Source organism: Scyliorhinus torazame, chromosome 20 (genome assembly GCF_047496885.1).
Source record: "Scyliorhinus torazame isolate Kashiwa2021f chromosome 20, sScyTor2.1, whole genome shotgun sequence".
Lineage (NCBI taxonomy): Eukaryota > Metazoa > Chordata > Chondrichthyes > Carcharhiniformes > Scyliorhinidae > Scyliorhinus > Scyliorhinus torazame.
The window spans coordinates 48,523,661-48,812,018 of record NC_092726.1 but is presented as its reverse complement, the minus strand read 5'-3'; positions in this window follow the sequence as shown (position 1 = coordinate 48,812,018).

The following is a 288,358-nucleotide window of genomic DNA, read 5'->3' as shown; positions in this document are numbered from 1 at the left end:
TCCACTGTCCAACGTGGTGGAATTACAAGGCAGACGGTCCACTGTCAGACATGCTGGAATTGCGAGGCAGATGGTCCATAGTCAGACATGATGGAATTACAAGTCAGGCGGTCCAGTGTCAGACATTGTGGAATTGCCAGGCAGACGGTCCAGTGTCAGACATGGTGGAATTACAAGGCAGGCGGTCCAGTGTCAGACATGGTGGAATTACAAGGCAGGCGGACCAGTGACAGACATGGTGGAAGTACAAGGCTGAGGGTCCAGTGTCAGACATGGTGGAATTGCCAGGCTGACGGCCCAGCGTTAAACATGGTGGAATTAGCAGGCAGACTGTGCAGTGTCAGACATGGTGGAATTGACAGGCAGACGGTCCAGTGACAGGCATGGTGGAATTGCCAGCAGACAGTCCATCGTAAGAAATGGTTGAGTTGCCAGGTTCCGTCCAGTGTCAGACATAGTGGAATTGAAAGACAGACGGCCCAGTGTCAGACATGGTGCAATTAAAAGGCAGACTGTCCAGTGTCAGACATGGTGGAATTGTCAGGCAGACGGTCCACTGTCAGACATGGTGGAATTACAAGGCAGGCGGTCCAGTGTCAGACATGTTGGAATTACAAAGCAGACGGTCCAGTGTCAGATATGGTGGAATTGCCAGGCAGGTGCCCAGTGACAGATAAGGTGGAATTGACAGGCAGGCGGTCCAGTTTCAGACATGGTGGAATTACAACGCAGACGGTCCAGTGTCAGACACGGTGGAATTGCCAGGCAGGTGCCCAGTGAAAGACGTGGAATTGTCAGGCAGACATTCCAGTTACAAACATGGTGGAATTGCCACGCAGACGGTCCAGTGTCAGACATTGTGGAATTACAAGGCAGGCGGTCCAGTGTCAGACATGGTGGATTTACAAGGCAGGCGGTCCAGTGTCAGACATGGTGGAATTACAATGCAGGCGGTCCAGTGTCAGACATGGTTGAATTGCCAGTGTCCAGTATCAGACATGGTGGAATTACAATGCAGACGGTCCAGTGTCAGAAATGGTGGAATTACCAGGCAGATGGTCCAGTTTCAGACATGGTGGAATTGACTGGCAGAATGTCCAGTGTCAGGCATGGTGGAATTGCCACAGACAGTCCATCGTAAGAAATGGTTGAGTTGCCAGGTGTCGTCCTGTGTCAGACATGGTGGAATTGAAAGACAGACGGCCCAGTGTCAGACATTTTGCAATTAAAAGGCAGACTGTCCAGTGTCAGACATGGTGGAATTGTCAGGCAGACGGCCCAGTGTCAGACATGGTGGAATGACAAGGCAGGCGGTCCAGTGTCAGACATGGTGGAATGACAAGGCAGGCGGTCCAGTGTCAGACATAGTGGAATTACAAGGCAGACGGTCCAGTGTCAGACATGGTGGAATTGCCAGGCAGGTGCCCAGTGACAGACGTGGTGGAATTGACAGGCAGACGTTCCAGTGGCAGACAAGGTGGAATTACAAGCAGACAGTCCAGTGTCAGACATGGTGGAATTGCCGCTCAGACGGTTCACTGTCAGACATGGTGGAAAATGCGTGGCAGACGGCCCAGTGTCAGACATGGTGGAATTACAAGGCAGACGGTCCAGTGTCAGACATGGTGGAATTGCCGGGCAGACGGTCCTGTGTCAGACATGGTGGAATTACAAGGCAGTTGGCCCAGTGTCAATATTGGTGGAATTGCCAGGCAGACTATCCAGTATTTGACACGGTGGAATTAGAAGGCAGACGGTCCAGTGTCAGATATGGTGGAATTGCCGGGCAGACGCTCCAGTGTCAGACATGGTGGAATTGCCAGGCAGACGGTCCATTGTCAGACATGGTGGAATTGCCAGGCAGACGGTCCAGTGTCAGACATGGTGGAATTACAAGGCAGGCGGTCCAGTGTCAGGAATGGTGGAATTGCCAGTGTCCAGTATCAGACATGGTGGAATTACATTGCAGACGGTTCAGTGTCAGACATGGTGGATAGCCAGGCAGACGGTCCATAGTCAGTCATGATGGAATTACAAGGCAGACGGTCTAGTTTCAGTCATTGTGCACTTGCCAGGCAGACGGTCCAGTCACAGACATGGTGGAATTGCTAGGCAGACGGTCCAGTGTCTGACATGCTGCAATTACAAGGCAGGCGGTCCAGTGTCAGACATGGGGGAATTGCCAGTGTCCAGTGTCAGACATGGTGCAATTACAATGCAGACGGTCCAGTTTCAGACATGGTGGAATTGCCAGGCAGACAGTCCCGTGTCAGACATCGTGGAATTGCCAGGCGGACTGTCCAGTTTCAGACATGGTGGAATTGCTAGGCAGTCGGTCCCGTGTTAGACATCGTGGAATTGGCAGGCGGACGGTCCAGTATCAGACATGGTGGAATTGCTAGGCAGTCGGTCCCGTGTTAGACATCGTGGAATTGGCAGGCAGATGGTCCAGTCTCAGACATGCTGGACTTACAAGGCTGACGGTCCAGTGTCAGACCTGGTGGAATTACAAGGCAGACGGTCCAGTGTCAGACATGGTGGCATTGCCAGGCAGACGGTCCAGTGTCAGACATGGTGGAATTGCCACGCAGACGGTCCAGTGTCAGAAATGGTGGAATTATAAGTCAGACGGTCCAGTGTCAGACATGGTAGAATTGCCAGGCAGACGGTCCTGTGTCAGACATGGTGGAAATAGAAGGCAGACGGTCCAGTGTCAGACATGGTGGAATTGCCAGGCAGACGGTCCAGTGTCAGACATGGTGGAACTACAAGGCAAATGGTCCAGTGTCAGACATGGTGGAATTGCCAGACAGACGATCCAGTGTCAGACAGGGTGGAATTTCACGGCAGACGAGTGAGGAAGTACCTTGACCATTTAAGAAGCTGGGAGGTCACACAGCCAATGTCTGAACAGTTGTAGCCAGCTGGCATCAACACTGCCACACGGCAGAACCGGAACCGAGGGACCCAGAGAGTTCCGCAGAGAATACCAAGATGTCTTACAACACCAGGGTAAAGTCCACCAAGTATCTTTTCGAGTCACTATCTTTCAGAGCGCAGTTCCTTCCTCAGCTCAATCCGGTGGAACTCAGCGTTGACTCCAATGGATCTGGAGACGGAGAGTCCCCGAAATGGTGTAGAATCCTCGAGGCAACATCTTGCTGCTGACAACAGCACCATCCCATTGGTTAAGGGGCCGCATAGTGTCCAGGGTGATCCACCATGCCTCAGATTACCCCTGTGAAGGACTGTTCTAATCTGTCCCTTTTCAATGTCTCCAGCCTTTCTTGTACACAGTTCACTGTAAATGACTCAAGTTGTTTATATGTTACTGAGGGACGTAAGGGGAGGAATCTGATGGCGCTGCATATTTCAGGGGTGATCCCATGTGGTCCACGTTACGCGCTCGGGGCCCATCGTGTGTGAGTGTGTCAACCCCGACTAATGGGGAATAATGCCTGGGAGCAGGAATCAGGCAGTGTGGCCTCGGGAGCTCCCATTTAAAAAGCTGTTTCAGAGACCTCTGTGCTGTATATAGTTAACCATTTACTGCTCAATAATCCCTGGAAGCAGGGGACAGGCAGTGAGGCTCCGTAAGCCCCCAATTAAAAAGATGTTTCAGAGACCTCTATGCCTGTATATAGTTAACCATTTACTGCTCAATAATCCCTGGGAGGAGGGGACAGGCAGTGTGGCTCCGGGAGCCCCCAGTTAAATAGCTGTTTCAGAGACCTCTGTGCTGTATATAGTTAACCATTTACTTCTCAATAATCCCTGGGAGCAGGGGGCAGGCAGTGTGGCTCCGGGAGCCCCCAGTTAAAAAGCTGTTTCAGAGACCTCTGTGTCTGTATATAGTTAACCATTTACTGCTCAATAATCCCTGGCAGCAGGGGGCAGGCAGTGTGGCCTCGGGAGCCCCCAATTAAAAAGCTGTTTCAGTGACCTCTGTGCTTTTATATAGTTAACCATTTACTGCTCAATAATCCCTGGCAGCAGGGGACAAGCAGTGTGGCCTCGGGAGCCCCCAATTAAAAAGCTGTTTCAGTGACCTCTGTGCTTTTATATAGTTAACCATTTACTTCTCTTTTTTTTACCAGAGAGGATACAGCCAGAGTGAGACACCAAAGAGTGAGTTTGGGAATTTGAATCTAGATGGGAATTCGAAGCTGGGTGGGGAGGAGGTGCATTTTTCCCCTGGTAAGTGACTGGTACGTAGTTTTCTTTTTCATTGTCCAATTAATTTATTTGTTCTTTGTTTTTTTGGAATTGTAGTTGTATACATTTACTTAAGGTTTAAGACATGGCACGAGATCTCAGACCCGTGGCATGCTCCTCGTGTGCGCTGTGGGAGCTCAGGGACACGTCCACTGTCCCTGGCTCCTTCACGTGCAAGACGTGTGTCCAGTTGCAGCTCCTGTTAGACCGCTTGACGGGTCTGGAGCTGCGGATGGACTCACGTTGGAGCATCCGCGATGCTGAGGACGTTGTGGATAGCACGTTTAGCGAGTTGAACACACCGCAGGTGAAAGGTACTGAGGGAGACAGAGAATGGTTGACCAAGAGACAGAGCAAGAGTAGGAATGCAGTGCAGGTGTCCTCTGCGGTCATCTCCCTGTAAAACAGATATACCGCATTGGATACTGTTGGGGGAGATGGCTCACCAGGGGAAGGCAGCAGCTGCTAGGTTCATGGCACCGTGGCTGGCTCTGCTGCGCAGCTGGGCAGGAAGAAGAATGGCAGGGCTATAGTGATAGGGGACTCAATCGTAAGGAGAATATACAGGCGGTTCTGCGGACGCAATCGAGACTCCAGGATGGTATGTTGCCTCCCTGGTGCAAGGTTCAAAGATGTCTCGGAGCGGCTGCAGGACATTCTGGGGGGGGGGGGGGGGTGAACAGCCACCTGTCGTGGTGCACATAGGCATAAAAGATAGAGGTAAAATGCGGGACGAGGCCCTACAAGCTGAATTCAGGGAGTTAGGAGTTAAACTAAAACGTAGGACCTCAAAGTTAGTAATTTCAGGACTAGCTACCACGAGCTAGTCAGAATTGGACTGTCAAGATAGATAGGATGAATGCGTGTTGCTGGAGCTGGTGGGGAGAGTTTAATCTAATGTGGCAGGGGGATGGGAACCGATGCCGGAAGTTGGACAGTAGTAAAACGGGGACAGAAACAAAAGGCAGTAAGGGGGAAAATGTGAGGCAGAGAAGCCATCGTCAAAAATCAAAAAGGGCGACAGTACAAGGTACAGTGACTGAGGGGAGTTCAGTGAATAGGACCAGTAATACTAAAAGGAATAAAACGGTACGTAAAAACATTAATGGTAAGCGACGCGGCAGGTTGTTACGTGAAGATATGGGTTCAACGACAAGGAAAATTAGGAGAAAAGTTAAGAGGAAATATAACTTAGGAGAGGTTACTGATCGAGGTGTGAAGATTCAGAAGAGAGGTAAACAAGCCAACATAAGTGTACTTTACCTGAATGCTCGTAGTATTCGGAATAAGGTAAATGTGTTGATGGCGCAAATCATCGTGAATAACTATGATTTAGTGGCCATTGCTGAAACATGGTTAAAGGATGGTCACGACTGGGAGTTAAATATCCAAGGGAATCAAACTATTCGGAAGGACAGAGTGGATGGAAGGGAGGTGGTGTAGCTCTGTTATTTAAGGATGACATCCGGGCAACAGTAAGGGCTGACATCGGTGCAATGCAAGATAAGGTTGAATCCATTTGGGTGGAAATCAGGAATAGTAAGGCGAAAAAGTCACATATAGGAGTAGTCTGTAGGCCACCAAGTAATAACATTTTGGCGGGGCAGGCTATAAACAAAGAAATAACGGATGCATGTAGAAATGGTACAGCAGTTATCATGGGGGATTTTAATCTACATGACGATTGGTTTAACCAGGTCGGTCAAGGCAGCCTTGAGGAGGAGTTTATCGAAGATATCCGAGATTGTTTCCAAAACAGTATGTAATGGAACCTACGAGGGAACAAGCGGTCCTAGATCTAGTCCTGTGTAATGAGACAGGATTGATTGATGATCTCATAGTTAGGGATCCTCTCGGAAGAAGCGATGACAATATGGTTGAATTGAAAATATAGATGGAGGATGAGAAGGTAAAATCAAACACTAGTGTTTTGTGCGTAAAAACAGGAGATTACAATGGGATGAGAGAAGAACTAGCTAAGGTAGACTGGGAGCAAATACGTTCTGGTGAAACAGTTGAGGAACAGTGGATAAAATTCCAAGCGGTTTTTCACACTGCTGAGAAAGATAGATTATGAGAGTAAACTTGCTCAGAATATGAAAACAGATAGTAAAAGATTCTACAAATAAATAAAACAAAAAAGAGTGACTAAGGTAAATACTGGTCCTTTCGAGGATGAGAAGGGAGATTAAATAATGGGAGATGAGGAAATGGCTGAGGAACTGAACAGGTTCTTTGGGTTGGTCTTCACAGTGGAAGACACAAATAACATGCCAGTGACTGATGGAAATGAGGCTATGACAGGTGAGGACATTGAGAGGATTACCATCACTAAGGAGGTCGTGATGGGCAAGCTAATGGGCTAACGGTAGACAAGTCTCCTGGCCCTGTTAGAATGCGTCCCAGAGTGCTAAAAGAGATGGCTAGGGAAATTGAAAATGCACTAGTGATAATTTACCAAAATTCACTAGACTCAGGGGTGGTCCCGGCGAATTGGAAATTAGCAAACATGACACCACCGTTTAAAAAAGGAGGTCGGCAGAAAGCGGGTAATTATAGGCCAGTGAGCTTAACTTCGGTAGTCTGGAAGATGCTGGAATCTATCATCAAGGAAGAAAATTGTCCCACTGCGCAGACGCGGCATGGGTTCATAAATGGCAGGTCGTGCCTAACTAATTTAGTGGAATTTTTTGAGGACATTACCAGTGCGGTAGATAAAGGGGAGCCAATGGATGTGGTATATCTCGATTTCCAGAAAGCCTTTCTCAAGGTGCCACATAAAAGGTTGCTGCATAAGATAAAGATGCATGGCATTACGGGGAAAGTAGGAGCATGAATAGAGGATTGGTTAATTAATTGAAAGCAAAGAGTGGGGATTAATGGGTGTTTCTCTGGTTGGCAATCAGTAGCTAGTCGTCTCCCTCAGGGATCAGTGTTGGGCCCACAGTTGTTCACAATTTACATAGATGATTTGGAGTTGGGGACCAAGGGCAATGTGTCCAAGTGTGCAGACGCCACTAAGATGAGTGGTAAAGCAAAACGTGCAGAGGCTACTGCAAATCTGCCGAGGGATTTGGATAGGTTCAGTGAATGGGCTGCAGTCTGGAAGATGGAATCCAATGTTGACATATGTGAGGTTATCCATTTTGGTAGGAATAACAGCAAAAGGGATTATTATTTAAATGATAAAATATTAAAACATGCTGCTGTGCAGAGCGACCTGGGTGTGCTAGTGCATAGGGGCAGCACGGTAGCCTTGTGGATAGCACAATTGCTTCACAGCTCCAGGGTCCCAGGTTCGATTCCGGCTTGGGTCACTGTCTGTGCGGAGTCAGTCACCCTGTAAACCACGCACCCCTCACATGCGCAATGTACTGCAGCACAGTCAGTCACCCAGTAAATCACACACCCCTCACAAATGCAATGTACCATCGCTCAGTTAGCCACACAATACACCACACACCGTCCACACATGCGATCTCCATAGCCAGGTCAGTCACCCAGTAAATCACACACCCCTCACATATGCAATGTACCATCGCTCAGTTAGCCACACAATCCCACACACCCGTCACATGTGCAATGTACCATATCCCAATCCGTCAGGCATTAAACTACACTCTTCACAGACGCAATGTGCCATACCCCAGCCAGTCACCCAGTACACCACACACCCCTCACATACGCAATGTTATATCAGATTTGACAGGACCATCCACACCCTGGTGTCAGGCTCCAGGCCGTGCTGAAGGTGGCGACACCGTTCTGTAACCAGCTCCTTCTTATATCAGATTTGACAGGACCATCCACATCCTGGTGTCAGGCTCCAGGCCGTGCTGAAGGAGGCGACACCGTTCTGTAACCAGCACCTTGTTATATCAGATTTGATAGGATCATCCACATCCTGGTGTGAGGCTCCAGGCCGTGCTGAAGGAGGCGACACCGTTCTGTAACCAGCACCTTGTTATATCAGATTTGACAGGACCATCCACAGCCTGGTGTCAGGCTCCAGGCCGAGCTGAAGGAGGCGACACCGTTCTGTAACCAGCACCTTGTTATATCAGATTTGACAGGACCATCCACAGCCTGGTGTCAGGCTCCAGGCCGTGCTGAAGGAGGCGACACCGTTCTGTAACCAGCTCCTTGTTATATCAGATTTGACAGGACCATCCACAGCCTGGTGTCAGGCTCCAGGCCGAGCTGAAGGAGGCGACACCGTTCTGTAACCAGCACCTTGTTATATCAGATTTGACAGGACCATCCACAGCCTGGTGTCAGGCTCCAGGCCGAGCTGAAGGAGGCGACACCGTTCTGTAACCAGCACCTTGTTATATCAGATTTGACAGGACCATCCACAGCCTGGTGTCAGGCTCCAGGCCGTGCTGAAGGAGGCGACACCGTTCTGTAACCAGCTCCTTGTTATATCAGATTTGACAGGACCATCCACAGCCTGGTGTCAGGCTCCAGGCCGAGCTGAAGGAGGCGACACCGTTCTGTAACCAGCACCTTGTTATATCAGATTTGACAGGACCATCCACAGCCTGGTGTCAGGCTCCAGGCCGAGCTGAAGGAGGCGACACCGTTCTGTAACCAGCACCTTGTTATATCAGATTTGACAGGACCATCCACAGCCTGGTGTCAGGCTCCAGGCCGAGCTGAAGGAGGCGACACCGTTCTGTAACCAGCACCTTGTTATATCAGATTTGACAGGACCATCCACAGCCTGGTGTCAGGCTCCAGGCCGTGCTGAAGGAGGTGACACCGTTCTGTAACCAGCTCCTTGTTATATCAGATTTGACAGGACCATCCACAGCCTGGTGTCAGGCTCCAGGCCGTGCTGAAGGAGGCGACACCGTTCTGTAACCAGCTCCTTGTTATATCAGATTGCCTCACACTTTGCTCCTGGGTTCGGAGTAGGTTGGTAAAGTGTTCTTGTAATTCCCCAAGATGCTGGTACGAAGACCATTCTCCTCTATCTGTTCGGCTCTTCCCTCTCTGCAGCCTTTGTTCCATTTGTTGGTCATGTTCCAGACCCAGATTCACGGTAACTACAGTCCCCAGACCTCGTTCAGAGCTGGGTCACCAAATTATCTGTTCTCCCTTAATGTCTGCAACAGCTCACAACACAACCTGCAGAAAACCATCCTCGGCATCTTCACTCACCTTCCAATAACACAACCTGCAGAAACCCATCCTCCGCATCTTCACTCACCTCCCAAAAACACAACCTGCAGAAACCCATCCTCAGCATCTTCACTCTCCTCCCAATAACACAACCTGCAGAAACCAATCCTCAGCATCTCCACTAACCTCCCAATAACACAACCTGCAGAAACCCATCCTCAGCATCTTCACTCACCTCCCAATAACACAACCTGCAGAAACCAATCCTCAGCATCTCCACTAACCTTCCAATAACACAACATGCAGAAACCCATCCTCAGCATCTCCACTCTCCTTCCCATAACACAACCTGCAGAAACCCATCCTCAGCATCTCCACTCACCTCCCAATAACACAACCTGCTGAAACCCATCCTCAGCATCTCCACTCACCTCCCAATAACACAACCTGCAGAAACCCATCCTCAGCATCTTCACTCACCTCCCAATAACACAACCTGCAGAAACCCATCCTCAGCATCTCCACTCACCTCCCAATAACACAACCTGCAGAAACCCATCCTGAGCATCTCCACTCACATTCCAACAACAGAATTGTAAAAGTAATAGATATAACTCATTTCCACGTTCATTGAAAATGGACATGGGCTTGGTCTAATTTGATTGAGTGAGACTGTGGAGAATTCCAATCACTGAATGAGAATTCAGATAGTGAGATGCTGCCAGACTGGGAACCAATCTACGTCAGTGAGCACAGGGATGACAGGTGACTGGGATTGGGTGAGGGTTAGGACCCAGACTGGGAACCAATCTACAGCAGTGAGCACAGGGATAATAGGTGACTGGGATTGGGTGAGGGTTAGAATATGGCAGCAGAGTTGGAGATCAGCTGCACTTCATTTAGATTTGTATCAGAAATTGTGTGACAGAATACCATTGGATTAGTCGAGTGTGGATTTAACAAAGACACAGATGATGATTTATTCTGCAGCTGAGATGAAGCAGAGTTGGCGATGGCAAGTGAACGGGATTGGGAATGGAGAGAGCGTCTGGCAATAATAATTTTACTGTCAAAGGGAGAGCAGGGATTGTGAACAGCCTCCGATATTAACCAGAGAACGAGTGGAGCCACTGGATAAGGAATGACCTCAGTGACTGGAATCGATGTTGATATTTATAGCTAAAGGCACAGAGCTTCAAGGTAAGGAAGTGTTATTACAACTATTCCAGATGTTGGTCAGACCGCACCTGGAGCATTGCACAGTTCTGGCCCCTGATTTGAGGAAAGATGGAGTGGCTTTAGAGGCAGTTCACAGGAGGTTGAGTAGATTGATCGCAGAGATGAGGGCTTTGTCTTATCAAGAGAGTTGTAAAGAAGGATTAGAGATCAAATTGTGGTTTATAAGATGTTTAAAGGTGTGGGTAAAGTGGAAATGGAGCGAATGCTTTCTCTTGTGGGGCATTCTAGAACGAGAGGTCATCATCTCAGGATAACAGGAAGCAAATGTGAATCAGAGCTGAGGAGAATCTACTTCTCCTAATGGGATGTGAACCTGTGGAATTCGCTACCCCAGAGTGCGGTGCATGCTGGGACAGTGAGTAAATTTAAGGAGCAGTTAGGTAGATGTTGAATTGGCAATGGGTTGAGAATATTGGATAATAGGCAGGACGGCGGCGTTAAACCGAGGATGAGATCAGCTAAGACCGAATGACGGAGCAGACGCGAGGGGCCAAATAGCCTCATTCTGCTCCTGGACCTGATGAACTTACAAACTTCTGAACTGAAGAACGTGGATTCAATCTTTCCAAGATGTAAATGAAGTGAGCAATAATACACTTAAAGTGGTTTATACAATAAATAACTGGACATGGAGACTTACCAGGGACACCGACAACAGCCAGGAGGGGATAGTAACCCGCCTGAATTATCATCAGTGCGCCGTGGATCCGCTCTGGTAAAGACTGGAGAGACATATAGTAAATACCCCCGGATAAACTCCTGTCCATTGCTGTAACGTTCCTGTGGATAGTTCCCAGATTCTGATCCATTGCTGTAACGTTCCTGTGGGTAGTTCCCAGATTCTGATCCATTGCTGTAACGTTCCTGTGGGTAGTTCCCAGATTCTGATCGTTTGCTGCAATGTTCCTGTGGTTTGTTCCCAGATTCTGATCCATTGCTTTAACGTTCGTGTGGGTAGTTCCCAGATTCTGCTCCCTCCTCTCGGTCTCTCTGGGACGCTGATCTCTGGCAGTGTTGGAGTTGACGGTCCCGCTGACAGTTTGGGATAACACAATGAAAGGAATCGCTTATTAATAGCAGAGACAAACCCTCCAGTGATACGGTTCGGATCCATAGAGACAGACATTAATCACAGTTACTAAACAAACAGGCTTAGTTAACCCCTTTCAATCCAATACTCTTTCTATCACAATGAAATAGAAGATTAGCCGGGTCTGGATTGGCTGTGTGACAGTGACTGAGGGATGGAGTGTGGAAATAGTGCAAACACTGACCCTGATATTCAATCCTCATTGATATCTGAGTGGTTCCAGGGGACTGGGGCATTTTCAATGTCCATTCTGTTTATAAAAGGAGAGAGAGGGATAAACCCTGGAGTGACAGAGCAGTCACTATAATGTTAGTCGCCAGGACATTTCTAGAGGTCAGAATGGACAACAGGAATATTGCTCCTTCGCGAGGAAATGGTGTTATCTGACCAGAAACACGGCGACATTCGTGGGAAATCACATCGCATGTTGTTATTGCAGTTATATTTCAAAATAACTGGGGGATTAATGGGGGAACTGATATGAATTTATGTACTGGAAGAAATTGTGATCAAATGTCATTGATTAGAGTTGTTGTCGAGTCCCAAAGCCGTGGATTAAAGGGTCTATGACAGTGAGAATGTGATATTGGCTAAGAAACAGGAAGCACAGAGAAGCGGTGAATGATAGTTATTCAGGCAGGAGGGGGGAGACATTGATGTTCACTCGGGGTCCACATGAGGAAAATTGCTCTTCAAGATACAATTCACTGATATAGGCTTCAATGGAAAGAATTTCAACATTCACAAATGACAGACACTCAGCAATGACACAGTGAGCAGGGTAAGCAGCAATCTTCAGCAGGATGTTCCCAGATCTGTGAAAGGGAGAGTCACGGGGAAAGTAAATTTAAATCACTGTCGGGTATGTGATGCATGAGGGAGGAGGGCTGAGGACAGGAAATATAAACTAAACGGGACAATTTAAAAAGTGAACAGTCAGGGAGCGGGGACATGTCCACACTTTGCACTGGAAGATCATGGTGATAAGATTGGAAAAACCTCAGAAGATATTTAACTTGATCAATAGAGGCGGAGACTCCTAAAAGAAGGGTTAGGATCATAGAGTCATCGACGTCCAGAGCACAGAAAGTCCATTCGGCCAATCTGGACTGGGCTGGTCAAAAACATCCACCTGAGTATTTGAACCCCACTTTCTAATACTTTGCCAATAGCCTATAGAGTTAGAACTAGGTTTATAGATAGGGCCATAGCTGAGGAATTGCTTCTTGTTCTGCCGCTAAATATACAAAAGGAGGTGAGGATCTTGGCGAGAAAACAAAGGATTTCATAGAATTTACAGGCCATCCGTCCCATCGGGTCTACACAGACTCTTGGAACGAGCACCCCACCCAAGGTCAACACCTCCACCCTATCTCCATAACCTAGTAACCCCATCCAACCTGAGGGCAATTTAGCATGTCCAATCCACCTAACCTGCACATCTTTGGGCTGTGGGAGGACACCGGAGTACCCGGAGGAAACCCACGCACACACGGGGAGAACGTGCAGACTCCGTACAGTCAGTGACCCGAGCCGGGAATCGAACCTCGAACCCTGGAATCCTGGGGCTGTGAAGCAACAGTGCTAACCAACATGCTACCGTGCTGGATACTTAATGGAGTGTTGTCGGGGATGGAGGATTTCAGTTCAATATGGGGATTAGTGAACTGGAATTGTAATCTGTAGATCAGTTGAAGATAAAGAGCAATTTCACAGAGGACTCCAAATTAGGAAGGAGTTCAGAGAGAGTGAGCAGAAAGGGTTCCACTGGACCCAGCACCAGTAACAAGATTTACAATAATTCATCAAAGACGGCGTGAGCATATTGACAGGACATTTAATACAGAGTTGTTAGAATCTGGAATACACTGTCTGAAGATAGGCTGGGAGCAGTTTCATAGAACATAGAACATTACAGCGCAGTACTGTTACAACAGTAAATTTCACAATGGAACTTGATAATCATCATACCGGGCTACAAAGCGAAGCTGAACAGAATGTCCAGCAGCAGCGGCCTTGTCCCTGATGAGCTCAATGCATTCTATGCTCGGTTCGTGCAGGACACCATCAAAGCGCTGCCGACTGTCCCAGCAGCCCCGGTCACACCAAACACAACGTCACACCTTCCTAAATCAGATCGGTGAACTTCGAAGTGAACCCTCGGAAGGCGACGGGCCCGGACGGGGTCCGTGGTCGTGCACTCAGATCCTGCGCGGAGCAGCTGGCAGATTCGTTCAAGGACATCTTCAACCTCTGCATACTCTGCTCCGAGATCCCCACCTGCTTCAAGAAGACCACCATCATTCCGGTGCCAAAGAAGAGCCAGGTAACGTGCCTCAAGGACAATTGTCCACTGGCCCTGACTTCGAAAGTAATAAAGCGCTTCGAGAGGTTTGTCATGAAACACATGAACACCATACTCCCAAAATGCCTACATCCACTGCATTTCGCCCATCACCGCAGCCGATCCACAGCAGACACCATCTCCATGGCCCGACACTCATCCCTGGAGCATCTTGACAACAGGGACTCCTACATCAGACTCCTGTTCATTGACTACAGCTCCGCATTCAACAGCATGATCACAGCCAAGCTCATATCAAAGCTCCAAAACCTAGGACTTGGCTCCTCTCTCTGCAACTGGATCCTCGACTTTCTGACCCACAGACCGCACTCAGGAAGAATAAAGAACAACACTTCCTCCACAATGTTTCTCAATACCGGGGCCCACAAGGCTGTGTACTTAGCCCACTACTATACTCCCTGCTCATACACGACTGCGAGGCAGAATTTGGCTCCAAGTACATCTGAGAGTTTGCTGACGACACGACCAGAGTGGGCCGGATCTCGAACAACGATGAGTCAGAAAACAGGAGGGCTATAGAGAATCTAGTGGAGTGGTGTAGCGACAACAATCTCTCCCTCAATGCCAGCAAAACTAAAGAGCTGATCATTGACTTCAGGAAGCAAAGTACTGTACACACCCCTGTCAGCATCAACGGGGCCGAGGTGGAGATGGTTGACAGTTTCAAATTCCTAGCTGTGAAATCAGCAACAATCTGTCCTGGTTCACCCACGTCGACGCAATGTCCAAGAAAGAACAACAGCGCCTATGCTTACTCAGGGAAATAAGGAAATTCGGAATGTCCACATTAACCCTGACCAACTTTTACAGATGCACCATAGAACGCATCCTATCGGGCTGCATCACAGCCTGGTATGGCAACTGCTCGGCCCAGGACCGCAAAAACTTGGGAGAGTCGTGAACACCGCCCAGTCCATCACACGAATCTGCCTCCCATCCATTGACTCCATCTGCACCTCCCGTTGCCTGGGGAAAGCGGGCAGCATAATCAAAGATCCCTCCCACCCTGCTTACTCATTCTTACAGATTTTTCCATTGGGCACCGCACGAACAGGTCCAACACCAGCTTCTTCCCCGTTGTTACCTGTCTCCGAAACGGCCCTCTTATGGACTGATGGGCTTATCGACTGATCTAATTTCTTCAGACATCTTCTCTCCTGAGCTGTACTGCACTCTGTATGCTTCAGCCGAGGCCTGTGTCTCTGTATTTGCATTGTGTACCTTGTGTTTGCCCTATTGTGTATTTTATTTTTATGTGCGGAATGATCTGCCTGAGTTACACGTCGAACAATCTTTTTCAGTGCTTCTCGGTACACGTGACAATAGCGCAAACCAACAGGCCGCTGCTGAACTGCTGACCTTGCAGACAACAGAGATTGAGTTCCCCCTGTCACATTAACTAGGGAGCTCGCACTCTGCAAGGGTCTTGGGAAAGACAATCATTCCCACCGCTAAGTCCAGTGGGTGTTGGGACATTATTGACAGGGGATTGTTATATAGAAACATGGAGCATGGGAGCAGGAGCAGGCCATTCGGCCCTTTCGGTCTGCTTCACATGCATTGTGTACATCGCTGATCATCCGACTCACTAACATGTTCCTGCTTTCCTCCCTATCCTTGGATCCCGTTAGCCCCAAGTCCCATAACCAACTGTTCCTTGAAAATATGCAATGTTTCAGCTTCAACTACTTTCTGTGGCGGAGAATTCCATAGGCTCGCAGCTCTCTGTGTGAGGAAATGTCTCCTTCTATCAGTTTCAAATGGCCTGTCCGTATCCTCAGACTGTGCCCCTAGTTCCGGTCCTCTGTGCCATCCGGAACATCATTCCTACATTCACCTGTTTCATAGGTTTCTATGGTCCAGCCCCTCTCATTATTCTGAACTGGAGCGAATATTGTTGCGACATCCTGGGCGAGCGTGCGGCCAGTTCCTGTCCCACAGACCCCGGAGTCCCAACAGGAGTGAATCAACCAATCATTTGCGTGTTTTCCAAAGGGTTTTAACCATTGGCCGCTCCACTGAGTTCCTGACACCAGATTTGTAGGCAAAATATTAATAAACTATTTATCAGCGTCTGAAGGAAATTACCTCCCTATTTGGGAAGAAACCCGTCCCACCCTCCACCCAGACACACACCAGGCAGCCACACGGTGAAGAGGTTGGGGAGGAATCAGAATAATTGGAATTAAAGGGGAGGGTTCGAGATGAATCTGCGCTGTTGCGGTTGTGGCATTTTTAGGCGCTGGTTTTCTCTGAATGGCTCTGGGGAATGGATTGACACAGTCAGTACAATTCTCACCTTCCAATATCAGATGGAGCTTTACACAAGAGATGCAGGTCGGCGCAATGTAAAAACAAAATGTTTTGATTGATGTTTCAAGGAACAGAATAGAAAATAAAAAGAGTTTCTCACATTGAATATTAAACACCGAACAAAAAGAAAGCTACATATCTCACAACCTCCTGCCCTGAGCCCTCCGCTGTCACCATGGCCGTGACTGGCCTCTGATGCCGGATATTACTGACAGTTTTACATTGCTGTTTATTTGTTGACCCTGGTTTATTGGGTTCCACTGGGGCCCCTGCCGCTTGGCGATAGTGGTTGTCCCCAGTTTCCCCATCCTGTGTCTTGGCGCTCAGCGTTCCTCCCCTTGTTTGTCTGCAGACTTCTTTCTTTAAAAATAAAATAAATGTAGAGAACCGAATTCATTTCTCCAATCCACCTAATCTGCACATCCTCGGGTTGTGGGAGCGAAACCCACGCTAACACGGGCAGAGTGTGCAAACTCCACACGGGCAGTGACCCAGAGCCGGGATTGAACCTGGAACCTCGGCGCCCTGAGGCAGCAGTGCTAACCACTGCCCCACCCTGCTGCCTTTGTCCATTTCTTTCTGATAATGGGGGAGGGGGGTGAGGAGGCCCCATTCCTCTCTTGGTTCACAGGTTTTCCAGGGAGGGTGGGACTGCTTGTTACGCCGGTTTGTCCCCGTGTAGGGACCAGGGAGGGTGGGTCTGCTTGTTACCCCGGTTTCTCCCCGGGCAGGGTCCAGGGAGGGTGCGTCTGCTTGTTACCCCGGTTTGTCCCCGTGCAGGGTCCAGGGAGGGTGGGTCTGCTTGTTTCCCCGGTTTGTCCCCGTGTAGGGTCCAGGGAGGGTGGGTCTGCTTGTTTCCCCGGTTTCTCCCCGTGTAGGGTCCAGGGAGGGTGGGTCTGCTTGTTACCCCGGTTTCTCTCTGTGTAGGGTTCAGGGAGGGTGGGTCTGCTTGTTACCCCGATTTCTCCCCATGTAGGGTCCAGGGAGGGTGGGTCTGCTTGTTACCCCGGTTTGTTCCTGTGTAGGGTCCAGGGAGGGTGGGTCTGCTTGTTACCCCGGTTTGTCCCCGTGTAGGGTCCAGGGAGGGTGGGACTGCTTGTTACCCCGGTTTCTCCCCGTTAAGGGTCCAGGGAGGGTGCGTCTGCTTGTTACCCCGGTTTGTCCCTGTGTAGGGTCCAGGGAGGGCGGGTCTGCTTGTTACCCCGCTTTGTCCCTGTGTAGGGTCCAGGGAGGGTGGGGCTGCTTGTTACCCCGGTTTGTCCCCGTGTAGGGTCCAGGGAGGGTGGGTCTGCTTGTTTCCCCGGTTTCTCCCCGTGTAGGGGAGGCCTGCGCTCCCTCCAATAAATGGCCTTCCTCCAGCCCCCACCCCGGTTGGCTGCTGGCTGCAAACAGGTCTGGAGATAGGCTTGTGAATTTGCCGCTTGTGCTGTGGAATCCCGGCTCAGACCCTCTTATTTCTAATGTTATTTTCTCCAGCCTCAGGAATCCAGCGAGATCAGAGAGTCATTCTGAGCCTCCGGGGGGGCGGGGGGCGGGGGGGGGGGCGCTGCCGTCTCCCCCCCCCCCCACTCCTCCGGCAGGAGTCTCCGCCTGACGAACAGTGAGGCGAAGGCCAGGGCGTCCCCCTCTCTCCCTGACCAGAGCTCCGGCTGCTCTGACACCCCGAAGGCCAGGGCGTCCCCCTCTCTCCCTGACCAGAGCTCCGGCTGCTCTGACACCCCGAAGCCCAGGGCGTCTCCCTCTCTCCCTGACCAGAGCTCTCTCTGCTCTGACACCCCGAAGGCCAGGGCGTCCCCCTCTCTCCCTGACCAGAGCCCCGGCTGCTCTGACACCCCCAAGTCCACCAGAGACGGGTATAGCTCCACCCCGACTCCCACCACCTTGGACACAGCCTCGAAGGTGGCCGTGCAGAATTCCCTGAGTCTGGGGCAGGACCAGAACATGCGGGTGTGGTTGGCCGCCCTCCTGCCCCGGGAACCTCTCGCATTGTCCACCAGCTTCGGGAAGAACCCGCTCAGGCGCGGCTTTGTGAGGTCGCTCTGTGCACCACCTTGAGCTGCATCAGGCTGAGCCCGGCGCAGGAGGAGGTGGAGTTGACTCTGTGCTGCGCCTCGATCCAGAGTCCTCTCCCTCTCTCTGTCCAGTTCCTCCTCCCACTTTTGTCTGGTCCCCTCCAGTGATGCCCTGACGTTTTCTATCGCTCTCCTGTATATGGGGCCGTATTTGCCGTCCCGTAACCAATCCAGTCCTCCCACCGTGTCCAGGAATGTGTGTGTTTGTGGGGGGAGGTTTTAATCTCCTTGTGGGGGAAGTTACACAGCTGCAGCAATCTGAGGTTGTTTCCTCGAGAGTTGGAGCTTCCCTGTGAGATTCCCAGAATCGACAGCCTGTCGTGTGCGGACATGTCCTCAACCGTCAGCATCCCTCTGTCTCCCCCCCCCCCCCCCACCTCCCCGCCCCGCACATCCCAAATGTACCGTCCATCCCTGCCGGCCCGAACCTGTACTGTGCAGGGAGGAGGGCCCGCGGGCCTCTCGCTCAGTTCAATAATAATAATCACTTATTGTCACAAGTCGGCTTTAATGGAGTGACTGTGAAAAGCCCCAAGTCGCCACATTCCGGCGCCCGTCAAATGAATTGTTTCACGTCATTAAGGTGGCTCCTACCACTGGGCTCCTGAGTGTGTGGGCTGTCCGGGAGTGGCCTGGAGTTTGTGTGTGGGCTGGCCTGGAGGGGCCTGGAGTGTGTGTGTGGGCTGGCCTGGAGGGGCCTGGAGTGTGTGTGTGGGCTGGCCGGGAGTAGCATGGACTGTGAGTGTGGGCTGGCCGGGAGTAGCATGGACTGTGTGTGTGGGCTGGCCGGGACTGGCCTGGAGTGTGTGTGTGGGCTGGCCGGGACTGGCCTGGTGTGTGTGTGTGGGCTGGCCGGGAGTGGCCTGGAGTGTGTGTATGGGCTGGCCGTGAGTGGCCTGGAGTGTGTGTGTGGTCTGGCGGGGAGTGGCCTGGAGTGTGTGTGTGGGCTGGCCGGGAGTGGCCTGGAGATTGTGTGTGGGCTGGCCGGGAGTGGCCGGGGGTGTCTGTGCGGGCTGGCGGGGAGTGGCCTGGAGTGTGTGTGGGGGCTGGCCGTGAGTGGCCTGGAGTGTGTGTGGGGGCTGGCCGGGAGTGGCCTGGCGTCTGTGTGTGGGCTGGCCGGGAGTGGCCTGGCCTGGAGTGTGTGTGCGGGCTGGCCGTGAGTGGCTGGAATGTGTGTGTGGGCTGGCCGGGAGTGGCCTGGAATGTGTGTGTGGGCTGGCCGGGAGTGGCCTGGAGTGTTGTGGGCTAGCCGGGAGTGGCCTGGAGTGTGTGTGAGGGCTGGCCGGGAGTGGCCTGGAGTGTGTGTGTGGGCTGGCCGGGAGTGGCCTGGAGTGTGTGTGTGGGCTGGCCGGGAGTGGCCTGGCCTGGAGTGTGTGTGTGGGCTGGCCGAGAGTGGCCTGGAATGTGTGTGTGGGCTGGCCGGGAGTGGCCTGGAATGTGTGCGTGGGCTGGCCGGGAGTGGCCTGGAGTGTGTGTGGGCTAGCCGCGAGTGGCCTGGAGTGTGTGTGTGGGAGGCGGGGAGCGGCCTGGGGTGTGTGTGTGGGCTGGCCGGGATTGGCCTGGCGAGTGTGTGTGGGCTGGCTGGGAGTGTCCTGGAGTGTGTGTGTGGGCTGGCCGGGAGTGGCCTGGCCTGGAGTGTGTGTGGGCTGGCAGGGAGTGGCCTGGAGTGTGTGTGTGGGCTGGCCGGGAGTGGCCTGGAGTGTGTGTGTGGGCTCGCTGGGAGTGGCCTGGCCTGGAGTGTGTGTGGGCTGGCCGGGAGTGGCCTGGAGTGTGTGTGTGGGCTGGCCGGGAGTGGCCTGGAGAGTGTGTGTGCGCTGGCCGGGAGCGGCCTGGAGTGTGTGTGTGGGCTGGCCGGGAGTGGCCTGGCCTGGAGTGTGTGTGGGCTGGCAGGGAGTGGCCTGGAGTGTGTGTGTGGGCTGGCCTGGAGTGGACCTGGAGTGTGTGTGTGGGCTGGCTGGGAGTGGCCTGGCCTGGAGTGTGTGTGGGCTGGCCGGGAGTGGCCTGGAGTGTGTGTGTGGGCTGGCCGGGAGTGGCCTGGAGAGTGTGTGTGCGCTGGCCGGGAGTGGCCTGCAGTGTGTGCGGGTTGGTCGGGAGTGGCCTGGCCTGGAGTGAGTGGCTGGCCGGGAGTGGCCTGGCCTCGAGTGTGTGTGTGGGCTGGCCGGGAGTGGACTTGCATCCAGCGCTCAGAGTGAGTTACCCGTGCAGGAGGCCTCCTCCGTTCAGACCCAGTCCACCTCCAGCTCCCTGAAACATCCCTTCACCCTCTCTGTGCTGGCTGCCCAGTGATACAACACAATACAACAGGAACCACTGTAGAAAATGATATACTACCCAGGGACCACTATATACACCATAGAAAAATACAGCAGATAAGAGGCCCTTCGGCCCACAATGTTGTGCCGAACGTTTGTCCCAGATTAATCATAGATTATCATTGAATTTACAGAGCAGAAGGAGCCCATTCGGCCCATTGAGTCTGCATCAGCTCTTGGAAAGAGCACCCTACCCAAGGTCAACACCTCCACCCAACACTAAGGTAATTTTAGACACTAAGGGCAATTTATCATGGCCAATCCACCTAACCTACACATCACTGGACTGTGGGAGGAAACCGGAGCACCCAGCGGAAACCCACGCACACACGGGGAGGATGTGCAGACTCCGCACAGGCAGTGGCCCAAGCCGGAGTCGAACCTGGGACCCTGGAGCTGTGAAGCAATTGTGCTATCCACAATGCTACCGTGCTGACCTTAAGAACAAAGTAATCTACACTATATCATTCTACCGTAATCCATGTACCTATCCAATAGCTGCTTGAAGGTCCCTAATGTTTCCGACTCAACTACTTCCACAGGCAGTGCATTCCATGCCCCCACTACTCTCTGGGTAAATAACCTACCTCTGACATCCCCCTTATATCTTCCACCATTCACTTTAAATTTATGTCCCCTTGTAATGCTTTGTTACACCTGGGGAAAAAGTCTCTGACTGTCTACTCTATCTATTCCCCTGATCTTCATATAAACCTCTATCAAGTCGCCCCTCATCCTTCTCCGTTCTAATGAGAAAAGGCCTAGCACCCTCAACCTTTCCTCGAAAGACCTACTCTCCATCACAGGCAACATCCTGGTAAATCTCCTTTGCACCTTTTCCAAAGCTTCCACATCCTTCCTAAAATGAGGCTACCAGAACTGTACACAGTACTCCAAATGTGGCCTTACCAAAGTTTTGTACAGCTGCATCATCACCTCGCGGCTCTTAAATTCAATCCCTCTGTTAATGAACGCGAGCACACCATAGGCCTTCTTCACAGCTCTATCCACTTGAGTGGCAACTTTCAAAGATGTATGAACATAGACCCCAAGATCTCTCTGCTCCTCCACATTGCCAAGATATGCTACCCTGGGACAACTGTAAAAAATGATATAATATTAAGGGACCACTGTAAAAAATGAAATACTATAAAAGAACCACTGTATACCAGGGACAGGCCTCCACTGTGACCCCTTCGTTGTAGAATGGATTTGCGTTTTCTAGACACTCTCCATATTTATTACAGTAGTCCCAGGGAAGAATTTCATAATTTACAGTGGTCCCTGGGTAGAAGATCATTATTATAGTGGCTTCGGGTAGTATATCATTATTTACAGTAGTCCATGGGAAGTATATCATTATTTATAGTGACCTTGGCTAGGTAACATCATTTACAGTGGTCCCTGGGCAGTATATCACCATGTAAAGTGGTCCCTGTGCAGTATATCATTACTTACACTGGTCCCTGTGCAGTATATCATTACTGACAGTGGTCCCTGTGTAGTATATCATTCCTCACAGTGGTCCCTGTGTAGTATTCCGTTATTTACCCTGGTTCCTGTGTTGCATTTCATTATTTACAATAGTCCCTGGGTAGTATATCATTATTTATAATGGTCCCTGGGCAGGATTTCATTATTTACAGTGGTTCCTGTGTAGTATTTCATTATTTACAGTGGTCCCTGGATAATATCGCATTATTTACAGTGGTTGCTGGGTAGTATATCATTATTTCCAGAGTCCCCTAGGTAGTGTATAATCATTTACAGTGGGCCCTGGATAGTCCCTCATTATTAGTGCGTCACGATTTACAACGGTCCCAGGGTGGAATTTCATTATTTACAATGATCCCTGGATAGTATATCATAATGTACAGTGGCCCTTGGGTAGTATATCATTATTTACAGTAGAGTATCATTATTTGCAGTGGTCCCTGTGTCGTATTTCATTATTTACCGTGGGCCCTGGGTAGTAGATCATTATTTACAGTGGTTCCTGATTAGTATTTCATTATTTACAGTGGTCCCTGGGAAATATATCATTAATCACAGTGGTCTCTGGGTAGCATATCATTATTTACAGTTGTCCCTGGGGAATATGTCATTATGTACAGTGTTACTTGTATAGTACATCATTGTTTACAATGGACCCAGTGTGGGATTTCATTACTTACAGTGGTCCCTGGATAGTAGATCATTATTTACAGTGGTCCCTAGATATTATATCATCACTTACGGTGGCTCCTTGATAGTATATCATTATTTACAGTGGTCTCTGGATAGTACATCATAACTTACAACGGTCCCAGGCTGGAATTTCTTTTTTACAGTGGTCCCTGTGTAATACATCATTATTTACAACTGTCGCATGTTGGAATGTTGTTATTGACAGTGGTCCCTGGATTGTTTATCGTTATTTACAGTTGTCCCTGGATAGAACATCTTATTTGCAGTGGTCCCTGGACAGTATGTGATTATTTGCAGTGGTCACTGTGTAGTAAATCATTGTTTACAACGGTCCCATGGAGGAATGTCATTACTTACAGTGATCCCTGGATAGTATATCATGAATTACAGTGTTCCCTGGGTATAATATCATTAGTGACAATGGTCCATGGGTAGTTCATCATTATTCACAGTCGTCCCTGGGCAGTATGTCATTATTTACATTATTTCCCTGTGTAGTACATCATCATTTACAATGGTCCCGGAGTGGAATTTCATCAATTACAGTGGTCCCTGGATAGTATCTCATTATTTACAGTGCTCCCTGAGTAGTACATACATATTTACAGTGGTCCCTGGGTAGTATATCCTTATTTACAGTGGTCCCTGTGTAGTATGTCATTATTTACAGTACGAAGTCTTACAACACCAGGTTAAAGTCCAACAGGTTTGTTCCGATGTCACTAGCTTTCGGAGCGCTCCTCCTTCCTCAGGTGAATGAAGAGGTATGTTCCAGAAACAAATATATAGGCAAATTCAAAGATGCCAGACAATGCTTGGAATGCCAGCGTTAGCAGGTGGTTCAATTTTTACAGATCCAAAGATGGGGTAACCTCAGGTTAAAGAGGTGTGAATTGTATCAAGCCAGGACAGTTGGTAGGATTTCGCAGGCCAGATGGGGGGGGATGAATGTAATGCGACATGAATCCCAGGTCCCGGAACTTGGCTATAAGTTTCTGCTCGGAGATTCTGCGTTGTCGCGCGTCCTGAAGGCCGCCTTGGAAACCGCTTACCCGGAGGTCAGAGGCTCAACCGGGTACTGTGAATATGATGTTATTGGTATTACTGAGACCTGCGGGGGGGGGGGGGGGGGGTGGGGGGGGGGGGATATGTGCTGATGCTCTTCGGGAGGGTTTAAACTAGTTCAGCAGGGGCTTGGGAACCTGAATTGTAGCTCCAGTATACAGGAGGTTGAGAGTAGTGAGGTCATGAGTCAGGTTTCAAATTTGCAGGAGTGTACCGGCAGGCAGGAAGGTGGTTTAAAGTGTGTCTTCTTCAATGCCAGGAGCATCCGGAATAAGGTGGGTGAACGTGCGGCATGGGTTGGTACCTGGGACTTCGATGTTGTGGCCATTTCGGAGACATGGATAGAGCAGGGATAGGAATGGTTGTTGCAGGTGCCGGTGTTTAGATATTTCAGTAAGCGCAGGGAAGGTGGTAAAAGAGGGGGAGGGGTGGCATTGTTAGTCAAGAGCAGTTTTACGGTGGCAGGAAGCACGTTTGATGAGGACACGTCTACTGAGATACTATGGGCTGAGGTTAGAAACAGGAAAGGAGAGGTCACCCTGTTCGGGGTTTTCTATAGGTCTCCGAAAAGTTCCAGAGATGTAGAGGAAAGGATTGCAAAGATGATTGTGGATAGGAGCGCAATCAACAGGGTAGTTGGGTTTTAACTTCCCAAATATTGACTGGAAACGCTGTAGTTCGAGTACTTTAGATGGGTCCGTTTTTGTGAAATGTGTGCAAGAGGGTTTCCAGATAGGCCAACGAGAGGTGAGACCATATTGGATTTGGAACCAGGACAGGTGTTAGATTTGGAGGTAGGTGAGCACTTTGGTGATAGTGACCACAATTAGATTATGTTTACTTTAGTGATGGAAAGGGATAGGTATATACCGCAGGACAAGAGTTGTATTTGGGGGAAAGGCAATTATGATGCGATGAGGCAAGACGTAGGATGCATCAGATGGAGAGGAAAACTGCAGGGGATGGGCATAATGGAAATGTGGAGCTTGTTCAAGGAACAGCTACTGCGTGTCCTTGATAAGTATGTACCTGTCAGGCAGCGAGGAAGTGGTCGAGCAAGGGAACCGTGGTTTACTACGGCAGTCGAAACACTTGTCAAGAGGAATCAGGAGGCTTATGTAAAGATGAGACATGAAGGTTCAGTCAGGACGCTCGAGAGTTACAAGTTAGCTAGGAAGGACCTAAAGAGAGGGTTAAGAAGAGCCAGGAGGGGACATGGGAAGTCTTTGGCAGGTAGGATCAAGGATAACCATAAAGCTTTCTATATATATGTCAGGAATAAACGAATGACTAGGGTAAGAGTAGGGCCAGTCAAGGACAGTAGTGGGGAGTTCTACTTGGACTCCGAGGAGATAGGAGAGGTGTTAAAGGAATATTTTTCGTCAGTATTCACACAGGAAAAAGACAATGTTGTCGAGCACAATGCTGAGATTCAGGCTACTAGACTAGAAGTGCTTGAGGTTCATAAGGAGGAGGTGTTAGCAATTCTGGAAAGTGTGAAAACAGATAAGTCCCCTGGGCCGGATGGGATTTATCCGAGGATTCTTTGTGAAGCTAGGGAGGAGATTGCTGAGCCTTTGGCTTTGATCTTTATGTCATCTTTTTCGACAGGAATAGTGCCAGAAGACTGGATGATAGCAAATATTGTCCCCTTGTTCAAGATTGGGGGTAGAGACAATCCCAGTAACTATGGACCAGTGAGCCTTACTTCTGTTGTGGGCAAAATCTTGGAAAGGTTTATCAGAGATAGGATGTATAATCATCTGTAAAGGAATAATTTGATTAGAGATAGTCAACACGGTTTTGTGAAGGGTAGGTCGTGCCTCACAAACCTTATTGAGTTCTTTCAGAAGGTGACATAACAGGTGGATGAGGGTAAAGCAGTTTATGTGGTGTATATGGATTTCAGTAAAGCGTTTGATAAGATTCCCCACGGTAGGCTACTGTAGAAAATACAGAGGCATGGGATTCAGTGTGCTTTCACAGTTTGGATCAGAAATTGGCTAGCTGGAAGAAGACAAAGGGTGGTGGTTGATGGGAAATGTTCAGACTGGAGTCCAGTTACGAGTGGTGTACCACAAGGATCTGTTTTGGGGCTCTGCTGTTTGTCATTTTTATAAATGACCTGGAGGTGGGTGTAGAATGATGGGTGAGTAAATTTGCAGATGACACTAAAGTCGGTGGAGTTGTGGAAAGTGAGGAAGTATGTTACAAGTTACAGAGGGACATAGATAAGCTGCAGCGCTGGGCTGAGAGGTGGCAAATTGAGTTTAATGCAGAAAAGTGTGAGGTGATTCATTTTGGAAGGAATAACAGGAAGACAGAGTACTGGCCTAATGGTAAGATTCTTGGCAGTGTGGATGAGCAGAGAGATCTCGGTGTCCATGTACATAGATCCCTGAAAGCTGCCACCCAGGTTGAGAGGGTTGTTAAGAAGGCGTACGGTGTGTTCGCTTTTATTGGTCGAGGGATTGAGTTTCGGAGCCATGAGGTCATGTTGCAGCTTTACAAAACTCTGGTGCGGCCGCATTTGGAGTATTGCATGCAATTCTGGTCACCGCATTATAGGAAGGATGTGGAAGCATTGGAAAGAATGCAGAGGAGATTTACCAGAATGTTGCCTGGTATGGAGGGAAGATCTTATGAGGAAAGGCTGAGGGACTTGAGGCTGTTTTCGTTAGAGAGAAGAAGGTTAAGAGGTGACTTAATTGAGGCACACAAGATGATCAGAGGATTGGATAGGGTGGACAGTGAGAGCCTTTTTCCTTGGATGGTGATGTCTAGCATGAGGGGACATAGCTTTAAGTTGAGGGGAGATAGATATAAGACAGATTTCAGAGGTAGGTTCTTTACTCAGAGAGTAGTAAGAGCATGTAATGCCCTGTCTGCAACAGTAGTTGACTCGCCAACACTAAGGGCGTTCAAATGGCCATGCGATAGACATATGGACGATAAGGGAATAGTGTAAATGGGCTTTAGAATGGTTTCACAGGTCGGTGCAACATTGAGAGCCGAAGGGGCTGTACTGCGCTGTAATGTTCTATGTTTATGTTCGATATTTAATTGGTTGAGGGAAGGGCAAAACTGGCAACTAAATATCCCAGGGTACAGATGCTTCAGGAGAGATAGAGAGGGATGCAATGCATAATTGTAATACCACACCTGGAGACAAAGCTGTGTGCTTCAAAAATAACAAAACATTAAAAGAAGAGGTTGGTTTAGCTCCATGATACATTTTGAGGTTCTGAAAACGCCGCTCCCATCACACAGGCGGGAGCGAGAGGGAGGTAAAAGGGGTTGAGGAGTTGCACGACTGGTCAGAGATGATATTACCGCTGTGATTAAGGAGGGCGCTATAGCGGATTCGAGCACTGAGGCAATATGGGTAGAGCTAAGAAATAGGGACGGGGCAGTAACATTGTTGGGATTTTACGACAGGCCTCCCAAAAGCGAGGTGAAATAGAGGTACAAATATGTAGACAGATTATAGAAAAATGTAGGAGAAATAGGATGATCGTGAAGGGAGAGTTTAACTTCCCCAACATTGAATAGGACTCATGTAGTGTTGGAGGCGTAGATGGAGCAGAATTTGTAAGGAGCATCCAGGAGTGTTTTTTTTGGAGCAGAATGTAAATTGTCCAAATCTGGAAGGTGCCATACTGGACCTGGTATTGGGGAATGATCCCGGACTGGTGGTTGAAGTTGCAGTCGGTGATTACTTTGGGAAAAGCGATCACAATTCCATAAGTTTTAGAATATTCAGAGACAAAGACGAGAGTGTGAGGGGAGGGGGGGGGGAGAGAAAGAGAAAGAGAGAGAGAGCGAGAGGGACAGAGAGCTTTCTGCCTCTTTCTCTTTCTGTCTCTCTCTGCCTCATTCTTTCTCTCTCTTTCTGTGGCTATGTCGATGTGTGTCTGTGTGTGTGTGAGAGAGAAGGGGAGGGTGGTAGAGAGAGCGAGAGAGAGGCAGTCTGTGTCTCTATCTGTGTGCCTGAAACAGTGCAAGAGTGAAGCAGGAACAGTCTATAACTGAGAGGCTGAGAGAGACATACCTGTCCAGAAAGAGTATGTGGCTGTGTCTGAGAGAGAGAGAACGGGAAAGAGAGAGAGAGAGAGAGAGAACGAGAGAGAGGCGGGAGAGGCAGAGAGAAATAGTGGAAGAGAGAGAAAGAGAGAGTGTCTGTGTTTGTATGTGCGCGTCTGAAGAGTGAGTGAGGCAGAAAGAGTCTGTATGTGTGTCTGATAGAGGGTTAGAAAATGAGACAGAGATGGTATGTTTCTGCATGCGTGTGTCTCATCGAGAGCGTGTAAACAGAGAAAATCTTTGTCAGATGTCTGTGTCTGATAGAAATAGTGAATGTGAGACAGAAAGAGACTGTGTCAGTCTGTGTGACTGATAGAGCCAGAGTGAGACACTGTGACTGTGTGTGTGTCTGATAGAGAGTGTGGGTGAATCCTAGTTAGTCTTGTGTGTCATAATATTTGGATGTGCGTGGCTGTTAGAGAGGAGCGAGTGAGAGAGAGAAAGAGAGAGAGATTAAGGCAGAGAGAGAACCAGGCCAGAAAGAGTCTGTGTGTGTGCCTGTGTCAGAGAGACAGGCAGCGTCTGTGTTCGTGTCTGTGTCAGAGAGACAGGCAGAGTCTGTGTGTGCCTGTGTCAGAAAGACAGGCAGAGTCTGTGTGTGTGTCTGTGTCAGAGAGACAAGCAGAGTATGTGTGTGTGCCAGTGTCAGAGAGACAGGCAGAGTCTGTGTGTGTGTCTCTGTCAGAGAGACAAGTAGAGACTGTGTGTGTGTCTGTGTCAGAGAGACAGGCAGAGTCTGTGTGTGTGTCTGTGTCAGAGACGCAGGCAGAGTCAACTGACTTACGGGAGTGCTATGGGGGGAGCAACGCAGCGAGGGGGGTCGTATAGGCCAATCTCTCTCCTCAACATGGAGGCGAAGCTGCTAGCGAAAGTGTTGGCTACCTGAATTGAGGATTGTGTCCCGAGGGTGATTCACGAGGACCAGACGGGTTTTGTTAAGGGAAGGCAGCTGAATACCAATGTGCGGAGGCTCCTTAACGTAATCATGATGCCTACAGTGGAGGGGGAGACGGAGATTGTGTCGGCGATGGACACGGAGAAGGCCTTCGATAGGGTGAAGTGGGGGGTACCTCTGCAAGTGTTGAGGAGGTTTGGCTTCGGGGAGTGGTTCATTAGTTGGGTTAGGCTACTTTACAAAGCCCCAGTGGCGAATGTGGCCACGAATCGGAGGAGGTCGGAATACTTTCGGCTGTACCGGGGGACGAGGCAGGGGTGCCCCCTATCCCCCTTGCTATTTGCATTGGGAATTGAGCCTTTGGCTATGGCTCGAAGGGAGTGCAGGAACAGAAGGGGCTGGTCCGGGGGGGGGGGGGTGTGGGGAGGAACACCGGATATCGTTGTATGCCGATGACCTGTTACTGTATGTGGCGGACCCAGTGGGGGGGATACCGGAGGTGATGCGGTTCCTCAGGGAGTTTGGGGACCTTTCCGGGTATAAGCTCAACGTGGGGAAGAGTGAGCTCTTCGTGGTACACCCAGGGGACCAGGGAAGGGGGATAGACGAGCTTCCACTGAAGAGGGCAGAAAGGAGTTTTCGCTACCTGGGGATCCAGGTGGCCAGGTGCTGGGGGGCCCTACACAAGCTCAACTTGATGAGGCTGGTGGAGCAGATGGAGGAGGAATTTAAAAGGCGGAATATGGTGCCACTCTCCCTGGCGGGTAGGGTGCAGTCGGTGAAGGTGACGGTGCTCCCGAGGTTCCTTTTTATATTCCAGTGCCTCCCCACCCTGATCCCTCAGGCCTTTTTTAAGCGGGTCAGTAGGAGCATCATAGGATTCGTGTGGGCTAAAAAGACCCCGAGGGTGAAAAGGGTGTTTCTGGAGCGGAGTAGGGACAGAGGAGGGATAGCGTTACCTAATCTGTGTGGGTATTACTAGGCTGCCAATGTGGCGATGATATGCAAGTGGGTAATCGAGGGGGAGGGGACGGCGTGGAAGAGGCTGGAGATGGCGTCCAATGTGGGCACGAGTCTGGAAGCGCTGGTGACAGCACCGCTGCCGCTCCCGCCGACTAGGTACACCACGAGTCCGGTGGTGGCGGCGACTTTGAAAATTTGGGGGCAGTGGAGGCGTCACAGGCGTGAGGTTGAGGCTTCGGTTTGGTCCCCGATCCGGGAGAACCATCGGTTTATCCCGGGGAGAATGGATGGAGGGTTCCTGAACTGGCACAGGGCAGGAATTAGAAGGATGGGGGACCTGTTTTTAGATGGGACGTTTGCGAGCCTTGGGGCGCTGGAGGAAACATTCGGGCTTGCCCCCGGAAATGCCTTCAGGTGCTTGCAGGTAAGGGCGTTTGTAAGACGGCAGGTGAGGGAGTTCCCGCTGCTTCCAGCACGCTGGATCCAGGATGGGGTGCTCTCGAGGTTGTGGGTTGGAGAAGCCAAGGTCTCGGCGATCTACCAGGAGATGCAGGAGGAGGAGGAGACCTTGGTGGAGGAGCTAAAGGGTAAATGGGAGGAGGAGCTTGGGGAGGAGATAGATGAGGTGTAGCGCACAATGACTTACGAGAGAGACGAGAGGTGATGAAGTCGATGAGGCTTTATTAAGCGAGACTTGTCCCCAGCAGTTCAGCAACAGAATGAAGCGGCGGGGAGAAGCTTGGGTTCTTATACTCCGCCTTCAGGGCGGAGCCAGGAGTCAACAGCCAACCAGGACCCGGGATCTGTCAGCCAATTGCATCACGGCTTCACAGCCCCACATGACCCCTAATACATACCACCACATTCACCCCTTGCTAAAAATGAACCCGGCGGGGTGGTGGTTCGTATGATGGTAGAGGTTTACAAGACTGGTCCTGTGAGGAAAATTTCGGGCATGTTTTTACAGTTTTAGCACTACACTGGGCGATGTACAAGGTTTGTGGAACTACTTACAATATTAGTAAGAGATTTTTTTTTTGTTACAGTCCAACAAAATTCTTGGTTTCACGCCGATGCCGCGAGTCGAGCGGGCGGTCTGGTCTTCCTCGTCGATCGCCTCAGCCCCAGTGGTGGTGCAGGTGCTTGTCCCGGCGTTGTCGTCTCCGGGAGCGTTTCGGTGTTTGTTCCTGTTTTACTCCTGGGCGGGCACGGGAGGAGGACCGATCCTCCCGGGAAGGGGGCGGTCGCGGGGTGCGCCGGTGGCAGGGAGGGGACGATCGGTGTCGGGGACGTGTGTGTGTTGCCGGCGGGCGCCAGGTCCCGCAGGGAGACCGTGTCCTGTCAGCCGTCGGGGTACGCCACATAGGCGTACTGCGGGTTCGCGTGGAGAAGGTGAACCCTCTCGACCAACGGGTCCAACTTGTGCGCCCGCACATGTTTCCACAGCAAGATGGGTCCTGGGGCCGCCAGCCAGGTCGGCAGCGACGTTCCGGAGGAGGACTTCCTGGGGAAGACAAGGAGGCGATCGTGAGGCGTTTGGTTAGTGGTGGTACACAGCAGCGACCGGATGGAGTGGAGAGCGTCCGGGAGGACCTCCTGCCACCGGGAAACTGGGAGATCCCTGGACCGTAGGGCCAGTAGGACGGTCTTCCAGACCGTGCCGTTCTCCCTCTCTACTTGCCCGCTCCCCCGGGGGTTGTAGCTGGTCGTCCTGCTCGAGGCTATGCCCTTGCTGAGCAGGAACTGGCGCAGCTCGTCACTCATGAAGGAGGACCCCCTGTCGCTATGGATATATGCGGGGCAACCGAACAGTGTGAATATGGTGCCAAGGGCTTTAATGACTGTGGCCGCTGTCATGTCGGGGCAGGCGATGGCGAAGGGGAAATGGGAGTACTCGTCCACCACGTTCAGGAAGTATGTGTTGCGGTCGATGGAGGGGAGGGGCCCTTTGAAATCCAGACTTTGGCATTCAAAGGGAACGTGCGGGAAGCCTTGATCAGGTGCGCTCTATCCGGCCTGAAAAAGTGCGGTTTGCACTCCGCGCAGATGTGGCAGTTCCTGGTGACTGTACGGGCCTCCTCCACAGAGTAGGGGAGGTTGCGGGACTTTATAAAATGGTAGAACCGAGTGACCCCCTGGTGGCAGAGGTCCTCTTGGAGGGCTTTGAGACGGTCTATTTGTGCCTTTGATCACATGTGCCGCGGGATAGGGCATTGGACGGCTCGTTCAGCTTTCCGGGACGGTACAAGATCTCGTAGTTGAAGGTGGAGAGCTCAATCCTCCACCTTAAGATCTTGTCATTTTTAATTTTGCCCCGCTGTGCATTATCGAACATGAAGGCTACCGACCGTTGGTCGGTGAGGAGAGTGAATCTCCTGCCGGCCAAGTAATGCCTCCAATGTCGCACAGCTTCCACTATGGCTTGGGCTTCCTTTTCCACTGAGGAGTGGCGGATTTCGGAGGCGTGGAGGGTTCGGGAGAAAAAGGCCACGGGTCTGCCCGCTTGGTTAAGGGTGGCCGCCAGAGCTACGTCGGAGGCGTCGCTCTCGACCTGGAAGGGGAGGGACTCATCGATGGCGCGCATCGTGGCCTTTACGATATCCGCTTTGATGTGGCTGAAGGCCTGGCGAGCCTCTGTCGACACGGGGAAGGTAGTGGTCTGTATTAGCGGGCGGGCCTTGTCTGCATACTGGGGGACCCACTGGGCGTAATATGAAAAGTACCCCAGGCAACGTTTCAGGGCTTTGGAGCAGTGAGGGAGGGGAAATTCCATGAGGGGGCGCATGCGTTCGGGGTCGGGGCCTATTATCCCATTGCGCACTACGTATCCCAGGATGGCCAACCGTTTTGTGCTAAAAACGCACTTTTCCTCGTTGTATGTGAGGTTCAAGGCGTTAGCGGTCTGGAGGAATTTTTGGAGGTTGGCGTCATGGTCCTGCTGATCGTGGCCGCAGATGGTTACGTTGTCGAGATACGGGAACGTGGCCTGCAACCCGTGCTGGTCAACCATTCAGTCCATCTCCCGTTGGAAGACCGAGACCCCGTTCGTGACACCAAATGGGACCCTTAGGAAGTGGTATACATGCCCGTCTGCCTCGAAGGCTGTGTACTTGCGGTCACCTGGGCGGATGGGGAGCTGGTGGTAGGCGGACATGAGGTCCACGGTGGAGAAAACCTTATACTGGGCAATCCAATTTACCATGTCGGTTATGCGGGGGAGAGGGTACGCATCTAGCTGTGTGTACCTGTTGATGGTCTGGCTATAGTCTATGACCATCCTTTGCTTCTCCCCGGTCTTTACTACTACCACCTGTGCTCTCCAGGGACTATTACTGACCTGGATTATGCCTTCCTTCAGCAACCGCTGGACTTCAGACCGAATAAATATCCGATCCTGGGCGCTGTACCGTCTGCTCCTAGTGGCAACGAGTTTGCAGTCCGGGGTGAGGTTTGCAAACAAGGACAGCGGTTCAACCTTGAGTGTTGCTAGTCCGCAGATAGTGAGTGGGGGTATTGCGCCGCCGAATTGAAATGTTAGGCTCTGCAGGTTACACTGGAAATCTAATCCCAGTAATGTGGGCGCGCAGAGTTGGGGAAGGACGTAGAGCCTGTAGTTTTCAAACTCCCTCCCTTGCACCGTTAGGTTCGCGACGCAGAACCCTTTGATCTCTACGGAGTGGGATCCTGCAGCTAGGGAAGTCTTTTGCGTACTTGGATGGATGGTCAGAAAACAGCGTCTTACCGTGTCTGGGTGAATGAAACTTTCGGTGCTCCCGGAGTCGATCAGGCATGATGTCTCGTGTCCGTTGATCAGCACCGTTGTTGTCGTCGTCTGGAGCGTCCGGGGCCGTGAATGATCCAGCGTCACCGAAGCCAGTCGTGGTCGTAGTGTCTCGGCGTCTTCTTCGGACCCCGTGGAGCCGTCGATGCTGGGGACATTTGTTGTCATCCAAGATGGCGGCGTCCATGAATCGCACGCGGCCGGGGTTGGACAAAATGGCCGCCCCATGGATAGCACGTGGTCGGGGGTGGACAAAATGGCCGCCCCCATGAATCGCACGTGGCTGGGGGGTCACAAGATGGCGGCACCCATCCTCCCCTCGTGGTGCCCGGGACCCAAAATGGCGGCGCTCGCGGGTCACACATGGGGCGCTGGGGGGTGGGGGTGTTGGGGAGCGTTTTGGATGGGCTGGGCTCATTCTTCTCCGGGGATTGCGGCGACCCCCCCCCCCCGGGACCGGCACACAGCCACGTAATGGCCCTTCTTGCCGCAGCTTTTGCATATAGCTGCGCGATCCGGGCAGCGCTGCCGGGGGTGTTTCACTTGCCCACAGAACTAGCAGCGGGCCTCCCTGGGATAGTCTGGCGATTTAACCGCGCAAGCCTGTGAAGGAGGGGAGGGGGTTGTCGCGACGGGGGTCCATGGAGCCCAAGGGGCTGCCGCGCAGTCGGGGCCGTAGGTGCGGGCGTTTTGCGACTCTCTTTCTAAAAGTCTTTGGCGGAGCTGGGGAGAGTTCCTACCTGCCACAAACGCATCGCGAATTAGCATGTCCATGTGTTCGATCGCGTTCACCGGCGGGCAGCTGCAGCCTCGTCCCAAAATTAGCAGCGCAGCGTAGAATTCTTCTAACGATTCTCCGGGACGTTGCTGTCTCGTTGCGAGTTGGTAGCGTGCGTAGACCTGGTTCACGTGGCGAACGTAGATGCTCTTCAGTGCTGCGAGCGCCGTCGGGAAATCCTCTGCGTCTTCTATGAGAGGGTAAATTTCCGGGCTTACCCTCGAATGCAGGACCTGCATTTTCTGGTCTTCTGTGATCCGTCCGGGGGCCGTTCGGAGGTAGCCTTCAAAACAAGCTTGCCAGTGTTTAAAAACTGCTGCCGAGTTCGCTGCATGGGGGCTGATCCGCAGGCATTCCGGGGCGATCCGGAGCTACATAGTCCTTTAAGCTCGCTTAATAAATTGTAGCGCACAATGACTTACGAGAGAGACGAGTAGTGATGAAGTCGATGAGGCTTTATTAAGCGAGACTTCTCCCCAGCAGTTCAGCAACAGAATGAAGCGGCGGGGAGAAGCTCGGGATCTTATAATCCGCCTTCAGGGCGGAGCCAGGAGTCAACAGCCAACCAGGACCCGGGATCAGTCAGCCAATAGCATCCCGGCTTCACAGTCCCACATGACCCCTAATACATACCACCACAGAGGGTACGTGGGCGGACGCCCTGGGTAGGGTTAATTCTTCCTCCTCTTATGCCAGCCTTAGACTGATACTATTTATGGTTCTTCACAGAGCGCATATCACAGGGGCGAGGCTGAGCAGGTTCTTTGGGGTGGAGGACAGGTGTGGGAGGTGCTCGGGGAGCACAGCATATCACACCCACATGTTCTGGGCGTGCCCGGCGCTGGATGGGTTCTGGAGGGGTATTGCGAGGACGATGTCTAAGGTGGTGAACACCCAGTTTAAGCCGAGCTGGGGATTAGAACTATTTGGGGTATCGGACGAGCCGGGAGTGCAGGAGGCGAAAGAGGCCGGCATTCTGGCCTTTGCATCCCTGGTAGCTCGGCGGAGGATTCTGCTACAGGGGAAAGATGCGAGGCCCCCGAGCGTGTAAGCCTGGATCAGCGACATAGCAGGGTTCATTAAATTGGAGAGGGTAAGATTTGCCTTGACAGGGTCTGTGCAAGGGTTCTTCAGGCTGTGACAACGGTTCCTAGACTTGCTAGCGGAGTGTTAGGAGGTGGTCAGCAGCAGCAAACCGGGGGGGGGAGGGTGAGGGGGAGGGGGGTAGGGTGGGGTACGAGGGGTGTAGGAGGGGGTAGGAGGGGGAGGGGAGGGGGTAGGAGGGGGAAGTAGGAGGGGGTAGGAGGGGTTGTACTTTGAGTTTACTACTGTGTTTATTATTACTTAATGGGGGATTTGTATATTGGGGGAATTCGTGATGTAGTCGTAAGATGTTTATTTATGTGATCTTTGTTTTTCTTTTGTCTGTAAGGGGGGGGTTGTTGAAAATATGTAATCATTTGAATCAAAATATTTTAATAAATTTTACGGATGGAAATAATTTCCAATCATTTTTATTCCTCCTTCCTCAACAACACATTATTACTTCTCCTTCTATCTGCATATGCAATATACTTTGAATATTGACTCACTTTGATCCTCAATCATTAACACGCGAAGTGAACACCGGTATGGAACAATCTTCTTTTCGAAGAGGTTTCTTCCCATCTTGCTTCAATGTTATGTATTGAATATGATGCCGAACGAGCTTCGTTATGGAATCCTCATCCTGTTAATTCAATCGTCGGGGCTGGTTTAGCACACTGGGCTAAATCGTTGGCTTTGAAAGCAGACCAAGGCAGGCCAGCAGCACGGTTCAATTCCCGTACCAGCCTCCCCGAACAGGCGCCGGAATGTGGCGACTAGGGGCTTTTCGCAGTAACTTCATTTGAAACCTACTTGTGACAATAAGCCATTTTCATTTCGATCCAAAGTGTCTCACCGCCACAACGAATTAATAACATGTGCCAAGTGCCATGTGGTCTTCGTGGGCTTGGCAACTTCATTTCAGATAAAGAATTTCTCAAGTATACTGCAAAGGTTTTGACCGACTGGGAGCTAATGAATGTTGTACATGAGTCTTCGGAGAAATGTTCAATGTCAAACACTAATATATCAGCTGTTAAATTTGCAATTCTCCAGAACAATTTTGAAAACAAAATGATGCAAGCCATGAAATTATTCTATATTCTTTCAACGAACTCAGTGTGAATACACATTAAAATCCAACTGAAAGGTTCGTTTTGCATTAATAATCAATTTCGATGTTAGCAGTTTGTGTTCCATTCCCATGTCCGACACCAAGCCGGTGATGAGCATTTTAATTATTGTTCAACTAACTATGTGCGATCGTTTAGTTCGTTCATGTTTTTATGCTGTGTTGCAGTTTTATAGGCGGCATTATGCGCACACAATGTAATCTAAATGTATTTGTAGGAAAAGAATTCTGAAAGTCGAACATCCATCAGATCGTTCATCAAACTCATCACCTCAACACACGTTTCGATGCCAAATGCTATTGTGGAGATTGGGGAGGCAGTGATTTATTTAGACCTTTTGTCGTTTATATTGATCCTGGTTCTGGTTGAATATCATAATGTTCTGTGACAATCACAACTCTATCCCATCGTGGTGCATCAGCATTGTCGCATGTTACTGAACGTCATAATATATTTTCAACATCTGCAAAAGCTGCACCAGTTGTCCTCATTCGAAGTAATGTTATTTCACGCAAATGGAGGATTAATATTATATGGTTTTGCAATATTCTACAGTTGTATCCCATTGTTCATTCTGAGCCTATTTTTGATATCGTTTATTCGGTGAGAAATTCCGTGGCATTTCTCAAAATAAGATCGCACAGGACTAAAGATTATCATGCCCAGTGTTGACATACAATCGTGGGCCAATTTTGATTTGGGTTTTCCGAATTTGGATTAGGCCTACTTTGGGAATAGAGCATTCAGATTTTGAATCATCAGAATTGAGAAGACATTTGGCCTTTGGAAACGACATTAATCAGATTACACATAAATATCTAAAGTCTAATGGAGGAATCTTAGCTTTTGTTCCCCTGATTATAGACGGTTGAAGCATGATTTATCAGAATTACTTTAATTGTTCTGATCATGCAACGTTTGGGGATTGGAAAACTCACCTTTCAGTGGGATGCAGAAGAAGAAGGGCATGTCTTCAAAAGTAGAACAGGCCACGTGGGAACACATCGAAATACGGTAGCTTCTGCCCAGCCGCAGAAGATAATGACCTAACACAGACATCAATATCTTTTTTTGGAAAGGGCTTATCGGGATTTGGCAGAGGAGTGAGGAAATGGATTCGAACTGAAAATCAGCCACAAGCAAATTCAATGAAAAACATGGTTTCAAAGATGTAATGTCCAAACCATCTTCATGTGCAGCAAACATCATCGACACTTCTGAACTGAGTGTTATATTAATCTCGTGCAAATTTATAATGTGGCATTATCGCACTAATAGTTGTTATCTAAAATCAGGAAAGTTCTTTGCAATTAAGTGAAAATTAGTGAAAATACAAAACCAGACTCTGGATATTCCTGCTATCCCCCTCCTTGTGCTACCCATGGCCGTGCTCTGTATTACTTCCCTTGAAGTCCTCCCCAGGTCTCGTATAATAATCTTTATTATTGTCACAAGTAGGCATACCTTAACACTGTAATGAAGTTACTGTGAAAATCCTCTTGTCGCACACGACTCAAACTAACAATATCCGATCGCCAGACTAAAGTAAAATGCATGGCACAATGCAGAGACTATTTCAAGTTAATTGTGTTGGTTAACGATCCCTGCAATTTGCAGCGTCCATGGCAGCACTGTGGCACGGGGTTAGCACCGTTGGCTCACAGGAAAAGCGAACAGATTTTAGTTCCCGCCTTGGATGACTTTCCATGTGGAGTTTGCACGTTTTCTGTGTAGGTTAGGTGGATTGTCTGTGGCAAATTTCCATTTGGTGTACAGGTATGTGCAGGTTAGGTGGGATTACGATGATGGAGCTGCGGATTGGAATAGGTAGGGTGCTCTTTCAAAAGATCGTTGCAGACTTGATTCGCCGAAGGGCCTCAGTCTGCAATGTTGGGATTCAGTGGGCATCTCAACATGCAGTAAGACCTGGATAACATTCAGACTTGGGCTGAGAAGTGGCAACTGATGTTGACGTGTGTTCACACAAGTGCAAACTGTGACCAACTCCAAGAAGAGTGGATGATAGACCGACACACACATACACACACACACGACCCCTACCCCCTGGGAATTGTAGTACAGCGTTGAGTTTGCCGAGTGTGTCCATGTTAAATCAGGTATGTTTCTGGGAGACAACAAGGCAGATAATGCATTTAATTAAGAAACTACGTCTGCAACGAATATGAATGGTAGCTGACAACAGTCAGTAGCTTCATTCGCCTGGAGGTCTCTCGGACATTACAGATTATCTTCCCCAACCACCTCTTCCCACCATCACCACCCTCAACCACAGCCCTGGGGGAAAGTATTAAAACTGTGAATATGTTTTGCATCCAAAGTGTTGGTTTGTTTCTGTGGCGAGGAATCTGGTTGGGTTCAAGACTGTCACCCCAATGGGCTGATGGAAAGCGGAACTCGTTTACTTGGCAGGACCATATTCGAAGGAAAGACAGGTCGACGGATAAGTGGTATTGGCGTGATGCCAGTTGATGAAGGTGGCTCCTGGCACAATCCTTTGTGTGTGTCAGAGGTAAAGGACAAGGGGAGAGACCAATGCGATGGGATTGCGACACGCTGACTCAGTGGTTAGTACTGCTGCCTCACAGCGTTAGGGAGCTGGATTCCATTCCAGCCTTGGGTGACTGTGGAGCTTGCAAGTTCTCCCCGTGACTGGGTGGGTTCCCTGTTGGGTGACACGGCTTCCTCTAACATTCGAACGATATGTAGGTTAGGTGGATTTGTCAAGGAAAATTTACACTTTGAGTCTAAATATGTGGATGTTACGTGGATTTACCATGGCCAACGCATGGGGATACGGAGATAGGGTTTGGCTATGGGCCTGGGTAGACTGCAGGCATGATAGGTCGAAGATTCCCCTTCTGCACTGTATAAATTCCATGTTCAGTTATTGTAGGGGAGTATCGCCTTTTCAAGCAGAGGGTGCATGGAACTGGCCAAGATTGGGACTGGTATCAGGGGACGGAAAGGGATTGGTGTTTATTCTGTACGAGGTAGGGGGATGAGGGACAATCTGCACGGACTAGAGGGAGGGGAGCGCCCATGGGAGGCAGAGGTGGAAAGCTAATTCGAGGCAGTTCGCCTTTATTTTGAACCGATAAGTGAGACATGTTTCGGAGGCCGCAACACGCTCAAGGACTTTGAAGGTAAAGATAGGTTGAAATTCCAGGATATGGTGACTCCAAAACGAACACAGAAAACAATAAAAACAATCTGTAATAAGAAGGAATCCACATTAAAATATTGTCATCACGGCGAGCACGTTCTTTTCAGAAGAAGTTCGTCCATAGATCTCAGAAAATGAGGATCAAACAGCTGGGGAAATAGTGTGGCAGCTGTTTGAACACCTGTCCTCGTTCTTTCTCTCCTTCCCATTTATGGGGGATGCATCGGCTTTTTCCCTCAATAGTGCCCTGCTCTTGTTGTTTGCTATTTGGTAGTCTGGCATCCATTTTCCATTATGGGACTGGAAACACTGCTCTCGCATGTTTGGTTTATTCACAAGTTGAATAACTTACGGAACGAGGAAGCTCAAAGCGGCCTTGATTTTTCCTCTGAACTTGGACTGAGTCGCCGCATAAATAAACGTGTTCGTGCAGCAACTTAAGTTCCGCAGCATAATTCCAACTTGCTGGAATATATATTCAGCCTCGGTGTAATCATTGGGATCTATTCCTGCAAGGTTGTAATATAAGAATTCTATAACATTTACCAGCCACAGAATTATGAAGCTGCCGGATATGGAGAAGAGTAAAATCACAGACTTCCTTCTGCTCTCCATCTCTGGGTCACGGTGCTTGTCTCCCTTCCTCTGACCCTTCAGTCCCTTTCGGACCCGACTGGCCACTAAAATGTGTCTGACCGTCAGGGCGTTGATCAACACAATTAAAGCAAATGGGAGCAAAGGGGTTAGAAATCTATCAAACCAATTGTATCTCACCCATCCGGTCTCAGAATAGAAGTCTGGCTTTGTATGACAGAACCACGGCACATTGTCAGTAATGCTTTCGGGTTCATAGGTGAAGTAGATGGGGATGTTGGCGAAACACAGCAAAATGCAGAATGTTGCTAGAACCACTGCCGCTGTTTTAGCTGTGCAATATTTGGCGTTAAGCTTCTGGCAACAAATAGCCACAAATCGATCAAAGGAGAAAGTGATAGTGAACCACACCGAACAGTCTATGGCTGCCCCTCGCAGGACAGCATTAATGCTGCATATAGGGGTGATGTCTAGGAAACAGATTGGAAAATAGTAATGATTGATCTGCATAAGTATAACCTCAGTGATAATGACGAATAGATCTGACAGTGCCATGGCCAGCAGGTAACGAGTTGTACAGCTGGAGAGACCGCACTTTCCCCGGGACAGGATTAAGATGGCCAGCAAGTCAACTGTAAGAGAAAGAAGGGAAAATGCTGATAAAACATTCTCTGTGAGTGACACTGGAACGAAAGACTGGATCTTAACATGAAACAAGGTAGGACAGCGGCGATGAGAGGCAATAATTTAAAACAAATACCAGGACACTAACCTACCCCCAATCCAGACGAGCTCCAAGTTTAGTGGGCTAAGGATTGAGAAGAAACAACAACAAAGAATAAGACAGCACAGGAACAGGTTCTTCGCTCCTCCAAGCAAGCTCCAATCACGTGCCTTATCTAGACCAACCGCCTGTATATTTCTGTACCCCGTCTCTTCATGTGCCTATCCAGATAATTCTTATAGGTCGCTAACGTATCTGCCACAACCACCTCAATTGGCAGTGCATTCCAGGCCACCACCATACTCTGTGTAAAAGAATTCCCCCGTACATCTCCACTGAACCTTTCCCCCCTCACCTTGAACTTGTGCGCCCTTATAAATTTTAATTCCGCCCTGAGAAAAAGCCTCCAATTGTTCACCCTATCTATACCGTTAATAATTTCCAAGTCGTTCTGGTAGTGCGGTGACCAGAATTCGACACAGCATGCCAGAAATGGCCTTACCAACGTTCTATATAACTGCAACATAATTTTCGACCTTTTATAGTTGATACCCCGTCCTATGAAGGCAAGCATGCCATATGCTTTCTTTACTACCATTTCCACCTGTGTTGTCAATTTTAAGGCTGTGTGGTACTGCGCGCTCAGATCTACCTGTGTCTCTATGCTTCTGATGGTTCTGCTAATTATTTAATAGCTCCCACCTGAATTGGATCTACCAAAATGCATCACTTCGCATTCGTCCGGGATAAATTCCATCTACCATTTCTCCTCCCAATGTTGCAGTCTATCCCTCTCCTGTTGTATTCTCTGACAAGCTTCATCACTATCCGAAACGCCTGCAACCTATGTATCATCCGCACGCTTGCTAATCATACCCGCTAAGTTTTCTTCCAATCTATTTATATATATTGCAAAGAGCAGAGGTCGAAGTACTGACCCCTGTGGAACACCAGTAGTTGCAGACTTCAACTCGCAAAAATACCGACAATTACTCTGACGAGATGTCTTGGCATTGTATACCTGTCCTCAGACTGAAGCTCTCTGAGTTAAGCCGTTCCACACGTTTATTACTGGTAACCCCTAATTTCCATGAGACCACACACCCATATAGAGACAGGATGGGCAAGCGAATCCGGCTGTCATAAAACACGTCATTTTCTTCTTCTTCACGATGTGATGCTTCTCAAGATCGGAACGTGCTCTGTCTCGATGCTTCTGATGGTTCTGCTAAATTCTGCAACCCACTTGTTCACCCTCCCGGACGTCAGTCCCAGCTCCTTGCACTTTTTTCAAACTCAAGCTCCATGAAAATGAAAAAACGTTCTTGTGTTCGCGCCGCCTGCTACCAGCAGCTTTAGCCAAGCTGTGCGCATGGAGGAAATGCAGCTATTTATGATTTAAGTATTCCCAGTTACTCTGTGGCTGCACAATGAAATCAACAAAGAGGGAGGTCTCCCGCTCTTTACATCGGTCCCGGTTGTATCGAATCTATTGACAGAATTTCAGTCCATGTGCTCGAACCCGTAATGCCATACCTGCCATTGCCATGGGGGTACGCAAAGGATTTGATCACGAATGCGATGTCACAGAGAATGACGCGACCTCTCTGACATCTGACCTCCTTCCCAAAAACACTTTACAGCAGGAACACACCCCAGAGGTCGGAAGTATTATAAAATCAAAATAAAATATTGGTGCAGCGTAGACGCACAGGATAGAGTTACGAATAGAGGAAAGAAAATCATACTTGAATATATGTTTTGAAGTATTTTAATAATTATGATGAATTGTAGAACAGTTTTGTAGGACAGGTACACAATCATTTTACTACACAAAAGCCTTGCATAAGGTGCCGCTTAGCAAACTCGGCACTAAGTTTGGAGCAAGTAGAAGTTATGGGGAAAAGTTGCAGAATGGAATGCAACAGAAAATCACCCAGAGAGTGGTCGACCTGATCAACTCGCAGCCCCAGAAATTAGTTGAAACCAAACACTATGTTTTCAAGGAGCAGTTAGATTTAGCACTTGGGGCGAAGAGGATGAAAGGCAACATCAGGCTATTGAGTTGCATGATCAGCCGTGATCATAAGATCATAATACCGGCGTTGGACTGGGGTGAGCACAGTAAGACGTCCTACAACACCAGGTTAAAGTCCAACAGGTAAGTTTCGAATCACTAGCTTTCGGAGCACTGCACCTTCCTCAGGTGAATGAAGAGGTGGGTTCCAGAAACATACATATCGACAAAGTCAATGATGGAAGACGATACGGGTATCGTCCTGCTCATACTCTCTATGTTTCTATAACACAAGGTGTAGACGTTGAAGCCATTTCTTCAGTTTATTGGGGCGTGGGAAGTGACATTCCACAAGAATGAGCGCCGGCATTTCTGCCCTTCATCAACAATGTGGAGTTGGGAAGCAGAATCACAAAGTCCAATTTTAATGGCAAATCCAACTTGAGAACATATTAATCACACAGGAAACAGGAACAGAACACGTGAGTATATTAATAATAATCACAGAACGTGCACAAGTGACATTCCAATGACAATTAATTCATTTCAACGTAGCTAAACGCCAGCTGATGTATTTTCGTTGAAGCAATACCTTTCCAAAACATTCCTCGTTTCACAAAATATTTGCAGCAGCATCAATCCTGAAGAAGAGTATATATATCAAAGGTGAATGGATTTTTAAAAAAATGGAACTGGCACTAAACAGCTCACAGTTTGGTTTTGACTACACTAAATTAGCTCTTTCTGTGCGTTCCCCCTCTTACATGAAATGATGCTCTGTATAGGGTGAAAATGATTATGATCAGAATGCTGATAGAACTGAGAGTTCTGAAATAAGGTTTTCATCATCCAAAGCTCAACACATCCCTCCGACTAATCCCTGTGTTCGGAAAAAATGTGGCGTATCTTCAGTTTCAGGTCCCCCTTCTCACTGGGACACACGTCACAGATCTTGTACAGGTGATATATTTAAACTCTTTGAAACATTGATCAGAATTGATGATAAAAGTAATAATCATTGCCGAATTGAACGGTGAAATGCTCCCATTTGAATGGTGATCCCGAGTAATAGTCAGAAATTGGAATTGAGTACTCAAGGCCCACAGGTTCTCAGGAACCTTTGCCTGGGGAGGAGGGTATTTGAAATGAAAACAAATGGAATGTTTACAGAAACAATAGTCAGAGTTAGAATACGTTATTATCAAATGAATGTGGTTATGGTAACAGTGCCGCCGAACTGTTTAACTGCCGATAACTAGAATATCCTTTATTATGGCTCGGAAAACAGAAAATAATGAAAGATCAGTGCAGAACGAGGCGATAATGTCATCGAGTGGCACGGTCCCTTCCAAGAAGTATGCGATCTAGACCAACTCCTCCACCCTATCCCCGTACCCGCACCGAACCTGCACAGTTTCTGACACCAAGGGGCAATTTAGCCAATGTACTCCACCTAAACTGCACATCTTTGGACTGTGGGAGCAAGCTGAAGCACCCGGAGGAAACCCACGCTGACCAAGCGAGGGTGTGCTAACTCTAAACAGTAACCCAAGGCGAGGATTGAACTCGAGTCCCTAGCACTGTGGGGCAACATTGCCAACCACTGTGCCACCGAATCGAAATAGACCATTGTACAGACCCATTCCAAAACGCCTTCAACCAACAGCGACATATATTCTATTGCCAATCTATTGGACGTATGCCACACAAGGGCACATTCAAACAACGGATCTCATTTCAATTAAATTCGTGATTCAGATTATACAGGCACAGATATGTGGCCACAGGAATAACATGCAATAAGCTGATTGGTAAGCGCCGTCCATGAATTTTACACTGAAACATATTCCCAGTAATGGTTAGTCAGATAGTTTACTCTGGTCACTCACACACGTTCAATATAATTCACGTTGGGTAATTTTTCCAGGAGCATATTCTCACTCGAGTCATCTCACGCACGGCGTTTAGCGATTCCCACTTGATTTAATTTAAGTATGTCTCCCACTCATACCTTACTGAAAGAGTTGTCCTTCACTGTGCTGTCATACAACAGAGCGTGATATTCCACGGAATGCAAGGACATATTAACTTCGAGAAGCTGCGAGTTACAAACAATGATCTCCATGAGTGAGGTAATAAAACATTACCACAGCAATAAATCAAAACATTTGCATGTATCAATGGACATCACTATTCTGGTGCCTGTGGAGTGGTGACAAATATCCTGCTGGTGAAATTATAATTAGCAGAGTAAAATAAGTCTGATCACAATGACTATTGCCAGGAACATAATTGCTATAATCACGTACCTGGAATACCAATGGCAGCCAGGAATGTGTAGAAGATTTTATCTACACTGCTAAATGCGACAAGCATTTTCGGTGCTCAGCTCTCTGCCCCTTCGTGTGGCGGTTCGTCACTTTGGTGATACACTTTCAATCATTCAATATATATCTTGTGTGATCTCCATGGGGATATTGAACTTGCGACATCTTTCAAGATCTTTTCTTTTCAAACAACTGAACAACGGATTCCGACATCGAGTTGCGAAATAAATGTGGTCTTCGCCAATTGACTTGGAAAGTCCAATGATCTGCAGGATGTCTGGATTGGCCATGTCAAATTACCCTTCGTGTGCAAAGAAAAGGATAGGTGGGGTTAATTGTTGCAGGGATGGGGTGAATGTGTGGGCTTGGGTAGGGTGCTCTTTCCAAGGGCCTGGGCAGTAACGAGGGGCCGAATGGCCTCCTTCTGCACTGTAAATTCTATGATCTACGATAGATGAAAGCAGTGGACATTTCTGATCACAATTATTAACCCCGAAAATCCCTCGTCGTCTTTTTTTCTCCTTTTCATTTTTCCTGAATGTCGGCTTCGCTGGCGAGTCTGGCATATGTTTCCCATCCCTAATTTCCCTTGAGATGCTGGTGGTGAGCTGCCTGCTTGAACCACTTCAGTCCCTGTGGTGTCAGAACATCCGCTATGCTTTTAGAAAGCGAGGTTCAAATTTACCACAGACACAGAGAAGAAACGACAATATATTTAGAAGGCAGGATGGTCGGCGAAACCTCCAGATGGTGGCGATTCCAGTTATCTACTGTCATAAGAACATAAGAACATAAGAACTAGGAGCAGGAGTAGGCCATCTGGCCTCTCGAGCCTGCTCCACCATTCAATGAGATTATGGCTGATCTTTTATGGACTCAGCTCCACTTTCCGGCCCGAACACAATAACCCTTAATCCCTTTATTCGTCAAAAAACTATCTATCTTTATCTTAAAAACATTTAATGAAGGAGCCTCTACTGCTTCACTGGGTAAGGAATTCCATAGATTCACAACCCTTTGGGTGAAGAAGTTCCTCCTAAACTCAGTCCTAAATCTACTTCCCCTTATTTTGAGGTTATGCCCCCTAGTTCTGCTTTCATCCGCCAGTGGAAACAACCTGCCCGCATCTATCCTATCTATTCCCTTCATAATCTTATACGTTTCCATAAGATCCCCCCTCATCCTTCTAAATTCCAACGAGTACAGTCCCAGTCTACTCAACCTCTCCTCGTAATCCAACCCCTTCAGCTCTGGGATTAGCCTAATGAATCTCCTCTGCACACCCTCCAGTGCCAGTACGTCCTTTCTCAAGTAAGGAGACCAAAACTGAACACAATACTCCAGGTGTGGCCTCACTAAGACCTTATACAATTGCAGCAGAACCTCCCTAGTCTTAAACTCCATCCCTCTAGCAATGAATGACAAAATTCCATTTACCTTCTTTATCACCTGTTGCTCCTGAAAACCAACTTTTTGCGACTCATGCACTAGCACACCCAGGTCTCTCTGCACAGCAGCAAGTTTTAATATTTTATCATTTAAATAATAATCCCTTTTGCTGTTATTCCTACCAAAATGGATCACCTCACATTTGTCAACATTGTATTCCATCTGCCAGACCCTAGCCCATTCACTTAGCCTATCCAAATCCCTCTGCAGACTTCCAGTATCCTCTGCACTTTTTGCTTTACCACTTATCTTAGTGTCGTCTGCAAACTTGGACACATTGCCCTTGGTCCCCAACTCCAAATCATCTATGAAAATTGTGAACAGTTGTGGGCCCAACACTGATCCCTGAGGGACACCACTAGCTACTGATTGCCAACCAGAGAAACACCCATTAAACCAATGAAACACCCTGTCCTTCTAGATTCTACTGGTCGTGGGTTTGGGCGGTGCTGTTGAAGGGGTTTTGGTGCGTTTCTGCAGTGCATCTTGTAGATGGTACAGACGCCGCCCCTGTGTGTCGGTGGTGGTGGTGCTGCTTGTTTGTGGAAGGAGTGACAATCAGACAACCTGCTTTGTCGTGGATGGTGTCGAGATTCTTGAGTGTTGTTGGAGCTGTTCCAATTTAGGCCAGTCAGGGCTATGTCATCACACTGCTTAACTGTGCCTTATGGACATGCTTGCGGCCGGGTTGTGTATGTGGGTTGGGGGTGGGGCAGCAGTTGAGTTACTCTCCGCAGGATTCCCAGCCTCTGACCATCTCTTGTAGCTACATAATTTACATGGCTAGTCCACTTAAGTTTTTGGTCAAATCCGGAGTGCTAACTTGAAACATAAAAGATATCTCAACCAAATTCAGGGCTGCAAGTGAGTCGTCATTCCAATCCAAACGGTACCTCCAATTAATATACAACGTTTGGCTGCCGGTGGGTGAGTATTTAAGTTTAAATTCACTTACCTTGCAGGAGCAGCACTTGGAGTTTCGGCGAGAGCAGCGTGCGGGGGCTGCCAGTGGGTGAGTATTTAAGTTTGAAACAGTTACCTGGTCCCGTTTCTGTTCTTCTTTGCTGTTATATTTTTTATTTTTATTTTTTTATTTTTTTAAGACGGGAACCGGAAGTTCGACCCGAGGACTTCTGGGAAAGTCCCCCCACCCCCACCAATAAATTCTGGTGGAGAGGAAACCCTGGACACTACACGTGTAGTGTCTCCCACCCGTCCTCCTCCTCTAACCTAATAATAAAACCCATTGGTGTGAGGTAAGTGCCATATTATATTATTATTTTTTCTTTTTAAAAAAAATTATTTATTAGACAGATCTTGGTTGAAAGTTAGAGGGATGGCAGGGAAGGGAGTGCAATGTTCCTCCTTAATGACCCTGTTAGTGTCCCTGCTGATTTTACCTGCAGAATGTGCAGCCATCTCCAGCTCCTCCAAGACCGATTTAGGGAACTGGAGCTGGAGTTGGATGAACTTCGGATCATTCGGGAGGCAGAGGGGGGTCATAGATAGCAGCTTCAGGGAATTAGTTACACCAAAGATTAGAGATAGAATGATAAGTGTAAGAGGGACTGGGAAGAAACAGTCAGTGCAGGGATCCCCTGCGGTCGTTCCCCTGGGTAACAAGTATACTGCTTTGGATACTTGTGTGGGGGGGGGGACTTACCAGGGGTAAGCCATGGGGTACGAGCCTCTGGCACGGAGTCTGTCCCTGTTGCTCAGAAGGGAAGGGGGGAGAGGAGCAGATCATTAGTAATTGGGGACACGATAGTCAGGGTCACAGATAGGAGATTTTGTGGGAGCGAGAGAGACTCACGGTTGGTATGTTGCCTCCCAGGTGCAAGGGTACGTGATGTCTCGGATCGTGTTTTTCGGGTCCTTAAGGGGGAGGGGGAGCAGCCCCAAGTCGTGGTCCACATTGGCACTGACGACATAGGTAGGAAAGGGGACAAGGATATCAGGCAGGCTTTCAGGGAGCTAGGATGGAAACTCAGAAAGAGAACAAACAGAGTTATTATCTCTGGGTTGTTGCCCGTGCCACGTGATAATGAGATGAGGAATAGGGAGAGAGAGCAATTAAACACGTGGCTACAGGGATGGTGCAGGCGGGGAAGGATTCAGATTTCTGGATAACTGGGGCTCTTTCTGGGGAAGGTGGGACCTCTACAGACAGGATGGTGTACATCTGAACCTGAGGGGCACAAATATCCTGGGGGGGGGGGGGAGGGAGATTTCTTAGTGCACTTTGGGGGGAGGGGTTAAACTAATGCAGCAGGGGAACGGGAACCGGGATTGTGGCTTTAGGGTACGGGAGAATGAGAGTATAGAGGTGAGGAGCACAGATTTGACGTCGCAGGAGGGGCCAGTGTTCAGGTAGGTGGTTTGAAGTGTGTCTACTTCAATGCCAGGAGTATACGAAATAAGGTAGGGGAATTGGCAGCATGGGTTGGTGTCTGGGACTTCGATGTTGTGGCCATTTCGGAGACATGGATAGAGCAGGGACAGGAATGGATGTTGCAGGTTCCGGGGTTTAGGTGTTTTAGTAAGCTCAGAGAAGGAGGCAAAAGAGGGGGAGGTGTGGCGCTCCTAATCAAGAGCAGTATTACGGTGGCGGAGAGGATGCTAGATGGGTAATCTTCTTCCGAGGTAGTATTGGCTGAGGTTAGAAACAGGAAAGTAGAGGTCACCCTGTTGGGAGTTTTCTATAGGCCTCCAAATTGTTCTAGGGATGTAGAGGAAAGGATGGCGAAGATGATTCTGGATAAGAGCGAAAGTAGCAGGGTAGCTATTATGGGAGACTTTAACTTTCCAAGTATTGACTGGAAAATATATGGTTCGAGTACATTAGACGGGTCGTTTTTTGTACAATGTGTGCAGGAGGGTTTCCTGACACAATATGTTGACAGGCCAACAAGAGGCGAGGCCACTTTGGATTTGGTTTTGGGTAATGAAACAGGCCAGGTGTTGGATTTGGAAGTAGCAGAGCACTTTGGGGACAGTAACCACAATTCGGTGACGTTTACGTTAGTGATGGAAAGGAATAAGTATACACCGGAGTGCAAGAGTTATAGCTGGGGGAAGGGCAATTATGATGCCATTAGACGTGACTTGGGGGGGAATAAGGTGGAGAAGTAGGCTGCAAGTGTTGGGCACACTGGATAAGTGGAGCTTTTTCAAGGAACAGCTACTGCGTGTTCTTGATAAGTATGTACCGGTCAGGCAGGGAGGCGTCGAGCGAGGGAACCGTGGATTACCAAAGAAGTGGAATCTCTTGTTAAGAGGAAGAAGGAGGCCTATGTGAAGATGAGGTGTGAATGTTCAGTTGGGGCGATGGATAGTTACAAGGTAGCGAGGAAGGATCTAAAGAGAGAGCTAAGACGAGCAAGGAGGGGACATGAGAAGTATTTGGCAGGAAGGATCAAGGAAAACCCAAAAGCTTTCTATAGGTATGTCAGGAATAAAAGTATGACGAGGGTAAGAGTAGGGCCAGTCAAGGACAGGGATGGGAAGTTGTATGTGGAGTCTGAAGAGATAGGCGAGATACTAAAAGAATATTTTTCGTCAGTATTCACTCAGGAAAAAGATAATGTTGTGGAGGAGATTGCTGAGACCCAGGCTATTAGAATAGATGGCATTGAGGTACTTAGGGAAGAGGTGTTGGCAATTCTGGAGAGGCGGAAAACAGATAAGGCCCCGGGGCCTGATGGGATTTATCCTAGGATTCTCTGGGAAGCCAGGGAAGAGATTGCTGGGCCATTGGCTTTGATTTTTATGTCATCATTGGCGACAGGAATAGTGCCAGAGGACTGGAGGATAGCAAATGTGGTCCCTTTGTTCAAAAAGGGGAGTAGAGACAACCCCGGCAACTATAGACGAGTGAGCCTCACGTCTGTTGTGGGTAAAGTCTTGGAGGGGATTGTAAGAGACAAGATTTATAATCATCTAGATAGGAATAATATGATCAGGGATAGTCAGCATGGCTTTGTGAAGGGTAGGTCATGCCTCACAAACCTTATCGAGTTCTTTGAGAAGGTGACTGAACAGGTAGACGAGGGTAGAGCAGTTGATGTGGTGTATATGCATTTCAGAAAAGCGTTTGATAAGGTTCCCCACGGTAGGCTATTGCAGAAAATACGGAGGCTGAGGATTGAGGGTGATTTAGAGATGTGGATCAGAAATTGGCTAGCTGAAAGAAAACAGAGGGTGGTGGTTGATGGGAAATGTTCAGAATGGTGTTCAGTTGCAAGTGGCGTACCACAAGGATCTGTTCTGGGGCCGTTGCTGTTTGTCATTTTTATCAATGACCTAGGGGAGGGCGCAGAAGGGTGGGTGAGTAAATTTGCAGACAACACTAAAGTCGGTGGTGTTGTCGACAGTGCGGAAGGATGTAGCAGATTACAGAGGGACATAGATAAGCTGCAGAGCTGGGCTGAGAGGTGGCAAATGGAGTTTAATGTAGAGAAGTGTGAGGTGATTCACTTTGGAAGGAATAACAGGAATGCGGAATATTTGGCTAATGGTAAAGTTCTTGGAAGTGTGGATGAGCAGAGGGATCTAGGTGTCCATGTACATAGATCCCTGAAAGTTGCCAACCAGGTTGATAGGGTTGTAAAGAAGGCCTATGGAGTGTTGGCTATATTGGTAGAGGGATTGAGCTCCGGAGTCATGAGGTCATGTTGCAGCTTTACAAAACTCTGGTACGGCTGCATTTGGAGTATTGCGTACAGTTCTGGTCACCGCATTATAGGAAGGACGTGGAAGCTTTGGAGCGGGTGCAGAGGAGATTTACCAGGATGTTGCCTGGTATGGAGGGAAAATCTTATGAGGAAAGGCTGATGTACTTGTGGTTGTTTTCGTGAGAGAGAATAAGGTTAAGAGGAGACTTAATAGAGGCATACAAAATGATCAGGGGGTTGGATAGGGTGGACAGTGAGAGCCTTCTCCCGCGGATGGAAATGGCTAGCACGAGGGGACATAGCTTTAAACTGAGGGGTAATAGATATAGGACAGAGATCAGAGGTAGGTTCATTACACAAAGAGTAGTGAGGCCGTGGAATGCCCTACCTGCTACAGTAGTGAACTCGCCAACATTGAGGGCATTTAAAAGTTTATTGGCTAAGCATATGGATGATAATGGCATAGTGTAGGTTAGATGGCTTTTGTTTCGGTGCAACATCGTGGGCCGAAGGGCCTGTACTGCGCTGTATTCTTCTATGTTCTATGTTCCATGTTTAAGTATTTTGAACCTCCGATCGATAAGGACCCTTTAACTGATACAGAACACTCAATGGATACAATCGGCGGGATTATCCGTCGGCTGACGCCAGAATCACGAAAAGATGCGTCAGGCTCCGAGTTCACGCCAAATCGCAATTTTCCGTCACCTCGACAGCGGCACCAATGCGGTCTGGAACGCACGGACAGTATGCACCGTTTGCATGTTATCAGTTGGCCTGACCGGACATCATCCATGGCCTTCGCTATTTGTTGCCTATGAGCCGAGGTTACAAAGATGATTGATGCAGGTAGGGCAGTGGATGTTGTCTATATGGACTTCAGTAAGACCTTTAACAAGGGCCCTTATGGCAGACTGGTACAAAAGGTGAAGTCACACGGGATCAGGTGGGAGCTTGCAAGGTGGATACAGAACTGGTTAGATCATAGAAGGCAGAGAGTAGCAATGGAAGGGTGCTTTTCTGATTGGAGGGCTGTGACTTGTGGTGTTCCGCAGGGATCAGTGCTGGGACCTTTGCTGTTCGTAGTATATATACATGATTTGGAGGAAAATGTAACTGGTCTGATTAGTAAGTTTGTGGACGAAACAAAGGTTGGTGGAATTGTGGATAGCGATGAGAACTGTCAGACGATACAGCATGATTTAGATCGTTTCGAGAGTTGGTCGAAGATATGGCAGATGGAGTTCAATCCGGAAAAATGTAAAGGAACTGCATTTTGGAAGGTCTTATACAGGTAGAACCCTGAAGATTATTGAAAGTCAGAGAGATCTAGATGTGACAAATATAAATTTCTTTACCCGTCACTCTGGCCTCAATAAAAGTCGAGATGGATTTGCAGGTACAGCATTAGTTGTTTTATTTGACTTGCAAGCCTGATTCATTTCACAGAGGCACAGGACACAGGACTTGTCTCCTACACCCCGGGAAACGAATGAACAAGGAGACAAAGGGATTTCTGCAAATACATTCAAAAGGTATCAAGTTTCACATACACGATTCCCATAGGTCAGCCTATACCCCTCGTGACCTGGCCATGCATCCTTATTGGCTCACTTCTCATCCCTTCCTCTGGCCCCCTTATTACCCAGCATCCTTTTCTCCTCCTTTGCTGGACACACCTCCTTCTTGCTTTGCCATGCGGTCTGAAATCCTTTGTCTGTGAACTCACCAGAATGAGACTGGCCTATCTCTACATTACAGTAACTAATATCTCTAAAGTAACTATTTTATATCACATTCGTCATTCCCTCCTTTTATCATTCCATGATAACCGAACTATCCAATCCATAGCTACGGTCCCTCATCTAAAAAGATCCGTCGCTGCATTTCCAATTCCTGTAGTAGCCCCCCCCCCCCGCCCCCCCCACCTCATCCGCTGCACCCTCATGGATTTTGACAGCAAATATTTTAGGGGCGTTGATCTGTTCCAGTGCACCCCGCATTCTACCCATCACATATTTAAGGATAGCTGGGCCCACAAAGATGCAGCCAATAGCCACTGCTAAATACATGGCCATATTTATCAACCAGTCCTTCCAACCTCCAAATTCCCAGTTACCCCAAGAGCCAAGATCCTGCATTCCGTCCAGGTGATCCCGTATGCGATCCATAAATTTAGTGATGTTTGCGGTTAAGTCTTGAACTCCCATGATACACTTGCCCTGTACTATGGCGCATGCCCCACCCTCACGGGCCAGAAGATAGTCAAGAGCATACCGGTTCTGAAGTGCAAACAACCACAGCTACAAGACGCTAAGGATTCCCCACCCAGCTGAGTGGCCCCGGTTGGGTGCGAGAACCTGAGGTTTTTTCCAGTTCTCGCAAAATTCAGCTGAGACTGCCCGGCGTGCTAACTGATTATGCAGCATCCACGCCGAGGGGCAGGGGACTGTGGTAGGGACTAGAGTCCCAATAGCAATTTGGCGGGGAAATGGGGGTGACAAAACATTAGTTGCTGTACCAATTTTTTAAAAAAGTAGTATCCTTGTTCCGTGTTCCGTGTGCAGGCTAGCATCACAATCAGTATATCGGTTGCGTAAGGATCCCCCAGTAGCCCAGTTTATCCAGCTTTGGAACGCCCATTCGGGCCGCCCAGCAATGCGGAAAGCCCTAGTCCCAACAGTGATATGAGAGACATTCGCCCAGCAACAAAGGAACTGGAGGCCGGCGTTCAATGGAACGCAAGTGGTGTTGTAACAAACGCATTGGCCAGACGCCTGGGTGATATGACACCTCCTGTCCGTACAGGTGGGGAACAGACATGTTATATTCGTTTCCACCTCTACCAGCAAACAGCCGTATCCTTCACTGCTGAAATAATTCTCATACGACCGGGAATCCCTATTGGGAGCCAAGTGGCTAGGTATGTACGCCCTCCACCGTTGCAGCCTATCATACTGTGAGTGGGAATTATCCCGAGGAAGGGGAAGGCAAATAGCCGGTGGTGCTGAATCCGGATCGTAAGGAAGAGTGACTTGCTCGGGCAATGGCTCGGAACGCTGACAATGAACCACCGTTTGGGGAGTGCCCCAAAGCGGTGAAACAGAAAATAACCGAGACACCGCTGCGGGGTTCGGGTAGTAGACAACCCGTCCCTGGCCATACAAGCGGTGGTAAATCTGGTAGAAGTGATTCAGACTGCCCGGATTTTCCTCAGTTTTGCCTTTAACTAAATTAAGTGTATCTCCTGATAACCCACGTTCGAGTTGTACTTCCCTTCTCACACGCCCCGTCCTCTCTCTAGTCCCCCTCTCTCTCTCACAACCTCTTCCTACCCTCTCCTGATGGTCTGATGTTACCTTTATCGCACCAATCTTAACACATCCAACATCAAATTTCCATGTACTCCAAAAACAAGGCATTGTTCATGTAATGTTCGCTTCTCATCGTCGGGACCGGTGCAATTGCTTCATGACTCCTGCATTTTCCGTTATCCTTATGACCTTCCATGAGTCGAGACCATGTCCTCGTATATGGGGGCAGCAAAGAACATCACCTCTGCATAAACGAAATGTAGTTTGATTGGGGTTACAAATGTAGATAATATGTCCCTTTTCCATGTCCGTCCCCGATGTCACTCCAAGCGAGGTGAGGCCGTAGATCACACAGGCGGTGCGTAGCCACCCCATCATATTCCACACCTGTAAAATAGAACTGGGGAAGGGAGGCAGGTTAATAGAACATAGAACATACAGCACAGAACAGGCCCTTCGGCCCACGATGTTGTGCCGAACCTTTGTCCCAGATTAATCATAGATTATCATTGAATTTACAGTGCAGAAGGAGGCCATTCGCCCCCCTGAGTCTGCACCGGCTCTTGGAAAGAGCACCCCACCCAAACTCAACACCTCAACCCAACACCAAGGGCAATTTTGGACACTAAGGGCAATTTATCATGGCCAATCCACCTACCCTGCACATCTTTGGACTGTGGGAGGAAACCGGAGCACCCGGAGGAAACCCACGTAGACACGGGGAGAACGTGCAGACTCCGCACAGACAGTGACCCAAGCCGGAATCGAACCTGGGACCCTGGAGCTGTGAAGCAATTGTTCTATCCACAATGCTACCGTGCTGCCCTTAAGAACAAATAAATCTACACTATATAATTTTACCGTAATCCATGTACCTATCCAATAGCTGCTTGAAGGTCCCTAATGTTTCCGACTCAACTGCTTCTACAGGCAGTGCATTCCATGCCCCCACTACTCTCTGGGTAAAGAACCTACCTCTGATATCCCTCCTATATCTTCCACCTTTCACCTTAAATTTATGTCCCCTTGTAATGGTTTGTTCCACCCGGGGGAAAAGTCTCTGACTGTCTACTCTATCTATTCCCCTGATCATCTTATAAACCTCTATCAAGTCGCCCCTCATCCTTCTCCGTTCTAATGAGAAAAGGCCTAGCACCCTCAACCTTTCCTCGTAAGACCTACTCTCCATTCCAGGCAACATCCTGGTAAATCTTCTTTGCACCTTTTCCAAAGCTTCCACATCCTTCCTAAAATGAGGTGACCAGAACTGTACACAGTACTCCAAATGTGGCCTTACCAAAGTTTTGGTAACACCATATGTCACTCGATGTCACTCCAAGACATCGGGGACTTCTTCACAGCTCTATCCACTTGAGTGGCAACTTTCAAAGATGTATGAACGCAGACCCCAAGATCTCTCTGCTCCTCCACATTGCCAAGAACTCTACTGTTAACCGTGTATTCCGCATTCATATTTGTCCTTCCAAAATGGACAACCTCACACTTTTCAGGGTTAAACTCCATCTGCCACTTCTCAGCCCGGCTCTGCATCCTATCTATGTCTCTTTGCAGCCGACAACAGCCCTCCTTACTATCCACAAATCCACCAATCTTCGTATCGTCTGCAAATTTACTGACCCAACCTTGAACTCCCTCATCCAAGTCATTAATGAAAATCACAAACAGCGGAGGACCCAGAAATGATCCCTGCGGTACGCCACTGGTAACTGGGATCCAGGCTGAATATTTGCCATCCACCACCACTCTCTGACTTCTATCGGTTAGCCAGTTCGTTATCCAACTGGCCAAATTTCCCACTATACCATGCCTCCTTACTTTCTGCAGAAGCCTACCATGCGGAACCTTATCAAATGCATTACTAAAATCCATGTACACTACATCCACTGCTTTACCATCATCCACATGCTTGGTCACCTCCTCAAAGAATTCAATAAGATTTGTAAGGCAAGACCGACCCCTCACAAATCCGTGCTGACTATCCCTAATCAAGCAGTGTCTTTCCGAATGCTCAGAAATCCTATCCTTCAGTACCCTTTCCATTACTTTGCCGACCACTGAAGTAAGACAAACTGGCCTGTAATTCCCAGGGTTATCCCGAGTCCCTTTTTTGAACAGGGGCACGACATTCGCCACTCTCCAATCCCCTGGTACCACCCCTGTTGACAGTGAGGACGAAAAGATCATTGCCAACGGCTCTGCAATTTCATCTCTTGCTTCCCATAGAATCCTTGGATATATTCCGTCAGGCCCGGGGGACTTGTCTATCCTCAAGTTTTTCTAAATGCCCAACACATCTTCCTTCCTAACAAGTATTTCCTCGAGCTTACTAATCTGTTTCACACTGTCCTCTCCAACAATATCGCCCCTCTCATTTGTAAATACAGAAGAAAAGTGCTCGTTCAAGACCTCTCCTATCTCTTCAGACTCAATACACAATCTCCCGCTACTGTCCTTGATCGGACCTACCCTCGCTCTCGTCATTCTTATAATGCTCACATATGTGTAAAAGGCCTTGGGGTTTTCCTTGATCCTACCTGCCAAAGATTGTTCATGCCCTCTCTTAGCTCTCCTAATCCCTTTCTTCAGTTCCCTCCTGGCTATCTTGTATCCCTTCAATGCCCTGTCTGAACCCTGTTTCCTCAGCCTTATATAAGTCTCCTTTTTCATCTTAACAAGACATTCAACCTCTCTTGTCAACCATGGTTCCCTCACTCGACCATCTCTTCCCTGCCTGACAGGGACATACATATCAAGGACACGTAGCACCTGTTCCTTGAACAAGTTCCACATTTCACTTGTGTCCTTCCCTGCTAGCCTATGTTCCCAACTTATGTACTTCAATTCTTGTCTGACAACATCGTGTTTACCCTTCCCCCCAATTGTAAACCTTGCCCTGTTGCACGTACCTATCCCTCTCCATTACTAAAGTGAAAGTCACAGAATTGTGGTCACTATCTCCAAAATGCTCCCCCACTAACAAAGCTATCACTTGCCCTGGTTCATTAACAAGTACTAAATCCAATATTGCCCCTCCTCTGGTCGGACAATCTACATACTGTGTTAAAAAAGCTTCCTGGCCACACGGCACAAACACCACCCCAGCCAAACTATTTGATCTCAAGAGTTTCCACTCAATATTTGGGAAGTTAAAGTCGCCCATGACTACTACCCTATGACTTCTGCACCTTTCCAAAATCTGTTTCCCAATCTGTTCCTCCACATCTCTGCTACTATTGGGGGGCCTATAGAAAACTCCTAACAAGGTGACTGCTCCTTTCCTATTTCTGACTTCCACCCATACTACCTCAATAGGGTGATATTCTTCGAACTGCCTTTCTGCAGCTGTTATACTATCTCTAATTAATAATGCCACCCCCCCCACCTCTTTTACCACCCTCCCTAATCTTATTGAAACATCTATACCCAGGGACCTCCAACAACCATTTCTGCCCCTCTTCTATCCAAGTTTCCGTGATGGCCACCACATCGTAGTCCCAAGTACCGATCCATGCCTTAAGTTCACCCACCTTATTCCTGATGCTTCTTGATGTACACACTTCAACCCATCTCCGTGCCTGCAAGTACTCTCCTTTGTCAGTGTTCCCTTCCCCACTGCCTCACTACACGCTTTGGCGTCCTGAATATCGGCTACCTTAGTTGCTGGACTACAAATCCGGTTCCCATTCCCCTGCCAAATTAGTTTAAACCCTCCCGAAGAGTACTAGAAAACCTCCCTCCAAGGATACTGGTGCCCCTCTGGTTCAGATGCAACCCGTCCTGTTTGTACAGGTCCCACCTTCCACAGAATGCGCTCCAATTATCCAAATACCTGAAGCCCTCCCTCCTACACCATTCCTGCAGCCACGTGTTCAACTGCACTCTCTCCCTATTCCTAGCCTCGCTATCACGTGGCACCGGCAACAAACCAGAGATGACAACTCTGTCTGTCCTGGCTTTTATCTTCCAACCTAACTCCCTAAACTTGTTTATTACCTCCACACCCCTTTTCCTACTTATGTCGTTGGTACCAATGTGCACCACGACTTCTGGCTGCTCCACCTCCCCCTTAAGGATCCTGAAGACACGATCCGAGACATCCCTGGCCCTGGCACCCGGGAGGCAACATACCTTCCGGGAGTCTCGCTCGCGACCACAGAATCTCCTATCTATTCCCCTAGCCATTGAATCTGCTACAACTATTGCTTTTCTATTCTCCCCCTTCCCTTCTGAGCCCCAGAGCCAGACTCAGTGCCAGAGACCTGGCCGCTAGGGCCTTCCCCCGGTAGTTCATCCCCCCCAACAGCATCCAAAACGGTACACTTTTTTTGAAGGGGTACGGCCACGAGGGATCCCTGCACTGTCTGCCTGTTTGTTTTTTTCCCCCTGACTGTTATCCAGCTATTCTTGTCCTGTACCTTGGGTGTGGTTACCTCCCTGTAACTCTTCTCAATCACCCCCTCTGCCTCCCGGATGATCCGAAGTTCATCCAGCTTCAGCTCCAGTTCCCTAACACGGTCTTTGAGGAGCTGAAGTTGGGTGCACTTCCCGCAGGTATAGTCAGCGGGGACACCAGTGGTATCCATCACCACCCACATCCTACAGGAGGAGCATGCAACTGGCTTAGCCTCCATCCCCTTTTACCTTACAGAATATACCTGCCCTGTGGACTAACTAGATCTCCGCCCTCCGACTCTGCTCCCAGTCAGCTACACTTTCTGTAAATTCCTGGCTCTCTTCGCACTCTTTGCGGAAATGTCGGAAACAAAACGAAAGGAGCACCTTACTCCCTCCTCACCTAACTCCCTCGGTCACCAAACTCTTACTATCGCACTCAAAAAGCACCAAATTCAGCACTCAGTGCAAACAAAGTCTGCACTGTAGGGGATCACTTTTATACTGTGAATCTAGCCTCTGAAAACTGGCCTAAACCAATTAACTAATTAACAAGCTCCAGCTGCAAGTGCCTACAAGTAGAAGCCTGTTTAAAGCTGATTGAAAATTCACCTTCTTCTAAACCAAACAGCAACTTTTAAGTTAATTAACTAAATAAAAGAAAGACTAAACTTTAGATAAAAATGAAGCCTTATACTCCCTCGGTCACCAAACTCTTACCAAAGCACTCAAAAAGCACCAAATTCAGCACTCAGTGCTGAATACAGAGAGATACAGAGGTAGATACAGAGTGAGATACAGAGAGAGATAGAGAGAGAGAGATACAGAGAGCGATACAGAGAGAGATACAGAGGGAGATACAGAGAGAGATACAGAGGGAGATACAGAGAGAGATATAGAGGGAGATACAGAGGGTGATACAGGGAGAGTTACAGAGTGACAGATCGAGATACAGAGATAGTTACAGGGAGAGGTGTGGAGAGAGATACAGTGAGAGATAGAGAGAGAGATAGAAAGAGAGATACAGAGACAGAGGCAGAGAGATACAGAGAGAGAGACAGATAGAGATACAGTGAGAGAAATGCAGAGAGAGATACAGAGAGAGAGATGCAGAGAGAGAGATACAGAGAGCGATGCAGCGAGAGATACAGAGTGAGATACAGAGAGAGAGAGATACAGAGAGATATATACAGGGAGATACAGAGGGAGACACAGAGAGATACAGAATGAGATACAGAGAGAGATTCAGAGTGATAAACTGAGAGTCCTACAGAGGGAGATACAGAGAGAGAGAGATACAAAGGGAGATATAGAGGGAGATACAGAGAGAGATGCAGAGAGAGAAAGCGAGAGGGAGATACAGAGGGAGATACAGAGAGAGATACAGAGAGAGAGACAGAGAGCGAGATACAGAGAGAGATACAGAGAGAGATACAGAGGGAGACAGAGGGAGACAGAGAGAGATACAGAGACAGATACAGAGATAGATACAGAGACATACAGAGAGATACAGAGAACGAAACAGAATAAGATACAGAGACGTATAGACACAGCGACAGTGGGAAATATAGAGAGAGAGACAGAGAGAGCTACAGAGAGCGATACAGAGAGAGATATAGAGAGAGAGATCGAGAGAGATACAGAGAGAGAGACAGAGGGAGATACAGGGAGAGATACAGAGAGAGAGATACAGAGAGTGTACAGGCAGAGAGAAACAGAGAGAGATACAGGGAGAGAACAGAGAGAGTGATACAGAGGGAGAATAAGAGAGAGATACAGAGAGAGATAGAGAGCGAGAGAGACAGATGGAGATACAGAGCGAGATACAGAGTGAGATACAGAGAGAGATACAGAGGGAGATACATAGAGAGATGCAGAGAGTGATACAGTGATAGAGATACAGAGGGAGATACAGAGGGAGATACAGAGGGCGACACAGAGAGCAATACAAAGTGAGATGCAGAGAGAGATACAGAGTGGGATACAGAGAGATAGAGAGAACAATACAGAGTAAGATACAGAGACAGAGAGACACAGCGACAGTGAGAAATACAGAGAGAGCTACAGAGAGAGCTACAGAGAGCGATACAGAGAGAGATACAGAGAGAGACAGCGAGAGAGACAGAGAGAGGTACAGAGAGAGATACAGAGAGAGAGAGACAGAGGGAGATACAGGGAGAGATACAGAGAGAGAGACAGAGAGAGATACAGAGAGAGAGACAGAGAGAGTGCAGACAGAGAGAAACAGAGAGACATACAGAGAGAGTTACAGAGAGAGATACAGAGAGAGATACAGAGACAGAGGCAGAGAGATACAGAGAGGGAGAGAGAGAGAGAGAGAGAGATACAGAGAGAGATACACAGAGAGATGCACAGAGAGATACAGAGAGAGTTACAGAGAAAGATACAGAGAGAGATCCAGAGAGATATACCAGAGAGAGATACAGAGAGAGATAGAGAACGAGAGAGATTCAACAGGAGAGGTATACAGGGTGGAATACAGAAATGAATACACAGAGGAACACAATGAGATCCAACGCGAGAGAGATACAGAGTGAGATACAGAGAGAGAACGAGAGAGAGATTCAGTGAGAGATACAGAGTGAAATACAGAGAGAGATACAGACTCAGATACAGAGAGGGATACAGAGAGAGATTCAGATAGAGATACACAGAGAGATACACAGCGAGATACACAGGGAGATAAACAGAGAGATACAGACTTAGATACAGAGAGAGATACAGACTCAGATACAGGGAGTGATACAGAGAGAGATTCAGATAGAGATACACAGAGAGATACACAGAGAGATCGACAGAGAGAGAGATACAGAGAGAGAGATACAGAGGGAGATACAGAGAGAGATACACAGAGAGATACAGGGAGAGATACAGAGAGAGATACAGAGAGAGAGATACAAAGGGAGATACAGAGAGAGAGAAACAGAGAGAGATAGAGAGAGACAGATATAGAGAGAGATACCGAGAGATAGATACAGAGGAACGTACAGGGAGCGTTACAGAGTGACAGAGCGAGATACAGAGATAGTTACAGGGAGAGGTGTGGAGAGAGATGCAGTGAGAGATAGAGAGAGAGATACCGAGAGAGATACAGAGACAAAGGCAGAGAGATAAAGAGAGAGAGACAGATAGTGATACAGAGAGAGAAATACAGATAGCGATGCAGCGAGAGATACAGAGTGAGATAAAGAGAGAGAGAGATACAGAGAGAGATATACAGAGGGAGATACAGAGGGAGACACAGAGAGAGATACAGAGAGAGAGAGAACGATACAGAGTAAGATACAGAGAGACACAGCGACATTGGGAAATACAGAGGGAGATACAGAGGGAGATACAGAGAGAGATACACAGAGACAGAGAGAGAGATACAGAGAGAGATACAGAGACAGATACTGAGAGAGATACAGAGAGAGAGAGAGATACAAAGAGCGATACAGCGAGAGATACAGATCGAGAGAAACAGAGGGAGATACAAAGCGATACAGTGCGAGATACAGAGAGAGATACAGAGTGAGATTCAGAGAGAGAGACACAGAGGAAGACACAGAGAGAGATACAGAGGGAGACACAGAGAGAGATACAGAGAGAGAGAGAACGATACAGAGTAAGATACAGAGAGACACAGCGACATTGGGAAATACAGAGGGAGATACAGAGGGAGATACAGAGAGAGATACACAGAGACAGAGAGAGAGATACAGAGAGAGATACAGAGACAGATACTGAGAGAGATACAGAGAGAGAGAGAGAGATACAAAGAGCGATACAGCGAGAGATACAGATCGAGAGAAACAGAGGGAGATACAAAGCGATACAGTGCGAGATACAGAGAGAGATACAGAGTGAGATTCAGAGAGAGAGACACAGAGGAAGACACAGAGAGAGATACAGAGTGAGATACAGAGAGCGATACAGAGAGAGAGACAGAGGGAAATACAGGGAGAGGTACAGAGAGAGAGACAGAGAGAGGTACAGAGAGAGAGACAGAGAGAGTGCAGAGAGAGAGATACAAAGAGAGAGACAGAGTGAGTTACAGTGAGAGGGATGGAGAGAGATACAGAGAGAGATTCAGAGAGATACAGAGAGAGAGAGATACAGAGGGAGATACAGAGAGAGATACAGAGTGAGATACAGAGAAAGAGATACAGAGGAAGACACAGAGGGAGATACAGAGTGAGATACAGAGAGCGATACAGAGAGAGAGACAGAGGGCAATACAGGGAGAGGTACAGAGAGAGAGACAGAGAGAGGTACAGAGAGAGAGACAGAGAGAGTGCAGAGAGAGAGATACAAAGAGAGAGACAGAGTGAGTTACAGTGATAGGGATGGAGAGAGATACAGAGAGAGAGATACAGAGGGAGATACAGAGAGAGATGCAGAGGGAGATACAGAGGGAGATAGAAAGTGAGATAAAGAGAGAAATACGGAGGGAGATACAGAGAGAGAGAGATACAGAGAGAGATACATAGAGAGAGATACAGAGTGAGATACAGAGAGAGATACAGAGAGATATACAGAGAGAGAGATACAGAGAGAGATACAGAGGGAGACTGAGAGAGATACAGAGAGAGATACCGAGAGACAGATACAGAGAGATATAGAGAGATATACAGAGAGATAGAGAGAACGATTCAGAGTAAGATGCAGAGACAGAGAAACACAGCGACTGTGAGAAATACAGAGAGAGATAGAGAGAGTGCTACAGAGAGCGATACAGAGAGAGATACAGATGGAGATACAGAGAGATACAGAGAGAGAGATACAGAGAGAGTTACAGAGAGAGAGATACAGAGAGAGATACAAAGAGAGATAAAGAGAGCGAGACAGAGAGAGATACAAAGACAGGGGCAGAGAGATACCGAGAGAGAAACAGAGAGAGATACAGAGAGAGATACAGAGAGAGATAAAGAGAGCGAGACAGAGAGGGATACAGAGAGAGAGATTCAGAGAGATACAGAGAGAGAATCACAGAGCGAGATACAGGGAGAGATACAGAGAGAGATACAGAGAGAGAGATACAGAGAGATATACAGAGAGAGATACAGCGAGAGATACAGAGCGAGAGAGATAGAGGGAGATATAGAGAGAGATACAGAGTGAGTTTCATAGAGAGATAAAGAGGGTGATACAGAGAGAGAGATTCGGAGAGATATACGGAGAGAGAGATACAGAGAGAGATACCGTGAGAGAGATACAGAAGGAGATACAGAGAGAGATACAGAGAGAGAGATACAGAGAGATATACAGAGAGAGATACAGCGAGAGATACAGAGCGAGAGAGACAGAGGGAGATACAGAGAGAGATACAGAGTGAGATACATAGAGAGATCAAGAGGGAGATACAGAGAGAGAGATTCGGAGAGAGATACGGAGAGAGAGATACAGAGAGAGATACCGTGAGAGAAATACAGAAGGAGATACAGAGAGAGATACAGAGAGAGAGAGATACAGAGAGATATACAGAGAGAGATACAGCGAGAGATACAAAGCGAGAGAGACAGAGGGAGGTATAGAGAGAGATACAGAGTGAGTTTTAAAGAGAGATAAAGAGGGAGATACAGAGAGAGAGATTCGGAGAGAGATACGGAGAGAGAGATACAGAGAGAGATACCGTATGACAAATACAGAAGGAGATACAGAGAGAGATACAGATATAGATACATAGAGAGATACAGAGAGAGATGCACTGAGAGATACAGAGACAGAGGCAGAGAGATACAGAGAGAGATACAGAGAGAGATGCAAAGACAGGGGCAGAGAGATACAGAGAGAGATGCAGAGAGAGATACGGAGAGAGATACAGAGAGAGAGATAAAAAGATCGAGACAGAGAGAGATACAGAGAGAGAGATACGCACAGAGAGAAAAACAGAGAGAGATACAGGGAGTGATACAGAGAGAGATATAGAGAGAGAGATACAGAGAGATACAGAGAGATCTACAGAGATAGTGATACAGAGAGAGATACAGGGAGAGATAAAGAGGGAGATACAGAGAGAGAGATACGGAGAGAGATACGGAGAGAGAGATACAGAGGGGTATACAGATGGAGATACAGAGAGAGAAAGAGAGAGAGATACAGAGAGAGATACAGATGGAGATACAGAGAGAGACACAGTGAGATACAGAGAGAGATAAAGAGAGACACACAGATGGAGATACAGGGGGATATTCAGAGAGAGAGACAGAGGGAGTTACAGATGGAGATACAGAGAGAGTTACAGAGAGAGAGATACAGAGAGAGTTACAGAGAGAGAGATACAGAGAGAGATACAAAGAGAGATAAAGAGAGCGAGACAGAGAGAGATACAAAGACAGGGGCAGAGAGATACAGAGAGAGAAACAGAGAGAGATACAGAGAGAGATACAGAGAGAGATAAAGAGAGCGAGACAGAGAGGGATACTGAGAGAGAGATTCAGAGAGATACAGAGAGAGAATCACAGAGCGAGATACAGGGAGAGATACAGAGAGAGATACAGAGAGAGAGATACAGAGAGATATACAGAGAGAGATACAGCGAGAGATACAGAGCGAGAGAGACAGAGGGAGATATAGAGATAGATACAGAGTGAGTTTCATAGAGAGATAAAGAGGGAGATACAGAGAGAGATTCGGAGAGATATACGGAGAGAGAGATACAGAGAGAGATACCGTGAGAGAGATACAGAAGGAGATACAGAGAGAGATACAGAGAGAGAGATACAGAGTGATATACAGAGAGAGATACAGCGAGAGATACAGAGCGAGAGAGACAGAGGGAGATACAGAGAGAGATACAGAGTGAGATACATAGAGAGATCAAGAGGGAGATACAGAGAGAGAGATTCGGAGAGAGATACGGAGAGAGAGATACAGAGAGAGATACCGTGAGAGAAATACAGAAGGAGATACAGAGAGAGATACAGAGAGAGAGGCAGAGAGATACAGAGAGAGATACAGAGAGAGATACAAAGACAGGGGCAGAGAGATACAGAGAGAGATGCAGAGAGAGATACGGAGAGAGATACAGAGAGAGATAAAAAGATCGAGACAGAGAGAGATTCAGAGAGAGAGATACGCACAGAGAGAAAAACAAAGAGAGATACAGGGAGTGATACAGAGAGAGATAGAGAGAGAGAGATACAGAGAGATCTACAGAGATAGTGATACAGAGAGAGATACAGGGAGAGATACAGTGCGAGAGAGACAGAGCGAGATACAGAGAGAGATACAGAGTGAGATATAGAGAGAGATAAAGAGGGAGATACAGAGAGAGAGATACGGAGAGAGATACGGAGAGAGAGATACAGAGGGATATACAGATGGAGATACAGAGAGAGAAAGAGAGAGAGATACAGAGAGAGATACAGCTGGAGATACAGAGAGAGACACAGAGTGAGATACAGAGGGAGATTCATATGGAGATACAGAGAGAGATAAAGAGAGACATACAGATGGAGATACAGATGGAGATACAGAGAGAGATACAGAGTGAGATACAGAGAGAGATAAAGAGTGAGATACAGTGAGAGATACAGAGGGAGATACAGAGAGAGAAATACTCAGGGAGATACAGAGTGAGAGACAGAGAGAGAAAGAGAGAGAGATACCGAGAGAGAGATACAGAAGGAGACACAGAGAGAGATACAGAGAGAAATTCAGAGAGCGGTACCGAGACAGAGAGATACAGAGCGAGATACAGAGATAGATAGAGAGACAGAGGCAGAGAGACACAGAGGGAGATACAGAGAGAGATACACAGAGAGATACAGAGATAGATACAGATATAGATACAGAGAGAGATACAGAGAGAGATACAGAGATAGATACAGATATAGATACAGAGAGAGAGACAGAGAGAGATAGAGAGACAGAGAGACACAGAGAGAGATACAGATAGAGATACACAGAGAGATACTGAGATAAATACAGATATAGATACAGAGAGAGATACAGAGACAGAGGCAGAGAGATACAGAGAGAGATACAGAGAGAGATGCACAGAGAGATACAGATATAGATACAGAGAGAGATACAGAGACAGAGGCAGAGAGATACAGAGAGAGATACAAAGACAGGGGCAGAGAGATACAGAGAGAGATACAGAGAGAGATGCACAGAGAGATACAGAGAGAGAGATACAGAGAGAGGTACAGAGAGAGAGATAGAGAGGGAGATACAAAGAGAGATACAGAGAGAGATACAGAGAGAGATGCATAGAGAGATACAGAGAGAGAGATACAGAGAGAGGTACAGAGAGAGAGAAAGAGAGGGAGATACAAAGAGAGATACAGAGAGAGATACAGAGAGAGATACAGAGATAGATACAGAGGGAGATACAGGGAGATACAGAGAGAGATACAGTGTGAGATACAGAGAGAGATACAGAGTGAGATACCGAGAGCGACACAGACTGAGATACAGACAGTGATACAGAGTGAGATACAGATGGAGATACAAAGAGAGATACAGAGAGAGAAACAGATGGAGATACAGAGCGATATACAGAGAGAGCGAGACAGAGGGAGATACAGATGGAGATACAGAGAGAGATACATAGTGAGGTACAGAGAGAGAGATACAGAAGGAGACACAGAGAGAGATGGTGAGAGAAATTCAGAGAGCGGTACCGAGACAGAGAGATACAGAGCGAGATACAGAGATAGATACAGAGGCAGAGGCAGAGAGACACAGAGGGAGATACAGAGAGTGATACACAGAGAGATACAGAGATAGATACAGAGAGAGATACAGAGATACATACAGAGGCAGAGGCAGAGAGACACAGAGGGAGATACAGAGAGTGATACACAGAGATACACAGATAGATACTGATATAGATACAGAGAGAGATACAGAGACAGAGGCAGAGAGATACAGAGAGAGATACAGAGTGAGATACAAAGACAGGGGCAGAGAGATACAGAGAGCGATACAGAGAGAGAGATGCATAGAGAGGTGCAGGTAGAGATACAGAGAGGTAGAGAGACAGGCGGAGATACCGAGAAAGAGAGATACAGAGAGAGAGACAGAGAAAGGTACAGAGAGAGAGATAGAGAGGGAGATACAGAGATAGATACAGGGAGAGATAGAGAGAGAGATACAGTGAGAGATACAGGGAGAGATACAGAGATGGATACAGCGAGAGATACATTGCGAGACAGACAGAGGGAGATACAGAGAGAGATACAGTGTGAGATACAGAGAGAGATACAGAGTGAGATAGAGAGAGAGAGATACAGAGAGAGATACAGAGAGAGAGATACAGAGGGAGATACAGAGGGAGACACAGAGAGAGATACGGAATGATATACAGAGAGAGATACCCAGAGAGAGATCGAGAGAGATACAGAGAGAGATACAGAGAGAGAGACAGAGGGAGATACAGGGAGAGATAGAGAGAGAGAGATACAGAGAGTGTACAGGCAGAGAGAAACAGAGAGAGATACAGGGAGAGGACAGAGAGAGTGATACAGAGGGAGAATAAGAGAGATATACAGAGAGAGATAGAGAGCGAGAGAGACAGATGGAGATACAGAGCGAGATACAGAGTGATATACAGAGAGAGTTACAGAGGGAGATACATAGAGAGATACAGAGAGTGATACAGTGAGAGAGATACAGAGGGAGATACAGAGGGAGACACAGAGAGCGATACAGAGTGAGATACAGAGAGAGATACAGAGTGAGATACAGAGAGAAAGAGAGAACAATACAGAGTAAGATACAGAGACAGAGAGACACAGCGACAGTGAGAAATACAGAGAGAGATACAGAGAGAGCTACAGAGAATCATACAGAGAGAGATACAGAGAGAGACAGCGAGAGAGACAGAGAGAGGTACAGCGAGAGATACAGAGAGAGAGACAGAGGGAGATACAGGGAGAGATACAGAGAGAGAGACAGAGAGAGATACAGAGAGAGAGACAGATAGAATGCAGACAGAGAGCAACAGAGAGACATACAGAGAGAGTTACAGAGAGAGATACAGTGACAGAGGCAGAGAGATACAGAGATGGAGAGAGAGAGATACAGAGAGAGATACACAGAGAGATGCACAGAGAGATACAGAGAGAGTTACAGAGAGAGATGCAGAGAGAGATACACAGAGAGATGCACAGAGAGATACAGAGAGAGTTACAGAGAGAGATACAGAGAGAGATAGAGAGCGAGAGAGATTCAACAGGAGAGGTCTACAGGGTGGAATACAGAAATGAATACTCAGAGGAACACAATGAGATACAACGCGAGAGAGATACAGAGTGAGATACAGAGAGAGAACGAGAGAGAGATTCAGTGAGAGATACAGAGTGAAATACAGATAGAGATACAGACTCAGATACAGCGGGAGATACAGAGAGAGATTCAGATAGAGATACACAGAGAGATACACAGCGAGATACACAGCGAGATACACAGAGAGATACAGACTCAGATACAGGGAGTGATACAGAGAGAGATTCAGATAGAGATACACAGAGAGATACACAGAGAGATCGACAGAGAGAGAGATACACAGAGAGAGATACAGAGAGAGATACACAGAGAGATACACAGAGAGATACAGGGAGAGATACAGAGAGAGATACAGAGAGAGAGATACAAAGGGAGATACAGAGAGAGAGACAGAGAGAGATAGAGAGAGATAGATACAGAGAGAGATACCGAGAGATAGATACAGAGGGAGGTACAGGGAGAGTTACAGAGTGACAGAGCGAGATACAGAGATAGTTACAGGGAGAGGTGTGGAGAGAGATACAGTGAGAGATAGAGAGACAAAGGCAGAGAGATACAGAGAGAGAGACAGATAGAGATGCAGAGAGAGAAATACAGATAGCGATGCAGCGAGAGATACAGAGTGAGATACAGAGAGAGAGAGATACAGAGTGAGATATACAGAGGGAGATACAGAGGGAGACACAGAGAGAGATACAGAGTGAGATCCAGGGAGAGATACAGAGTGAGAAACTGAGAGTCCTACAGAGGGAGATACAGAGAGAGAGAGATACAAAGGGAGATACAGAGGGCGATACAGAGAGAGATGCAGAGAGAGATACCGAGAGGGAGATACAGAGGGAGATACAGAGAGAGATACAGAGAGAGAGACTGAGAGAGAGAAAGAGAGAGAGATACAGAGAGAGATACAGAGGGAGACAGAGGGAGACAGAGAGAGATACAGAGACAAATACAGAGAGAGATACAGAGAGAGATACAGAGAACGATACAGAATAAGATACAGAGACATATAGTCACAGCGACAGTGGGAAATATAGAGAGAGAGATACAGAGAGAGCTACAGAGAGCGATACAAAGATAGATACAGAGAGAGATACAGAGAGAGTGACCGAGAGCGATACAGAGAGAGATACAGAGAGAGAGACAGAGGGAGATACAGGGAGAGATACAGAGAGAGAGAGAGACAGAGAGAGATACAGTAGAGAGATACAGAGAGAGTACAGGCAGAGAGAAACAGAGAGAGATACAGGGAGAGGACAGAGAGAGTGATTCAGAGGGAGAATAAGAGAGAGATACAGAGAGAGATAGAGAGCGAGAGAGACAGATGGAGATACAGAGCGAGATACAGAGTGAGATACAGAGAGAGATAGAGAGGGGGATACACAGAGAGATACAGAGTGAGATACCGAGAGCGATACAGACTGAGATACAGACAGTGATACAGAGGGAGATACAGAGGGAGATACAAAGAGATAGACAGAGAGAGATACAGATGGAGATACAGAGCGAGGTACAGAGAGAGAGACAGAGGGAGATACAGATGGAGATACAGAGAGAGATACAGAGTGAGGTACAGAGAGAGATACAGAGTGAGATACAGTGAGAGATACAGAGGGAGATACATAGGGAGAAATACAGAGGGAGATACCGAGGGAGAGACAGAGAGAGATACAAAAAGAGATACCGAGAGAGAGATACAGAAGGGGACACAGAGAGAGATGGTGAGAGAAATTCAGAGAGCGTTACCGAGACAGAGAGATACAGAGAGAGATACAGACATACATACAGAGGCAGAGGCAGAGAGACACAGAGGGAGATACAGAGAGTGATACACAGAGAGATACAGAGAGAGATACAGAGAGAGATACACAGAGAGATACAGAGAGAGATACAGATATAGATACAGAGAGAGATACAGAGACAGAGGCAGAGAGATACAGAGAGAGATACAAAGACAGGGGCAGAGAGATACAGAGGGAGATACAGAGAGAGAGATGCATAGAGAGGTACAGGTAGAGATACAGAGAGGGAGAGAGACAGGCGGAGATACCGAGAAAGAGAGATACAGAGAGAGAGACAGAGAAAGGTACAGAGAGAGAGATAGAGAGGGAGATGCAGAGATAGATTCAGGGAGAGATAGAGAGAGAGATACAGAGAGAGATACAGGGAGAGATACAGAGACAGATACAGCGAGAGATACAGAGAGAGAGACAGAGGGAGATACAGGGAGAGAAACAGAGAGACATACAGAGAGAGTTACAGAGAGAGATACAGTGACAGAGGGAGAGAGATACAGAGAGGGAGAGAGAGAGAGATACACAGAGAGATGCACAGAGAGATACAGAGAGAGTTACAGAGAGAGATGCAGAGAGAGATACACAGAGAGATGCACAGAGAGATACAGAGAGAGTTACAGAGAGAGATACAGAGAGAGATAGAGAGCGAGAGAGATTCAACAGGAGAGGTCTACAGGGTGGAATACAGAAATGAATACACGGAGGAACACAATGAGATACAACGCGAGAGAGATACAGAGTGAGATACAGAGAGAGAACGAGAGAGAGATTCAGTGAGAGATACAGAGTGAGATAGAGAGCGAGAGAGATTCAACAGTAGAGGTATACAGGGTGGAATACAGAAAGGAATACACTGAGGAACACAATGAGATACAACGCGAGAGAGATAGAGAGAGAGAACGAGAGAGATATTCAGTGAGAGATACAGAGTGAGATACAGAGAGAGATACAGACTCAGATACAGAGAGAGATTCAAATGGAGATACACAGAGAGATACACAGAGAGATACACAGGGAGATACACAGAGAGATACAGACTCAGACACAGAGAGATATACACAGAGAGATACAGAGGGAGATAGAGAGCGAGAGTGCTTCAACGCGAGAGGTATACAGAGAGGAATACAGAGAGATACAACGCGAGAGAGATGCAGAGAGAAATACAGAGAGAGAGATACAGAGAGAGAGATACAGAGAGAGAAACAGAGAGAGATACAGAGACAGAGGCAGAGAGATACAGAGAGCGATACAGGGGGTATACAGAGGGAGATTCAGAGAGAGATACAGAGGGAGATACAGAGAGAGATACAGAGAGAGATTTACAAAGAGAGGTACAGAGAGAGATACAAAGACAGGGGCAGAGAGATACAGAGAGAGATACAGAGAGAGATGCATAGAGAGGTACAGATAGAGATACAGAGAGGGAGAGAGACAGGCGGAGATACCGAGAAAGAGAGATACAGAGAGAGAGACAGAGAAAGGTACAGAGAGAGAGATAGAGAGGGAGATACAGAGAGAGATATAGGGAGAGATAGAGAGAGAGATACAGAGAGAGAAAAAGAGATAGATACAGAGGGAGATACAGAGAGAGATACAGAGAGAGATACAGGGAGAGATACAGAGTGAGATACAGAGAGAGATACATAGCGAGACAGACAGAGGGAGATACAGAGAGAGATACAGTGTGAGATACAGAGAGAGATAGAGAGCGAGAGAGACAGATGGAGATACAGAGCGAGATACAGAGTAAGATACAGAGAGAGAGACAGAGGGAGATACATAGAGAGATACAGAGAGTGATACAGTGAGAGAGATACAGAGGGAGATACAGAGGGAGACACAGAGAGCGATACAGAGTGAGATACAGAGAGAGATAGAGTGAGATACAGAGAGATAGAGAGAACAATACAGAGTAAGATACAGAGACAGAGAGACACAGCGACAGTGAAAAATACAGAGAGATATACAGAGAGAGCTACAGAGAATCATACAGAGAGAGATACAGAGAGAGACAGCGAGAGAGACAGAGAGAGGTACAGATAGAGACACAGAGACAGAGGCAGAGAGATTCAGAGAGAGAGATACAGAGAGAGATATAAAGACGGGGCAGAGAGATACAGAGAGAGATACAGAGAGAGATGCATAGGGAGGTACAGATAGAGATACAGAGAGGGAGAGAGACAGGCGGAGATACCGAGAAAGAGAGATACAGAGAGAGAGACAGAGAAAGGTACAGAGAGAGAGATAGAGAGGGAGATACAGAGAGAGATACAGGGAGAGATAGAGAGAGAGATACAGAGAGAGATACAGAGATAGGTACAGAGGGAGATACAGAGAGAGATACAGAGAGAGATACAGGGAGAGAACAGAGATAGATAGAGGGAGAGATAGCGAGAGAGATACAGAGAGAGATACAGAGAGAGATACAGCGGGAGATACATAGAGAGATACAGGGAGAGAACAGAGATAGATACAGCGAGAGATCCATAGCGAGACAGACAGAGGGAGATACAGAGAGAGATACAGAGTGAGATACAGAGAGAGATACAGAGAGAGAGATCGAGAGAGATACAGAGAGTGATACAGAGAGAGAGACAGAGGGAGATACAGGGAGAGATAGAGAGAGAGAGATACAGAGAGTGTACAGGCAGAGAGAAACAGAGAGAGATACAGGGAGAGGACAGAGAGAGTGATACAGAGGGAGAATAAGAGAGATATACAGAGAGAGATAGAGAGCGAGAGAGACAGATGGAGATACAGAGCGAGATACAGAGTGAGATACAGAGAGAGATACAGAGGGAGATACATAGAGAGATACAGAGAGTGATACAGTGAGAGAGATACAGAGGGAGATACAGAGGGAGACACAGAGAGCGATACAGAGTGAGATACAGAGAGAGATACAGAGTGAGATACAGAGAGATAGAGAGAACAATACAGAGTAAGATACAGAGACAGAGAGACACAGCGACAGTGAGAAATACAGAGAGAGATACAGAGAGAGCTACAGAGAATCATACAGAGAGAGATACGGAGAGAGACAGCGAGAGAGACAGAGAGAGGTACAGCGAGAGATACAGAGAAAGAGACAGAGGGAGATACAGGGAGAGATACAGAGAGAGAGACAGAGAGAGATACAGAGAGAGAGACAGAGAGAATGCAGACAGAGAGAAACAGAGAGACATACAGAGAGAGTTACAGAGAGAGATACAGAGAGAGATACAGTGACAGAGGCAGAGAGATACAGAGAGGGAGAGAGAGAGAGATACAGAGAGAGATACACAGAGAGATGCACAGAGAGATACAGAGAGAGTTACAGAGAGAGATGCAGAGAGAGCTACACAGAGAGATGCACAGAGAGATACAGAGAGAGTTACAGAGAGAGATACAGAGAGAGATAGAGAGCGAGAGAGATTCAACAGGTGAGGTCTACAGGGTGGAATACAGAAATTAATACACAGAGGAACACAATGAGATACAACGCGAGAGAGATACAGAGTGAGATAAAGAGAGAGAACGAGATAGAGATTCAGTGAGAGATACAGAGTGAAATACAGAGAGAGATACAGACTCAGATACAGAGAGAGATACAGAGAGAGATTCAGATAGAGATACACAGAGAGAAACACAGCGAGATACACAGGGAGATACACAGAGAGATACAGACTCAGATACAGCGAGAGATACAGACTCAGATACAGGGAGTGATACAGAGAGAGATTCAGATAGAGATACACAGAGAGATACACAGTGAGATCGACACAGAGAGAGATACACAGAGAGAGATACAGAGAGAGATACAGAGAGAGATACACAGAGAGATACAGGGAGAGATACAGAGAGAGATACAGAGAGAGAGATACAAAGGGAGATACAGAGAGAGAGACAGAGAGAGATAGAGAGAGACAGATACAGAGAGAGATACCGAGAGATAGATACAGAGGGAGGTACAGGGAGAGTTAAAGAGTGACAGAGCGAGATACAGAGATAGTTACAGGGAGAGGTGTGGAGAGAGATACAGTGAGAGATAGAGAGAGAGATACAGAGAGAGATACAGAGACAAAGGCAGAGAGATACAGAGAGAGAGAGAGATAGAGATGCAGAGAGAGAAATACAGATAGCGATGCAGCGAGAGATACAGAGTGAGATACAGAGAGAGAGAGATACAGAGTGAGATATACAGAGGGAGATACAGAGGGAGACACAGAGAGAGATACAGAGTGAGATCCAGAGAGAGATACAGAGTGAGAAACTGAGAGTCCCACAGAGGGAGATAAAGAGAGAGAGAGATACAAAGGGAGATACAGAGGGAGGTACAGAGAGAGATACAGAGAGAGAGATACAGATAGCGATGCAGCGAGAGATAAAGAGTGAGATACAGAGAGAGCGAGAGATACAGAGAGAGATATACAGAGGGAGATACAGAGGGAGACACAGAGAGAGATATAGAGTGAGATACAGAGAGAGATACAGAGTGAGAAACTGAGAGTCCTACAGAGGGAGATACAGAGAGAGAGAGATACAAAGGGAGATACAGAGGGCGATACAGAGAGAGATGCAGAGAGAGATACCGAGAGGGAGATACAGAGGGAGATACAGAGAGAGATACAGAGAGAGAGACTGAGAGTGAGATACAGAGAGAGATACAGAGATAGATACAGAGGGAGACAGAGGGAGACAGAGGGAGACAGAGAGAGATACAGAGACAAATACAGAGAGAGATACAGAGAGAGCTATAGAGAGCGATACAAAGATAGATACAGAGAGAGATACAGAGAGAGAGACCGAGAGCGATACAGAGAGAGATACAGAGAGAGAGACAGTGGGAGATACAGGGAGAGATACAGAGAGGGAGAGAGACAGAGAGAGATACAGAGAGAGTACAGGCAGAGAGAAACAGAGAGAGATACAGGGAGAGGACAGATAGAGTGATACAGAGGGAGAATAAGAGAGAGATACAGAGAGAGTTAGAGAGCGAGAGAGACAGATGGAGATACAGAGCGAGATACAGAGTGAGATACAGAGAGAGATACAGAGGGGGATACACAGAGAGATACAGAGAGTGATACAGAGTGAGATACAGAGAGAGATACAGAGGGAGATACAGAGAGAAATTCAACTCGAGATACAGAGAGAGATACAGAGAGAAAGAGAGAACGATACAGAGTAAGATACAGAGACAGAGAGAGACACAGCGACAGTGAGAAATACAGAGAGAGATACAGAGAGTGCTACAGAGAGCGATACAGAGAGAGATACAGAGAGAGAGACAGGGGGAGATACAGGGAGAAATACAGAGAGAGAGCGACAGAGAGAGATACAGAGAGAGATAAAGAGAGAGTACAGGCAGAGAGAAACAGAGAGAGATACAGAGAGAGGACAGAGAGAGTGATACAGAGGGAGATACAGAGAGAGACACAGAGAGAGATAGAGAGCGAGAGAGACAGATGGAGATACAGAGCGAGATACAGAGTAATATACAGAGAGAGAATCAGAGGGAGATACATAGAGAGATACAGAGAGAGATACAGAGAGAGAGATACAGTGGGAGATACAGGGGGAGACACAGATAGCGATACAGAGAGAGATACAGAGAGAGGTACAGAGAGTTGGAGAGAACGATACAGAGTAAGATACAGAGACAGAGACACAGCAACAGTGAGAAATACAGAGAGAGATACAGAGAGAGCTACAGAGAGCGAAACAGAGAGATACAGAGAGAGAGACAGCGAGAGAGACAGTGAGAGGTACAGAGAGAGATACAGAGAGAGAGACAGAGGGAGATACAGGGAGAGATACAGAGAGAGACAGAGAGAGATACAGAGAGAGAGACAGAGAGGGTGCAGACAGAGAGAAACAGAGAGAGATACAGAGAGAGTTACAGAGATAGATACAGAGAGAGATACAGAGACAGAGGCAGAGAGATACAGAGAGGGAGAGAGAGAGAGATACAGAGAGAGTTAGAAAGAGAGACAGAGAGAGATACAGAGAGAGGTACAGAGAGAGGTAGAGAGCGAGAGAGATTCAACAGGAGAGGTCTACAGGGTGGAATACAGAAATGAGATACAACGCGAGAGAGATACAGAGTGAGATACAGAGAGAGAACGAGAGAGAGATTCAGTGAGAGATACAGAGTGAGATAGAGAGCGAGAGAGATTCAACAGGAGAGGTATACAGGGTGGAATACAGAAATGAATACACAGAGGAACACAATGAGATACAACGCGAGAGAGATACAGAGAGAGAACGAGAGAGAGATTCAGTGAGAGATACAGAGTGAGATACAGAGAGAGATACAGAGTCAGATACAGAGAGAGATACAGAGAGAGATTCAAATGGAGATACACAGAGAGATACACGGAGAGATACACAGGGAGATACACAGAGAGATACAGACTCAGACACAGAGAGATATACACAGAGAGATACAGAGGGAGATAGAGAGCGAGAGTGCTTCAACGCGTGAGGTAGACAGAGAGGAATACAGAGAGGAGTACAGAGAGATACAACGCGAGAGAGATGCAGAGAGAGATACAGAGAGAGAGATACAGAGAGAGAGATACAGAGAGAGAAACAGAGAGAGATACAGAGACAGAGGCAGCGAGATACAGATAGCGATACAGGGGGTATACAGAGGGAGATTCAGAGAGAGATACAGAGGGGGATACAGAGAGAGATACAGAGTGAGATTTACAGAGAGAGGTACAGAGAGAGATACAGGGAGAGATACAGAGGGAGAGGCAGAGGCAGAGAGAGAGAGACATAGAGAGAGACAGAGAGAGATACAGAGACAAAGGCAGAGAGATACAGAGAGAGATACAGAGAGCGATACAGAGTGAGATACAGAGAGAGACAGAGACAGAGAGATACAGGGAGAGATACAGAGATAGATACAGCGACAGACGCAGAGAGATACAGAGAGAGATACAGAGAGATATACACAGAGAGATATAGAGAGAGATACAGAGAGAGATACAAAGACAGCGGCTGAGAGATACATAGAGAGATACAGAGAGAGATACTGGTAAATATACAGAGAGAGAGAGAGACTGGCGGAGATACCGAGAGAGAGAGATACAGAGAGAAATACAGAGAGAGAGATACAGAGGGAGATACAGAGAGAGATATAGTGGGAGATAGAGAGGGAGATACAGAGGGAGATTCAGAGAGAGATGCAGAGAGAGATACAGGGAGAGATACAGAGAGAGAGATACAGAGGGAGACAGAGATAGATACAGAGAGAGATACAAGAGGGAGATACATAGAGAGGTACAGAGGGACATACAGAGGGAGATACAGGGAGAGATACGGAGACACAGAGAGAGATACAGAGATAGTTACAGGGAGAGGTATGGAGAGAGATACAGTGAGAGATAGAGAGAGAGATACAGAGACAGAGACAGAGAGATACAGAGAGAGATAGATAGAGATACAGAGAGAGAAATAAGAGAGAGATACAAAGAGAGATACAGAGAGATACAGAGAGAGATACAGAGAGAGAGATACAGAGAGAGGTACAGAGAGAGATACATAGAGAGATACAGAGGAAGATACAGAGAGAGAGACAGGGGGAGATACCGAGAGAGAGAGATACAGAAAGAGATACAGAGAGAGATACAGGTAGCGATACAGAGAGAGAGACAGGGGGAGATACCGAGAGAGAGAGATACAAAGAGAGATACAGAGAGATATACAGAGAGAGAGATACAGAGGGAGATACAGAGAGAGATACAGAGAGAGATACAGGGAGAGATACAGAGACAGAGGCAGAGTGATACAGAGAGAGAGAGAGAGAGAGAGAGAGAGAGAGATACAGAGAGAGACACAGAGACAGATACAGAGAGAGATACAGAGAGAGAGAGATAGAGATACAAAGAGCGATACAGCGAGAGATACAGATCGAGAGAGACAGAGGGAGATACAGAGAGATACAGTATGAGATACAGAGAGAGATACAGAGTGAGATACAGAGAGAGAGATACAGAGGAAGACACAGAGAGAGATACAGAGTGAGATACAGAGAGCGATACAGAGAGAGAGACAGAGGGAAATACAGGGAGAGGTACAGAGAGAGAGACAGAGAGAGGTACAGAGAGAGATACAGAGTGAGATACAGAGAGAGGTACAGAGAGAGAGATCGAGAGAGATACAGAGAGATATACAGAGAGAGAGACAGAGGGAGATACAGGGAGAGATAGAGAGAGAGAGATACAGAGAGTGTACAGGCAGAGAGAAACAGAGAGAGATACAGGGAGAGGACAGAGAGAGTGATACAGAGGGAGAATAAGAGAGATATACAGAGAGAGATAGAGAGCGAGAGAGACAGATGGAGATACATAGCGAGATACAGAGTGAGATACAGAGAGAGATACATAGGGAGATACAGAGGGAGACACAGAGAGCGATTCAGAGTGAGATACAGAGAGAGATACAGAGTGAGATACAGAGAGATAGAGAGAACAATAAAGAGTAAGATACAGAGACAGAGAGACACAGCGACAGTGAGAAATACAGAGAGAGATACAGAGAGAGCTACAGAGAATCATACAGAGAGAGATACGGAGAGAGACAGCGAGAGAGACAGAGAGAGGTACAGCGAGAGATACAGAGAGAGAGACAGAGGGAGATACAGGGAGAGATACAGAGAGAGAGACAGAGAGAGATACAGAGAGAGGGACAGAGAGAATGCAGACAGAGAGAAACAGAGAGACATACAGAGAGAGTTACAGAGAGAGATACAGAGAGAGAAACAGTGACAGCGGCAGAGAGATACAGAGAGGGAGAGAGAGAGAGATACAGAGAGAGATACACAGAGAGATGCACAGAGAGATACAGAGAGAGTTACAGAGAGAGATGCAGAGAGAGATACACAGATAGATGCACAGAGAGATACAGAGAGAGTTACAGAGAGAGATACAGAGAGAGATAGAGAGCGAGAGAGATTCCACAGGAGAGGTCGACAGGGTGGAATACAGAAATGAATACACAGAGGAACACAATGAGATACAACGCGAGAGAGATACGGAGTGAGATACAGAGAGAGAACGAGATAGAGATTCAGTGAGAGATACAGAGTGAAATACAGAGAGAGATACAGACTCAGATACAGAGAGAGATACAGAGAGAGATTCAGATAGAGATACACAGAGAGATACACAGCGAGATACACAGGGAGATACACAGAGAGATACAGACTCAGATACAGCGAGAGATACAGACTCAGATACAGGGAGTGATACAGAGAGAGATTCAGATAGAGATACACAGAGAGATACACAGAGAGATCGACACAGAGAGAGATACAGAGAGAGAGATACAGAGAGAGATACAGAGGGAGACACAGAGAGAGATACAGAGTGAGATCCAGAGAGAGATACAGAGTGAGAAACTGAGAGTCCTACAGAGGGAGATAAAGAGAGAGAGAGATACAAAGGGAGATACAGAGGGAGGTACAGAGAGAGATACAGAGAGAGAGATACAGAGAGAGATAGAGAGCGAGAGAGATTCAACGCGAGAGGTATACAGAGAGGAATACAGAGAGGAATACAGAGAGATACAACGCGAGAGAGATGCAGAGAGAGATACAGAGAGAGAGATACAGAGAGAGAGATACAGAGAGAGAAACAGAGAGAGAAACAGAGAGAGATACAGAGACAGAGGCAGAGAGATACAGAGAGCGATACAGAGAGAGCTACAGAGAATCATACAGAGAGAGATACAGAGAGAGACAGCGAGAGAGACAGATAGAGGTACAGCGAGAGATACAGAGAGAGAGACAGAGGGAGATACAGGGAGAGATACAGAGAGAGAGACAGAGAGAGATACAGAGAGAGAGACAGATAGAATGCAGACAGAGAGAAACAGAGAGACATACAGAGAGAGTTACTGAGAGAGATACTGAGAGAGATACAGTGACAGAGGCAGAGAGATACAGAGAGGGAGAGAGGGAGAGATACAGAGAGAGATACACAGAGAGATGCACGGAGAGATACAGAGAGAGTTACAGAGAGAGATGCAGAGAGAGATACACAGAGAGATGCACAGAGAGATACAGAGAGAGTTACAGAGAGAGATACAGAGAGAGATAGAGAGCGAGAGAGATTCAACAGGAGAGGTCTACAGGGTGGAATACAGAAATGAATACACAGAGGAACACAATGAGATACAACGCGAGAGAGATACAGAGTGAGATACAGAGAGAGAACGAGAGAGAGATTCAGTGAGAGATACAGAGTGAGATAGAGAGCGAGAGAGATTCAACAGGAGAGGTATACAGGGTGGAATACAGAAATGAATACACAGAGGAACACAATGAGATACAACGCGAGTGAGATACAGAGAGAGAACGAGAGAGAGATTCAGTGAGAGATACAGAGTGAGATACAGAGAGAGATACAGACTCAGATACAGAGGGAGATACAGAGAGAGATTCAAATGGAGATACACAGAGAGATACACAGAGAGATACACAGGGAGATACACAGAGAGATAAAGACTCAGACACAGAGAGATATACACAGAGAGATACAAAGGGAGATAGAGAGCGAGAGTGCTTCAACGCGAGAGGTATACAGAGAGGAATACAGAGAGATACAACGCAAGAGAGATGCAGAGAGAGATACAGAGAGAGAGATACAGAGAGAGAGATACAGAGAGAGAAACAGAGAGAGATACAGAGACAGAGGCAGAGAGATACAGAGAGCAATACAGGGGGTATACAGAGGGAGCTTCAGAGAGAGATACAGAGGGAGATACAGAGAGAGCTGCAGAGAGAGATTTACAGAGAGAGGTACAGAGAGAGATACAAAGACAGGTGCAGAGAGATAGAGAGGGAGATACAGAGAGAGATAGAGAGAGAGATACAGAGAGAGATACAGAGATAGATACAGAGGGAGATTCAGAGAGAGATACAGAGAGAGATACAGGGAGAGATACAGAGATAGATACAGCGAGAGATACATAGCAAGACAGACAGAGGGAGATACAGAGAGAGATACAGTGTGAGATACAGAGAGAGATAGAGAGCGAGAGAGACAGATGGAGATACAGAGCGAGATACAGAGTGAGATACAGAGAGAGACACAGAGGGAGATACATAGAGAGATACAGAGAGTGATACAGTGAGAGAGATACAGAGGGAGATACAGAGGGAGACACAGAGAGCGATACAGAGTGAGATACAGAGAGAGATACAGAGTGAGATACAGAGAGATAGAGAGATCAATACAGAGTAAGATACAGAGACAGAGAGACACAGCGACAGTGAAAAATACAGAGAGAGATACAGAGAGAGCTACAGAGAATCATACAGAGAGAGATACAGAGAGAGACAGCGAGAGAGACAGAGAGAGGTACAGAGAGAGATACAGAGACAGAGGCAGAGAGATACAGAGAGAGATACAGAGAGAGATACAAAGACAGGGGCAGAGGGATACAGAGAGAGATACAGAGAGAGATGCATAGGGAGGTACAGGTAGAGATACAGAGAGTGAGAGAGACAGGCGGCGATACCGAGAAAGAGAGATACAGAGAGAGAGACAGAGAAAGGTACAGAGAGAGAGATAGAGAGGGAGAGAACAGAGAGAGATACAGAGATAGATACAGAGGGAGATACAGAGAGAGATACAGAGAGAGATACAGGGAGAGAACAGAGATAGATACAGAGGGAGATACAGAGAGAGATACAGAGAGAGATACAGGGAGAGAACAGAGATAGATACAGCGAGAGATACATAGCGAGACAGACAGAGGGAGATACAGAGAGAGATACAGTGTGAGATACAGAGAGAGATACAGAGTGAGATAGAGAGAGAGAGAGATACAGAGAGAGAGAGATACAGAGGGAGATACAGAGGGAGACACAGAGAGAGATACAGAGTGAGATACAGAGAGAGATACAGAGAGAGAGATCGAGAGATACAGAGAGAGATACAGAGAGAGAGACAGAGGGAGATACAGGGAGAAATAGAGAGAGAGAGATACAGAGAGTGTACAGGCAGAGAGAAACAGAGAGAGATACAGGGAGAGGACAGAGAGAGTGATACAGAGGGAGAATAAGAGAGATATACAGAGAGAGATAGAGAGCGAGAGAGACAGATGGAGATACAGAGCGAGATACAGAGTGAGATACAGAGAGTGATACAGTGAGAGAGATACAGAGGGAGATACAGAGGGAGACACAGAGAGCGATACAGAGTGAGATACAGAGAGAGATACAGAGTGAGATACAGAGAGATAGAGAGAACAATACAGAGTAAGATACAGAGACAGAGAGACACAGCGACAGTGAGAAATACAGAGAGAGATACAGAGAGAGCTACAGAGAATCATACAGAGAGAGATACGGAGAGAGACAGCGAGAGAGACAGATAGAGATGCAGAGAGAGAAATACAGATAGCGATGCAGCGAGAGATACAGAGTGAGATACAGAGAGAGAGAGATACAGAGTGAGATATACAGAGGGAGATACAGAGGGAGACACAGAGAGAGATACAGAGTGAGATACAGAGAGAGATACAGAGTGAGAAACTGAGAGGCCCACAGAGGGAGATAAAGAGAGAGAGAGATACAAAGGGAGATACAGAGGGAGGTACAGAGAGAGATACAGAGAGAGAGATACAGATAGCGATGCAGCGGGTGATAAAGAGTGAGATACAGAGAGAGAGAGAGATACAGAGAGAGATATACAGAGGGAGATACAGAGGGAGACACAGAGAGAGATATAGAGTGAGATACAGAGAGAGATACAGAGTGAGAAACTGAGAGTCCTACAGAGCGAGATACAGAGAGAGAGAGATACAAAGGGAGATACAGAGGGCGATAAAGAGAGAGATGCAGAGAGAGATACCGAGAGGGAGATACAGAGGGAGATACAGAGAGAGATACAGAGAGAGAGACTGAGAGTGAGATACAGAGAGAGATACAGAGATAGATACAGAGGGAGACAGAGGGAGACAGAGAGAGATACAGAGACAAATACAGAGAGAGATACAGAGAGAGATACAGAGAATGATACAGAATAAGATACCGAGACATATAGTCACAGCGACAGTGGGAAATATAGAGAGAGATACAGAGAGAGCTACAGAGAGCGATACAAAGATAGATACAGAGAGAGATACAGAGAGAGAGACCGAGAGCGATACAGAGAGAGATACAGAGAGAGAGACAGTGGGAGATACAGGGAGAGATAGAGAGAGAGAGATACAGAGAGTGTACAGGCAGAGAGAAACAGAGAGAGATACAGGGAGAGGACAGAGAGAGTGATACAGAGGGAGAATAGGAGAGATAAACAGAGAGAGATAGAGAGCGAGAGAGACAGATGGAGATACAGAGCGAGATACAGAGTGAGATACAGAGAGAGATACAGAGTGAGATACAGAGAGATAGAGAGAACAATACAGAGTAAGATACAGAGACAGAGAGACACAGCGACAGTGAGAAATACAGAGAGAGATACAGAGAGAGCTACAGAGAATCATACAGAGAGAGATACAGAGAGAGACAGCGAGAGAGACAGAGAGAGGTACAGCGAGAGATACAGAGATAGAGACAGAGGGAGATACAGGGAGAGATACAGAGAGAGACAGAGAGAGATACAGAGAGAGAGACAGAGAGAATGCAGACAGAGAGAAACAGAGAGACATACAGAGAGAGTTACAGAGAGAGATACAGAGAGAGATACAGTGACAGAGGCAGAGAGATACAGAGAGGGAGAGAGAGAGAGATACAGAGAGAGATACACAGAGAGATGCACAGAGAGATACAGAGAGAGTTACAGAGAGAGATGCAGAGAGAGATACACAGAGAGATGCACAGAGAGATACAGAGAGAGTTACAGAGAGAGATACAGAGAGAGATAGAGAGCGAGAGAGATTCAACGCGAGAGGTATACAGAGAGGAATACAGAGAGGAATACAGAGAGATACAACGCGAGAGAGATGCAGAGAGAGATACAGAGAGAGAGATACAGAGAGAGAGATACAGAGAGAGAAACAGAGAGAGAAACAGAGAGAGATACATAGACAGAGGCAGAGAGATACAGAGAGCGATACAGAGAGAGCTACAGAGAATCATACAGAGAGAGATACAGAGAGAGACAGCGAGAGAGACAGATAGAGGTACAGCGAGAGATACAGAGAGAGAGACAGAGGGAGTTACAGGGAGAGATACAGAGAGAGAGACAGAGAGAGATACAGAGAGAGAGACAGATAGAATGCAGACAGAGAGAAACAGAGAGACATACAGAGAGAGTTACTGAGAGAGATACAGAGAGAGATACAGTGACAGAGGCAGAGAGATACAGAGAGGGAGAGAGGGAGAGATACAGAGAGAGATACACAGAGAGATGCACAGAGAGATACAGAGAGAGTTACAGAGAGAGATGCAGAGAGAGATACACAGAGAGATGCACAGAGAGATACAGAGAGAGTTACAGAGAGAGATACAGAGAGAGATAGAGAGCGAGAGAGATTCAACAGGAGAGGTCTACAGGGTGGAATACAGAAATGAATACACAGAGGAACACAATGAGATACAACGCGAGAGAGATACAGAGTGAGATACAGAGAGAGAACGAGAGAGAGATTCAGTGAGAGATACAGAGTGAGATAGAGAGCGAGAGAGATTCAACAGGAGAGGTATACAGGGTGGAATACAGAAATGAATACACAGAGGAACACAATGAGATACAACGCGAGAGAGATACAGAGAGAGAACGAGAGAGAGATTCAGTGAGAGATACAGAGTGAGATACAGAGAGAGATACAGACTCAGATACAGAGAGAGATTCAAATGGAGATACACAGAGAGATACACAGAGAGATACACAGGGAGATACACAGAGAGATACAGACTCAGACACAGAGAGATATACACAGAGAGATACAGAGGGAGATAGAGAGCGAGAGCGCTTCAACGCGAGAGGTATACAGAGAGGAATACAGAGAGATACAACGCAAGAGAGATGCAGAGAGAGATACAGAGAGACAGATACAGAGAGAGAGATACAGAGAGAGAAACAGAGAGAGATACAGAGACAGAGACAGAGAGATACAGAGAGCAATGCAGGGGGTATACAGAGGGAGATTCAGAGAGAGATACAGAGGGAGATACAGAGAGAGCTGCAGAGAGAGATTTACAGAGAGAGGTACAGAGAGAGATACAAAGACAGGGGCAGAGAGATACAGAGAGAGATACAGAGAGAGATGCATAGAGAGGTACAGATAGAGATAAAGAGAGGGAGAGAGAAAGGCGGAGATACCGAGAAAGAGAGATACAGAGAGAGAGACAGAGAAAGGTACAGAGAGAGAGATAGAGAGGGAGATACAGAGAGAGATACAGGGAGAGATAGAGAGAGAGATACAGAGAGAGATACAGAGATAGATACAGAGGGAGATACAGAGAGAGATACAGAGAGAGATACAGGGAGAGATACAGAGATAGATACAGCGAGAGATACATAGCGAGACAGACAGAGGGAGATACAGAGAGAGATACAGTGTGAGATACAGAGAGAGATAGAGAGCGAGAGAGACAGATGGAGATACAGAGCGAGATACAGAGTGAGATACAGAGAGAGACACAGAGGGAGATACATAGAGAGATACAGAGAGTGATACAGTGAGAGAGATACAGAGGGAGATACAGATGGAGACACAGAGAGCGATACAGAGTGAGATACAGAGAGAGATACAGAGTGAGACACAGAGAGATAGAGAGATCAATACAGAGAAAGATACAGAGACAGAGAGACACAGCGACAGTGAAAAATACAGAGAGAGATACAGTGAGAGCTACAGAGAATCATACAGAGAGAGATACAGAGAGAGACAGCGAGAGAGACAGAGAGAGGTACAGAGAGAGATACAGAGACAGAGGCAGAGAGATACAGAGAGAGATACAGAGCGAGATACAAAGACAGGGGCAGAGGGATACAGAGAGAGATACAGAGAGAGATGCATAGGGAGGTACAGATAGAGATACAGAGAGGGAGAGAGACAGGCGGCGATACCGAGAAAGAGAGATACAGAGAGAGAGACAGAGAAAGGTACAGAGAGAGAGATAGAGAGGGAGAGAACAGAGAGAGATACAGAGATAGATACAGAGGGAGATACAGAGAGAGATACAGAGAGAGATACAGAGAGAGATACAGGGAGAGAACAGAGATAGATACAGCGAGAGATACATAGCGAGACAGACAGAGGGAGATACAGAGAGAGATACAGTGTGAGATACAGAGAGAGATACAGAGTGAGATAGAGAGAGAGAGAGATACAGAGAGAGATACAGAGAGAGGGAGATACAGAGGGAGATACAGAGGGAGACACAGAGAGAGAGATACAGAGTGAGATACAGAGAGAGATACAGAGAGAGAGATCGAGAGAGATACAGAGAGTGATACAGAGAGAGAGACAGAGGGAGATACAGGGAGAGATAGAGAGAGATACAGAGAGTGTACAGGCTGAGAGAAACAGAGACAGATACAGGGAGAGGACAGAGAGAGTGATACAGAGGGAGAATAAGAGAGATATACAGAGAGAGATAGAGAGCGAGAGAGACAGATGGAGATACAGAGCGAGATACAGAGTGAGATACAGAGATAGATACAGAGGGAGATACATAGAGAGATACAGAGAGTGATACAGTGAGAGAGATACAGAGGGAGATACAGAGGGAGACACAGAGAGCGATACAGAGTGAGATACAGAGAGAGATACAGAGTGAGATACAGAGAGATAGAGAGAACAATACAGAGTAAGATACAGAGACAGAGAGACACAGCGACAGTGAGAAATACAGAGAGAGATACAGAGAGAGCTACAGAGAATCATACAGAGAGAGATACGGAGAGAGACAGCGAGAGAGACAGAGAGAGGTACAGCGAGAGATACAGAGAGAGAGACAGAGGGAGATACAGGGAGAGATACAGAGAGAGAGACAGAGAGAGATACAGAGAGAGAGACAGAGAGAATGCAGACAGAGAGAAACAGAGAGACATACAGAGAGAGTTACAGAGAGAGATACAGAGAGAGATACAATGACAGAGGCAGAGAGATACAGAGAGGGAGAGAGAGAGAGATACAGAGAGAGATACACAGAGAGATGCACAGAGAGATACAGAGAGAGTTACAGAGAGAGATGCAGAGAGAGATACACAGAGAGATGCACAGAGAGATACTGAGAGAGCTACAGAGAGAGATACAGAGAGAGATAGAGAGCGAGAGAGATTCAACAGGTGAGGTCTACAGGGTGGAATACAGAAATGAATACACGGAGGAACACAATGAGATACAACGCGAGAGAGATACAGAGTGAGATACAGAGAGAGAACGAGATAGAGATTAAGTGAGAGATACAGAGTGAAATACAGAGAGAGATACAGACTCAGATACAGAGAGAGATACAGAGAGAGATTCAGATAGAGATACACAGAGAGATACACAGCGAGATACACAGGGAGATACACAGAGAGATACAGACTCAGATACAGCGAGAGATACAGACTCAGATACAGGGAGTGATACAGAGAGAGATTCAGATAGAGATACACAGAGAGATACACAGAGAGATCGACACAGAGAGAGATACACAGAGAGAGATACAGAGAGAGATACAGAGAGAGATACACAGAGAGATACAGGGAGAGATACAGAGAGAGATACAGAGAGAGAGATACAAAGGGAGATACAGAGAGAGAGACAGAGAGAGATAGAGAGAGACAGATACAGAGAGAGATACCGAGAGATAGATACAGAGGGAGGTACAGGGAGAGTTACAGAGTGACAGAGCGAGATACAGAGATAGTTACAGGGAGAGGTGTGGAGAGAGATACAGTGAGAGTTAGAGAGAGAGATACAGAGAGAGATACAGAGACAAAGGCAGAGAGATACAGAGAGAGAGACAGATAGAGATGCAGAGAGAGAAATACAGATAGCGATGCAGCGAGAGATACAGAGTGAGATACAGAGAGAGAGAGATACAGAGTGAGATATACAGAGGGAGATACAGAGGGAGACACAGAGAGAGATACAGAGTGAGATCCAGAGAGAGATACAGAGTGAGAAACTGAGAGTCCCACAGAGGGAGATAAAGAGAGAGAGAGATACAAAGGGAGATACAGAGGGAGGTACAGAGAGAGATACAGAGAGAGAGATACAAATAGCGATGCAGCGAGAGATAAAGAGTGAGATACAGAGAGAGAGAGAGATACAGAGAGAGATATACAGAGGGAGATACAGAGGGAGACACAGAGAGAGATACAGAGTGAGATACAGAGAGAGATACAGAGTGAGAAACTGAGAGTCCTACAGAGGGAGATACAGAGAGAGAGAGATACAAAGGGAGATACAGAGGGCGATACAGAGAGAGATGCAGAGAGAGATACCGAGAGGGAGATACAGAGGGAGATACAGAGAGAGATACAGAGAGAGAGACTGAGAGTGAGATACAGAGAGAGATACAGAGATAGATACAGAGGGAGACAGAGGGAGACAGAGGGAGACAGAGAGAGATACAGAGACAAATACAGAGAGAGATACAGAGAGAGATACAGAGAACGATACAGAATAAGATACCGAGACATATAGTCACAGCGACAGTGGGAATTATAGAGAGAGATACAGAGAGAGCTACAGAGAGCGATACAAAGATAGATACAGAGAGAGATACAGAGAGAGAGACCGAGAGCGATACAGAGAGAGATACAGAGAGAGAGACAGTGGGAGATACAGGGAGAGATACAGAGAGGGAGAGAGACAGAGAGAGATACAGAGAGAGTACAGGCAGAGAGAAACAGAGAGAGATATAGGGAGAGGACAGATAGAGTGATACAGAGGGAGAATAAGAGAGAGATACAGAGAGAGTTAGAGAGCGAGAGAGACAGATGGAGATACAGAGCGAGATACAGAGTGAGATACAGAGAGAGATACAGAGGGGGATACACAGAGAGATACAGAGAGTGATACAGAGTGAGATACAGAGAGAGATACAGAGGGAGATGCAGAGAGAAATTCCACTCGAGATACAGAGAGAGATACAGAGAGAAAGAGAGAACGATACAGAGTAAGATACAGAGACAGAGAGAGACACAGCGACAGTGAGAAATACAGAGAGAGATACAGAGAGTGCTACAGAGAGCGATACAGAGAGAGATACAGAGAGAGAGACAGAGGGAGATACAGGGAGAAATACAGAGAGAGAGAGACAGAGAGAGATACAGAGAGAGATAAAGAGAGAGTACAGGCAGAGAGAAACAGAGAGAGATACAGAGAGAGGACAGAGAGAGTGATACAGAGGGAGATACAGAGAGAGATACAGAGAGAGATAGAGAGCGAGAGAGACAGATGGAGATACAGAGCGAGATACGGAGTAATATACAGAGAGAGAATCAGAGGGAGATACAAAGAGAGATACAGAGAGAGATACAGAGAGAGAGATACAGTGGGAGATACAGGGGGAGACACAGATAGCGATACAGAGAGAGATACAGAGAAAGGTACAGAGAGTTGGAGAGAACGATTTAGAGTAAGATACAGAGACAGAGACACAGCAACAGTGAGAAATGCAGAGAGAGATACAGAGAGAGCTACAGAGAGCGATACAGAGAGATACAGAGAGAGAGACAGCGAGAGAGACAGTGAGAGGTACAGAGAGAGATACAGAGAGAGACAGAGGGAGATACAGGGAGAGATACAGAGAGAGGCAGAGAGAGATACAGAGAGAGAGACAGAGAGGGTGCAGACAGAGAGAAACAGAGAGAGATACAGAGAGAGTTACAGAGATAGGTACAGAGAGAGATACAGAGACAGAGGCAGAGAGATACAGAGAGGGAGAGAGAGAGAGATACAGAGAGAGTTAGAAAGAGAGACAGAGAGAGATCCAGAGATAGATACAGAGAGAGGTAGAGAGCGAGAGAGATTCAACAGGAGAGGTCTACAGGGTGGAATGCAGAAATGAGATACAACGCGAGAGAGATACAGAGTGAGATACAGAGAGAGAACGAGAGAGAGATTCAGTGAGAGATACAGAGTGAGATAGAGAGCGAGAGAGATTCAACAGGAGAGGTATACAGGGTGGAATACAGAAATGAATACACAGAGGAACACAATGAGATACAACGCGAGAGAGATACAGAGAGAGAACGAGAGAGAGATTCAGTGAGAGATACAGAGTGAGATACAGAGAGAGATACAGAGTCAGATACAGAGAGAGATACAGAGAGAGATTCAAATGGAGATACACAGAGAGATACACAGAGAGATACACAGGGAGATACACAGAGAGATACAGACTCAGACACAGAGAGATATACACAGAGAGATACAGAGGGAGATAGAGAGCGAGAGTGCTTCAACGCGAGAGGTATACAGAGAGGAATACAGAGAGGAGTACAGAGAGATACAACGCGAGAGAGATGCAGACAGAGATACAGAGAGAGAGATACAGAGATAGAAACAGAGAGAGATACAGAGACAGAGGCAGCGAGATACAGAGAGCGATACAGGGGGTATACAGAGTGAGATTCAGAGAGAGATACAGAGGGGGATACAGAGAGAGATACAGAGTGAGATTTACAGAGAGAGGTACAGAGAGAGATACAGGGAGAGATACAGAGTTAGAGGCAGAGGAAGAGCGAGAGAGACATAGAGAGAGACAGAGAGAGATACAGAGACAAAGGCAGAGAGATACAGAGAGAGATACAGAGAGCGATACAGAGTGAGATACAGAGAGAGACAGAGACAGAGAGATACAGGGAGAGATACAGAGATAGATACAGCGACAGACGCAGAGAGATACAGAGAGAGATACAGAGAGAGATACACAGAGAGATATAGAGAGAGATACAGAGAGAGATACAAAGACAGCGGCTGAGAGATACATAGAGAGATACAGAGAGAGATACTGGTAAATATACAGAGAGAGAGAGAGACTGGCGGAGATACCGAGAGAGAGAGATACAGAGAGAAATACAGAGAGAGAGATACAGAGGGAGATACAGAGAGAGATATAGGGGGCGATAGAGAGGGAGATACAGAGGGAGATTCAGAGAGAGATGCAGAGAGAGATACAGGGAGAGATACAGAGAGAGAGATACAGAGGGAGACAGAGATAGATACAGAGAGAGATACAGAGGGAGATACATAGAGAGGTACAGAGGGACATACAGAGGGAGATACAGGGAGAGATACGGAGACACAGAGAGAGATACAGAGATAGTTACAGGGAGAGGTATGGAGAGAGATACAGTGAGAGATAGAGAGAGAGATACAGAGACAGAGACAGAGAGATACAGAGAGAGACAGATAGAGATACAGAGAGAGAAATAAGAGAGAGATACAAAGAGAGATACAGAGAGATACAGAGAGAGATACAGAGAGAGAGATACAGAGAGAGGTACAGAGAGAGATACATAGAGAGATACAGAGGAATATACAGAGAGAGAGACAGGGGGAGATACCGAGAGAGAGAGATACAGAAAGAGATACAGAGAGAGATACAGGTAGCGATACAGAGAGAGAGACAGGGGGAGATACCGAGAGAGAGAGATACAAAGAGAGATACAGAGAGATATACAGAGAGAGAGATACAGAGGGAGATACAGAGAGAGATACAGAGAGAGATACAGGGAGAGATACAGAGAGAGATACAGAAGGCGACACAGAGAGAGATGCACAGAGAGATACAGAGAGAGTTAAAGAGAGAGATACAGAGAGAGATACAGAGACAGAGGCAGAGTGATACAGAGAGAGAGAGAGAGAGAGCGAGATACAGAGAGAGATACAGAGACAGATACCTAGAGAGATACAGAGAGAGAGAGATAGAGATACAAAGAGCGATACAGCGAGAGATACAGATCGAGAGAGACAGAGGGAGATACAGAGAGATACAGTATGAGATACAGAGAGAGATACAGAGTGAGATACAGAGAGCGAGATACAGAGGAAGACACAGAAAGAGATACAGAGTGAGATACGGAGAGCGATACAGAGAGAGAGACAGAGGGAAATACAGGGAGAGGTACAGAGAGAGAGACACAGAGAGGTACAGAGAGAGAGACAGAGAGAGTGCAGAGAGAGAGATACAGAGAGAGAGAGACAGAGTGAGTTACAGTGAGAGGGATGCAGAGAGATACAGAGAGAGAGATTCAGAGAGATACAGAGAGAGAGATACAGAGGCAGATACAGAGAGAGATACAGAGGGAGATACAGAGGGAGATAGAGAGTGAGATACAGAGAGAGATACAGAGGGAGATACAGAGAGAGAGATACAGAGAGAGATACATAGAGAGAGATACAGAGTGAGATACAGAGAGAGATACAGAGAGATATACAGAGAGAGAGATACAGAGAGAGATATACAGAGGGAGATACCGAGAGACAGATACAGAGAGATATAGAGCGAGATACAGAGAGATAGAGAAAACGATACAGAGTAAGATGCAGAGACACAGCGACTGTGAGAAATACAGAGAGAGATACAGAGAGAGTGATACAGAGAGAGATACAGGGAGAGATACAGTGCGAGAGAGACAGAGCGAGATACAGAGAGAGGTACAGAGTGAGATATAGAGAGAGATAAAGAGGGATATACACAGAGAGAGATACGGAGAGAGATACGGAGAGAGAGATACAGAGGGAGATACAGATGGAGATACAGAGAGAGACACAGAGTGAGATACAGAGGGAGATACATATGGAGATACAGAGATAGATAAAGAGAGAAATACAGATGGAGATGCAGAGGGAGATACAGAGAGAGAGACAGAGGGAGATACAGATGGAGATACAGAGAGATACAGAGTGAGATACAGAGAGAGATACAGAGTGAGATACAGTGAGAGATACAGAGGGAGATACATAGAGAGAAATACTCAGGGAGATACAAAGGGAGAGACAGAGAGAGAAAGAGAGAGAGATACCGAGAGAGAGATACAGAAGGAGACACAGAGAGAGATACAGGGAGAGATACAGAGAGAGAGATACAGAGGGAGACAGAGATAGATACAGAGAGAGATACAGATGGAGATACATAGAGAGGTACAGAGGGACATACAGAGGGAGATACAGGGAGAGATACGGAGACACAGAGAGAGATACAGAGATAGTTACAGGGAGAGGTATGGAGAGAGATACAGTGAGAGATAGAGAGAGAGATACAGAGACAGAGACAGAGAGATACAGAGAGAGACAGATAGAGATACAGAGAGAGAAATAAGAGAGAGATACAAAGAGAGATACAGAGAGATACAGAGAGAGATACAGAGAGAGAGATACAGAGAGAGGTACAGAGAGAGATACATAGAGAGATACAGAGGAATATACAGAGAGAGAGACAGGGGGAGATACCGAGAGAGAGAGATACAGAAAGAGATACAGAGAGAGATACAGGTAGCGATACAGAGAGAGAGACAGGGGGAGATACCGAGAGAGAGAGATACAAAGAGAGATACAGAGAGATATACAGAGAGAGAGATACAGAGGGAGATACAGAGAGAGATACAGAGAGAGATACAGGGAGAGATACAGAGAGAGATACAGAAGGCGACACAGAGAGAGATGCACAGAGAGATACAGAGAGAGTTAAAGAGAGAGATACAGAGAGAGATACAGAGACAGAGGCAGAGTGATACAGAGAGAGAGAGAGAGAGAGCGAGATACAGAGAGAGATACAGAGACAGATACCTAGAGAGATACAGAGAGAGAGAGATAGAGATACAAAGAGCGATACAGCGAGAGATACAGATCGAGAGAGACAGAGGGAGATGCAGAGAGATACAGTATGAGATACAGAGAGAGATACAGAGTGAGATACAGAGAGAGAGATACAGAGGAAGACACAGAGAGAGATACAGAGTGAGATACAGAGAGCGATACAGAGAGAGAGACAGAGGGAAATACAGGGAGAGATACAGAGAGAGAGACAGAGAGAGGTACAGAGAGAGAGACAGAGAGAGTGCAGAGAGAGAGATACAGAGAGAGAGAGACAGAGTGAGTTACAGTGAGAGGGATGCAGAGAGATACAGAGAGAGACAGATAGAGATACAGAGAGAGAAATAAGAGAGAGATACAAAGAGAGATACAGAGAGATACAGAGAGAGATACAGAGAGAGAGATACAGAGAGAGGTACAGTGAGAGATACATAGAGAGATACAGAGGAATATACAGAGAGAGAGACAGGGGGAGATACCGAGAGAGAGAGATACAGAAAGAGATACAGAGAGAGATACAGGTAGCGATACAGAGAGAGAGACAGGGGGAGATACCGAGAGAGAGAGATACAAAGAGAGATACAGAGAGATATACAGAGAGAGAGATACAGAGGGAGATACAGAGAGAGATACAGAGAGAGATACAGGGAGAGATACAGAGAGAGATACAGAAGGCGACACAGAGAGAGATGCACAGAGAGATACAGAGAGAGTTAAAGAGAGAGATACAGAGAGAGATACAGAGACAGAGGCAGAGTGATACAGAGAGAGAGAGAGAGAGAGAGCGAGATACAGAGAGAGATACAGAGACAGATACCTAGAGAGATACAGAGAGAGAGAGATAGTGATACAAAGAGCGATACAGCGAGAGATACAGATCGAGAGAGACAGAGGGAGATACAGAGAGATACAGTATGAGATACAGAGAGAGATACAGAGTGAGATACAGAGAGAGAGATACAGAGGAAGACACAGAGAGAGATACAGAGTGAGATACAGAGAGCGATACAGAGAGAGAGACAGAGGGAAATACAGGGAGAGGTACAGAGAGAGAGACAGAGAGAGGTACAGAGAGAGAGACAGAGAGAGTGCAGAGAGAGAGATACAGAGAGAGAGAGACAGAGTGAGTTACAGTGAGAGGGATGCAGAGAGATACAGAGAGAGAGATTCAGAGAGATACAGAGAGAGAGATACAGAGGCAGATACAGAGAGAGATACAGAGGGAGATACAGAGGGAGATAGAGAGTGAGATACAGAGAGAGATACAGAGGGAGATACAGAGAGAGAGATACAGAGAGAGATACATAGAGAGAGATACAGAGTGAGATACAGAGAGAGATACAGAGAGATATACAGAGAGAGAGATACAGAGAGAGAGATACAGAGGGAGATACCGAGAGACAGATACAGAGAGATATAGAGCGAGATACAGAGAGATAGAGAGAACGATACAGAGTAAGATGCAGAGACACAGCGACTGTGAGAAATACAGAGAGAGATACAGAGAGAGTGATACAGAGAGAGATACAGGGAGAGATACAGTGCGAGAGAGACAGAGCGAGATACAGAGAGAGGTACAGAGTGAGATATAGAGAGAGATAAAGAGGGATATACAGAGAGAGAGATACGGAGAGAGATACGGAGAGAGAGATACAGAGGGAGATACAGATGGAGATACAGAGAGAGATACAGAGAGAGACACAGAGAGAGATACAGATGGAGATACAGAGAGAGACACAGAGTGAGATACAGAGGGAGATACATATGGAGATACAGAGATAGATAAAGAGAGAGATACAGATGGAGATGCAGAGGGAGATACAGAGAGAGAGACAGAGGGAGATACAGATGGAGATACAGAGAGATACAGAGTGAGATACAGAGAGAGATACAGAGTGAGATACAGTGAGAGATACAGAGGGAGATACATAGAGAGAAATACTCAGGGAGATACAGAGGGAGAGACAGAGAGAGAAAGAGAGAGAGATACCGAGAGAGAGATACAGAAGGAGACACAGAGAGAGATACAGAGAGAAATTCAGAGAGCGGTACCGAGGCAGAGAGATACAGAGAGAGATACAGAGATAGATAGAGAGCCAGAGGCAGAGAGACACAGAGGGATACAGAGAGAGATACACAGAGAGATACAGAGAATAATACATATATAGATACAGAGACAGAGGCAGAGAGATACAGAGAGAGATACAGAGATAGATACACAGAGAGATGCAGAGATAGATAAAGATATAGATACAGAGAGAGATACAGAGACAGAGGCAGAGAGATACAGAGAGAGATGCATAGAGAGATTCAGATATAGATACAGAGAGAGATACAGAGACAGAGGCAGAGAGATACAGAGAGAGATACAGAGAGAGATACAAAGACAGGGGCAGAGAGATAAAGAGAGAGATACAGAGAGAGATGCATAGAGAGATACAGAGAGAGATACAAAGAGAGGTACAGAGAGAGAGATAGAGAGAGAGATACAGAGAGATACAGAGATAGATACAGAGGGAGATACAGACAGAGATACAGAGAGAGATACAGGTAGAGATACAGAGATAGATTCAGCGAGAGATGCATAGCGAGACAGACAGAGGGAGATACAGAGAGAGATACAGTGTGAGATACAGAGGGAGATACAGAGTGAGATAGAGAGAGATACAGAGAGAGATACAGAGAGAGAGATACAGAGGGAGATAGAGAGGGAGACACAGAGAGAGATACAGAGTGAGATACCGAGAGAGATACAGACTGAGATACAGACAGTGATACAGAGGGAGATACAGGGGGAGATACAGAGAGAGAGACAGAGAGAGAGACAGAGAGAGAGATACAGAGCGAGATACAGAGAGATACAGAGACAGATACAGAGAGATAGAGATACTGAGAGAGATACAGAGAGAGATACAGAGTGAGATACCAGAGAGAGCTACAGAGAGCGATACAGAGAGAAATACAGAGAGAGATAGAGATGGAGCTACAGAGAGCGATACAGAGAGAGATACAGAGCGAGAGAGAGAGGGAGATACAGGGAGAGATACAGAGAGAGAGACAGAGAGAGATACAGAGAGAGAGAGATACCGAGGGAGAGACAGTGAGAGATACAGAGAGATATACATAGAGAGACGCACAGTGAGATCCTGAGAGAGATACAGAGAGAGATACTGAGAGTGATACAGAGGTAGATACAGAGAGAGATACCAGAGAGAGATACAGGGAGAGATAGAGAGCGAGAAAGATTCAACGCGAGAGGTATACAGAGAGGAATACAGAGAGATACAACGAGAGAGAGATGCAGAGAGAGATAGAGAGAGAGATTCAGAGAGAGATGCAGAGAGAGATAGAGAGAGAGATTCGGTAAGAGATACAGAGTGAGATACAGACTCAGATACAGAGAGAGATACTCAGACAGATACAGAGAGAGATAGAGAGCGAAAGGGAGTCAACGCGAGACGTTTACAGAGATGAATACAGAGAGATACAACGCGAGAGAGATGCAGAGAGAGATGGAGAGAGCGATTCAGAGAGAGATAGAGAGAGAGATAGTGAGAGATATTCAGAGAGATACAGAGCGAGATACAGAGAGAGATACGGAGAGCGATACGGAGAGCGATACGGAGAGAGATGCAGAGAGAGATAGAGAGAAATACAGAGAGAGATATAGAGAGAGATACAGAGACAGATGCAGAGAGAGAGGCAGAGAGAGAGATACAGAGAGAGAGACAGAGAGAGGTACAGAGAGACTTACAGAGAGAGGTACAGACAGAGGTACAGAGAGAGAAACAGAGAGATACAGGGAGAGATACAGAGAGTGAGAGATACACAGAGAGATACAGAGGAAGGTACGGAGAGAGATACAGAGACAGATACAGGGAGAGAGATACAGAGAGAGAGATAGAGAGAGATACAGCTTGAGTTACAGAGGCATCGACAGAGTGAGGTGGACAGAGAGAGTTACAGAGAGAGATACAGAGAGAGATACAGGGAGAGCGATACAGAGAGAGATACAGGGAGAGAGATACGGAGAGAGTTACAGAGGGTGATACAGAGAGAGATACAAAGAGAGATACAGAGGGAGCTACAGAGAGAGATACAGAGAGAGGTCTACAGAGAGAGATACAGAGAGAGATACTGGGAGAGATACAGAGAGAGATACAGAGGGAGACACAGAGAGAGATACAGTGAGAGAGATACATAGGGAGTTACAGAGAGAGATACAGAGGGAGATAAAGAGGGAGATACAGGGTGAGACACAGAGAGACAGAGAGAGATACAGAGAGAGTTACAGGGAAAGGTATGGAGAGAGGTACAGTGAGAGAAAGAGATAGAGATAAAGAGAGAGATACAGAGAGAGATACAGAGAGCGAGACAGAGAGAGATACAGTGAGAGAGATACAGAGAGATACAGAGAGATACAGAGAGAGTGATACAGAGATGGATACAGCGAGAGATACAGAGCTAGAGAGACAGAGGGATATACAGAGAGAGATACATTGTGAGAAACAAGAGAGATAAAGAGGGAGATACAGAGAGAGATATGGAGAGAGATACGGTGAGATACAGAGAGAGATACAGAGAGATAAGCAGAGAGAGATACAGAGGGAAATACTGAGGGAGATAAAGATGGAGATACAGAGAGAGATACAGAGTGAGATACAGAGAGAGATACAGAGAGAGAAACAGAGAGAGATACAGAGATAGATTCAGAGACAGAGGCAGAGAGACACAGAGGGAGATACAGCGAGTGATACACAGAGAGATACAGAGATAGATACAGATATAGATACAGAGAGAGATACAGAGACAGAGGCAGAGAGATACAGAGAGATACAGAGAGAGATACAAAGACAGGGGCAGAGAGATACAGAGAGAGATACAGAGAGAGATGCATAGAGAGATACAGATAGAGATACAGAGAGGGAGAGAGACAGGCGGAGATACCGAGCAAGAGAGATACAGAGAGAGAGACAGAGAGAGATACAGAGAGAGAGATAGAGAGGGAGATACAGAGAGAGATACAGGGATAGATAGAGAGAGAGATACAGAGAGAGATACAGAGATAGATACAGAGGGAGATACAGAGAGAGATACAGAGAGAGATACAGGGAGAGATACCGAGATAGATACAGCGAGAGATACATAGCGAGACAGACAGTGGGAGATACAGAGAGATACAGTGTGAGATACAGAGAGAGATACAGAGTGAGATAGAGAGAGAGAGAGAGATACAGAGAGAGATGCAGAGAGATGGATACAGAGGGAGATACAGAGGGAGACACAGAGAGAGATACAGAGTGAGATACCGAGAGAGATACAGACTGAGATACAGACAGTGATACAGAGGGAAATACAGAGGGAGATACAGAGAGAGAGAGACAGAGAGAGGGACAGAGAGAGAGATACAGAGCGAGATACAGAGAGATACAGAGACAGATACAGCGTGAGATACCAGAGTGAGCTACAGACAGCGATACAGAGAGAAATACAGAGAGAGATATAGAGGGAGCTACGGAGAGCGATACAGTGAGAGATACTGAGAGAGAGAGAGGGAGATAGAGGGAGAGATACAGAGAGAGAGATACAGAGGGATAGACAGTGAGAGATACAGAGAGATGTACACAGAGAGACGCACAGAGAGATACAGAGAGAGATACTGAGAGAGATACCAGAGAGAGATCCAGAAAGAGATAGAGAGCGAGAGAGATTCAACGCGAGAGGTATACAGAGAGGAATACAGAGTGGAATACAGAGAGATAGAACGAGAGAGAGATGCAGAGAAAGATAGAGAGAGAGATTCAGAGAGAGATTCAGAGAGAGATAGAGAGAGAGATACAGAGGGAGACAGAGAGAGAGATAGAGAAGGAGACGCAGAGAGAGATACAGAGAGAAATTCAGAGAGCGGTACCGAGACAGAGAGATACAGAGAGAGATACAGAGAGAGATACAGAGATAGATAGAGAGACAGAGGCAGAGAGACACAGAGGGAGATACAGAGCGAGATACACAGAGAGATACAGATATAGATACAGAGAGAGATACAGAGACAGAGGCAGAGAGATACAGAGAGAGATCCAGAGAGAGATGCATAGAGATATACAGATAGAGATACAGAGAGGGAGAGAGACAGGAGGAGAGACCGAGAAAGAGAACGACAGAGTGAGAGACAGAGAGAGGTACAGAGAGAGAGATAGAGAGGGAGATACAGAGAGATATACAGGGAGAGATAGAGAGAGAGATACAGAGAGAGATACAAAGATAGACACAGAGGGAGATACAGAGAGAGATACAGTGTGAGATACAGAGAGAGATACAGAGTGAGATAGAGAGAGAGATACAGAGAGAGATACAGTGAGAGAGGTACAGAGGGAGATACAGAGGGAGACACAGAGAGAGATACAGAGTGAGATACCGAGAGAGATACAGACTGAGATCCAGCCAGTGATACAGAGGGAGATAGAGAGGGAGATACAGAGAGAGGGACAGAGAGAGAGACAGAGAGAGAGAGATACAGAGCGAGATACAGAGAGATACAGAGACAGATACAGAGCGAGATACAGAGAGATAGAGATACTGAGAGAGATACAGAGAGAGATAGAGAGGGAGCTACGGTGAGCGATACAGAGAGAGATACAGAGAGAGAGAGAGAGGGAGATACAGGGAGAGATACAGAGAGAGACAGAGAGCGATACAGAGAGAGAGAGATACAGAGGGAGAGACAGTGAGAGATACAGAGAGATATACACTGAGAGACGCACAGAGATGATGCAGAGAGAGATACAGAGAGAGATACTGAGAGAGATACAGAGAGAGATACAGAGAGAGACAGCGAGAGAGACAGATAGAGGTACAGCGAGAGATACAGAGAGAGAGACAGAGGGAGATACAGGGAGAGATACAGAGAGAGAGACAGAGAGAGATACAGAGAGAGAGACAGATAGAATGCAGACAGAGATAAACAGAGAGACATACAGAGGGAGTTACTGAGAGAGATACAGAGAGAGATACAGTGACAGAGGCAGAGAGATACAGAGAGGGAGAGAGGGAGAGATACAGAGAGAGATACACAGAGAGATGCACAGAGAGATACAGAGAGAGTTACAGAGAGAGATGCAGAGAGAGATACACAGAGAGATGCACAGAGAGATACAGAGAGAGTTACAGAGAGAGATACAGAGAGAGAAAGAGAGCGAGAGAGATTCAACAGGAGAGGTCTACAGGGTGGAATACAGAAATGAATACACAGAGGAACACAATGAGATACAACGCGAGAGAGATACAGAGTGAGATAGAGAGAGAACGAGAGAGAGATTCAGTGAGAGATACAGAGTGAGATAGAGAGCGAGAGAGATTCAACAGGAGAGGTATACAGGGTGGAATACAGAAATGAATACACAGAGGAACACAATGAGATACAACGCGAGAGAGATACAGAGAGAGAACGAGAGAGAGATTCAGTGAGAGATACAGAGTGAGATACAGAGAGAGATACAGAGTCAGATACAGAGAGAGATACAGAGAGAGATTCAAATGGAGATACACAGAGAGATACACAGAGAGATACACAAGGAGATACACAGAGAGATACAGACTCAGACACAGAGAGATATACACAGAGAGATACAGAGGGAGATAGACAGCGAGAGTGCTTCAACGCGAGAGGTATACAGAGAGGAATACAGAGAGGAATACAGAGAGATACAACGCGAGAGAGATGCAGAGAGAGATACAGAGAGAGAGATACAGAGAGAGAGATACAGAGAGAGAAACAGAGAGAGATACAGAGACAGAGGCAGAGAGATACAGAGAGCGATACAGGGGGTATACAGAGGGAGATTCAGAGAGAGATACAGAGGGGGATACAGAGAGAGATACAGAGTGAGATTTACAGAGAGAGGTACAGAGAGAGATACAGGGAGAGATACAGAGGGAGAGGCAGAGGCAGAGAGAGAGAGACATAGAGAGAGACAGAGAGAGATACAGAGACAAAGGCAGAGAGATACAGAGAGAGATACAGAGAGCGATACAGAGGGAGATACAGAGAGAGACAGAGACAGAGAGATACAGGGAGAGATACAGAGAGAGATACAGAAGGCGACACAGAGAGAGATGCACAGAGAGATACAGAGAGAGTTAAAGAGAGAGATACAGAGAGAGATACAGAGACAGAGGCAGAGTGATACAGAGAGAGAGAGAGAGAGAGAGATACAGAGAGAGATAAAGAGACAGATACAGAGAGAGATACAGAGAGAGAGAGATAGAGATACAAAGAGCGATACAGCGAGAGATACAGATCGAGAGAGACAGAGGGAGATACAGAGAGATACAGTATGGGATACAGAGAGAGATACAGAGTGAGATACAGAGAGAGAGATACAGAGGAAGACACAGAGAGAGATACAGAGTGAGGTACAGAGAGCGATACAGAGAGAGAGACAGAGGGAAATACAGGGAGAGGTACAGAGAGAGAGACAGAGAGAGGTACAGAGAGAGAGACAGAGAGAGTGCAGAGAGAGAGATACAGAGAGAGAGAGACAGAGTGAGTTACAGTGAGAGGGATGGAGAGAGATACAGAGAGAGAGATTCAGAGAGATACAGAGAGAGAGATACAGAGGCAGATACAGAGAGAGATACAGAGGGAGATACAGAGGGAGATAGAGAGTGAGATACAGAGAGAGATACAGAGGGAGATACAGAGAGAGAGATACAGAGAGAGATACATAGAGAGAGATACAGAGTGAGATACAGAGAGAGATACAGAGAGATATACAGAGAGAGAGATACAGAGAGAGAGATACAGAGGGAGATACCGAGAGACAGATACAGAGAGATATAGAGCGAGATACAGAGAGATAGAGAGAACGATACAGAGTAAGATGCAGAGACACAGCGACTGTGAGAAATACAGAGAGAGATACAGAGAGAGTGATACAGAGAGAGATACAGGGAGAGATACAGTGCGAGAGAGACAGAGCGAGATACAGAGAGAGGTACAGAGTGAGATATAGAGAGAGATAAAGAGGGAGATACAGAGAGAGAGATACGGAGAGAGATACGGAGAGATACAGAGGGAGATACAGATGGAGATACAGAGAGAGATACAGAGAGAGACACAGAGAGAGATACAGATGGAGATACAGAGAGAGACACAGAGTGAGATACAGAGGGAGATACATATGGAGATACAGAGATAGATAAAGAGAGAGATACAGATGGAGATGCAGAGGGAGATACAGAGAGAGAGACAGAGGGAGATACAGATGGAGATACAGAGTGAGATACAGAGAGAGATACAGAGTGAGATACAGTGAGAGATACAGAGGGAGATACATAGAGATAAATACTCAGGGAGATACAGAGGGAGACACAGAGAGAGAAAGAGAGAGAGATACCGAGAGAGAGATACAGAAGGAGACACAGAGAGAGATACAGAGAGAAATTCAGAGAGCGGTACCGAGGCAGAGAGATACAGAGAGAGATACAGAGATAGATAGAGAGACAGAGGCAGAGAGACACAGAGGGATACAGAGAGAGATACACAGAGAGATACAGAGAATAATACAGATATAGATACAGAGACAGAGGCAGAGAGATACAGAGAGAGATACAGAGATAGATACACAGAGAGATGCAGAGATAGATAAAGATATAGATACAGAGAGAGATACAGAGACAGAGGCAGAGAGATACAGAGAGAGATGCATAGAGAGATTCAGATATAGATACAGAGAGAGATACAGAGACAGAGGCAGAGAGATACAGAGAGAGATACAGAGAGAGATACAAAGACAGGGGCAGAGAGATATAGAGAGAGATACAGAGAGAGATGCATAGAGAGATACAGAGAGAGATACAAAGAGAGGTACAGAGAGAGAGATAGAGAGAGAGATACAGAGAGATACAGAGATTGATACAGAGGGAGATGCAGACAGAGATACAGAGAGAGATACAGGTAGAGATACAGAGATAGATTCAGCGAGAGATGCATAGCGAGACAGACAGAGGGAGATACAGAGAGAGATACAGTGTGAGATACAGAGGGAGATACAGAGTGAGATAGAGAGAGATACAGAGAGAGATACAGAGAGAGAGATACAGAGGGAGATAGAGAGGGAGACACAGAGAGAGATACAGAGTGAGATACCGAGAGAGATACAGACTGAGATACAGACAGTGATACAGAGGGAGATACAGGGGGAGATACAGAGAGAGAGACAGAGAGAGAGACAGAGAGAGAGATACAGAGCGAGATACAGAGAGATACAGAGACAGATACAGAGAGATAGAGATACTGAGAGAGATACAGAGAGAGATACAGAGTGAGATACCAGAGAGAGCTACAGAGAGCGATACAGAGAGAAATACAGAGAGAGATAGAGATGGAGCTACGGAGAGCGATACAGAGAGAGATACAGAGCGAGAGAGAGAGGGAGATACAGGGAGAGATACAGAGAGAGAGACAGAGAGAGATACAGAGAGAGAGAGATACCGAGGGAGAGACAGTGAGAGATACAAAGAGATATACATAGAGAGACGCACAGTGAGATCCTGAGAGAGATACAGAGAGAGATACTGAGAGTGATACAGAGGTAGATACAGAGAGAGATACCAGAGAGAGATACAGAGAGAGATAGAGAGCGAGAAAGATTCAACGCGAGAGGTATACAGAGAGGAATACAGAGAGATACAACGAGAGAGAGATGCAGAGAGAGATAGAGAGAGAGATTCAGAGAGAGATGCAGAGAGAGAAAGAGAGAGAGATTCGGTAAGAGATACAGAGTGAGATACAGACTCAGATACAGAGAGAGATACTCAGACAGATACAGAGAGAGATAGAGAGCGAAAGGGAGTCAACGCGAGACGTTTACAGAGATGAATACAGAGAGATACAACGCGAGAGAGATGCAGAGAGAGATGGAGAGAGCGATTCAGAGAGAGATAGAGAGAGAGATAGTGAGAGATATTCAGAGAGATACAGAGTGAGATACAGAGAGAGATACGGAGAGCGATACGGAGAGAGATGCAGAGAGAGATAGAGAGAAATACAGAGAGAGATATAGAGAGAGATACAGAGACAGATGCAGAGAGAGAGGCAGAGAGAGAGATACAGAGAGAGGTACAGAGAGAGTTACAGAGAGAGGTACAGACAGAGGTACAGACAGAGGTACAGAGAGAGAAACAGAGAGATACAGGGAGAGATACAGAGAGTGAGAGATACACAGAGTGATACAGAGGAAGGTACGGAGAGAGATACAGAGACAGATACAGGGAGAGAGATACAGAGAGAGAGATAGGGAGAGATACAGCTTGAGTTACAGAGACATCGACAGAGTGAGGTGGACAGAGAGAGTTACAGAGAGAGATACAGAGAGAGATACAGGGAGAGCGATACAGAGAGAGATACAGGGAGAGAGATACAGAGAGAGTTACAGAGGGTGATACAGAGAGAGATACAAAGAGAGATACAGAGGGAGCTACAGAGAGAGATACAGAGAGAGGTATACAGAGAGAGATACAGAGAGAGATACTGGGAGAGATACAGAGAGAGATACAGAGGGAGACACAGAGAGAGATACAGTGAGGGAGATACATAGGGAGTTACAGAGAGAGATACAGAGGTAGATAAAGAGGGAGATACAGGGTGAGAAACAGAGAGACAGAGAGAGATACAGAGAGAGTTACAGGGAAAGGTATGGAGAGAGGTACAGTGAGAGAAAGAGATAGAGATAAAGAGAGATACAGAGAGAGATACAGAGAGCGAGACAGAGAGAGATACAGAGAGATACAGAGAGATACAGAGAGAGTGATACAGAGATGGATACAGCGAGAGATACAGAGCTAGAGAGACAGAGGGATATACAGAGAGAGATACATTGTGAGAAACAAGAGAGATAAAGAGGGAGATACAGAGAGAGATATGGAGAGAGATACGGTGAGATACAGAGAGAGATACAGAGAGATAAGCAGAGAGAGATACAGAGGGAAATACTGAGGGAGATAAAGATGGAGATACAGAGAGAGATACAGAGTGAGATACAGAGAGAGACACAGAGAGAGAAACAGAGAGAGATACAGAGATAGATTCAGAGACAGAGGCAGAGAGACACAGAGGGAGATACAGCGAGTGATACACAGAGAGATACAGAGATAGATACAGATATAGATACAGAGAGAGATACAGAGACAGAGGCAGAGAGATACAGAGAGATACAGAGAGAGATACAAAGACAGGGGCAGAGAGATACAGAGAGAGATACAGAGAGAGATGCATAGAGAGATACAGATAGAGATACAGAGAGGGAGAGAGACAGGCGGAGATACCGAGCAAGAGAGATACAGAGAGAGAGACAGAGAGAGATACAGAGAGAGAGATAGAGAGGGAGATACAGAGAGAGATACAGGGATAGATAGAGAGAGAGATACAGAGAGAGATACAGAGATAGATACAGAGGGAGATACAGAGAGAGATACAGAGAGAGATACAGGGAGAGATACCGAGATAGATACAGCGAGAGATACATAGCGAGACAGACAGTGGGAGATACAGAGAGATACAGTGTGAGATACAGAGAGAGATACAGAGTGAGATAGAGAGAGAGAGAGATACAGAGAGAGATGCAGAGAGATGGATACAGAGGGAGATACAGAGGGAGACACAGAGAGAGATACAGAGTGAGATACCGAGAGAGATACAGACTGAGATACAGACAGTGATACAGAGGGAGATACAGAGGGAGATACAGAGAGAGAGAGACAGAGAGAGGGACAGAGAGAGAGATACAGAGCGAGATACAGAGAGATACAGAGACAGATGCAGCGTGAGATACCAGAGTGAGCTACAGACAGCGATACAGAGAGAAATACAGAGAGAGATATAGAGGGAGCTACGGAGAGCGATACAGTGAGAGATACTGAGAGAGAGAGAGGGAGATAGAGGGAGAGATACAGAGAGAGAGACAGAGAGAGATACAGAGAGAGAGATACAGAGGGATAGACAGTGAGAGATACAGAGAGATGTACACAGAGAGACGCACAGAGAGATACAGAGAGAGATACTGAGAGAGATACCAGAGAGAGATCCAGAAAGAGATAGAGAGCGAGAGAGATTCAACGCGAGAGGTATACAGAGAGGAATACAGAGTGGAATACAGAGAGATAGAACGAGAGAGAGATGCAGAGAAAGATAGAGAGAGAGATTCAGAGAGAGATGCAGAGAGAGATAGAGAGAGAGATACAGAGGGAGACAGAGAGAGAGATAGAGAAGGAGACGCAGAGAGAGATACAGAGAGAAATTCAGAGAGCGGTACCGAGACAGAGAGATACAGAGAGAGATACAGAGATAGATACAGAGACAGAGGCAGAGAGACACAGAGGGAGATACAGAGCGAGATACACAGAGAGATACAGATATAGATACAGAGAGAGATACAGAGACAGAGGCAGAGAGATACAGAGAGAGATCCAGAGAGAGATGCATAGAGATATACAGATAGAGATACAGAGAGGGAGAGAGACAGGAGGAGAGACCGAGAAAGAGAAAGACAGAGTGAGAGACAGAGAGAGGTACAGAGAGAGAGATAGAGAGGGAGATACAGAGAGATATACAGGGAGAGATAGAGAGAGAGATACAGAGAGAGATACAGAGATAGACACAGAGGGAGATACAGAGAGAGATACAGTGTGAGATACAGAGAGAGATACAGAGTGAGATAGAGAGAGAGATACAGAGAGAGATACAGTGAGAGAGGTACAGAGGGAGATAGAGAGGGAGACACAGAGAGAGATACAGAGTGAGATACCGAGAGAGATACAGACTGAGATCCAGCCAGTGATACAGAGGGAGATACAGAGGGAGATACAGAGAGAGGGACAGAGAGAGAGACAGAGAGAGAGAGATACAGAGCGAGATACAGAGAGATACAGAGACAGATACAGAGCGAGATACAGAGAGATAGAGATACTGAGAGAGATACAGAGAGAGATAGAGAGGGAGCTACGGTGAGCGATACAGAGAGAGATACAGAGAGAGAGAGAGAGGGAGATACAGGGAGAGATACAGAGAGAGACAGAGAGCGATACGGAGAGAGAGAGATACAGAGGGAGAGACAGTGAGAGATACAGAGAGATATACACTGAGAGACGCACAGAGATGATGCAGAGAGAGATACAGAGAGAGATACTGAGAGAGATACAGAGAGAGATACAGAGGGAGATACCAGAGAGAGATACAGAGAGAGATAGAGAGCGAGAAAGATTCAACGCGAGAGGTATATCGAGAAGAATACAGAGAGGAATACAGAGAGATACAACGAGAGAGAGATTCAGAGAGAGATAAAGAGAGAGATTCAGAGAGAGATGCAGAGAGAGATAGAGAGAGAGATTCGGTGAGAGATACAGAGTGAGATACAGACTCAGATACAGAGAGAGATACACAGAGAGATACAGAGAGAGATAGAGAGTGAAAGGGAGTCAACGCGAGACGTCTACAGAGATGAATACAGAGAGATACAACGCGAGAGAGATGCAGAGAGAGATAGAGAGAGCGATTCAGAGAGAGATAGAGAGAGAGATAGTGAGATATATTCAGAGAGATACAGAGTGAGATACAGAGAGAGATACGAAGAGCGATACGGAGAGAGATGCAGAGAGAGATAGAGATAAATACAGAGAGAGATACAGAGAGAGATAAAGAGACAGATGCAGAGAGAGAGGCAGAGAGAGAGATACAGAGAGAGAGACAGAGAGAGGTACAGAGAGAGTTACAGAGAGAGGTACAGACAGGGGTACAGAGAGAGAAACAGAGAGATACAGGGAGAGATACAGAGAGTGAGAGATACACAGAGAGATACAAAGGAAGGTACGGAGAGAGATACAGAGACAGATACAGGGAGAGAGATACAGAGAGAGAGATAGAGAGAGATACACCTTGAGTTACAGAGACATCGACAGAGTGAGGTGGACAGAGAGAGCTACAGAGAGAGATACAGAGCGAGATACAGGGAGAGCGATACAGAGAGAGATACAGGGAGAGAGATACATAGAGAGATACAGAGGGTGATACAGAGAGGGATACAAAGAGAGATACAGAGGGAGATACAGAGAGAGATACAGAGAGAGATATACAGAGAGAGATACTGGGAGAGATACAGAGAGAGATACAGAGGGAGACACAGAGTGAGATACAGTGAGAGAGATACATAGGGAGTTACAGAGAGAGATACAGAGGGAGATAAAGAGGGAGATGCAGGGTGAGACACAGAGATACAGAGAGAGATACAGAGAGAGTTACAGGGAAAGGTACGGAGAGAGATACAGTGAGAGATAGAGATAGAGATAAAGAGAGAGATACAGAGAGAGATACAGAGAGCGAGACAGAGAGAGATACAGTGAGAGATACAGAGAGATACCGAGAGAGATACAGAGAGAGTGATACAGAGAGAAATACAGCGAGACATACAGAGCTAGAGAGACAGAGGGATATACAGAGAGAGATACAGTGTGAGACACAAGAGAGATAAAGAGGGAGATACAGAGAGAGATACGGAGAGAGATACGGTGAGATACAGAGAGAGATATAGAGAGATAAGCAGAGAGAGATACAGAGGGAAATACTGATGGAGATACAGATGGAAATACAGAGAGAGATACAGAGTGAGATACAGAGATAGATACAGAGATAGAAACAGAGAGAGATACAGAGAGAGATACCGAGAGAGAGACACAGAAGGAGATATAGAGAGCGAGACAGAGGGAGATACAGAGAGAGAGAGATATACAGAGAGAGATACCTAGAGAGATACAGAGAGAGAGACAGAGGGAGACACAGAGAGAGATACAGAGGGAGATACAGGGAGAGATGCAGAGAGTGATCCAGAGGGAGATACAGAGAGTGATACAGAGGGAGATACAGAGGGAAATACAGGAAGAGAGACAGAGAGAGATACAGAGAGAGAGATACAGAGAGAGATACAGGGAGAGATACAGGGAGAGATACAGAGAGAGATACAGAGGGAGATACAGAGAGAGAGACAACGAAAGATACAGAGAGCGAGACATTGAGAGATACAGAGAGAGAGACACATAGAGATACAGAGGGAGATACAGAGAGAGATACAGAAAGGTACCGATAGAGAGATACAAAGAGAGATACAGAAAGAGATACAGAGGGAGATACAGAGAGAGAGATACAGAGAGAGATACAGAGAGAGAGATACAGAGAGAGATACAGGGAGAGATACAGGGAGAGATACAGAGAGAGATACAGACAGATATACAGAGAGATATACAGCGAGATACAGAGAGAAAGATATAGAGGCAGATACAGATAGAGATACAGAAAGATACTGAGAGAGAAAGATACAGCGAGAGATACAGAGAGAGATACAGAGAGAGAGATACATAGTGAGTTACAGAGGGAGACAGAGAGATACAGAGAGAGTTACCGAGAGAGAGATACAGAGGGAGACAGAGGGAGACAGAGAGCGATACAGAGGGAGATACAGCGAGAGATTCAGAAAGATACCGAGAGAGAGATACAGATGGAGATACAGAGAGAGATGCAGAGGGCAATACAGAGAGAGATACAGAGTGAGATACAGAGGGAGATACTTAGAGAAATTCAGAGAGAGATACAGAGAGATCGATACAGATGAGATACAGAGAGAGACACAGGGAGAGATAGAGAGAGACACAGAGAGAGATACAGAGAGAGATACAGAGAGAGATACAGAGACATACCGAGAGAGAGATTCAGAGAGAGATACAAAGGGAGATATCGAGAGAGATCCAGGGAGAGATACAGAGAGAAATACACAGAGAGAGATACAGAGAGAGAAACAGAGAGAGAGACAGAGAGAGATACAGAGAGAGATACAGAGAGAGAGACATTGTGAGATAAAGGGAGAGATACAGAGAGAGAGAGAGACAGAGAGATATACAGAGAGAGATCCAGAAAGATACCGAGAGAGATATACAGAGAGAGATAAAGAGAGAGATACAGAGGGAGATACAGCGAGATATACAGAGTGAGATACAGAGAGAGATACCGAGGGAGATACAGAGAGAGAGATACAGAGAGATAGATACAAATAGAGAGATACAGAGTGAGATACAGAGAGAGATACAGGGATAGATGCAGACAGAGATACAGAGAGAGAGTTACAGAGAGTGATAGAGAGAGATACACAGAGAGAGAGATACAGAGGGAGATACAGAGAGAGATACAGAATGATACCGAGAGAGAGATACAGAGGGGGATTCAGAGAGAGATACAGAGGGAGATACAGAGAGAGATACAGAGTGAGATACAGAGAGAGATACAGAGGCATATACAGAGAGAGATGCAGAGCGAGATACTGAGAGAGATACAAAGCGATATACAGTGAGAGATACAGAGGGAGACAGAGGAAGACAGAGAGAGATACAGTGGGAGATACAGCGTGAGATACAGAAAGATACCGAGAGAGAGATACAGAGAGAGATACAGAGAGACATACAGAGGGAGATACAGAGAGAGATACAGAGTGAGATACAGAGTGAGATACAGAGGGTGATTCAGAGAGAGAGATACATAGAGCGATACAGAGCGAGAGATACAGAGTGAGATACAGAGAGAGATACAGGGAGAGATAGAGAGAGAAATACAGAGAGAGAGATACAGAGAGAGATACAGAGGGAGATATAAAGAGTGAGATAGAGAGAGATGCATTAAGATACCGAGAGAGAGATACAGGGAGCGAAACAGAGAGAGATACAGAGGGAGATACAGAGAGAGATACAGGGAGAGATACAGAGAGAGTTACAGAGAGATACAGTGATAGATACCGAGAGAGCGATACAGAGAGAGATACAGAGGGAGATACAGAGAGAGATACAGAGTGAGATACAGAGAGAGATACAGAGAGAGACAGAGGAAGACAGAGAAAGATACACAGGGAGATACAGAGAGAGATACAGAAAGATACCGAGAGAGAGATACAGTGAGAGATACAGCGTGAGATACAGAGGGAGATAAAGAGAGAGATACAGAGTGATATGGAGAAAGAGATACAGAGAGAGCGATACAGAGAGAGATACAGAGAGAGAGATACAGAGAGAGATACAGAGAGAGAGATACAGGGAGAGAGATACAGAGAAAGATACAGAGAGATACAGAGAGGGAGATGCAGAGGGAGATACAGAGAGAGATACAGAGAGATACCGAGAGAGATACAGAGGGAGACAGAGGGAGACAGAGAGCGATACAGAGGGTAATACAGCGAGAGATACAGAAAGATACCGATAGAGATACAGCGAGAGGTACAGAGAGAGATACAGAGGGCAATACAGTGAGAGATACAGAGGGAGATACAGAGAGAGAGACAACGAAAGATACAGAGAGAGATACAGAGAGCGAGACATTGAGAGATACAGAGAGAGAGACAGAGAGAGATAGAGTGAGATACAGAGAGAGATACAGAGGCATATACAGAGAGAGAGATACAGAGAGAGATACAGAGAGAGTTACAGCGAGAGATACGGAGAGAGAGATACAGAGAGATACACAGAGAGAGATACAGAGAGAGATACAGAGGGAGGGGTACCGAGAGAGAGATACAGGCAGAGATACAGAGGGAGATACAGAGAGAGATACAGAGTGAGAGACAGAGAGCGAGTTGCAGAGAGAAATACAGAGCGATATACAGAGAGAGATACAGAGGGAGACAGAGAGAGAGATACAGAGATAGATACAGAGACAGAAACAGAGACAGATACAGTTAGATATAGAGAGAGATACAGAGAGATAGAAAGAAGATGCAGAGACAGAGAGACACAGCGACAGTGAGAAATACAGAGATAGATAGAGAGCTACAGGGAGCGATACAGATAGAGACACGGAGAGCGATTCAGAGAGAGAGACACAGAGAGATACATAGAGAGAGACAGAGAGAGGTACAGAGAGAGATACAGAGAGAGATCCAGAAAGACACAGAGAGATACATAGAGAGACAGAGAGAGGTACAGAGAGAGATACAGAGAGAGATCCAGAAAGATACAGAGAGAGAGATACAGAGAGAGATAGACAGAGATACAGAGAGAGAAATATAGAGTGAGATATAGAGAGAGATACAGGGAGAGATACAGAGAGAGATACAGAGAGAGATACAGAGAGCGATACAGACAGAGATACAGAGAGAGATACAGAGAGAGATACTGAGAGAGAGAAACAGAGAGAGATACAGAGAGAGATACAGGGAGAAATCAAGAGAAAGATACAGAGAGAGATACAGAGAGCGATGCAGACAGAGACATAGAGATAGATACAGAGAGAGATACAGAGAGCGATACAGACAGAAACACAGAGATAGATGCAGAGAGAGATACAGAGAGAGAGATACAGAGTCAAATACTGCGAGAGATACAAGAAGAGATACAGAGAGAGATACAGAGAGATACAGAGAGATACAGAGAGAGAGATACAGAGGGAGATACAGAGAGAGATACAGAAAGATACCGAGAGAGAGATACAGAGAGAGAGACAGAGGGAGATACAGAGAGAGATACAGAGTGGGTTACAGAGAGGGATACAGAGTGAAATACAGAGAGGGAGATACAGAGAGAGATACAGAGAGAGAGATACAGAGTGAGATACAGAGAGAGATACAGAGAGAGATACAGAGATCGGGACACAGAGAGGGATACAGAGGGAGACAGAGAGAGATACTGAGAGAGAGATTCCGAGTGAGAGATACAGAGAGAGATACATTGGCAGATACAGAGAGAGATGCAGAGTGAGAGACAGAGGGAGACAGAGGGAGAAAGAGCGAGATACAGAGACAGATACAGAGAGATATAGAGAGAGATACAGAGAGATAGAGAGAACGATACAGAGTAAGATGCAGAGACAGAGAGACACAGCGACAGTGAGAAATGCAGAGAGAGATAGAGCGAGAGCTACAGAGAGTGATACAGACAGAGATACAGAGAGAGATAAGGAGAGAGACAGAGACAGAGAGAGATACAGAGAGCGAGACAGAGAAAAATACAGAGATAGATACAGAGAGCGATCCAGAAAGATACCGAGAGAGAGATACAGAGAGAGGTACAGAGAGAGTTACAGAGGGAGATACAGAGAGATATACTGAGTGAGATACAGGGAGAGATACAGAGGGAGATACAGAGAGAGAGAGATACAGAGAGAGATACAGAGAGAGATACGGAGAGAGAGATAAAGAGAGATACAGAGAGAGAGATACAGAGAGAGATCCAGAGGGAGAGATACCGAGAGAGAGATACAGACATAGATACAGTGGGAGATACAGAGAGAGATACAGAGTGAGAGACAGAAAGCGAGTTACAGAGAGAAATACAGAGCGAGATACAGAGAGAGATACAGAGGGAGACAGAGGGAGACAGAGAGATACAGAGACAGATTCAGTGAGATATAGAGAGAGATACAGAGAGATAGAGAGACGATGCAGAGACAGAGAGACACAGCGACAGTGAGAATTACAGAGATAGAGAAAGAGCTACAGAGAGCGATAGAGATAGAGATACAGAGAGAGAGACAAAGAGAGATACAGAGAGAGAGACAGAGAGAGATAGAGTGAGATACAGAGAGAGATACAGAGGCATATACAGAGAGAGATACAGAGAGAGATGCAGAGAGAGTTACAGCGAGAGATACGGAGAGAGAGATACAGAGAGATACAGAGAGAGAGATACAGAGAGAGATACAGAGGGAGGGGTACCGAGAGAGAGGTACAGGCAGAGATACAGAGGGAGATACAGAGAGAGATACAGAGTGAGAGACAGAGAGCGAGTTACAGAGAGAAATACAGAGCGATATACAGAGAGAGATACAGAGGGAGACAGAGAGAGAGATACAGAGATAGATACAGAGACAGAAACAGAGACAGATACAGTTAGATATAGAGAGAGATACAGAGAGATAGAAAGAAGATGCAGAGACAGAGAGACACAGCGACAGTGAGAAATACAGAGATAGATAGAGAGCTACAGAGAGCGATACAGATAGAGACACGGAGAGCGATTCAGAGAGAGAGACACAGAGAGATACATAGAGAGAGACAGAGAGAGGTACAGAGAGAGATACAGAGAGAGATCCAGAAAGATGCAGAGAGAGAGATACAGAGAGAGATAGAGAGAGATACAGAGAGAGAAATACAGAGTGAGATATAGAGAGAGATACAGGGAGAGATACAGAGAGAGACACAGAGAGAGATACATAGAGCGATGCAGACAGAGATACAGAGAGAGATACAGAGAGAGATACTGAGAGAGACAAACAGAGAGAGATACAGAGATAGATACAGAGAGAGATACAGAGAGAGAGATACAGAGTGAAATACAGCGAGAGATACAGGAAGAGATACAGAGAGAGATACAGAGAGATACAGAGAGATACAGAGAGAGAGATACAGAGGGAGATACAGAGAGAGATACAGAAAGATACCGAGAGAGAGATACAGAGAGAGAGACAGAGGGAGATACAGAGAGAGATACATAGTGGGTTACAGAGAGGGATACAGAGTGAAATACAGAGAGGGAGATACAGAGAGAGATACAGAGAGAGAGATACAGAGTGAGATACAGAGAGAGATACAGAGAGAGATACAGAGATAGGGACACAGAGAGAGATACAGAGGGAGACAGAGAGAGATACTGAGAGAGAGATTCCGAGTGAGAGATACAGAGAGAGATACAGAGGCAGATACAGAGAGAGATGCAGAGTGAGAGACAGAGGGAGACAGAGGGAGAAAGAGCGAGATACAGAGACAGATACAGAGAGATATAGAGAGAGATACAGAGAGATCGACAGAACGATACAGAGTAAGATGCAGAGACAGAGAGACACAGCGACAGTGAGAAATGCAGAGAGAGATAGAGCGAGAGCTACAGAGAGTGATACAGACAGAGATACAGAGAGAGATAAGGAGAGAGACAGAGACAGAGAGAGATACAGAGAGCGAGACAGAGAAAAATACAGAGATAGATACAGAGAGCGATCCAGAAAGATACCGAGAGAGAGATACAGAGAGAGGTACAGAGAGAGTTACAGAGGGAGATACAGAGAGATATACTGAGTGAGATACAGGGAGAGATACAGAGGGAGATACAGAGAGAGAGAGATACAGAGAGAGATACAGAGAGAGATACGGAGAGAGAGATACAGAGAGAGAGATACAGAGAGCGATACAGAGAGCGATACAGACAGAGACACAGAGATAGATACAGAGAGAGATACAGAGAGAGAGATACAGAGTGAAATTCAGAGAGAGATACAGGAAGAGATACGGAGAGAGACACAGAGAGATACAGAGAGAGATATACAGAGGGAGATACAGAGAGAGATACAGAAAGATACCGAGAGAGAGATAAAGAGAGAGAGACTGAGGGAGATACAGAGAGAGATGCAGAGTGGGTTACAGAGAGAGATACAGAGTGAAATACAGAGAGAGAGATATAGAGAGAGATACAGAGAGAGAGATACAGAGTGAGATACAGAGAGAGATACAGAGAGAGATACAGAGATAGAGACACAGAGATAGATACAGAGGGAGACAGAGAGATACTGAGAGAGAGATTCCGAGTGAGAGATACAGAGAGAGATACCGAGGGAGATACAGAGAGAGATGCAGAGTGAGAGACAGAGGGAGACAGAGGGAGAAAGAGAGAGATACCGAGACAGATACAGAGAGATATAGAGAGAGATACAGAGAGATAGAGAGAAAGATACAGAGTAAGATGCAGAGACAGAGAGACACAGCGACAGTGAGAAATGCAGAGAGAGATAGAGCGAGAGCTACAGAGAGTGATACAGACAGATACAGAGAGAGATAAAGAGAGAGAGAGATACAGAGAGAGATACAGAGAGTGATCCAGAAAGATACCGAGAGAGAGATACAGAGAGAGGTACAGAGAGAGTTACAGAGGGAGATACAGAGAGATATACTGAGTGAGATACAGGGAGAGATACAGAGGGAGATACAGAGAGAGAGAGATACAGAGAGAGATACAGAGAGAGATACGGAGAGAGAGATAAAGAGAGATACAGAGAGAGAGATCCAGAGAGAGATCCAGAGGGAGAGATACCGAGAGAGAGATACAGACATAGATACAGAGGGAGATACAGAGAGAGATACAGAGTGAGAGACAGAAAGCGAGTTACAGAGAGAAATACAGAGCGAGATACAGAGAGAGATACAGAGGGAGACAGAGGGAGACAGAGAGATACAGAGACAGATACAGTGAGATATAGAGAGAGATACAGAGAGATAGAGAGACGATGCAGAGACAGAGAGACACAGCGACAGTGAGAAATACAGAGATAGAGAAAGAGCTACAGAGAGCGATAGAGATAGAGATACAGAGAGAGAGACAAAGAGAGATACAGAGAGACAAAGAGAGATACAGAGAGACAGAGAGCGATACAGAGAGAGATACAGAGAGAAATCCAGAAAGATACCGAGAAAGAGATACAGAGAGAGATAGAGAGAGACACAGAGAGAGAGATACAGAGAGAGATACAGAGAGCGATACAGACAGAGATACAGAGAGCGATACAGAGAGAGATACTGAGAGAGAGATACAGAGTGAGATACAGAGAGAGATACAGAGAGAGAGTGATACAGAGAGAGATACAGAGAGAGATACGGAGAGAGAGATACAGAGAGATACAGAGAGAGAGATACAGAGAGAGATACAGAGGGAGAGATACCGAGAGAGATATACAGACATAGATACAGAGGGAGATACAGAGAGAGATACAGAGTGAGAGACAGAGAGCGAGTTACAGAGAGAAATACAGAGCGAGATACATAGACAGATACAGAGGGAGACAGAGAGAGACAGAGAGATACAGAGACAGATACAGTGAGATACAGAGAGAGATACAGAGAGATTGAGAGAAGATGCAGAGACAGACACAGCGACAGTGAGAAAGACAGAGATAGAGAAAGAGCTATAGAGAGCGATAGAGATAGAGATACAGAGAGAGACACAAAGAGAGAGACAAAGAGAGATACAGAGAGAGAGACAGAGAGAGATACAGAGAGAGATACATAGAGAAATCCAGAAAGATACCGAGAAAGAGATAGAGAGAGAGATAGAGAGAAATACAGAGAGAGTGATACAGAGAGAGATACAGAGAGCGATACAGAGAGAGATACATAGAGAGATACTGAGAGAGAGATACAGAGTAAGATACAGAGAGAGATACAGGGAGAGATCAAGAGAGAGATACAGAGGGCGATACAGAGAGCGATACAGACAGAGACACAGAGATAGATACAGAGAGAGATACAGAGAGAGAGATACAGAGTGAAATTCAGAGAGAGATACAGGAAGAGATACAGTGAGAGATACAGAGAGATACAGAGAGATACAGAGAGAGATATACAGAGGGAGATACAGAGAGAGATACAGAAAGATACCGAGAGAGAGATACAGAGAGAGAGACAGAGGGAGATACAGAGAGAGATACAGAGTGGGTTACAGAGAGAGATACAGAGTGAAATACAGAGAGAGAGATACAGAGAGAGATACAGAGAGAGAGATACAGAGTGAGATACAGAGAGAGATAAAGAGAGAGATACAGAGATAGAGACACAGAGATAGATACAGAGGGAGACAGAGAGAGATACTGAGACAGAGGTCCGAGTGAGAGATACAGAGAGAGATACAGAGGGAGATACAGAGAGAGATGCAGAGTGAGAGACAGAGGGAGACAGAGGGAGAAAGAGAGAGATACAGAGACAGATACAGAGAGAGATACAGAGAGATTGAGAGAAGATGCAGAGACAGACACAGCGACAGTGAGAAAGACAGAGATAGAGAAAGAGCTATAGAGAGCGATAGAGATAGAGATACAGAGAGAGACACAAAGAGAGAGACAAAGAGAGATACAGAGAGAGAGACAGAGAGAGATACAGAGAGCGATACAGACAGAGACACAGAGATAGATACAGAGAGAGATACAGAGAGAGAGATACAGAGTGAAATTCAGAGAGAGATACAGGAAGAGATACGGAGAGAGACACAGAGAGATACAGAGAGAGATATACAGAGGGAGATACAGAGAGAGATACAGAAAGATACCGAGAGAGAGATACAGAGAGAGAGACAGAGGGAGATACAGAGAGAGATACAGAGTGGGTTACAGAGAGGGATACAGAGTGAAATACAGAGAGGGAGATACAGAGAGAGATACAGAGAGAGAGATACAGAGTGAGATACAGAGAGAGATACAGAGAGAGATACAGAGATAGGGACACAGAGAGAGATACAGAGGGAGACAGAGAGATATACTGAGAGAGAGATTCCGAGTGAGAGATACAGAGAGAGATACAGAGGCAGATACAGAGAGAGATGCAGAGTGAGAGACAGAGGGAGACAGAGGGAGAAAGAGCGAGATACAGAGACAGATACAGAGAGATATAGAGAGAGATACAGAGAGATCGAGAGAACGATACAGAGTAAGATGCAGAGACAGAGAGACACAGCGACAGTGAGAAATGCAGAGAGAGATAGAGCGAGAGCTACAGAGAGTGATACAGACAGAGATACAGAGAGAGATAAGGAGAGAGACAGAGACAGAGAGAGATACAGAGAGCGAGACAGAGAAAAATATAGAGATAGATACAGAGAGCGATCCAGAAAGATACCGAGAGAGAGATACAGAGAGAGGTACAGAGAGAGTTACAGAGGGAGATACAGAGAGATATACTGAGTGAGATACAGGGAGAGATACAGAGGGAGATACAGAGAGAGAGAGATACAGAGAGAGATACAGAGAGAGATACGGAGAGAGAGATACAGAGAGAGAGATACAGAGAGCGATACAGAGAGCGATACAGACAGAGACACAGAGATAGATACAGAGAGAGATACAGAGAGAGAGATACAGAGTGAAATTCAGAGAGAGATACAGGAAGAGATACGGAGAGAGACACAGAGAGATACAGAGAGAGATATACAGAGGGAGATACAGAGAGAGATACAGAAAGATACCGAGAGAGAGATAAAGAGAGAGAGACTGAGGGAGATACAGAGAGAGATGCAGAGTGGGTTACAGAGAGAGATACAGAGTGAAATACAGAGAGAGAGATATAGAGAGAGATACAGAGAGAGAGATACAGAGTGAGATACAGAGAGAGATACAGAGAGAGATACAGAGATAGAGACACAGAGATAGATACAGAGGGAGACAGAGAGATACTGAGAGAGAGATTCCGAGTGAGAGATACAGAGAGAGATACCGAGGGAGATACAGAGAGAGATGCAGAGTGAGAGACAGAGGGAGACAGAGGGAGAAAGAGAGAGATACAGAGACAGATACAGAGAGATATAGAGAGAGATACAGAGAGATAGAGAGAAAGATACAGAGTAAGATGCAGAGACAGAGAGACACAGCGACAGTGAGAAATGCAGAGAGAGATAGAGCGAGAGCTACAGAGAGTGATACAGACAGATACAGAGAGAGATAAAGAGAGAGAGAGATACAGAGAGCGAGACAGAGAGAGATACAGAGAGAGATACAGAGAGTGATCCAGAAAGATACCGAGAGAGAGATACAGAGAGAGGTACAGAGAGAGTTACAGAGGGAGATACAGAGAGATATACTGAGTGAGATACAGGGAGAGATACAGAGGGAGATACAGAGAGAGAGAGATACAGAGAGAGATACAGAGAGAGATACGGAGAGAGAGATAAAGAGAGATACAGAGAGAGAGATACAGAGAGAGATCCAGAGGGAGAGATACCGAGAGAGAGATACAGACATAGATACAGAGGGAGATACAGAGAGAGATACAGAGTGAGAGACAGAAAGCGAGTTACAGAGAGAAATACAGAGCGAGATACAGAGAGAGATACAGAGGGAGACAGAGGGAGACAGAGAGATACAGAGACAGATACAGTGAGATATAGAGAGAGATACAGAGAGATAGAGAGACGATGCAGAGACAGAGAGACACAGCGACAGTGAGAAATACAGAGATAGAGAAAGAGCTACAGAGAGCGATAGAGATAGAGATACAGAGAGAGAGACAAAGAGAGATACAGAGAGACAAAGAGAGATACAGAGAGACAGAGAGCGATACAGAGAGAGATACAGAGAGAAATCCAGAAAGATACCGAGAAAGAGATACAGAGAGAGATAGAGAGAGACACAGAGAGAGAGATACAGAGAGAGATACAGAGAGCGATACAGACAGAGATACAGAGAGCGATACAGAGAGAGATACTGAGAGAGAGATACAGAGTGAGATACAGAGAGAGATACAGAGAGAGAGTGATACAGAGAGAGATACAGAGAGAGATACGGAGAGAGAGATACAGAGAGATACAGAGAGAGAGATACAGAGAGAGATACAGAGGGAGAGATACCGAGAGAGATATACAGACATAGATACAGAGGGAGATACAGAGAGAGATACAGAGTGAGAGACAGAGAGCGAGTTACAGAGAGAAATACAGAGCGAGATACATAGACAGATACAGAGGGAGACAGAGAGAGACAGAGAGATACAGAGACAGATACAGTGAGATACAGAGAGAGATACAGAGAGATTGAGAGAAGATGCAGAGACAGACACAGCGACAGTGAGAAAGACAGAGATAGAGAAAGAGCTATAGAGAGCGATAGAGATAGAGATACAGAGAGAGACACAAAGAGAGAGACAAAGAGAGATACAGAGAGAGAGACAGAGAGAGATACAGAGAGAGATACATAGAGAAATCCAGAAAGATACCGAGAAAGAGATAGAGAGAGAGATAGAGAGAAATACAGAGAGAGTGATACAGAGAGAGATACAGAGAGCGATACAGAGAGAGATACATAGAGAGATACTGAGAGAGAGATACAGAGTAAGATACAGAGAGATATACAGGGAGAGATCAAGAGAGAGATACAGAGAGCGATACAGAGAGCGATACAGACAGAGACACAGAGATAGATACAGAGAGAGATACAGAGAGAGAGATACAGAGTGAAATTCAGAGAGAGATACAGGAAGAGATACAGAGAGAGATACAGAGAGATACAGAGAGAGAGATACAGAGTGAAATTCAGAGAGAGATACAGGAAGAGATACAGTGAGAGATACAGAGAGATACAGAGAGATACAGAGAGAGATATACAGAGGGAGATACAGAGAGAGATACAGAAAGATACCGAGAGAGAGATACAGAGAGAGAGACAGAGGGAGATACAGAGAGAGATACAGAGTGGGTTACAGAGAGAGATACAGAGTGAAATACAGAGAGAGAGATACAGAGAGAGATACAGAGAGAGAGATACAGAGTGAGATACAGAGAGAGATAAAGAGAGAGATACAGAGATAGAGACACAGAGATAGATACAGAGGGAGACAGAGAGAGATACTGAGAGAGAGATTCCGAGTGAGAGATACAGAGAGAGATACAGAGGGAGATACAGAGAGAGATGCAGAGTGAGAGACAGAGGGAGACAGAGGGAGAAAGAGAGAGATACAGAGACAGATACAGAGAGATATAGAGAGAGATACAGAGAGATAGAGAGAACGATACAGAGTAGAGATGCAGAGACAGAGAGACACAGCGACAGTGAGAAATGCAGAGAGAGATAGAGCGAGAGCTACAGAGAGTGATACAGACAGAGATAAAGAGAGAGAGAGAGACAGAGAGAGATACAGAGAGCGAGACAGAGAGAGATACAGAGAGAGATACAGAGAGCGATCCAGAAAGATACCGAGAGAGAGATACAGAGAGAGGTACAGAGAGAGTTACAGAGGGAGATACAGAGAGATATACTGATTCAGATACAGGGAGAGATACAGAGGGAGATACAGAGAGAGAGAGATACAGAGAGAGATACAGAGAGAGATACGGAGAGAGAGATACAGAGAGATACAGAGAGAGATACAGAGTGAGATCCAGAGGGAGAGATACCGAGAGAGAGATACAGACATAGATACAGAGGGAGATACAGAGTGAGAGACAGAAAGCGAGTTACAGAGAGAAATACAGAGCGAGATACAGAGAGAGATACAGAGGGAGACAGAGGGAGACAGAGAGATACAGAGACAGATACAGTGAGATATAGAGAGAGATACAGAGAGATAGAGAGAAGATGCAGAGACAGAGAGACACAGCGACAGTGAGAAATACAGAGATAGAGAAAGAGCTACAGAGAGCGATAGAGATAGAGATACAGAGTGAGTGACAAAGAGAGATACAGAGAGACAGAGAGAGATACAGAGAGAGATACAGAGAGAAATCCAGAAAGATACCGAGAAAGAGATACAGAGAGAGATAGAGAGAGATACAGAGAGAGAGATACAGAGAGAGATACAGAGAGCGATACAGAGAGAGATACTGAGAGAGAGATACAGAGTGAGATACAGAGAGAGATACAGGGAGAGATCAAGAGAGAGATACAGGGAGAGATACAGAGAGAGATACAGGGAGAGATACAGAGAGCGATACAGACAGAGACACAGAGATTGATACAGAGAGAGATACAGAGAGAGAGATACAGAGTGAAATTCAGAGAGAGATACAGGAAGAGATACAGAGAGAGAAACAGAGAGATACAGAGAGATACAGATAGAGAGATACAGAGGGAGATACAGAGAGAGATACAGAAAGATACCGAGAGAGATACAGAGAGAGAGACAGAGGGAGATACAGAGAGAGATACTGAGTGAGATACAGGGAGAGATACAGAGTGAAATACAGAGAGAGAGATACAGAGAGAGATACAGAGAGAGAGATACAGAGTGAGATACAGAGAGAGATACAGAGAGAGATACAGAGATAGAGACACAGAGAGAGATACAGAGGGAGACAGAGAGAGATACTGAGAGAGAGATTCCGAGTGAGAGATACAGAGAGATACAGAGGGACATACAGAGGGAGATACAGAGTGAGAGACAGAGGAAGACAGAGGGAGAACGAGAGAGATACAGAGACAGATACAGAGAGAGAAACAGAGAGATAGAGAGAACGATACAGATTAAGATGCAGAGACAGAGAGACACAGCGACAGTGAGAAATGCAGAGAGAGATAGAGCGAGAGCTACAGAGAGTGATACAGACAGAGATACAGAGAGAGGTACAGAGAGAGAGAGAGACAGAGATAGATACAGAGAGCGAGACAGAGAGAGATACAGAGAGCGATACAGAGAGAGATCCAGAAAGATACCGAGAGAGAGGCACAGAGAGAGTTACAGAGGGCGATACAGAGATATATACTGAGTGAGATACAGGGAGAGATATAGAGGGAGATACAGAGAGAGAGATACAGAGAGAGATACAGAGAGAGAGATACAGAGTGAGATACAGAGAGAGATACAGGGAGAGATACAGAGAGAGGTATTGAGATAGATACAGAGAGAGATACAGAGAGAGATACAGAGAGATACAGAGAGAGAGATACAGAGGGAGATACAGAAAGAGATATAGAGAGAGATACAGAGATAGATACAGAGGGAGATACAGAGAGAGATACAGAGGGAAATACAGAGAGAGAGATAGAGAGTGAGATACAGAGAGAGATACAGAGAGAGATACAGAGACCGAGATATACAGAGGGAGACAGAGAGAGATACAGAGAGAGAGATACCGAGAGAGAGATACAGACAGAGATAAAGAGGGAGATACAGAGAGTGATACAGAGTGAGAGACAGAGAGCGAGATACAAAGAGAGATGCAGAGCGAGATACAGAGTGAGATTCAGAGGGAGACAGAGAGACATACAGAGACAGATATTGAGAGACATAGAGAGAGATACAGAGAGATAGAGAGAACGATACAGAGTAAGATGGCGAGACAGAGAGACACAGCGACAGTGAGAAATGCAGAGAGAGATAGAGCGAGAGCTACAGAGAGCGATACAGACAGAGATACAGAGAGAGGTACAGAGAGAGAGACAGAGAGAGATACAGAGAGCGAGATACAGAGAGAGAGACAGAGAGAGATACAGAGAGAGAGACAGAGAGAGTACAGACAGAGAGAAACAGAGAGAGATACAGTGAGAGTACAGTGAGAGAGATACAGAGAGAGAGACAGACAGAGAACTGACAGAGAGAAACAGAGACAGAGACAGAGGCAAATACACACAGACAGAGACACACAGACATGCAGTCCCTGGTTCTCCTGCTCTCGGATGGCTCCATTTCCTCCTTGCGAATATTTCCTCACGGCCTCCGTTCTGACTCTAGAAATGTCCTGGTGACTAACATTATACTGACTGCTCTGTCACTCCATGGTTTATCTCTCTCTCTCCTTTTATCAGCAGGATTGACAATGAAAATGCCCCAGTCCCCTGGAACCACTCAGATATCAATGAGGATTGAATATCAGGGTCAGTGTGTCCACTATTTCCACACTCCATCCCTCAGTCACTGTCACACAGCCGATCCAGACCCGGCTAATCTTCTATTTCATTGTGATATAAAAAGTGTTGGATTGAAAGGGATGAACTGAGCCTGTTTGTTTAGTGACTGTGATTAATGTCAATCTCAATGGATCCTAACCGTGTCACTGGAGGGTTTGTCTCTGCTATTAATAAGCGATTCCTTTCATTGTGTTATCCCAATCTGTCAGCGGGAGCGTCAATTCCAACACTGCCAGAGATCAGCGGCTCCAGAGAGTGCGGGAGGAGGGAGCAAAATCTGGGAACTACCCACAGGAACGTCACAGCAATGGATCAGAATCTGGGAACTACTCACAGGAACGTTACAACAATGGATCAGAATCTGGGAACTATCCACGGGGAAGTTCCAGCAATGAATCAGAATCTGGGAACTACCCACAGGAACGTCACAGCAATGGATCAGAATCTGGGAACTACTCACAGGAACGTTACAACAATGGATCAGAATCTGGGAACTATCCACGGGGAAGTTCCAGCAATGAATCAGAATCTGGGAACTAGCCACAGGAACGTTACAGCAATGGATCAGAATCTGGGAACTAGCCACAGGAACGTTACAGCAATGGACAGGAGTTTATCCGAAGGTCTTTATTGGATTGCTCGAGATACGTTCCTTTCAGCATTTTGGATCGCAGATGTACTTATGATAATTCAGGCGGGTTATTATCCACTCCTGGCTGTTGTCGGTGTCCCTGGTAAGTCTCACTATCCAGTTTTTTATTGTGTAAACTACTTTAAGTATATTATTGCTCAGGACATTTCCATCTTGGAAAGATTGAATGCATGTTGGTTTACAGGTGCAACAGGTGATTAAGAAGGCAAATGGAATTTTGTCCTTCGTTGCTAGAGGGATGGAGTTTAAGACTAGCGAGGTTCTGCTGCAATTGTATAAGGTGTTAGTGTTCCGTTTTGGTCTCCTTACTTGAGAAAGGACGTACTGGCACTGGAGGGTGTGCAGAGGAGATTCACTAGGTTAATCCCAGAGCTGAAGGGGTTGGATTACGAAGAGAGGTTCAGTAGACTGGGACTGTCTTCGTTGGAATTTAGAAGGATGAGGGGGGATCTTATAGATACATATAAGATGATGAAGGGAATAGATGGGATAGATTTGGGCAGGTTGTTTCCACTGGTCGGGGAAAGCAGAACTAGGGGGCTTAGCCTCAAAATAAGGGGAAGTAGATTTACTACTGACTTTAGGAGGAACTTCTTCACCCAAAGGGTTTTGAATCGATGGAATTCCTTGCCCAGTGAAGCAGTAGAGGCTCCTTCATGAAATGTTTTTAAGATAAAGATATATAGTTTTTTGAAGAATAGAGGGACTAAAGGTTATGGTGTTCGGGCCGGAAAGTGGAGCTGAGTCCACAAAAGATCAGCCATGATCTCATTGAATGGTGGAGCAGTCTCGAGGGGCCAGATGGCCTACTCCTGCTCCTAGTTCTTATGTTCTTCAGACCCAGTCACGAATCTCAGTCCCTATCCAGTATCCACACACCGCTCTCTGGCTGAAATCGGAGACTGGGGTCACAATCTCCGAACTCCCTTTGACACTGAAATTATTTATATCCAGATGTTCTTTCTATTCCCAATCCTGCCCACTTGCCATCGCCTCATCACAGCCACAGAATAATCCATTACCTTTGTCTCTGTTAAATCCAGACTCGACTATTGCGTTTGAATTCTAGTCACACAATTGGTGTTATAAATCTTCATGAAGCACTGTTCCCCCCGCCCCCCATCCTGCTGTCCATATCCTAACCCACACCCGATGCCAGTCTCGTACCATCCCTATGCTCACTGATCTACATTGGTTGCCAATGAGGCAGCTCTCAATATCAATGTTCTCATTCTGTGATTGAAATTCTCCACAGTCTCACACAATAATTTAATCCATTTCCAACGAAAGTGAAAACAGTTAATTTTTATTGCATGTCCAGTTCTGCAATTGGAAAGTTAGTGGAGGTGATGTGGATGTGTTTCTGGAGGTTGTGATATTGGGAATATAGTGGAGGTGATGTGGATGTGTTTCTAGAGGTTGTGTTATTGGGAAGTTTGTGGAGGTGATGAGGGTGAATTTCAAGAGGTTGTGTTACTGGGAAGTTAGTGGAGGGGATGTGGATGAGTTTCTGGAGGTTATGTTATTGGGAGGTTAGTGGAGGTGATGTGGATGGGTCTCTGTAGGATGTTTTATTGGGAAGTTAGTGCAGCTGATGTGTTTCTGCAGGTTGTGCTATCGAGCAGTTAGTGGAGGTGATGAGGATGTGTATCTGGAGGGTGTGTTATTGGGGAGTTAGTGGAGGTCATGAGAATTAGTTACAGGAGGTTGTGTTATTGTCAAGATAGTGGAGGTTCTGGGGATGGGTTTCTGGAGGTTCTGTTATTGGGAAGTTAATGGAGGTGATGAGGATGTGTTTCTATAGGTTGAGTTATTGGAACGTTCGTGGAGGTGATGTGGATGGGTTTCTGGAGGTTGTGTTATTGGGAAGTTAGTGGAGGCGATGTGGATATGTTTCTGGAAGTTCTGTTATTGGGACGTTAGTGGACGTGATGTGGATGTGTTTCTGATGGTTGTGTTATTGGGACGTTAGTGGAGGTGATGTGGATGTTTTTCTGAAGGTTGTATTATTGGGAAGTTACCGGGGATGATGTGGATGTGTTTCTGGTTGTTGTGTTAGTGGGAAGGTAATGGAGATGCTGTGGATGGCTTCTGGAGGTTGTGTTATTGGGAAGTGAGTGGAGGTGATGAGGATGTATTCCTGGAGGTTGTGTTATTGAGAAGTTAGTGGAGGTGATAAACATGTGTTGTCGCGAAGTAAGTGGAGGTGATGAGGATGTGTTTCTGGAGTTGGTGTTATTGGGAAGTTAGTGGAGGTAATCAGGATGAGTTTTTGGAGTTTGGGTCATTCGGAAGTTAGTGGAGGTGATGAGAATGCATTTCTACAGGTTGTGTTATTGGGAAGTTAATGGAGGTGATGTCGATGTGTTTCTGGAGTTTGTTATTGTGAAGTTAGTGGAGGTGATGTGGATGTGTTTCCGGAGGTTGTGTTATTGGGACGTTAGTGGAGGTGATGAGGATGTGTTTCTGGAGGTTTGTCATTGGGAAGTTAGTAGAGGTGATCAGGATACGTGTCTGGAGGTTGTGTTATTGGGAAGTTAGTGGAGGTGATGTCAATGTGTTTCTGGAGGTTATTAATTGGGAAGTTAATGGAGGTGATGTGGATGTGTTTCTGGAGGTTGTATTATTGGGGAGTTAGTGGAGGTCATGAGAATTAGTTACAGGAGGTTGTGTTATTGACAAGATAGTGGAGGTTCTGGGGATGGGTTTCTGGAGGTTCTGTTATTGGGAAGTTAATGGAGGTGGTGAGGATGTGTTTCTATAGGTTGAGTTATTGGGAAGTTAGTGGAGGTGATGTGGATGGGTTTCTGGAGGTTCTGTTATTGGGACGTTAGTGGAGGCGATGTGGATGTGTTTCTGGTGGTTGTGTTATTGGGACGTTAGTGGAGGTGATGTGGATGTTTTTCTGAAGGTTGTATTATTGGGAAGTTGCCGGGGATGATGTGGATGTGTTTCTGGTTGTTGTCTTATTGGGGAGTGAGTGAAGGTGATGAGGATGTATTCCTGGAGGTGGTGTTATTGAGAATTTAGTGGAGGTGGTAATGATGTGTTGTCTGGAAGTAAGTGGAAGTGATGAGGATGTGTTTCTGGAGTTGGTGTTAATGGGAAGTTAGTGGAGGTGATCAGGATGAGTTTCTGGAGTTTGGGTCATGAGGAAGTTAGTGGAGGTGATGAGAATGCATTTCTGGAGGTTGTGTTATTGGGAAGTTAATGGAGGTGATGTCGATGTGTTTCTGGATTTTGTTATTGTGAAGTTAGTGGAGCTGATGTGGATGTGTTTCTGGAGGTTGTATTATTGGGAAGTTAGTGGAGGTGATATGGATGGGTTCTGGTGGTTGTGTTAGTCTGAAGTTAGTGGAGGTAATGAGGATGGGTTTCTGGAGATTGTGTTATTGGGAAGTTAGTGGAGGTGATGTGGAAGTGTTTCTGTAGGTTCTATTATTGGGAAATTAGTAGAGGTGATGAGGATGTGTTTCTGGTGGGTGTGTTATTGGAAAGTTAGTGGAGGTGATGTTGATGTGTTTCTGTATGTTCTGTTATTGGGAAGGTAGTGGAGGTGATGAGGATGTGTTTCTGGAGGTTGTGTTATTGGGAAGTAAGTGGAGGTGATGAGGATGTGTTTCTGGAAGTTAAATTATTGAGGAATTAGTGGAGGTGATGAGGAAGTGTTTCTGGAGGTTGTGTTATTGGGAGGGTAGTGGAGGTGCTGTGGATGTGTTTCTGGTGGGTGTGTTATTGTAAAGTTAGTGGAGTTGATGTGGATGTGTATCTGGATGTTCTGTTATTGGGAATGTAGTGGAGGTGCTGTGGATGTGTTTCTGGAGGTTGTGTTATTGTCAAGATAGTGGAGGTTCTGGGGATGGGTTTCTGGAGGTTCTGTTCTTGGGAAGTTAATGGAGGTGATGAGGATGTGTTTCTATAGGTTGAGTTATTGGAACGTTCGTGGAGGTGATGTGGTTGGGTTTCTGGAGGTTGTGTTATTGGGACGTTAGTGGAGGCGATGTGGATATGTTTCTGGAGGTTCTGTTATTGGGACGTTAGTGGACGTGATGTGGATGTGTTTCTGAAGGTTGTGTTATTGGGACGTTAGTGGAGGTGATGTGGATGTTTTTCTGAAGGTTGTATTATTGGGAAGTTACCGGGGATGATGTGGATGTGTTTCTGGTTGTTGTGTTAGTGGGAAGGTAATGGAGATGCTGTGGATGGCTTCTGGAGGTTGTGTTATTGGGAAGTGAGTGGAGGTGATGAGGATGTATTCCTGGAGGTTGTGTTATTGAGAAGTTAGTGGAGGTGATAAACATGTGTTGTCGCGAAGTAAGTGGAGGTGATGAGGATGTGTTTCTGGAGTTGGTGTTATTGGGAAGTTAGTGGAGGTGATCAGGATGAGTTTTTGGAGTTTGGGTCATTCGGAAGTTAGTGGAGGTGATGAGAATGCATTTCTACAGGTTGTGTTATTGGGAAGTTAATGGAGGTGATGTCGATGTGTTTCTGGAGTTTGTTATTGTGAAGTTAGTGGAGGTGATGTGGATGTGTTTCGGAGGTTTGTCATTGGGAAGTTAGTAGAGGTGATCAGGATACGTGTCTGGAGGTTGTGTTATTGGGAAGTTAGTGGAGGTGATGTCAATGTGTTTCTGGAGGTTATTAATTGGGAAGTTAATGGAGGTGATGTGGATGTGTTTCTGGAGGTTGTATTATTGGGGAGTTAGTGGAGGTCATGAGAATTAGTTACAGGAGGTTGTGTTATTGACAAGATAGTGGAGGTTCTGGGGATGGGTTTCTGGAGGTTCTGTTATTGGGAAGTTAATGGAGGTGGTGAGGATGTGTTTCTATAGGTTGAGTTATTGGAATGTTCGTGGAGGTGATGTGGATGGGTTTCTGGAGGTACTGTTATTGGGACGTTAGTGGAGGCAATGTGGATATGTTTCTGGAGGTTCTGTTAGTGGGACGTTAGTGGAGGTGATGTGGATGTTTTTCTGAAGGTTGTATTATTGGGAAGTTGCCGGGGATGATGTGGATGTGTTTCTGGTTGTTGTCTTATTGGGGAGTGAGTGGAGGTGATGAGGATGTATTCCTGGAGGTGGTGTTATTGAGAATTTAGTGGAGGTGGTAATGATGTGTTGTCTGGAAGTAAGTGGAAATGATGAGGATGTGTTTCTGGAGTTGGTGTTAATGGGAAGTTAGTGGAGGTGATCAGGATGAGTTTCTGGAGTTTGGGTCATGAGGAAGTTAGTGGAGGTGATGAGAATGCATTTCTGGAGGTTGTGTTATTGGGAAGTTAATGGAGGTGATGTCGATGTGTTTCTGGATTTTGTTATTGTGAAGTTAGTGGAGCTGATGTGGATGTGTTTCTGGAGGTTGTATTATTGGGAAGTTAGTGGAGGTGATATGGATGGGTTCTGGAGGTTGTGTTAGTCTGAAGTTAGTGGAGGTGATGAGGATGGGTTTCTGGAGATTGTGTTATTGGGAAGTTAGTGGATGTGATGTGGAAGTGTTTCTGTAGGTTCTATTATTGGGAAATTAGTAGAGGTGATGAGGATGTGTTTCTGGTGGGTGTGTTATTGGAAAGTTAGTGGAGGTGATGTTGATGTGTTTCTGTATGTTCTGTTATTGGGAAGGTAGTGGAGGTGATGAGGATGTGTTTCTGGAGGTTGTGTTATTGGGAAGTAAGTGGAGGTGATGAGGATGTGTTTCTGGAAGTTAAATTATTGAGGAATTAGTGGAGGTGATGAGGAAGTGTTTCTGGAGGTTGTGTTATTGGGAGGGTAGTGGAGGTGCTGTGGATGTGTTTCTGGTGGGTGTGTTATTGGAAAGTTAGTGGAGTTGATGTGGATGTGTATCTGGATGTTCTGTTATTGGGAATGTAGTGGAGGTGCTGTGGATGTGTTTCTGGAGGTTGTGTTATTGGGAAGTTAGCGCAGGTGATGTGGATGCATTTCCGGAGGTTGTGTTATTGGGAAGTTAGTGGAGGTGCTGAGGATGTGTTTCTGGAGGTTGTTTTCGTGGGAGGTTATTGGAGGTGATGAGGATGTGTTTCTGGAGGTTGTATTATTGGGAAGTTAGTGGAGGTGATGAGGATGTGTTTTGTGTGGTTGTGTTATTGTGTTTCTCGAGGTTTAGTTATTGGGAAGCTACTGGAGGTGCAGTGGATCGATTTCTGGTGGTTCAGTAATTGAGGAATCAGTGGAGGTGATGAGAATGTCTTTCTGGAGGTTTGTTATTGTGAAGTTAGTTGAGGTGATGTGGATGTCTTTCTGGAGGTTTGTTATTGTGAAGTTAGTGGAGGTGATGTGGACGTGTTTCTGGAGATTGTGTTAATGGGACGTTACTGGAGGTGATGAGGATGTGTTTCTGGAGGTTGTATTATTGGGAAGTTAGTGGAGGTGATGAGGATGTTTTTTGTGCGCTTGTGTTATTGGGAAGATAGTGGAGGTGATGAGGATGTGTTTCTGGAGGTTGTTTTTTTGGGAGGTTATTGGAGGGGATGAGGATGGGGAAGTAGGCTGCAAGTGTTGGGCACACTGCATAAGTGGAGCTTGTTCAAGGATCAGCTACTGCGTGTTCTTGATAAGTACGTACCGGTCAGGCAGGGAGGAAGGCGTAGACCGAGGGAACAGTGGTTTACCAAAGACGTGGAATCTCTTGTTAAGAGGAAGAAGGAGGCCTATGTGAAGATGAGGTGTGAAGTTTCAGTTTGCGCGATGGATAGTTACAAGGTAGCGAGGGAGGATCTAAAGAGTGAGCTAAGACGAGCAAGGAGGGGACATGAGAAGTATTTGGCAGGTAGGATCAAGGAAAACCCAAAATCTTTCTATAGGTATGTCAGGAATAGGCTAATGACGAGGGTAAGAGTAAGAACAGTCAAGGACAGGGATGGGAAGTTGTGTGTGGTGTCTGAAGAGATAGGCGAGATACTAAATTAATATTTTTCGTCAGTATTCACTCAGGAAAAAGATAATGTTGTGGAGGAGAATGCTGAGACCCAGGCTATTACAACAGATGGCATTGAGGTACGTAGGGAAGAGGTGTTGGAAATTCTGGAAAGGCTGAAAATAGATAAGTCCCCGGGGCCTGATGGGATTTATCCTAGGATTCTCTGGGAGGCCAGGGAAGAGATTGCTGGACCTATGGCTTTGATTTTTATGTCATCATTTGCTACTGGAATAGTGCCAGAGGACTGGTGGATAGAAAATGTGGTCCCTTTGTTCAAAAAGGGGAGCAGAGACAACCCCGGCAACTATAGACCGATGCACCTCACGTCTGTAGTGGGTAAAGTCTTGGAGGGGATTATAAGAGACAAGATTTATAATCATCTAGATAGGAATAATATGATCAGGGCTAGTCAGCATGGCTTTGTGAAGGGTAGGTCATGCCTCACAAACCTTTTCGAGTTCATTGAGAAAGTGACTGAACGGGTAGACGAGGATAGAGCAGTTGATGTTGTGTATATGGATTTCAGTAAAGCGTTTGATAAGGTTCCCCACGGTGGGTTATTGCAGAAAATATGGAGGCTGTGGATTGAGGGTGATTTAGAGATGTGGATCAGAAATTGGCTAGCTGAAAGAAGACAGAGGGTGGTGGTTGATGGGAAATGTTCAGAATGGAGTTCAGTTACAAGTGGCGTACCACAAGGATGTGTTCTGGGGCCGTTGCTGTTTGTCAATTTTATCAATGACCTAGAGGAAGGCGCAGATGGGTGGGTGAGTAAATTTGCAGACGACACTAAAGTCGGTGGTGTTGTCGACAGTGTGGAAGGATGTAGCAGGTTACAGAGGGACATAGATAAGCTGCAGAGCTGGGCAGAGAGGTGGCAAATGGAGTTTAATGTAGAGAAGTGTGAGGTGATTCACTTTGGCAGGAATAACAGGAATGCGGAATATTTGGCTAATGGTAAAGTTCTTGGAAGTGTGGATGAGCAGAGGTATCTAGGTGTCCATGTACATAGATCCCTGAAAGTTGCCACCGAGGTTGATAGGGTTGTGAAGAAGTCCTATTGCGTGTTGGCCTTTATTGGTAGAGGGATTGAGTTCCGGAGTCAGGAGGTCATGTTGCATCTGTACAAAACTCTGGTACGGCCGCATTTGGAGTATTGCGTCCAGTTCTGGTCACCGCATTATAGGAAGGACGTGGAGGCTTTGGAGCGGGTGCAGAGGAAATTTATCAGGATGTTGTCTGGTATGGAGGGAAAATCTTATGAGGAAAGGCTGATGGACTTGAGATTGTTTTCGTTGAGAGAAGAAGGTTAAGAGGAGACTTAATAGAGGCATACAAAAAGATCAGGGGGTTAGATAGGGTGGACAGTGAGAGCCTTCTCCCGCGGATGGAAACGGCTGGCAAGAGGGGACATGGCTTTAAACTGAGGGGTAATAGATATCGGACAGAGGTCAGAGGTATGTTCCTTACGCAAAGAATGGCGAGGCCGTGGAATGCCCTACCTGCAACAGTAGTGAACTCGCCAAAATTGAGGGCATTTAAAAGTTTATTGGATTAGCATATGGATGATAATTGCATAGGGTAGGTTTGATGGCTTTTGTTTCCGTGCAACATCGTGGGCCGAAGGGCCTGTACTGCGCTGTATCGTTCAATGTTCTGTGATGTGAATGGATTTCTGGTCGTTCTGTTATTGAGGAGCTCGTGAGGTGATCAGGATGTCTTCCTTGAGGTGTGTTATTAGGAAGTTAGTGGAGGTGATGTCGATGTGTTTCTAGACGTTGTGTTATTGGAAAGTTCGTCGAGGTGATGTGGATGGGTTTCTGGAGGTTTGTCATTGGGAAGTTAGTAGAGGTGATCAGGATACGTGTCTGGAGGTTGTGTTATTGGGACGTTAGTGGAGGTGATGTCAATGTGTTTCTGGAGGTTATTAATTGGGAAGTTAATGGAGGTGATGTGGATGTGTTTCTGGAGGTTGTATTATTGGGGAGTTAGTGGAGGTCATGAGAATTAGTTACAGGAGGTTGTGTTATTGACAAGATAGTGGAGGTTCTGGGGATGGGTTTCTGGAGGTTCTGTTATTGGGAAGTTAATGTAGGTGGTGAGGATGTGTTTCTATAGGTTGAGTTATTGGAATGTTCGTGGAGGTGATGTGGATGGGTTTCTGGAGGTTCTGTTATTGGGACGTTAGTGGAGGCGATGTGGATGTGTTTCTGGATGTTGTGTTATTGGGACGTTAGTGGAGGTGATGTGGATGTTTTTCTGAAGGTTGTATTATTGGGAAGTTGCCGGGGATGATGTGGATGTGTTTCTGGTTGTTGTCTTATTGGGGAGTGAGTGGAGGTGATGAGGATGTATTCCTGGAGGTGGTGTTATTGAGAATTTAGTGGAGGTGGTAATGATGTGTTGTCTGGAAGTAAGTGGAAGTGATGAGGATGTGTTTCTGGAGTTGGTGTTAATGGGAAGTTAGTGGAGGTGATCAGGATGAGTTTCTGGAGTTTGGGTCATGAGGAAGTTAGTGGAGGTGATGAGAATGCATTTCTGGAGGTTGTGTTATTGGGAAGTTAATGGAGGTGATGTCGATGTGTTTCTGGATTTGTTATTGTGAAGTTAGTGGAGCTGATGTGGATGTGTTTCTGGAGGTTGTATTATTGGGAAGTTAGTGGAGGTGATATGGATGGGTTCTGGAGGTTGTGTTAGTCTGAAGTTAGTTGAGGTGATGAGGATGGGTTTCTGGAGATTGTGTTATTGGGAAGTTAGTGGAGGTGATGAGGATGTGTTTCTGGTGGGTGTGTTATTGGAAAGTTAATGGAGGTGATGTTGATGTGTTTCTGTATGTTCTGTTATTGGGAAGGTAGTGGAGGTGATGAGGATGTGTATCTGGATGTTCTGTTATTGGGAATGTAGTGGAGGTGCTGTGGATGTGTTTCTGGAGGTTGTGTTTTTGGTAAGTTAGTGGAGGTGATGAGAATGTGTTTCTGGAGGTTGTGTTATTGGGAAGGTAGTGCAGGTGCTGTGGATGTATTTCTGGAGGTTGTGTTATTGGGGCATTAGTGGAGGGGATGTGGAGGTGTTTCTGTTGGATGTTTTTGGGGAATTATTGGAACTGATGTGGACGGGTTTCTGAAGGTTATGTTATTGTGCAGTTAGTGGAGGTGACGAGGATGTGCTTCTGGCGTTTGTGTTATTTGTGAGCTAGTGGAGGTGCTGTGGATGTGTTTCTAGAGGTTGTGTTATTTGGAAGTTTATGGAGGTGACGTGGATGTGTTTCTGGGGTTTCTGCTATTGGAAAGTTTGTGGAGGTGATGAGGATGTGTTTCTGTAGTTTGTATTATTAGGGGGTTAGAGGAGCTGATCTGGATGTATTTCTGGAGGTTGTGTTATTGGGAAGTTAGTGGAAGTGATGTGGATGTGTTTCTGGAGGTTGTGTTACGGGAAAGGAAGTGGAGGTGCTGTGGATGGTTTCTGCAGGTTGTGTTATTGAAAAGTGAGGGAAGGTGATGAAGATGGATTTCTGGTGGTTCTGTTATTGATGACTTAGTGGAGTTGATGAGGATGTGTTTCTGGAGGTTGTGTTATTGAGAATAGATTGGATATGATGTGAATAGATTTCTGGTCGTTCTGTTATTGAGGAGCTAGTGAGGTGATCAGGATGGGTTTCTGGACATGTGTTATTGGGAGGTGAGTGAAGGTGATGTGGATGTTTTTCTGGAGGTTGTGTTATTGGGAAGTTAGTTGAGGTGATGAGGATGAGTTTCTGGAGGTTGTGTTATTGGGAAGTTAGTGGAGGTGATGAGGAAGTGTTTCTGGTGGTTGTGTTATTGGGAAGTTAGTGGACGTGATGTGAATGGATTTCTGGAGGTTGTGTTATTGGGAAGGTAGTGGAGGTGATGAGGATGTGTTTCTGGAGATGTGTTATTTGGAAGGTAGGGGAGGTGATGAGGATGAGTTTCTGGAGATGTGTTATTGGGAAGGTAGGGGAGGTGATGAGGATGAGTTTCTGGAGGTTGTGTTATTGGGAAGGTAGTGGAGGTTATGAGGATGTGTTTCTGCACGTTGTATTCTTGGGAAGTTAGTGGCGGTAATGAGGATGTGTTTCTGGAGGTTGTGTTATTGGGAAGTTACTGAAGGTGATGAGGATGTGTTTCTGAAGATGTGTTATTGGGAAATTAGTGGAGGTGATGTGGATGTGTTTCTGGAGGTTGTGTTATTGGGAAGTTAGTGGAGATAATGAGGATGTGTTTCTGTAGTTTGTATTATTGGGGAGTTAGAGGAGCTGATGTGGATGTGTTTCTGGAGGTTGTGTTATTTGGACGTTTGTGGATGCGACGTGGATGTGTTTCTGGAGTTTGTGCTATTGGAAAGTTTGTGGAGGTGATGAGGATGTGTTTCTGTAGTTTGTATTATTGGGGAGTTAGAGGAGCTGATGTGGATGTATTTCTGGAGGTTGTGTTATTGGGAAGTTAGTGGAAGTGATGTGGATGTGTTTCTGGAGGTTGTGTTACGGGGAAAGAAGTGGAGGTGCTGTGGATGTTTTCTGCAGGTTGTGTTATTGGGGAGTGAGGGAAGGTGATGAGGATGGATTTCTGGTGGTTCTGTTATTGATGACTTAGTGGAGTTGATGAGGATGTGTTTCTGGAGGTTGTGTTATTGAGAAGAGATTGGATATGATGTGAATAGATTTCTGGTCGTTCTGTTATTGAGGAGCTAGTGAGGTGATCAGGATGGGTTTCTGGACATGTGTTATTGGGAGGTTAGTGAAGGTGATGTGGATGTTTTTCTGGAGGTTGTGTTATTGGGAAGTTAGTTGAGGTGATGAGGATGAGTTTCTGGAGGTTGTGTTATTGGGAAGTTAGTGGAGGTGATGAGGAAGTGTTTCTGGTGGTTGTGTTATTGGGAAGTTAGTGGACATGATGTGAATGGATTTCTGGAGGTTGTGTTATTGGGAAGGTAGTGGAGGTGATGAGGATGTGTTTCTGGAGCTGTGTTATTGGGAAGGTAGGGGAGGTGATGAGGATGAGTTTCTGGAGGTTGTGTTATTGGGAAGGTAGTGGAGGTTATGAGGATGTGTTTCTGCACGTTGTATTCTTGGGAAGTTAGTGGCGGTAATGAGGATGTGTTTCTGGAGGTTGTGTTATTGGGAAGTTACTGAAGGTGATGAGGATGTGTTTCTGAAGATGTGTTATTGGGAAGTTAGTGGAGGTGATGTGGATGTGTTTCTGGAGGTTGTGTTATTGGGAAGTTAGTGGAGGTGATGTGATGTTTTTCTGGCGATGTGTTATTGGGAAGTTAGTGGAGGTGATGTGGATGTGTTTCTGGATGTTGTGTTATTGGAAAATTAGTGGAGGTGATGTGGAGGTGTTTCTGTTGGATGGTTTTGTGGAGTTATTGGAGCTGATGTGGATGGGTTTATGAAGGTTATGTTATTGGGAAGTTAGTGTAGGTGATGAGGATGTGCTTCTGGCGTTTGTGTTATTTGTGAGGTAGTGGAGGTGCTGTTGATGTGTTTCTGGAGGATGTGTTATTTGGAAGTTTATGGAGGTGACGTGGATGTGTTTCTGGAGGTTGTGTTATTGGGAAGTTAGTGGAGATAATGAGGATGTGTTTCTGTAGTTTGTATTATTGGGGAGTTAGAGGAGCTGATGTGGATGTGTTTCTGGAGGTTGTGTTATTTGGACGTTTGTGGATGCGACGTGGATGTGTTTCTGGAGGTTGTGTTATTGGGAAGTTAGTGTAGGTGATGAGGATGTGCTTCTGGCGTTTGTGTTATTTGTGAGGTAGTGGAGGTGCTGTGGATGTGTTTCTGGAGGATGTGTTATTTGGAAGTTTATGGAGGTGACGTGGATGTGTTTCTGGGGTTTGTGCTATTGGAAAGTTTGTGGAGGTGATGAGGATGTGTTTCTGTAGTTTGTATTATTGGGGAGTTAGAGGAGCTGATGTGGATGTATTTCTGGAGGTTGTGTTATTGGGAAGTTAGTGGAAGTGATGTGGATGTGTTTCTGGAGGTTGTGTTATTGGGGAGTGAGGGAAGGTGATGATGATGGATTTCTGGTGGTTCTGTTATTGATGACTTAGTGGAGTTGATGAGGATGTGTTTCTGGAGGTTGTGTTATTGAGAAGAGATTGGATATGATGTGAATAGATTTCTGGTCGTTCTGTTATTGAGGAGCGAGTGAGGTGATCAGGATGGGTTTCTGGAGATGTGTTATTGGGAGGTTAGTGAAGGTGATGTGGATGTTTTTCTGGAGGTTGTGTTATTGGGAAGTTAGTGCAGGTGATGAGGATGAGTTTCTGGAGGTTGTGTTATTGGGAAGTTAGTGGAGGTGATGAGGAAGTGTTTCTGGTGGTTGTGTTATTGGGAAGTTAGTGGAGGTGATGAGGATGTGTTTCTGGATGTTGTGTTATTGGAAAATTAGTGGAGGTGATGTGGAGGTGTTTCTGTTGGATGGTTTTGTGGAGTTATTGGAGCTGATGTGGATGGGTTTATGAAGGTTATGTTATTGGGAAGTTAGTGTAGGTGATGAGGATGTGCTTCTGGCGTTTGTGTTATTTGTGAGGTAGTGGAGGTTTTGTGGAAGGGTTTCTGGAAGTTGTGTTATTGGAAAGTTAGTGGAGGTGCTGTGGATGTGTTTCTCGAGGTTGTGTTATTTGGAAGTTCGTGGAGGTGAAGTGGATGTGTTTCTGGGATTTGTGCGATTGGAAAGTTTGTGGAGATAATGAGGATGTGTTTCTGTAGTTTGTATTATTGGGGAGTTAGAGGAGCTGATGTGGATGTGTTTCTGGAGGTTGTGTTATTGGGCAGTTAGTGCAGGTGAAGTGGATGTCTTACTGGAGGTTGTGTTATTGGGAAGTTAGTGGAAGTTATGTGGATGTGTTTCTGGAGGTTGTGTTACGGGGAAGGTCGTGGAGGTGCTGTGGGTTGTTTCATTAGGTTGTGTTATTGGGGAGTGAGGAAAGCTGATGAGGATGGATTTCTGGTTGTTGTGTTATTGGGAAGCTAGTGGAGGTGAAGTGGATATGTTTCTAGAGGTTGCGTTATTGGGAAGTTAGTGGAGGTGAAGTGGATGGGTTTCTGGAGATGGTGTTAATGACAAGATATTGGAGATGATGTGAATGGATTTCTGGTGGTTCTGTTATTCAGGAGTTAGTGGAGGTGATGAGGATGTGTTTCTGGAGGTTGTGTTACGGGGAAGGAAGTGGAGGTGCTGTGGATGGTTTCTGCAGGTTGTGTTATTGAAAAGTGAGGGAAAGTGATGAGGATGGATTTCTGGTGGTTCTGTTATTGATGACTTAGTGGAGTTGATGAGGATGTGTTTCTGGAGGTTGTGTTATTGAGAAGAGATTGGATATGATGTGAATAGATTTCTGGTCGTTCTGTTATTGAGGAGCTAGTGAGGTGATCAGGATGGTTTTCTGGACATGTGTTATTGGGAGGTTAGTGAAGGTGATGTGGATGTTTTTCTGGAGGTTGTGTTATTGGGAAGTTAGTGGAGGTGATGAGGATGAGTTTCTGGAGCTTGTGTTATTGGGAAGTTAGTGGAGGTGATGAGGAAGTGTTTCTGGTGGCTGTGTTATTGGGAAGTTAGTGAACGTGATTTGAATGGATTTCTGGATCTTGTGTTATTGGGAAGGTAGTGGAGGTGATGAGGATGTGTTTCTGGAGATGTGTTATTGGGAAGGTCGGGGAGGTGATGAGGATGAGTTTCTGGAGGTTGTGTTATTGGGAAGGTAGTGGAGGTTATGAGGATGTGTTTCTGCACGTTGTATTCTTGGGAAGTTAGTGGCGGTAATGAGGATGTGTTTCTGGAGGTTGTGTTATTGGGAAGTTACTGAAGGTGATGAGGATGTGTTTCTGAAGATGTGTTATTGGGAAGTTAGTGGAGGTGATGTGGATGTGTTTCTGGAGGTTGTGTTATTGGGAAGTTAGTGGAGGTGATGTGATGTCTTTCTGGAGATGTGTTATTGGGAAGTTAGTGGAGGTGATGTGGATGTGTTTCTGGATGTTGTGTTATTGGAAAATTAGTGGAGGTGATGTGGAGGTGTTTCTGTTGGATGGTTTTGTGGAGTTATTGGAGCTGATGTGGATGGGTTTATGAAGGTTATGTTATTGGGAAGTTAGTGTAGGTGATGAGGATGTGCTTCTTGCGTTTGTGTTATTTGTGAGGTAGTGGAGGTGCTGTGGATGTGTTTCTGGAGGATGTGTTATTTGGAAGTTTATGGAGGTGACGTGGATGTGTTTCTGGGGTTTGTGCTATTGGAAAGTTTGTGGAGGTGATGAGGATGTGTTTCTGTAGTTTGTATTATTGAGGAGTTAGAGGAGCTGATGTGGATGTATTTCTGGAGGTTGTGTTATTGGGAAGTTAGTGGAAGTGATGTGGATGTGTTTCTGGAGGTTGTGTTATTGGGGAGTGAGGGAAGGTGATGAGGATGGATTTCTGGTGGTTCTGTTATTGATGACTTAGTGGAGTTGATGAGGATGTGTTTCTGGAGGTTGTGTTATTGAGAAGAGATTGGATATGATGTGAATAGATTTCTGGTCGTTCTGTTATTGAGGAGCGAGTGAGGTGATCAGGATGGGTTTCTGGAGATGTGTTATTGGGAGGTTAGTGAAGGTGATGTGGATGTTTTTCTGGAGGTTGTGTTATTGGGAAGTTAGTGTAGGTGATGAGGATGAGTTTATGGAGGTTGTGTTATTGGGAAGTTAGTGGAGGTGATGAGGAAGTGTTTCTGGTGGTTGTGTTATTGGGAAGTTAGTGGAGGTGATGAGGATGTGTTTCTGGATGTTGTGTTATTGGAAAATTAGTGGAGGTGATGTGGAGGTGTTTCTGTTGGATGGTTTTGTGGAGTTATTGGAGCTGATGTGGATGGGTTTATGAAGGTTATGTTATTGGGAAGTTAGTGTAGGTGATGAGGATGTGCTTCTGGCGTTTGTGTTATTTGTGAGGTAGTGGAGGTTTTGTGGATGGGTTTCTGGAAGTTGTGTTATTGGAAAGTTAGTGGAGGTGCTGTGGATGTGTTTCTCGAGGTTGTGTTATTTGGAAGTTCGTGGAGGTGAAGTGGATGTGTTTCTGGGGTTTGTGCTATTGGAAAGTTTGTGGAGATAATGAGGATGTGTTTCTGTAGTTTGTATTATTGGGGAGTTAGAGGAGCTGATGTGGATGTGTTTCTGGAGGTTGTGTTATTGGGCAGTTAGTGGAAGTGATGTGGATGTGTTTCTGGAGGTTGTGTTACGGGGAAGGTCGTGGAGGTGCTGTGGGTGGTTTCATTAGCTTGTGTTATTGGGGAGTGAGGAAAGCTGATGAGGATGGATTTCTGGTTGTTGTGTTATTGGGAAGCTAGTGGAGGTGAAGTGGATATGTTTCTAGAGGTTGCGTTATTGGGAAGTTAGTGGAGGTGAAGTGGATGGGTTTCTGGAGATGGTGTTAATGACAAGATATTGGAGATGATGTGAATGGATTTCTGGTGGTTCTGTTATTCAGGAGTTAGTGGAGGTGATGAGGATGTGTTTCTGGAGGTCGTGTTATTGGGAAGTTAGTGGAAGTGATGTGGATGTGTTTCTGGAGGTTGTGTTACGGGGAAGGAAGTGGAGGTGCTGTGGATGGTTTCTGCAGGTTGTGTTATTGAAAAGTGAGGGAAGGTGATGAGGATGGATTTCTGGTGGTTCTGTTATTGATGACTTAGTGGAGTTGATGAGGATGTGTTTCTGGAGGTTGTGTTATTGAGAAGAGATTGGATATGATGTGAATAGATTTCTGGTCGTTCTGTTATTGAGGAGCTAGTGAGGTGATCAGGATGGGTTTCTGGACATGTGTTATTGGGAGGTTAGTGAAGGTGATGTGGATGTTTTTCTGGAGGTTGTGTTGTTGGGAAGTTAGTTGAGGTGATGAGGATGAGTTTCTGGAGGTTGTGTTATTGGGAAGTTAGTGGAGGTGATGAGGAAGTGTTTCTGGTGGTTGTGTTATTGGGAAGTTAGTGGACATGATGTGAATGGATTTCTGGAGGTTGTGTTATTGGGAAGGTAGTGGAGGTGATGAGGAAGTGTTTCTGGTGGTTGTGTTATTGGGAAGTTAGTGGAGGTGATGTGGATGTGTTTCTGGATGTTGTGTTATTGGAAAATTAGTGGAGGTGATGTGGAGGTGTTTCTGTTGGATAGTTTTGTGGAGTTATTGGAGCTGATGTGGATGGGTTTATGAAGGTTATGTTATTGGGAAGTTAGTGTAGGTGATGAGGATGTGCTTCTGGCGTTTGTGTTATTTGTGAGGTAGTGGAGGTTTTGTGGATGGGTTTCTGGAAGTTGTGTTATTGGAAAGTTAGTGGAGGTGCTGTTGATGTGTTTCTCGAGGTTGTGTTATTTGGAAGTTCGTGGAGGTGAAGTGGATGTGTTTCTGGGGTTTGTGCTATTGGAAAGTTTGTGGAGATAATGAGGATGTGTTTCTGTAGTTTGTATTATTGGGGAGTTAGAGGAGCTGATGTGGATGTGTTTCTGGAGGTTGTGTTATTGGGCAGTTAGTGCAGGTGAAGTGGATGTCTTACTGGAGGTTGTGTTATTGGGAAGTTAGTGGAAGTTATGTGGATGTGTTTCTGGAGGTTGTGTTACGGGGAAGGTCGTGGAGGTGCTGTGGGTGGTTTCATTAGGTTGTGTTATTGGGGAGTGAGGAAAGCTGATGAGGATGGATTTCTGGTTGTTGTGTTATTGGGAAGCTAGTGGAGGTGAAGTGGATATGTTTCTAGAGGTTGCGTTATTGGGAAGTTAGTGGAGGTGAAGTGGATGGGTTTCTGGAGATGGTGTTAATGACAAGATATTGGAGATGATGTGAATGGATTTCTGGTGGTTCTGTTATTCAGGAGTTAGTGGAGGTGATGAGGATGTGTTTCTGGAGGTCGTGTTAATGGGAGATTAGTGGAGGTGATGAGGATGTGTTTCTGGAGGTTGTGTTATTGGGAGGTTAGTGGAGGTGATGAGGATGTGTTTCTGGAGATTGTGTTATTGGGAGGTTAGTGCAGGTGATGAGGATGTGTTTCTGGAGGTTGTGTTATTGGGAAGGTAGTGGAGGTGATGAGGATGTGTTTCTGGAGGTTGTGTTATTGGGAAGGTAGTGGAGGTGATGAGGATGTGTTTCTGGAGGTTGTGTTATTGGGAAGGTAGTGGAGGTGATGAGGATGTTTTTCTGCACGTTGTGTTCTTGGGAAGTTAGTGGCGGTGATGAGGATGAGTTTCTGGAGGTTGTGTTATTGGGAAGTTAGTGGAGGTGATGAGGATGTTTTTCTGGATGTTGTGTTATTGGGACGTTCGTGAAGGTGATGAGGATGTGTTTCTGGAGGTTCTGTTATTGGGAATTTAGGGAAGGTGATGTGATGTCTTTCTGGAGATGTGTTATTGGGAAGTTAGTGGAGGTGATGTGGAGGTGTTTCTGTTGGATGGTTTTGTGGAGTTATTGGAGCTGATGTGGATGGGTTTATGAAGGTTATGTTATTGGGAAGTTAGTGTCGGTGATGAGGATGTGCTTCTGGCGTTTGTGTTATTTGTGAGGTAGTGGAGGTGATGTGGATGTGTTTCTGGGGTTTGTGATATTGTAATGTTTGTGGAGGTAATGAGGATGTGTTTCTGTAATTTGTATTATTGGGGAGTTAGAGGAGCTGATGTGGATGTGTTTCTGGAGGTTGTGTTATTGGGCAGTTAGTGGAATTGATGTGGATGTGTTTCTGGAGGTTGTGTTACGGGGAAGGTCGTGGAGCAGCTGTGGATGGATTTCTGGTGGTTGTGTTATTGGGAAGCTAGTGGAGGTGATGTGGATGGATTTCTAGTGTTTCTGTTATTGATTACTTAGGGGAGGTGATGCGGATGTGTTTCTGGAGGTTGTGTTATTGAGAAGATATTGGAGCTGATGTGAATGGATTTCTGGTCGTTCTGTTATTGAGGAGCTAGTGAGGTGATCAGGATGTGTTTCTGGTGGTTGTGTTATTGGAATGTTAGTGGAGGTGAAGTGTATATGTTTCTGGAGCTTGTGTTATTGGGAAGTTCGTGGAGGTGATGTGGATGTGTTTCTGGAGGTTGTGTTATTGAGGAGTTAGTGGAGGTGATCAGGATGGGTTTCTGGTGGTTGTGTTATTACGAAGGTAGTGGAGGTAATGGGGATGTGTTTCAAGAGATGTGTTATTGGGAAGGTGGAGAAGGTGATGAAACTGTGTTTCTGGAGATATGACCTTGGGAAGTTAGTGGAGGTGATGTGGATGTGTTTCTGGAGGTTGTGTTATTGGGAATGTAGTGGGGGTGATGAGCATGTGTTTCTGGAGATGTGTTTTGGGAGGTAAGTGGAGGTGATGTGGATGTGTTTCTGGAGATGTGTTATTGGGAAGTTAGTGGAGCTGTTGAGGATGTGTTTCTGGAGGTTGTGTTATTGGGAAGTTCGTGGAGGTGATGTGGATGAGTTTCTGGAGATTGTGTGATTGGGAAGTTAGTGGAGGTGATGAGGATGCGTTTCTGGAGATGTGTTATTGGGAAGATAGTGGAGGTGATGTGGATGTGTTTCTGGAGATGGTGTTTTTGAGATGATATTGGAGATGATGTGAATGGATTTCTGTGGTTATGTTATTGAGGAGTTAGTAGAGGAGATCAGGATGGGTTTCTGGTGGTTGAATTATTGGGAAGGTAGTGGAGGTACTGAGGGTGTGTTTCAGGAGATGTGTTATTGGGAAGTTAGTGGAGCTGATGTCGATATGTTTCTGGAGGTTGTGTTATTGGGAAGGTAGTAGAGGTGATCAGGATGTGTTTCTGGAGATGTGTTATTGGGAAGGTAGAGGAGGTGATGCGAGTGTGTTTCTTGAGATGTGTTCTTGGGAAGTTAGTGGAGCCGATGTGGATGTGTTTCTGGAGGTTGTGTTGTTGGGAAGGTAGTGGAGGTGATGCGATTGTGTTTTTGGAGATGTGTTATTGGGAAGTAAGTGGAGGTGATGTGGATGTGTTTCTGGAGGTTGTGTTATTGGGCAGTTAGTGCAGGTGAATTGGATGTCTTACTGGAGGTTGTGTGATTGGGAAGGTAGTGGAAGTGATGTGGATGTGTTTCTGGAGGTTGTGTTACGGGGAAGGTAGTGAAGGTGCTGTGGTTGGTTTCTGCAGGTTGTGTTATGGGGAGTGAGGGAAGGTGATGAGGATGGATGTCTGGTGGTTGTGTTATTGGGTAGCTAGTGGAGGTGATGTGGATGGATTTCGGGTGTTTCTGTTATTGTTGACTTAGTGGACTTGATGATGATGTGTTTCGGGAGTTTGTGTTATTGAGAAGATATTGGAGATGATGTGAATGGATTTCTGGTCGTTCTGTTATTGAGGAGCTAGTGAGGATATCAGAATGTGTTTCTGGTGGTTGTGTTCTTGGAATGATAGTGGAGGTGAAGTGATTATGTTTCTGGAGATTGTGTTATTGGAAATTTAGTGGAGCTAATGTGGATGTGTTTCTGGAAGTTGTGTTATTGGGAAGTTAGTGGAGGTGATGAGGATGTGTTTCAGGAGCTGTGTTATTGGGAAGGTAGAGGAGGTGATGAGAGTGTGTTTCTGGAGGTTTGTTCTTGGGAAGTCATTGGAGCCGATGTGGATGTGTTTCTGGAGGTTGTGTTATTGGGAAGGTAGTGGAGGTGATGAAGATGTGTTTCTGGAGATGTGTTATTGGGAAGTAAGTGGAGGTGATGTGGATGTGTTTCCGGATATGTGTTATTGGGAAGTTAGTGGAGGTGATGAGGATGTGTTTCTGGAGGTTGTGTCATTGGGAAGTTAATGGAGGTGATGAGGATGTGTTTCAGGAGGTTGTGTTATTGGGAAGTTAGTGGAAGTGCTGTGGATGTGTTTCTGGAGATTGTGTGATTGGAAAGTTAGTGGAAGTGATGTGGATGTGTTTTCGGAGGTTGTGTTATTGGGAATGTCGTGGAGGCGATGAGGATGTGATTCTGGAGGTTGTGTTATTGGAAAGTAAGTGGAGTTGATGTGGATGTGTTTCTGGAGGTTGTGTTATTGGGAAGTTAGTGGAGGTGATGTGGATGTGTTTCTGGAGGTTGTGTTATTGGGACGTTAGTGGAGGTGATGTGGATGATTTCTGCAGGTTTTGTTATTGGTGAGTGTGTGAAGGTGATGAGGATGGATTTCTGGTGATTGTGTTATTGGGAAGCTAGTGGAGGTGATATGGATGGATTTATGGAGGTTGTGTTATTGGGAAGTTAGTGGAGGGGATGTGGAGGTGTTTCTGTAGGTTTTATTATTGGTGTGTTAGAGGAGCTGATGTGGATGTGTTTCTGGAGGTTGTGTTATTGGGAAGTTAGTTCAGGTGAAGTGGATGTCTTACTGGAGGTTGTGTTATTGGGAAGGTAGTGGATGTGATGGGGATTTGTTTCTGGAGATTGTGTTCTTGGGAATTTAGTGGCGCTGATGTGGATATGTTTCTGGTGGTTGTGTTATTGGGAAGGTAGTGGAGGTGATGAGGATGTGTTTCTGGAGATGTGTTATTTGGAAGGTAGAGGAGGTGATGAGAGTGTGTTTCTGGAGATGTGTTCTTGGTAAGGTAGTGGAGGTGATGAGGATATGTTTCTGTAGGTTGTGTGATTGGAAAGTTAGTGGAGGTGCTGTGGATGTGTTTCTGGAGGTTGCGTCATTTGGAACATAGTGGAGGTGAAGTGGAAGTGTGTCTGGAGTTTGTGCTATTGGAAAGTTTGTGGAGGTGATGAGGATGTGTTTCTGTAGGTTTTATTATTGGGGTGTTAGAGGAGCTGATGTGGATGTATTTCTGGAGGTTGCGTTATTGGGCAGTTAGTGGATGTGATGGGGCTTTGTTCCTGGAGATTGTGTTCTTGGGAAGTTAGTGGAAGTGATGTGGATGTGTTTCTGGAGGTTGTGTAACGGGGAAGGTAGTGGAGGTGCTGTGGATGGTTTCTGCAGGTTGTGTTATTGAAGAGTGAGGGAAGGTGATGAGGATGGATTTCTGGTGGTTGTGTTATTGGGAAGCTAGTGGAGGTGATGTGGATGGATTTCTGCTTGTTCTGTTATTGATGACGTAGTGGAGTTGATGAGGATGTGTTTCTGGAGGTTGTGTTATTGAGAAGATATTGGAGATGATGCGAAAGGATTTCTGATCGTTCTGTTATTGAGGATCTAGTGAGGTGTTCAGGATGGGTTTCTGGTGGTTGTGTTATTGGAATGTTAGTGGAGGTGAAGTGTATATGTTTCTGGAGATTGTGTTCTTCGGAAGTTAGTGAAAGTGCTGTGAATGGGATTCTGGAGGTTGTGTTATTGGGAACTTAATGCAGGAGATTAGGATGTGATTCTGTATGTTATGTTATTGGGAAGTTAGTGGCGGTGATGAGGATGGGTTTCTGCAGGTTGTGTTATTGGACAGTTCTTTGAGGTGTTGAGGATGTGTTTCTGTAGGTTATGTTATTGGGAAGCTAGTGGATGTTCTGAGGATGGATTTCTGGAGGTTGTGTTATTGGAAAGTTAGTGGCGTTGATGAGGATGCACACTGGATAAGTGGGGCTTGTTCAAGGATCAGCTACTGCTCGTTCTTGATAAGTATGTACCGGTCAGACAGGGAGGTAGGCGTCGAGCGAGGGAACCGTGGTTTACCAATGAAGTGGAATCTCTTGTTAAGAGGAAGAAGGAGGCCTATGTGAAGATGAGGTGTGAAGTTTCAGTTGGGGCGATGGATAGTTACAAGGTAGCGAGGAAGGATCTAAAGAGAGAGCTAAGACGAGCAAGGAGGGGACATGAGAAGTATTTGGCAGGAAGGATCAAGGAAAACCCAAAAGCTTTCTATAGGTATGTCAGGAATAAGCGAATGACTAGGGAAAGAGTAGGACCAGTCAAGGACAGGGATGGGAAATTGTGTGTGGAGTCTGAAGAGATAGGCGAGATACTAAATGAATATTTTTTGTCAGCATTAACTCAGGAAAAAGATAATGTTGTGGAGGAGAATGCTGAGCCCCAGGCTAATAGAATAGATGGCATTGAGGTACGTAGGAAAGAGGTGTTGGCAATTCTGGACAGGCTGAAAATAGATTAGTCCCCGGGACCTGATGGGATTTATCCTAGGATTCTCTGGGAGGCCAGGGAAGAGATTGCTGGACCTTTGGCTTTGATTTTTATGTCATCATTGGCTACAGGAATAGTGCCAGAGGACTGGAGGACAGCAAATGTGGTCCCTTTGTTCAAAAAGGGGAGCAGAGACAACCCCGGCAATTATAGACCGGTGAGCCTCACGTCTGTAGTGGGTAAAGTCTTGGAGGGGGTTATAAGAGACAAGATTTGTAATCATCTAGATAGGAATAATATGATCAGGGATAGTCAGCATGGCTTTCTGAAGGTTAGGTCATGCCTCACAAACCTTATCGAGTTCATTGAGAAAGTGACTGAACAGGTAGACGAGGGTAGAGCAGTTGATGTTGTGTATATGGATCTCAGCAAAGCGTTTGATAAGGTTCCCCACGGTAGGCTATTGCAAAAAATACGGAGGCTGGGGATTGAGGGTGATTTAGAGATGTGGATCAGAAATTCGCTAGCTGAAAGAAGACAGAGGGTGGTGGTTGATGGGATATGTTCAGAATGGAGTACAGTCACAAGTGGAGTACCACAAGGATCTGTTCTGGGGCCGTTGCTGTTTGTCATTTTTATCAATGACCTAGAGGAAGGCGCAGAAGGGTGGGTGAGTAAATTTGCAGACGATACTAAAGTCGGTGGTGTTGTCGATAGTGTGGAAGGATGTAGCAGATTACAGAGGGATATAGATAAGCTGCAGAGCTGGGCCGAGAGGTGGCAAATGGAGTTTAATGTAGAGAAGTGTGAGGTGATTCACTTTGGAAGGAATAACAGGAATGCGGAATATTTGGCTCATGGTAAAGTTCTTGAAAGTGTGGATGAGCAGAGGGATCGAGGTGTCCTTGTCCATCGATACTTGAAAATTGCGACCCAGGTTGATAGGGTTGTGAAGAAGGCCTATGGAGTGTTGGCCTTTATTGGTAGAGGGATTGAGTTCCGGAGTCGGGAGGTCATGTTGCAGCTGTACAGAACTCTGGTACGGCCGCATTTGGTGTATTGCCTATAGTTCTGGTCACCGCCTCATAGGAAGGACGTGGAGGCTTTGGAGCGGGTGCAGAGGAGATTTACCAGGATGTTGCCTGGTATGGAGGGAAAAGCTTATGAGGAAAGGCTGATGGACTTGAGGTTGTTTTCGTTAGAGAGAAGAAGGTTAAGAAGAGACTTAATAGAGGCATACAAAATGATCAGGGTGTTGGATAGGGTGGACAGTGAGAGCCTTCTCCCGCGGATGGATATGGCTGGCACGAGGGGACATAACTTTAAACTGAGGGGTAATAGATATAGGACAGAGGTCAGAGGTAGGTTCTTTACGCAAAGAGTAGTGAGGCCGTGGAATGCCCTACCTGCTACAGTAGTGAACTCGCCAACATTGAGGGCATTTAAAAGCTTATTGGATAAACATATGGATGATAATGGCATAGTGTAGGTTAGATGGCTTTTGTTTCGGTGCAACATCGTGGGCCGAAGCGCCTGTTCTGCGCTGTATTGTTCTATGTTCTATGTTCTATGTGTTTCTGGAGTTTGTGTTATTGAGAAGATATTGGAGATGATGCGAAAGGATTTCTGATCGTTCTGTTATTGAGGATCGAGTGAGGTGTTCAGGATGGGTTTCTGGTGGTTGTGTTATTGGAATGTTAGTGGAGGTGAAGTGTATATGTTTCTGGAGATTGTGTTATTCGCAAATTAGTGAAGGTGCTGTGAAGGGAATTCTGGAGGTTGTGTTATTGGGAAGTTAGTGCAGGAGATTAGGATGTGTTTCTGGAGTTTGTGTTATTGGGAGTTAGTGGAGGTGGTGTGGGTGAGTTTATGGAGGTTGTGTTATTGGGCAGTTAGTGGAGGTGATGTGGATGTGTTTCTGGAGATTGTGTTATGGGAATTTAGTGGAGGGTCTGAGGATGGTTTTCTGGAGGTTGTGTTATTGGAAGGTTAGTGGAGGTGATGAGGATGTGATTCTGTATGTTATGTAATTGGGAAGTTAGTGGCGGTGATGAGGATGGGTTTCTGCAGGTTGTGTTATTGGAAAGTTAGTGGAGGTGATGAGGATGTGTTTCTGTAGGTTATGTTATTGGGAAGCTAGTGGAGGTTCTGAGGATGGATTTCTGGAGGTTGTGTTATTGGAAAGTTAGTGGCGTTGATGAGGATGTTTTTTCTGGAGGTTGTGTTATTGGCAGGTTAGTGAAAGTGCTGTGGATGGGTTTCTGGAGATTGTGTTCTTTGGAAGTTAGTGGAGGTGATGTGGAAGTGTTTATGTAGATTGTGTTATTGGGAGGTTAGTGGAGGTGATGAGGATGTGTTTCTGGAGTTTGTGTTATTGGAACGTTTTTGGAGGTGATGTGGTGGGTTACTGGAGGTTGAATTATTGGGAAGCTATTGGTGGTGATGTGAATGTTTTCTCAGAGGTTGTGGTATTGGGAAGTTAGTGGAGGTGATGTGATGTGTTTCTGAAGATGTGTTATTGGGAAGTTAGTGGGGGTGGTGTGGATGTGTTTCTGTAGGTTGTGTTATTGGGAAGTTAGTGGAGGTGATGTGGATGTGTTTCTGGAGGTTGTGTTATTGGGAAGTTAGTGGAGGTGATGTGGATGTGTTTCTGGTGGTTGTGTTATTGGGAAGTTGGTGGAGGTGATGTGGATAGGTTTCTGGAGGTTGTGTTATTGGGAAGTTAGTGGGGGTGATGTGGATCTGTTTCTGGAGGTTGTGTTATTGGGAAGATAGTGGAGGTGATGTGGATAGGTTTCTGGAGGTTGTGTTACTGGGAAGGTAGTGGAGGTGATGTGGATTGGTATCTGGAGGTTATGTTATTTGGAAGTTATTGGAGGTGATGAGGATGTGTTTCTGGAGTTTGTGTTATTGGTAATTTAGTGGGAGTGATGTAGATGTGTTTCTGGAGGTTGTGTTATTGGAATGTTAGTGGAGATGAATTGGATGTGTTTCTGGAGTTTGTGTTATTGGAAAGTTTGTGGAGGTGATGAGGATGTGTTTCTGGAGATTGTGTTATTGGGAATTCGTGGAGGTGATGTGGATGTGTTGCTTGAGGTTGTATTGAGGGGAAAGTAGTGGAGTTGCTGTGGATGGTTTCTGCAAGTTGCGTTATTGGGGAGTGAGTTGAGGTGCTGTGGATGGGTTTCTGCAGGTTGCGTTATTGAGGAGTGAGTGGAGGTGATGAGGATAGATTTCTGGTGGTTGTGTTATTGGGAACTAGTGGAGGTGATGTAGATTTGTTTCTGGTGGTTCTGTTATTGAGGACTTGGTGGAGTTGATGAGGATGTGCTTCTGGAGGTTATGTTATTGAGAAGATATTGGAGATGATGTGAAATGATTTCTGGTGGTTCTGTTATTGAGGAGTTAGTGGAGGTGATGATGATGTGATTCTGGTGGTTGTGTTATTGGCAAGTTAGTCCTTAACTGGCCCTACTCTTACCCTCGTCATTCTTTTATTCCTGTCATATCAATAGAAAGCTTTAGCATTATCGTTGATCATACCTGCCAAAGACTTCACATGTCCCCTCCTGGCTCTTCTTAGCTCTCTCTTTATGTCCTTCCTAGCTAACTTGTAACACTCGAGCAATGTAACACACAATGTACCACAGTTCCATCCCCTTATCAGTATTCAATGCACCACAGTCCCACTCCCCTCACAGTACTCAATGTACCACTGTCCCATTCCCCTCACAGTACTCAATGTACCACAGTCCCATTCCCCTCACAGTGCTCAATGTACCACAGTCCCATCCCCCTCACAGTGCTCAATGTACCGCAGTCCCATTCCCCTCACAGTACTCAATGTACCACCTTCATTGGCCGGGGCATTGAGTATAAGAATTGACAAGTCATGTTGCTGCTGTATAGAGCCTCTGTTAGGCCACACTTGGAGTAGAGTGTTCAATTCAGGTCGCCACACTACCAGAAGGATGTGGAGGCTTTAGAGAGGGTGCAGAAGAGATTTTCCAGGATGTTGCCTGGTATGGAGGGCATAAGCTATGAGGAGCGGTTGAATAAACTCGGTTTGTTCTTCCTGGAACGACAGAGGTTGAGGGGCGACCCGATAGAGGTCTACAGAATTATGAGGGGCATAGACAGAGTGGATAGTGAGTTGCTTTTCCCCAGGGTAGAGGGGTCAATTACTAGGGGGCATAGGGTTAAGGTGAGAGGGGCAAGGTTTAGAGCAGATGTACGAGGCAAGTTTTTTTCGCAGAGGGTAGTGGGTGCCTGGAACTCGCTACCGGAGGAGGTGGTGGAAGCAGGGACGATAGAGACATTTAAGGGGCATCTTGGCAAATACATGAATAGGATGGGAATAGAGGGATACGGACCAAGGAAGTGTAGAAGATTGTAGTTTAGTCGGGCAGCATGGTCGGCGCGGGCTTCGAGGGCCGAAGGTCCTGTTCCTGTGCTGTACATTTATTTGTTCTTTGTGTGTATGTGTGTGTTAGTTTCTGTGTGAGTGTGAGTGTATTAATGTTTCTGTCTGTGTGTGTGTGAGTGTATTGCTGTGTGTGTGTGTTAGTGTCTGTGTGAGTGTGTGTATTACTGTTTCTGTATGTGTGTTTGTGAGTGTGTGTCAGTGTATGTGTGTGTGAGTGTACTACTGTCTATGTATGTGTGTGTGTGTGAGTGTGTTACTGTGTGTGTGTTTGTGACAGTGTGTGTGTGTGTGCGAGTGTATTACTGTCTCTGTATGTGTGTGTGAGTGTGTTAGTGTCTGTCTGAGTGTGAGGGTATTACTGTTTCTGTCTGTGTGTGCGTCAGTGTGTGTCAGTGTCATTGTATGTGTGAGTGTATTACTGTCTCTGTCTGTGTGTGTACGTGAGTGTATTACTGTATGTGTGTGTGTGAGTGTGTTAGTGTCTGTGTGAGTGTGAGGGTATTACTGTCTCTGTATGTGCGAGTGTGTGTCAGTGTATCTGTGTTTGTGTGAGTGTGTTACTGTCTCTGTCTCTGTGTGTGTGAGTGTGTGTCAGTGTATGTGTGAGTGTGTTGGTGGCTGTGTAAGTGTGAGTGTATTACTGTCTCTGTATGTGTGTTTGTGAGTGTGTGTCAGTGTATGTGTGAGTGTATTAATTTCTCTGTGTCTGTGTGTGTGTGTGTAAGTGTTACTGGCTCTGTGTGTGAGTGTGAGTGTGTTAGTGTCTGCGTGTGTGAGTGTGTTAGTGTATGTGTGTGCGTGTGTGTTACTGTCGGTGTGTGCGTGTTAGTGCATGTGTTGCGTGAGTGTGTTAGTGTCTCTGTCTGTGTGTGTGAGTGTGTTACTGTCTGTGTGCGTGTGTGTTACTGTCTGTGTGTGTGTATTAGTGTGTGGGTGTGTGTGTGTGTGTCTGTGAGCGTGTTAGTGCCTGCGTGTGTGTGTGTTAGTGTCTGTGTGTGTGTTAGTGTGGTACTGTTTGTGTGTGTGTTACTGTCTGTGTGTGTGTGTTAGTGTCTGTGTGTGTGTGTTAGTGCCTGGATTGTGTGAGTGTGTTAGTGTCTCTGTCTGTGTGTGTGAGTCTGTTACTGTCTGTGTGTGTGTGTTACTGTCTGTGTGTGTGTTAATGACTGTGTGTGTGTGTTAGTGCCTGTGTGTGTGTGATTGTGTTAGTGTCTCGGTCTGTGTGTGAGTGTGTGAGTGTGTTACTGTCTGTGTGTGTTACTGTCTCTGTGTGAATGATTGTATTTCTGTCTCTGTGTGTGTCAGTGTGAGTGTGAGTGTATTACTGTGTGTGTGTGTGTGTGTGTTACTGTCTCTGTGTGAATGATTGCATTACTGTCTCAGTGTGTGTGTCAGTGTGAATGTGAGTGTGTTACTGTCTCTGTGTGTGTGTTACTGTCTCTGTGTGAATGATTGTATTTCTGTCTCTGTGTGTGTCAGTGTGAGTGTGAGTGTGTTATGTCTCAGTGTGTCTGTGTGTGTGTGGTACTGTCTCTGTGTGAATGATTGTATTACTGTCTCTGTGTGTGTGTCAGTGTGAATGTGAGTGTGTTACTGTCTCTGTGTGTGTGTCAGTTTGAGTGTGAGTGTGTTATGTCTCAGTGTGTCTGTGTGTGTGTGGTACTGTCTCTGTGTGAATGATTGTATTACTGTCTCTGTGTGTGTGTCAGTGTGAATGTGAGGGTGTTACTGTCTGTGTGTGTGTCAGTGTGAGTCTGAGTTTGTTATGTCTCTGTGTGTGTGTGGGTGTGCGTGTTAGTGTCTGTTTGAGTGTGAGGTATTACTGTCTCTGTGTGTGCGATTGTGTGTCAGTGTATCTGTGTTTGTGTGTGTGTGTTACTTTCTCTGCCTCTGTGTGTGTGAGTGCATTACTGTATGTGTGAGTGTGTTAGTGGCTGTGTGAGTGTGAGTGTTTTGCTGTATGTGTGTATGTGTGTAAGTGTATTAGTGTCTGTGTGAATGTGAGTGTATTACTGTCTCTGTACGTGTGTTTGTGAGTGTGTGTCAGTGTATGTGTGAGTGTATTACTGTCTCTGTTTCTGTGTGTGTGTGTGTTAGTGTGTGTGTATGTGTGTGTGAGTGTTACTGTCTGTGTGTGTGAGTGTGTTAGTGTCGGTGAGTGTGTTAGAATCTGTGTGTGTGTATTAGTGCATTTGTTGAGTGAGTGTATTAGTGTCTCTGTCTGCGTGTGTGAGTGTGTTACTGTCTGTGTGTGTGTTACTGCCTGTGTGTGTGTTAGTGTGTGTGTGTTAGCGCCTGTGTGTGTGTGTGTGAGTGTGTTGGTGTCCCTGTCTGTGTGTGAGTGTGTTACTGTCTCTGTGTGTGTGTTTCTGAGTGTGTGTCAGTGTACGTGTATGTTTGAGTGTATTACTGTCTCTGTATATGTGTGTGTGTTAGTGTGTGTGTGTGTTTGTGTGTGAGAGTGTTACTGTCTCTGTGTGTGAGTGTGTTAGTGTCTGTGTGTGTGACTGTGTTACTGTCTGTGTGTGCGTGTGTGTTAGTGCCTGTGTGTTTGTGTTAGTGCCTCTGTGTGTGCGAGTGTGTTGGTGTCTGTGTGTGTGAGTGTGTAACTGTCTGTGTGTGTGTGAGTTACTGTCTGTGTGTGTGTTAGTGTCTGTGAGTGTGTGCTAGTGCCTGTGTTGTGTGAGTGTGTTAGTGTCTCTGTCTGTGTGTGTGAGTGTGTTACAGTCTGTGAGTGCGTGTGTTACTGCCTGTGTGTGTGTGTTAGTGTCTGTGTGTGTGTTAGTGCATGTGTTGTGTGAGTGTGTTAGTGTCTCTGTCTGTATGTGTGAGTGTGTTACTGTCTGTGTGTGTGTGTTACTGCCTGTGTGTTATTAGTGTGTGTGTTATTGCTTGTGTGTGGGTGAGTGTGTTAGTGTCCCTGTCTGTGTGTGTGAGTGTGTTACTGTCTCTGTATGTGTGTTTGTGAGTGTGTGTCAGTGTATGTGTGTGTGTGAATGTATTACTGTCTCTGTATATGTGTGTGTGTGCGTTAGTGTGTGTGTGTGTGTGTGAGAGAGTGTTACTGTCTCTGTGTGTGTATGTTAGTGTATGTGTGTGTGTTCGTGTCTGTGTGTGTTAGTGTCTGTGTGTGTGTTAGTTCCTGTGTTGTGTGAGTGTGTTAGTGTCTCTGTGTGTGTGAGAGAGTGTGTTACTGTCTGTGTGTGTGTTACTGTCTGTGTGTGTGTGTGTGTTAATGACTGTGTGTGTGCGTTAGTGCCTGTGTGTGTGTGTGAGTGTGTTAGTGGCTCTGTCTGTGTGTGTGAGTGTGTTACTGTCTGTGTGTGTTACTGTCTCTGTGTGAATGATTGTATTTCTGTCTGTGTGTGTGTCAGTGTGAGTGTGAGTGTGTTACTGTCTGTGCGTGTGTGTGTGTTACTGTCTCTGTGTGAATGATTGCATTAATGTCTCTGTGTGTGTGTCAGTGTGAATGTGAATGTATTACTGTCTCTGTGTGTGTCAGTTTGAGTGTGAGTGTGTTATGTCTCAGTGTGTGTGTGTGTGATACTATCTCTGTGTGAATGACTGTTTTACTGTCTCTGTGTTTGTGTCAGTCTGAATGTGAGTGTGTTACTGTGAGTGTGTGTGTGTGAGTGTGAGTGTGTTATGTCTCTGTGTGTCTGTGTGTGTGTGTGTTACTGTCTCTGTGAGAATGATTGTATTACTATCTGTGTGTGTGTGTCAGTGTGAATGCGAGTGTGTTACTGTATCTGTGTGTGTGTGGGTGAGTGTGTTAATGTCTGTGTGAGTGTAAGGGTATTACTGGCTCTATGTGTGCGAGTGTGTGTCAGTGTATCTGTGTTTGTGTGTGTGTGTCACTGTCTCTGCCTCTGTGTGTGTGAGTGTATTACTGTATGTGTGAGTGTGTTAGTGGCTGTGTGAGTGTGAGTGTTTTACTGTATGTGTGTATGTGTGTGAGTGTGTTAGTGTCTGTGTGAGTGTGAGTGTATTACGGTCTCTGTACGTGTGTTTGTGAGTGTGTGTCAGTGTATGTGTGAGTGTATTACTGTCTCTGTTTCTGTGTGTGTGTGTGTTAGTGTGTGTGTATGTGTGTGTGAGTGTTAATGTCTCTGTGTGTGATTGTGTTAGTGTCTGTGAGTGTGGTAGTGCCTGCGTGTGTGAGTGTGTTCGTGTCTGTGTGTGCGTGTGTGTTATTGTCTGTGTGTGTGTGTTACTTCCTGTGTATGTGTGAGTGTGTTAGTATGTGTGTTACTGTCTGTGTGTGTGTTACTGTCTGTGTGTGTGTTAGTGTCTGTGTGTGTGTGTTAGTGCATGTGTTGAGTGAGTGTGTTAGTGTCTCTGTCTGCATGTGTGAGTGTGTTACTGTCTGTGTGTGTGTTACTGTCTGTGTGTGTGTGTGTTAGCGCCTGTGTGCGTGTGTGAGTGTGTTAGTGTCCCTGTCTGTGTGTGTGAGTGTGTGAGTGTGATACTGTCTCTGTATGTGTGTTTCTGAGTGTGTGTCAGTGTACGTGTGTGTGAGTGTATTATTGTCTCTGTATATGTGTGTGTGTGTTAGTGTGTGTGTGTGGTAGTGTGTGTGTGAGAGTGTTATTGTCTCTGTTTGTGAGTGTGTTAGTGTCTGTGAGTGTGTTAGTGTCTGCGTGTGTGACTGTGTTAGCGTCTGTGTGTGCGTGTGTGTTAGTGTATGTGTGCTTGTGTTAGTGCCTCTGTGTGTGCGAGTGTGTAACTGTCTGTGTGTGTGTGAGTTACTGTCTGTGTGTGTGTTAGTGTCTGTGAGTGTGTGTTAGTGCCTGTGTTGTGTGAGTGTGTTAGCGTCTCTGTCTGTGTGTGAGAGTGTGTTACAGTCTGTGAGTTTGTGTGTGTTGCTGTCTGTGTGTGTGTATTAGTGTGTGTGTCTGTGTTAGTGCCTGTGTGTGAGTGTGTTAGTGTCCCTGTTGTGTGTGTGAGTGTGTTACTGTCTCTGTATGTGTGTTTGTGAGTGTGTGTCAGTGTATGTGTGTGTGTCAGTGTATTACTGTCTCTGTATATGTGTGTGTGTGCGTTAGTGTGTGTGTGTGTGAGAGAGTGTTACTGTCTGTGTGTGTGTGTATGTTAGTGTCTGTGAGTGTGTTAGTGTCTGCGTGTGTGAGTGTGTTAGTGTCTGCGTGTGCTTGTGTGTTAGTGTCTGTGTGTGTTAGTGCCTGTGTGTGTGTGAGTGTGTTAGTGTCTCTGTGTGCGTGAGTGTGTTACTGTCTGTGTGTGTGTGTTACTGTCTGTTTGTGTGTGTTAGTGCCTGGGTGTACATGTTAGTGCCTATGTTGTGTGAGTGTGTTAGTGCCTCTGTCTGTGTGTGTGAGTGTGTTACTGTCTGTGTGTGTGTTACTGTGTGTGTGTGTGTGCTAATGTGTGTGTGTGTGTTAGCGCCTGTGTGTGTGTGTGAATGTGTTAGTGTCTCTGTCTGTGTGTGTGAGTGTGTGAGTGTGTTACTCTGTGTGTGTGTGTTACTGTCTCTGTGTGAATGATTGTATTTCTGTCTGTGTGTGTGTCAGTGTGAGTATGAGTGTGTTACTGTCTGTGTGTGTGTGTGTTACTGTCTCTGTGTGAATGATTGCATTGCTGTCTCTGAGTGTGTGTGAGTGTGAGTGTGAGCGTGTTATGTCTCTGTGTGTCTGTGTGTGTGTGTGTTACTGTCTCTGTGTGAATGATTGCATTAATGTCTCTGTGTGTGTGTCAGTGTGAATGTGACTGTGTTACAGTCTCTGTGTGTGTGTGGTGAGTGTGTTAGTGTCTGTGTGAGTGTGAGTGTATTACTGTCTCTGTGTGTGCGAGTGTGTGTCAGTGTATCTGTGTTTTTGTGAGTGTGTTGCTGTATGTGTGAGTGTGTTAGTGGCGTGTGAGTGTTTTACTGTATGTGTGTGTGTGAGTGTGTTAGTGTTTGTGTGAGTGTATTACTGTCTCTGTCTGTGTGTGTGAGTTTATTGTGTGTGTTAGTGTGTGTGTGTGTGTTAATGCCTTTGTGTTTGTGAGTGTGTTAGTGTCCCTGTCTGTGTGTGTGACTGTGTTACTGTCTCTGTATGTGTGTTTGTGAGTGTGTGTCAGTGTATGTGTGTTTGTCAGTGTATTACTGTCTCTGTATATGTGGGTGTGTGTGTTAGTGTGTGTGTGTTAGTGTCTGTGTGTGTGTGTTAGTGCATGTGTTGTGTGAGTGCGTTAGTGTCTCTGTCTGTGTGTGTGAGTGTGTTACTGTCTAGTATGTATGTGTTACTGTCTGTGTATGTGTTAGTGTGTGTGTGTGTGTTAATGCCTTTGTGTTTGTGAGTGTGTTAGTGTCCCTGTCTGTGTGTGTGAGTGTGTTACTGTCTCTGTATGTGTGTTTGTGAGTGTGTGTCAGTGTATGCGTGTGTGTGAGTGTATTACAGTCTCTGTATATGTGTGTGTGTGTGTTAGTGTGTTAGTGTCTGTGAGTGTGTTAGTGTCTGCGTGTGTGAGTGTGTTAGTGTCTGTGGGTGCGTGTGTGTTAATGTCTGTGTGTGTGTTAGTGCCTGTGTGTGTGAGTGTGTTAGTGTCTGTGTTTGTGAGTTTGTTACTGTCTGTGTGTGTGTGAGTTACTGTCTGTGTGTGTGTTAGTGTCTGTGTGTGTGTGTGTTAGTGCCTGTGTTGTGTGAGTGTGTTAGTGTCTCTGTCTGTGTGTGTCAGTGTGTTAGTGTGTTACTGTCTGTGTGTGTGTGTTAGTGTGTGTGTTAGTGCCTGTGTGTGTGTGAGTGTGTTGGTGTCTCTGTGTGTGAGTGTGTGAGTGTGTTACTGTCTCTGTATGTGTGTTTGTGAGTGTGTGTCAGTGTATGTGTGTGTGAGTGTATTACTGTCTCTGTCTATGTGTGTGTGTGTGTGTGTGTGAGTGTTACTGTCTCTGTGTGTGAGTGTGTTAGTGTCTATGAGTGTGTTAGTGTCTGCGTGTGTGAGCGTGTTAGTGTCTGTGTGTGCGTGTCTGTTAGTGCCTGTGTGTGTGTTAGTGCCTGTGTGTGTGAGTGTGTTAGTGTCTGTGTGTGTGTGAGTGTGTTACTGTCTCTGTGTGTGTGTTACTGTCTATGTGTGTGTGTTAGTGTCTGTGTGTGTGTGTTAGTGCCCGCGTTGTGTGAGTGTGTTAGTGTCTCTGTCTGTGTGTGAGTGTGTTACTGTCTGTGTGTGTGTGTGTGTGTGTGTGTGTTACTGCCTGTGTTTGTTAGTGTGTGTGTGTGTTAGTGTCTGTGTGTGTGAGTGTGTTAGTGTCTCTGTCTGTGTGTCTGAGTGTGTTACTGTCTGTGTGTGTGAGAGTGTGTTACTGTCTCTGTGTGAATGATAGTATTTCTGTCTGTGTGTGTGAGTCAGTGTGAGTGTGTTACTGTCTCTGTGTGAATGATTGTATTACTGTCTGTGTGTGTGTGTCAGTGTGAATGTGAGTGTGTTACTGTCTGTGTGTGAGTGTGAGTGTGTTATGTCTCTGTCTGTCTGTGTTACTGTCTGTGTGTGTGTGTCAGTGTGAATGTGAGTGTGTTACTGTCTGTGTGTCAGTGTGAGTGTGTTATGTCTCTGTCTGTCTGTGCTACTGTCTCTGTGTGAAATAATGTATTACTGTCTCTGTATGTGTGTGAGTGTGAGTGTGAGTGTATTACTGTCTCTGTGTGCCTGTGCCTGTGTGTTACTGTCTCTGTTGGAATGATTGTATTACTGTCTGTGTGTGTGTGTCAGTGTGAATGTGAGTGTGTTACTGTCTGTGTGTGTGTGTCAGTGTGTTACTGTCAACATCACACCGACCATACTTGTGATGTCTTTCCCAGGGTGATGTATAATTTCATTGTTTATTTCCCTTCCTCACAGTGAACCTCATCACAATTGTGATCCTGAAGAGAAGAAACTGTGGGCTGTCCAAATGTGTGGCTTGTTACCTGTTGGCCATGGCAGTGGGGGATCTACTGGTCGTTATTCTCGACCTGCTATTCAGACACATTCCCATTGTTTTTAGGGAACAGTTTATTTTCCTGTGGTCCATCCCCGTGTGTAATATCCACGCCGCCCTGCTTTATGCAGCCACTGACTGTTCTGTCTGGTTCACCGTCACTTTCACCTTTGATCGATTTGTGGCCATTTGTTGCCGGAAGCTGAAAAGTAAATATTGCAGCGAGAAAACGGCGACTGTGGTTCTGGGAACATTGGCTGTGCTGAGCTGTTTGAAGGACATTTCCTGGGGGTTTATGATGTCCGGTGGGTATCAGCTGGGGAACGACCCCTGGTTTTGTGATGTCACAGAGGGTGTTCAGTACTCTCGGGTCTGGACAACAATCGAGTTCCTCCACCACATTCTAACCCCGGGTGTTCCATTCGCCCTGATTCTGCTGCTCAATGTTCTCACCGTCAGACACATTGTCCTGAGCAGCAGGGCCCGCAGGAGACTCCGGGCTCACAGCAGTGGGGACAGTCCCAGAGACCCAGAGATGGAGAGTCGGAGGAAATCCATCATTTTACTCTTTATTATCTCGGCCAATTTCATCCTGTTATGGTCAACGTTAATGGTTTATTCTATATGGAGCCGGATGTGGTGGCTGGGGTATGACTCTGTATGGTTTGATCATTATGTTCGGGAATTGGGCTTCATGCTGCAGCTCCTGAGTTGCTGCACAAACACTGCCATTTACGCAGTGACACAGACTCAGTTCAGGCAGCAGTTGAAGAATGTGCTGAAAGTTCCCTTTAGTTCAATTCTGCAATTCATTAAATCCTGACAGGAAACCCCACCCACACGACATCTCTCTCCTCGCACTGCCGGTAAAACTGACCATCCCCAGCCAGCCTCACCCTGATTTACCATTCTGCATTACCAGGAGGGACTGTCGGTGGGTGGGTGTGAATCCCCCCATGGCCCATCAGCTGGGTCTGTCCTTCCCCGCATTGCCGATCAGCTGGGTGTGTGATTCCCCGCATTGCCGATCAGCTGGGAGTGTGCTTCCCCCCATTGCCGATTAGCTGCGTGCGTGCTTCCCCCAATCGCCGATCAGCTGGATCTGTCCTTCCCCCGATTGCCGATCAGCTGGGTGTGTGCTTCCCCGCATTCCCGATCAGCTGGGTGTGTGCTTCCCCGCATTGCCGATCAGCTGGGTGTGTGCACGGGAGCAATAGGTCAGAAGGTGAGAGCATTGAGGGAGAACTAGGGAATAGGGACAGTGTGGCTCTGAGGCAGAGCAGACAGGGAGAAGTTGCTGAACACAGCGGGTCTGGTGGCCTGAAGTGCATATGTTTTAATGCAAGGAGCATTACGGGTAAGGCAGATGAACTTAGAGCTTGGATTAGTACTTGGAACTATGATGTCGTTGCCATTACAGAGACCTGGTTGAGGGAAGGGCAGGATTGGCAGCTAAACGTTCCAGGATTTATATGTTTCAGGTGGGATAGAGGGGGATGTAAAAGGGGAGGTGGAGTTGCGCTACTTGTTCTGGAGAATATCACAGCTGTACTGCGAGAGGACACCTCAGAGGGCAGTGAGGCTATATGGGTAGAGATCAGGAATAAGAAGGGTGCAGTCACAATGTTGGGGGTATACTACAGGCCTCCCAACAGCCAGCGGGAGATAGAGGAGCAGATAGGTCGACAGATTTTGGAAAAGAGTAAAAACAACAGGGTTGTGGTGATGGGTGACTTCAACTTCCCCAATATTGACTGGGACTCACTTAGTGCCAGGGGCTTAGACGGGGCGGAGTTTGTAAGGAGCATCCAGGAGGGTTTCTTAAAACAATATGTAGACAGTCCAACTAGGGAAGGGGCGGTCGTGGACCTGGTATTGGGGAATGAGCCCGGCCAGGTGGTAGATGTTTCAGTAGGGGAGCATTTCGGTAACAGTGACCACAATTCAGTAAGTTTTAAAGTACTGGTGAACAAGGATAAGAGTGGTCCGAGGATGAATGTGCTAAATTGGGGGAAGGCTAATTATAACAATATTAGGCGGGAACTGAAGAACATAGATTGGGGGCGGATGTTTGAGGGCAAATCAACATCTGACATGTGGGAGGCTTTCAAGTGGCAGTTGAAAGGAATACAGGACCGGCATGTTCCTGTGAGGAAGAAAGATAAATACGGCAATTTTCGGGAACCTTGGATGACGAGTGATATTGTAGGCCTCGTCAAAAAGAAAAAGGAGGCATTTGTCAGGGCTAAAAGTCTGGGAACAGACGAAGCCTGCGTGGAATATAAGGAAAGTAGGAAGGAACTTAAGCAAGGAGTCAGGAGGGCTAGAAGGGGTCACGAAAAGTCATTGGCAAATAGGGTTAAGGAAAGTCCCAAGGCTTTTTACACGTACATAAAAAGCAAGAGGGTAGCCAGGGAAAGGGTTGGCCCACTGAAGGATAGACAAGGGAATCTATGTGTGGAGCCAGAGGAAATGGGCGAGGTACTAAATGAATACTTTGCATCAGTATTCACCAAAGAGAAGGAATTGGTAGATGTTGAGTCTGGAGAAGGGGGTGTAGATAGCCTGGGTCACATTGTGATTCAAAAAGACGAGGTGTTGGGTGTCTTAAAAAATATTAAGGTAGATAAGTCCCCAGGGCCTGATGGGATCTACCCCAGAATACTGAAGGAGGCTGGAGAGGAAATTGCTGAGGCCTTGACAGAAATCTTTGGATCCTAGCTGTCTTCAGGGGATGTCGCGGAGGACTGGAGAATAGCCAATGTTGTTCCTCTGTTTAAGAAGGGTAGCAAGGATAATCCCGGGAACTACAGGCCGGTGAGCCTTACTTCAGTGGTAGGGAAATTACTGGAGAGAATTCTTCGAGACAGGATCTACTCCCATTTGGAAGCAAATGGACGTATTAGTGAGAGGCAGCATGGTTTAGTGAAGGTCGTGTCTCACTAACTTGATAGAGTTTTTCGAGGAGGTCACTAAGATGATTGATGCAGGTAGGGCAGTAGATGTTGTCTATATGGACTTCAGTAAGGCTTTTGACAAGGTCCCTCATGGTAGACTATTACAAAAGGTGAAGTCACACGGGATCAGGGGTGAGCTGGCAAGGTGGATACAGAACTGGCTAGGCCATAGAAGGCAGAGAGTAGCAATGGAGGGATGCTTTTCTAATTGGAGGGCTGTGACCAGTGGTGTTCCACAGGGATCAGTGCTGGGACCTTTGCTCTCTGTAGTATATATAAATGATTTGGAGGAAAATGTAACTGGTCTGATTAGTAAGTTTGCAGACGACACAAAGGTTGGTGGAATTGCGGATAGCGATGAACTCTGTCGGAGGATACAGCAGGATTTAGATTGTCTGGAGACTTGGGCGGAGAGATGGCAGATGGAGTTTAATTCGGACAAATGTGAGGTAATGCATTTTGGAATGTCTAATGCAGGTAGGGAATATACAGTGAATGGTAGACCCCTCAAGAGTATTGAAAGTCAAAGAGATCTAGGAGTACAGGTCCACAGGTCATAGAAAGGGGCAACACAGGTGGAGAAGGTAGTCAAGAAGGCATACGGCATGCTTGCCTTCATTGGCCGGGGCATTGAGTATAAGAATTGGCAAGTCATGTTGCAGCTGTATAGAACCTTAGTAAGGCCGCACTTGGAGTATAGTGTTCAATTCTGGTCGCCACACTAACAGGAGGATGTGGAGGCTTTAGAGAGGGTGCAGAAGAGATTTACCAGAATGTTGCCTGGTATGGAGGGCATTAGCTATGAGGAGCGGTTGAATAAACTCGGTTTGTTCTCACTGGAACGAAGGAGATTGAGGGGAGACCTGATAGAGGTCTACAAAATTATGAGGGGCATAGACAGAGTGGATAGTCAGAGGCTTTTCCCCAGGGTAGAGGGGTCAATTACTAGGGGGCATAGGTTTAAGGTGAGAGGGGCAAGGTTTAGAGTAGATGTAGGAGGCAAGTTTATTACGCAGAGGGTAGTGGGTGCCTGGAACTCGCTACCGGAGGAGGTAGTGGAAGCAGGGACGATAGGCACATTTAAGGGGCATCTTGACAAATATATGAATAGGATGGGAATAGAAGGATAGGGACCCAGGAAGTGTAGAAGATTGTAGTTTAGTCGGGCAGCATGGTCGGCACGGGCTTGGAGGGCCGAAGGGCCTGTTCCTGTGCTGTACATTTCTTTTTTCTTTGTTCTTTGTTCTTTGTTCTTTGTTCTTGCTTCCCCCAATTACCGATCAGCAGGATGCGTACTTCCCCCCATTGCCGATCAGCTGCGTATGTGCCTCCACCATGGCCGATCAGCTGGATGTGTTTGACTCCCCCAATGCCGATCAGCTGGATGTGTGCCTCTCCCCATGGCCGATCAGCTGGATGTGTGCCTCTCCCCATTGCCGATAAGCTGGGTGTGTGCCTCACACTTGAACCCGGTCTGTGCAGCAGAATGTGCCCCAGACAGAGACAGAGACTGAGACACTGACAGACATAGAGACACAGACAGTGGTACAGAGAGACACAGACAGAGACACAGGCAGAAACACTGACTCAGACAGAGACAGAGACACAGACAGAGACACAGACAGAGACACAGACAGAGACACAGATAGAGACACAGACAGAGACACAGACAGAGACACAGATAGAGACGCAGACACAGCCACAACAGGGACACACACACACAGAGAGAGATACACACAGAGGCACAGACAGAGATACAGAGACACAGACAGAGAAAGAGACACAGACAGAGACACAGAGAGACAGAGACACAGATACAGACATAGACACAGACGGAGACAGAGACAGCCACAACAGGGACACAGACACAGAGAGAGAGATACAGACAGAGACACAGACAGAGATACAGAGACACAGACAGAGAAAGAGGCACAGATAGAGACACAGACGGAGACACAGAGACACACAGAGACACAGACACAGACTGAGACAGAGAGACAGACACAGAGACACAGCCAGAGCCATAGACACAGATAGAGACACAGACGGAAACACAGACAGAGACAGACACAGAGAAACAGATAAAGACAAAGACAGCAACACAGACAGAGTCAGACACAGGCACAGACAGAGACAGAGACACAGACAGAAACACAGACAGAGACAGACACAGAGACACAGATAGAGACACAGACGGAGACACAGAGACACACAGAGACACAGACACAGACTGAGACAGAGAGACAGACACAGAGACACAGACAGAGACATAGACACAGATAGAGACACAGACGGAAACACAGACAGAGACAGACACAGAGAAACAGATAGAGACAAAGACAGCAACACAGACAGAGTCAGACACAGACACAGACAGAGACAGAGACACAGACAGAAACACAGACAGAGACAGACACAGAGACACAGACACAGTGACAGAGACACAAACAGAGCAGAGACACAGACAGAGACGTAGACACAGGCACAGACAGACACAGAGACACAGACACAGACACAAACATAGTGACACAGACTGAGGCACAGACTGAGACATCGACACAGACAGAGACACATACAGAAACACAGACACAGACTGAGACACAGACACAGACAGAGACATAGACACAGATAGAGACACAGACTGAGACAGAGACGCAGACAGAGACACAGACTGAGACACAGAGACAGACCGACACACAGACACAGACACAGACAGAGACTGAGACACAGATAGAGACACAGACTGAGACACAGAGACAGACAGAGACACAGATACAGACTGAAACACAGAGACAGACAGAGACAGACACAGAGACAGAGACAGAGACATAGACACAGATAGAGACACAGACGGAAACACAGACAGAGACAGACACAGAGAACCAGACACAGATCATAGATTATCATAGATTATCATAGAATTTACAGTGCAGAAGGAGGCCATTCGGCCCATCGAGTCTGCACCGGCTCTTGGAAAGAGCACCCTACTCAAGGTCAACACCGCCACCCTATCACCATAACCCAGTAACCCCACCCAACACTAAGGGCAATTTTGAACACTAAGGGCAATTTATCATGGCCAATCCACCTAACCTGCACATCTTTGGACTGTGGGAGGAAACCGGAGCACCCGGAGGAAACCCACGCACACACGGGGAGGATGTGCAGACTCCGCACAGACAGTGACCCAAGCTGGAATCGAACCTGGGACCCTGGAGCTGTGAAGCAATTGTGCTATCCACAAGGCTACCATGCTGCCCATAGAGACACAGACAGCAACACAGACAGAGTCAGACACAGACAGAGACAGAGACACAGACAGAGACACAGGGACACAGACAGAGACACAGACCCAGACAGAGATACAGACAGAGACAGAGACAGAGTCAGAGTCACAGACAGAGACAGAGGCAGAGGCAGAGACACAGACACAGACACAGACAGAGACAGAGGCACAGAAACACAGACAGAGACAGGGACAGAGACAGAGACACAGACAGAGACACAGACAGAGACACAGACAGAGACACAGACAGAGACACAGACAGAGACACAGACACAGACACAGACACAGACAGAGACAGAGTCAGAGACACAGACAGAGACGCAGACACAGGCAGTCACAGACACAGACAGAGAAACAGACTGAGACACAGAACAGACATAGACACAGACACAGACAGAGACAGAGACAGAGACACATGGACAGACTGAGACACAGAGACAGACAGAGACAGACACAGAGATACAGACAGAGACATAGACTGAGACACAGACACAGACACAGACATAGACACAGATAGACCCACAGACAGAAACACAGACAGATACTGACACAGAGACACAGACACAGACAGAGTCAGAGACACAGACACAGACACAGAGAGAGACACAGGCAGAGACACAGACAGAGACACAGACAGAGACAAAGACACAGACAGAGACAGAGACACAGCCAGAGACACAGCCAGAGACACAGACAGAGACAGAGATACAGTCACAGATACAGACAAAGACAAAGACAGAGACACAGACACAGACAGAGACATAGACAGGGATACAGACACAGACAGAGACACAGACAGGGATACAGACAGAGACAGAGACACAGACACATACAGAGACACAGATACAGAGAGAGACACAGAGAGAGACACTGTCAGAAACACAGGCAGAGAGACAGAGACAGAGACAGAGACATGGGACAGCTGCTGTCCCCCCTCCCTGCCGCCAGAGGCCGCTGTCCCCCCGCCGCCAGAGGCCGCTGTCCCCCCGCCGCCAGAGGCCGCTGTCCCCCTCCCACCGCCAGAGGCCGCTGTCCCCCCGCCGCCAGAGGCCGCTGTCCCCCTCCCACCGCCAGAGGCCGCTGTCCCCCTCCCGCCGCCAAAGGCCGCTGTCCCCCTCCCGCCGCCAGAGGCCGATGTCCCCGCGACGCCAGAGGGCGCTGTCCCCCCGCCGCCAGAGGCCACTGTTCCCCCGCTACCAGAGGCCGCTCTCCCCCCGCCGCCAGAGGCCGCTGTCCACCCCGCCGCCGGAGGCCGCTGCCCACCCCGCCGCCAGGGGCCGCTGTCCCACCTCCCTGCCGCCAGAGGCCGCTGTCCCCCCCGCCGCCAGGGGCCGCTGTCCCACCTCCGCTAGAGGCCGCTGTCCCCCCCCGCCCCCCGACAGAGGCCGCTGTCCTCGAAGGAAAGGGGAATGGGTGTTTGAGGAATCCGTGTTCACCGAGAGTGAAGCCGGAGTCTGGAGGCAGAGGAGGGCTTGTTGTATGAGGAACGGTTGAGGACTCTGGGTCTTATGGCAGTAATAATGCTTCAGACAATGGAGGGTTCACTCAGAGCTGTCCGTGCGCATGTGCTCTCCCAGCAGGCAGTGCGCGGGCCACCCACTGACTGGCATCGTCTCCTCTGGCAACACAAGATGGCCACCGCCGGCACGCAGGGGATGCTGGGATGAGTGTGGCACAGGCGCAGTGGCGGCTTCTGCTGCCCATTGGCCCCATTGCGGGTCGTCGGGATTGTTGTGTCTCAATAGACACCACAGCACTGCCCCTCCCCCACCCCGGATATCACACACTCCCCGATATCACCCCCTCCCGATATCACCCCCTCCCCGATATCACCCCGCCCCGATATCAGACCCGCCACAATATCACCCACACTCCGACATCACCCGCTCCCCGATATCACCCCCGCCCTGATATCACCCCCTCCCCGATATCACACCCCCTCCCCGATATCACACCCCCTCCCCGATATCACACCCCCTCCCGGATATCACACCCCCTCCCGGATATCAACCCCTCCCCGATATCACCCCCTCCCCGATATCACCCCCTCCCCGATATCAACCCCACCCCGATATCACCCCCTCCCCGATATCATCCGCTCCCCGATATCACCCGCTCCCCGATATCACCCGCTCCCCGATATCATCCACTCCCAGATAGCACTCCCACACCTGATATCATCCCCTCCCCGATATCAGCCAACCCCAGAGATCACCCAATCCCAGACTTCACCCAACCCCAGAGAGGGGTGGAGACATCAGTCACTGCAACAGATCCCTTTTCAAATGTCCTTTTCTTGAGATTGTCCTGAGGGACAACACTTTTTCTGCTGCTTGGATTCCGTATAAAAGTGAAGAGCAAATTCTCCATCAGTCCAAGAGTTAAAGTAACTAACTTTTAATCATTACACCCAATAATCAAAGCGAATATGGAAGAACTAGCTGTTAAAATGGCTCAGATATTTTAATCAATGATTGCCAGAGTCACAACATTAAATGTCTTTAAACCGGTGAAATTCTGACGGGTCTACTGCTTTTTACTTGAATTATTCAATTATTTTCTGTGGAAGATTAATCACCTGTTAACATAGTTCATCCCAATAATCAGAGTGAACTTGAATTGATTGTTTGGTCCAATAAACAATTATCTCATTCATTCATTGCGAGGTTGAATTAAATCAGTGAACAGCTCATTATGTTAAAGTCCAACAAGCATTACACAACTAATTGTTATTTGTGCAACATTGATAGAAAATACCAAATTAGTTTTCAGTCCAGTAAACACAGCAAATAACTAAAAACATTTCATTGCATCTTTCACTGTGATTGTCAAAGGATTGTTCATTGCAATAATCACAGGCGGTTTCTAATTACTGTTCAGACCATAATCAAATTGAGATTGCTATTCAGTGGAATAGAATCTGTAATTCCTGACTACACAACAATAATAGCATCAATTAAAAATGCATTTGTTCAGCTCACAATCCCAATCAATGGGATTCTCCCTCGGCAGCATCCTCCAATTCCGCCGGCAGCGCACCCATGGACAGCAGTAAAGCAAAATAAAAAACATACAATGTGGCGCGAAATAGTGGGATGCCAGAAGATTGGGAAGGCTTTAACAGCGAGCAGAGGACAATGAAAAAGCAATAAAGGAGGAGGAGATGAAATTTGAGCGCAAGCTAGTTAGTAATGGAAAAGAAGATAGAAAGATGTTTTTTTTCAATATATAAAAGGTAAGAGAGAGACAAGAAAATACATTGGGCTCCTGTAAAATGTGATTGGGGAAGTAGTAATAGGCAACAAAGAAATGGCAGGCGAACTGTACAGTTACTTTGCACCAGTCTTCACGGTGGAAGACACCAGTGGGATGCCAGAGCTCCAGGAGAGCCAGGGGGCAGAGGTGACTGCCGTGGCCATCGCTAAGGAGAAGGTTCTGCGGAAACTGAAAGATCTGAAGGTGGATGAATGACCTGGACCGGATGGACTACATCCCAGGGTTCTAAAAGAGATAGCTGAGGAGATTGTGGAGGCAGTGGCGGGAATCTTTCAGGAATCACTGAAGGCAGAAAGGGTCCCAGAGGACTGGAAAGTGGCTAATGTAGCACCGCTGTTTAAGACGGGAGGGAGGCAGAAGACGGGAAATTATCGGCCTGTTAGCCTGACTTCGGTCATTGTTAAGATTTTATATCCATTATTAAGGATGAGATCGCGGAGTACTTGGAAGTGCATGGTAAAATAGGACTGAGTCAGCTCGGCTTCGTCAAGGGGAGGTTATGTCTGACAAATCTGTTAGAGTTCGTTGAGGAAGTAACAAGGAAGTTAGACAAGGGAGAATCAGTGGACGTGATTTATTTAGATTTCCAGAGGGCCTTTGACATAGTGCCGCATTACAGGCTGTTAAATTGGTTAAGAGCCCATGGTGTTCAGGGTAAGATCTTGGGATGGAAAAATAATTGGCTGACTGGCAGAAGGCAGAGAGTGGGGATAAAGGGGTATTTTTCAGGATGGCAGCCGGTGTCTAGTCGTGTGCCTCAGGGGTCTGTGCTGGGACCACAACTTTCCACAATATACATTAATGATCTGGAAGAAGGAACTGAAGGCACTGTTGCAGAGTTTGCAGATGATGCAAAGATCTGTAGAGGGACAGGTAGTATTGAGGATGCGGGGTGTGTGGGGGAGGGGGGGGGGTGTGGAGGCTGCAGAAGGACTCAGAGGCTGGGAGATTGTGCAAAGAAGTGACAGATGGAATACAATGTGGAAAAGTGTGAGGTTATGCACTTGAGAAGGAGGAATGGAGGCAGCGACTATTCTCTAAATGGGGAAATGCTTCGGAAATCAGAAGCACAAAGGGACTTGGGAGGCCTTGTTCACGATTCTCTTACGGTTAACGTGCAGGTTCAGTCGGCAGTTCGGAAGGCAATTGCAATGTTAGCATTCATGTCGAGAGGGCTAGAATACAAGACCAGGAATGCACTTCTGAGGATGTATAAGGCTCTGGTTAGACCCCATTTGGAGTATTGCGAGTAGTTTTGGGCCCCATATCTGAAGAAGAATATGCTTCCCTTGGAAAGGGTCCATAGGAGGTTCACAAGAACTGTCCCTGGAATGAAGAGCTTGTCGTATGAGGAATGGTTGAGGACACTGGGCCTGTACTCGTTGGTGTTTAGAAGGATGAGGGGGAATCTTATTGAAACTTACAGGAGTCCTGGATAGAGTAGATGTGGAGAGGGTGTTTCCACTTACAGGAAAAACTAGAACCAGAGGACACCATCTCAGACTAACGGGACGATGCTTTAAAACAGAGATGTGGAGGAATTCATTCAGCCAGGAGGCAGTGAATCTGTGGAACTCCTTGCTGCCGAAGGCTGTGGAGGCCAAATCACAGAGTGTCTTTAAGACAGAGACAGATAGGATCTTGGTTAATAAGGAGATCAGGGGTTCTGGGGAGAAGGTGTGACGGTAGGAGAATGAGGATGAGAAACATATCAGCCATGATTGAATGGCGGAGCAGGCTCGCTGGGCCTAGTGACCAAGTTCAGCTCCTGTGTCTTATGGTCTTATGGCCGTAAATGTCCAACTCGGTTTGAAATTTGGCTTTGGGTGTCTGCCTCCATTATTCTTACAGAAAATGAGGTAATGAAAGGATGTGAGGAACAAGCGGGAAATGGCATTGAGGCAGAAGCTGAGCAGTGATTAAATTGAAAGGTGGAGGAGGTGTGAGTGACCGTGTAGTCTCCCCACGTTGCCATTTGTTATCAGTTCCGGCTCTGCAATACTCACTGATGAATGTAGCTGCATGATTATATATTTCAGTTACATCTTTCCAACAGATATTTATATTGTTCATGGAAACAGTTCATTTACATCCAGATTATCCAAAAAATTTTCATCTTCAATGTGTGGAACGAATCTCACATCATCGTCTTTTATTCCCAATAACCCAGCCCCAGCCTATCCAATCATCCCGAAGGGAAAACTGCTTCTAAACGATTCACACAGCGAGTGGTTCTGATCTGGTCTGCACGGCCTGGGACATTGGTGCCGGCAGATACAACAGTGGTTTCACAGGGAATGGTAGGAGTGACAGAAATCAAATGTATGTCTCCAGGGAAAGGGCGCTGCAGTCGGATTGAATCATCTGCTCATCTATAGAGCCGCTGAGGTCAAACGGAATGAAAATCGCTTATTGTCACAAGTAGGCTTCAAATGAAGTTATTGTGTAAAGCCCCTAGTCGCCACATTCCGGCGCCTGTAAGGGGAGGCTGGTACGGGAATTGAACTGTGCTGCTGGCCTGCCTTGGTCTACTTTCAAAGACATCGATTTATCCCAGTGTGCTAAACCAGCCCCAGGAATGAATGTCCTCCTTCCGGACTTCACGCACTTTAAAGGCTTTGGATCTGGTCTGGCTGTGAGATGATGTGGACCAACACCTGCAGGTTCCCTCCAAGTTCCCCATCACCGCGAGTATTCTCACTGTAATCCTTTCTATTCTCTGTGTCCATGTGTGAACTCAGCATCCGCTTTAGCTCACTGCTTACTTCACAGCATCAACTTCATTGTAAGTTCCAATCTGTCTGACCCTGGGCGCTGTCTGTGCTGTTAATATTGAAAACATCTGTGTTGCTCCCAATAAAAGCAGGCGCACATTTAATAATTAGAGGGAGGTCTATCTTTTTTCAGGTTGCTTTACAATTATTTTTAAAAGCGGCTGTGCCACGTGTTTGCTTTCTGGCCTCTCACTTTGGAAAGACAAGTTCTATTCCAGCTCTGCACAATAACTGACCTATCACACTCTGTCAGTTATTCACAACTGAAATGGTGCAATACTGCATGAAGGACATTTACTTCATCCAGGATCTGATTTTATAATTTAGGAACAAGTTTGTTTACTCAGCAAATGTATTAATCGGGATTGTGTTTCCCACATGATACCCAGTTCCCCATATCTCCAAGAATTCATTCACACCCTATCTCTCCCTTGCATTCTCTCCCTCTCTCACACTCTCTCCCTCTCTCACACTCTCTCACACTATCCCTCTCTCAAATTCCTTCCAACCCATACACTCTCTCACACTCTCTCCCTCTCTCTCCCTCTCCCTCTCTCACACTTCCCCCCTCTCTCACACTCCCTCCCTCTCTCGCTCATACCTCACTTAGACACTTTCTCTCACATTCCGTCTCTCTCTCACACTCGCTCAATCCCTATGTCACTCTCCCCCCATGTCTCCCTCCCTCTCACACAACTCCCTCACTGACACGTTCTCTCACACTCTTTAACCCTCTCACACTTTCTCTCACACTCTCTCCCTCTCTCACACTTTCTCTCACACCATTTCCCGCTCTCACACTTTATCCCACACTCTTTCCCTCTCTCACACTTTCTCTCACAATCTTTCCCTCTTCCACTCCTTCAGTCACTCAGTCGCTCTCTCCTGTACTGATGTCTAAGGTTATGTTAGTATTTTTTCAGAATCCTTCTCACACAATCTGCCTCCCTCATCCACTCACCCGCTCGGTCTCCACTCTCTGCTTCACTTGCTCTCAGACAATCCTCCTCCTTCTCTCGTTTTATCCTTTATTTCTCCACCCACTTTCTGTCCCATTCTATCTCCTCCCCCCCTATTTCTCTCTCAGCCTGTCTTCCATCAGCACATCTCACAGACCAGTTCTCTCTTCCTCCACATCTCACCCCGCCTCTCTCCCAGTTGAAGTGTGTGTATCAGATGTACGGCCGGTGTCAGTTAGAGACGGGGTATTAGTTTTCACAGCTGAATATGTTTTAATGCTGCTCTCTGAGGTGATGAGTTTGTATCTGCTGCAGCCTCTGAGTTTTCTGAGGTTCCAATGATTCTAAATGTTTTCGTAGTTTGAAGGGCTGAATCAGATTTAGATATGGGATCACATACTTTGCGCTTAAATAGTTCCACATTTTGGAGACATTGAAATTTGCGACATATGCTCAAATAGAACCTACTTTAATTAAAGGACGGAATGGTCACAGTTACAGAGGCAGTTGCACCCCAGAGGGCACTGGAACCACACAGAGAAACACACTGACAATTGGAACTGAGTCACTGAATGGTCACAGTTACAGAGGCAGCAACATCCCAGAGTGCAGTGGAACCACCCAGAGAAACACACTGATAATGGGAACTGAATCACTGAATGGTCACAATTACAGAGGCAGCTACATCCTAGGGTGCAGTGGAACCACAAAGAGAAACACACTGACAATTGGAACTGAATCACTGAGTGGTCACAGTTACAGAGGCAGCCACACACCAGAGTGCAGTGGACCCACCCAGAGAAACACACTGATAATTGGAACTGAATCACTGAGTGGTCACAGTTAAAGAGGCAGCTACATCCCAGGGTGCAGTGGAACCACAGAGAGAAACACACTGACAATTGGAACTGAATCACTGAATGGTCACAGTTACTGAGGCAGCTACATCCCAGAGTGCAGTAGAATCACCGAGAGAAACACACTGACAATTGGAACTGAATCACTGAATGGTCATAGTTACAGTGGCAGCTACACCCCACAGTGCAGTATAACCACCGAGAGAAACACACTGACAATTGGAACTGAGTCACTGAATGGTCAGAGTGAAAGAGGCAGCTACACCCCAGAGTGCAGTGGAACCACCGAGAGAAACACACTGACAATTGGAACTGAATCACTGAATGGTCACAGTTACAGTGGCAGCTACACCCCCGAGTGCAGTGGAACCACCCAGAGAAACACATTGACAATTGGAACTGAATCACTGAATGGAGACAGTTTCAGAGGCAGTGACGCCTCAGAGTGCAGTGGAACCTCCTAGAGAAACACATTGACAACTGGAACTGAATCACTGAATGGTCACAGTTACAGAGGCACCTACACCCCCGAGTGCAGTGGAACCACCCAGAGAAACACATTGACAATTGGAACTGAATCAGTGAAAGGCCACAGTTACAGAGGCAGCTACATCCCAGAGTGCAGTGGAACCACCCACCGAAACACACTGACAATTGGAACTGAATAACTGAATGGTCACAGTTACAGAGAGAGCTTCACCCCAGAGTGCAGTGGAACCACCCAGAGAAACACATTGACAATTGGAACTGAATCACTGAATGGTCACAGTTACAGAGACAGCTACACTCCAGAGTGCAGTGGGACCACCCAGAGAGAGACACGGACAATTGGAAGTGAATCACTAAATGGTTACAGTTACAGAGGCAGCTACAATCCAGATTGCAGTGGACCCACCCAGAGAAACACACTTACAATTGTGAATGAATCACTGAATGGTCACAGTTATAGAGACAGCTACATCCAAGAGTGCAGTGGACCCACCCAGAGAAACACACTGACAATTGGAACTGTATCACTGAATGGTCACAGTTACAGAGGCACCTACACCGCCGAGTGCGGTGGAACCACCTAGAAAAACACACTGGCAATTGGAACTGAATCACTGAAAGGTCAGAGTAACAGAGGCAGCTGCACCCCAAACTCCAGTTTAACCACACAGAGAAACACACTGACAATTGGAACTGTATCACTGAATGGTCACAGTTACAGAGGCAGCTACATACCAGCGAGCAGTGGAACCACCCAGAGAAACACACTGACAATTGGAACTGAATCTCTGAATGGTCACAGTTACAGAGGCAGCTACATCCAGAGTGCAGTGGAACAACCCAGAGAAACACACTGACAATTGGAACTGAATCACTGAATGGTCACATTACAGAGGTAGCTACATCCCAGAGTGCAGTGAAAACACCCAGAGAAACACACTGACAATTGGAACTGAATCACTGAAAGGAGACAGTTACAGAGGCAGCTAAACCCAGAGTGAAGTAGAATGACGGAGAGAAACACACTTACAAGTGGAACTGAATCATTGAATGGTCACAGTTACAGTGGCAGCTGCACCCCAGAGTGCAGTAGATCCACCGAGAGAAACACACTGACAATTGGAAGTGAATCACTGAATGGTCACAGTTACAGAGGCAGCTACACCCCAGAGTACAGTGCATCCTCCGAGAGAAACACACTGACAATTGGAACTGAATCACTGAATGGTCACAGTTACAGAGACAGCTACACCCCAGAGTGCAGTGGAACCACCCAGAGAAACACACGGACAATTGGAAGTGAATCACTGAATGGTCAGAGTTACAGAGGCAGCTACACCTCAGAGTGCAGTAGAATCACCCAGAGCAACACACGGACAATTGGAAGTGAATCACTGAATGGTCACAGTTACAGAGACAGCTACATCCCAGAGTACAGTGGGCCCACCCAGAGAAACACACTGACAATTGGAACTGAATCACTGAATGGTCACAGTTACAGTGGAAGCTACACCCCAGAGTGCAGTATAACCACCGAGAGAAACACACTGACAATTGGAACTGAATCACTGAATGGTCAGAGTTAAAGAGGCAGCTACACCCCAGAGTGCAGTGGAACCACCCAGAGAAACACACTGACAATTGGAACTGAATCAATGAATTGTCACAGTTACAGTAGCAGCTACATGCCAGAGTGCAGTGTACCCACCCAGAGAAACACACTGACAATTGGAACTGAATCACTGAATGGTCACAGTTACAGAGCCAGCTACATCCCAGAGTGCAGTGGAACCACCTAGAGAAACACACTGGCAACTGGAACTGGATCACTGACTGGACACAGTTACAGAGGCACCTACACCTCAGAGTGCAGTAGAATCACCGAGAGAAACACACTGACAATTGGAACTGAATCACTGAATGGTCACAGTTACAGTGGCAGCTACACCCCAGAGTGCAGTATAACCACCGAGAGAAACACACTGACAATTGGAACTGAATCACTGAATGGAGACAGTTACAGATGCAGCGACGCCCTGAGTGCAGTGGAACCACCTAGAGAAACACACTGACAATTGGAACTGAATCACTGAATGGTCACAGTTACAGAGGTAGCTACAACCCAGAGTGCAGTGGAAACACCCAGAAAACACACTGACAATTGGAAGTGAATCACTGAATGGAGACAGTTACAGAGGCAGCTGAACCCCAGAGTGAAGTAGAATGACGGAGAGAAACACACTTACAATTGGAACTGAATCATTGAATGGTCACAGTTCCAGTGGCAGCTACACCCCAGAGTTCAGTAGAACCTCCGAGAAAAACACACTGACAATTGGAACTGAATCACTGAATGGTCACAGTTAGAGTTAGGTCCACTCCAAAGTGCAGTGGAACAACTCAGAGAAATACACTGACAATTGGAAGTGACCACTGAATGGTCACAGTTACAGAGGCAGCTACACCACAGAGTACAGTGCACCCACCCAGAGAAACACACTGACAATTGGAACTGAATCACTGAATGGTCACTGTTACAGAGGCAGCTACATCCCAGAGTGCAGTGGACCCACCCAGAGAAACACACTGACAATTGGAACTGAATCACTGAATGGTCACAGTTACAGAGGCAGCTCCACCCCAGAGTGCTGTGAACCCAGCTAGAGAAACACACTGAGAATTGGAACTGTATCACTGAATGGTCACAGTTACAGAGGCAGCTATAGTGCAGAGTGTAGTGGAACCACCCAGAGAAATACACTGACAATAGCAACTGAATCACTGAATGGAGACAGTTACAGAGGCAACTACACCCCAGAGTGCAGTGGACCAACCCAGAGAAACACACTGACAATTGGAACTGAATCACTGAATGGTCACAGTTACAGTGGCAGCGACATCCCAGAGTGCAGTGGACCCACCCAGAGAAACACATTGACAATTGGAACTGAATCACTGAACGGTCACAGTTACAGAGACAACTACACCCCAGAGTGCAGTGGAACCACCAAGAGAAACACTCGGACAATTGAAAGTGAATCACTGAATGGTTACAGTTACAGAGGCAGCTACATCCCAGAGTGCAGTGGACGCACCCAGAGAAACACACTGACAATTGGAACTGAATAACTGAATGGTCACAGTTACAGAGGCAGTGACACACCAGAGTGCATTGGACACACCCAGAGAACCACACTGACAATTGGAACTGATTCACTGAATGGTCACAGTTACAGAGGCAGCTACACCCCAGAGTGCAGTGGACACACCCAGAGAAATACACTGAGAATTGGAACTGAATCACTGAATGGTCACAGTTACAAAGGCAGCTATACCGCAGAGTGCAGTGGAACCACCCAGAGAAAAACACTGACAATAGCAACTGAATCACTGAATCGAGACAGTTACAGAGGCAGCTTAACCCAAGAGTGCAGTTGATTCAACGAGAGAAACACACTGACAATTGGAACTGAATCACTGAATGGGTCTCAGTTACAGTGGCAGCAACATGCCAGAGTGCAGTGCACCCACCCAGAGAAACACATTGACAATTGGAACTGAATCACTGAATGGTCACAGTTACAGGGACAGCTAAACCCCAGAGTGCAGTGGACCCACCCAGAGAAACACACTGACAATTGGAACTGAATCACTGAATGGTCACAGTTACAGACGCAGCGACACACCAGAGTGCATTGGATCCACCCAGAGAAAAACGCTGACAATTGGAACTGAATCACTGAATGGTCACAGTTACAAAGGCACCTATTTCGCACAGTGCAGTGGAACCACCCAGAGAAACACACTGACAATAGCAACTGAATCACTGAATGGAGACAGTTACAGAGGCAGCTAAACCGCAGAGTGCAGTAGATTCACCGAGAGAAACACACTGACAATTGGAACTGAATCACTGAATGGTCACAGTTACAGTGCCAGCTACACCCCAGAGTGCAGTTTAACCACACAGAGAAACACACTGACAATTGGAACTGAAACACTGAATGGTCACAGTTACAGAGGCAGCTAAATACCAGAGAGCAGTGGAACCACAGAGACAAACACACTGACAATTGGAACTGAATCACTGAATGGTCACAGTTACAGAGGCAGCGACACACCAGAGTGCATTGGATCCACCCAGAGAAAAACACTGACAATTGGAACTGAATCACTGAATGGTCACAGTTACAAAGGCAGCTATATCGCACAGTGCAGTGGAATCACCCAGAGAAACACACTGACAATAGCAACTGAATCACTGAATGGAGACAGTTACAGAGGCAGCTAAACCCCAGAGTGCAGTAGATTCACCGAGAGAAACACACTGACAATTGGAACTAAATCACTGAATGGAGACAGTTACAGAGGCAGCGACGCCCCTGAGTGCAGTGGAACCACCTAGAGAAACACACTGACAATTGGAACTGAATCACTGAATGGTCACAGTTACAGAGGCACCTACAACCCCGAGTGCAGTGGAACCACCCAGAGAAACACACTGATAATGGGAACTGAATCACTGAATGGTCACAGTTACAGAGGCAGCGACATACCAGAGTGCATCGGATCCACCCAGAGAAACACACTGACAATTGGAACTGAAACACTGAATGGTCACAGATACTGAGTCAGCTACACCCAAGATTGCAGTGGAACCACCCAGAGAAACACACTGACAATTGGAACTGAATCACTGAATGGGTCTCAGTTACAGTGGCAGCAACATGCCAGAGTGCAGTGCACCCACCCAGAGAAACACATTGACAATTGGAACTGAATCACTGAATGGTCACAGTTACAGGGACAGCTAAACCCCAGAGTGCAGTGGACCCACCCAGAGAAACACACTGACAATTGGAACTGAATCACTGAATGGTCACAGTTACAGACGCAGCGACACACCAGAGTGCATTGGATCCACCCAGAGAAAAACGCTGACAATTGGAACTGAATCACTGAATGGTCACAGTTACAAAGGCACAGTGCAGTGGAACCACCCAGAGAAACACACTGACAATAGCAACTGAATCACTGAATGGAGACAGTTACAGAGGCAGCTAAACCGCAGAGTGCAGTAGATTCACCGAGAGAAACACACTGACAATTGGAACTGAATCACTGAATGGTCACAGTTACAGTGCCAGCTACACCCCAGAGTGCAGTTTAACCACACAGAGAAACACACTGACAATTGGAACTGAAACACTGAATGGTCACAGTTACAGAGGCAGCTAAATACCAGAGAGCAGTGGAACCACAGAGACAAACACACTGACAATTGGAACTGAATCACTGAATGGTCACAGTTACAGAGGCAGCGACACACCAGAGTGCATTGGATCCACCCAGAGAAAAACACTGACAATTGGAACTGAATCACTGAATGGTCACAGTTACAAAGGCAGCTATATCGCACAGTGCAGTGGAATCACCCAGAGAAACACACTGACAATAGCAACTGAATCACTGAATGGAGACAGTTACAGAGGCAGCTAAACCCCAGAGTGCAGTAGATTCACCGAGAGAAACACACTGACAATTGGAACTAAATCACTGAATGGAGACAGTTACAGAGGCAGCGACGCCCCTGAGTGCAGTGGAACCACCTAGAGAAACACACTGACAATTGGAACTGAATCACTGAATGGTCACAGTTACAGAGGCACCTACAACCCCGAGTGCAGTGGAACCACCCAGAGAAACACACTGATAATCGGAACTGAATCACTGAATGGTCACAGTTACAGAGGCAGCGACATACCAGAGTGCATCGGATCCACCCAGAGAAACACACTGACAATTGGAACTGAAACACTGAATGGTCACAGATACTGAGTCAGCTACACCCCAGATTGCAGTGGAACCACCCAGAGAAACACATTGACAATTGGAACTGAATCAGTGAATGGTCAGAGTTACAGAGGCAGCTACACCTCAGAGTGCAGTAGAATCAACGAGAGAAAATCACTGACAATTGGAAGTGAATCACTGAATGGTCACAGTTACAGTGGCAGCTACACCCCAGAGTGCAGTATAACCACCGAGAGAAACACACTGACAATTGGAATTGAATCACTGAATGGTAAAAGTTAAAGAGGCAGCTACACCCCAGAGTGCAGTGGAACCAACCAGAGAAACACACTGACAATTGGAACTGAATCACTGAATGGTCACAGTTACAGTGGCAGCTACATCCCAGAGTGCAGTGGACCCACCCAGAGAATCACACTGACAATTGGAACTGAATCACTTAATGGAGACAGTTACAGAGGCAGCCACGCCCCAGGGTGCAGTGGAACCACCAAGAGATACACACTGACAAATGGAACTGGATCACTGAATGGACACAGTTACAGAGGTACGTACACCTCAGAGTGCAGTCGAATCACCGAGAGAAAGACACTGACAATTGGAACTGAATGACTGAATGGTCACAGTTACAGTGGCAGCTACACCCCAGAGTGCAGTATAACCACCGAGTGAAACACACTGACAATTGGAACTGAGTAACTGAATGGAGACAGTTACAGAGGCAGCGACGCCCCAGAGTGCAGTGGAACCACCTAGAGAAACACACTGAAAACTGGAACTGAATCACTGAATTGTCACAGTTACAGAGGCACCTACACCCCCGAGTGCAGTGGAACCACCCAGAGAAACACACTGACAATTGTAACTGAATCACTGAATGGTCACAGTTATAGAGGTAGCTACATCCCAGAGTGCAGTGGAAATACCCAGAGAAACACACTGACAATTGGAAGTGAATCACTGAATGGTCACAGTTACAGAGGCAGCTACACCCCAGAGTGCAGTGGACACACTCTGAGAAAAACACCGAGAATTGGAACTAAATCACTAAATGGTCACAGTTACAAAGGCAGCTATACCGCAGAGTGCAGTGGAACCACCCAGAGAAACACACTGACAATAGCAACAGAATCACTGAAAGGAGACAGTTACAGAAGCAGCTAAACCCGATTGTGCAGTTGATTCACCGAGAGAAACACACTGACAATTGGAACTGAATCACTGAATGCTCTCAGTTACATTGGCAGCTACATGCCAGAGTGCAGTGCACCCACCCAGAGAAACACATTGACAATTGGAACTGAATCCCAGAATGGTCACAGATACAGAGACAGCTACACCCCAGAGTGCAGTAGAACCACCCAGAGAAACACACGGAGAATTGGAAGTGAATCACTGAATGATTACAGTTGCAGAGTCATGTACATCCCATAGTGCAGTGGACCCATCCAGAGAAACACACTGATAATTGGAACTGAATCACTGAATGGTCACAGTTACAGAGGCAGCGACTCACCAGAGTGCATTGGATCCACCCAGAGAAAAACACTGACAATAGGAACTGAATCACTGAATGGTCACAGTTACAAAGGCAGCTATATCGCACAGTGCAGTGGAATCACCCAGAGAAACACACTGACAATAGCAACTGAATCACTGAATGGAGACAGTTACAGAGGCAGCTACACCACAGAGTGCAGTAGATTCACCGAGAGAAACACACTGACAATTGGAACTGAATTACTGAATGGTCACAGTTACAGTGCCAGCTACACCCCAGAGTGCAGTGGAACCACACAGAGAAACACACTGACAATTGGAACTGAATCACTGAATGGTCACAGTTACAGTGGCAGCTACATCCCAGAGTGCAGTGGACCCACCCAGATAAACTCACAGACAATTGGAACTGAATCACTGAATGGAGACAGTTACAGAGGCAGCGACGCCCCAGAGTGCAGTGGAACCACCTAGGGAAACACACTGACAACTGGAACCGAATCACTGAATGGACACAGTTACAGAGGCACCTACACCTCAGAGTGCAGTAGAATCACCGAGAGAAAATCACTGACAATTGGAACTGAATCACTGAATGGTCACAGTTACAGTGGCAGCTACACCCCAGAGTGCAGTGGAACCACGCAGAGAAACACACTGACAATTGGAACTGAATCACTGAATGGTCACAGTTACAGAGGTAGGTCCATTCCAAAGTGCAGTTGAACAACTCAGAGAAACACACTGACAATTGGAAGTGAATCACTGAATGGTCACAGTTACAGAGGCAGCTACACCCCAGAGTGCAGTGGACACACCCAGAGAAAAACACTGAGAAGTGGAACTGAATCACTGAATGGTCACAGTTACAGAGACAGCTACACCCCAGAGTGCAGTGGAACAACCCAGAGAAACACACTGACAATAGCAACTGAATCACTGAATGGAGACAGTTACAGAGGCAGCTAAACCCAAGAGTGCAGTTGATTCACCGAGAGAAACACACTGACAATTGGAACTGAATCACTGAATGGTCTCAGGTACAGTGGCAGCTACATGCCAGAGTGCAGTGCACCCACCCAGAGAAACACATTGACAATTGGAACTGAATTACTGAATGGTCAAAGTTACAAAGGCAGCTATATCGCACAGTGCAGTGGAACCACCCAGAGAAACACACTGACAATCGCAACTGAATCACTGAATGGAGACAGTTACAGAGGCAGCTAAACCCCAGAGTGCAGTAGATTCACCGAGAGAAACACACTGACAATTGGAACTGAATCACTGAATGGTCACAGTTACAGTGCCAGCTACACCCCAGAGTGCAGTAGAACCACCGAGATAAACACACTGACAATTGGAACTGAATCACTGAATGGTCAGAGTAACAGAGGCAGCTACACCCCAGAGTGCAATTTAAGCACACAGAGAAACACACTGACAATTGGAAATGAAACACTGAATGGTCACAGTTACAGAGGCAGCTACAGACCAGAGAGCAGTGGAACCACAGAGACAAACACACTGACAATTGGAACTGAATCACTGAATGGTCACAGTTAAAGTGGCAGCTACACCCCTGAGTGCAGTATAACCACCGAGAGAAACACGCTGACAATTGGAACTGAATCACTGAATGGTCAGAGTTAAAGATGCAGCTACACCCCAGAGTGCAGTGGAACCACACAGAGAAACACACTGACAATTGGAACTGAATCACTGAATGGTCACAGTTACAGTGGCAGCTACATCCCAGAGTGCAGTGGAACCACCCAGAGAAACACACTGACAATTGGAACTGGGTAACTGAATGGAGACAGTTACAGAGGCAGCGACGCCTCAGAGTGCAGTGGAACCACCTAGAGAAACACACTGACAACTGGAACTGAATCACTGAATTGTCACAGTTACAGAGGCACCTACACCCCCGAGTGCAGTGGAACCACCCAGAGAAACACACTGACAATTGTAACTGAATCACTGAATGGTCACAGTTATAGAGGTAGCTACATCCCAGAGTGCAGTGGAAATACCCAGAGAAACACACTGACAATTGGAAGTGAATCACTGAATGGTCACAGTTACAGAGGCAGCTACACCCCAGAGTGCAGTGGTCACACTCTGAGAAAAACACCGAGAATTGGAACTAAATCACTAAATGGTCACAGTTACAAAGGCAGCTATACCGCAGAGTGCAGTGGAACCACCCAGAGAAACACACTGACAATAGCAACAGAATCACTGAAAGGAGACAGTTACAGAAGCAGCTAAACCCAAGAGTGCAGTTGATTCACCGAGAGAAACACACTGACAATTGGAACTGAATCACTGAATGGTCTCAGTTACAGTGGCAGCTACATGCCAGAGTGCAGTGCACCCACCCAGAGAAACACATTGACAATTGGAATTGAATCACTGAATGGTCACAGTTACAAAGGCAGCTATATCGCACAGTGCAGTGGAACCACCCAGAGAAACACACTGACAATTGGAACTGAATCACTGAATGATCACAGTTACAGTGCCAGCTACACCCCAGAGTGCAGTATAACCACCGAGAGAAACACGCTGACAATTGGAACTGAATCACTGAATGGTCACAGTTCCAGTGGCAGCTACATCCCAGAGTGCAGTGTAACCAACCAGAGAAACACACTGACAACTGGAACTGAATCACTGAATGGTCACAGTTACAGAGGCACCTACAACCCCGTGTGCAGTGGAACCACCCAGAGAAACACACTGATAATCGGAACTGAATCACTGAATGGTCACAGTTACAGAGGCAGCGACATACCAGAGTGCATTGGATCCACCCAGAGAAACACACTGACAATTGGAACTGAAACACTGAATGGTCACAGTTACTGAGTCAGCTACACCCCAGATTGCAGTGTAACCACCAAGAGAAACACATTGACAATTTGAACTGAATCACTGAATGGTCAGGGTTACAGAGGCAGCTACACCTCAGAGTGCAGTAGAATCACCTGAGAGAAAATCACTGACAATTGGAACTGAATCACTGAATGGTCACAGTTACAGTGGCAGCTACACCCCAGAGTGCAGTATAACCACCGAGAGAAACACACTGACAATTGGAATTGAATCACTGAATGCTCAAAGTTAAAGAGGCAGCTACACCCCAGAGTGCAGTGGAACCACACAGAGAAACACACTGACAATTGGAACTGAATCACTGAATGGTCACAGTTACAGTGGCAGCTACATCCCAGAGCGCAGTGGACCCACCCAGAGAAACACACTGACAATTGGAACTGAATCACTTAATGGAGACAGTTACAGAGGCAGCCACGCCCCAGAGTGCAGTGGAACCACCTAGAGATACACACTGACAACTGGAACTGGATCACTGAATGGACACAGTTACAGAGGCACCTACACCTCAGAGTGCAGTAGAATCACCAAGAGAAACACACTGACAATTGGAACTGAATCACTGAATGGTCACAGTTACAGTGGCAGCTACACCCCAGAGTGCAGTATAACCACCGAGAGAAACACACTGACAATTGGAACTGAATCACTGAATGGTCAGAGTTAAAGAGGCAGCTACACCCCAGAGTGCAGTGGAACCACACAGAGAAACACACTGACAATTGGAACTGAATCACTGAATGGTCACAGTTACAGTGGCAGCTACATCTAAGAGTGCAGTGGACCCACCCAGAGAAACACACTGACAATTGGAACTGAGCAACTGAATGGAGACAGTTACAGAGGCAGCGACGCCCCAGAGTGCAGTGGAACCACCTAGAGAAACACACTGAAAACTGGAACTGAATCACTGAATTGTCACAGTTACAGAGGCACCTACACCCCCGAGTGCAGTGGAACCACCCAGAGAAACACACTGACAATTGTAACTGAATCACTGAATGGTCACAGTTATAGAGGCAGCGACACCCCAGAGAGCAGTGGTACCACACAGAGAAAAACACTGACAATTGGAACTGAATCACTGAATGGACACAGTTACAGAGGTAGCTACATCCCAGAGTGCAGTGGAAATACCCAGAGAAACACACTGACATTTGGAACTGAATCACTGAATGGAGACAGTTACAGAGGCAGCTAAACCCCAGGGTGAAGTAGAATGATGGAGAGAAACACACTTACAATTGGAACTGAATCATTGAATGGTCACAGTTCCAGTGGCAGATACACTCCAGAGTGCAGTAGAACCTCCGAGAGAAACACACTGACAATTGCAACTGAATCACTGAATGGTCACAGTTACAGAGGTAGGTTCATTCCAAAGTGCAGTGGTACCACTCAGAGAAACACACTGACAATTGGAAGTGAATCACTGAATGGTCACAGTTACAGAGGCAGCTACACCCCAGAGTGCAGTGGACACAGTCAGAGAAAAACACCGAGAATTGGAACTAAATCACTGAATGGTCACAGTTACAAAGGCAGCTATACCGCAGAGTGCAGTGGAACCACCCAGAGAAACACACTGACAATAGCAACAGAATCACTGAAAGGAGACAGTTACAGAGGCAGCTAAACCCAAGAGTGCAGTTGATTCACCGAGAGAAACACACTGACAATTGGAACTGAATCACTGAATGGTCTCAGTTACAGTGGCAGCTACATGCCAGAGTGCAGTGCACCCACCCAGAGAAACACATTGACAATTGGAACTGAATAACTGAATGGTCACAGATACAGAGACAGCTACACCCCAGAGTGCAGTAGAACCACCCAGAGAAACACACGGTTAATTGGAACTAAATCACTGAATGGTCACAGTTACAAAGGCAGCTATACCGCAGAGTTCAGTGGAACCACCCAGAGAAACACACTGACAATAGCAGCAGAATCACTGAAAGGAGACAGTTACAGAGGCAGCTAAACCCAAGAGTGCAGTTGATTCACCGAGAGAAACACACTGACAATTGGAACTGAATCAATGAATGGTCTCAGTTACAGTGGCAGCTACATGCCATAGTGCAGTGCACCCACCCAGAGAAACACATTGACAATTGGAACTGAATAACTGAATGGTCACATACAGAGACAGCTACACCCCAGAGTGCAGTAGAACCACCCAGCGAAACACACGGTTAATTGGAACTGAATCACTGAATGGTCACAGTTACAGAGGCAGCGACACACCAGAGTGCATTGGATCCACCCAGAGAAAAACACTGACAATTGGAACTGAATCACTGAATGGTCACAGTTACAAAGGCAGCTATATTGCACAGTGCAGTGGAATCACCCAGAGAAACACACTGACAATAGCAACTGAATCACTGAATGGAGACAGTTACAGAGGCAGCTAAACCCCAGAGTGCAGTAGATTCACAGAGAGAAACACACTGACAATTGGAACTGAATCACTGAATGGTCACAGTTACAGTGCCAGCTACACCCCAGAGTGCAGTGGAACCACACAGAGAAACACACTGACAATTGGAACTGAATCACTGAATGGTCACAGTTACAGTGGCAGCTGCATCCCAGAGTGCAGTGGAACCACCCAGAGAAACACACTGACAATTGGAACTGAATCACTGAATGGAGACAGTTACAGAGGCAGCGACGCCCCAGAGTGCAGTGGAACCACCGCGGGAAACACACTGACAACTGGAACTGGATCACTGAATGGACATAGTTACAGAGGCACCTACACCTCAGAGTGCAGTAGAATCACCGAGAGAAAATCACTGACAATTGGAACTGAATCACTGAATGGTCACAGTTACAGAGGTAGGTCCATTCCAAAGTGAAGTTGAACAACTCAGAGAAACACACTGACAATTGGAAGTGAATCACTGAATGGTCACAGTTACAGAGGCAGCTGCACCCCAGAGTGCTGTGGACACACTCAGAGAAAAACACTGAGAAGTGGAACTGAATCACTGAATGGTCACAGTTACAAAGGCAGCTATACCACAGAGTGCAGTGGAAGCACCCAGAGAAACACACTGACAATAGCAACTGAATCACTGAATGGAGACAGTTACAGAGGCAGCTAAACCCAAGAGTGCAGTTATACCACAGAGTGCAGTGCACCCACGCAGAGAAACACATTGACAATTGGAACTGAATCACTGAATGGTCACAGTTACAGAGGCAGCGACACACCAGAGTGCATTGGATCCACCCAGAGAAAAACACTGACAATTGGAACTGAATCACTGAATGGTCACAGTTACAAAGGCAGCTATATCGCACAGTGCAGTGGAACCACCCAGAGAAACACACTGACAATAGCAACTGAATCACTGAATGGAGACAGTTACAGAGGCAGCTAAACCCCAGAGTGCAGTAGATTCACCGAGAGAAACACACTGACAATTGGAACTGAATCACTGAATGGTCACAGTTACAGTGCCAGCTACACCCCAGAGTGCAGTAGAACCACGGAGAGAAACACACTGACAATTGGAACTGAATCACTGAATGGTCAGAGTAACAGAGGCAGCAACACCCGAGAGTGCAGTTTAACCACACAGAGAAACACACTGACAGTTGGAACTGAATCACTGAATGGTCACAGTTACAGAGGCAGCTACACCCCAGAGTGCAGTGGAACCACCAAGAGAAACACACTGACAATTGGAACTGAATCACTAAATGGTCACAGTTACAGTGGCAGCTACAGCCCAGAGTGCAATAGAACCACCGAGAGAAACACACTGACAATTGGAATTGAATCACTGAATGGACAGAGTAACAGAGGCAGCTACACCCCAGAGTGCAGTTTAACCACACAGAGAAACACACTGACAATTGGAACTGAATCACTGAATGGTCACAGTTACAGAGGCAGCTACATACCAGAGGGCAGTGGAACCACAGAGAGAAACAAACTGACAATTGGAACTGAATCACTGAATGGTCACAGCTACAGTGGCAGCTACACCCCAGAGTGCAGTATAACCACCGAGATAAACACACTGACAATTGGAACTGAATCACTGAATGGTCAGAGTTAAAGAGGCAGCTACACTCCAGAGTGCAGTGGAACCACACAGAGAAACACACTGACAATTGGAACTGAATCACTGAATGGTCACAGTTACAGTGGCAGCTACATCACAGAGTGCAGTGGAACCACCGAGAGAAACACACTGACAATTGGAACTGAATCACTGAATGGAGACAGTTACAGAGGCAGCTACATCCCAGAGTGCTGTAGAATCATCGAGAGAAACACACAGACAATTGGAACTGAATCACTGAATGGTCATAGTTACATAGGCAGCAAAACCCCAGAGTGCAGTGGACGCACCCAGAGAAACACACTGACAATTGGAACTGAATCACTGAATGGAGACAGTGACAGAGGCAGCGACGCCCCAGAGTGCAGTGGAACCACCTCGAGAAACACACTGACAACTCGAACTGGATCACTGAATGGACACAGTTACAGAGGCACCTACACCTCAGAGTGCAGTAGAATCACCGAGAGAAACACACTGACAATTGGAACTGAATCACTGAATGGTCACAGTTAAAGAGGCAGCTACACCCCAGAGTGCAGTGGACCCACCCAGAGAAACTCACTGAGAATTGGAACTGAATAATTGAATGTTCACAGTTACAGAGGAAGCTACATCCCAGAGAGCAGTGGAATCACCCAGAGAAACACACTGATAATTGGAACTGAATCACTGAATGGTCACAGTTACAGAGGTAGGTCCATTCCAAAGTGCAGTGGAACCACTCAGAGGAACACACTGACAATTGGAAGTGAATCACTGAATGGTCACAGTTACAGAGGCAGCTCCACCCCAGAGTGCAGTGAACACTCCCAGAGAAACACACTGAGAATTGGAACTGTATCACTGAATGGTCAGAGTTAAAGAGGCAGCTACACCCCAGAGTGCAGTGGAACCACACAGAGAAACACACTGACAATTGGAACTGAATCACTGAATGGTCACAGTTACAGTGGCAGCTACATCCCAGAGTGCAGTGGACCCACCCAGAGAAAAACACTGACAATTGGAACTGAATCACTGAATGGAGACAGTTACAGAGGCAGCGACGCCCCAGAGTGCAGTGAACCACCTAGAGAAACACACTGACAACTGGAACTGAATCACTGAATGGTCACAATTACAGAGGCACCTACACCCCCGAGTGCAGTGGAACCACCCAGAGAAACACACTGACAATTGGAACTGAATCACTGAATGGTCACAGTTATAGAGGCAGCGACATACCAGCGTGTATTGGATCCACCCAGAGAAACACACTGACAATTTGAACTGAAACACTGAATGTTCACAGTTACTGAGTCAGCTACACCCCAGATTGCAGTGGAACCACCCAGAGAAACACATTGACAATTGGAACTGAATCACTGAATGGTCTGAGTTACAGAGCAGCAACACCTCAGAATGCAGTAGAATCACCGAGAGAAACACACAGACAATTGGAACTGAATCACTGAATGGTCACAGTTACAGTGGCAGCTACACCCCAGAGTGCAGTATAACCACCGAGAGAAACACACTGACAATTGGAACTGAATCACTGAATGGTCAGAGTTAAAGAGGCAGCTAAACCCCAGAGTCCAGTGGAACCACACAGAGAAACACACTGACAATTGGAACTGAATCATTGAATGGTCACAGTTACAGTGGCAGCTACATCCCAGAGTGCAGTGGACCCATCCAGAGAAACACACTGACAATTGGAACTGAATCACTGAATGGAGACAGTTACAGAGGCATCGACGCCCCCAGAGTGCAGTGGAACCACCTCGAGAAACACACTGACAACTGGAACTGGATCACTGAATGGTCACAGTTACAGAGGTAGCTACATCCCAGAGTGCAGTGGAAACACCCAGAGAAACACACTGACAATTGGAACTGAATCACTGAATGGAGAATGTTACAGAGGCAGCTAAACCCCAGAGTGAAGTAGAATGACGGAGAGAAACACACTTACAATTGGAACTGAATCATTGAATGGTCACAGTTCCAGAGGCAGCAACACCCCAGAGTGCAGTGGACGCACCCAGAGAAAGACACTGACAATTGGAACAGAATCACTGAATGGAGACAGTTACAGAGGCAGCGACGCCCCAGAGCGCAGTGGAACCACATAGAAAAACACACTGACAACTGGAACTGGATCACTGAATGCACACAGTTACAGAGGCACCTACACCTCAGAGTGCAGTAGAATCACCGAGAGAAACACAGTGACAATTGGAACTGAATCACTGAATGGTCACAGTTACAGAGGCACCTCCACCCCCGAGTGCAGTGGAACCACCCAGAGAAACACACTGACAATTGTAACTGAATCACTGAATGGTCACAGTTATAGAGGTAGCTACATCCCAGAGTGCAGTGGAAATACCCAGAGAAACACACTGACAATTGGAAGTGAATCACTGAATGGTCACAGTTACAGAGGCAGCTACACCCCAGAGTGCAGTGGTCACACTCTGAGAAAAACACCGAGAATTGGAACTAAATCACTAAATGGTCACAGTTACAAAGGCAGCTATACCGCAGAGTGCAGTGGAACCACCCAGAGAAACACACTGACAATAGCAACAGAATCACTGAAAGGAGACAGTTACAGAAGCAGCTAAACCCAAGAGTGCAGTTGATTCACCGAGAGAAACACACTGACAATTGGAACTGAATCACTGAATGGTCTCAGTTACAGTGGCAGCTACATGCCAGAGTGCAGTGCACCCACCCAGAGAAACACATTGACAATTGGAACTGAATCACTGAATGGTCACAGTTACAAAGGCAGCTATACCGCAGAGTGCAGTGGAACCACCCAGAGAAACACACTGACAATAGCAACAGAATCACTGAAAGGAGACAGTTACAGAAGCAGCTAAACCCAAGAGTGCAGTTGATTCACCGAGAGAAACACACTGACAATTGGAACTGAATCACTGAATGGTCTCAGTTACAGTGGCAGCTACATGCCAGAGTGCAGTGCACCCACCCAGAGAAACACATTGACAATTGGAACTGAATCACTGAATGGTCACAGTTACAAAGGCAGCTATATCGCACAGTGCAGTGGAACCACCCAGAGAAACACACTGACAATTGGAACTGAATCACTGAATGATCACAGTTACAGTGCCAGCTACACCCCAGAGTGCAGTATAACCACCGAGAGAAACACGCTGACAATTGGAACTGAATCACTGAATGGTCACAGTTCCAGTGGCAGCTACATCCCAGAGTGCAGTGTAACCAACCAGAGAAACACACTGACAACTGGAACTGAATCACTGAATGGTCACAGTTACAGAGGCACCTACAACCCCGTGTGCAGTGGAACCACCCAGAGAAACACACTGATAATCGGAACTGAATCACTGAATGGTCACAGTTACAGAGGCAGCGACATACCAGAGTGCATTGGATCCACCCAGAGAAACACACTGACAATTGGAACTGAAACACTGAATGGTCACAGTTACTGAGTCAGCTACACCCCAGATTGCAGTGTAACCACCAAGAGAAACACATTGACAATTTGAACTGAATCACTGAATGGTCAGGGTTACAGAGGCAGCTACACCTCAGAGTGCAGTAGAATCACCTGAGAGAAAATCACTGACAATTGGAACTGAATCACTGAATGGTCACAGTTACAGTGGCAGCTACACCCCAGAGTGCAGTATAACCACCGAGAGAAACACACTGACAATTGGAATTGAATCACTGAATGTTCAAAGTTAAAGAGGCAGCTACACCCCAGAGTGCAGTGGAACCACACAGAGAAACACACTGACAATTGGAACTGAATCACTGAATGGTCACAGTTACAGTGGCAGCTACATCCCAGAGTGCAGTGGACCCACCCAGAGAAACACACTGACAATTGGAACTGAATCACTTAATGGAGACAGTTACAGAGGCAGCCACGCCCCAGAGTGCAGTGGAACCACCTAGAGATACACACTGACAACTGGAACTGGATCACTGAATGGACACAGTTACAGAGGCACCTACACCTCAGAGTGCAGTAGAATCACCAAGAGAAACACACTGACAATTGGAACTGAATCACTGAATGGTCACAGTTACAGTGGCAGCTACACCCCAGAGTGCAGTATAACCACCGAGAGAAACACACTGACAATTGGAACTGAATCACTGAATGGTCAGAGTTAAAGAGGCAGCTACACCCCAGAGTGCAGTGGAACCACACAGAGAAACACACTGACAATTGGAACTGAATCACTGAATGGTCACAGTTACAGTGGCAGCTACATCTAAGAGTGCAGTGGACCCACCCAGAGAAACACACTGACAATTGGAACTGAGCAACTGAATGGAGACAGTTACAGAGGCAGCGACGCCCCAGAGTGCAGTGGAACCACCTAGAGAAACACACTGAAAACTGGAACTGAATCACTGAATTGTCACAGTTACAGAGGCACCTACACCCCCGAGTGCAGTGGAACCACCCAGAGAAACACACTGACAATTGTAACTGAATCACTGAATGGTCACAGTTATAGAGGCAGCGACACCCCAGAGAGCAGTGGTACCACACAGAGAAAAACACTGACAATTGGAACTGAATCACTGAATGGACACAGTTACAGAGGTAGCTACATCCCAGAGTGCAGTGGAAATACCCAGAGAAACACACTGACATTTGGAACTGAATCACTGAATGGAGACAGTTACAGAGGCAGCTAAACCCCAGGGTGAAGTAGAATGATGGAGAGAAACACACTTACAATTGGAACTGAATCATTGAATGGTCACAGTTCCAGTGGCAGATACACCCCAGAGTGCAGTAGAACCTCCGAGAGAAACACACTGACAATTGCAACTGAATCACTGAATGGTCACAGTTACAGAGGTAGGTTCATTCCAAAGTGCAGTGGTACCACTCAGAGAAACACACTGACAATTGGAAGTGAATCACTGAATGGTCACAGTTACAGAGGCAGCTACACCCCAGAGTGCAGTGGACACAGTCAGAGAAAAACACCGAGAATTGGAACTAAATCACTGAATGGTCACAGTTACAAAGGCAGCTATACCGCAGAGTGCAGTGGAACCACCCAGAGAAACACACTGACAATAGCAACAGAATCACTGAAAGGAGACAGTTACAGAGGCAGCTAAACCCAAGAGTGCAGTTGATTCACCGAGAGAAACACACTGACAATTGGAACTGAATCACTGAATGGTCTCAGTTACAGTGGCAGCTACATGCCAGAGTGCAGTGCACCCACCCAGAGAAACACATTGACAATTGGAACTGAATAACTGAATGGTCACAGATACAGAGACAGCTACACCCCAGAGTGCAGTAGAACCACCCAGAGAAACACACGGTTAATTGGAACTAAATCACTGAATGGTCACAGTTACAAAGGCAGCTATACCGCAGAGTGCAGTGGAACCACCCAGAGAAACACACTGACAATAGCAGCAGAATCACTGAAAGGAGACAGTTACAGAGGCAGCTAAACCCAAGAGTGCAGTTGATTCACCGAGAGAAACACACTGACAATTGGAACTGAATCAATGAATGGTCTCAGTTACAGTGGCAGCTACATGCCATAGTGCAGTGCACCCACCCAGAGAAACACATTGACAATTGGAACTGAATAACTGAATGGTCACATACAGAGACAGCTACACCCCAGAGTGCAGTAGAACCACCCAGCGAAACACACGGTTAATTGGAACTGAATCACTGAATGGTCACAGTTACAGAGGCAGCGACACACCAGAGTGCATTGGATCCACCCAGAGAAAAACACTGACAATTGGAACTGAATCACTGAATGGTCACAGTTACAAAGGCAGCTATATTGCACAGTGCAGTGGAATCACCCAGAGAAACACACTGACAATAGCAACTGAATCACTGAATGGAGACAGTTACAGAGGCAGCTAAACCCCAGAGTGCAGTAGATTCACAGAGAGAAACACACTGACAATTGGAACTGAATCACTGAATGGTCACAGTTACAGTGCCAGCTACACCCCAGAGTGCAGTGGAACCACACAGAGAAACACACTGACAATTGGAACTGAATCACTGAATGGTCACAGTTACAGTGGCAGCTGCATCCCAGAGTGCAGTGGAACCACCCAGAGAAACACACTGACAATTGGAACTGAATCACTGAATGGAGACAGTTACAGAGGCAGCGACGCCCCAGAGTGCAGTGGAACCACCGCGGGAAACACACTGACAACTGGAACTGGATCACTGAATGGACATAGTTACAGAGGCACCTACATCTCAGAGTGCAGTAGAATCACCGAGAGAAAATCACTGACAATTGGAACTGAATCACTGAATGGTCACAGTTACAGAGGTAGGTCCATTCCAAAGTGAAGTTGAACAACTCAGAGAAACACACTGACAATTGGAAGTGAATCACTGAATGGTCACAGTTACAGAGGCAGCTGCACCCCAGAGTGCTGTGGACACACTCAGAGAAAAACACTGAGAAGTGGAACTGAATCACTGAATGGTCACAGTTACAAAGGCAGCTATACCACAGAGTGCAGTGGAAGCACCCAGAGAAACACACTGACAATAGCAACTGAATCACTGAATGGAGACAGTTACAGAGGCAGCTAAACCCAAGAGTGCAGTTATACCACAGAGTGCAGTGCACCCACGCAGAGAAACACATTGACAATTGGAACTGAATCACTGAATGGTCACAGTTACAGAGGCAGCGACACACCAGAGTGCATTGGATCCACCCAGAGAAAAACACTGACAATTGGAACTGAATCACTGAATGGTCACAGTTACAAAGGCAGCTATATCGCACAGTGCAGTGGAACCACCCAGAGAAACACACTGACAATAGCAACTGAATCACTGAATGGAGACAGTTACAGAGGCAGCTAAACCCCAGAGTGCAGTAGATTCACCGAGAGAAACACACTGACAATTGGAACTGAATCACTGAATGGTCACAGTTACAGTGGCAGCTACAGCCCAGAGTGCAATAGAACCACCGAGAGAAACACACTGACAATTGGAATTGAATCACTGAATGGACAGAGTAACAGAGGCAGCTACACCCCAGAGTGCAGTTTAACCACACAGAGAAACACACTGACAATTGGAACTGAATCACTGAATGGTCACAGTTACAGAGGCAGCTACATACCAGAGGGCAGTGGAACCACAGAGAGAAACAAACTGACAATTGGAACTGAATCACTGAATGGTCACAGCTACAGTGGCAGCTACACCCCAGAGTGCAGTATAACCACCGAGATAAACACACTGACAATTGGAACTGAATCACTGAATGGTCAGAGTTAAAGAGGCAGCTACACTCCAGAGTGCAGTGGAACCACACAGAGAAACACACTGACAATTGGAACTGAATCACTGAATGGTCACAGTTACAGTGGCAGCTACATCACAGAGTGCAGTGGAACCACCGAGAGAAACACACTGACAATTGGAACTGAATCACTGAATGGAGACAGTTACAGAGGCAGCTACATCCCAGAGTGCTGTAGAATCATCGAGAGAAACACACAGACAATTGGAACTGAATCACTGAATGGTCATAGTTACATAGGCAGCAAAACCCCAGAGTGCAGTGGACGCACCCAGAGAAACACACTGACAATTGGAACTGAATCACTGAATGGAGACAGTGACAGAGGCAGCGACGCCCCAGAGTGCAGTGGAACCACCTCGAGAAACACACTGACAACTCGAACTGGATCACTGAATGGACACAGTTACAGAGGCACCTACACCTCAGAGTGCAGTAGAATCACCGAGAGAAACACACTGACAATTGGAACTGAATCACTGAATGGTCACAGTTAAAGAGGCAGCTACACCCCAGAGTGCAGTGGACCCACCCAGAGAAACTCACTGAGAATTGGAACTGAATAATTGAATGTTCACAGTTACAGAGGAAGCTACATCCCAGAGAGCAGTGGAATCACCCAGAGAAACACACTGATAATTGGAACTGAATCACTGAATGGTCACAGTTACAGAGGTAGGTCCATTCCAAAGTGCAGTGGAACCACTCAGAGGAACACACTGACAATTGGAAGTGAATCACTGAATGGTCACAGTTACAGAGGCAGCTCCACCCCAGAGTGCAGTGAACACTCCCAGAGAAACACACTGAGAATTGGAACTGTATCACTGAATGGTCAGAGTTAAAGAGGCAGCTACACCCCAGAGTGCAGTGGAACCACACAGAGAAACACACTGACAATTGGAACTGAATCACTGAATGGTCACAGTTACAGTGGCAGCTACATCCCAGAGTGCAGTGGACCCACCCAGAGAAAAACACTGACAATTGGAACTGAATCACTGAATGGAGACAGTTACAGAGGCAGCGACGCCCCAGAGTGCAGTGAACCACCTAGAGAAACACACTGACAACTGGAACTGAATCACTGAATGGTCACAATTACAGAGGCACCTACACCCCCGAGTGCAGTGGAACCACCCAGAGAAACACACTGACAATTGGAACTGAATCACTGAATGGTCACAGTTATAGAGGCAGCGACATACCAGCGTGTATTGGATCCACCCAGAGAAACACACTGACAATTTGAACTGAAACACTGAATGTTCACAGTTACTGAGTCAGCTACACCCCAGATTGCAGTGGAACCACCCAGAGAAACACATTGACAATTGGAACTGAATCACTGAATGGTCTGAGTTACAGAGCAGCAACACCTCAGAATGCAGTAGAATCACCGAGAGAAACACACAGACAATTGGAACTGAATCACTGAATGGTCACAGTTACAGTGGCAGCTACACCCCAGAGTGCAGTATAACCACCGAGAGAAACACACTGACAATTGGAACTGAATCACTGAATGGTCAGAGTTAAAGAGGCAGCTAAACCCCAGAGTCCAGTGGAACCACACAGAGAAACACACTGACAATTGGAACTGAATCATTGAATGGTCACAGTTACAGTGGCAGCTACATCCCAGAGTGCAGTGGACCCATCCAGAGAAACACACTGACAATTGGAACTGAATCACTGAATGGAGACAGTTACAGAGGCATCGACGCCCCCAGAGTGCAGTGGAACCACCTCGAGAAACACACTGACAACTGGAACTGGATCACTGAATGGTCACAGTTACAGAGGTAGCTACATCCCAGAGTGCAGTGGAAACACCCAGAGAAACACACTGACAATTGGAACTGAATCACTGAATGGAGAATGTTACAGAGGCAGCTAAACCCCAGAGTGAAGTAGAATGACGGAGAGAAACACACTTACAATTGGAACTGAATCATTGAATGGTCACAGTTCCAGAGGCAGCAACACCCCAGAGTGCAGTGGACGCACCCAGAGAAAGACACTGACAATTGGAACAGAATCACTGAATGGAGACAGTTACAGAGGCAGCGACGCCCCAGAGCGCAGTGGAACCACATAGAAAAACACACTGAGAACTGGAACTGGATCACTGAATGCACACAGTTACAGAGGCACCTACACCTCAGAGTGCAGTAGAATCACCGAGAGAAACACACTGACAATTGGAACTGAATCACTGAATGGTCACAGTTACAGTGGCAGCTACACCCCAGAGTGCAGTATAACCACCGAGAGAAACACACTGACACTTGGAACTGAATCACTGAATGGTCAGAGTTAAAGAGGCAGCTACACCCCAGAGTGCAGTGGAACCACACAGAGAAACACACTGACAATTGGAACTGAATCACTGAATGGTCACAGTTACAGTGGCAGCTACATCCTAGAGTGCAGTGGACCCACCCAGAGAAACACACTGACAATTGGAACTGAATCACTGAATGGAGCAGTTACAGAGGCAGCGACGCCCCAGAGGGCAGTGGAACCACCTAGAGAAACACACTGACAACTGGAACTGATTCACTGAATGGTCACAGTTACAGAGGCACCTACACCCCCGAGTGCAGTGGAACCACCCAGAGAAACACACTGACAATTGGAACTGAATCACTGAATGGTCACAGTTCCAGAGGCAGCGACATACCAGCGTGCATTGGATCCACCCAGAGAAACACACTGACAATTGGAACAGAATCACTGCATGGTTACAGTTACAGAGGCAGCTACATCCCAGAGTGCAGTGGACCCAACCAGAGAAACACACTGACAATTGGAACTGAATCACTGAATGGTCACATTTACTGAGGCAGCTACATCACAGAGTGCAGTAGAACCTCCCAGAGAAACACACGGACAATTGGAAGTGAATCACTGCATGGTTACAGTTACAGAGGCAGCTACATCCCAGAGTGCATTGGACCCAACCAGAGAAACACACTGACAATTGGAACTGAATCACTGAATGGTCACAGTTACAGAGGCAGCGACACCCAAGAGTGCAGTGAACCCACCCAGAGTAACACACAGACAATATGAGCTGATTCACTGAATGGTCACAGTTGCAGAGGCAGCTACACCCCAGAGTCCAGTGGAACCAACCAGAGAAACACACAGATAATTGGAACTGAATCACTGAATGGTCACAATTACAGAGGCAGCTACGCACCAGAGAGCAGTGTGCCCACCCAGAGAAACACACTGACAATTGAAACTCAATCACTGAATGGCCACATTTAAAGAGGCAGCTACATCCCAGAGTGCAGTGGAACCACCCAGAGAAACACACTGACAATTGGTACTGAATCACTGAATGGTCACAGTTACAGAGGCAGCTGCACCCAAGAGTGCAGTGGAACCACCCAGATAAACACATTGACAATAGCAACTGAATCACTGAATGGTCACAGTTACAGAGGCAGCTACACGCCAGAGTGCAGTGGAACCACCCAGAGAAACACACTGACAATTTGAACTGAATCACAGAATGTTCACAGTTACAGAGGCAGCTGCACACCAGCGAGCAGTGGAACCACCCAGAGAAACACACTGACAATTGGAACTGAATCGCTGAATGGTCACAGTTACAGAGGCAGCTACAGCCCAGAGAGCAGTGGAAACATCCATAGAAACACACATAGAAACACACTGAAAGTTTGAACTGAATCACTGAATGATCACAGTTACAGAGGCAGCTAAACGCCAGTGTGCAGTAAAATCACCCAAAGAAATGCACTGACAATTGGAACTGAATCACTGAATGGTCACAGTTACAGAGACAGCTACATCCCAGAGTGCAGAGGAACCACCCAGAGAAACACACTGACAATTGGAACTGAATCACTGAATGGTCACAGTTCCAGTGGCAACTACATACCAGGGTGCAATGGAAACACTCAGGGAAACACACAGACAATATGAGCTGATTCACTGAATGGTCAGAGTAACAGAGGCAGCTACACCCCAGAGTGCAGTTTAACCACACAGAGAAACACACTGACAATTGGAACTGAATCACTGAATGGTCACAGTTACAGAGGCAGCTACATACCAGAGAGCAGCGGAACCACAGAGAGAAACACACTGACAATTGGAACTGAATCACTGAATGGTCACAGTTACTGAGGCAGCTACATCACAGAGTGCAGTGGAACCATGCAGAGAAAACACACTGACAATTGGAAATGAATCACTGAATGGTCACAGCTACAGTGGCACTTACACCCCAGAGTGCAGTGGAACCACAGAGAGAAACACACTGACAATTGGAACTGAATCACTGAATGGTCACAGTTACAGAGGCAGCAACACGCCAGGGTGCAGTAGAATCACCCAGAGAAATGCACTGACAATTGGAACTGAATCACTGAATGGTCACAGATACAGAGGCAGCTACACCCCAGAGTTCAGTGGACCCACCCAGAGAAACACATTGACAATTGGAACTGAATCACTGAATGGTCAGTTACATAGACAGCTACACCCCAGAATGCAGTGAAACTACCCAGAGAAACACACGGACAATTGGAAGTGAATCACTGAATGGTTACAGTTACAGAGGCAGCTACATCCCAGAGTGCAGTGGACCCACCCAGGGAAACACACTGACAATTGGAACTGAATCACTGAATGGTCACATTTACAAAGGCAGCGACACACCAGAGGGCATTGGATCCACCCAGAGAAACACACTGACAATTGGAACTGAATCACTGAATGCTCACAGTTACTAAGGCAGCTATACCGCTGAGTGCAGTGGAACCACACAGAGAAACACACTGACAATTGGAACTGAATCACTGAATGGTCACAGTTACAGAGGCAGCTACATACCAGAGGGCAGTGGAACCACAGAGAAAAACAAACTGACAATTGGAACTGAATCACTGAATGGTCACAGTTACTGAGGCAGCTACATCCCAGAGTGCAGTGGAACCACCCAGAGAAACACACTGACAATTGGAACTGAATCACTGAATGGTCACAGTTACAGAGGCAGCGACATACCAGAGTGCATTGGATCCACCCAGAGAAACACACTGACAATTGGAACTGAAACACTGAATGGTCACAGTTACAGAGACAGCTACACCACAGATTGCAGTGGAACCACCCAGAGAAACACATTGACAATTGGAACTGAATCACTGAATGGTCAGAGTTACAGAGGCAGCTACACCTCAGAGTGCAGTAGAATCACAGAGAGAAACACACTGAAATTGGAATTGAATCACTGAATGGTCACAGCTACAGTGGCAGCTACACCCCAGAGTGCAGTATAACCACCGAGATAAACACACTGACAATTGGAACTGAATCACTGAATGGTCAGAGTTAAAGAGGCAGCTACACCCCAGAGTGCAGTGGAACCACACAGAGAAACACACTGACAATTGGAACTGAATCACTGAATGGTCACAGTTACAGTGGCAGCTACATCACAGAGTGCAGTGGAGCCACCCAGAGAAACACACTGGCAATTGGAACTGAATCACTGAATGGAGACAGTTACAGAGGCATCGACGCCCCAGAGTGCAGTGGAACCACCGAGAGAAACACACTGACAATTGGAACTGAATCACTGAATGGAGACAGTTACAGAGGCAGCTACATCCCAGAGTGCTGTAGAATCATCGAGAGAAACACACAGACAATTGGAACTGAATCACTGAATGGTCATAGTTACATAGGCAGCAAAACCCCAGAGTGCAGTGGACGCACCCAGAGAAACACACTGACAATTGGAACTGAATCACTGAATGGAGACAGTGACAGAGGCAGCGACGCCCCAGAGTGCAGTGGAACCACCTCGAGAAACACACTGACAACTCGAACTGGATCACTGAATGGACACAGTTACAGAGGCACCTACACCTCAGAGTGCAGTAGAATCACCGAGAGAAACACACTGACAATTGGAACTGAATCACTGAATGGTCACAGTTACAGTGGCAGCTACACCCCAGAGTGCAGTATAACCACCGAGAGAAACACACTGACAATTGGAACTGAATCACTGAATGGTCAGAGTTAAAGAGGCAGCTACACCCCAGAGTGCAGTGGAACCACACAGAGAAACACACTGACAATTGGAACTGAATCACTGAGTGGTCACAGTTACAGTGGCAGCTACATCCCAGAGTGCAGTGGAACCACCCAGAGAAACACACTGACAATTGGAACTGAATCACTGAATGGTCACTGTTACAGAGGCAGCTACACCCCAGAGTGCAGTGGACCCACCCAGAGAAACTCACTGAGAATTGGAACTGAATAATTGAATGTTCACAGTTACAGAGGAAGCTACATCCCAGAGAGCAGTGGAATCACCCAGAGAAACACACTGATAATTGGAACTGAATCACTGAATGGTCACAGTTACAGAGGCAGCAACACGCCAGGGTGCAGTAGAATCACCCAGAGAAATGCACTGACAATTGGAACTGGATCACTGAATGGACACAGTTACAGAGGCACCTACACCTCAGAGTGCAGTAGAATCACCGAGAGAAACACACTGACAATTGGAACTGAATCACTGAATGGTCACAGTTACAGTGTCAGCTACACCCCAGAGTGCAGTATAACCACCGAGAGAAACACACTGACAATTGGAACTGAATCACTGAGTGGTCAGAGTTAAAGAGGCAGCTACACCCCAGAGTGCAGTGGAACCACACAGAGAAACACACTGACAATTGGAACTGAATCACTGAATGGTCACAGTTACAGTGGCAGCTACATCCCAGAGTGCAGTGGAACCACCCAGAGAAACACACTGACAATTGGAACTGAATCACTGAATGGTCACTGTTACAGAGGCAGCTACATCCCAGAGTGCAGTGGACCCACCCAGAGAAACTCACTGAGAATTGGAACTGAATAATTGAATGTTCACAGTTACAGAGGAAGCTACATCCCAGAGAGCAGTGGAATCACCCAGAGAAACACACTGATAATTGGAACTGAATCACTGAATGGTCACAGTGACAGAGGAGGTCCATTCCAAAGTGCAGTGGAACCACTCAGAGGAACACACTGACAATTGGAAGTGAATCACTGAATGGTCACAGTTACAGAGGCAGCTCCACCCCAGAGTGCAGTGAACACTCCCAGAGAAACACACTGAGAATTGGAACTGTATCACTGAATGGTCAGAGTTAAAGAGGCAGCTACACCCCAGAGTGCAGTGGAACCACACAGAGAAACACACTGACAATTGGAACTGAATCACTGAATGGTCACAGTTACAGTGGCAGCTACATCCCAGAGTGCAGTGGACCCACCCAGAGAAAAACACTGACAATTGGAACTGAATCACTGAATGGAGACAGTTACAGAGGCAGCGACGCCCCAGAGTGCAGTGGAACCACCTAGAGAAACACACTGACAACTGGAACTGAATCACTGAATGGTCACAATTACAGAGGCACCTACACCCCCGAGTGCAGTGGAACCACCCAGAGAAACACACTGACAATTGGAACTGGATCACTGAATGGTCACAGTTATAGAGGCAGCGACAGCCCAGAGAGCAGTGGAAACATCCATAGAAACACACATAGAAACACACTGAAAGTTTGAACTGAATCACTGAATGATCACAGTTACAGAGGCAGCTAAACGCCAGTGTGCAGTAAAATCACCCAAAGAAATGCACTGACAATTGGAACTGAATCACTGAATGGTCACAGTTACAGAGACAGCTACATCCCAGAGTGCAGAGGAACCACCCAGAGAAACACACTGACAATTGGAACTGAATCACTGAATGGTCACAGTTCCAGTGGCAACTACATACCAGGGTGCAATGGAAACACTCAGGGAAACACACAGACAATATGAGCTGATTCACTGAATGGTCAGAGTAACAGAGGCAGCTACACCCCAGAGTGCAGTTTAACCACACAGAGAAACACACTGACAATTGGAACTGAATCACTGAATGGTCACAGTTACAGAGGCAGCTACATACCAGAGAGCAGCGGAACCACAGAGAGAAACACACTGACAATTGGAACTGAATCACTGAATGGTCACAGTTACTGAGGCAGCTACATCACAGAGTGCAGTGGAACCATGCAGAGAAAACACACTGACAATTGGAAATGAATCACTGAATGGTCACAGCTACAGTGGCACTTACACCCCAGAGTGCAGTGGAACCACAGAGAGAAACACACTGACAATTGGAACTGAATCACTGAATGGTCACAGTTACAGAGGCAGCAACACGCCAGGGTGCAGTAGAATCACCCAGAGAAATGCACTGACAATTGGAACTGAATCACTGAATGGTCACAGATACAGAGGCAGCTACACCCCAGAGTTCAGTGGACCCACCCAGAGAAACACATTGACAATTGGAACTGAATCACTGAATGGTCAGTTACATAGACAGCTACACCCCAGAATGCAGTGAAACTACCCAGAGAAACACACGGACAATTGGAAGTGAATCACTGAATGGTTACAGTTACAGAGGCAGCTACATCCCAGAGTGCAGTGGACCCACCCAGGGAAACACACTGACAATTGGAACTGAATCACTGAATGGTCACATTTACAAAGGCAGCGACACACCAGAGGGCATTGGATCCACCCAGAGAAACACACTGACAATTGGAACTGAATCACTGAATGCTCACAGTTACTAAGGCAGCTATACCGCTGAGTGCAGTGGAACCACACAGAGAAACACACTGACAATTGGAACTGAATCACTGAATGGTCACAGTTACAGAGGCAGCTACATACCAGAGGGCAGTGGAACCACAGAGAAAAACAAACTGACAATTGGAACTGAATCACTGAATGGTCACAGTTACTGAGGCAGCTACATCCCAGAGTGCAGTGGAACCACCCAGAGAAACACACTGACAATTGGAACTGAATCACTGAATGGTCACAGTTACAGAGGCAGCGACATACCAGAGTGCATTGGATCCACCCAGAGAAACACACTGACAATTGGAACTGAAACACTGAATGGTCACAGTTACAGAGACAGCTACACCACAGATTGCAGTGGAACCACCCAGAGAAACACATTGACAATTGGAACTGAATCACTGAATGGTCAGAGTTACAGAGGCAGCTACACCTCAGAGTGCAGTAGAATCACAGAGAGAAACACACTGAAATTGGAATTGAATCACTGAATGGTCACAGCTACAGTGGCAGCTACACCCCAGAGTGCAGTATAACCACCGAGATAAACACACTGACAATTGGAACTGAATCACTGAATGGTCAGAGTTAAAGAGGCAGCTACACCCCAGAGTGCAGTGGAACCACACAGAGAAACACACTGACAATTGGAACTGAATCACTGAATGGTCACAGTTACAGTGGCAGCTACATCACAGAGTGCAGTGGAGCCACCCAGAGAAACACACTGGCAATTGGAACTGAATCACTGAATGGAGACAGTTACAGAGGCATCGACGCCCCAGAGTGCAGTGGAACCACCGAGAGAAACACACTGACAATTGGAACTGAATCACTGAATGGTCACATTTACAAAGGCAGCGACACACCAGAGGGCATTGGATCCACCCAGAGAAACACACTGACAATTGGAACTGAATCACTGAATGCTCACAGTTACTAAGGCAGCTATACCGCTGAGTGCAGTGGAACCACACAGAGAAACACACTGACAATTGGAACTGAATCACTGAATGGTCACAGTTACAGAGGCAGCTACATACCAGAGGGCAGTGGAACCACAGAGAAAAACAAACTGACAATTGGAACTGAATCACTGAATGGTCACAGTTACTGAGGCAGCTACATCCCAGAGTGCAGTGGAACCACCCAGAGAAACACACTGACAATTGGAACTGAATCACTGAATGGTCACAGTTACAGAGGCAGCGACATACCAGAGTGCATTGGATCCACCCAGAGAAACACACTGACAATTGGAACTGAAACACTGAATGGTCACAGTTACAGAGACAGCTACACCACAGATTGCAGTGGAACCACCCAGAGAAACACATTGACAATTGGAACTGAATCACTGAATGGTCAGAGTTACAGAGGCAGCTACACCTCAGAGTGCAGTAGAATCACAGAGAGAAACACACTGAAATTGGAATTGAATCACTGAATGGTCACAGCTACAGTGGCAGCTACACCCCAGAGTGCAGTATAACCACCGAGATAAACACACTGACAATTGGAACTGAATCACTGAATGGTCAGAGTTAAAGAGGCAGCTACACCCCAGAGTGCAGTGGAACCACACAGAGAAACACACTGACAATTGGAACTGAATCACTGAATGGTCACAGTTACAGTGGCAGCTACATCACAGAGTGCAGTGGAGCCACCCAGAGAAACACACTGGCAATTGGAACTGAATCACTGAATGGAGACAGTTACAGAGGCATCGACGCCCCAGAGTGCAGTGGAACCACCGAGAGAAACACACTGACAATTGGAACTGAATCACTGAATGGAGACAGTTACAGAGGCAGCTACATCCCAGAGTGCTGTAGAATCATCGAGAGAAACACACAGACAATTGGAACTGAATCACTGAATGGTCATAGTTACATAGGCAGCAAAACCCCAGAGTGCAGTGGACGCACCCAGAGAAACACACTGACAATTGGAACTGAATCACTGAATGGAGACAGTGACAGAGGCAGCGACGCCCCAGAGTGCAGTGGAACCACCTCGAGAAACACACTGACAACTCGAACTGGATCACTGAATGGACACAGTTACAGAGGCACCTACACCTCAGAGTGCAGTAGAATCACCGAGAGAAACACACTGACAATTGGAACTGAATCACTGAATGGTCACAGTTACAGTGGCAGCTACACCCCAGAGTGCAGTATAACCACCGAGAGAAACACACTGACAATTGGAACTGAATCACTGAATGGTCAGAGTTAAAGAGGCAGCTACACCCCAGAGTGCAGTGGAACCACACAGAGAAACACACTGACAATTGGAACTGAATCACTGAGTGGTCACAGTTACAGTGGCAGCTACATCCCAGAGTGCAGTGGAACCACCCAGAGAAACACACTGACAATTGGAACTGAATCACTGAATGGTCACTGTTACAGAGGCAGCTACACCCCAGAGTGCAGTGGACCCACCCAGAGAAACTCACTGAGAATTGGAACTGAATAATTGAATGTTCACAGTTACAGAGGAAGCTACATCCCAGAGAGCAGTGGAATCACCCAGAGAAACACACTGATAATTGGAACTGAATCACTGAATGGTCACAGTTACAGAGGCAGCAACACGCCAGGGTGCAGTAGAATCACCCAGAGAAATGCACTGACAATTGGAACTGGATCACTGAATGGACACAGTTACAGAGGCACCTACACCTCAGAGTGCAGTAGAATCACCGAGAGAAACACACTGACAATTGGAACTGAATCACTGAATGGTCACAGTTACAGTGTCAGCTACACCCCAGAGTGCAGTATAACCACCGAGAGAAACACACTGACAATTGGAACTGAATCACTGAGTGGTCAGAGTTAAAGAGGCAGCTACACCCCAGAGTGCAGTGGAACCACACAGAGAAACACACTGACAATTGGAACTGAATCACTGAATGGTCACAGTTACAGTGGCAGCTACATCCCAGAGTGCAGTGGAACCACCCAGAGAAACACACTGACAATTGGAACTGAATCACTGAATGGTCACTGTTACAGAGGCAGCTACATCCCAGAGTGCAGTGGACCCACCCAGAGAAACTCACTGAGAATTGGAACTGAATAATTGAATGTTCACAGTTACAGAGGAAGCTACATCCCAGAGAGCAGTGGAATCACCCAGAGAAACACACTGATAATTGGAACTGAATCACTGAATGGTCACAGTGACAGAGGAGGTCCATTCCAAAGTGCAGTGGAACCACTCAGAGGAACACACTGACAATTGGAAGTGAATCACTGAATGGTCACAGTTACAGAGGCAGCTCCACCCCAGAGTGCAGTGAACACTCCCAGAGAAACACACTGAGAATTGGAACTGTATCACTGAATGGTCAGAGTTAAAGAGGCAGCTACACCCCAGAGTGCAGTGGAACCACACAGAGAAACACACTGACAATTGGAACTGAATCACTGAATGGTCACAGTTACAGTGGCAGCTACATCCCAGAGTGCAGTGGACCCACCCAGAGAAAAACACTGACAATTGGAACTGAATCACTGAATGGAGACAGTTACAGAGGCAGCGACGCCCCAGAGTGCAGTGGAACCACCTAGAGAAACACACTGACAACTGGAACTGAATCACTGAATGGTCACAATTACAGAGGCACCTACACCCCCGAGTGCAGTGGAACCACCCAGAGAAACACACTGACAATTGGAACTGAATCACTGAATGGTCACAGTTATAGAGGCAGCGACATACCAGCGTGCATTGGATCCACCCAGAGAAACACACTGACAATTGGAACTGAAACACTGAATGTTCACAGTTACTGAGTCAGCTACACCCCAGATTGCAGTGGAACCACCCAGAGAAACACATTGACAATTGGAACTGAATCACTGAATGGTCAGAGTTACAGAGCAGATACACCTCAGAATGCAGTAGAATCACCGAGAGAATCACACAGACAATTGGAACTGAATCACTGAATGGTCACTGTTACAGAGGCAGCTACACCCCAGAGTGCAGTGGACCCACCCAGAGAAACTCACTGACAATTGGAACTGAATAATTGAATGTTCACAGTTACAGAGGAAGCTACATCCCAGAGAGCAGTGGAATCACCCAGAGAAACACACTGATAATTGGAACTGAATCACTGAATGGTCACAGTTACAGAGGCAGCAACACGCCAGGGTGCAGTAGAATCACCCAGAGAAATGCACTGACAATTGGAACTGGATCACTGAATGGACACAGTTACAGAGGCACCTACACCTCAGAGTGCAGTAGAATCACCGAGAGAAACACACTGACAATTGGAACTGAATCACTGAATGGTCACAGTTACAGTGTCAGCTACACCCCAGAGTGCAGTATAACCACCGAGAGAAACACACTGACAATTGGAACTGAATCACTGAGTGGTCAGAGTTAAAGAGGCAGCTACACCCCAGAGTGCAGTGGAACCACACAGAGAAACACACTGACAATTGGAACTGAATCACTGAATGGTCACAGTTACAGTGGCAGCTACATCCCAGAGTGCAGTGGAACCACCCAGAGAAACACACTGACAATTGGAACTGAATCACTGAATGGTCACTGTTACAGAGGCAGCTACATCCCAGAGTGCAGTGGACCCACCCAGAGAAACTCACTGAGAATTGGAACTGAATAATTGAATGTTCACAGTTACAGAGGAAGCTACATCCCAGAGAGCAGTGGAATCACCCAGAGAAACACACTGATAATTGGAACTGAATCACTGAATGGTCACAGTGACAGAGGAGGTCCATTCCAAAGTGCAGTGGAACCACTCAGAGGAACACACTGACAATTGGAAGTGAATCACTGAATGGTCACAGTTACAGAGGCAGCTCCACCCCAGAGTGCAGTGAACACTCCCAGAGAAACACACTGAGAATTGGAACTGTATCACTGAATGGTCAGAGTTAAAGAGGCAGCTACACCCCAGAGTGCAGTGGAACCACACAGAGAAACACACTGACAATTGGAACTGAATCACTGAATGGTCACAGTTACAGTGGCAGCTACATCCCAGAGTGCAGTGGACCCACCCAGAGAAAAACACTGACAATTGGAACTGAATCACTGAATGGAGACAGTTACAGAGGCAGCGACGCCCCAGAGTGCAGTGGAACCACCTAGAGAAACACACTGACAACTGGAACTGAATCACTGAATGGTCACAATTACAGAGGCACCTACACCCCCGAGTGCAGTGGAACCACCCAGAGAAACACACTGACAATTGGAACTGAATCACTGAATGGTCACAGTTATAGAGGCAGCGACATACCAGCGTGCATTGGATCCACCCAGAGAAACACACTGACAATTGGAACTGAAACACTGAATGTTCACAGTTACTGAGTCAGCTACACCCCAGATTGCAGTGGAACCACCCAGAGAAACACATTGACAATTGGAACTGAATCACTGAATGGTCAGAGTTACAGAGCAGCTACACCTCAGAATGCAGTAGAATCACCGAGAGAATCACACAGACAATTGGAACTGAATCACTGAATGGTCACAGTTACAGTGGCAGCTACACCCCAGAGTGCAGGATAACCACCGAGAGAAACACACTGACAATTGGAACTGAATCACTGAATGGTCAGAGTTCAAGAGGCAGCTAAACCCCAGAGTCCCGTGGAACCACACAGAGAAACACACTGACAATTGGAACTGAATCACTGAATGGTCACAGTTACAGTGGCAGCTACATCCCAGAGTGCAGTGGACCCATCCAGAGAAACACACTGACAATTGGAACTGAATCACTGAATGGAGACAGTTACAGAGGCAGCAACGCCCCGGAGTGCAGTGGAACCACCTCGAGAAACAGACTGACAACTGGAACTGGATCACTGAATGGTCACAGTTACAGAGGTAGCTACATCCCAGAGTGCAGTGGAAACACCCAGAGAAACACACTGACAATTGGAACTGAATCACTGAATGGAGACTGTTACAGAGGCAGCTAAACCCCAGAGTGAAGTAGAATGACGGAGAGAAACACACTTACAATTGGAACTGAATCATTGAATGGTCACAGTTCCAGAGGCAGCAACACCCCAGAGTGCAGTGGACGCACCCAGAGAAACACACTGACAATTGGAACAGAATCACTGAATGGAGACAGTTACAGAGGCAGCGACGCCCCAGAGCGCAGTGGAACCACATAGAAAAACACACTGACAACTGGAACTGGATCACTGAATGCACACAGTTACAGAGGCACCTACACCCCAGAGTGCAGTAGAATCACCGAGAGAAACACACTGACAATTGGAACTGAATCACTGAATGGTCACAGTTACAGTGGCAGCTACACCCCAGAGTGCAGTATAACCACCGAGAGAAACACACTGACACTTGGAACTGAATCACTGAATGGTCAGAGTTAAAGAGGCAGCTACACCCCAGAGTGCAGTGGAACCACACAGAGAAACACACTGACAATTGGAACTGAATCACTGAATGGTCACAGTTACAGTGGCAGCTACATCCTAGAGTGCAGTGGACCCACCCAGAGAAACACACTGACAATTGGAACTGAATCACTGAATGGAGACAGTTACAGAGGCAGCGACGCCCCAGAGGGCAGTGGAACAACCTAGAGAAACACACTGACAACTGGAACTGAATCACTGAATGGTCACAGTTCCAGAGGCAGCGACATACCAGCGTGCATTGGATCCACCCAGAGAAACACACTGACAATTGGAACAGAATCACTGCATGGTTACAGTTACAGAGGCAGCTACATCCCAGAGTGCAGTGGACCCAACCAGAGAAACACACTGACAATTGGAACTGAATCACTGAATGGTCACAGTTACAAAGGCAGCTATATTGCACAGTGCAGTAGAACCACCGAGAGACCCACACTGACAATTGGAACTGAATCACTGAATGGTCACAGTTACAGAGGCAGCTACATACCAGAGAGCAGTGGAACCACAGAGAGAAACACACTGACAATTGGAACTGAATCACTGAATGGTCACAGTTACTGAGGCAGCTACATCACAGAGTGCAGTGGAACCACGCAGAGAAAACACACTGACAATTGGAAATGAATCACTGAATGGTCACAGCTACAGTGGCACTTACACCCCAGAGTGCAGTGGAACCACAGAGAGAAACACACTGACAATTGGAACTGAATCACTGAATGGTCACAGTTACAGAGGCAGCAACACGCCAGGGTGCAGTAGAATCACCCAGAGAAATGCACTGACAATTGGAACTGAATCACTGAATGGTCACAGATACAGATGCAGCTACACCCCGGAGTTCAGTGGACCCACCCAGAGATACACACTGAGAATGGGAACTGAATCACTGAATGGTCACAGTTACAGAGGCAGCTATACCGCAGAATGTAGTGGAACCACCCAGAGAAACACACTGACAATACAACTGAATCACTGAATGGAGACAGTTACAGAGGCAGCTACACCCAGAGTGCAGTGGAACCACCGAGAGAAACACACTGACAATTGGAACTGAATCACTGAATTGAGGCAGTTACAGAGTCAGCGTCGCCCCAGAGTGCAGTGGAACCACCTCGAGAAACACACTGACAACTGGAACTGAATCACTGAATGGTCACAGTTATAGAGGCACCTATATCCCCGAGTGAAGTGAAACCACCCAGAGAAACACACTGGCAATTCGAACTGAATCACTGAATGGCCACAGTTACAGAGGCAGCTACATAACAGAGTGCAGTGGAACCACCAAGAGAACACACTGACAATTGGAACTGAATCACTGAATGGCCACAGTTACAGTGCCAGCTACACCCCAGAGTGCAGTAGAACCACCGAGAGAAACACACTGACAATTGTAACTGAATCACTGAATGGTCACAGTTACAGAGGCAGCTACACCCAAGAGAGCGGTGGAACCACCCAGAGAAACACACTGACAATTGGAACTGAATCACTGAATGGTCACAGTTACAGAGGCACCTACATCCCCGAGTGCAGTGGAAACACCCAGAGAAACACACTGACAATTGGAACTGAATCACTGAATGGCCACAGTTACAGAGGCAGCAACACCCCAGAGTGCAGTAGATCCACCGAGAGAAACACACTGACAATTGGAACTGAATCACTGAATGGTCACAGTTATGGAGGCACCTTTACCCCCGAGTGAAGTGGAACCACTCAGAGAAATACACTGACAATTGGAACTGAATCACTGAATGGCCACAGTTACAGAGGCAGCTACATCCCAGAGTGCAGTGGAACCACCCTGAGAAACACATTGACAATTGGAACTGAATCACTGAATGGTCAGTTACATAGACAGCTACACCCCAGAATGCAGTGAAACTACCCAGAGAAACACACGGACAATTGGAAGTGAATCACTGAATGGTTACAGTTACAGAGGCAGCTACATCCCAGAGTGCAGTGGACCCACCCAGAGAAACACACTGACAATTGGAACTGAATCACTGAATGCTCACAGTTACTAAGGCAGCTATACCGCTGAGTGCAGTGGAACCACCCAGAGAAACACACTGACAATAGCAACTGAATCAATGAATGGAGACAGTTACAGAGGCAGCTAAACCTCAGAGTGCAGTAAATTCACAGAGAGAAACACACTGACAATTGGAACTGAATCACTGAATGGTCACAGTTACAGGGCAGCTACACCCCAGAGTGCAGTAGCACCACCGAGAGTAACACACTGACAATTGGAACTGAATCACTGAATGGTCAGAGTAACAGAGGCAGCTACACCCCAGAGAGTAGTGGAACCACCCAGTGAAACACACTGACAATTGGAACTGAATCACTGAATGGTCACAGTTAAAGAGGCAGCTACATCCCAGTGTGCATTGGAAACATTCAGAGAGACACACTGACAATCGGAATTTAATCACTGAATTGTCACAGTTACAGTGGCAACTACTCCCCAGAGAGCAGTGGACCAAACCAGAGAAACAAATTGACAAATGGATCGGAATCACTGAATGGTCACAGTTACAGAGGAATCCACATCCCATAGTGCAGTGGTACCACCAAGAGAAACACACTGACAATTGGAACTGAATCATTGAATGGTCACAGTTACAGATGCAGCTACATCCCAGAGTGCTGTGGAACCACCCAGAAAATCATACTGGCAATTGGAACTGAATCATTGAATGGTCACAGTTACAGAGGCAGCTACATCCCAGAGTGCAGTAGAACCACCGAGAGTAACACACTGACAATTGGAACTGAATCATTGAATGGTCACAGTTACAGAGGCAGCTACATCCCAGAGTGCAGTGGAACCACCCAGTGAAACACACTGACAATTGGAACAGAATCACTGAATGGTCACAGTTCCAGAGGCAGCTACATCCCAGTGTGCAGTGGAACCACCCAGAGAAACACACTGACAATTGGAACTGAATCACTGAATGGAGACAGTTACAGAGGCAGCTAAACCCCAGAGTGCAGTAGAATGACCGAGAGAAACACACTGACAATTGGAACTGAATCACTGAATAGTCACAGTTACTGTGGCAGCTACACCCTAGAGTGCCGTAGAACCACCGAGAGAAACACACTGACCATTGGAACAGAATCACTGAACGGTCACAGTTACAGAGTCAGCTACACCCCAGAGAGCAGTGGAACCACCCAGAGAAACACACTGACAATAGGAACTGAATCACTGAATGGTCACAGTTACAGATGCAGCTACATCCCAGAGAGCAGTGGAACAGCCCAGAGAAACACACTGCCAATTGGAACTGAATCACTGAATGGCCACATTTGCAGAGGCAGCTACACCCCAGTGTGCAGTGGTACCACCCAGAGAAACACATTGACAATTGGAACTGAAACACTGAATGGTCACAGTTACAGAGGTAGGTCCATCCCAAAGTGCAGTGCACCCAACAAGAGAAACACCCTGACAATTGGAACTGAATCACTGAATGGCCACAGTTACAGAGGCAGCTACACCCCAGAGTGCAGTGGTACCACCCAGAGAAACACATTGACAATTGGAACTGAAACACTGAATGGTCACAGTTACAGAGGTAGGTCCATCCCAAAGTGCAGTGCACCCAACAAGAGAAACACCCTGACAATTGGAACTGAATCACTGAATGGTCACAGTTACAGAGGCAGCCACACCCCAGAGTGAATTGGAAACAACCAGAGAGACACACTGACAATTGGGATTGAATCGCTGAATTGTCAAAGTAACAGTGGCAGCTACTCCCCAGAGAGCAGTTGACCCAACCAGAGAAACAAATTGACAATTGGATCGGAATCACTGAATGGTCACAGTTACAGAGGAATCCACACCCCAGAGTCCAGTGGAACCACCAAGAGAAACACACTGGCAATTGGAACTGAATCATTGAATGGTCACAGTTACAGAGGCAGCTACATCCCAGAGTGCAGTTGAACCACCCAGAAAATCATACTGGCAATTGGAACTGAATCATTGAATGGTCACAGTTACAGAGGCAGCTACATCCCAGAGTGCAGTAGAATCACCCAGAGAAACACACTGACAATTGGAACTGTATCACTGAATGGTCACAGTTACAGAGGCAGCTACACGCCAGAGTGCAGTGGACCCACCCAGAGAAACACACTGACAATTGGAACTGAATCACTGAATGGTCACAGTTACAGTGGCAGCTACATCCCAGAGTGCAGTGGACCCACCCAGAGAAACACATTGACAATTGGAACTGAATCACTGAACGGTCACAGTTACAGAGACAGCTACACCCCAGAGTGCAGTGGAACCACCAAGAGAAACACACTGACAATTGGAACTGAATCACTGATTGGAGACATTTACAGTGCCAGCTACAGACCAGAGTGCTATAGAATCACCGAGAGAAACACACTGACAATTGGAACTGAATCACTGAATGGTCAGAGTAACATAGGCAGCTACACCCCAGAGTGCAGTTTAACCACACAGAGAAACACACTGACAATTGGAACTGAATCACTGAATGGTCACAGTGACAGACGCAGCTACATACCAGAGAGCAGTGGAACTACAGAGAGAAAAAAACTGACAATTGGAACTGAATCACTGAATGGCCACAGTTACTGAGGCAGCTACATCCCAGAGTGCAGTGGAGCCACCCAGAGAAAACACACTGACAATTGGAAATGAATCACTGAATGGTCATAGTTACAGGGGCAGCGACACATCAGAGTGCATTGGATCCATCCAGAGAAACACACTGACAATTGGAACTGAATCACTGAATGGTCACAGTTACAGAGGCAGCGACATACCAGAGTGCATTGGATCCACCCAGAGAAACACACTGACAATTGGAACTGAAACACTGAATGGTCACAGTTCCTGAGGAAGCTACACCCCAGATTGCAGTGGAACCACCCAGAGAAACACATTGACAATTGGAACTGAATCACTGAATGGTCACAGTTACAGAGGCAGCTACACCTCAGAGTGCAGTAGAATCACCGAGAGAAACACACTGACAATTGGAACTGAATCACTGAATGGTCACAGTTACAGTGGCAGCTACACCCCAGAGTGCAGTATAACTACCGAGAGAAACACACTGACAATTGGAACTGAATCACTGAATGGTCACAGTTACAGTGACAGCTACATCCCAGAGTGCAGTGGACCCACCCAGAGAAACACACTGACAATTGGAACTGAATCACTGAATGGAGACAGTTACAGAGGCAGCGACGCCCCAGAGTGCAGTGGAACCACCGAGAGAAACACACTGACAAATGGAACTGGATCACTGAATGGACACAGTTACAGAGGCACCTACACCTCAGAGTGCAGTAGAATCACCGAGAGAAACACACTGACAATTGGAACTGAATCACTGAATGGCCACAGTCACAGAGGCAGCAACATCCCAGAGTGCAGTGGAACCACCCAGAGAAAGACACTGACAATTGGAACTGAATCACTGAATGGTCACAGCTACAGTGGGACCTACACCCCAGAGTGCAGTGGAACCACCGAGAGAAACACACTGACAATTGGAACTGAATCACTGAATGGTCAGAGTTGCAGAGACAGCTACGCCCCAGAGTGCAGTGGAACCACACAGAGAAACACGCTGACAATTGGACCTGAATCACTGAATGGTCACAGTTACAGTGGCAGCTACATCCCAGAGTGCAGTGGACCCACCCAGAGAAACACACTGACAATTGGAACTGAATCACTGAATGGAGACAGTTACAGAGGCAGCGACGCCCCAGAGAGCAGTGGAACCACCTAGAGAAACACACTGACAACTGGAACAGAATGAATGAATGGTCACAGTTACAGAAGCACCTTCACCCCCGAGTGCAGTGAAACCACCCAGAGAAACACACTGGCAATTAGAACTGAATCACTGAATGGCCACAGTTACAGAAGCAGCTACATACCAGCGTGCAGTGGAAATTCCCAGTGAAACACACGGACAATTGGAACTGAATCATTGAATGGTCACAGTTACAGAGACAGCTTCACCCCATAGTGTTGTGGAACCACCCAGAGAACACACTGACAATTGGAACTGAATCACTGAATTGTCACAGTTACAGTGGCAGCTACTACCCAGAGAGCAGTGGACCCACCAAGAGAAACAGACTGACAATTGGAACTGAATGACTGAATGCTCACCATTTCAGAGGCAGCTACACCCCAGAGAGCAGTGGAACCATCCAGAGAAATACACTGACAATTGGAACTGAATCATCGAATGGTCACAGTTACAGAGGCAGCTACATGCCAGAGTGCAGTGCACCCACCAGAGAAACACATTGACAATTGGAACTGAATCACTGAATGGTCACAGTTACAGAGGCAGCTGCATACCAGAGAGCAGTGGAACCACAGAGAGAAACACACTGACAATTGAAACTGAATCACTGAATGGTCACAGTTACTGAGGCAGCTACATCACAGAGTGCATTAGAACCTCCCAGAGAAACACACGGACAATTGGAAGTGAATCACTGCATGGTTACAGTTACAGTGGCAGCTACATCCCAGAGTGCAGTGGACCCAACCAGAGAAACACACTGACAATTGGAACTGAATCACTGAATGGTCACAGTTACAGAGGCAGCGACACCCAAGAGTGCAGTGAACCCACCCAGAGTAACACACTGACAACTGGAACTGAATCACTGAATGGTCACAGTTACAAAGGCAGCTATATTGCACAGTGCAGTGGAACCACCCAGAGAAACACACTGACAATAGCAACTGAATCACTGAATGGAGACAGTTACAGAGGCAGCTAAACCCCAGAGTGCAGTAGATTCACCGAGAGAAACACACAGACAATTGGAACTGAATCACTGAATGGTCACAGTTACAGTGCCAGCTACACGCCAGAGTGCAGTAGAACCACCGAGAGACCCACACTGACAATTGGAACTGAATCACTGAATGGTCACAGTTACAGAGGCAGCCACACCCAAGAGTGAATTGGAAACAACCAGAGAGACACACTGACAATTGGGATTGAATCACTGAATTGTCACAGTAACAGTGGCAGCTACTCCCCAGAGAGCAGTTGACCCAACCAGAGAAACAAATTGACAATTGGATCGGAATCACTGAATGGTCACAGTTACAGAGGAATCCACACCCCAGAGTCCAGTGGAACCACCAAGAGAAACACACTGGCAATTGGAACTGAATCATTGAATGGTCACAGTTACAGAGGCAGCTACATCCCAGAGTGCAGTTGAACCATCCAGAAAATCATACTGGCAATTGGAACTGAATCATTGAATGGTCACAGTTACAGAGGCAGCTACATCCCAGAGTGCAGTAGAATCACCCAGAGAAACGCACTGACAATTGGAACTGTATCACTGAATGGTCACAGTTACAGAGGCAGCTACACGCCAGAGTGCAGTGGACCCACCCAGAGAAACACACTGACAATTGGAACTGAATCACTGAATGGTCACAGTTACAGTGGCAGCTACATCCCAGAGTGCAGTGGACCCACCCAGAGAAACACATGGACAATTGGAACTGAATCACTGAACGGTCACAGTTACAGAGACAGCTACACCCCAGAGTGCAGTGGAACCACCAAGAGAAACACACTGACCATTGGAACTGAATCACTGAATGGTCACAGTTACAGTGCCAGCTACAGACCAGAGTGCTATAGAATCACCGAGAGAAACACACTGACAATTGGAACTGAATCACTGAATGGTCAGAGTAACATAGGCAGCTACACCCCAGAGTGCAGTTTAACCACACAGAGAAACACACTGACAATTGGAACTGAATCACTGAATGGTCACAGTTACAGACGCAGCTACATACCAGAGAGCAGTGGAACTACAGAGAGAAAAACACTGACAATTGGAACTGAATCACTGAATGGCCACAGTTACTGAGGCAGCTACATCCCAGAGTGCAGTGGAGCCACCCAGAGAAAACACACTGACAATTGGAAATGAATCACTGAATGGTCATAGTTACAGGGGCAGCGACACATCAGAGTGCATTGGATCCATCCAGAGAAACACACTGACAATTGGAACTGAATCACTGAATGGTCACAGTTACAGAGGTAGTGACATACCAGAGTGCATTGGATCCACCCAGAGAAACACACTGACAATTGGAACTGAAACACTGAATGGTCACAGTTCCTGAGGAAGCTACACCCCAGATTGCAGTAGAATCACCGAGAGAAACACACTGACAATTGGAACTGAATCACTGAATGGTCACAGTTACAGTGGCAGCTACACCCCAGAGTGCAGTATAACTACCGAGAGAAACACACTGACAATTGGAACTGAATCACTGAATGGTCACAGTTACAGTGACAGCTACATCCCAGAGTGCAGTGGACCCACCCAGAGAAACACTCTGACAATTGGAACTGAATCACTGAATGGAGACAGTTACAGAGGCAGCGACGCCCCAGAGTGCAGTGGAACCACCGAGAGAAACACACTGACAAATGGAACTGGATCACTGAATGGACACAGTTACAGAGGCACCTACACCTCAGAGTGCAGTAGAATCACCGAGAGAAACACACTGACAATTGGAACTGAATCACTGAATGGCCACAGTTACAGAGGCAGCAACATCCCAGAGTGCAGTGGAACCACCCAGAAAAACACACTGACAATTGGAACTGAATCACTGAATGGTCACAGCTACAGTGGCACCTACACCCCAGAGTGCAGTGGAACCACCGAGAGAAACACACTGACAATTGGAACTGAATCACTGAATGGTCAGAGTTGCAGAGACAGCTACGCCCCAGAGTGCAGTGGAACCACACAGAGAAACACGCTGACAATTGGACCTGAATCACTGAATGGTCACAGTTACAGTGGCAGCTACATCCCAGAGTGCATTGGACCCACCCAGAGAAACACACTGACAATTGGAACTGAATCACTGAATGGAGACAGTTACAGAGGCAGCGACGCCCCAGAGAGCAGTGGAACCACCTAGAGAAACACACTGACAACTGGAACAGAATCACTGAATGGTCACAGTTACAGAAGCACCTTCACCCCCGAGTGCAGTGAAACCACCCAGAGAAACACACTGGCAATTAGAACTGAATCACTGAATGGCCACAGTTACAGAAGCAGCTACATACCAGCGTGCAGTGGAAATTCCCAGAGAAACACACGGACAATTGGAACTGAATCATTGAATGGTCACAGTTACAGAGACAGCTTCACCCCATAGTGTTGTGGAACCACCCAGAGAACACACTGACAATTGGAACTGAATCACTGAATTGTCACAGTTACAGTGGCAGCTACTACCCAGAGAGCAGTGGACCCACCAAGAGAAACAGACTGACAATTGGAACTGAATGACTGAATGCTCAATATTTCAGAGGCAGCTACACCCCAGAGAGCAGTGTAACCATCCAGAGAAACACACTGACAATTGGAACTGAATCACTGAATGGTCACAGTTACAGAGGCAGCTACATGCCAGAGTGCAGTGCACCCACCAGAGAAACACATTGACAATTGGAACTGAATCACTGAATGGTCACAGTTACAGAGGCAGCTACATACGAGAGAGCAGTGGAACCACAGAGAGAAACACACTGACAATTGAAACTGAATCACTGAATGGTCACAGTTACAGAGGCAGCGACACCCAAGAGTGCAGTGAACCCACCCAGAGTAACACACTGACAATTGGAACTGAATCACTGAATGGTCACAGTTACAAAGGCAGCTATATTGCACAGTGCAGTGGAACCACCCAGAGAAACACACTGACAATAGCAACTGAATCACTGAATGGAGACAGTTACAGAGGCAGCTAAACCCCAGAGTGCAGTAGATTCACCGAGAGAAACACACAGACAATTGGAACTGAATCACTGAATGGTCACAGTTACAGTGCCAGCTACACGCCAGAGTGCAGTAGAACCACCGAGAGACCCACACTGACAATTGGAACTGAATCACTGAATGGTCAGAGTAACAGAGGCAGCTACACCCCAGAGTGCAGTTTAACCACACAGAGAAACACACTGACAATTGGAACTGAATCACTGAATGGTCACAGTTACAGAGGCAGCTACTTACCAGAGAGCAGTGGAACCACAGAGAGAAACACACTGACAATTGGAACTGAATCACTGAATGGTCACAGTTACTGAGGCAGCTACATCACAGAGTGCAGTGGAACCACGCAGAGAAAACACACTGACAATTGGAAATGAATCACTGAATGGTCACAGCTACAGTGGCACTTACACCCCAGAGTGCAGTGGAACCACAGAGAGAAACACACTGACAATTGGAACTGAATCACTGAATGGTCACAGTTACAGAGGCAGCAACACGCCAGGGTGCAGTAGAATCACCCAGAGAAATGCACTGACAATTGGAACTGAATCACTGAATGGTCACAGTTACAGAGGCAGCGACACCCAAGAGTGCAGTGAACCCACCCAGAGTAACACACTGACAATTGGAACTGAATCACTGAATGGTCACAGTTACAAAGGCAGCTATATTGCACAGTGCAGTGGAACCACCCAGAGAAACACACTGACAATAGCAACTGAATCACTGAATGGAGACAGTTACAGAGGCAGCTTAACCCCAGAGTGCAGTAGATTCACCGAGAGAAACACACAGACAATTGGAACTGAATCACTGAATGGTCACAGTTACAGTGCCAGCTACACGCCAGAGTGCAGTAGAACCACCGAGAGACCCACACTGACAATTGGAACTGAATCACTGAATGGTCAGAGTAACAGAGGCAGCTACACCCCAGAGTGCAGTTTAACCACACAGAGAAACACACTGACAATTGGAACTGAATCACTGAATGGTCACAGTTACAGAGGCAGCTACATACCAGAGAGCAGTGGAACCACAGAGAGAAACACACTGACAATTGGAACTGAATCACTGAATGGTCACAGTTACTGAGGCAGCTACATCACAGAGTGCAGTGGAACCACGCAGAGAAAACACACTGACAATTGGAAATGAATCACTGAATGGTCACAGCTACAGTGGCACTTACACCCCAGAGTGCAGTGGAACCACAGAGAGAAACACACTGACAATTGGAAATGAATCACTGAATGGTCACAGTTACAGAGTCAGCAACACGCCAGGGTGCAGTAGAATCACCCAGAGAAATGCACTGACAATTGGAACTGAATCACTGAATGGTCACAGATACAGAGGCAGCTACACCCCAGAGTTCAGTGGACCCACCCAGAGAAACACACTGAGAATGGGAACTGAATTACTGAATGGTCACAGTTACAGAGGCAGCTATACCGCAGAATGTAGTGGAACCACCCAGAGAAACACACTGACAATAGCAACTGAATCACTGAATGGAGACAGTTACAGAGGCAGCTACACCCAGAGTGCAGTGGAACCACCGAGAGAAACACACTGACAATTGGAACTGAATCACTGAATGGTCAGAGTTACAGAGGCAGCTACGCCCCAGAGTGCAGTGGAACCACACAGAGAAACACGCTGACAATTGGACCTGAATCACTGAATGGTCACAGTTACAGTGGCAGCTACATCCCAGAGTGCAGTGGACCCACCCAGAGAAACACACTGACAATTGGAACTGAATCACTGAATGGAGACAGTTACAGAGGCAGCGACGCCCCAGAGTGCAGTGGAACCTCCTAGAGAAACACACTGACAACTGGAACAGAATCACTGAATGGTCACAGTTACAGAAGCACCTACACCCCCAAGTGCAGTGAAACCACCCAGAGAAACACACTGGCAATTAGGACTGAATCACTGAATGGCCACAGTTACAGAGGCAGCTACATTCCAGCGTGCAGTGGAAATTCCCAGAGAAACACACTGACAATTGGAACTGAATCATTGAATGGTCACAGTTACAGAGACAGCTTCAGCCCATAGTGTTGTGGAACCACCCAGAGAACACACTGACAATTGGAACTGAATCACTGAATGGCCACAGTTACAGAGGCAGCTACAACCTTGGGTGCAGTGGAACCACCCAGAGAACACACGGACAATTGTAACTGAATCACTGAATGGTCACAGTTACAGTGCCAGCTACACCCCAGAGTGCAGTAGAACCACCGAGAGAAACACACTGACAATTGTAACTGAATCACTGAATGGTCAGAGTTACAGAGGCAGCTACACCCCAGAGTGCAGTGGAACCACACAGAGAAACACACTGACAATTGGAACTGAATCACTGAATGGTCACAGTTACAGTGGCAGCTACATAGCAGCGTGCAGTGGAAATTCCCAGAGAAACACACGGACAATTGGAACTGAATCATTGAATGGTCACAGTTACAGAGACAGCTTCACCCCATAGTGTTGTGGAACCACCCAGAGAACACACTGACAATTGGAACTGAATCACTGAATGGCCACAGTTACAGAGGCAGCTACACCCCAGGGTGCAGTGGAACCACCCAGAGAACACACTGACAATTGTAACTGAATCACTGAATGGTCACAGTTACAGTGCCAGCTACACACCAGAGTGCAGTAGAACCACCGAGAGAAACACACTGACAATTGTAACTGAATCACTGAATGGTCAGAGGAACAGAGGCAGCTGCACCCCAGAGAGCAGTGGAACCACACAGAGAATTACACTGACAATTGGAACTGAATCACTGAATGGTCACAGTTACAGTGGCAGCTACATCCCAGAGTGCAGTGGACCCACCAAGAGAAACACACTGACAATTGAAACTGAATCACTGAATGGTCAGAGTTACAGAGGCAGCTACACCCCAGAGTGCAGTAAATTCACAGAGAGAAACACACTGACAATTGGAACTGAATCACTGAATGGTCACAGTTACAGAGGCAGCTACATCCCAGAATGCAGTGGAACCACACAGAGAGACACACTGACAATTGGAACTGAATCACTGAATGGTCACAGTTACAGTGGCAGCTACATCCCAGAGTGCAGTGGACCCACCCAGAGAAACACACTGACAACTGGAACTGAATCACTGAATGGAGACGGTTACAGAGGCAGCGACGCCCCGGTGTGCAGTGGAACAACCTAGAGAAACACACTGACTATTGGAACTGAGTCACTGAATGGTCACAGTTACAGTGGCAGCTAGACCCCAGAGTGCAGTAGAACCACCGAGAGAAACACACTGACAATTGGAACTGAATCACTGAATTGAGGCAGTTACAGAGGCAGCGACGCCCCAGAGTGCAGTGGAACCACCTCGAGAAACACACTGACAACTGGAACTGAATCACTGAATGGTCACAGTTATAGAGGCACCTATACCCCCGAGTGAAGTGAAACCACCCAGAGAAACACACTGGCAATTCGAAATGAATCACTGAATGGCCACAGTTACAGAGGCAGCTACACCTCAGGGTGCAGTGGAACCACCCAGAGAACACACTGACAATTGTAACTGAATCACTGAATGGTCACAGTTACAGTGCCAGCTACACCCCAGAGTGCAGTAGAACCACCGAGAGAAACACACTGACAATTGTAACTGAATCACTGAATGGTCACAGTTACAGAGGCAGCTACACCCAAGAGAGCGGTGGAACCACCCAGAGAAACACACTGACAACTGGAACTGAATCACTGAATGGAGACAGTTACAGAGGCAGCAACGCCCCGGAGTGCAGTGGAACAACCTAGAGAAACACACTTACTATTGGAACTGAATCACTGAATGGTCACAGTTACAGAGGCACCTACATCCCCGAGTGCAGTGGAAACACCCAGAGAAACACACTGACAATTGGAACTGAATCACTGAATGGCCACAGTTACAGAGGCAGCAACATCCCAGAGTGCAGTGGAACCACCCAGAGAAACACACTGACAATTGGAACTAAATCACTGGATGGTCACAGTTACAGTGGCAGCTAGACCCCAGAGTGCAGTAGATCCAACGAAAGAAACACACTGACAATTGGAACTGAATCACTGAATTGTGACAGTTGCAGAGGCAGCGAAGCCCCAGAGTGCAGTGGAACCACCGAGAGAAACACACTGACAACTGGAACTGAATCACTGAATGGTCACAGTTATGGAGGCACCTTTACCCCCGAGTGAAGTGGAACCACTCAGAGAAATACACTGACAATTGGAACTGAATCACTGAATGGCCACAGTTACAGAGGCAGCTGCATCCCAGAGTGCAGTGGAACCATCCAGAGAAACACATTGACAATTGGAACTGAATCACTGAACGGTCAGTTACATAGACAGCTACACCCCAGAATGCAGTGAAACTACCCAGAGAAACACACGGACAATTGGAAGTGAATCACTGAATGGTTACAGTTACAGAGGCAGCTACATCCCAGTGTGCAGTGGACCCACCCAGGGAAACACACTGACAATTGGAACTGAATCAGTGAATGGTCACATTTACAAAGGCAGCGACACACCAGAGGGCATTGTATCCACCCAGAGAAACACACTGACAATTGGAACTGAATCACTGAATGCTCACAGTTACTAAGGCAGCTATACCGCTGAGTGCAGTGGAACCACCCAGAGAAACACACTGGCAATAGCAACTGAATCAATGAATGGAGACAGTTACAGAGGCAGCTAAACCTCAGAGTGCAGTAAATTCACAGAGAGAAACACACTGACAATTGGAACTGAATCACTGAATGGTCACAGATACAGAGGCAGCTACACCCCAGAGTTCAGTGGACCCACCCAGAGAAACACACTGAGAATTGGAACTGAATCACTGAATTGTCACAGTTACAGAGGCAGCTATACCCCAGGGTGCAGTGGAACCACCCAGAGAACACACTGACAATTGTAACTGAATCACTGAATGGTCAGAGTAACAGAGGCAGCTACACCCCAGAGTGCAGTGGAACCACACAGAGAATTGCACTGACAATTGGAACTGAATCACTGAATGGTCACAGTTACAGTGGCAGCTACATCCCAGAGTGCAGTGGACCCACCAAGAGAAACACACTGACAATTGAAACTGAATCACTGAATGGTCAGAGTTACAGAGGCAGCTACACCACAGAGTGCAGTAAATTCACAGAGAGAAACACACTGACAATTGGAACTGAATCACTGAATGGTCACAGTTACAGAGGCAGCTACATCCCAGAATGCAGTGGAACCACACAGAGAGACACACTGACAATTGGAACTGAATCACTGAATGGTCACAGTTACAGTGGCAGCTACATCCCAGAGTGCAGTGGACCCACCCAGAGAAACACACTGACAACTGGAACTGAATCACTGAATGGAGACGGTTACAGAGGCAGCGACGCCCCGGTGTGCAGTGGAACAACCTAGAGAAACACACTGACTATTGGAACTGAATCACTGAATGGTCACAGTTACAGTGGCAGCTAGACCCCAGAGTGCCGTAGAACCACCGAGAGAAACACACTGACAATTGGAACTGAATCACTGAATTGAGGTAGTTACAGAGGCAGCGACGCCCCAGAGTGCAGTGGAACCACCTCGAGAAACACACTGACAACTGGAACTGAATCACTGAATGGTCACAGTTATAGAGGCACCTATACCCCCGAGTGAAGTGAAACCACCCAGAGAAACACACTGACAATTCGAACTGAATCACTGAATGGTCACAGTTACAGAGGCAGCTACACCCAAGAGAGCGGTGGAACCACCCAGAGAAACACACTGACAACTGGAACTGAATCACTGAATGGAGACAGTTACAGAGGCAGCAACGCCCCGGAGTGCAGTGGAACAACCTAGAGAAACACACTTACTATTGGAACTGAATCACTGAATGGTCACAGTTACAGAGGCACCTACATCCCCGAGTGCAGTGGAAACAGCCAGAGAAACACACTGACAATTGGAACTGAATCACTGAATGGCCACAGTTACAGAGGCAGCAACATCCCAGAGTGCAGTGGAACCACCCAGAGAAACACACTGACAATTGGAACTAAATCACTGGATGGTCACAGTTACAGTGGCAGCTAGACCCCAGAGTGCAGTAGATCCACCGAGAGAAACACACTGACAATTGGAACTGAATCACTGAATTGAGACAGTTGCAGAGGCAGCGAAGCCCCAGAGTGCAGTGGAACCACCGAGAGAAACACACTGACAACTGGAACTGAATCACTGAATGGTCACAGTTATGGAGGCACCTTTACCCCCGAGTGAAGTGGAACCACTCAGAGAAATACACTGACAATTGGAACTGAATCACTGAATGGCCACAGTTACAGAGGCAGCTGCATCCCAGAGTGCAGTGGAACCACCCAGAGAAACACATTGACAATTGGAACTGAATCACTGAATGGTCAGTTACATAGACAGCTACACCCCAGAATGCAGTGAAACTACCCAGAGAAACACACGGACAATTGGAAGTGAATCACTGAATGGTCACATTTACAAAGGCAGCGACACACCAGAGGGCATTGGATCCACCCAGAGAACACACTGACAATTGTAACTGAATCACTGAATGGTCACAGTTACAGTGCCAGCTACACCCCAGAGTGCAGTAGAACCACCCAGAGAAAAACACTGACAGTTGGAACTGAATCACTGAATGGTCACAGTTACAGAGGCAGCTACACCCCAGAGAGCAGTGAACCCACCGAGAGAAACACACTGACAATTGGAACTGAATCACTGAATGGTCACAGTTACAGAGGCAGCTACACCCCAGAGAGCAGTGAACCCACCGAGAGAAACACACTGACAATTGGAACTGAATCACTGAATGGTCACAGTTACACAGGCAACGGCACCCCAGAGAGCAGTGTATCCATCCAGAGAAACACACTGACAATTGGAACTGAATCACTGAACGGTCACAGTGACAGAGGCAGCTACCCCCAGAGAGAAGTCGAGCAATCCAGAGAAACACACTGACAATTGGAACTGAATCACTGAACGGTCACAGTTACAGAGGCAGCTACACCCAAGAGAGAAGTGGAACAATCCAGAGAAACACACTGACAATTGGAACTGAATCACTGAATGGTCACAGTTACAGAGGCAGCTACACACTAGAGAGCAGTGGAACCACCCAGAGAAACACACTGACAATTGAAACGGAATCGCTGAATGGTCACAGTTACAGAGGCAGCTACACCACAGAGATCAGTGGAACCACCCAGAGAAACACACTGACAATTGGAACAGAATCTCTAAATGCTCACAGTTACAGAGGCAGCTACACCACAGAGAGCAGTGGAACCACCCAGAGAAACACACTGACAATTGGAACTGAATCACTGAATGGTCACAGTTGCAGAGGCAGCTACATCCCAGAGAGCAGTGGAACAGCCCTGAGAAACACACTGACAATTGGAACTGAATCACTGAATGGTCACATTTACAGAGGCAGCTACACGCCAGTGTGCAGTAGAATCACCTCGAGAAATGCACTGACAATTGGAACTGAATCACTGAATGGTCACAGATACAGAGGCAGCTACACCCCAGAGTTCAGTGGACCCACCCAGAGAAACACACTGAGAATTGGAACTGAATCACTGAATTGTCACAGTTACAGAGGCAGCTATACCGCAGAATGTAGTGGACCCACCCAGAGAAACACACTGACAATAGCAACTGAATCACTGAATGGAGACAGTTACAGAGGCAGCTACACCCAGAGTGCAGTCGAACCACCGAGAGAAACACACTGACAATTGGAACTGAATCACTGAATGGTCAGAGTTACAGAGGCAGCTACGGCCCAGATTGCAGTGGAACCACACAGAGAAACACGCTGACAATTGGACCTGAATCACTGAATGGTCACAGTTACAGTGGCAGCTACATCCCAGAGTGCAGTGGACCCACCCAGAGAAACACACTGACAATTGGAACTGAATCACTGAATGGAGACAGTTACAGAGGCAGCGACGCCCCAGAGTGCAGTGGAACCACCGAGAGAAACACACTGACAACTGGAACAGAATCACTGAATGGTCACTGTTACAGAAGCACCTGCACCCCCGAGTGCAGTGAAATCACCCAGAGAAACATACTGGCAATTAGAACTGAATCACTGAATGGTCACAGTTACAGAAGCAGCTACACACCAGAGTGCAGTAGAACCACCGAGAGAAACACACTGACAATTGTAACTGAATCACTGAATGGTCAGAGTAACAGAGGCAGCTACACCCCAGAGTGCAGTGGAACCACACAGAGAATTACACTGACAATTGGAACTGAATCACTGAATGGTCACAGTTACAGTGGCAGCTACATCCCATAGTGCAGTGGACCCACCAAGACAAACACACTGACAATTGAAACTGAATCACTGAATGGTCAGAGTAACAGAGGCAGCTACACCCCAGAGTGCGGTGGAACCACACAGAGAATTACACTGACAATTGGAACTGAATCACTGAATGGTCACAGTTACAGAGACAGCTACACCCCAGAGTGCAGTGGAACCACCCAGAGAAACCCACTGACAATTGGAACTGAATCACTGAATGGTCGCAGTTACAGTGGCAGCTACAACCCAGAGTGCAGTGGACCCACCCAAAACAACACACTGACAACTGGAACTGAATCACTGAATGGAGACGGTTACAGAGGCAGCGACGCCCCGGTGTGCAGTGGAACAACCCAGAGAAACACACTGACAATTGGAACTGAATCACTGAATGGTCACAGTTACAGTCGCAGCTCGACCCCAGAGTGCAGTGGAACCAGCCAGAGAAACACACTGACAATTGGAACTGAATCACTGAATGGCCACAGTTACAGAGGCAGCTACACCCCAGGGTGCAGTGGAACCACCCAGAGAACACACTGACAATTGAAACTGAATCACTGAATGGTCACATTTACAGAGGCAGCTACACCCCAGAGTGCAGTGGACCCACCCAGAGAAACAAACTGACAATTGGAACTGAATCTCTGAATGGTCACAGTTACAGAGGCAGCTACACCCCAGAGAGCAGTGAACCCACCGAGATAAACACACTGACAATTGGAACTGAATCACTGAATGGTCACAGTTACACAGGCAACGGCACCCCAGAGAGCAGTGTATCCATCCAGAGAAACACACTGACAATTGGAACTGAATCACTGAACGGTCACAATGACAGAGGCAGCTACCCCCAGAGAGAAGTCGAACAATCCAGAGAAACACACTGACAATTGGAACTGAATCACTGAACGGTCACAGTTACAGAGGCAGCTACACCCAAGAGAGAAGTGGAACAATCCAGAGAAACACACTGACAATTGGAACAGAATCACTAAATGCTCACAGTTACAGAGGCAGCTACACCACAGAGAGCAGTGGAACCACCCAGAGAAACACACTGACAATTGGAACTGAATCACTGAATGGTCACAGTTGCAGAGGCAGCTACATCCCAGAGAGCAGTGGAACAGCCCTGAGAAACACACTGACAATTGGAACTGAATCACTGAATGGTCACAGTTACAGAGGCAGCTACAGCCCAGATTGCAGTGGACCCACCCAGAGAAACAAACCGACAATTGGAACTGAATCACTGAATGGCCACAGTTACAGAGGAAGCTACACCCCAGAGTGCAGTGGACCCACCCATTGAAACAAACTGACAATTGGAACTGAATCACTGAATGGTCACTGTTACAGAGGCAGCTACAGCCCAGAGTGCAGTGGACCCACCCAGAGAAACAAACTGGCAATTGGAACTGAATCACTGAATGGTCACAGTTACAGAGGAAGCTACACCCCAGAGTGCAGTGGACCCACCCAGAGAAACAAACTGACAATTGGAACTGAATCACTGAATGGTCACAGTTACAGAGGCAGCTACATCCCAGAGTGCAGTGGAACCACCCAGAGAAACACACTGACAATAGGAACTTAATCACTGAATGGTCTCAGTTACAGAGGCAGCTACACCCCCGAGAGCAGTGGAACCACCCAGAGAAACACACTGAGAATTGGAACTGAATCATTGAATGGTCACAGTTACAGAGGCAGCTACATCCCAGAGAGCAGCGGAACCACCCAGAGAAACACACAGAGAATTGGAACTGAATCATTGAATGGTCACAGTTACAGAGGCAGCTACATCCCAGAGTGCATTTGAACCACCCAGAGAAGTGCTCTGACAATTGAAACTGAAGCACTGAATGGTCACAGTTACAGAGGCAGCTGCTGCCCAGAGTGCAGTGGTACCACTCAGAGAAACATACTGACAATTGGAACTGAATCACTTAATGCTCACAGTTACAGAGGCTGCTACATCCCAGTTAGCAGTGGAACCACCCAGAGAAACATACTGACAGTTGGAACTGAATCACCGAATGGTCACAGTTACAGAGGCAGCTACACCCCAGAGTGCAGTAGAACCACCGAGAGAAACACACTGACAATTGGAACTGAATCACTGAATGGACACAGTTACAGAGGCAGCTACACCCCAGAGTGCAGTGGAACCACCGAGAGAAACACACGGACAATTCGAAGTGAATCACTAAATGGTTACAGTTACAGTGGCAGCTAAACCACAGAGTGCTGTGGAACCACCCAGAGAAACACAATGACAATTGGAACTGAATCACTGAATGGTCAGAGTAACAGAGGCAGCTACACCCCAGAGTGCAGTGGAACCACCGAGAGAAACACACGGACAATTCGAAGTGAATCACTAAATGGTTACAGTTACAGAGGCAGCTACATCCCAGAGTGCAGTGGACCCACCCAGAGAAACACACTGACAATTGGAAGTGAATCACTGAATGGTAACAGTTACAGAGTTAGCTACTCCCCAGAGAGCAGTGAACCCACCGAGAGAAACACACTGACAATTGGAACTGAATCACTGAATGGTCACAGTTACAGAGGCAACTGCGCCCCAGAGAGCAGTGGAACCATCCAGAGAAACACACTGACAATTGGAACTGAATCACTGAACGATCACAGTTACAGAGGCAGCTACATCCCAGAGAGAAGTGGAACAATCCAGAGAAATATACTGACAATTGGAACTGAATCACTGAATGGTCACAGTTACAGAGGCAGCTACACGCGGAGTGTGCAGTTCAACCACCCAGAGAAATGCTCTGACAATTGGAACTTAAGCACTGAATGGTCACAGTTTCAGAGGCAGCCACAGCCCAGGATGCAGTGGAACTACCCAGAGAAACACACTGACAATTGGAACTGAATCACTTAATGGTCACAGTTACAGAGGCTGCTACATCCGACAGTGCAGGGGAACCACCCAGAGAAAAACACTGACAATTGGAACTGAATCACTTAATGCTCACAGTTACAGAGGCAGCTACATCCCCGAGTGCAGTGGAACCACCCAGAAAAACACACTGACGATAGGAACTGAATCACTGAAGTGTCAAAGTTACAGTGGCAGCTACACCCCAGAGAGCAGTGGATCCACCGAGAGAAACAGACTGACAATTGGAACTGAATCACTGAATGGGCACAGTTACAGAGGCAGCTACACGCCAGGGCAATAGAACCGCCTGGAGAAATGCACTGACGATTGGAACTGAATCACTGAATGGTCACAGTTACAGAGGCAGCTGCAGCCCAGCGTGCAGTAGAACATCCGAGAGAATCAACACACTGACAATTGGAACTGAATCACTGAATGGTCACAGTTACAGAGTCAGCTACACCTCAGAAAGCAGTGGACCCTGCGAGAGAAACACACTGACATTTGAAACTGAATCATTGAATGGTCACAGTTACAGAGGCAACTGCACCCCAGAGAGCAGTGGAACCACCCAGAGAAACACACTGACAATTGGAACTGAATCGCTGGATGGTCACAGTTACAGAGGCAACTGCACCCCAAAGAGCAGTGGAACCTTCCAGACAAACACACTGACAATTGGAACTGTATCACTGAACGGTCACAGTTACAGAGGCAGCTACAAACCAGAGAGCAGTGGAACCACCCAGAGAAACACACTGACAATTGGATCTGAATCGCAGGATGGTCACAGTTACAGAGGCAGCTACACCCCAGAGAGCAGTGAACCCACCGAGAGAAACATACTGACAATTGGAACTGAATCACTGAATGGTCACAGTTACAGAGGCAACTGCACCCCAGAGAGCAGTGGAACCATCCAGACAAACACACTGACAATTGAAACTGAATCACTGAACGGTCACAGTTACAGAGGCAGCTACAAACCAGAGAGCAGTGGAACCACCCAGAGAAACACACTGACAATTGGAACTGAATCACTGAATGGTCACAGTTACAGAGGCAGCGACACGCGGAGTGTGCAGTTGAACCATCCAGAGAAATGTTCTGACAATTGGAACTGAAGCACTGAATGGTCACAGTTACAGAGGCAGCTGCAGCCCAGAGTGCAGTGGAACCACCCAGAGAAACACACTGACAATTGGAACTGAATCACTTAATGGTCACAGTTACAGAGGCAGCTACATCAGACAGTGCAGTGGAACCACCCAGAGAAACACACTTACAATTGGAACTGAATCACAGAATGGTCACAGTTACAGAGGCAGCTACATGCCAGTATGCAGTAGAACCACCTAGAGAAATGCACTGACAATTGGAACTGAATCACAGAATGGTTACACTTACAGAGGCAGCTACGCACCAGAGAGCAGTGGAATCATCCAGAGAAACACACTGACAATTGGAACTGAATCGCTGAATGGTCACAGTTACAGAGGCAGCTACACCCCAGAGAGCAGTGGAATCATCCAGAGAAACACACTGACAATTGGAACTGAATCACTGAATGGTCACAGTTACAGAGGAAGCTACACCCCAGAGTGCAGTGGAACCACCCAGAGAAACACACTGAAGATTGGAACTGAATCACTGAATGGTCACAGTTACAAAGGCAGCTGCAGCCCAGAGTGCAGTAGAACATCCGAGAGAATCAACACACTGACAATTGGAACTGAATCATTGAATTGTCACAGTTAAAGAGGCAGCTACAGCACAGAGAGCAGTGGACCCACCGAGAGAAACACACTGACAATTGGAACTGAATCGCTGAATGGTCACAGTTACAGAGGCAGCTAAACCCCAGAGAGCAGTGGAACCATCCAGAGAAACACACTGACAATTGGAACTGAATCACTGAATGGTCACAGTTACAGAGGCAGCTACACGCCAGTGTAGTAGAACCACCTGGAGAAATGCACTGAAGATTGGAACTGAATCACTGAATGGTCACAGTTACAGAGGCAGCTGGAGCCCAGAGTGCAGTAGAACATCCGAGAGAATCAACACACTGACAATTGGAACTGAATCATTGATTGGTCACAGTTACAGAGGCAGCTACACCCGAGAGAGCAGTGGAACCACCCAGAGAAACACACTGACAATTGGAACTGAATCACTGAATGGTCACAGTTACAGAGGCAGCTGCAGCCCAGAGTGCAGTCGAACCACCCAGAGAAACACACTGACAATTGGAACTGAATCATTGAATGGTCACAGTTACAGAGGTGGCTACATCCCAGAGTGCAGTGGATCCACCCAGAGTAACACACTGACAATTGTAACTGAATCACTGAATGATCACAGTTACAGTGGCAGCTACACCACAGAGTGCAGTGGACCCACCCAGAGAAACACACTGAGAATTGGAACTGAATCACTGAATGGTCACAGTTACAGAGGCAGCTATACCGCTGAGTGCAGTGGAACCACCCAGAGAAACACACTGACAATAGCAACTGAATCACTGAATGGAGAAAGTTACAGAGGCAGCTACATACCAGAGAGAAGTGGAACCACACAGTGATACAATTGGAACTGAAACACTGAATGGTCACAGTTACAGAGGCAGCAACACCCCAGAGTGCTGTGGACGCACCCAGAGAAACACACTGACAATTGGAACTGAATCACTGAATGGTCACAGTCACAGAGGCAGCTGCAAACCAGAGTGCAGTAGAAAATCCCAGAGAATCAACACACTGACAATTGGAACTGAATCACTGAATGGTGAAATTTGCAGAGGCAGCTACACCCCAGAGAGCAGTAGAACCACCGAGAAAAATGCATTGACGATTGGAACTGAATCACTGAATGGTCACAGTTACAGAGACTGCTATACCCCAGAGTGCAGTGGACCCACCCAGAGAAACACACTGAGAATTGGAACTGAATCACTGAATGGTCACAGTTACAGAGGCAGCTACGCACCAGAGAGCAGTGGAAGCACCCAGAGAAACACACTGATAATTGGAACTGAATCTCTAAATGGTCACATTTACAGTGGCAGCTACATCCCAGAGTGCATTGGAACCACCCAGAAAAACACACTGGCAATTGGAACTGAATCACTGAATGGTCACAGTTACAGAGGCAGCTACACGCCAGAGTGCAGTAGAACCACCGAGAGAAATGCACTGACAATTGGAACTGAATCACAGAATGGTCACAGTTACAGAGGCAGCTACACCCCAGAGTGCAGTGGAACCACCCAGAGAAACACACAGAAAATTGGAACTGAATCACTGAATGGTCACAGTTACAGAGGCAGCTACGCACCAGAGTACAGTGGAACCACCCAGAGAAACACACTAATAATTGGAACTGAATCGCTGAAATGTCACAGTTACAGAGCCAGCTACACCCCAGAGAGCAGTGGAACCATCCAGTGAAACACACTGACAATTGGAACTGAATCACTGAATGGTCACAGTTACAGAGGCAGCTACTCGCCAGTGTGCAGTAGAACCACCTAGAGAAATGCACTGACGACTGGAACTGAATCACTGAATGGTCACAGTTACAGAGGCAGCTGCAGCCCCGAGTCCAGTAGAACAACCGAGAGAAACAAACTGACAATTGGAACTGAATCACTGAATGGTGAAAGTTACAGAGGCAGCTACTCCCCAGAGTGCAGTGGACCCACCCAGAGAAACACACTGACAATTGGAACTGAATCACTGAATGGTCACAGTTCCAGAGGCAGCTGCAGACCAGAGTGCAGTAGAACCACCGAGAGAAACAACACACTGACAATTGGAACTGAATCACTGAATGGTGAAAGTTACAGAGGCAGTTACACCACAGAGTGCAGTGGAAACACACAGAGAAACACACTGACAATTGGAACTGAATCACTGAATTGTCACAGTTACAGAGACAGCTACACCCCAGAGTGTAGTGGAACCACCCACAGAAACATACTGACAATTGGAACTGAATCACTGAATGGTGAAAGTTACAGAGGCAGTTAAACCCCAGAGTGCAGTGTAACCACCCAGAGAAACACACTGACAATTGGAACTGAATCACTGAATGGTCACAGTTACAGAGGCAGCTGCACCCCAGAGTGCAGTAGAACCACCGAGAGAAATGCACTGACGATTGAAACTGAATCACTGAATGGTCACAGTCACAGAGGCAGCTACATCCCAGAGTGCAGTGGAACCACCCAGAGAAACACACTGTCAATTGGAACTGAATCACTGAATGGTCACAGTTACAGAGGCAGCTACACCCCAGAGATAATTGGAACAATCCAGAGAAACACACTGACAATTGGAACTGAATCACTGAATGGTCACAGTTAGAGAGGCAGCTACACCCCAGAGAGCAGTGGACCCACCGAGAGAAACACACTGAAAATTGGAACTGAATCACTGAATGGTCACAGTTACAGAGGCGGCAACACCCCAGAGTGCAGTGGACCCGCCCAGAGAAACACACTGAGAATTGGAACTGAATCACTGAATGGTCACAGTTACAGAGGCAGCTATACCGCAGAGTGCAGTGGAACCATCCAGAGAAACACACTGACAATTAGAACTGAATCACTGAATGGTCACAGTTACAGAGGCAGCTACATACAAGAGAGAAGTGGAACCACACAGGGATACAATTGGAACTGAATCACTGAATGGTCACAGTTACAGAGGCAGCAACACCCCAGAGTGCTGTGGACGCACCCAGAGAAACACACTGACAATTGGAACTGAATCATTGAATGGTCACAGTGACAGAGGCTGCAACTTCCCAGAGTGCAGTAGAACCACCGAGAGAAATGCACTGACGATTGGAACTGAATCACTGAATGGTCACAGTTACAGAGGCAGCTGCAACCCAGAGTGCAGTAGATAATTCCCAGAGAATCAACACACTGACAATTGGAACTGAATCACTGAATGGTGAAAGTTACAGAGGCAGCTACACCCCAGAGAGCGGTGGAACCACCCAGAGAAACACACTGTCAATTGGAACTGAATCACTGAATGGTCACAGTTACAGAGGCAGCTACACCCCAGAGATAATTGGAACAATCCAGAGAAACACACTGACAATTGGAACTGAATCACTGAATGGTCACAGTTAGAGAGGCAGCTACACCCCAGGGAGCAGTGGACCCACCGAAAGAAACACACTGAAAATTGGAACTGAATCACTGAATGGTCACAGTTACAGAGGCAGCTACACCACAGAGAGCAGTGGAACCACCCAGAGAAACACACTGAGAATTGGAACTGAATCACTGAATGGTCACAGTTACAGAGGCAGCTACACCACAGAGAGCAGTGGAACCACCCAGAGAAACACACTGACGATAGGAACTGAATCACTGAATGGTCACAGTTACAGAGACTGCTATACCCCAGAGTGCAGTGGACCCACCCAGAGAAACACACTGAGAATTGGAACTGAATCACTGAATGGTCACAGTTACAGAGGCAGCTACGCACCAGAGAGCAGTGGAAGCACCCAGAGAAACACACTGATAATTGGAACTGAATAGCTGAAATGTCACAGTTACAGAGGCAGCTACACCCCAGAGTGCAGTGGACCCACCCAGAGAAACACATTGACAATTGGAACTGAATCACTGAATGGTCACAGTTACAGAGGCAGCTACACCCCAGAGTGCATTGGAACCACACAGAGAAAGACACTGACAATTGGAACTGAATCACTGAATGGTTACAGTTACAGAGTCAGCTACATCCCAGAGTGCAGTGGAACCACCCAGAGAAACACACTGACGATTGGAACTGAATCACTGAATGGTCACAGTTACAGAGGCAGCTACACCCCAGAGTGCAGTAGAACACCCGTGAGAATCAACGCACTGACAATTGGAACTGAATCACTGAATGGTCACAGTTATTTCATAGAATTTAGAGAGCAGAAGGAGGCCATTCGGCCCATCGTGTCTGCACCGGCTCTTGGAAAGAGCACCCTACCCAAGGTCAACAACTCCACCCTATCCCCATAACCCAGTCACCCCACCCAACACTAAGGGCAATTTTGAACACGAAAGGCAATTTATCATGGCCAATCCACCTAACCTGCACATCTTTGGACTGCGGGAGGAAACCGGAGCGCCCGGAGGAAACCCACGCACACACGGGGAGGATGTGCAGACTCCGCACAGACAGTGACCCAAGCCGGAATATAACCTGGGACCCTGGAGCTGTGAAGCAATTGTGCTATCCACAAGGCTATCGTGCTACAGAGGCAGCTACATCCCAGAGTGCAGTGGAACGACCCAGAGAAACACACTGACAATTGGAACTGAATCACTGAATGGTCACTGTTACAGAGACAGCTACACCCCAGAACAGTGAACCACCCAGAGAAACACAGTGACAATAGGAATTGAATCAATGTATGGTCACAGTTACAGAGGCAGCTACACGCCAGAGTGCAGTAGGACCACCTAGAAAAATGCACTGACAATTGGAACTGAATCCCTGAATGGTCACAGTTACAGAGGCAGCTACGCACCAGAGAGCAGTGGAACCACCCAGAGAAACACACTAATAATTGGAACTGAATCGCTGAAATGTCACAGTTACAGAGGCAGCTACACCCCAGAGAGCAGTGGAACCATCCAGTGAAACACACTGACAATTGGAACTGAATCACTGAATGGTCACAGTTACAGAGGCAGCTACTCGCCAGTCTGCAGTAGAACCACCTAGAGAAATGCACTGACGATTGGAACTGAATCACTGAATGGTCACAGATACAGAGGCAGCTGAAGCCCCGAGTCCAGTAGAACAACCGAGAGAAACACACTGACAATTGGAACTGAATCACTGAATGGTGAAAGTTACAGAGGCAGCTACTCCCCAGAGTGCAGTGGACCCACCCAGAGAAACACACTGACAATTGGAACTGAATCACTGAATGGTCACAGTTCCAGAGGCAGCTGCAGACCAGAGTGCAGTAGAACCACCGAGAGAATCAACACACTGACAATTGGAACTGAATCACTGAATGGTGAAAGTTACAGAGGCAGTTACACCCCAGAGTGCAGTGGAAACACACAGAGAAACACACTGGCAATTGGAATTGAATCACTGAATGGTCACAGTTACAGAGACAGCTACACCCCAGAGTGTAGTGGAACCACCGACAGAAACATACTGACAATTGGAACTGAATCACTGAATGGTGAAAGTTACAGAGGCAGTTACACCCCAGAGTGCAGTGTAACCACCCAGAGAAACACACTGACAATTGGAACTGAATCACTGAATGGTCACAGTCACAGAGGCAGCTACATCCCAGAGTGCAGTGGAACCACCCAGAGAAACACACTGACAATTGGAACTGAATCATTGAATGGAGACTGTAACAGAGGCAGCTGCATACCAGAGAGAAGTGGAACCACACAGGGATACAAATAGAACTGAATCACTGAATGGTCACAGTTAGAGAGGCAGCTACACCCCAGAGAGCAGTGGACCCACCGAGAGAAATACCCTGAAAATTGGAACTGAATCACTGAATGGTCACAGTTACAGAGGCGGCAACACCCGAGAGTGCAGTGGACCCGCCCAGAGAAACACACTGAGAATTTGAACTGAATCACTGAATGGTCACAGTGACAGAGGCAGCTATACTGCAGAGTGCAGTGGAACCATCCAGAGAAACACACTGACAATTCGAACTGAATCACTGAATGGTCACAGTTACAGAGGCAGCTACATACAAGAGAGAAGTGGAACCACACAGGGATACAATTGGAACTGAATCACTGAATGGTCACAGTTACAGAGGCAGCAAGACCCCAGAGTGCTGTGGACGCACCCAGAGAAACACACTGACAATTGGAACTGAATCATTGAATGGTCACAGTTACAGAGGCAGCAACTTCCCAGAGTGCAGTAGAACCACCGAGAGAAATGCACTGACGATTGGAACTGAATCACTGAATGGTCACAGTTACAGAGGCAGCTACGCAACAGAGAGCAGTGGAAGCACCCAGAGAAACACACTGATAATTGGAACTGAATCTCTAAATGGTCACATTTACAGTGGCAGCTACATCCCAGAGTGCATTGGAACCACCCAGAAAAACACACTGGCAATTGGAACTGAATCACTGAATGGTCACAGTTACAGAGGCAGCTACACGCCAGAGTGCAGTAGAACCACCGAGAGAAATGCACTGACAATTGGAACTGAATCACAGAATGGTCACAGTTACAGAGGCAGCTACACCCCAGAGTGCAGTGGAACCACCCAGAGAAACACACAGAAAATTGGTACTGAATCACTGAATGGTCACAGTTACAGAGGCAGCTACGCACCAGAGTACAGTGGAACCACCCAGAGAAACACACTAATAATTGGAACTGAATCGCTGAAATGTCACAGTTACAGAGCCAGCTACACCCCAGAGAGCAGTGGAACCATCCAGTGAAACACACTGACAATTGGAACTGAATCACTGAATGGTCACAGTTACAGAGGCAGCTACTCGCCAGTGTGCAGTAGAACCACCTAGAGAAATGCACTGACGACTGGAACTGAATCACTGAATGGTCACAGTTACAGAGGCAGCTGCAGCCCCGAGTCCAGTAGAACAACCGAGAGAAACAAACTGACAATTGGAACTGAATCACTGAATGGTGAAAGTTACAGAGGCAGCTACTCCCCAGAGTGCAGTGGACCCACCCAGAGAAACACACTGACAATTGGAACTGAATCACTGAATGGTCACAGTTCCAGAGGCAGCTGCAGACCAGAGTGCAGTAGAACCACCGAGAGAAACAACACACTGACAATTGGAACTGAATCACTGAATGGTGAAAGTTACAGAGGCAGTTACACCACAGAGTGCAGTGGAAACACACAGAGAAACACACTGACAATTGGAACTGAATCACTGAATGGTCACAGTTACAGAGACAGCTACACCCCAGAGTGTAGTGGAACCACCCACAGAAACATACTGACAATTGGAACTGAATCACTGAATGGTGAAAGTTACAGAGGCAGTTAAACCCCAGAGTGCAGTGTAACCACCCAGAGAAACACACTGACAATTGGAACTGAATCACTGAATGGTCACAGTTACAGAGGCAGCTGCACCCCAGAGTGCAGTAGAACCACCGAGAGAAATGCACTGACGATTGAAACTGAATCACTGAATGGTCACAGTCACAGAGGCAGCTACATCCCAGAGTGCAGTGGAACCACCCAGAGAAACACACTGACAATTGGAACTGACTCATTGAATGGAGACTGCAACAGAGGCAGCTACATACCAGAGAGAAGTGGAACCACACAGGGATACAAATGGAACTGAATCACTGAATGGTCACAGTTACAGAGGGAGCTACACCCCAGAGAGCGGTGGAACCACCCAGAGAAACACACTGTCAATTGGAACTGAATCACTGAATGGTCACAGTTACAGAGGCAGCTACACCCCAGAGATAATTGGAACAATCCAGAGAAACACACTGACAATTGGAACTGAATCACTGAATGGTCACAGTTAGAGAGGCAGCTACACCCCAGAGAGCAGTGGACCCACCGAGAGAAACACACTGAAAATTGGAACTGAATCACTGAATGGTCACAGTTACAGAGGCAGCTGCAGCCCAGAGTGCAGTAGATAATTCCCAGAGAATCAACACACTGACAATTGGAACTGAATCACTGAATGGTGAAAGTTACAGAGGCAGCTACACCCCAGAGAGCGGTGGAACCACCCAGAGAAACACACTGTCAATTGGAACTGAATCACTGAATGGTCACAGTTACAGAGGCAGCTACACCCCAGAGATAATTGGAACAATCCAGAGAAACACACTGACAATTGGAACTGAATCACTGAATGGTCACAGTTAGAGAGGCAGCTACACCCCAGGGAGCAGTGGACCCACCGAAAGAAACACACTGAAAATTGGAACTGAATCACTGAATGGTCACAGTTACAGAGGCAGCTACACCACAGAGAGCAGTGGAACCACCCAGAGAAACACACTGAGAATTGGAACTGAATCACTGAATGGTCACAGTTACAGAGGCAGCTACACCACAGAGAGCAGTGGAACCACCCAGAGAAACACACTGACGATAGGAACTGAATCACTGAATGGTCACAGTTACAGAGACTGCTATACCCCAGAGTGCAGTGGACCCACCCAGAGAAACACACTGAGAATTGGAACTGAATCACTGAATGGTCACAGTTACAGAGGCAGCTACGCACCAGAGAGCAGTGGAAGCACCCAGAGAAACACACTGATAATTGGAACTGAATAGCTGAAATGTCACAGTTACAGAGGCAGCTACACCCCAGAGTGCAGTGGACCCACCCAGAGAAACACATTGACAATTGGAACTGAATCACTGAATGGTCACAGTTACAGAGGCAGCTACACCCCAGAGTGCAGTGGAACCACACAGAGAAAGACACTGACAATTGGAACTGAATCACTGAATGGTTACAGTTGCAGAGTCAGCTACATCCCAGAGTGCAGTGGAACCACCCAGAGAAACACACTGACGATTGGAACTGAATCACTGAATGGTCACAGTTACAGAGGCAGCTACACCCCAGAGTGCAGTAGAACACCCGTGAGAATCAACGCACTGACAATTGGAACTGAATCACTGAATGGTCACAGTTATTTCATAGAATTTAGAGAGCAGAAGGAGGCCATTCGGCCCATCGTGTCTGCACCGGCTCTTGGAAAGAGCACCCTACCCAAGGTCAACACCTCCACCCTATCCCCATAACCCAGTCACCCCACCCAACACTAAGGGCAATTTTGAACACGAAAGGCAATTTATCATGGCCAATCCACCTAACCTGCACATCTTTGGACTGCGGGAGGAAACCGGAGCGCCCGGAGGAAACCCACGCACACACGGGGAGGATGTGCAGACTCCGCACAGACAGTGACCCAAGCCGGAATAGAACCTGGGACCCTGGAGCTGTGAAGCAATTGTGCTATCCACAAGGCTACCGTGCTACAGAGGCAGCTACATCCCAGAGTGCAGTGGAACCACCCAGAGAAACACACTGACAATTGGAACTGAATCACTGAATGGTCACTGTTACAGAGACAGCTACACCCCAGAACAGTGAACCACCCAGAGAAACACAGTGACAATAGGAATTGAATCAATGTATGGTCACAGTTACAGAGGCAGCTACACGCCAGAGTGCAGTAGGACCACCTAGAAAAATGCACTGACAATTGGAACTGAATCCCTGAATGGTCACAGTTACAGAGGCAGCTACGCACCAGAGAGCAGTGGAACCACCCAGAGAAACACACTAATAATTGGAACTGAATCGCTGAAATGTCACAGTTACAGAGGCAGCTACACCCCAGAGAGCAGTGGAACCATCCAGTGAAACACACTGACAATTGGAACTGAATCACTGAATGGTCACAGTTACAGAGGCAGCTACTCGCCAGTCTGCAGTAGAACCACCTAGAGAAATGCACTGACGATTGGAACTGAATCACTGAATGGTCACAGTTACAGAGGCAGCTGCAGCCCCGAGTCCAGTAGAACAACCGAGAGAAACACACTGACAATTGGAACTGAATCACTGAATGGTGAAAGTTACAGAGGCAGCTACTCCCCAGAGTGCAGTGGACCCACCCAGAGAAACACACTGACAATTGGAACTGAATCACTGAATGGTCACAGTTCCAGAGGCAGCTGCAGACCAGAGTGCAGTAGAACCACCGAGAGAATCAACACACTGACAATTGGAACTGAATCACTGAATGGTGAAAGTTACAGAGGCAGTTACACCCCAGAGTGCAGTGGAAACACACAGAGAAACACACTGGCAATTGGAACTGAATCACTGAATGGTCACAGTCACAGAGGCAGCTACATCCCAGAGTGCAGTGGAACCACCCAGAGAAACACACTGACAATTGGAACTGAATCATTGAATGGAGACTGTAACAGAGGCAGCTGCATACCAGAGAGAAGTGGAACCACACAGGGATACAAATAGAACTGAATCACTGAATGGTCACAGTTAGAGAGGCAGCTACACCCCAGAGAGCAGTGGACCCACCGAGAGAAACACCCTGAAAATTGGAACTGAATCACTGAATGGTCACAGTTACAGAGGCGGCAACACCCGAGAGTGCAGTGGACCCGCCCAGAGAAACACACTGAGAATTGGAACTGAATCACTGAATGGTCACAGTGAAAGAGGCAGCTATACTGCAGAGTGCAGTGGAACCATCCAGAGAAACACACTGACAATTCGAACTGAATCACTGAATGGTCACAGTTACAGAGGCAGCTACATACAAGAGAGAAGTGGAACCACACAGGGATACAATTGGAACTGAATCACTGAATGGTCACAGTTACAGAGGCAGCAAGACCCCAGAGTGCTGTGGACGCACCCAGAGAAACACACTGACAATTGGAACTGAATCATTGAATGGTCACAGTTACAGAGGCAGCAACTTCCCAGAGTGCAGTAGAACCACCGAGAGAAATGCACTGACGATTGGAACTGAATCACTGAATGGTCACAGTCACAGAGGCAGCTGCAGCCCAGAGTGCAGTAGATAATTCCCAGAGAATCTACACACTGACAATTGGAACTGAATCACTGAATGGTGAAAGTTACAGAGGCAGCTACACCACAGAGAGCGGTGGAACCACCCAGAGAAACACACTGTCAATTGGAACTGAATCACTGAATGGTCACAGTTACCGAGGCAGCTACACCCCAGCGATAATTGGAACAATCCAGAGAAACACACTGACAATTGGAACTGAATCACTGAATGGTCACAGTTAGAGAGGCAGCTACACCCCAGAGAGCAGTGGACCCACCGAGAGAAACACACTGAAAATTGGAACTGAATCACTGAATGGTCACAGTTACAGAGGCAGCTACACCACAGAGAGCAGTGGAACCACCCAGAGAAACACACTGACAATTGGAACTGAATCACAGAATGGTCACAGTTACAGAGGCAGCTGCATGCGGAGTGTGCAGTTGAACCACCCAGAGAAACACACTGACGATTGGAACTGAATCACTGAATGGTCACGGTTACAGTGGCAGCTGCAGCCCAGAGCGCAGTAGAACATACGAGAGAATCAACGCACTGACAATTGGAACTGAATCACTGAATGGTCACAGTTACAGAGGCAGCTGCATCCCAGGTTGCAGTGGAACCACCCAGAGAAACCCATTGACAATTGGAACTGAATCACTGAATGGTCACATTTACAGAGGCAGCAACACCCCAGAGTGCAGTGGACGCACCCAGAGAAACACACTGACAATTGGAACTGAATCAGTGAATGGTCACAGTTACAGAGGCAGCTATATCGCAGAGTGCAGTGGAACCACCCAGAGAAATACACTGACAATAGCAACTGAATCACTGAATGGTCACGGTTACAGTGGCAGCTGCAGCCCAGAGCGCAGTAGAACATCCGAGAGAATCAACGCACTGACAATTGGAACTGAATCACTGAATGGTATCAGTTACAGAGGCAGCTGCATCCCAGGGTGCAGTGGAACCACCCAGAGAAACCCACTGACAATTGGAACTGAATCACTGAATGGTCACAGTTACAGAGGCAGCTATACCGCAGAGTGCAGTTGAACCACCCAGAGAAACACACTGACAATTGGAACTGAATCACTGAATGGTCACAGTGACAGTTTCAGCTACACCCCTGAGTGCAATGGAACCACACAGAGAAACACACTGACAATTGGAACTCAATCACAGAATGGTCACAGTTACAGAGGCAGCTACATCTCAGAGTGCAGTGGAACCACCCAGAGAAACACACTGACAATTGGATCTGAATCACTGAATGGTCACAATTACAGAGACAGCTACATCCCAGAGTGCAGTGGAACCATCCAGAGAACCACACTGACAATTGGAACTGAATAACAGAATGGAGACAGTTACAGTGGCAGCTAAACCCCAGAGCGCAGTAGAACGACCGAGAAAAAAACACTGACAATTGGAACTGAATGACTGAATGGTCACAGTTACAGTGGCAGCTACGCCCCAGAGTGCAGTAGAACCACCGAGAGAAACACGCTGACAATTAGAACTGAACCATTGAATGGTCACAGTTACAGTGGCAGCTACACCCTAGAGATAATTAGAACAATCCAGAGAAACACACTGACAATTGGAACTCAATCACAGAATGGTCACAGTTACAGAGGCAGCTACATCTCAGAGTGCAGTGGAACCACCCAGAGAAACACACTGACAATTGGATCTGAATCACTGAATGGTCACAATTACAGAGACAGCTACATCCCAGAGTGCAGTGGAACCATCCAGAGAACCACACTGACAATTGGAACTGAATAACTGAATGGAGACAGTTACAGTGGCAGCTAAACCCCAGAGCGCAGTAGAATGACCGAGAAAAAAACACTGACAATTGGAACTGAATGACTGAATGGTCACAGTTACAGTGGCAGCTACGCCCCAGAGTGCAGTAGAACCACCGAGAGAAACACGCTGACAATTAGAACTGAACCATTGAATGGTCACAGTTACAGAGGAAGCTACACCCCAGAGTGCAGTGGAACCACCCAGAGAAACACACTGAAGATTGGAACTGAATCACTGAATGGTCACAGTTACAAAGGCAGCTGCAGCCCAGAGTGCAGTAGAACATCCGAGAGAATCAACACACTGACAATTGGAACTGAATCATTGAATGGCCACTGTTACAGAGGCAGCTACATCCCAGAGAGCAGTGGAATCACCCAGAGAAACACACCGACAATTGCAACTGAATCACTGAATGGTCACAGTTACAGAGGAAGCTACACACCGGAGAGCAGTGAACCCACCGAGAGAAACACACTGACAATTGGAACTTAATCACTGAATGGTCCCAGTTACAGAGGCAACTGCATCCCTGAGAGCAGTGGAACCATCCAGAGAAACACACTGACAATTGGAACTGAATCACTGAACGGCCACAGTTACAGAGGCAGCTACACCCCAGAGTGCCGTGGAACCAGCCAGAGAAACACACTGACAATTGGAACTGAATCGCTGAATGGTCACAGTTACAGAGGCAGCTACAGCCCAGAGAGCAGTGGAGCCACCGAGAGAAACACACTGACAATTGCAACTGAATCACTGAATGGTCACAGTTACAGAGGCAGCTACACCACAGAGAGCAGTGGAAACACCCAGAGAAACACAATGACAATTGGAACTGAATCACTTAATGGTCACAGTTACAGAGGCAGCTACATCAGACAGTGCAGTGGAACCACCCAGAGAAACACACTGACGATTGGAACTGAATCACTGAATGGTCACAGTTACAGAGGCAACGACACACCAGAGTGCAGTGGAACCACCCAGAGAAACACTCGGACAATTGGAACTGAATCGCTGAAATGTCACAGTTACAGAGGCAGCTACACCCCAGAGTGCAGTGGAACCATCCAGAGAAACACACTGACAATTGGAACTGAATCACTGAATGGTCACAGTTACAGTGGCAGCTACACCCCAGAGTGCAGTAGAACCACCGAGAGAAACAACACACTGACAATTGGAACTGAATCACTGAATGGTGAAAGTAACAGAGGCAGTGACGCCCCAGAGTGCAGTGGAACCATCCAGAGAAACACACTGACAATTGGAACTGAATCACTGAATGGTCACAGTTACAGAGGCTGCTACACGCCAGTGTGCAGTAGAACCACCCAGAGAAACACACTGACAGTTGGAACTGAATCACTTAATGGTCACAGTTTCAGAGGCAGCTACATCCCAGAGTGCAGTGGACCCACTCAGAGAAACACACTGACAATTGGAACTGAATCACTGAATGGTCACAGTTACAGTGGCAGCTACACCCCAGAGTGCAGTAGAACCACTGAGAGAAACACACTGAGAATTGGAACTGAATCACTGAATGGTCACAGTTACAGAGACAGCTACACCCCAGAGTGCAGTGGAACCACCCAGAGAAACAAACTGACAATTGGAACTGAATGACTGAATGGTCACAGTTACAGAGACAGCTATACCCCAGAGTGCATTGGAACCACCCAGAAAAACACACTGGCAATTGGAACTGAATAATTGAATGGTCACAGTTACAGAGGCAGCTACATCCAAGAGTGCAGGAGAACCACCCAGAGAAACACACTGACAATTGGAACTGAATCACTGAATGGTCAAATTTACAGTGGCAGCTAGACACCAGGGTGCAGTGGAACCGCGCAGAGAAACACACTGACAATTGGAACTGAATCATTGAATGGTCACAGTTACAGAGGCGGCTAAACCCCAGAGTGCAGTGGACCCACCAAGAGAAACACACTGAGAATTGGAACTGAATCACTGAATGGAGACAGTTACAGAGGCAGCTAAACCCCAGAGTTCAGTAGATTCACCGAGAGAAACACAGTGACAATTGGAACTGAATCACTGAATGGTCACAGGGACATTGGCAGCTACACCCCAGAGTGCAGTGGAACCACCCAGAGAAACACACTGACAATTGGAACTGAATCACTGAATGGTCACAGTTACAGAGGCAGCTACACCCCAGAGTGCAGTGGAACCACCCAGAAAAACACACTGACAATTGGAACTGAATCATTGAATGGTCACAGTTACAGAGGCAGCTACACCACAGAGAGCAGTGGAACCATTCAGAGAAACACACTGACAATTGGAACTGAATCAGTGAATGGTCACAGTTATAGAGGCAGCTACACCCCAGAGTGCATTGGAACCACCCATAAAAACACACTGGCAATTGGAACTGAATCACTGAATGGTCACAGTTACAGAGGCAGCTACACCCCAGAGTGCATTGGAACCACCCATAAAAACACACTGGCAATTGGAACTGAATCACTGAATGGTCACAGTTACAGAGGCAGCTACACCCCAGAGTGCATTGGAACCACCCAGAGAAACACACTGACAGTTAGAACTGAATCACTGAAATGTCACAGTTACAGAGGCAGCTACACCCCAGAGTGCAGTGGAACCACCCATAAAAACACACTGGCAATTGGAACTGAATCACTGAATGGTCACAGTTACAGAGGCAGCTACACCCCAGTGTGCAGTAGAACCACCCAGAGAAATGTACTGACGATTGGAACTGAATCAATGAATGGTCACAGTTACAGACGCAGCTACATGCGGAGTGCAGTAGAACCACCCAGAGAAACACACTGACACTTGGAACTGAATCACTGAATGATCACATTTACTGTGGCAGCTAGACACCAGGGTGCAGTGTAACCACCCAGAGAAACACACTGACAATAGGAACTGAATCACTGAATGGTCACAGTTACAGAGAAAGCTACACCCCAGAGTGCAGTGGGACCACCCAGAGAAACAGACTGATAATTGGAACTGAATCACTGAATGGTCACAGAGGCAGCTGCAGTCCAGAGTGCAGTAGAGCCACCGACAGAAACACACTGAGAATTAGAACTGAATCACTGAATGGTCACAGTTACAGAGGCAGCTAAACCCCAGAGAGCAGTGGAACCACCCAGAGAAACACACTGACAATTGGAACTGAATCACTGAATAATCAGAGTTACAGAGGCAGCTACACCCCAGAGTGCAGTGGAACCACACAGAGAAACACACTGACAATTCGAACTAAAGCACAGAATGGTCACAGTTACAGAGGCAGCTGCAGCCCGAGTGCAGTGGAACCACCCAGAGAAACACACTGACAATTGGAACTGAATCACTTAATGGTCACAGTTACAGAGGCAGCTACATCAGACAGTGCAGTGGAACCACCCAGAGAAACACACTGACAATTGGGACTGAATCATTGAATGGTCACAGTTACAGAGGCAGCTACATCCCAGAGTGCATTGGAACCACCCAGAGAACCACACTGACAATTGGAACTGAATCACTGAATGGAGACAGTTACAGTGGCAGCTAAACCCCAGAGCGCAGTAGAATGACCTAGAGAAAAACACTGACAATTGGAACTGAATCACTGAATGGTCACAGTTACAGAGGCAGGTGCACCCCACAGAGCAGTGGAACCACCCAGAGAAACAAACTTACAATTGGCACTGAATCACTGAATGGTCACAGTTTCAGAGTCAGCTACACCCCAGAGAGCAGTGGAACCACCCAGAGAAACACACTGACAATTGGAACTGAATCACTGAATGGTCACAGTTACAGAGGCAGCTACACGCCAGTGTGCAATAGAACCACCCAGAGAAACACACTGACAATTGGAACTGAATCATTGAATGGTCACAGTTACAGAGGCAGCTACACGCCAGTGTGCAATTGAACCACCCAGAGAAATGCAGTGACGATTGGAACTGAATCAGTGAATGGTCACAGTTATAGAGGCAGCTGCAGCCCAGAGTGCATTGGAACCATTCAGAGAAACACACTGATAATTGGAACTGAATCACTGAAATTTCACAGTTACAGAGGCAGCTACACCACAGAGAGCAGTGGAACAACCCAGAGAAACACACTGACAATTCGAACTGAAGCACTGAATGGTCACAGTTACAGAGGCAGCTGCAGCCCAGAGTGCAGTGGAACCACCCAGAGAAACACACTGACAATTGGAACTGAATCACTTAATGGTCACAGCTACAGAGGCAGCTGCAGCCCAGAGTGCAGTAGAGCCACCGACAGAAACACACTGAGAATTGGAACTGAATCACTGAATGGTCAGAGTTACAGAGGCAGCTACACCCCAGAGAGCAGTGGAACCACCCAGAGAAACACACTGACAATTGGAACTGAATCACTGAATGGTCAGAGTTACAGAGGCAGCTACACCCCAGTGTGCAGTGGAACAACCCAGAGAAACACACAGACAATTCGAACTAAAGCACTGAATGGTCACAGTTACAGTGGCAGCTGCAGCCCGAGTGCAGTGGAACCACGCAGAGAAACACACTGACAATTGGAACTGAATCACTTAATGGTCACAGTTACAGAGGCAGCTACATCAGACAGTGCAGTGGAACCACCCAGAGAAACACACTGACAATTGGGACTGAATCATTGAATGGTCACAGTTACAGAGGCAGCTACATCCCAGAGTGCATTGGAACCACCCAGAAAAACACACTGGCAATTGGAACTGAATAATTGAATGGTCACAGTTACAGAGGCAGCTACATCCCAGACTGCAGGAGAACCACCCAGAGAAACACACTGACAATTGGAACTGAATCACTGAATGGTCAAATTTACAGTGGCAGCTAGACACCAGGGTGCAGTGGAACCACACAGAGAAACACACTGACAATTGGAACTGAATCACTGAATGGTCACAGTTACAGAGACATCTACACCCCAGAGTGCAGTGGAACCACCCAGAGAAACACACTGACAATTGGAACTGAATCACTGAATGGACACAGTTACAGAGGCAGCTAAACGCCAGTGTGCAGTAGAACAACCTAGAGTTATTCACTGACGATTGGAACTGAATCACTGAATGGTCACAGTTACAGAGGCAGCTGCAGCCCAGAGTTCAGTAGAACCACCGACAGAAACACACTGAGAATTGGAACTGAATCACTGAATGGTCACAGTTACAGAGGCAGCTACACCCCAGAGAGCAGTGGAACCACCCAGCGAAACACACTGACAATTGGAACTGAATCGCTGAATAGTCACAGTTACAGAGGCAGCTGCACCCCAGAGAGCAGTGGAACAATCCAGAGAAACAAACTGACATTTGGAACTGAATCAGTGAATGGTCACAGTTACAGAGGCAGCTGCAGCCCAGAGTGCAGTAGAACCACCGACAGAAACACACTGAGAATTGGAACTGAATCACTGAATGGTCACAGTTACAGAGGCAGCTACACCCCAGAGAGCAGTGGAACCACCCAGCGAAACACAATGACAATTGGAACTGAATCACTGAAATGTCACAGTTACAGAGGCAGTTAAACCACAGAGAGCAGTGGAACCACCAAGAGAAACACACTGACAATTGGAACTGAATCACTGAATGGTCACAGTTACAGAGGCAGCTACATCCCAGAGTGCAGTGGAAGCACCCAGAGAAACGCACTGACAATTGGAACTGAATCATTGAATGGTCACAGTTACAGAGGCGGCTACACCCCACAGTGCAGTGGACCCACACAGAGAAACACACTGTGAATTGGAACTGAATCACTGAATGGTCACAGTTACATTGGCAGCTATACCGCAGAGTGAAGTGGAACCACCCAGAGAAACACGCTGACAATAGCAACTGAATCACTGAATGGAGACAGTTACAGATGCAGCTACATACCAGAGAAAAGTGTAACCACACAGAGATACAATTGGAACTGAATCACTGAATGGTCACAGTTACAGAGGCAGCAACACCCCAGAGTGCAGTGGCCGCACCCAGAGAAACACACTGACAATTGGAACTGAATAATTGAATGGTCACAGTTACAGAGGCAGCTACACCCCAGAGTGCAGTGGACCCACCCAATGAAACACACTGAGATTTGGAACTGAATCACTGAATGGTCACAGTTACAGAGGCAGCTATACAGCAGAGTGCAGTGGAACAACCCAGAGAAACACACTGACAATAGCAACTGAATCACTGAATGGACACAGTTACAGAGGCAGCTAAACACCAGAGTGCAGTAGATTCACCGAGAGAAACACAGTGACAATTGGAACTGAATCACTGAATGGTCACAGTGACAGTGGCAGCTACATCCCAGAGTGCAGTGGAACCACACAGAGAAACACACTGACAATTGGAAATGAATCACTGAATGGTCACAGTTACAGAGGCAGCTACATCTCAGAGTGCAGTGGAACCACACAGAGAAACACACTGACAATTGGATCTGAATCACTGAATGGTCACAATTACAGAGGCAGCTACATCCCAGAGTGCAGTGGAACCACCCAGAGAACCACACTGACAATTGGAACTGAATCACTGAATGGAGACAGTTACAGTGGCAGTTAAACCCCAGAGCGCAGTAGAATGACCGAGAGAAAAACACTGACAATTGGAACTGAATCACTGAATGGTCACAGTTACAGAGGCAGCGACGCCCCAGAGCGCAGTGGAACCACCCAGAGAAACACACTGAGAATTGGAACTGAATCACTGAATGGTCACAGTTACAGAGACAGCTACACCCCAAAGCAGTGAACCACCCAGAGGAACACACTGACAATAGGAATTGAATCACTGTATGGTCACAGTTACAGAGACAGCTACACCCCAGAGAGCAGTGGAACCAACCAGAGAAACACACTGACAATAGGAATTGAATCACTGTATGGTCACAGTTACAGAGACAGCTACACCCCAGAGTGCAGTGGAACCAGCCGGAGAGACAAACTGACATTTGGAACTGAATCACTGAATGGTGAAAGTTACAGTGGCAGCTACACCCCAGAGAGCAGTGGACCCACTGAGAGAAATACATTGACAATTGGATCTGAATCACTAAATGGTCACAGTTACAGAGGCAGCAGCAGCCCAGAGTGCAGGTGAACCACCGAGAGGAACAGCACACTGACAATTGGTACTGAATCACAGAATGGTGAAAGTTACAGAGGCAGCTACACCCAGAGTGCAGTGGAACCACCCAGACAAACACACTGACAATTGGAAAAGAATCACTGAATGGTCACAGTTACAGAGGCAGCTATGCACCAGAGAGCAGTGGAACCACCCAGAGAAACACACTGACAATTGGAACTGAATCACTGAATGGTCACAGTTGCAGAGGCAGCTTCACCCCAGAGAGAATTGGAACAATCCAGAGAAACACACTGGCAATTGGAACTGAATCATTGAATGGTCACAGTTACAGAGGCAGCTACACCCCAGAGTGCAGTGGAACCACTCAGAGAAACACACTGACAGTTGGAACTGAATTACTGTAATGTCACAGTTACAGAGGCACCTAAACCACAGATAGCAGTGGAACCACCCAGAGAAACACACTGACAATTGGAACTGAATCACTGAATGGTCAGTTACAGAGGCACCTATATCGCAGAGTGCAATGGAACCACCCAGAGAAACACACTGACAATAGCAACTGAGTCACTGAATGGAGACAGTTACAGAGGCAACTAAACCCCAGAGTGCAGTAGATTAACCGAGAGAAACACAGTGACAATTGGAACTGAATCACTGAATGGTCACAGTGACAGTGGCAGCTACACCCCAGATTGCAGTGGAACCACACAGAGAAACACACTGACAATTTGAAATGAATCACAGAATGGTCACAGTTACAGAGGCAGCTACATCTCAGAGTGCAGTGGAACCACCCAGAGAAACTCACTGACAATTGGAACTGAATCACTGAATGGTCACAATTACAGAGGCAGCTACATCCCAGTGTGCAGTGGAACCACCCAGAGAACCACACTGACAATTGGAACTGAATCATTGAATGGAGACGGTTACAGTGGCAGCTAAACCCCAGAGCGCAGTAGAATGACCGAGGGATAAACACTGACAATTAGAACTGAATCACTGAATGGTAACAGTTACAGTGGCAGCTACACCCCTGAGTGCAGTAGAACCACCGAGAGAAACACACTGAGAATTGTAACCGAATCACTGAATGGTCACAGTTACAGAGGCAGCTGGACCCCAGAGAGCAGTGGAACCACCCAGAGAAACACACTGACAATTGGAACTGAATCACTGAATGGTCACAGTTACAGGGGCAGCTACACCCCAGAGATAATTGGAACAATCCAGAGAAACACACTGACAATTGAAACTGAATCACTGAATGGTCACAGTTACAGAGGCAGCTACACCCCAGAGTGCAGAGGACCCACCCAGAGAAACACAATGACAATTGGAACTGAATCACTGAATGGTCACAGTAACAGAGGCAGCTACACCCCAGAGTGCAGTGGAACCACCCAGAGAAACACACTAACAATTGGAACTGAATCATTGAATGGTCACAGTTACAGAGGCAGCTACACGCCAGTGTGCAGTAGAACCACCCAGAGAAATGCACTGACGATTGGAACTGAATCACTGAATGGTCACAGTTACAGAGGCAGCTGCAGCCCAGAGTGCAGTAGAACATCCGAGAGAATCAACACACTGACAATTGGAACTGAATCACTGATTGGTGAAAGTTACAGAGGCAGCTACACCCAGAGTGCAGTGGAACCACCCAGAGAAACACATTGACAATTGGAACTGAATCCCTGAATGGTCACAGTTACAGAGGCAGCTACATCCCAGAGTGCAGTGGAGCCACCCTGAGAAACACACTGACAATTGGAACTGAATCACTGAATGGTCACAGTTACAGAGGCAGCGACGCCCCAGAGCGCAGTGGAACCACCCAGAGAAACACACTGAGAATTGGAACTGAATCACTGAATGGTCACAGTTACAGAGACAGCTACACCCCAAAGCAGTGAACCACCCAGAGGAACACACTGACAATAGGAATTGAATCACTGTATGGTCACAGTTACAGAGACAGCTACACCCCAGAGTGCAGTGGAACCAGCCGGAGAGACAAACTGACATTTGGAACTGAATCACTGAATGGTGAAAGTTACGGTGGCAGCTACACCCCAGAGAGCAGTGGACCCACCGAGAGAAATACATTGACAATTGGATCTGAATCACTGAATGGTCACAGTTACAGAGGCAGCAGCAGGCCAGAGTGCAGGTGAACCACCGAGAGGAACAGCACACTGACAATTGGTACTGAATCACAGAATGGTGAAAGTTACAGAGGCAGCTACAACCAGAGTGCAGTGGAACCACCCAGACAAACACACTGACAATTGGAAAAGAATCACTGAATGGTCACAGTTACAGAGGCAGCTATGCACCAGAGAGCAGTGGAACCACCCAGAGAAACACACTGACAATTGGAACTGAATCACTGAATGGTCACAGTTGCAGAGGCAGCTACACCCCAGAGAGAATTGGAACAATCCAGAGAAACACACTGGCAATTGGAACTGAATCATTGAATGGTCACAGTTACAGAGGCAGCTACACCCCAGAGTGCAGTGGAACCACTCAGAGAAACACACTGACAGTTGGAACTGAATTACTGTAATGTCACAGTTACAGAGGCACCTAAACCACAGATAGCAGTGGAACCACCCAGAGAAACACACTGACAATTGGAACTGAATCACTGAATGGTCACAGTTACAGAGGCAGCTACATCCCAGAGTGCAGTGGAAGCACCCAGAGAAACACACTGACAGTTGGAACTGAATCACTGAAATGTCACAGTTACAGAGGCAGCTAAACCACAGAGAGCAGTGGAACAACCCAGAGAAACACACTGAGATTTGGAACTGAATCACTGAATGGTCAGTTACAGAGGCACCTATATCGCAGAGTGCAATGGAACCACCCAGAGAAACACACTGACAATAGCAACTGAGTCACTGAATGGAGACAGTTACAGAGGCAGCTAAACCCCAGAGTGTAGTGGAACAACCCAGAGAAACACACTGACAATTGGAACTGAATCATTGAATGGTCACAGTTACAGAGGCAGCTATATCCCAGAGTGCAGTAGAACCACCCAGAGAACCACACTGACTCTTGGAACTGAATCACTGAATGGTCACATTTACAGTGGCAGCTAGACACCAGGGTGCAGTGGAAACACCCAGAGAAACACGCTGACAATAGGAACTGAATCACTGAATGGTCACAGTTACAGCGGCAGCTACACGCCAGTGTGCAGTAGAACCACCGAGAGAAATGCACTGACGATTGGAACTGAATCACTGAATGGTCAGAGTTAAAGAGGCAGCTACACCCCAGAGAGCAGTGGAACCATCCAGAGAAACACACTGACAATTGGAACTGAATCACTGAATCGTCACAGTTACAGAGGCAGCTACACATCAGAGAGCAGTGGAACCACCCAGAGAAACACACTGACAATTAGAACTGAATCACTGAATGGTCACAGTTACAGAGGCAGCTGCAGCCCAGAGTGCAGTAGAACCACCGAGAGAAACAACACACTGACAATTGGAACTGAATCACTGAATGGTGAAAGTTACAGAGGCAGCTACACCCCAGAGTGCCGTGGAACCACCCAGAGAAACACACTGACAATTGGAACTGAATAATTGAATGGTCACAGTTACCGAGGCGGCTACACCCCAGAGTGCAGTGGACCCACTCAGAGAAACACACTGAGAATTGGAACTGAATCACTGAATGGTCACAGTTACAGAGGCAGCTATACCGCATAGTGCAGTGGAACCACCCAGGGAAACACACTGACAATAGCAACTGAAACACTGAATGGAGACAGTTACAGAGGCAGCTACATATAAGAGAGAAGTGGAACCACACAGAGAAACAATTGGAACTGAATCACTGAATGGTCACAGTTACAGAGGCGGCAACACCCCAGAGTGCAGTGGACGCACGCAGAGAATCACACTGACAATTGGAACTGAATCACTGAATGGTCACATTTACAGAGGCAGCTATATCGCAGATTGCAGTGAAACCACCCAGAGAAACACACTGACAATAGCAACTGAATCACTGAATGGAGACAGTTACAGAGGCAGCTAAACCCCAGAGTGCAGTAGATTCACCGAGAGAAACACAGTGATAATTGGAACTGAGTCACTGAATGGTCACAGTGACAGTGGCAGCTACACCCCAGAGTGCAGTGGAACCACACCGAGAAACACACTGACAATTGGAACTGAATCACAGAATGGTCACAGTTACAGAGGCAGCTACATCTCAGAGTGCAGTAGAATGACCGAGAGAAAAACACTGACAATTGGAACTGAATCACTGAACGGTCACAGTTCCAGTGGCAGCTACACCCCAAAGAGCAGTGGAACCACCCAGAGAAACACACTGACAATTAGAACTGAATCACTGAATGGTCACAGTTACAGAGGCAGCTGCACCCCAGAGAGCAGTGGAACCACCAAGAGAAACACACTGACAATTGGAACTGAATCACTGAATGGTCACAGTTACAGAGGCAGCTACACACCAGTGTGCAGTAGAACCACCTAGAGAAATGCACTGGCGATTGGAACTGAATCACTGAATGGTCACAGTTAGAGAGGCAGCTGCAGCCCAGAGTGCAGTAGAACCACCGAGAGAAACAACACACTGACAAATGGAACTGAATCACTGAATGGTGAAAGTTACAGAGGCAGCTACACCCCACAGTGCAGTGGAACCACCCAGAGAAACAAACTGACAATTGGAACTGAATCATTGAATGGAGACAGTTACAGAGGCAGCTACATACAAGAGAGAAGTGGAACCACACAGAGATACAATTGGAACTGAATCACTGAATGGTCACAGTTACAGAGGCAGCAACACCCCAGAGTGCAGTGGACCCACCCAGAGAAACACACTGAGATTTGGAACTGAATCACTGAATGGTCACATTTACAGAGGCAGCTATATCGCAGAGTGCAGTGGAACCACCCAGAGAAACACACTGACAATAGCAACTGAATCACTGAATGGAGACAGTTACAGAGGCAGCTAAACCCCAGAGTGCAGTAGATTCACCGAGAGAAACACAGTGACAATTGGAACTGAGTCACTGAATGGTCACAGTGACAGTGGCAGCTACACCCCAGAGTGCAGTTGAACCACACCGAGAAACACACTGACAATTGGAACTGAATCACAGAATGGTCACAGTTACAGAGGCAGCTACATCTCAGATGCAGTAGAATGACGGAGAGAATAACACTGACAATTGGAACTGAATCACTGAATGGTCACAGTTCCAGTGGCAGCTGCACCCCAGAGAGCAGTAGAACCACCCAGAGAAACACACTGACAATTAGAACTGAATCACTGAATGGTCACAGTTACAGAGGCAGCTGCACACCTGAGAGCAGTGGAACCACCCAGAGAAACACACTGACAATTGGAACTGAATCACTGAATGGTCACAGTTACAGTGGCAGCTACACACCAGTGTGCAGTAGAACCACCTAGAGAAATGCACTGGCGATTGGAACTGAATCACTGAATGGTCACAGTTACAGAGGCAGCTGCAGCCCAGAGTGCAGTAGAACCACCGAGAGAAACAACACACTGACAATTGGAACTGAATCACTGAATGGTGAAAGTTACAGAGGCAGCTACACCCCACAGTGCAGTGGAACCACCCAGAGAAACACACTGGCAATTGGAACTGAATCATTGAATGGTCACAGTTACAGAGGCGGCTACACCCCAGAGTACAGTGGACCCACCCAGAGAAACACACTGAGAATTGGAACTGAATAACTGAATGGCCGCAGTTACAGAGGCAGCAACACCCCAGAGTGCAGTGGACGCACCCAGAGAAACACACTGACAATTGGAACTGAATCATTGAAAGGTCACAGTTATAGAGGCAGCTACACACCAGAGTGCAGTGGACCCACCCAGAGAAACACACTGAGATTTGGAACTGAATCACTGAATGGTCACAGTTACAGAGGCAGCTATATCGCAGAGTGCAGTGGAACCACCCAGAAAAACACACTGACAATAGCAACTAAATCACTGAATGGAGACAGTTACAGAGGCATCTAAACCCCAGAGTGCAGTAGATTCACCGAGAGAAACACAGTGACAATTGGAACTGAATCACAGAATGGTCACAGTTACAGAGGCAGCTACATCTTAGAGTGCAGTAGAATGACCCAGAGAAACACACTGACAATTGGAACTGGATCACTGAATGGTCACAGTTACAGAGGCAGCTACACACCAGAGTGCAGTGGAACCACCCAGAGAAACACACTGACAATTGGAACTGAATCATTGAATGGTCACAGTTAGAGAGGTAGCTACTCCCCAGAGTGCAGTGGAACCACCCAGAGAAACACACTGACTGTTGGAACTGAATCACTGAAATGTCACAGTTGCAAAGGCAGCTACACCACAGAGAGCAGTGGAACCATTCAGAGAAACACACTGACAATTGAAACTGAATCACTGAATGGTCACAGTTACAGAGGCAGCTACACCCCAGAGTGCAGTGGAACAACCCATAGAAACACACTGACAATTGGAACTGAATCATGTAATGGTCACAGTTACAGAGGCAGCTACATCCCAGAGTGCAGTAGAACACCCAGAGAAACAGATTGACACTTGGAACTGAATCACTGAATGGTCACATTTACAGTGGCAGCTAGACACCGGGGTGCAGTGGAACCACCCAGAGAAACACACTGACAATAGGAACTGAATCACTGAATGGTCACAGTTACACAGGAAGCTACACTCCAGAGTGCAGTGGAACCACCCAGAGAAACACACTGAGAATTGGAACTGAATCACTGAATGGTCACAGTTACAGAGACAGCTATACCGCATAGTGCAGTGGAACCACCCAGAGAAATACACTGACAATAGCAACTGAAACACTGAATGGAGACAGTTACAGAGGCAGCTACATACAAGAGAGAAGTGGAACCACACAGAGATACAATTGGAACTGAATCACTGAATGGTCACAGTTACAGAGGCGGCAACACCCCAGAGTGCAGTGGACGCAACAAGAGAATCACACTGACAATTGGAACTGAATCATTGAAAGGTCACAGTTACAGAGGCATCTACACACCAGAGTGCAGTGGACCCCCCCCAGAGAAACACACTGAGATTTGGAACTGAATCACTGAATGGTCACATTTACAGAGGCAGCTATATCGCAGAGTGCAGTGAAACCACCCAGAGAAACACACTGACAATAGCAACTGAATCATTGAATGGAGACAGTTACAGAGGCAGCTAAACCCCAGAGTGCAGTAGATTCACCGAGAGAAACACAGTGACAATTGGAACTGAATCACTGAATGGTCACAGTGACAGTGGCAGCTACACCCCAGAGTGCAGTGGAACCACACCGAGAAACACACTGACAATTGGAACTGAATCACAGAATGGTCACAGTTACAGAGGCAGCTACATCTCAGAGTGCAGTAGAATGACCGAGAGAAAAACACTGACAATTGGAACTGAATCGCTGAATGGTCACAGTTCCAGTGGCAGCTACACCCCAGAGAGCAGTGGAACCACCCAGAGAAACACACTGACAATTAGAACTGAATCACTGAATGGTCACAGTTACAGAGGCAGCTGCACCCCAGAGAGCAGTGGAACCACCCAGAGAAACACACTGACAATTGGAACTGAATCACTGAATGGTCACAGTTACAGAGGCAGCTACACACCAGAGTGCAGTGGAACCACCAAGAGAAACACACTGGCAATTGGAACTGAATCACTGAATGGTCACAGATACAATTGCAGCTACATCCCAGAGAGCAGTGGAACAGCCCAGAGAAACACATTGACAATTGGAACTGAATCACTGAATGGCCACATTTAAAGAGGTAGCTACACCCCATAGTGCAGTGGAACCACCCAGAGAAACACACTGACAATTGGAACTAAATCGCTGAATGGTCACAGTTACTGAGTCAGCTACAGCCCAGAGAGCAGTGGAACCATCCAGAGAAACACACTGACAATTGGAATTGAATCTCTGAATAGTCACTGTTACAGACGCAGCAAAACGCCAGTTTGCAGTAAAACCACCCAGAGAAATGCACTGACAATTTGAACTTAATCACTGAATGGTCACAGTTACAGAGGCAGCTGCAGTCCAGAGTGCAGTAGAACCACCGGGAGAAACAACACACTGACAATTAGAACTGAATCACTGAATGGTCACAGTTACAGAGGCAGCTACGCACCAGTGAGCAGTGGAACCACCCAGAGAAACACAGTGACAATTGGAACTGAATCATTGAATGGTCACAGTTACAGAGGCGGCTACACCCCAGAGTGCAGTGGACCCACCCAGAGAAACACACTGAGAATTGGAACTGAATCACTGAATGGCCACAGTGACAGAGGCATCTAAACCCCAGAGTGCAGTAGATTCACCGAGACTAACACAGTGACAATTGGAACTGAATCACTGAATGGTCACAGTGACAGTGGCAGCTACACCCCAGAGTGCAGTGGAACCACACAGAGAAACACTCTGACAATTGGAACTGAATCACAGAATGGTCACAGTTAAAGAGGCAGCTACATCTCAGAGTGCAGTAGAATGACCCAGAGAAACACACTGACAATTGGAACTGGATCACTGAATGGTCACAGTTACAGAGGCAGCTACACCCCAGAGTGCAGTGGAACCACCCAGAGAAACACACTGACAATTGGAACTGAATCATTGAATGGTCACGTTAGAGAGGCAGCTACTCCCCAGAGTGCAGTGGAACCTCCCAGAGAAACACACTGACAATATGAACTGAATCACTGAATGGTCACAGTTACAGAGGCAGCTACATCCGAGAGTGCAGTGGACCACCTAGAGAAACACACTGACAATTGGAACTGAATCACTGAATGGTCACAGTTACAGAGGCACCTACACCACCTAGTGCAGTGGAACCACCCAGAGAAACACACTGACAATTGGAACTGCATAACTGAATGGTCACAGTTACAGAGGTAGCTACACCCCAGAGTGCAGTGGAACCATCAAGAGAAACACACTGACAATTGGAACTGAATCACTGAATGGTCACAGATACAATTGCAGCTACATCCCAGAGAGCAGTGGAACCACCCAGAGAAACACACTGACAATTGGAACTAAATCGCTGAATGGTCACAGTTACAGAGTCAGCTACAGCCCAGAGAGCAGTGGAATCATCCAGAGAAACACACTGACAATTGGAATTGAATCTCTGAATAGTCACTGTTACAGAGGCAGCAAAACGCCAGTGTGCAGTAAAACCAGCCAGAGAAATGCACTGACAATTTGAACTTAATCACTGAATGGTCACAGTTACAGAGGCAGCTGCAGTCCAGAGTGCAGTAGAACCACCGGGAGAAACAACACACTGACAATTAGAACTGAATCACTGAATGGTCACAGTTACAGAGGCAGCTACATCCCAGAGTGCAGTGTAACCACCCAAAGAAACACAGTGACAATAGGAACTGAATCACTGAATGGTCACAGTTACAGAGGCAGCTACACACCAGTGAGCAGTGGAACCATCCAGGAAAACACACTGACAATTGGAAATGGATCACTGAATGGTCACTGTTACACGGCAGCTAAATTCCATAGTGCAGTGGACCCATCCAGGGAAACACACTGACAATTGGAACTGAAACACTGAATGGTCACAGTTACAGCGGAAGCTACATCCGAGAGTGCAGTAGAACCTCCCAGAGAAACACACTGACAATAGGAACTGAATCACTGAATGGTCACAGTTACAGAGGCAGCTACATCCGAGAGTGCAGTGGACCACCTAGAGAAACACACTGACAATTGGAACTGAATCACTGAATGGTCACAGTTACAGAGGCAGCCACAACCCAGAGTGCAGTGGAACCACCCAGAGAAACACACTAACAATAGGAACTGAATCACTGAATGGTCACAGTTAAAGAGCAGCTACATCCCAGAGTGCAGTGGAACCACCCAGAGAAACACACTGACAATAGGAACTGAATCACTGAATGGTCACAGTTAAAGAGTCAGCTACATCCCAGAGTGCAGTGGAACCACACAGAGATACACTGATAATTGGAACTTAGTCCCTGAATGGTCACTGTTACAGAGGCAGCAACACCACAGAGTGCAGTGGACGCACCCAGAGAAACACACTGACAATTGGAACTGAATCACTGAATGGTCACAGTTACAGAGGCAGCTACACACCAGAGTGCAGTGGAATCACCCAGAGAAACACACTGACAATAGCAACTGAATCTCTGAATGGAGACAGTTACAGAGGCAGCTAAACCCCAGAGTGCAGTGGAACCACACAGAGAAACACACTGACAATTGGAACTGAATCTCTGAATGGTCACAGTTACAGAGGCAGCTGAACCCCAGAGTGTAGTAGAATAACCGAGAGAAACACACTGACAATTGAAACTGAATCACTGAACGGTCACAGTTACAGTGGCAGCCACACCCCAGAGTGCAGTAGAACCACCGAGAGAAAGACACTGACAATTGGAACTGAATAACTGAATTGTCACAGTTACAGAGGCAGCTACACCCAAGAGAGCAGTGGAACCACCCAGAGAAACACACTGACAAATGGAACTGGATCACTGAATGGTCACAGTTACAGATGCAGCTACATCCCAGAGAGCAGTGGAACAGCCCAGAGAAACACACTCACAATTGGAACTGAATCACTGTATGGCCACATTTACAGAGGCGACTACAACCCAGAGTGCAGTGGGCCCACCCAGAAAAAAACACACAGAGAATTGGAACTGAATCATTGAATGGTCACAGTTACAGAGGCAGCTTCACCCCAGAGTGCAGTGGAACCACCCAGAGAAACAGACTGACAATAGCAACTCAATATCTGAATGGAGACAGTTACAGAGGCAGCTGAACCCCAGAGTGTAGTAGAATGACCGAGAGAAACACACTGACAATTGGAATGTAATCACTGAATGGTCACAGTTACAGTGGCAGCCACACCCCTGAGTGCAGTAGAACCACCAAGAGAAACACACTGACAATTGGAACTGAATCACTGAATGGTCACAGTTACAGAGGCAGCTACATCCCAGAGTGCAGTGGAACCACCCAGAGAAACACACTGACAATTGGAACTGAATCACTAAATGGTCACAGTTACAGAGGCAGCTACGCACCAGTGAGCAGTGGAACCACCCAGAGAAACACAGTGACAATTGGAACTGAATCATTGAATGGTCACAGTTACAGAGGCGGCTACACCCCAGAGTGCAGTGGACCCACCCAGAGAAACACACTGAGAATTGGAACTGAATCACTGAATGGCCACAGTGACAGAGGCATCTAAACCCCAGAGTGCAGTAGATTCACCGAGACTAACACAGTGACAATTGGAACTGAATCACTGAATGGTCACAGTGACAGTGGCAGCTACACCCCAGAGTGCAGTGGAACCACACAGAGAAACACTCTGACAATTGGAACTGAATCACAGAATGGTCACAGTTAAAGAGGCAGCTACATCTCAGAGTGCAGTAGAATGACCCAGAGAAACACACTGACAATTGGAACTGGATCACTGAATGGTCACAGTTACAGAGGCAGCTACACCCCAGAGTGCAGTGGAACCACCCAGAGAAACACACTGACAATTGGAACTGAATCATTGAATGGTCACGTTAGAGAGGCAGCTACTCCCCAGAGTGCAGTGGAACCTCCCAGAGAAACACACTGACAATATGAACTGAATCACTGAATGGTCACAGTTACAGAGGCAGCTACATCCGAGAGTGCAGTGGACCACCTAGAGAAACACACTGACAATTGGAACTGAATCACTGAATGGTCACAGTTACAGAGGCACCTACACCACCTAGTGCAGTGGAACCACCCAGAGAAACACACTGACAATTGGAACTGCATAACTGAATGGTCACAGTTACAGAGGTAGCTACACCCCAGAGTGCAGTGGAACCATCAAGAGAAACACACTGACAATTGGAACTGAATCACTGAATGGTCACAGATACAATTGCAGCTACATCCCAGAGAGCAGTGGAACAGCCCAGAGAAACACATTGACAATTGGAACTGAATCACTGAATGGCCACATTTACAGAGGTAGCTACACCCCATAGTGCAGTGGAACCACCCAGAGAAACACACTGACAATTGGAACTAAATCGCTGAATGGTCACAGTTACAGAGTCAGCTACAGCCCAGAGAGCAGTGGAATCATCCAGAGAAACACACTGACAATTGGAATTGAATCTCTGAATAGTCACTGTTACAGAGGCAGCAAAACGCCAGTGTGCAGTAAAACCAGCCAGAGAAATGCACTGACAATTTGAACTTAATCACTGAATGGTCACAGTTACAGAGGCAGCTGCAGTCCAGAGTGCAGTAGAACCACCGGGAGAAACAACACACTGACAATTAGAACTGAATCACTGAATGGTCACAGTTACAGAGGCAGCTACATCCCAGAGTGCAGTGTAACCACCCAAAGAAACACAGTGACAATAGGAACTGAATCACTGAATGGTCACAGTTACAGAGGCAGCTACACACCAGTGAGCAGTGGAACCATCCAGGAAAACACACTGACAATTGGAAATGGATCACTGAATGGTCACTGTTACACGGCAGCTAAATTCCATAGTGCAGAGGACCCATCCAGGGAAACACACTGACAATTGGAACTGAAACACTGAATGGTCACAGTTACAGCGGCAGCTACATCCGAGAGTGCAGTAGAACCTCCCAGAGAAACACACTGACAATAGGAACTGAATCACTGAATGGTCACAGTTACAGAGGCAGCTACATCCGAGAGTGCAGTGGACCACCTAGAGAAACACACTGACAATTGGAACTGAATCACTGAATGGTCACTGTTAGAGACAGCTACACCCCAGAGTGCAGTTGACCCACCCAGACAAACACACTGACAATTGGAACTGAATCACTGAATGGTCACAGTTACAGAGGCAGCCACAACCCAGAGTGCAGTGGAACCACCCAGAGAAACACACTAACAATAGGAACTGAATCACTGAATGGTCACAGTTAAAGAGCAGCTACATCCCAGAGTGCAGTGGAACCACCCAGAGAAACACACTGACAATAGGAACTGAATCACTGAATGGTCACAGTTAAAGAGTCAGCTACATCCCAGAGTGCAGTGGAACCACACAGAGATACACTGATAATTGGAACTTAGTCCCTGAATGGTCACTGTTACAGAGGCAGCAACACCACAGAGTGCAGTGGACGCACCCAGAGAAACACACTGACAATTGGAACTGAATCACTGAATGGTCACAGTTACAGAGGCAGCTACACACCAGAGTGCAGTGGAATCACCCAGAGAAACACACTGACAATAGCAACTGAATCTCTGAATGGAGACAGTTACAGAGGCAGCTAAACCCCAGAGTGCAGTGGAACCACACAGAGAAACACACTGACAATTGGAACTGAATCTCTGAATGGTCACAGTTACAGAGGCAGCTGAACCCCAGAGTGTAGTAGAATAACCGAGAGAAACACACTGACAATTGAAACTGAATCACTGAACGGTCACAGTTACAGTGGCAGCCACACCCCAGAGTGCAGTAGAACCACCGAGAGAAAGACACTGACAATTGGAACTGAATAACTGAATTGTCACAGTTACAGAGGCAGCTACACCCAAGAGAGCAGTGGAACCACCCAGAGAAACACACTGACAAATGGAACTGGATCACTGAATGGTCACAGTTACAGATGCAGCTACATCCCAGAGAGCAGTGGAACAGCCCAGAGAAACACACTCACAATTGGAACTGAATCACTGTATGGCCACATTTACAGAGGCGACTACAACCCAGAGTGCAGTGGGCCCACCCAGAAAAAAACACACAGAGAATTGGAACTGAATCATTGAATGGTCACAGTTACAGAGGCAGCTTCACCCCAGAGTGCAGTGGAACCACCCAGAGAAACAGACTGACAATAGCAACTCAATATCTGAATGGAGACAGTTACAGAGGCAGCTGAACCCCAGAGTGTAGTAGAATGACCGAGAGAAACACACTGACAATTGGAATGTAATCACTGAATGGTCACAGTTACAGTGGCAGCCACACCCCTGAGTGCAGTAGAACCACCAAGAGAAACACACTGACAATTGGAACTGAATCACTGAATGGTCACAGTTACAGAGGCAGCTACATCCCAGAGTGCAGTGGAACCACCCAGAGAAACACACTGACAATTGGAACTGAATCACTAAATGGTCACAGTTACAGAGGCAGCTATGCCGCAGAGTGCAGTGGAACCAACCAGAGAAACACACTTACAATAGCAACTGAATCTCTGAATGTAGACAGTTACAGAGGCAGCTAAACCCCAGAGTGCAGCAGATTAACCGAGAGAAACACACTGACAATTGGAATTGAATCACTTAATAGTCACAGTTACAGAGACAGCAACATACCAGAGAGCAGTGGGACTACACAGAGAAACACACTGACAATTGGAACTGAATCACTGAATGGTCACAGTTGCAGAGGCAGCTACATCCCAGAGTGCAGTGGAACCACCCAGAGAAACACATTGACAATTGGAACTGAATCACTGAATGGAGACAGTTACAGAGGCAGCTGAACCCCAGAGTGTAGTAGAATGACCGAGAGAAATACACTGACAATTGGAACTGAATCACTGAATGGTCACAGTTACAGTGGCAGCCACACCCCAGAGTGCAGTAGAACCACCAAGAGAAACACACTGACAATTGGAACTGAATAACTGAATGGTCACAGTTACAGAGGCAGCTACACCCAAGAGAGCGGTGGAACCACCCAGAGAAACACACTGACAATTGGAACTGAATCACTGAATGGTCACAGTGACAGATGCAGCTACATCCCAGAGAGCAGTGGAACAGCCCAGAGAAACACACTGATAATTGGAACTGAATCACTGAATGGTCACTGTTACAGAGGCAGCAACACCACAGAGTGCAGTGGACGCACCCAGAGAAACACACTGACAATTGGAACTGAATCACTGAATGGTCACAGTTACCGAGGCAGCTACATCCCAGAGTACAGTGGAACCACCCAGAGAAACACATTGACAATTGGAACTGAATCACTGAATGGAGACAGTTACAGAGGCAGCTAAACCCCAGAGTGTAGTATAATGACCGAGAGATACACACTGACAATTGGAACTGATTCACTGAATGTTCTCAGTTACAGTGGCAGCCACGCCCCAGAATGCAGTAGAACCACCGAGAGAAACACACTGACAATTGGAACTGAATCACTGAATGGTTACAGTAATAGAGTCAGCTACACCCCAGAGAGAAGTGGAACCACCCAGAGAAACACACTGACAATTGGAACTGAATCACTGAATGGTCACAGTTACAGAAGCAGCTACATCCCAGTGAGCAGTGGAACAGCCAAGTGAAAGAAATTGACATTTGGAACTGAATCACTGAATGGCCACATTTACAGAGGCAGCTACACCCCAGAGTGCAGTGGAACCACCCAGAGATACACACTGACAATTGGAACTGAAGCACTGAATGGTCACAGTTACAGAGGTAGGTCCATCCCAAAGTGCAGTGGAACCACCCAGAGAAACACACTGACAATAGCAACTGAATCTCTGAATGGAGACAGTTACTGAGGCAGCTAAACCCCAGAGTGCAGCAGATTAACCGAGAGAAACACACTGACAATTGGAACACAATCTCTGAATGGTCACAGTTACAGTGGCAGCTACACCCCAGAGTGCAGTAGAACCACCGAGAGAAACACATTGACAATTGGAACTGAATCACTGAATGGACACAGTTACAGAGGCAGTTGCATACCAGAGAGCAGTGGAACCACACAGAGAAACACACTGACAATTGGAACTGAATCACTGAATGGTCACAGTTATAGAGGCAGCTACATCCCAGAGTGCAGTGGAACCACCCAGAGAAACACACTGACAATTGGAACTGAATCACTGATTGGAGACAGTTACAGAGGCAGCTAAACCCCAGAGTGTAGCAGAATGACCGAGAGAAACACACTGGCAATTGGAACTGAATCACTGAATGGTCACAGTTATAGAGGCAGCTACATCCCAGAGTGCAGTGGAACCACCCAGAGAAGCACATTGACAATTGGAACTGAATCACTGAATGTCCACATTTACAGAGGCAGCTACACCCCAGAGTGCAGTGGAACCACCCAGAGAAACACACTGTCAATTCGAACTGAATCACTGAATGGTCACAGTTGCAGAGGTAGGTCCATCCCAAAGTGAAGTGGAACCACCCAGAGAAACACGCTGACAATTGGAAGTGAAACATTGAATGGTCACAGTTACAGAAGCAGCTACATCCCAGAGAGCAGTGGAATCACCCAGACAAACACACTGACAATTGGATCTGAATCACTGAATGGTCACAGTTCCAGAGGCAGCTGCACCCCAGAGTGCAGTGGAACCACCCAGAGAAACACACTGACAATTGGAACTGAATCACTGAATAGTCACAGATACAGAGGCAGCTACACCCCAGAGCGAAGTGGTACATTCCCGAGAGCCACACTGACAATTGGAACTGAATCACTGAATGGTCACAGTTGCAGAGGCAGCTACACCCCAGAGTGCAGTGGAACCACCCTGAGAAACACACTGACAATTGGAACTGAATCACTGAATGGTCACAGTTACAGAGGCAGCTACATTCCAGAGTTCAGTAGAACCACCCAGAGAAATACACTGATAATTGGAACAGAATCACTAAATGGTCACACTTACAGTGGCAGCTACACACCAGGGTGCAGTGGAACAACCCAGAGAAACACACTGACAAGAGGAACTGAATCACTGAATGGTCACAGTTACAGAGACAGCTACACCCCAGAGTGCAGTGGAACCAACTAGAGAGACACACTGACAATTGGAACTGAATCACTGAATTGTCACAGTTACAGAGGCAGCTACAGCCCAGAGAGCAGTGGAACCATCCAGAGAAACACACTGACAATTGGAACTGAATCACTGAATGGTCACAGTTACAGAGGCAGCTACACGCCAGTGTTCAGTAGAACCACCTAGAGAAATGCACTGACAATTGGAACTGAATCACTGAATGGTCACAGTTACAGAGGCAGCGACACACCAGAGTGCATTGGATCCACCCAGAGAAACACACTGAGAATTGGAACTGAATCACTGAATGGTCACAGTTACAGAGGTAGCTACATACCAGAGAGAAGTGACCACACAGAGATACACTGACAATTGTAACTGAATCACTGAATGGTCACAGTTACAGAGGCAGCTACACCCCAGAGTGCAGTGGACCCACACAGAGAAACACACTGAGAATTGGAACTGAATCACGGTATGGTCACAGTTACAGAGGCACCTACATCCCAGGGTGCAGTGGAACCATCTATAGAAACACACTGACAACTGGAACTGAATCACTAAATGGTCACAGTTACAGAGGCACCTACACCCCCGAGTGCAGTTGAACCAACCAGAGAAACACATTGACAATTGGAACTGAATCACTGAATGGCCACAGTTACAGAGGCACCTACATCCCAGGGTGCAGTGGAACCATCTATAGAAACACACTGACAATTGGAACTGAATCACTGAATGGTCACAGTTACAGAGTCAGCTACATAACAGAGAGAAGTGGAACCACACATAGATACACTGACAATTGGAACTGAATTACTGAATGGTCACTGTTACAGAGGCAGCAACACCCCAGAGTGCAGTGGACTCACCCAGAGAAACACACTGACAATTGGAACTGAATCACTGAATGGTCACAGTTACAGAGTCAGCTACATACCAGAGAGAAGTGAATCCACACATAGATACACTGACAATTGGAACTGAATCACTGAATGGTCACTGTTCCAGAGGCAGCAACACTCCAGAGTGCAGTGGACGCACCCAGAGAAACACACTGACAATTGGAACTGAATCAATGAATGGTCACAGTTACAGAGGCAGCTACACCCCAGAGTGCAGTTGGCCCACCCAGAGAAACACTCAGACAATTGGAACTGAATCACTGAATGGAGACAGTTACAGAGGCAGAGACGCCCCAGAGTGCAGTGGAACCACCTAGAGAAACACACTGACAACTGGAACTGAATCACTGAATGGTCACAGTTACAGAGGCACCTACACCCCCGAGTGCATTGGAACTACCCAGAGAAATGCACTGACAATTGGAAACGAATCACTGAATGGTCACAGTTACAGAGGCAGCTACATCCTAGGGTGCAGTGGAACAACACAGAGAAACACACTGACAATTGGAACTGAATCACTGAATGGTCACAGTTAAAGAGGCAGTTACATCCCAGGGTGCAGTGGAACCACACAGAGAAACACACTGACAACTGGAACAGAATCACTGAATGGACACAGTTACAGAGGCACCTACACCTCAGAGTGCAGTAGAATCACCGAGAGAAACACACTGACAATTGGAACTGAATCACTGAATGGTCACAGTTACAGTGGCAGCTACACCCCAGAGTGCAGTATAACCACCGAGAGAAACACACTGACAATTGGAACTGAATCACTGAATGGTCAGAGTTAAAAGAGGCAGCTACACCCAAGAGTGCAGTGGAACCACACAGAGAAACACACTTACAATTGGAACTGAATCACGGTATGGTCACAGTTACAGAGGCAGCTACACCCCAGAGTGCAGTGGACCCACCCAGAGAAACACACTGAGAATTGGAACTGAATCACTGAATGGTCACAGTTACAGAGGCAGCTATACCGCAGGGTGTAGTGGAACCACACCGAGAAACACACTGACAATAGCAACTGAATCACTGAATGGTCACATTTACAGAGTTAGCTACATACCAGAGAGAAGTGGCCACACAGAGATACACTGACAATTGGAACTGAATGGTCACAGTTACAGAGGCAGCTACACCCCAGAGTGCAGTGGACCCACCCAGAGAAACACACTGAGAATTGGAACTGAATGGTCACTGTTACAGAGGCAGCTATACCGCAGAGTGTAGAGGAACCACACAGAGAAACACACTGACAATAGCAACTGAATCACTGATCGGAGACAGTTACAGAGGCAGCTAAACCCAGAGTGCAGTAGAAATCCAAGTGAAACACACTGACAATTGGAACTGATTCACTGAATGGACACAGTTGCAGTGGCAGCTACACTCCAGAGGGCAGTAGAAATGCCGAGAGAAACACACTGACAATTGGAACTGAATCACTGAATGGTCAGAGTTACAGAGGCAGCTACACCCCAGAGTGCATTGGAACCACCCAGAGAAACACACTGACAATTGGAACTGAATCACTGAATAGTCACAGTTACAGTGGCAGCTACATCACAGAGTGCAGTGGAACCACCCAGAGAAACACACTGACAACTGGAACTGAATCACTGAATGGTCACTGTTCCAGAGGCAGCAACACTCCAGAGTGCAGTTGACGCACCCAGAGAAACATACTGACAATTGGAACTGAATCACTGAATGGTCACAGTTACAGAGGCAGCGACACACCAGAGGGCATTGGATCCATCCAGAGAAACACACTGACAATTGGAACGGAATCACTGAATGGTCACAATTACAGAGGCAGCTGCACCCCAGAGTGCAGTGGAACCACCCAGAGAAACACGCTGACAATAGTAACTGAATCACTGAATGGTCACATTTACAGTGTCAGCTACATACCAGAGTGCAGTGGAACCACACCGAGAAACACACTGACAATAGCAACTGAATCACTGAACGGAGACAGTTACAGAGGCAGCTGAACCCAGAGTGCAGTAGATATCCGAGAGAAACACACAGACAATTGGAACTGAATCACTGAATGGAGACAGTTACAGAGGCAGCGACGCACCGGAGTGCAGTGGACCCACCCAGAGAAACACACTGAGAATTGGAACTGAATCACTGAATGGTCACAGTTAAAGAGTCAGCTACATACCAGAGAGAAGTGGATCCACACATAGATACACTGACAATTGGAACTGAATCACTGAATGGTCACTGTTCCAGAGACAGCAACACTCCACAGTGCAGTGGACGCACCCAGAGAAACACACTGACAATTGGAACTGAATCACTGAATGGTCACAGTTACAGAGGCAGCTACACCCCAGAGTGCAGTGGACCCAACCAGAGAAACACACAGACAATTGGAACTGAATCACTGAATGGAGACAGTTACAGAGGCAGCGACGCCCCAGAGTGCAGTGGAACCACCTAGAGAAACACACTGACAACTGGAACTGAATCACTGAATGGTCACAGTTACAGAGGCACCTACATCCTAGGGTGCAGTGGAACAACACAGAGAAACACACTGACAATTGGAACTGAATCACTGAATGGTCACAGTTACAGAGGCAGCCACACACCAGAGTGCAGTGGACCCACTCAGAGAAACACACAGATAAGTGGAACTGAATCACTGAGTGGTCACAGTTAAAGAGGCAGCTACATCCCAGGGTGCAGTGGAACCAACCAGAGAAACACACTGACAAAAGCAACTGAATCTCTGAATGGAGACAGTTACCGAGGCATCTAAACCCCAGAGTGTCGTAGAATGACCGAGAGAAACACACTGACAATTGGAACTGAATCACTGAGTGGTCACAGTTACAGAGGCAGCTATGCCGCAGAGTGCAGTGGAAAAATCCAGAGAAACACACTGACAATAGCAACTGAATCTCTGAATGGAGACAGTTACAGAGGCAGCTAAACCCCAGAGTGCAGTTGAACCACCGAGAGAAACACATTGACAATTGGAACTGAATCACTGAATGGAGACTGTTACAGAGGCAGTTACATACCAGAGAGCAGTGGAACCACACAGAGAAACACACTGACAATTGGAACTGAATCACTGAATGGTCACAGTTATAGAGGCAGCTACATCCCAGAGTACAGTGGAACCACCCAGAGAAACACATTGACAATTGGAACTGAATCACTGAATGGAGACAGTTACAGAGGCAGCTAAACCCCAGAGTGTAGTAGAATGACCGAGAGAAACACACTGACAATTGGAACTGATTCACTGAATGTTCACAGTTACAGTGGCAGCCACGCCCCAGAATGCAGTAGAACCACCGAGAGAAACACACTGACAATTGGAACTGAATCACTGAATGGTTACTGTAATAGAGTCAGCTACACCCCAGAAGCAGTGGAACCACCCAGAGAAACACACTGACAATTGGAACTGAATCACTGAATGGTCACAGTTACAGATGCAGCTACATCCCAGTGAGCAGTGGAACAGCCCAGTGAAAGAAATTGACATTTGGAACTGAATCACTGAATGGCCACATTTACAGACGCAGCTACACCCCAAAGTGCAGTGGAACCACCCAGAGATACACACTGACAATTGGAACTGAATCACTGAATGGCCACAGTTACAGAGGTAGGTCCATCCCAAAGTGCAGTGGAACCACCCAGAGAAAAACACTGACAATTGGAAGTGAATCACTGAATGGTCACAGTTACAGAGGCAGCTACACCCCAGAGTGCAGTGCACCCACCCAGAGAAACACACTGACAATTGGAACTGAATCACTGAATGGAGACAGTTACAGAGGCAGCTAAACCCCAGAGTGTAGTAGAATGACCGAGATAAACACACTGACAATAGCAACTGAATCTCTGAATGTTCACAGTTACAGTGGCAGCCACGCCCCAGAATGCAGTAGAACCACCCAGAGAAACACACTGACAATTGGAACTGAATCACTGAATGGTTACAGTAATAGAGTCAGCTACACCCCAGAGAGCAGTGGAACCACCCAGAGAAACACACTGACAATTGGAACTGAATCACTGAATGGTCACTGTTACAGACGCAGCTACATCCCAGTGAGCAGTGGAACAGCCCAGTGAAAGAAATTGACATTTGGAACTGAATCACTGAATGGCCACATTTACAGAGGCAGCTACACCCCAGAGTGCAGTGGAACCACCCAGAGATACACACTGTCAATTGGAACTGAATCACCGAATGGTCACAGTTACAGAGGTAGGTCCATCCCAAAGTGCAGTGGAACCACCCAGAGAAAAACACTGACAATTGGAAGTGAATCACTGAATGGTCACAGTTACAGAGGCAGCTACACCCCAGAGTGCAGTCCACCCACCCAGAGAAACACACTGACAATAGCAACTGAAACTCTGAATGGAGACAGTTACTGAGGCAGCTAAACCCCAGAGTGCAGCAGATTAACCGAGAGAAACACACTGACAATTGGAACACAATCTCTGAATGGTCACAGTTACAGTGGCAGCTACACCCCAGAGTGCAGTAGAACCACCGAGAGAAACACACTGACAATTGGAACTGAATCACTGAATGGACATAGTTACAGAGGCAGTTGCATACCAGTGAGCAGTGGAACCACACAGAGAAACACACTGACAATTGGAACTGAATCACTGAATGGTCACAGTTATAGAGGCAGCTACATCCCAGAGTGCAGTGGAAACACCCAGAGAAACACATTGACAATTGGAACTGAATCACTGATTGGAGACAGTTACAGAGGCAGCTAAACACCAGAGTGTAGCAGAATGACCGAGAGAAACACACTGGCAATTGGAACTGAATCACTGAATGGTCACAGTTATAGAGGCAGCTACATCCCAGAGTGCAGTGGAACCACTCAGAGAAACACATTGACAATTCGAACTGAATCACTGAATGGTCACAGTTGCAGAGGTAGGTCCATCCCAAAGTGCAGTGGAACCACCCAGAGAAACACGCTGACAAATTGAAGTGAAACATTGAATGGTCACAGTTACAGAGGCAGCTGCACCCCAGAGAGCTGTGGAACCATCCAGAGAAACACACTGACAATTGGAACTGAATCACTGAATAGAACATAGAACATAGAACATAGAAAATACAGCACAGAACAGGCCCTTCGGCCCACGATGTTGTGCCGAACCTTTGTCCTAGATTAATCATAGATTATCATTGAATTTACAGTGCAGAAGGAGGCCATTCGGCCCTTTGAGTCTGCACCGGCTCTTGGAAAGAGCACCCTACCCAAACTCAACACCTTCACCCAACACCAAGGGCAATTTGGACATTAAGGGCAATTTATCATTGGCCAATTCACCTAACCTGCACATCTTTGGATTGTGGGAGGAAACCGGAGCACCCGGAGGAAACCCACGCAGACACGGGGAGGACGTGCAGACTCCGCACAGTCAGTGACACAAGCCGGAATCGAACCTGGGACCCTGGAGCTGTGAAGCAATTGTGCTATCCACAATGCTACCGTGCTGCCCTTGAGAACAAAGAAATCTACACTATATCATTTAACCGTAATCCATGTACCTATCCAATAGCTGCTTGAAGGTCCCTAATGTTTCCGACTCAACTACTTCCACAGGCAGTGCATTCCATGCCCCCACTACTCTCTGGGTAAAGAACCTACCTCTGATATCCCTCCTATATCTTCCACCTTTCACCTTAAATTTATGTCCCCTTGTAATGGTTTGTTCCACCCGGGGAAAAAGTCTCTGACTGTCTACTCTATCTATTCCCCTGATCATCTTATAAACCTCTATCAAGTCGCCCCTCATCCTTCTCCGTTCTAATGAGAAAAGGCCTAGCACCCTCAACCTTTCCTCGTAAGACCTACTCTCCATTCCAGGCAACATCCTGGTAAATCTTCTTTGCACCTTTTCCAAAGCTTCCACATCCTTCCTAAAATGAGGCGACCAGAACTGGACACAGTACTCCAAATGTGGCCTTACCAGAGTTTTGTACAGCTGCATCATCACCTCACGGCTCTTAAATTCAATCCCTCTGTTAATGAACGCGAGCACACCATAGGCCTTCTTCACAGCTCTATCCACTTGAGTGGCAACTTTCAAAGATGTATGAACATAGACCCCAAGATCTCTCTGCTCCTCCACATTGCCAAGAACTCTACCGTTAACCCTGTATTCCGCATTCATATTTGTCCTTCCAAAATGGACAACCTCACACTTTTCAGGGTTAAACTCCATCTGCCACTTCTCAGCCCAGCTCTGCATCCTATCTATGTCTCTTTGCAGCCGACAACAGCCCTCCTTACTATCCACAACTCCACCAATCTTCGTATCATCTGCAAATTTACTGACCCACCCTTCAACTCCCTCATCCAAGTCATTAATGAAAATCACAAACAGCAGAGGACCCAGAACTGATCCCTGCGGTACGCGACTGGTAACTGGGATCCAGGCTGAATATTTGCCATCCACCACCACTCTCTGACTTCTATCGGTTAGCCAGTTCGTTATCCAACTGGCCAAATTTCCCACTATCGCATGCCTCCTTACTTTCTGCATAAGCCTACCATGGGGAACTTTATCAAATGCCTTACTAAAATCCATGTACACTACATCCACTGCTTTACCTTCATCCACATGCTTGGTCACCTCCTCAAAGAATTCAATAAGATTTGTAAGGCAAGACATACCCCTCACAAATCCGTGCTGACTATCCCTAATCAAGCAGTGTCTTTCCAGATGCTCAGAAATCCTATCCTTCAGTACCCTTTCCATTACTTTGCCTACCACCGAAATAAGACTAACTGGCCTGTAATTCCCAGGGTTATCCCTAGTCCCTTTTTTGAACAGGGGCACGACATTCGCCACTCTGAATGGAGACAGTTACAGAGGCATCTAAACCCCAGAGTGTCGTAGAATGACCGAGAGAAACACACTGACAATTGGAACTGAATCACTGAATGGTCACAGTTACAGAGGCAGCTACACCCCAGAGTGCAGTGGACCCACCCAGAGAAACACACAGACAATTGGAACTGAATCACTGAATGGAGACAGTTACAGAGGCAGCGACGCCCCAGAGTGCAGTGGAACCACCTAGAGAAACACACTGACAACTGGAACTGAATCACTGAATGGTCACAGTTACAGAGGCACCTACACCCCCGAGTACATTGGAACTACCCTGAGAAACGCACTGACAATTGGAAACGAATCACTGAATGGTCACAGTTACAGAGGCAGCTACATCCTAGGGTGCAGTGGAACAACACAGAGAAACACACTGACAATTGGAACTGAATCACTGAATGGTCACAGTTACAGAGGCAGCCACACACCAGAGTGCAGTGGAACCACCGAGAGAAACACACTGACAACTGGAACTGAATCACTGAATGGACACAGTTACAGAGGCAGCTACACCCCAGATTGCAGTGGACCCACCCAGAGAAACACACTGAGAATTGGAACTGAATCACTGAACGGTCACAGTTACAGAGTCAGCTACATACCAGAGAGAAGTGACCACACAGAGATACACTGACAATTGGAACTGAATCACTGAATGGTCACAGTTACAGAGGCAGCTACACCCCAGAGTGCAGTGGACCCACCCAGAGAAACACACTGACAATTGGAACTGAATCACTGAATGGTCACAGTTACAGAGACAGCTACACCCCAGACTGCAGTGGAACCAACCAGAGAAACAAGCTGACAATTGGAACTGAATCACTGAATGGTCACAGTTACAGAGGCAGCTACACCCCAGAGTGCAGTGGACCCACCCAGAGAAACACACTGAGAATTGGTACTGAATCACTGAATGGTCACTTTTACAGAGGCAGCTATACCGCAGAGTGTAGAGGAACCACACAGAGAAACCCACTGACAATAGCACCTGAATCACTGAACAGAGACAGTTACAGAGGCAGCTAAACCCAGAGTGCCGTGGAACCACCCAGAGAAACACACTGACAATTGGAACTGAATCACTGAATGGTCACAGTTACAGTGGCAGCTACATCCCAGAGTGCAGTGGAACCACCCAGAGAAACACACTGACAAGTGGAACCGTATCACTGAATGGTCACAGTTACAGAGGCAGCTACATCCTAGGGTGCAGTGGAACCACACAGAGAAACACACTGACAATTGGAACTGAATCACTGAATGGTCACATTTACAGAGGCAGCCACACACCAGAGTGCAGTGGACCCACCCAGAGAAACACACAGATAAGTGGAACTGGATCACTGAGTGGTCACAGTTAAAGAGGCAGCTACACCCCAGAGTGCAGTATAACCACCGAGAGAAACACACTGACAATTGGAAATGAATCACTGAATGGTCACAGTTACAGTGGCAGCTACGCCCCAGAGTGCAGTATAACCACCGAGACAAACACACTGACAATTGGAACTGAATCACTGAATGCTCAGAGTTAAAGAGGCAGCTAAACACAAGAGTGCAGTAGAACCACACAGAGAAAGACACTGACAATTGGAACTGAATCACTGAATGGTCACAGTTACAGTGGCAGCTACATCCCAAAGTGCAGTGGACCCACCCAGAGAAAGACTCTGACAATTGGAACTGAATAACTGAATGGTCACAGTTACAGTGGCAGGTACATCCCAGAGTGCAGTGGAACCACCCAGAGAAACACACAGACAATTGGAACTGAATCACTGAATGGAGACAGTTACAGAGACAGCGACGCCCCAGAGTGCAGTGGAACCACCTAGAGAAACACACTGACAACTGGAACTGAATCACTGAATGGTCACAGTTACAGAGGCACCTACACCCCCGAGTGCATTGTAACTACCCAGAGAAACGAATTGACAATTGGAACCGTATCACTGAATGGTCACAGTTACAGAGGCAGCTACATCCTAGGGTGCAGTGGAACCACACAGAGAAACACACTGACAATTGGAAATGAATCACTGAATGGTCACAGTTACAGAGGCAGCCACACACCAGAGTGCAGTGGACCCACCCAGAGAAACACACAGATAAATGGAACTGGATCACTGAGTGGTCACAGTTAAAGAGGCAGCTACACCCCAGAGTGCAGTCCACCCACCCAGAGAAACACACTGACAATAGCAACTGAAACTCTGAATGGAGACAGTTACTGAGGCAGCTAAACCCCAGAGTGCAGCAGATTAACCGAGAGAAACACACTGACAATTGGAACACAATCTCTGACTGGTCACAGTTACAGTGGCAGCTACACCCCAGAGTGCAGTAGAACCACCGAGAGAAACACACTGACAATTGGAACTGAATCACTGAATGGACATAGTTACAGAGGCAGTTGCATACCAGAGAGCAGTGGAACCACACAGAGAAACACACTGACAATTGGAACTGAATCACTGAATGGTCACAGTTATAGAGGCAGCTACATCCCAGAGTGCAGTGGAAACACCCAGAGAAACACATTGACAATTGGAACTGAATCACTGATTGGAGACAGTTACAGAGGCAGCTAAACACCAGAGTGTAGCAGAATGACCGAGAGAAACACACTGGCAATTGGAACTGAATCACTGAATGGTCACAGTTATAGAGGCAGCTACATCCCAGAGTGCAGTGGAACCACCCAGAGAAACACATTGACAATTCGAACTGAATCACTGAATGGTCACAGTTGCAGAGGTAGGTCCATCCCAAAGTGCAGTGGAACCACCCAGAGAAACACGCTGACAAATTGAAGTGAAACATTGAATGGTCACAGTTACAGAGGCAGCTGCACCCCAGAGAGCTGTGGAACCATCCAGAGAAACACACTGACAATTGGAACTGAATCACTGAATAGAACATAGAACATAGAACATAGAAAATACAGCACAGAACAGGCCCTTCGGCCCACGATGTTGTGCCGAACCTTTGTCCTAGATTAATCATAGATTATCATTGAATTTACAGTGCAGAAGGAGGCCATTCGGCCCTTTGAGTCTGCACCGGCTCTTGGAAAGAGCACCCTACCCAAACTCAACACCTTCACCCAACACCAAGGGCAATTTGGACATTAAGGGCAATTTATCATTGGCCAATTCACCTAACCTGCACATCTTTGGATTGTGGGAGGAAACCGGAGCACCCGGAGGAAACCCACGCAGACACGGGGAGGACGTGCAGACTCCGCACAGTCAGTGACACAAGCCGGAATCGAACCTGGGACCCTGGAGCTGTGAAGCAATTGTGCTATCCACAATGCTACCGTGCTGCCCTTGAGAACAAAGAAATCTACACTATATCATTTAACCGTAATCCATGTACCTATCCAATAGCTGCTTGAAGGTCCCTAATGTTTCCGACTCAACTACTTCCACAGGCAGTGCATTCCATGCCCCCACTACTCTCTGGGTAAAGAACCTACCTCTGATATCCCTCCTATATCTTCCACCTTTCACCTTAAATTTATGTCCCCTTGTAATGGTTTGTTCCACCCGGGGAAAAAGTCTCTGACTGTCTACTCTATCTATTCCCCTGATCATCTTATAAACCTCTATCAAGTCGCCCCTCATCCTTCTCCGTTCTAATGAGAAAAGGCCTAGCACCCTCAACCTTTCCTCGTAAGACCTACTCTCCATTCCAGGCAACATCCTGGTAAATCTTCTTTGCACCTTTTCCAAAGCTTCCACATCCTTCCTAAAATGAGGCGACCAGAACTGGACACAGTACTCCAAATGTGGCCTTACCAGAGTTTTGTACAGCTGCATCATCACCTCACGGCTCTTAAATTCAATCCCTCTGTTAATGAACGCGAGCACACCATAGGCCTTCTTCACAGCTCTATCCACTTGAGTGGCAACTTTCAAAGATGTATGAACATAGACCCCAAGATCTCTCTGCTCCTCCACATTGCCAAGAACTCTACCGTTAACCCTGTATTCCGCATTCATATTTGTCCTTCCAAAATGGACAACCTCACACTTTTCAGGGTTAAACTCCATCTGCCACTTCTCAGCCCAGCTCTGCATCCTATCTATGTCTCTTTGCAGCCGACAACAGCCCTCCTTACTATCCACAACTCCACCAATCTTCGTATCATCTGCAAATTTACTGACCCACCCTTCAACTCCCTCATCCAAGTCATTAATGAAAATCACAAACAGCAGAGGACCCAGAACTGATCCCTGCGGTACGCCACTGGTAACTGGGATCCAGGCTGAATATTTGCCATCCACCACCACTCTCTGACTTCTATCGGTTAGCCAGTTCGTTATCCAACTGGCCAAATTTCCCACTATCACATGCCTCCTTACTTTCTGCATAAGCCTACCATGGGGAACTTTATCAAATGCCTTACTAAAATCCATGTACACTACATCCACTGCTTTACCTTCATCCACATGCTTGGTCACCTCCTCAAAGAATTCAATAAGATTTGTAAGGCAAGACATACCCCTCACAAATCCGTGCTGACTATCCCTAATCAAGCAGTGTCTTTCCAGATGCTCAGAAATCCTATCCTTCAGTACCCTTTCCATTACTTTGCCTACCACCGAAGTAAGACTAACTGGCCTGTAATTCCCAGGGTTATCCCTAGTCCCTTTTTTGAACAGGGGCACGACATTCGCCACTCTGAATGGAGACAGTTACAGAGGCATCTAAACCCCAGAGTGTCGTAGAATGACCGAGAGAAACACACTGACAATTGGAACTGAATCACTGAATGGTCACAGTTACAGAGGCAGCTACACCCCAGAGTGCAGTGGACCCACCCAGAGAAACACACAGACAATTGGAACTGAATCACTGAATGGAGACAGTTACAGAGGCAGCGACGCCCCAGAGTGCAGTGGAACCACCTAGAGAAACACACTGACAACTGGAACTGAATCAGTGAATGGTCACAGTTACAGAGGCACCTACACCCCCGAGTGCATTGGAACTACCCTGAGAAACGCACTGACAATTGGAAACGAATCACTGAATGGTCACAGTTACAGAGGCAGCTACATCCTAGGGTGCAGTGGAACAACACAGAGAAACACACTGACAATTGGAACTGAATCACTGAATGGTCACAGTTACAGAGGCAGCCACACACCAGAGTGCAGTGGAACCACCGAGAGAAACACACTGACAACTGGAACTGAATCACTGAATGGACACAGTTACAGAGGCAGCTACACCCCAGAGTGCAGTGGACCCACCCAGAGAAACACACTGAGAATTGGTACTGAATCACTGAATGGTCACTTTTACAGAGGCAGCTATACCGCAGAGTGTAGAGGAACCACACAGAGAAACCCACTGACAATAGCACCTGAATCACTGAACAGAGACAGTTACAGAGGCAGCTAAACCCAGAGTGCCGTGGAACCACCCAGAGAAACACACTGACAATTGGAACTGAATCACTGAATGGTCACAGTTACAGTGGCAGCTACATCCCAGAGTGCAGTGGAACCACCCAGAGAAACACACTGACAAGTGGAACCGTATCACTGAATGGTCACAGTTACAGAGGCAGCTACATCCTAGGGTGCAGTGGAACCACACAGAGAAACACACTGACAATTGGAACTGAATCACTGAATGGTCACATTTACAGAGGCAGCCACACACCAGAGTGCAGTGGACCCACCCAGAGAAACACACAGATAAGTGGAACTGGATCACTGAGTGGTCACAGTTAAAGAGGCAGCTACACCCCAGAGTGCAGTATAACCACCGAGAGAAACACACTGACAATTGGAAATGAATCACTGAATGGTCACAGTTACAGTGGCAGCTACGCCCCAGAGTGCAGTATAACCACCGAGACAAACACACTGACAATTGGAACTGAATCACTGAATGCTCAGAGTTAAAGAGGCAGCTAAACACAAGAGTGCAGTAGAACCACACAGAGAAAGACACTGACAATTGGAACTGAATCACTGAATGGTCACAGTTACAGTGGCAGCTACATCCCAAAGTGCAGTGGACCCACCCAGAGAAAGACTCTGACAATTGGAACTGAATAACTGAATGGTCACAGTTACAGTGGCAGGTACATCCCAGAGTGCAGTGGAACCACCCAGAGAAACACACAGACAATTGGAACTGAATCACTGAATGGAGACAGTTACAGAGACAGCGACGCCCCAGAGTGCAGTGGAACCACCTAGAGAAACACACTGACAACTGGAACTGAATCACTGAATGGTCACAGTTACAGAGGCACCTACACCCCCGAGTGCATTGTAACTACCCAGAGAAACGAATTGACAATTGGAACCGTATCACTGAATGGTCACAGTTACAGAGGCAGCTACATCCTAGGGTGCAGTGGAACCACACAGAGAAACACACTGACAATTGGAAATGAATCACTGAATGGTCACAGTTACAGAGGCAGCCACACACCAGAGTGCAGTGGACCCACCCAGAGAAACACACAGATAAATGGAACTGGATCACTGAGTGGTCACAGTTAAAGAGGCAGCTACACCCCAGAGTGCAGTCCACCCACCCAGAGAAACACACTGACAATAGCAACTGAAACTCTGAATGGAGACAGTTACTGAGGCAGCTAAACCCCAGAGTGCAGCAGATTAACCGAGAGAAACACACTGACAATTGGAACACAATCTCTGACTGGTCACAGTTACAGTGGCAGCTACACCCCAGAGTGCAGTAGAACCACCGAGAGAAACACACTGACAATTGGAACTGAATCACTGAATGGACATAGTTACAGAGGCAGTTGCATACCAGAGAGCAGTGGAACCACACAGAGAAACACACTGACAATTGGAACTGAATCACTGAATGGTCACAGTTATAGAGGCAGCTACATCCCAGAGTG